Genomic DNA, 240,000 nt, shown 5'->3' with positions numbered 1-240,000 from the left:
AGAAGACCATCTTAGTCGTTACTGTGCTTCTGTGACCTTCCCTAAGATTCCCTAGAAATATTTTTGTTAAAGATGGTCACAATACTTAATTTCACTATAAAATTTGTTTTCATAGATATCTTTTGGTGAAAAGTAATTGCTTTTTCAGAGGAGGTCTTGTGGGTCTGCTCTGTGATGGTGCTGCTTGCTTTTAATTTCAGTCCTGTTTTCTTTTATTCAAATTAAAATACTGCCATTTTTTCTAATGCCTCATTAATGGAAGCTCAGCATGGACAGAACAGGAGGAATGCTTCTTTCTGTTGTGAGGGAGAGGTCTATTCTCTCTCTTTTAGACCTGTGCATGGATACTACTTTCCACTTTTCCACATTGAGCCAATGTCTCTAAATGCTGTATTTTGTGATCTGGATCTGGACTTCCTTCTACTTTCCCATTTTCTGCCCATTCCATCTCACATCTTAACTACTACATGCCTTCCTCTCTGATCTTGCAAGCGTGTCTGTTCCACCCCCTCCCCATTTTGTTTTCCTGGCTGGGTTGGGTGTATAGCTGCTCTCTTTATGTGTATTTGGTCAGTGGTTCCCCATGTTTGTCTTTACCTTCAAGGGCTGATGTGACTTAAGAATTCTTCAGTTATCCTCTCTTTAAGAGTTACTGGATCTCAGGCCATTATTTGTTCCAAAAGGATTGCCAGTTTTGAGATCTTACAAAGCTTTCCAACAAGAATGTTTATTTTCTGCTATTAAAATTTTATTTGGCTGAAATATGTACAATATTGATAAATGTTATATTAATGTGTACAAAATGTATGTTTGTGGAACTAAATGTGAGCAGAAGCAAGTGGCAGTAAGATGCTGTGGGAGAAAGGACAAGCAGATGGTGACAGAAACCACTCCTTCTGAATTTGTAGTTGCTGCTGAGTCCAGATGACACGAAGAATTGGTATTCTTGATTTGGTTTCCAGTAGGATATGTAGCAGAGTGAAAACTGTTTAATTGGCAGTTTCTTTCTAGTGATTTAACCAGCAGAATACACAAAATACTATGTTGGGTCTTTTCTTCTCGTTGTACCCTTTGTGCTTCATCCTCCCATGCATGGTTTGCCTTCTTGGAATTAGAGAGGTGGTATTTCTAATAAGTAGGCTCTCTCTTTTCCCATGGAACTATGTTTCTGAGATGCTGTTGAAATATTACCTAAATAAAACCAGAATTAAACCCCAAATCTTTATTACTTCACTTTCATAAATGTCTAAACTACACTTTGACTCAAAGAAATGTCAGGAAAGATCAACCACAGATAAACTATGAACATAGCAGTGTAAGTTTGAAGAGCTTCTAAGTGAGTTTCTTAACATGTTAAGTCTGAGGTCCAAACTATACTGAAAGATCATGCCTGAGGAAGAAGCAGTACGTCTCTACTGCCACGCTAGGTAATCCTTAAAACAGAACCATCAATAACACCTTGAGGTATGGTCTGGCATTCTGAGCAATGATTGCTCCATTGGTCACTTCCAAGGGGGAAGTAAGCAACTGCTAGATACTGGAATAAACACTCACAAAACATCGTTAAAGGGCAAAAGAGTTGTAAGTACCTGAACTGAATGACTGTAAGACTGTATGAGTTCAGTTTTTGAGCTATTTTTTTAGGTAAACCTTAGCTATTCAAAATTTAAAATACTATGTGAAACTGCTTATTTCAACAAAATTCCAGATTCATTACTTTTTTGGCTTACATTGTTCCACCTTTCTTTCCCTTTCATTCCAAAATTGGAGACCCCTGTGTTAGAGATTCAGACAATGAATCTTTTTATCTAGCACTTACATTCATTATTTATTGTGCATTGTCAGTGCATTGCTACTTCAAGCCTGAATTACAGATAATTAATCTTAGGAAAGCACTTGTAATTTCACACTTTATGAAGCACTATTGTCTCAGCACAGCAGTGCTGTGATGGCAAAATACTCTAATGCTCGTTGCTATTCAATATCATATCTCAATATTTATGTGCATTCAAGTCTTTATTTTGCTTACTTATCTGTAGGTTTATGTTACAGCAATCATTGTGTTTTGCTTTGGAAACACTTTTTGGTATTTTTGTTTTATACAGAATTTCAAACAGAAATAGGTTGAATTGTCATTTAAGTGGTGAGGTTAGAAAGAACTTCATCCTTTTCAATACTGAAAAGGAAAACTTGGAAAAGTGATGGATTTCAGAGCAAGAGGAATCAAGTAGATTCCCAACTTGGCACGTTACTTCAGATGGTGGGTTAAATTCGTAGCTGGTAATTCATCAAAATAGTCTATACTTAGAAGCTAAGGCCTGTTGTTTTCCACCTGGTGGTTCATTGTTTCTAACCTTCTTGCTATGCAAACAGCTTTCTAGGAGCTCTGGTTGTGTGTGTGAGCGTATATGTAAGAACTTTACTCAGGAAGTTGATTTCATGTGTTGCAGTCTTTGTTTAGTTTACACGTCTGCATAGGGAACAGTTCCTGCTCTGTATCTTTGAATAGCGTAGAAACTATAAAAATACTGGTACCTCTTGACAGTACTTACAACTGATACTTCTAGAATGCTGAAAGAATAAAACTAATCTACACTCACATGAAGGTACGGGAGAAGTGATTCAATGCGAAGTAACTAGAGATCCCTTAGTTGCTTAGCACACAGAGGGGAATATTTTGGAGTATCAACGTATGCTTGTCCTTCAACTCTTCCTACTGCAGTCAATAGCATATAGAGGAGGTAAAGAACTGAGAGCTAAAAACAAAGTTTTGTCTCATTTAGCATTCTTGCTACATGGAAAAAAATTGCTAAGGCCTTTGAAAATGCTCTCTTAAGTCTCTTCAGCTGTATTTATCATAAAATCATAGAATCATTTAGGTTGGAAAAGACCTTCAGGATCGAGTCCAACTGTCAACCATGTTCACTAAACCATGTCCTGAAGTGCCTTGTCTATGCACTTTTTGAATACCTCCAGGGATGGAGACTCAACCATGTCCCTGGTCTGACAACCCTTTCAGTAAAGAAACCTCCCCTGCTGCAACTTGAGGCCATTTCCTCTCATCCTATCTCCAGCCACCTGACAGAAGAGACCAATACCCACCTCACTGCACCTTCCTCTGAGGTAGTGGTAGAGAGCGATAACTCCTCAGCCTCCTCTTCTCCAGACTAAACAGCCTCAGTTCCCTCAGCCACTCCTCATAAGACTTGTGCTCCAGGCCTCTCACTAACTTGGTTGCCATTCTCTGGACATGCTCTACCAACTCAATGTCTTTCCTGTAGTGAGGGGCCCAAAACTGAACACAGTACTTGAGGTGCACCCTCACCGGTGCCATGTACAGGGAAACAATCACCTCCCTGCTCCTGCTGGCCACACTATTTCTGATGCAGGCCAGGATGCCGTTGGCCTTCTTGCCCACCTGGGCACACTGCTGGCTCATATTCAGCTGGCTGTCAACCAGCACCCCCAGGTCTTTTTCTGCTGGGCAGCTTTCCAGCCACTCTTCCCCAAGCCTGTAGCGCTGCATGGGGTTGCTGTGACCCAAGTGCCGGACCTGGCACTTGGCCTTGTTGAACTTCATACGACTGGCCTCAGCCCATCGATCCAGCCTGTCCAGATCCCTCTGTAGAGCCTTCCTATCCTCAAGCAGATCAACCTTCCCTCCCAACTTTTTTTTTTCCCTAGTTGTTTTCAGGAATTTCACAGTAATTGCTAACTAAGGTATAGTGCTTACCAAAATGAGATTTTTTTTTGATTACACTCTTCAAGAAAATTGGCACATCATACAAGTATTTACTATAATTTTTGCTTATTATTAGGTTTTCCACAGCAAACGTAATTCCTTTGTAGAAAAGTTAATCTTATCATAGTCCTTGAAAATAGAAATTGGGGAAAAATATTTAGGATTTTAAATAAGAGTGTATTACACTGCTCAATTTGTGCTGACTAGAGAAACACACCTCCAGTCTGAGTTACCCTATGATCCTGACCTCATAAGTGGAGTCAAGAATTAGAATTTATTGTTAGTCTAATTAATGCCCTAGCAGGCTAATCAAAATGCAGCAGTTTTTATTGTTAGCCAATTACAGTGATGCTAACACTTACAGTCTAATTGCTGCTAGTTTCTAATAATCGATGTATGGAGCATCATCAGTGTTCTGAGCTCTACTGGGAAGAGGATCCTGGTGGTGGCTCTGTGTGGGATTTTGCTGCGTGCTTTCAAGCAGTCAGTTGCTAATACTTTGTGTTGATCCAAAAAGTTTACAGATGTTAATCACTCAAGTTTTGTTAGACCTTTATTATATCTGCTATAATTTCCTTAAGACTGTGCAGTTGCACAAAGCTGAGCTGAATCTAAGAACAGGTTAGACACAAGTCATTTGACTGTAATGACTTCATTACAGTTAAGTCACTCTACTGCAAGGCATGTGCTGCTACAGCTAAAGCCAAGCTCAAAAAATAAGTGCGGGCCAAGAGAAGTCCAGACAAAAGGTTGCAAGTCCTTAGGTGGTATGTTTCTGGGGCAGCCTGAGGCCTGTGGCCTGCTAATAGCAGTGGCAATACTGTCTTGTGGTGGGTTGACCCTGGCTGGAGCCAGGTGCCCGCCAAAGCCACTCTATTGCTCCCTGCCTTAGCTGGACAGGGGAGGGAAAATATAACAAAAGGCTCATGGGTTGAGATAAGGACAGGGAGAGATCACTCACCAATTACTGTCATGGGCAAAATGGACTCAACTTGGGAAAATTAATTTAATTTATTACTAATCAAATCAGAGCAGGATAATGAGAAATAAAACCAAATCTTAAAACACCTTCCCCCCACCCCTCCCTTCTTTCTGGGCTTAAATTTACTCCTGAATTCTCTACGTACTCCCCACCAGTGGTACAGGGGGATGGGGAATGGGGGTTACGGTGAGTTCATCACACATTGTTTCTGTCGCTCCTTCCTCCTCGGGGGGAGGACTCCTCATACTCTTCCTCTGTTCCAGCATGGGGTCCCTCCCATGGGAGACAGTTCTCCATGAACTTCTCCAACATGAATCCTTCCCATGGGCTGCAGTTCTTCATGAACTGCTCCAGCGTGGGTCCCCCGCGAGGTCATAAGTCCTGCCAGAAAACCTGTTCCAGCATGGGCTCCTCTCTCCATGGGGCCACAGGCCCTGCCAGGAGCCTGCTCCAGCATGGCCTTCCCACAGAATCACAGCCTTCTTGGGCACATCCCCCTGCTCCGGCGTGGGGTCCTCCATGGGCTGCAGGTGGATATCTGCTCCACCGTGGGCCTCCGTGGGCTGCAGAGGGACAGCTTGCCTCACCATGGTCTTCCCCATGGGCTGCAGGGGAATCTCTGCTCTGACGCCTGGAGCATCTCCTCCCCTCCTTCTTCACTGACCTGGGGGTCTGCAGGGTTGTTTCTCTCATGTGTTCTCACTCCTCTCTCCAGCTGCAATTGCTGTGCAGGTTTTTTCCCCCCCTTCTTAAATCTGTTCTCCCAGAGGCACTACTACTGTCACTGATGGGCTTGGCCTTGGCCAGTGGTGGGTCCGTCCTGGAGCCAGCTAGCACTGTCTCTGTCAGACATGGGGGAAGCTTCTGGCAGCTTCTCACAGAAGCCACCCCTTGTAGGAGATGTAGGGAGTGTAGGTAGCTAAGGTCTGGCGGTCGGAAGATCTCGTGGTGTATGGAAAGTTAGAGCCCCTCTCCTAATGACCAATAGTGTTTAATTTACGATGTAAGCAGACGGAAGTGGCGTTGTGAACCAAAGGTATATAACGCTGTGTCGACCACCAATAAAGGCCATTTGCTGTCCACCACATTGGTGTCTGCAAGCTGATGGACGGGGGTTGCCGTTCCTGAACCAGGTCACCACGCCTGCTCGTCAGGCGACAACCCCTATAGCCTGCTGGCTACCAAAACCTTGCCATGCAAGCCCAATAACATGTCTTTACAGGGCTACAAATTGTGTGTTTGTGAGATAGATTTGTGTGCAACAACTCAAGAGAGGGGGGAGCATAAACTGACCTTTCAGGTTGGCTTGCAGAGTAGTGGTAGCTGAAGGTGGCATTAGTCTGCCTGCAAAGCTATAAGCTGTTACTCTTGCAATAGAACTACTGACATTGCTTCAGGTTGTTATGTTAACGGCCAGTCTGTAGTAAACCACAAGCAAAGGACAGCTTCTCCAGCACAGTCATCTGGTCTGTAGCAGCTCCTGCAAAACAAGCATTCGGAGGTCTGCCAGGTGCCATGTGTAATTTTGACGTGCATTTGAAAGGATGTTCTTAAGCTCTTAAAATCTTTCACTGTGACTTCCATTTTTCAGTGTAAGATGTTCTTCAGTGTTGAGTCATCTTCTGGTGATGAAGCGCACAATGTTTTTTCATTGCGTTTACAGTAGCCTCCTTGTGTGAGCTGACATAGCTTAGTGCACTAGGGGCCTCTGATCTGAACTGCAGCAGTTTGGCAAAATGGAAAGATAATCTATTCAGAAAGAAAATCTCTGTAAGCTGTTTGAATCTGGTATGATAGAGCAGAGGTTTTTCAGAGGCCATGGACTGGGTGATCTTTATTTTTTTTTCTTCTCTGTTTTGGGTTGGGGGTTTTTTTCCAATCTTACTGTTGGAGGGCATTAGTGTCTGTGAAACTGAAATTCTGGATTTCTGGGAAATGCTGTTTATAGTCTTTTGAGGTTAGATCTGGGCCAAAGTCTAATGGAGAACCTCAAAAATGATACACAGTAAATCTGCAGGTTGCCTGTGTTTATAAGGATCAAATAAGACTCAGTTTTTCTGTCTTGCTTTATTTTATTTAGGTAATGTTTGAATTATTCAGTTTAGCTGAAGCTGTGACAAATTTGCCACTCTGTTGTATGAAGTGTAGCAAAAGTATAGGGACTCATGTTTATAAAACTTAAGTCTGTCCTTTCCTGAGAGCAGCTGCTTGGTCTAGTCTAGTCCAGGCTGTTTAATAACAAATTAGAAGTACTGGGAATACTAGCCAGAATACACAAACAAAATTTTGTCTTTCTTTCCTATGCCTTGATCCTAGATCTTTCACAGTCCTGAGTCTAGGGCTTTATTTTTGTTGTTTTGTTATTCCTCTGTGAAAGGTACTGATTTATGTTCCTATCAGAGGCATAGCTTATAAAAAAATTTGCTCACAGAATTTGCTTGTTTAGGTGTGTAGGGAAATAATTCTGGTATAGGTAAGCTAAGATGCCTCTCAGCATATTGGAACAGTCATTAACATGCAAACTGCCCTGGTTTTTCACACAATGAAACTCTTTTGGTTTTGAATCTTGAAATTGTGCTTTGGGTAATTTCTCCAAATGTTATGAATAGATAACTTATGTATAATTTTCAGTCTAAAATTTTGTCTGCAGCTTTGATTAGGTTCTACAGTGTGTTTGGAGTTCTCTGTCTATGTCTAATCTGCATCATTTATAAGGAATGTTCTTACCTCACTATTATCTATAACTTAGCAAAAGTGTGAAGCTTCAAGATGTGCCCCTATAGCTCTCCCCTTTTTTCCCTGCTCCCCGGTACACACTTTCATTGATTGTTTTTGGGAGAGGGGCTATAAAATTTTCAATTTGCTGTTCTCTTAGTTTACAGGGAAAGACAATTATGATCTCATGCCTTTCCAGTACTTCCTCAGTTAATGTGCTACTTCTCATATTTAGAATTTTCCTAAGTGTTTCCTAGAAAAATCATTACAGTCCTTCATGACTGTACCAAACACTAGGACTTTAGTCTATTGTCAAAACGATTAAAGAGCAATGGTTTTTCATTCATAGTTGAGATCTACAACAGATGCAGGCTATTTAATCTCCTTTACCAAGTTCCCAACCTTAATTCATAAACCATCTTTTCTGTCTTTCACATCAGTGTTATTTATTTTTAATATTTGTACCTGTAATTTCATATGTATTACTAATTCTTTTCTTCTACTACATCTGAAATTGTTTTATTTCTTAGTGTTAGCATTCCTTTCTTGTGATTTACCCTGCTGTGTTTCTATTAAGTGTCCCCCAGCCTCTTCCTTGAATAATTGCTTCTAGCTCAGTCTGTTTATTTACCATCATCCTCAGTTAATATACAAGTTGTTGTGACATGGTTTATTCCCTTTCATTCTTGGTAAGTAGTTTTGTTTTCTTCTTTCTTTCCTCCTCCCCCTTTTCTTCTTAGTGTATACAAGTCTGGCATTTCAGTTCTTGACTTAAGAGTTGTCTTTTTATCAAAAAGTGAATCTTGTATCCACTCGTGGCTGGTTTTTTTCTCATGCCAGCTCTGAAGACAGAGGATTGGATGTCTGAAGGGAAGTAGTGGCTAGTCAAGAGCACATGTGTGCTCTGTGAGGACTGTGCTCCATGTATGAAGTCTTTAGATTTCTCCTTTCAGTTGATTAAAGGAATAACAAACTTGTGCATAGTGGCATAGAAAATACAGATGAGGTTTAGCACATTATATGTGGACTTCCTGATTTGTTTGAACTTCGTTGGGGAGAATGAAAGAAGGTGTGATTTACATGGACAGTTACATAGTCAGTTTAAGAGATGACCTCTTTGGAGGCATTCAGTACCCAAAGTGCTGTTAATCCTTATTTCTGTTTCTGGGGTTGATGGCAAGATATGAAATGGAAGTTGTCAGCTGTTGAGCTTTTGATCATTTTGAGCTGATGGAACCAGGTACCAGTGATCTTCACAGCACATAATACATCTTTTCTTGGAGACTATCTAGAAAGTAATGATGTGCATTGGAAAGATGTAACTGGGAAAGCTAATCTCATAAATCATAGAATTGTTTAGGTTGGAAAAGACCTTTAAGATTGTCAAGTCCAACTGTCATCCCAACACCACCATGCCCACTAAACCACTAAACCATGTCCTGAAGTGCCTTGTCTGCATGTTTTTTGAATACCTCTAGGGATGGTGACTCCACCACTTCCCTGGGAAGCCTGTTCCAATGCTTGACAACCCTTTCGGTGAGGAAAATTTTCCTAATATCCAATTTAAACCTCCCCTGCTGCAACTTGAGGCCATTTCCTCTCATCCTGTCTCCAGCCACCTGACAGACCAACACCCACCTCACTACAACCTCCTCTCAGGTAGTTGTAGAGAGCGATAAGGTCTCCCCTCAGCCTCCTTTCCTCCAGGTTAAACAACCCCAGTTCCCTCAGCTGCTCCTCATAAGACTTGTTCTCTAGACCCTTCACCAACTTGATTGCCCTTCTCTGGACATGTTCCAGCACCTCAGTGTCTTTCTTGTAGTGAGGGGCCCAAAACTGAACACAGTACTCGAGGTACGGCCTCACCAGTACTGAGTACAGGGAAACAATCACTTCCCTGCTCTTGCTGGCCACACTATTTCTGATACAGGCCAGGATGCCTCTATTATTCTTCTGGCTAACTCAAAATGTAATAGGCAGACCATGCAGAAGTTGATGAGTATTTTTGGGGGGTTTGTTTGTTTGTTTTTATTCAGAAAGTAATAGCAATTGAGAGAGGAAAGGTTCCCTGAGGAAGTTAAATTTTGGTCATTTCTAACGGCAATAGTCAGTGGCAGTGTATGGAGATGCACATCTGAGAAGGTGAAGCGAGAAGGGAACCCAAAGATGGTTAGAAAAAGGAAGTGAAAATAGAAAGACATTAGATTAAATATAGATGTGTGGAACATGGACAAGGACTCTAACTGCAGGAAAAGATTACTCCACACAAAAATTTAAATTAGTGGAGAGTAACATGGTTAACTGGAGGAGGCAAAAATGAGATACATTGCAAAGTAATTTGGAGCGGATGGGAGGTGGGAAAAAAAGAAGAGCAGATAAGTCTATCTGCAAAAGGCTGTAAAAGTCAAGGTGACAGATGAGGGCTTAGAAAAAAAGTGCTCTAGTAAACAAATTACAGAATCCAAATCACTTCTTTGCTTGTTGAAGGGAAGGAAGTGGGAGAGAAAGAATTGGAGGTGATAGTGAAGTTTTGATCCTGAGAGAGAATAGAAGTGTATGCATTATTTAGAATAGAAAAGGACTGTAGCAAGAGACTACAAAAAAAAGGTATGCTCAAGTACTAGAAAGAATCGGTTTGTGATAATGGTGTGGCAGGAATGGGAGAGGAAGCTGACATTTGGATTAGAACCAACTTGAAGGAAATGTGCTGAATTACTGCTGTGTGTTTGAACAGATATGTGGAGGTGGCAATTAAGTCACTGGAAAACTTGTACTTACAAAGGACTTGTTTCCTACGAGGGGGCTAAAAGGATCGATATAGCAGTAAATCAGTACATCAGAGCATTAGGAATATTTCTTACTGCAATATTATGACTTGCCATGAAATGCATCACTCAAGTTGTTTTATGGATGCTATGAAATAATGATAATGATCACTCAATTTTCTATATTTTTATTACTTAATAAAAATGTCTTATCTCTTGTGCATAGATATTTGATTTAATGGATGCCAAAGCCCGTGCTGACTGCATCAAAGAAATAGATCTTCTTAAGGTAAAAGATTTGTTTAAAAAAATGTGCAGCCATCATCAAAGTATATTAAGTTTTTCATAGATATACTTGAGGTGTCCACTGTTGCCTGTGTAGAGTTTTTAAAAGCCTCACTTAAGGAATTTTGTAATCTTTATTGCTTTAGAAGTTAACATTGAGAAGTAAATCCTATAGAATAATGGGTAACTTTTCAAGTAGAAGTTTCTGCTAAACCCACAGTATTTAAAGGACTGTGTTCAGTGTATAGTAAAGTACTGATTTTAAAAATTGACTTTACTGTTTCAGGTAACAGTTTAGCATGCTATTGCATAGATACATTGAAGCAAAATTCTTCTAAAATTGCGTCTTCAGTCATCATGTTGATCCTAAAATGCTATCATGTTCTTGCAGAATGGTTATCTGTAGATGCTTCTCATAAGCATATACTTTTTCTATCATACTGAAATAGGTGAGAGGTTGTTTGCCTAAATAAGAAAGTTTCATTTGTCAGTCTGAAAAGGTAAGACATGCTCTACGCTAAAATGTGCATTATTATTCTTCTTTCTTAGCAACTGAATCATCCAAATGTAATTAAATATTATGCCTCATTCATTGAAGACAATGAACTGAACATAGTGTTGGAATTAGCTGATGCTGGAGATCTCTCTAGAATGATAAAGGTAGGAATTAACTTTTTTTAAAAAAATTAAAAGCTTGTAACATTCAACTTCTTTGGCTTTTCATTCTGCGTGCTCATCACTGGGTGAAGACTGTGGAGAAAAGTGGAGTGTTTAGACTGACTTTTTTTTATGTATGGCTAATATTGATGCTTATGTAAGTATTTTTAATACTGTTGCCCAGAATGTAAGTGCAGATGGGGACATAACTAGACTGAAATTACTTTAGCGCTGGGGAGAATAAAAAAAACTGTAAAGAAAAGCACTGTCACCACCCTTTAGAACAACACATTTTGATGGCATTCCTGATTTTTGGCACAATTGTGTTTTGTGTTCCAAATCAGAGAAGGGCTGGCATAATAATGCAGAGTTTCTTTTAGACCTTGAACTTCAACTGCTAACCACTTTAGCAAACAAAATGAAGGTTAAAATGGAAATAACTGCATCATTTTATAAGTCTAGTTAAATACTTCTTTATGCTGAGACTAACAAATATTCTGAAAATATATTTCATATTTGGTTGAAATCACATGCAGTGAACTTACTGTTATGTGGTTGTGCATATGGGTTAATTGCTCTCTTGTGTAGTTTTTAAATGCCTGTTCTTCAGCTAATCAGAAAAATTTATTCAAGACCTATTGTATAAACTTTGTATTCTGAAAATTATATTAACTTTTAACTAGCTTTTTAATCTTTATTTGTCATCTGACAACTACTTCCCCTCTTTCCCTACCCTTTCTCCACTGGGTCTTGGTTTTAGTATGTCCCTTTGGTGTACTTTCTTGTGTGCACATCAACATTATTGTTGTCAACACAGCGTAACTCTGGGAACAAATAATGCCAGTCAATTAGCATTCACTCAGCAACAGCTGAGCACAGAACAGAGTTCTGCTGTTTTGCTTAGGACCTACATGAATAGAGAATGTTAATTTCTTCATTAATGACTTTCATACTGATTTTTTTTTTTTATCTTTTGAAGAATACTCCCTTCTAGATTGATAATTGTAAGGTAGGACAGTCAAAATTTGGTTCTAAACAGGTTGACAGCATTCTGTTAATATTTATATCCAAACCTGATATTTTTCTTCATCTCATGAATTATTAATTCTATGGGCTTACATTTCATAAAACATAAAGGAGGGTTTGTCTTTCCTTTTGAATGTTCAGTTTTGACACAACAGTTATTAATATGAGTACTCTGTGACAGATTGCCTTATGGCATGTCTGGTCTTATGACCCATTGAAGCTTTTTCTCCCCTCACCCCCCCACGCCTTTTTAAAAAAATAATAATTAAACCCTATGTGTGAATAATGGCTTCTTCAGTGCAATTGGCTTCATTACATCTTGTCCAAGTTGGTGGGTATTTCTTACAGGCTCGATCTTGGAGGCACTTTGTGATTGTCCTCTTAACACAGGGATCATGTTTAATGTAGCGAACTTAGATTGCTGTTTGATGTTAATGACATCCTATCAGGCTATTATTAAATATGTATGAGGTGTCACAATGCACTCTATCTTCATGTTGCTGGTGGAGGAAATGATTTGGTAGACTACTTGGGCAGTATGAGTTTAAATGTGGGGCATATCAGTTATATAGCATCTTCTTAAAGAAGTATTTTAAAAATTCCCTGAAAAATAAATGATATGTAATGGTATGGAAACTTCCTAGCAGAATGGCTGCCTGTCATGCAACTAAGGTTTATAACTATGTTGTGTTATTAAAACAAACAAACCATGCTTTGGTTTCCAGTGTTCTTGCTAGGATGCTGTTCTAAGTTTGTTGGAAGATGTCGAGGCACCCCCAGAAGAATATTTCGGTACCAGGCTTGTTGTGTGATTTGTAGAAAGGATCAAGCATGTTTCTGAAATTGTAAATGACCACAGCTTGAATGACACTGAAACCAATGTTAATGTGAGGGAAAACTACTTAGCTAGTTTACTTCGGTATTTGTTATGACATTATTGGCACATCAGAGAATACCTACAAAGCTGCTGTGTCTCACAGTGCACCTTAATGAATTCTTCAGTTCTTCCCTTAATGAACCACATCCTTGCTGCCCAGCTTTTTTACCATCCCTTGTTACTGGTGAATAATACTCTCTTTGTCCCCATTGAGTAGACAGCTGAGGAAAATCACTTAGTGCATTTGTATGGATTTTAATAGAATTCATAGAATCTGCTGTATGTCCAAAAAAAACCAACCCAGCTGTGCATTGGCATTTACAAATCTCATAATCAAATCAGTCGTAGCTCATGTGTTCTCTCTGTCTGTGTGTTTAGGTATGTACATACACAGATTTAATCCACTTGGCCTTAATTTTTTTTTTTTAATTACCTCTGTCACAGGGAGATGTTTCAGTACCGCCTCCATTGTCAGAAGTAGGAGGATCCAAAATTGAGGATTTCTTACCTTACAGCTTTTAATGGCCTGGTAGAGTTCTTGGACATGGCATGTTGTAATATTGAGAGGCAAACATTATCAGTGAGGGGGAAATACTTGCATTTGACTTACAATTGGTTTTGCACTGGAATATATATATCAGTGCTGTGTAACCCCTGTGTAGGGATGGTGAAAGAAGGAAAAATTCTTGATTTTCTATATCTGTGAATTAGGCTGCTGGCTACTATTACATCAAAGATTTTACAAGTAAATAATTAGTAACTATTGTGCTAGTTCCCAGTTGCTCATGGCCTGTTGTTTGTTGGTGTCTGTAGTCTCTACTATGGAACGTGGTGATAGTACATGGCTACTAAGGTTAAGGGTAGTTCGTGAGAACTCCTGTTGTTATCTTGTGATACCACCTCCTTTTGCAATACAAAAATATGTTGTAAAGCAGGTTTGAGGCTTGATCCCTTTTCCGATTAGTCGTGGTTCTCCTCCACCACAGACAGCGACAGGGTGAAAATTGTTCTGTGGACTTTTTTGGTTTGGGATTTTTTTTTTTTTTAAGCAACAATTGATATATTGGATAAAGAAAATGCCATGAATAAAGAAGAATCTACTAATTGCATTAATCAAGAAAATATATTATAATGATTCACTAAAAAAGAACTAGTTAGTAAAGTTTGTGCTGAAGATGCTGAAATGAGAATTTGAACTATCTTGCAGAATAATTAGCATATTATTTAAGATTAAATATAAAGTTATTAGGCTTGTAAGAAGGGTTGTTATCAAGACACTAAAATGGTGTGGGGTTTGGTTTTGTTTTTTAAACCAACAATAAACTTCTACGTCTATTTCATTTCTGCAGATATTTTTAGTTTTTCTGCAAATAATCTTAGCACACCAAAAAATATGCAAACTTTAAACTGAATATGTCATACAGATCTTAAGGAAGTTAATCATGTTTTGGGAACAAGCATGAAAGCTTTCATCTAAAAAGTTGAAAATATGTTTGCAGGTTTCTCAAGATAGATGGAAAATAATTTGAATTCTACAAAATGTCACCTAGGCACTTCACCCACTCTTCAGAAAACACTTTGCGTGTGTATTTTTTTCAACTTTAAATAAAAAAAAATAAACATACTATAATTAGCTAGGTAAAATAAGACATATTTAAAACTTCAGTATGAAGTTCATATTGATATCTCAGATTTCTGTAGTTGGGAACAGTGAATTCTTTGTCCTTAAACATACTTGTTTTTTATAGGACAGTCAAAATACAGGGATAGTCACTTCTTTCCAAGCAACTGATGCATATCTAAATTGCTCATTGCAGTGGCTGGAGATGTGTTTAGACTTGTTTGAAATCATTGATTATCATTCTGTTGTTTCACCAGTGGTGCATATTTGGGGCTTCACTGGGTGAAATTGAGTCAGGCAGTTTCTGCTCTCCACGTGGTCTGAGATGCAGACCCTCCCTCTTCTCCCCATGCCAAAATATATTAGCAATGAGGTTTTTGGAACTTATTTGCAGTACTCCAGGGTTGACTAACTTGCTTGTGCTGCATTATGGGACAGTTTGCCCTTTTTTAAGGGCTTGAAGAGTAGAAGCAATTTTAGCTTCAGTCATTGGCAGCTTTGCCAGGCCAGAGTGCTGCTCCTGCTTGTGTGAAGCAGCCACAACTCCATTGCAGAATCCATGTGACTGCAGCCTGAGCGTGTTACAGTGTGAGGTGGCTACAGGGTGAAGTGACAGCCTTCGGGGATTTCTAGACATGTTGTAATGGCAGTGAAATTGGAAGGAACATAGGGGCATGGGCTGGTTATTACAGTCTGCCTTGCCCTAAGCGTTCAGTGGTGTCTGTGAGGCTGGACAGCACTGAAAGGAGGGTTATTCACATCATTCTGAACTTGGGTCATGATCAGGTGCAGGTCAGAAACTTCTGCACAAGTTGCTTTTGTGGACTTAGCAGTGCATCTTGCCCCACTGTTCTTGCAGCACAGTAGAGAGTTGAGGGTGCATGTACTGCTACAGGAGCCAACTACTTTTTCTGTCTGCAGACTAGCTGCCCTGGATTACTGGATGCTAGTAGCCCATGATCAACTATTCTCACTGCAGTGAAGTTGGTTATGTTGCTGAGAACGGAAACTTGTCACTTGTTTTTTCAGACTATTTTCTGATGGATTGCTGTCCTGGGAATGTGCTAGAAATAGAGATAGTTTTCAGACAGTGGGGTTATCTGATGAACATTGATAGCACATGTTAGGTTTAGTTTGACTTTGTTTAACTGCAAGAGTGATAATTTTCTTTTGCTGTGATAATTGGAAGATTTTTCGGAGTATGAAGTTAGGGAAACACCTGTGTAAGGAAGAGGTGCAGTGTCAGAATTTAGCGGGTCAAGTGTTTACTCTTTCCCAGGGCATGACCTAGTGTTTTGGGAAACCCTCGGCTGTTAACTGACTATTTTGTTTAGTTATCTCTTTATCATACAAAACATTGATTTATACCTTTAGTAGTTGTAGGAGATAGTTGGCATTCATGTTTGGAAGCCTGGTGGGATGGTGATGATGATGTCTCCAATGTAGTTTGAATGACAGTCATGCAGAAGCTGTATTCTGCTGTGCACACGTGTGTAGCAGGACAGTAACTCTGTTTGCTGCTAGGGATGCCAAAGATTTAGCTGTGTGAGAATGTGTTTTCAGTTTGTCAAAATATAACAATTTCACACTAAAATGTTGCATGCCAGCTGCCCGCTTGAGGGTGTATGTTTCCAAAAATGTTGTATGATTTAGTAGAAGGCTAAGGAAAGATACGTTATTCTGCTGAGAAGTGTGTTTCTTTGTTTTTTAATCTATTTATTGATTTTAAAATCTAGCAACCATTGTATCTGAAATATTGTAAGTCCCTTGTGCCTTGAAACAGAGACTTAAAACTTGGACAGGGGATTTTTCTTACAATAATGGCTTTGAAAACTCACCTAAACTTAAATTCTTCTAACACAGGTGTTCATATGCGTTTAACAGAAATTGCTGGAGCATAGCAGCCACAGTGGAGGATTTCTGTACATGTAGAGCTGTGTGAACCTCCTGCATCTCTTAGTGCTGACAGCATTGCGTACTACCTGACTGACTATGAATGCTTCAACCTATAGTATGGGTGACTGAAATGGCTTTGCCAGAAATAGCTTTTTCCAGATGCTTTGGATGGACTGAAGCTTTCCTATCTCTCACAGGGTATTTATTTGTTCTAACAACACAGGGAAGGGAGTAATCTGAGATTACTGTGAAGACAAAAGACTAGACAGACAGAAGAGTAGGCTGGGACAAGCAACGAAATGATCCTTAAGCAGGGAGAGAGAGGATCTGACTGGGAATAGGGAAAACAAGTGGACTGGGACTAGCTGGTTAGCAGTTTTTGAGAGAAGGTAGAGTGGGAAGTTAAGACACGTGGCAGTAGAGACTGAGGAGTATAAGAAAATGAGTATGAGTAATGGATTGGGAAGCTATGAAATGGGAGTCTCAATAGTGGACATGAGCACAGTGAGATTAGGGAAGAGCTAGTGTGTTGCCAGAGAGCAGGACAGACTGGACAAAGATCCTAGAGGCAGACAAACTGGCTGCCAGTAGGGAGAGAGCCTGGATGGGATAACGCGGACTGGCTGGGAACAGGATGCAATTGTGTAAATGGAGAAAATGGCATGAAGTGACAGAAATAGGGAAAGGACAGGTCTGAGATGGGGGCAGAGAAGAGGCAGGTTGCATAGGAATTACTGATCAAATACAGGGGAACACAAAGGAGAACTGGTCCTGTAGTCTACTGCCACATAGAGTGTGGAATGGGACTCAAGGTTCAGGAGTGTTGCTGTTCTGCTCCTGTCAGCAACTGTAAATGAAGTCCACTGGCAGTACCCATCCATTACCTACTGAAGGATGATACTTTGTCATGCAAGTTACTTGGTCAGCTGCAATACTAGCTGTGGCTGTAAAAGTGCTAACTCTGGTAAGCTGTGCATAGCAATATAATAGAGAGCCTGCATTTCTGTAGTTATTTTTATGCTTTTTTGAATCTAGGGAATTGCTTATAACCTAAGGAAGCAACACTGAATCTGCAGAATCGAGCATTCAAAGGCTAGAAAATCCTACAATCGAATATCTTACACCCCAGCTAATTACAGGTTTGTTTATGTCTTTTTTGAAGACCCACTGGTCTATTCAGTGATAAGGGTGCAGCTACTCTGGGTAGAAATCATGATGGTGCAGTACATGCACCACCATTTGTCACATTTGTGCTGCCTTCTTTGCTGCAGTGGTTGTTTTCAAGACAGGGAATTCAAGAAAGGCAAAGGTTTCATGGTTAATACAGTTGAATGCTCTTCCAAAGACCATCCTTTCTTACTGTTTCCGGTACTGTTCCGGAGGGATACTGTATAAATGACCACTATTTTTTGGTGGGAATTGTAATTGCTTATTCTGTATTTCTGATAATCAAGGTAAAACTCTGGGGTTTGATTTCTACAAGTATTGAGCGTTTACAGCTTCATCTGTTCTGAGTGGAAACTGCGCTTTGAAGATGAACTGTTTCATAAAGCTAAGTACGTTGAAAAGGAGGTGCTTAAATTGGTACCAGAATTAATTAACAGTTTTGCTCTTAATTCTTTGCCCCCATTCTAATCTGTAAAATGGGGATATTACTACCTCATCATTTCTATGGCCATGTGTGAAGATAAACTTCACAAAGTTTATTTTATTAATTTGATATTCTGATGATGCATACCAGGAAGCTGTACGCCTCCCTGAAACTTACATTTAATAATAGGTTTTGAATAGTACACAATAAATAAAGCCTAGAGACATTTTCAAACTGCTCATTAGCAGAGTGTCATTAATGAAGGAGAAAGTGGTCTTTTGACATAAAGAAAGAGAACTGAAAGCTGCATGCACACACACTCTGAAGGGGGAGAAATTATGGTGGCTTTAATTCTGAGATTTTTCTTATATTTATGTTCAAATACTTGACATCACGATTGTGGAAAAGGTACTTTTAAAGTAGTCTTTTGTGCATGTTTGTGTATTTTCTTTTCATGATACTGATTTATCGTGATCTATAAATGCAAATTTTAAAACATGGAATCTGTTTCTTTTGGTTTTCAGCAGTATCTATGTACCTCTTCTGCTTTTTTTCTTTCTTTTTTCATGACTGCTAGATTTAATTTAAAGAACGAAAAAACCCACTACTGACTCCCGGCCTCTCCCCCTCAATGCCAAACCTCCTGACTTGTAGTCTTTTTGTTTAGCATATGGTTATAATATAGAACAGTTTGGCACCTTGCTGAAGCTACATTATTGATAAAAGCTTCAAAATACATTTTCTCAATGTCTTTTTCACATTCTGCCTTACCTTTACTCTTAGCTTTTTTGTGTACTCATTTTTGAAAAGACTTTAAAAAGAGAGTGTAGCTTGAAGAAGCATGTAATATGTTAGGATAGTGTAACACAGTATGTGCTAATTACAGATCAAAGCTAAATTATTTTTATGTGCCTTTTCCTAAAGGAGAAACCTGGGGCTTTGAATCAGTCAAGCTAATTTTTGCCACTAACCTGTTTTAAAGCTACTAAAAATCTTTTTGTTAAACTTTTTTTTTCTACCTCCTGCAATTAAAAAATAGTTCATCCTTATTCAACTTTGTATATATATGCTACCTATTTAGCAGGTAAAAAAGGGGAGGCTGGGTGTCCTCAGGGGACACAGCCACTCTGCAGATGGAGCCCTGAAGTCCTAAAAGAAAAAGCAAAGGCATAGTGCTCTGCTAACATAGGAAAGCTAGTTCTGGTAAGGTTTTGCTCCCCGTATGTGTATCACTGGGGTGTCTGACAGGTGCTCGACTGTCACCTTTGCTCTGAACCACAGGTAACCAGAAGGAAAGCAGCAGCGGCAGTTTACCATTTGCAAGTTATGTATATGTGCTGATGGAAGGAAAGGTGACTGGTCCTGCAATTACCAGTGGGGTAATTGGGCTGGGTAATTGCCAGGCAGCCTTGTTAGTTTTTCTGTGAATCGGTCATTGTCTGTGTCTGCCACTGGAACAGTAAGAATAAGCAGGCAGATTTTCTGCTAAAATAATTAGACTATCAACACTGGTTTGTCCTGTGGACAGTCCCCTTCACAGACATCACACCTGAAGCTATTGTGTACGCCAACTGGCTGTACTCACAGGGACAGTAATGGTGTCAGTCAGCTATGAAAAGTTAACTTGATGTTAAACTTCATTTAACTGTTACACAGGCTGTTCAAATAGCTCTAACTGGGGCAGAAATGCTTGGGGTATTTCATCTCCACTTTTGCCCACTGGTGCTAGAATTGTCTGGCTCCATGAACCTTTTAAAGAGCAGGGAGAACTGAAAGATTTCATTAAATAATAGTTCTGGGTGCTTTTCTTGTTTGAAATGGTCTGCAAACAATGCTTGGAGATTAGTTTCAGTTTTTCACACAGTTTTTTTGAAACATTTGCAGTGTCAGTGTTTGTGCTGTATGAATAACCTACTGAGAATGAAGAGAGAAGAGTTTGAATTTTTCTGCCTTATTTGTAGTAAAAAGAAGAAAAAAGTTAAGATGGTAGCCTCTGTATTTACTGTGTCATGTTATTGCTTTTTATTAGGAAGTAGAGTTAGTGATTCAAGCATGAGTTTCACCTCTTCATGCTGTACCAGTTTTCCCAAGGGGATATACTGGGTAGAGGTGCATATAAACAAATACTGTTGAATTTAAACATGTGGCTGTGTGTTATAAGAAGCCCCACTCAGTGGTAACAGCAGAGAAAATGAAAATGATGCAGTATTGGAAATTTTATTTTAGTGGCTCTGCAAGTAGATCTGATTTTAGTAGGTGATCTTTATCCCTGAACATTGTATGTTCTTGCTTTTTTGTGTGATCAAAAATGTTAGGTGGAACAGAGTGACTGTAGGTGGACTACTCAATAAGGAAAAAAGAAATGAATCCTTGCAAAGGCAGTTGGCTTAGAAAAAAGAAAATGTATAACGTGACTTTGTTCAGAGCTTTCTAAGGGATCTGATTTTAATCAGGAGTCTTATTAACAGTCTGATTAATAGATTATTAGCATGAAAGAATATATACTAAAACCGGAAAATATGACAATTTTGACTTGAGTTTTTCTTACAAGGCTTTATATGTCTTGTAAGTAGATGTCTTTATTTTGATTGTGTATGAAAGAGAGTTGTGTTTGAGAAAACGTTTCTATCTCAGTTCTGTGATGTGTGTGTGGTGGGGTTTTTTTTTATTTATTTATTTATTTAGGAAAGACCATAGTTTCATTCTACTAATTTGGCCTTCTGATGCTAGTAGGTACTTGTTAGTACAATTATTTTGTCTATTACGTTTTTGTACTGTGGCTTAGTCTTTTGTTGCTATTGATTAAATAAAGTTACTTCTTGTATACTAAGATCACTAAGAGGAAGATTGATTTCTTTAAAATGCATTTTATTTTTGTGGATTCTTGAACGGAAAAAATAAATGTGTGGCATCTTCAATAACTGGAGATGTAAACAACTGTAAAGAGAAGTTGGAAAAAGAATCAGGTAAATATTTTACTTATTATTATTAGTCACTTTATTAGCCAAGTACTTGCTACTTTCTGTATGTTCAGTTGGTAGATGCCAAATAGTTTGGTGGTTTTTTTGGTATTTGTTCTATTTTTACAATTAAGAGACAGCTGCTACTCTTGAAATGTAGGCAAATTTGATCACCTTGTGATCAAATTGGATGAATGAATCAAGGTGTGGTGGAAAGTTCTATTTTTGTTCTGCATAGAAGGCAAGGAGAAATGGCAGAAAACTTACCATGGTCTAAAGAGATGGGCAGCTGAATTTATGAATGAACAGAGCCAGACAAAACTCCTGGGACACTACTTTCCTACTAGAGCTACATAGCCTTTTAAATAAAAAGTAAGGCTTAATGTAGAAACTTTATTTCTACATACTTGCGTCTCTGATCTTTACTCAAAAATGTAGAGGTGTTGAGGTCCATCTTCACTGGTCTATCTCTTTGACCCTGCCAGTTCTGGTTTGTTTCTGTTTTATTCACAGAGTGAGAACTCTTGCTTGTGCTTCCATAGTTTACTATTACAGCTGCCTGACCTCCTTTTTCCTCTCTCTGTTCTTTCTGCTAGTCCATATTAAAAAAGACTCCCAAAGAAACACAGGCAGAAGTGGCCAAGAACTTCATTATGTGTTACTCTGAAGTTCCTTGTAATAATCCTTTCTGCATCACTTTCCTCTTGATAAAGTTCAGATTTCTTCACAAACTTATCCAGTTGTTGAAACACTGTGTTCTGATAGGTCTATGCAATAAAATATAAAAACCCCCACTTTATATTTTTGTAAGCCAGAAGTGAAGTCATGGGAACAGACAGATGTGATCAAGATCCTAATTGAAACATGAAAGGAAGGAAAAGGAATCTATTTAAAGTAAGGAAATTATCATTCTCATTTTACTTTTCCCGCAAATCCTCTCTTTCAGAAGGCAGCTCTAGCCTAGAGCATGCACAGTGAAAAATTCAGGTATATGTTCTTGTGGGCTTGTTTTGACAGTTTTACAGACTTTTTTTAAAAAATGACGACTCTGCAAAATTGTTTAGATGATCAGTTTATCATCTTTCTGCAAGAGATGTTCATAAACCTCTTGCTTTCTATAATCCAGTTTGCATCTTAAACTTTTTTTTTAATCTTTTTTTATTTATTCCTATTTTTTTTCCTTATTCAGTGATGTCTAAACCAGGCTATATCATACCTTAAAATTTTCTGAGACACTAACGTCAGAACTGAATGCTAAATTTTTTCCAAGCATGGTTACTGAGATGTAGGCAGTCATATCTGAAATGTCCAATTGTATTGAAATCATCTATGCTCACTGTTCTTTACTCATCTGCAGGAAATCCTTGCTTTTCTTATAAAAGCCAAACATAGTCCTGCATATTTCCTTTAAGAGTATTCTCTGAACTGTGGTTGTTAAGCCTAGATAAGACTATTTGCTCATGGCTGTCACTCTTGCTTTTGGAATTTGACCTTTAAAGCATCATCTTTAGAAACTCAGTATAATACAATTCCATGCTTTTATATTGACTTTAAACTTTTTTCCCCATCTATCTTAATTTTTTTTTTTTTGTGCCTCCAAGAAACTGAATGGCATATGCTGTTTAGGGGCAGGGCAGCTATATTTAATTTTACTGGGATGGAAACATTTGGAGAGTATTTAATTTTTCTTTTACCAATTCATTAGAGAAAACCAGGAGAGTTCCATTTTCCCATGACAAAACTGCTCAGTCATTCTGTAAAAAGGGATGAAAAGATGAACTGGTGCTATAACCTGCCTACCTTAAAGCTCTTTAAGGCATTTGAATAGCAAATTTATGACCACAAAAATTTCCAGTTGCATTAAATGACTGAATTGCAGTTTTATCTGTACTGACATTGTGAAAACTCTTCAAAGTAGTTTTTTGTGATTCCATTCTCAAAGTCAGAGATGGATATTTCATGAGATATGGCTTTTGAAACAAATAATTCTTGCTGGGAGACAGTCTGCTGCCTGAGCATGCCTGGTATTCTCAGCTTACCTGATAAAACACCACTTCCCAAATTTTTAATGCACACGTACAAGTAGTTCCCTTTTTACCCAGTTTCAACTATGTTGAGACTGATCTTTCACCTCAAACAGGATTATGGTTTTTTATCACACTCCAGAAGGTCAGTGGTCTGAGGGACATCAGGACTGTCCTTTGAGCCTCAGACAGGTGGAAGAAGCAGAATAGTAAAATGTTGAAGATGAGAGTACTTTAGAAATCTGTATATTGGGCTATATTCCTTTGAGGTCAAATTTGGGCAGATAGTAGCAACTTGTATACAATGGGAGATAACGCTATTAAGTTAGCTTGATTATGTAGACAGGATGCTTGAGACATTAACAGCACTAGGCAGTGAATTAGTTTCAGTATTCACTGTTTACGGTGCTACTATGCTCTGCTACAATAAAGGTTAAAAATTATTGTTTTGACATCAAGTCTTGTACATTTTGGCTTCCCTATAGGGAGGGGGAAAACCCCACAACCATTGGAACTGCATTCTGCATTGTGGACTATTTTAAAATGGAGGAGAGAGAAAAGGATCCTGCTTTGAATACAGTTAATATGTGCTATATGAATTTAATTATGCTGTTTGGTGTAAAATAGGTTTGAACATGTTCCATCAACTTACATTTCTTATTAGAAGGTAGGGTTCTAAACAGGAATGGGATTCCTTTTCCTTAGTGACTTTTCTCAGAATTAACACTGCCTGCTGGACTATTTCCTAGAAACATACAACTTGTTTCAATAGCTAGTTTTGCAAAATCAGTTTTTCTTCGTAGTGGAGGCATTCCATCACTATTTTGGCTATTGCTGGACAACAGCCCAAGAAAACATTGAGATTTTGATGGAAGAAGATAGTGTAATTAATTACTACACAAAATAATGTTCAGTGAGTTTATTATAAAGATAATTGGATTATTTTTAAATATATACAAGCCCAAATGGTGCCTATTTCTTTGTTTAGTTTAAACATTGTTAACAAATCTGGCATCTCTCTTTTGCATCCTCTTTAGACAGATAAATTCTACAGGGATAGTAATGCTTTCAGAAAGAGTAGTTGGTATTATCATGCAAAATTATTAATGCCTTCAGTAGAATGAGACTATGTCTTAAAAACTGCTATTATATTGCATGCTTGCACTGTAAGAACTGAAGCCGATTTTGTCTGTACAATCAGCTACAGTGTTATAGGTGGCAAATGAATAAAGTGTTAAAAGAATACTTGTACATAAATACTTTGAAAGTACACTGATGTACTTTAAGTAATAGGAATGGAAATCTGCAATGAAAAATCTTCCCATTTCAGACATTTTGTGAATGGTGTTTCATCACTGCTTGTGCTTAGATTTGAGTTAAAATAATAATAATAATAATAATAATTCAGAATGTTTAAATAAAGTACCTAGTTATGATAATTTCAGAATGCATTTTAAATCGACGAACTATGCTTTCATGTGCACATACTTACATGTATTGTGTATTTGTTTTTAAATGAAAAGAAACCTGGTCTCTATCTTCCTGTTGACATCAAACAATCCTCTGATATGCAAATCCAGCTATGGGGAGAACAGATACACAAGGTTTGTTTGGATTCAGTCCAAGACTGAGAGAAAATTATATTTAAAGAAGTAATTTATATGCTTTGCCTCATTTAAATGAAAATGCATTTTGAAATAATCCCTATAACTAAAAACATTTTTGTGAAATGTTATGATCCTTTGTATGACTGATGCATTTTGCTGTAGCTAGTTTAAAAACATCTTTCTCATGTTCCTGCATGTCTCTGTCATGTGTAGATGCAGCTGTCAACTTCTCAGTGGCACATTTTAACATAGTATATGAAATTTTTTTTTTTATTTTTCCATAATAATAAAAGTTTGTTATATGAACTTTCTTAGGGTGTGCATGAATGTGAAGTGTGTGTGTACACATGATATTAAAATACATCTAAATACTTTGCTTTCCATCTACAATTTTGCTAGTATTAATGTTGTTCATGTATTTTCTTTGTGTGTTTAAAATCTGTCAAAATACAAATTCTTTTAAAAGAGAGACTAAATGAGCAACAATTTTTCAGTCTTACCTTTAGCTGCAAAATTTATAATGATCAAACTTGCACATTTTAGCATTGGCTGGAATTCCAGGTTTTTGGTATGTATTTTTGGAGGCCTGTGTTATTCCAGTCCCTGAATATAATATTTGAAGGAGATGTGTGTAGCAGAGCATAATTACGTTTCATGTAAGCTTTAACAGGCCATTGAACTGTTACCAGTGATTGGTAATGGTTGTTTATACAGAATGGAAAATATTTGAATGGGAGTTAGATCTCCATGAAATTTTCAGAAATCACAGTTCCTTTAGTCCCCTCTTATGTATTGCAGAAGTTTCTAAGACTAATCTGATCGACTCTTCTTACATGATCTTTGTGATTGTGTGTCACTACTATTTTTTCTTCTATTTAGAAAATGAGGATATGGAAATCAATGTTGGTGTAAGAAATTATTCAGTTTGGGAAGTTCCATGGCACATACCTTTATATCTGACCTTTATTTGTTCTGTGGCCACTTAGTCTATGCTAGACTATTCTGACCACATTAATCCTGCACTGAGTATTGCTAAATACCATATAAATACTGTTTTGGGATAGCAGTTATATTTCGTTAATGTCTGTGGCTCTATGTTTTGACTGACCTAAACACATACATTGATGATACATGTATTAGTATTTAAGGGAAAAGCTTTCTCTGTCAAGAAATTTTGTTTAAACCATTCTCATTAGGTTGTGAGCCTCTTGTATTTTTTTTTTAAATAAAGGATTTTCTGACTTTTTCAGTCATTTTATGCAAGTTTTAAGTTTTAATATTCAGTGTCCATCCTTTTTTCTTTAAGCATTTTAAGAAACAGAAGAGGTTGATTCCTGAAAGAACAGTTTGGAAGTACTTCGTTCAGCTTTGCAGTGCCTTGGAACATATGCATTCTCGTCGTGTTATGCATAGAGGTATAGCATCTATGATGATTTGTCTTTACTTAAACCTCTTACTGTGTGAGAATTAAGCTGGTTCAATGCAAATGACACCAAATAACGTCATAATGGAATCAGTTTTGGCAGCTGACACAATGTATGTTTCTGTCATGTTTTATAAGTAATGGAAAAGTGTGACAGAAGTTTGTGGTTGTACATTCATTGTGGTAGGCATTTGTTCGCAGCAATGGCTTGTGATACCAAGTTTTCAAAATAAGTGATAGTTCTGTAAGTGATGGAGACCCTGCCGCTGCTACCTCTTTGCTTGCTCAATTCATTTTGCTGGCTCTTATTTTCTGTCCTGTTCTTGTTCTTCTATATTTGCCCATTGTCTCTCCCAAGTATTGTTACCTGCATTCTTGCACAGCTATTTATCCATTCTTTTTGCCTCTTGCACCTTTTTTGCCTTGCAAGAGTATTTGCCTCCTGCCATGCCTTCTAGTGATGTATAGGCCCTTCTCCCACTCCCTTACCTACTGGATTAGGTGCAGCAGTGAGCATTTTCTCCCCTTCTCTGCTCTTCTCCACTATTTCCAATCTCTGTGTCCAGTACTGTGTCCCAACAGCCCTTGTACTTGCCATCTATCCCTGTCAGGTACTAAATCTCTTTTACCCATTTTAAACCTCTGTACTGCTGTCTCTTCCATATGTTCTCTTCATTTTACCTTGTAACTCTGAGTCAAAGAAAACAGATCGTAGTATAGCTGCTTCTCAGATGTACAATTTTTTTTGCCTTGGAAATCCCTCTGGCTATGAGTTGCAAGTTGTATATGCAACTGTCTCTCTGGATTCAGGTGAAATTACATGTCTTAGGTTGGTGGCTTCCTTCTGCTGGGATGCAAATAGCTGCCTGAAAGCAAAAGTCCCTCTATCTCTGCTGAGCTTTGTCATTTGCAGCTAGAGATGTTGCACCCTTCAGCAGCTCAACTTACATGCCTCTGCCTCTGCAAATGGCTTTCCCTTGTGATTCTCCTTTTTTTTTCCTTTACGCGTTTGTACAGATACCCGCAAGTGCAAATTATACAAAGAGAAGGATGTAAAATTACAGATTCTTTCCATAGGGTATAGGTATCTTCCTTTAATGCTTTTATGACTAAACTAGTTTATTTCAGTATATTTTAGCTCAAAACCAAATTGAGTTTAAATTCCTTAAACTAAAATACTACCTTCAAAGCTTCTGGCAAACCTGTGGCAAATCTAACAGTTCCATGGTTACACACCAAAATCAGTGACAATTAAAGCTATTTTAAGTTGAGATGATATCCAAGTTGGATTGTTACACAAAGGGTGATCCAAACTCCTGAAAACTAGGTCAGATAGAAGCATAACATAATTGCTTCTGTCTTCCTCTCTAAAGCTTGTAAGGTTTTGTAACTTTTTATTGGAAACCTGAAAATGCTGGTAGAAGGGTTATTAACCATTCCTTTTACTGTACTGTATCTTATGCAAACTGTAATCCCCTCTTATGAAAGTTAAGTGATTTTCTTTAAATTTAGAGCGACAGTGCGTTGCTCTTGAACTGAGTAAGAGCTAAGCACACTTGCCAAACAAATACCATGTCGGTTTATTTAGAAGACTGACAGGTTAGGTACCTTGTTAAAATCATACAATGAAAATCTTTGCTGTTGTCTCTAAAGGATTGGATTAAAACTTAAACTGAATATTACTTGTGAAAAATAACTGTCTGGGGTATACATCATTATTTTTCTTTGTTTCTACTTGATTAGCCCAATTCCATTGATGAGTTCAAATAACCATTCTCCTGAGTAAAACTTGCTCCTTTTTTTTTAACGCCTGCTATTAAAGAGAATCAGTTACCTATTTCAAATAAATAAGATCATGCCACTGTGGGTAATCTGATCAGCAAAAGTGATGAAAAATATGTTTTACAGTTCTTAAAAACATTTTTGGTCTGTTACTTAAGACATAATGAGAGGTTTTCTAGTTCTAATTGAAGTCCTTATGTATAGCTTATATAAAGTAGTAATAAAGTCCCTGTATATGCTTCTTTGGGTGTGGGGCTTTTTTGCTTTGGTTTTTCTTGTTGGTGTTTGTTTGCTTGGTTTTCTTAAAATACTTTCCATGGGTCTTAATTTTTTGCTTGAGTGATGTTTGTACTATTAAAATAGTTAATTTGAAATTCCAAATCCCAGACCCACTCTTTCTGCACAGCACAGTCAAATTTTGTTAATATTAGTGTAAATAAAAACCTCTTTTGGTCTATTATTAATAGAGCAGTAGCTTTTCTTGCAACCTCATTGTGACTTTTAAATTTTTAAAATTTTTGTTTTTCAGATATAAAGCCAGCTAATGTGTTCATTACAGCTACAGGGGTAGTAAAGCTTGGAGACCTTGGACTTGGTCGATTTTTCAGCTCCAAAACCACAGCTGCACATTCTTTAGGTAAGCTTTCTCTGAGGTACAGGTGTTGGGGAGGTGTTTTTTTTTTAACATGGTGGAAATACTGTGCCCACTCATGAGGAGGAAGAAAACAGCTAGGTCCAGCTAAAGCTTTTCTTAAATAATAAAAAAATAATGGTCAGCACCATGGACAAATAGAGAAAAGCTTAACACTGAGGTGTCACTTTCAGCAGTACAGCTTGTTGTTTCCCCCTCTCCCCCTTTTGTTTTAATCAGTTAATGTACATTCCTGGCTCAAAATAAGTCTTCATGACAGTAGTGTTTTCTAGAAATGCTAGGAAAAAATAAGACCAATAATACAGATGCATTTTTTTAAAATTCATTTGAACTTTAATCAGCGTTGAAAAGAATCTAGTAATTCTGTGTGCCTGTATGGGTAGCATTGATGACATGTTGGTCATATGCTTTGAAAGGGCTAACAGAAGAGCTTGCCTGTTTCAAGGTGGAGTTTCTCAATATAAGTTAAGTAAGTCAAGGGGAGATCAGAATTAGGCTTTATGAACCATAAAGACTTTAAAAACAAAACAAAAGCAAAACAAACAAACAAAAAATCCCAGAAAACTTATTTTTATAAGAATAGAAAAAAATTTCTGAAATGCCCCAGTTATTCTTTGCTAGCACATAAAAAATAACATTGTTAACTTTTTCCAAACAAAATTTTCATATAATTTGCATCTTTTGAGTGACATGTGAAGACTAGAATGATTAAGAAGCCTTTAGAGAAGAAAAAGTAAAAATTTGGCAGATATTTTAAGTGTAAATGTAGCAAATGGACAAATGACAGACTCTAAGAGGATCTCTGTAAAAAAGAAAAGCCTTGTAAATAGCGTAGCATCTGCTTTAAAGAGAAATGTAAGAATCGGTGTTTATAGTATGGTGATGTAGATTTTTTTTTTTAGCTAAGAAAAAAATTCTTTTCCCCTGCTGAAGTGGCTATGTTTAGTGGTTGCTGAATTCAAGCCTGTTCACTGACTGCAAAGGGTGTGAAATGAACTTTTAGACCCCTCAAGAGCGAGGCCATAGATGGCAGCATCCAGAATTGTCTCCTGTTCCTTGTAAAGGGTATTGAGGCAGGCAGAGCACCTTGAATACAGAAAGGTAAAATAAATTCAAATGCTGCACAGTGTGAATTTTTAACAAACGACAGTGACAATTCTGTAATTAGGCATTTGAATATTTTTTTATATATAACAAGAGTGCATGGTAAGGAAGATAATGTCTAAGAAAGCCAAGAATGGTTAAGTAATACTTACAATCCCTGTCTTAGGGCCATGAGAAGACACACAAAGAATTGTGTTTGCTCAGATGCTGATGTTTCTAATTAGACTATGAAATACCAGATTTCTTGGATTAAAATATGCCATATTTATTCCCAACTCGTGATATAGCTTTATTTAGATAGTCCCAGTTATCAGTACAGTGTGGAAAAAAGGAGAGGATTGATGTTCAGCATGTTTGTACCACATTTGAGGTGTGGGCAATACTAGTGTTAACAGCCCAAGAAAACTATTTTAGAAAGGAATTTTTTTATACGATCCTTACTTCCCTGTCTTCCAGAAAGCCTTCAGTCACTCTTTTGTGCTTTCCTATTTTTATCACATTTGGTGCATACTGATACTGGTGTAGTCAAAACCATGCGTTAATTGCTGATATCTTAGTAGATCTGAGGTGAAACTCAGGTGCAGATGTGCAATCTTGCATTAATAAAAAAGAGAGAGGAAGAGACAGAGGAGAAGCAGTGAGACCAGACTGGAAATGGGCTTGGGTTCCACATCGAAGTTCAGACATAACCCTAAAGTTCTGATAGTAGTTCATGGCACAGTGTGTTACATAAAGTGCTGATATTCGCGCTGCCATCATAGCCCAGTGGCCATCTCTGGCAGCACTGTGGAGATATTATTTGTCATAGTTGGGTCCTGCTACTGCCTGCAAATGGAAGAAGGATGTAAACGAGCAGTGTGAAGAGGGAGCTGCTCCTGGACTGTATTTGCAGGAAGCTGTAGATCCTAATCTGTGGGTAGGAGCACACGAAGAAGGCAGAAGTCTGTTTTGAGGGTGGGAGAGCTAGACTTTTGTTCTGAGACAGAAGTCAGGTAGTTAAAGATGAACAAACTGCTTCAGCCCTGTGTTATTTTGGATCATTGCAGGGGAATGGTTGCAAAGGGACTGAAATCTGAGCTAGAGTTAAAAACAGTGTAAAACCCCCAAGCCCTTTAAAGCTCATCTCTTACAAATACAAGAGTCATCCAGAGAGCGGTGGGGGTAGGGGGATGGAAGCTTTGTTTCTAATGTTGGGTGCTGTGTCTTGGTAGAGGAGCTGTTGGTTGGTTTTTTTTTCTTTTTTCCCCATCTCCTCTTTTCCCATTTCCTTCTTAATTATGACCTAATGTCAGAATTCAGCCTAGGAGAAAGGTTTTGTTCAGCTGTTAACTTAGGCTACAGTGGAGACAGTGACACACTGATTTATCATGTCACTAGCAGAGACCACTTTTTAAAATTAATTTCTCATGCAGTTTCTGTTGCTGGTTTTCCTGAAATGTCTTTCAAAGTTGTATCTTTTTATGATTCTATAAACCTTTGGTGCACAAACCCCAGTGAATTACAAACATATTATGTGTCACAATTTATACTTGTTTAGAGGCTTTATAAAAATTTCAGTAGCAAACTAGATTCAGGCTTTCAGAGATAAAGAAATGTATTAAAATTTTCATTAGCTGCAGCTTCTAACTGGTAATTATGGATAATACTGATTTAATTAGAGTACTTGCTGATGGTCCATTTGAAACAAATAAATACTGCACTGGACAGGATTTCTTAATGTTCTTAACTCTTTCTATACAGACTTATCAAAACAGTAGAATTTTCTACTGTGGCATGTATATAACTTTTTGAAAATAGGAAATCTTTCTTCCAAAAATGCAAAGGAAATGGAGGCATTTGGTACTGTTGATTCGATACAAACTTGACAAAATTTCTTGGTTTCAGAAGACTTTACATTAGAAAGGGGACGATGATCCAAGAAAGGCTTCTTACTCCTTTCCCTATGACTGTGTTAGGGGTTTTTTTGTTGTTGTTTTTAATGGCTGAATGCCAGGCCTTATGCTTTTTGATGAAACAGCAATTCTAAGGGCAGCTCATGGAAATGTGCATTTTTTTTATCTTTAGCAATTCAGTGGATTTAAGGATAGTCCATATATTAGTATTTCAATTACCAAAAAAAACCCAACCCCAAACCCAAAAAAACCAGTTCTCCAGTGTGGTTTTGCTAGAGGTCTGCACAGCATGCTGTCCAGGCAGAACATGATGTCTTGCAGGGCAAAAGAGCAGATCTGCAGTCTTAGGATGCTTGAAAGCAAAGGATCATATGTGTTGAATTCTGGTGTTTCTTCTGTGGTTTGACAGCTTCTGTCATTTCCATGGTACTCCTGTCCCCAGCACAGAGCTATGTTATGAGGGATTTGACTGTAAACTCATGCAGGTTGTGGGGAATAAAATACCTTGTAAAAATGTGTGCAAATACTCTCCTTTCCTCTTACATATGGTCTGTAACCCAGCAGAGGGTGTCAAAGCAAGTGCTGAGGTGGTGGTATGCAGCACCATTTTGCTGTGAATAGAATAAGCTCCACTTTCATACTCTTAACCAAACTGTTCTGAGAACCCACACCCTCAGTGTACAGGAAGGCTAGCAGAAAAATCTGCAGCTGATTCATTACAGTCATCAAAGAAGCTGTATTAAACCAGCTCTTATTGTATGTACAAAACCCTGAGATCTTTTACAGTAGTTTGAAAGCTGAAGGTAAATTATTGTGCTGTTACAATGCTACATTATAAAATAACCCAAGATATCTATAGATTGATTTCTGCAGTTAGACTATTTGCATAACATAGGCTAGGTTGCAGAATTACTTTGGATAAGTGCAGTATTTTAGGTCCCATATCTGTGGTTGAAGATGAGCCTATGACTTAGAAATCTCCTACACCTATATTAAAATAAATAAGTAAAAAACAAATTATAGTTATGGAGAATTTTTTGTGTCAGTGGTTGGTTACCCTCGCTGGTCCATAACTGCAGCTTATTTGTAGCTTTGTCTGTCTTCAGCATCAGCCATTCACCTTGTTATGCACTTGCATGTTGTATTGAACTCTGTATTATAACTGTGATCTCATGAAGTCATTCATAAACCATATTTTTTGATTACTTAAATAAATTGGGCCTTTTTTTTTTTTTTTTTTTTTTTTAAACTAAAGTCTTGTTTTGGAATTCTTCGAAAATCAGAAGAGTTACTGAAGTGATTTTAGCCCACTTCCTGAACTCTGGTAGTTATGTATTCCAATGCATGGAATGTCAATAATAATTATATGGCCTTTTTGAAAACTAGTCTATTAAATACCTGCATTAGGCATTACATTGTTTTGTATAAGTAGTATTAATATTTACCAGGCAGATTTTTCTCCCAGCTTAAAAATGCTTGATAGTACTTAGAGCTAGTTACTGTATTTCATTCAGCTCCTTGATGCATTGTTGGTTTTTAAGTGAACACGTTCTCCTCTAACTCAGCTGCAGTGTGAGTTATGTGTTTATGCAGGTAATAAGACGGACTGTTTATGTCATAACTCCCTTTTTCATAATAGTTTCTTTTCCTCTGATCCTTCAGATCCAGCTTTCTGCCCCTAATAGCCACCATTTCCATTATGTCTGTTGCCTCTCCCAATAGTAGAAGGCTTGCATAAAGAAAACACTTTCTGGATCTGCGGCATCTTTAAAGGGAGGGAGTTCCAGAGCAGGAGCAGATTCTGAGGAAGCAGTTTACTTGACCTAGGCCATTTTCAAGGATATTACTGTTCAGACCTGCAGGTTATCCAAGATGTGCAAATGCAGTGAACAGAATGCTAAAGTTACAGATTTTGTTCTTAAAAACAGAGGCACCTTAATATGTTACGTCTTTGTCTTGTATTATCCCACTTCTGTGTCTCCAGATGAGTAAAGAAAATCACATGTCTTTACAGTATTGTGATGCTGTATTTCACTTAACAGAAATAAAAATAATGTAATGAAATGTTACATGAAATGTAACATATGATCACATCTGGTAGTTGCTTGCCAGCAGTACAGCTATGTACCAAGGTTGCTCACCGTTTTAAAGAATTGTTGCAATGCCTTCAGTAGTTCCTGAATGTCAGAATAATGAATCTTTTCTGTCATGTTCTGTTAAAAACAGTTTACAAGTAGTAATGATGTCTAGATCTTCAAGTTGTTTTTGTGATTCAATGACTAACATAACTGTAATTTCAATTCCTTTCACTTGTTGGTCATTGGGGTCTTCAGGTTGTATTGCAGTTAAGGTGTTACACTAGGCTAAATGCTGTAAAATGATAGCATTTTTTCTCCTTTTCACTATCATCAATCTTTCACAGTCATATCAGACCCCTAACGTATCAGCAGGCTTCCCAGAGCTACTGGTTAAAATTACCTTTGCTTTTGGTAAACTCTGAACCTTCAAACCTCTGTTTTCAGCTGCCCCCTGTGGATTCTGTGAAGCCTCTTTCTGGCACGTTACTCACTACCAGCTATTTACGTGATGTCTCAGAGTAGCAAAGGCAGTGCTGCTGTAACCAGCTAAGAACCAGATTACTATTAAACTTGGTTTTTGTTGTTAGATGAATTCTGCCAACAAAGCATCAGAATACACTAAACCAGTGCATTAATCAATGGATTCAAAATACAGCTGAAAGTTTTCAGAGGTGTCCAAGCTCACAAGTCCTTGGGGTAAAAAAAAAAAAAAAACAAAAAAATTCAAGAGGGAAGTACAACAGTAAGAATAATAAAAATATGAAAGCTGTGTGATGCCAGATGTTGTTTAATTACAGTCTTCAATTTTAAGATAGCTGTCATTAAACACTCATTAAACTACTGCTGTTGATACATTAGAGTAACAGAGTTGCTTCTGGGTCTTCTGATGCTATTTTGGTGTTACACTCCACCCATCTGCGTGCCTATTCTTGCAGAGGGAAAAGACCTTCTTGACCATTACTCTGTGGTGGGTGAATACAGACATCCCATGAGAGTAAATGGTTTTCACAATACTCCATCATTTTGAGTTGCCTTTCCCCAGCCTTTCTCCTTTTAAGCTTTTGACCTCAGTTCAGAGCTGCAGTGATTCCTCAGGCCAGTGCGAAGGGAGCCTCTGGGGAAAGGGGCTGCGGCACCCTCTGGTCTCCCAGGGCTGGAAGTCTCTCCCAAAATATTTAGGGGGCCAAATGCATTGTAGGATGCAATATGGGACCTCTGTCCTTTCCATATCCATTGTAGAAGCACATTCTCAGTTTATATTAATTTGGAATTTTGTTTTCAATATTGTTTGCCAAGAAGATGAATTGAAATTATGGGTTACCAGCAGCAGTGGCCTGACGTGGGATAAGGTGATACTGGGTTTCCCAATCCCAGCTGGGCCTTTCAAGTAGGAAAGTACTGCTCCAACCCTCCACACCTTTTTCTTCCCCCTTTGTCCCTAAGAAAGTGTGACATAGTTTGAGATGTCAGCCTTTCTAAAAGATAGGGCACATTGTCAAAGCAAACCCCTTAACTTTTGGAAATGATTAGAGTAAAATTATTAATCTGATTAATTAAAGCTATTATTAACCTGATTATTCAGATTTGGAATTACTTACCTATTCCCTATATCTCCATTTCCCATATCATACAGAAATGAATTCTGAATAGATAAGGCTAGTTCAGAAGTGTGGGAGTGATATTAGATTTTTGTGTTAAGTAAAATAGTGTGAGGTTCATACTCTTAGTTTTCGTAGTTTGCAGTGAGAATGCTGATTTTAATCTCTGGCTGTGTTGCAAGATGTTTAGTCTCAAAATAAGGTCAACCTGTATTGAATTGACAGAATTCAGTTGGTTTTCATCATCAGGATTCAGTGTTTAAGAAAATATTTCACACAAATTTGAAGTAAAAATCTACATAGATATGTAACTCTTTGCTGTTAGGCAGTCATTTTGGGGGGATATAAGGAAAAAGTTCAGAGACAATGCACCAAAATTGCCACTACTGTTATTTTTCATAGCTTCTCTTTTTGTTGATCTGTCACATATGAACCCATCACTTAGATACTATTTTTTTTTAATGGCTTTTTTTACAGAGCTGAAAATTCTCAGAATTTCTGTCTTCCAAGTGACTTGTGACACAGATGGGTAGGGTCTAATTAAAATAAAGGGGAGAGATGTCCTTGGGTATCCAATGTAAATTTGCTCTGGGACAGTCCTAGTAAATGCTGCTTTTCAAGAGCAGACGTCTCCAGAGCCCACAGCTCTGAGGCAGGATTAAGCTAGGACAGCCACAGATTAGGGAGCTGAAAAGTCCTTGCAGAGTCTAGTCCTGCAGCAGATGGCCGAGTCGCTCATAGGAGCCTCGGCTTCTTCTGGGCTCACGGGTTTTCCTGCCTTCCTCTTTGGGAAGCTGAAGATACTGGATTTCAGGCTTAATTTTAGTTTCAGATATTCAAACTAAATTGTGTTTATTAGTTTCAAAAGCATATTTTTCAGATTAGGATAGTCTCAAAGGAAGAACAGACAACTCAAAAAAAAAAAAAGAATTCAAGCAGATAATGGAAGAGAATTTCTAGCTGTTGTTATTTCCAGCCACAGTGGTAACAGTTTGGAAAGGAGTGGGGATGTGTGTGTGTGCATGTAGTATGTTCCCTTGGTTTTCTGCAGAAGAAAGTAATTGCTTTCAAGCTTCTTTAAAAGCAAAAGTCGGAAGTATTCTACAACTGAATAATTCTGGTAATTAGATATCAGTAGTGAAAATAAAGCTGTATTGGATGAAATAGATATCTAATTAATGTATATTTCTAGCAAACTGAAGAGTCATAAGTATGAATTGAAATTATATGTGTAGCAAAATGAGAAATATAGAAGATGCAAAATGTTTTTCAGCCAGAAAAATGTACTTTTACAACTATATAACAACAGAAATTTTCATTCAAAAATACTTGTGTATTTATTGCAGTTGGTACACCTTATTATATGTCTCCAGAGAGAATACATGAAAATGGTTACAACTTCAAATCTGACATCTGGTCTCTAGGCTGTCTTCTGTATGAGGTAATATTGATATATACAGTGAACTTAATAATACTGTTGTGCTCCACCCGTGCCCCTCCTCCCCCCACCCCCACCCCCTGCCCGTCCTAATGTATTAAGTTCTGTTTTAGGATCTATTTCTATATTTTTGTTGTTTGTGTGTAGCATTGTGGAAAAGCTACTTTTCAGCTATTATGCCTGTTTTTAATATTAGCAGTAAGAACTCTTCAGCATGTGAAATACTCTCTGTGTGTTGCTCAAGAGTTGCCTTTTACTGGGCTTGCTACAAAGATTTTACAGCAATTTGTTGAAGATTGGCCATAACTGAAGGATTAATAAATGAATAATGGCAAGCATATGTAAAATTGTTCTAGGTATTTTAATGGCCTATGCTGATTATGTGATTTTGGTAATAAATGCATTGAGAAATAGTAGGACTGACTTGAGTATGCAACTAATGCTTTCAAAAACTGCAATATAGTTATCAGAAGTAAAAAACTAATTAAAAAAAAGGGTTACTGTGTCCTTATTACTACTAGTCTAGCTTGGATTAACTCTGAAGATAATGACTTCTGTTGCACAGACATGTAATTTTTCTACCCTTTCTTCTCCTCCAATTGGTTAAACTGTAGTTATTGGTTAATTTCTGTATTCATATAGTCAAGATGGGTAGGTGATACATAATTTTAAACGATACTGTATTCTGAGAAAATAAAGATATAGGGCAAATTGAAATGGAGGCGAATGAAGGTGTGAAGAACAGGTAGGCTTCTAAGGCAACTATATCTTCAAGGTTCTTTGCATATCATTTCTTGATCAAAAGACTAAACACTTGTGTTGAAGGATGCTGGAAAAAAAAATTCATTCCATCAGCAGTGGCAGTGAAGTCTTTCTAGTCATGTTCCAGATAAAAATATACCCAACTCACTCTTCATTTATCTACAAGCCACCTGCCTCAGTGAGTCAGCAGAACTAATTTAACACATACTCAGTAGGATCGGCACCTCCTGTTATTTTAGGATTTTGTAGAAAACATTGTCTGCCTGTTAAAGTTGTGTGTTACTACTAGGTGAATTGTCTCCAGTAATGGTAGTTCACATTCTATCACTAACATGTTGCTTTAAATATTAAAAGGGCAAATAGGTACATTGCAATTCTGCAGAGCTTACAGATCTATGTATAGCTGTTGCTTCTAAATCTTGGGGACAATTCACAGGAATGAAGTCTGATACTTGATATCAAGTATTTGGAAGTTTAAATCCTGAACTGAAACCTAATCCCATATTGGGATTCCTTAGTACTGACCATGGCAAGTGCCATTAATTTCAGTGCTTTACTTTACACACTTGCACAAGCAGGAGCCTGAAGATAGCATAAAGGTAGATAAGGATTTTTTAGTATTACTACCCCTCATTGGTTTTCTTGGGAATTTTTTAGATCTGGAAACAAACAAGTAAAACCCTTGAATAACTTATTATTATATAAAATAAACATATTTTAAGGTTAATTTTTCTTCTGTGTTACATGAATAAAATTACTGGATAGAAATCAATAGGACTTTTCTAAAGAAGGCTTGGGGGTTTTTTTGAGCTTGCTGGTTTGATGCTGGTATAGTATGTTAAACATCTATGGGAATATTAAACTTTTCTTTGATCTGATAAGTAATTTCAGAATAGCTAAATATCTTAATTCCGTTGATTAACTCAGCATCTTTAAATACCATTCTCCTTTTATTTATTTTAGAAGTTTTACCAGGATAGTATTAAGTTGATATGGTGTTGTGTTTGGGTTTTTTTTCCTTATTGGAAGAATAAAGTAATTATTAGGATACTTACTGTTGATATATGTTATATAGCTATAGTATATGGCAGTGTCTTCAACTATAGCTTTTAAATTTTTCTTAGAGGTACATTTATCCCATTTAGTTAATTCTGCAGCATACCAGATGTTTGTGGTGGGTGGGGTTTTTTTGTTGTTGTTGATCATCGAGATGTAATTTTGAAATTTTAGATATAGTAAACTCAAAATACATGCTTAGCATTTTTCTCTTTTTTTTTTTTTTAATTATTTGAAAGTGGTTATTTAAGGTTCTTTAAGACATGTGTATACTAATGCATGATATTTTTATTATCCGTGCAGTTTTCTGCTGGGTGTCTTTTTGTGATATGTCTATTGCTTGCAGTTTAGCATGTTTTATTATATTGACTTCATGTTGGTATGTGTTCGTATGTGCTCTGGATTCTCTCCAGCTTAATTGGAGAAAAGCCGTGGCATGTTTATCACTTCTCAGTAAATGCTTAATTGCTGCTAAACTCTTTTCAGTTATGTTTTAATTTAAGTTTAGACTAATTTGCTCTAATGTATGTTGTTTTTAAAAATTATTATTTCTAACCTATATTACAGTTTATTATTCAATGCTAACTATGTGGCCAGTAAGATTTTTAAAAGTCTATTTTAAAGTCTGATTTTTTTAGAGCCCCAGGTATTTCTGAAACCTCAAAAACACTACCACTGGAGTTTTAATTGATATGCAACAAAGTAGACTTTACTAATTAAAATCAAGATGCTGTGCTTTTGCTACATGGACCTTTACATGGAAAAGTAGGTCTTACACATTTCCTTTTATTGTTCAGCGTAGCAATTGCATCCTTACAGGGTTGTAGGTTGGTGGCTTACAGTTCAAAAAAAAAAAAAAAAAAAAAAAAGAAGGAAAAAAAAAGAGAGAGAGAGCTGCCACCAGCCCCGAAGACAGACAGTGGGCTTTCGTCCCTCAGACACCCCCAGAATACTAATCAGGAAAGTCAGACCCTGGAGGTCAGGGAGCAAGTCAATCATTCTAGCGATCGTCTCAGTGTGGAGGATCAAATTAGCCTGAAAAATTCAGCTGCTGGGAGGAGAGGGCGAGCAGCTGTCAGGGGCAGCAGCGAGATGCACTAATGAACCAGATGAATAGTGCAAAAGCTTGAAAATAAAAACAGGACAGTTGACATTTTTCATCTGTCAAAGCAGGAGATGCATGAAAATATAGTATTCCTGTTTTAACTCCTTAGGGGACATTCAGAATTTTTTTAACACTCCGCAGTCTTCAAACAAAAGTACTTTTTAATGAACACCTGGAGTACGAAAATTAGTATCTTTGCATTTATTTAGAATTTCTGCATGCATACAAACCCTGCAGTTGATTATTCTCTCTCTCTTTTTTTTTTTCTTTTCTTTTTTGGTCTTTAGCTTGCATTTTTAACATTCTTTTTAAGGTAAGAGACAATGTCATGTAAATCCAAAAATTAACGTTTTGGTAATACAGAATATTTGGGAGGAGTATAGGATGGAACTGTAGTATAGTATTTGTTTTGGGAGCTTTAAGAGTATTTTTTCTTACTTGACAGTAATATGGAAAAGTACTGAACCACTTGAGAGCATTTTAATCAGATATAAAGTAAATGTAAGAGAATTTTGGTAATTTTCTTCATTCATTTTCCCCCAATGATATTGGTGCTTAGACATGAAAGAGTTAAAGAGCTATCTGGAAGACCACAAGACAGATGAGAGCCATTTTCAGCTTGTCCTGTCCCTGCTGAAACTCACTGAGTAGCACAGCATGGACTAGCGTGTTTCACACACACTCTGCCTGTCTGGGGAATGTACACATTGTCCTTCCAAAATCAAACTTATTAGCACATGTAGAAAAGGGTGACTGACTTTGGGGCACCACTGCACACAAAGCAGCATTCGTGCTGCTGCGGTTCAAAGACTTAGAAGGCTTTGAACAGAATGGAGAGATTTTAAATGAATTTTTAAATTTGTAATCCTGCTAACCATAGCATTTGTCTCCACCTTAAATGTCAAGTTGTAACACTGTCTGGAAATAAAGCCTAGGTTTACTAATGCTGGTTTTAAGCTGGTGATTTATATAAGTGCTCTCCAACAGATAATCTTATATAGTTGTGGGTGCCACTTCTGATGACATTTTGGGATATTTTTTTTAAAGCATTTTTAATAACGTGCTGAATTATGAAGTTTTTGGGGTTGTGTTTGTTGGGTTTTTTTGGAAGTATAGACGTTACCTCTAGTTTTCTTGCCTTAAAAAAAACACCCAACTGTATCAAAGTCTAGTGTAATAGCTATGGAAGGTTACAAAATCTACTACTGTTATCCAGCATTTTCAACATATGGTATTGCTTTAGATCAGGTAATGTTTTCAAATAAATTATATATTTTCTTACTACATTGTGGGTTGGGGGGGGGGTGTCTCCCTTGTGGTGCAAGGACTCTCCACACTCACAGCAGTATCGGAAACTACTCAGTTTCTCCTCATACTCTATTAATAAAACTTTAATGGTATACAATTCAAATATCGCAATATAAGGATTGTGACAGGTATGACTGTACGACATAGAATAAGTACACACACTGATTACAGTAATAGTTTTGGAACTTCTGTTTTTAGCACTGTCGCACTTGTAAGCAGGGAATCAAAAGTCGTTAAAAATCACTTGATATGTTAGTATTACAGGTTTTATGACAAAACAGGTTTACTTAAAAACACAAAAGAAAACTGTACATTCTCTTTAAACAGATGGCTGCACTGCAGAGTCCCTTTTACGGTGATAAAATGAATTTGTACTCCCTGTGCAAGAAGATAGAACAGTGTGACTACCCACCTCTCCCTTCAGATCACTATTCAGAGGAAGTAAGTAATTTTCCTTTTTATGGGCTAGATCCTCAGTTTATGTAAGCTGGCACACTTCCAGGGAAGTAAATGAACTTGTGCGATTTCATGTTATTTGCAGATTATGCCCGTAAGTGTTTGCTTGTTGAACTTGCTCAAGTGTTCTTGTCAAAACAAGTCTCTGATACGATTTTAAGTTTGGGGGGATTAATGATGGAAACCTCATACTGTTAGCTTCTTAATTTCATTGAGCTTCCTTGCAAGTATGACAAAATGCTTTCCCAGAATGCACAATGATATGTTCCACATGCCAGAATGGGATTGAGCCTTACATCTATAGTATGCTTTTCTAAAAGCACAACTATACAAGTTTATGTTGCACAGTAAATTAGTGCACTAGGCTTGTTTCTCTAGGGGCTTGCATTAAAATAGATACAATGTAACTCTCTAGTAAAAATGAATTGTTTAGTTCCCATTTGTCTGCATTATAAAACTGCAATGTGCTGTTTGATACAATTGAGTGGCAGTTCTTTGCAAGAAAGGGTGGTTCTTGACAACACTAATAGTAAATTTCAGAGAAATATAGGCAGACATAATATAATTGAATTTGAACAATATACTCATGCATATCGCAGCAGTATTTGTTTTAAGCTGATAGGTAACAGTACTGTCATTAATGCATTTAAGGGGGAGTACTTGCTTTTTTAAGCTCTAAAATGAGAAGAAACTAACTAAAATAAATATTTTTCTTAGTGTGAGTAACAGAATGAAAAAATATAAATGATTGCTTGTTAATGTTCTGAGATGCCAGTTTTGCAATACTTTCCCACTTTGAAAAGAACAGGACAAACTGATCGAAGCTGTAAACCAAAGAACACGTATTAGTAACCAATTCTAATTGAATTCAGCCTCCATGAATTAAAGATACTTTGAAAACACAAATAAACATGAGCACTGAAATAATTTTAATAAACATAAAGCATTGCGCAATTTTATTTATAGCATAGGGGTTGTAATTCTGAACCTTAAATTTTTTTACATTCAAAGACAGTTACTGGACTATTAATAAAAGATTACTGCCCACTATTTTGTTTTGTTTTGTATTTATAGTGACAATTTTTCCCCTCTTATAAAACAAGCTGGACTTAAAAGGATAATCAGTGACATTACAAAGGATGAAATAATGATCTATTGTGTAATTTATACACTACACCTTTTTGTGGGGTTTGCAATTAGTCATTTTACTGTGGCCATTTTTAATTATTATTTATTGTAGCCTATATGGCAGTTCATATAACCAACTTCAGAACTGGAGGCCTAGAAATACAGTAGGGTGTGAACAATAATGCAAAATGATAGCAAGAATGTCAGGGGCCGTTCTTTGTTGTGTCATTCATGCTGTCTTCCTTTTTCCATGAAGCACATGAATATTTCACATATCTGCATCCTCATCCTCTATTCTTCTTGACTAATTTTCAGACTGTCTGAATTTGCATTTCACATGGTAGCTGATTAGGAGATGCCGAGTGCAGCAGCGAAGCCTCAGCAGGCGGTTTCCATGGTGACCTTCAGCAGGATTTTAATGATGATACCACTAGTGGTTCGTTGAAGTTGGCCTGCCTGCAGGGCTACTTCACTGCAGCTAAGAGTGAAGTTGGATAAGCGGATTCCCAGCCAAGGGGCAAATATCAAAGTCTGGCCCAGATAGAAGGTCTAAGAGTTTGGATGGGGAAAGAGATTCCACCTTTTACTTACATCTGTATAGTTTCTAGCGTTGAAAACATGCAAAGCACAACATGTTAGGCTTTCTTTATTTCAAAGCAGATGCGTACTTCTGCACCTTGGATGAACCAGTTATTTGCAAAATACACATAAGTTATTTTAAAACATGAGAGAATCAGAGCTATGATAGGTATCAAGATAGGCATGAAAACAGTTACTTAGAAGTAATCAACTATGGAGACTGTAATGGGAACATTTTTTATGTTCTGATATGAAGACTTGTGTCTTCACTAAGGTACATGGAAAAATAGATATGTTAATCAGTTATTGCAGCAAAATAGACCTTTTTTTACTTGTATGAAAAAATACTGTGGTGGCATGAACTATAAAAACCAGAAACAAACAAGTGTTATCTGTCATATTGGGATACTGTCCTAAATGTTGCACCTGTACTGGAAATTTAGGTATCAAACTTTTAACCAGGTTGGAAGCACTCTCAGTGAGCAATAAAGATCAGGGATCACTGAACAATAAAACCCACTTCATATTTTATAACAAAGAACTTTCTGAAAGAAAAATTTCACTGTGTTATCTCTTCATCCTCCAATATAGGATTGTAAATACCTTCATTACAAAATACAAGTGCTTTTTAGAGAAGCTCTTTATAGTAAATTTTAATGAGTTTTAAGATGTGACTCTTCTTCTAAATTTTGAACTCTTTATAAGACCAACCTCTTAGCAATATATCACACCTGTGTCATCGGAGAATAGAAAGATCTACCTAAGATAGATGGACAGATGGGTAACTTTTTTTAAAACCCTTTGATTAGAAATAGTGGTAGTCTAAGATGCATTTTCACAAACTGTTGCTTCAGCAGTAGAGTCACAAGCCAAGATTTTCAAATGTTTAACAACTTTGGATATCTCAATTTTTTGAATATTCCTCAAGAATATCTGGTATTCAGGGTGAGTACTCAGCATTTACTGAAAGCTGTTCTGCTTCAGGGAATTCAAAGCTGGGACTCCCTTGCCACCCTCAATCAATACTCTTAAAATCTTGTCAGCCAATATTAGTATCATGTTGCTTTCATGATAGATGAAGTTTTTAAATCTTCCCTTCAATTGAGGTGCAATTCTGGAGTCCATAGCCAGCGTCCTACCCAGATGTGAAGGCTGAATGAGCCAGCAGGTCCACAATGGCGGTGTTAGTTGCCAGCAGAAGGTCTTGAGAGTAACACTGAGAAAGGGCTTCAAGAAGGTCTCCTATTCAGACTAGGAATGGGTTTGTAGGTTTTTTTCTCATCCAAAATTTCCTATATGAAAATTTCTCTTTTTCAGCTGGCTAGCAATGCAACGTACTTGCCTGTCATATGTCTGTCTTTCCCCCCCCTCCTGACTTGAGTGATAATTATTTATTTCATAGCTGAAAAACCTGCTAAAGTTAAAGAAAGTGTGTCCCACTGCTCCGATGTCAGGCTAAGCTCCAGGCTAAAGACAGTCATTGTGCTAAGTGCACAGAGGACGTTAAGAACAATAAGCAGCCAAAGAAGTTTGCAGTTTGGGGATGCAACAGAAGGTCCCTCCAGCTCAGTCATAAGTCTACTCTGCCTGTTGACCAGTCTGTGCCAGATAATAAAAAATTACTCTATCTCTAACAATAGTCTGACTTTAGAATCTCAGTGCCTCTTCCCATGGTACTGTTGGGCTCTTCTGCTACACTGGAAATTTTATTAATACTAGAGGGGTTGACAAATGGATTTCAGGTTTATTGTAATGGATATTTCTGTAGGAGTTAAAGGAATAGTGCTCTAACCAGGTATTAGCATCCAGCATGGTCCTAGTTTCAGTCCTGAAAGACTGCCTTCCTGGGTAACTGTCTTCATCCTGTATAGCAAAATTCATTCACCTTCTCCCAAAGGTTTGCTGTTCAATAACAAAGCTAAAAAGAGCTCAAGGATTTTGAAATTACTCAGGAATCTGCACTATCATTGTGCAGTGTCCCAAGCATAGTCAGCTCAGCGTTCCTGCCTTACAACTGAGATTCTGGACTGGGGAGGGGGAAGGAGATTTTGCAGTAATAGCAGTGACCAACATTTAAATGTTAAGAGTCATATCCAAAAGAGGTCTATGACTCTGTGGTTTATTTTATTACAGTAGTAGTGAAGGTATGTCACTAGTTGAGCTCACCACTTGCAGTACGTTGGGAAGAGAATTTCTGAGTAAACTGATTCAGTGACTGTTCCTTAGCATGAACGTATTCTTGTAGATGCTTTCTTACATGCTAACAATAGTAGCTACATAGGCATTTTGGTTAGAGTAAAAAATAAGAAGCTGCTAAAAGCCACCAGTCAAGACACCATGTGGATGAATGGTTTTTGCAAGTGTACTTACAGGGATTAATAGGACCTAAAGCCTTACATGTACTTTTACATGTACGTACAAGAGTTGATGTCGTATTCTGCAGATAAATTACACTTGTATTCTCTTTACAAAATGTTTACTTATTTGAGCCTAATTTCAGGCTTGAGGCTTTTGGATATTCCTCAGTCTTTCCTGTTTTCCATGCAGGCTGTCTGAGGTGTTGCATAGCAAGCTGCTCATCTCTGCTAATATGTTATGCCTATTGCTTACACTGTGTCCCACCTGCTTCTTCTACAGGAGATTGTTTTGCTTTGCATATTTGTGTTACATGTTGGCAATTATTATTTCTTACGGTAGTTCATGATTTCCAGCATTCTATTCTCCAAATGTTTGGAAGTTACTACAGGCTAATAATTTTTCCTGTCAGTGGTATTTTATTTATTGGCTGCTGGAAGCAATATGATGGCTTTTATAACTGCATTAGTCAAAATAGCATATTTAAGATTAAAACAGCAAGTCTGTTAGAGATTTTTTTAATATGTTTCTTTTCAATCTAGCAATCTGACCACTATCTTCAGAATTAATGATCTCATTTTTAAATATTAAGCTCTTCTTGCTAAAGAAAGGGGATGTCTAGTGGGGGGATGTCTGTTGTTAAATATGAAAAACCTGTACATTGTATACAGTTCAAAATGTTTCTGCAAGGGCTAATGGACAAAGTTTTAAATAGTGGTACGCAATGTTTCTTACTTCTGGACTTCCTATTCCTGTGCATTTAAATTAATCTTCTGAAAAGTGAAAGGAGTATAATTATAATTTAAAATCCTTCTTGGTCTTTTTATAAAAACTCTCTGAAGACAGATTTGAATATGCAATCTATGTTACTTTTGAATAATCATGGTGATGAGGTCACTCTGTGTTAGTTGTAATAATTACAGATTTTTTTCAATAATCATAGCTAATAGTACTGGGAGGGAGACTGAACCAAATTTGACATATTGCCATAGAAGGGTGGTTCGCAAGGTTTTTTTTGTTTGTTGTTTTGGTGTCCCACCCCCTGCCCAATGCTATAGGGAGATCCAGAAGGATTTGACAAAGCTACTAAAAAGCATAAAGGAAGAGCTTCAGAGTTGGTTAAGTTGCTTTTGCAAAGGATGGTAAACATTTTAATAAGTCATCATGAAGCAGTTGTATTCCATGTTGAAAAATGCTTAGGAGATGCAAACAATTTAAAACAGATGCCCCATTGAAATGTTATCCAGACAATATATTAATTTCTATTGTCATAAGTTCATAGGCATATCAAGGGAGGAAGAAAAACCTGCAACTGTTCTGCCAGTTTGTGAAGGCAAAGAGGAGTATCCAAGTGGTGTGGAAGCTCTTTGGGGTTACTTCTGCTGAATAAATATAATAAATTATGGTGTTGGTGGAAACATGAGTTTTTCTAGTCATAGTGATTTGTTTATTCCCAGGTGGAGGCTTCTGTGAACATATTTGTTAATTATGTGCTTCTTTCCATAAAGAAAAAAATCAATGTTCTAATCCTAAGAATAGATACTGGGACATAGACCAAAGGTTATTTATTCCAGTATCATCTCTCTAACAGCGGGCAAGTGGAGTAACACGGCCAACATAATGTGATACTTCCCTGAAATACTTTCCCAGTCAAAGGTGGAGTCTTTATATTAAATAGCCCTCAGTGGGTTTAATTTGTTCAATTGCTTTCTGAAGGCATGTATATTGGTAGCTTCTAGCAGCAGGAAGTTCTGTAGGTTAACTGTGTGTTATAAGGAGAATTGCTGCCTTTTGCTCATTGGAACCTGTCACGCAGCAATGCCCTTTATTGCTGGCTAACTCTTGTATCAGAAGTGAATGAGCAAGAAGTCCCAATTTACCTTCTTTCCATGCTAGTTTCAGCCTTCTGGGGTTTGCAGGCATAGCCCTCCAAAAGCACAGGAATTTTAATTTAAATAATGTGTAATGGGACTGAATGCATGTCTAAAGTTGTATGTTAAAAGCATTAGAACTTAAATCTGCTCATCAGTTTTTCTGGACAACAGTACAAAATGTAAAAATCACGGGAGTATTTTGCATACTTGCTTGTATAAAACTGTGTGCAGTGTGTGTTGAGAGGGAGGGAGGGTTGAGTGTGTTTAAGCAGAATTGCTGTTTGGCTAATTTTTGCCAGTCCTATTAATTGAATTTGTTAATGCACAAATACTACTTGCAAGAAGGCCAATGATCCTGTCATGTTATGTTCCTTTCCTAGCTGCGACAATTAGTTAATATGTGCATCAACCCGGATCCAGAGAAGCGACCAGACATAACCTATGTCTATGATGTAGCAAAACGTATGCATGCACACACTGCGAGCAGCTAAATAGACATCAGATCGTGAAGAAAAGAGCAAAAATAACCAAGTATTTTAAATAAATCATCCCACCTCTTTGTGTGTTACAGAAATGTAATTATTTGAAGCCTGCTGTTGTGCTTTGAATTGTAAACCAATTTATATACAAGCTTTGTTGTTTTCTGTTTATTTCTATTTTTTGTATTTTTTACTAATTTGCAGTTGTACAATAGGTTTAAATATGTAAAGCGTAACTTTAAAAGATACTGAGAACCACTGTTTTCCATGTTAAGTGGGTTCAAGTATATTTACTTTAATAACAAAATTGTATTCAGTTGGGCCTCAATTCTAAAACACAGTTGCACTTTTGCACATGATACAGATATTAGGCTTATTATCCAGAAGCAAAATGTCTGAATCTCTCACCTTTTTAGTAATTTATGGAAAGTATGAATCAGCACAGTTAACTTTATTTTAATCTTTGTTCTAAGAGGAACATAATTACTATAGAAGGTTATTGTATTTTATATTGAATTGTAGTTTGCAGTTCTCAGTGTAAGAGTAGACAGGCGATAAGATTAGTTCTCTGCTTGCCAAATGTGATGGGAAAATAGTTTCAGGAAAAATTGTCATGCTGAAATTTTTGTAACATCCCTTTCTCTTTTGCTATTCTGTCATAATGCACATAAAACATTTGTTGGAGGTTTTCTGGGAAAATCTAAGGTGTTGGTTCTGCAATCTGATCGTTTTCAACAGCGTTGTGCAGCACTGCCCTGGGGCAGTAGAGTCTGCATAGTTAAGTCTTAAAACCATGCAGAAGCTTCTTGTAGCAAATAGGGTTCTTTTGAGGCTAGCGTTTGTGAGAAGGTCAGATTAAAAGATGCAGTATTTAAGTTACGACTTCCCAACTGTTTATGTATATGTCACCATTTGTAGATTTTTGTGTTTAAAATAATTTTAATGACTTACAGTATATTTTAATCTTTTTTTTTTTTTAATACAGAAACCGTTTGGAAAAGATATAGTAGTATAGTATAACACAAAATGTGTTCTTCGTGAATATCTGGATTTGTATACTGTGTCCTGAGAATTAGTTTTATATTTAGCAAAAGTAAATATTAGCTTTTATGTTTACGAAACTTGCCACTCCTTCATTTGGGAAATAAATATATATGCAAAATGTCTTACAAATACTTTATTAGTTGAAAAGGAAATTCAGAATATTTTTGTTAGAACATAGTACCTTTTTGGGTATGCTTAGATCATATTTTTATTGTTAAGGAAGGAACGCGACTTGGTTTTAAATGTGGTAAAAATGGAGAATTGACTGAAATTCTTGAGTTTCAAGACTGAACTTTTTGTAGAGAACTGTCAAAACAATTATTACCAGTGATATTGCGAAGAAGCTGTTAGAGTCAGTTAAATCTTTTTCCTTACGTGGGTAAAAAGAAGTTAGTTCAAATAAAAGCAGTGGTATGTACATACACATAGAAGTTCTAGATGCAGTCAGTTCCCTGCACGCTCCAATTTTTTTTGTTTGTTTCTCTGTGCAGCTTTAATTTTTGATTTGATATAATGCTCAACGAATAAAAATTCAGCTGTGGGGTTTGTGGACGAAATGTTCAAGCTAGGTCACGTTTTTTTCTTACTTTGTATTTTTTAAAATGACAAATACTATGGAAATCGGTTTGGCAAAATACAGGACTTTTTAAATAGTATGTGCCAGATCATCAGCTTAATACATTTTTGTTTTATTTTTGTTTCCAAATTTTGTAGGATGAATCCTTAGTTTTCCTTCTAGCTTCTGTGTATACTTAATCTTGTAGGACTTTGGTGGAACAATATGTAGGGAGGAAGTATTTGTGAAACCTTGGTTTGTGTCTAGCAACCTCTAGATTTGTTTTCATTTATTTGATTACTGAATTTTAAAAATGATGGTTATGTTCTATAACAATATGTTCATATGTCATAGAATGAAATGGTTTGTATTGGAAAAGGCAGCACAATACTTGCTTGACTGCCAGGATTAGCTCTTAATAGGCACAAGTACTTAAACCATTTTTTTTTCTGAAATATACTAGAACATTTAAAAAACACTGAAAAAAACCCCAGCACAGTCAGGCTTATTTGCATCTGATACTATGCATCAAGTATTGAACTTTTCCTGAAAGAAACTAGTAACATTCCCCCCGCCCCCGTCTGGAAGGATACATTGAGTAAAGAAATCATGAGTTAAGAGTTAGCAAATGTGCATACTTAAGCATTTAAATTTTTTTATTGGGTTTTTTTTTAATATTTATGACTAAATCTTGTGCTAAGGAAAAGAAATAGTTGTTCCTATTTTAAAATCTGTAAAATGTATGGTACAGCTGACTCTGGTACCAAACTCTATAATTAAGAAGCCTATACGGGTTAATAGAACTGCTTATGTAAGATTGTAGAATCTATTACCTAAGTAAAGCAGCTAGTAACATATGAAAATGATAAGTCTGTTATAACACTCCCATGTGTGCTATACACTGATAAAATACTTTCTTTTATAAAACACCATTCTATTTTTCATATGTTGTTGATGCTGACATTTGGCACTATTTATTTTAAGCTATGGCATTATGTGTTTATTTTCTTTAAAGAGAACATATTACATTTCTAACCAAAATGTCTGACTAGCTCCTCCTTTTATTTCAGTAATGCTACAGTATTAACTTGCTTCATGAGTGAACTTTGTGCTTTGAATGACATTGCATAAAATCTTTATCTTGTCTTGAAAGCTCCCCTGCTGTGCAGTAGTCTAATAGAAATAAAACATACAGATACTAAATATAATGTAAAAATGATAGTGTTCCTATGATATTTTTTCAAACTTTTCTTGTTACAGATATAGATAGAGATATATATATATATATATATATGTTACAGTAGATGCTACCTAGTTTGTGGACATTTTACTGCTTCCAGTAGCTGATTATGGGTGAATTTTCTTGACTGTAACAAAAGACAGTACATTCAAAAAATCTTTTTTGTAATCTTTTGGTGATAATTATTTGTCAAAAATTTTTTCTAAAAACACTACATCAGATATATTCACAATTAACTCAAAAGACTGTTTTTATCTAAAATTTAAGAACAAATTAAAATTATTTTCAAACTATACGAAAATACTTGAAAAGCTTAAAAATAACGAAGAGCTCCCATTATGGTCCCAGTCCTGTGAGCTCTTGTGTATAGGTAGGCTGTTTTTTATGTAATTTCAGTAATTTTGAGTGAACCTCGTATACACACATGAATAAATAGTAATCAGTAGGGTATATAGAAATGACATGCTCAGCTCACTTTTTACACTTTCTGTATGTCACTGGTTTGGTAGCAGGGAATATTGTGTTTCTTCCCCCTCTTCTGTTGCGCTCTAATGATCCAGCTACCAAATGTATGAGCAGGCAATAGAAGTATGTCATCTTTTTGTAATGAGCAGAAACTTTAAAAACATGCCAATATACCAGAAGATGAAATACAGTATTAGAAGTGTCTGAGAAGGCTGGTGTTTTATTCATGCTCATGATTAAGAAAGCCATAGAGTGAAATTCTTGACAGAGGCTTGGAAATGGAGAAGAACTTCATACGCCAGTGGTTCTCAGATATCTCTGAATGGGACCCAAAGTTGCAGTGATGTTTGTTTTCAGCAATCTGTCCACTTAATCTCTGTCTTCTCTGTTATACAACGAGATGTGAATCTTAATGGCTGAATTTGAATGCTGGTGGCGAATGCTGCATCAGGTATTTGAGCTTCTAAGGAACAGGAGGTTGATGTGAGGGAGAGTCAACGAAGGCCTTCAGGTCTTGCTTTGTGGAGAGCTAATTTAATCTGGAAGTAAAGGTGCTGGATAGCAGAGTTCAAATCACTGCTCTTCCATCATTTTTAGATTTCCTTAACAGTCAAAAGTTTTTCCAACCCTGCCACATCCCCACATCATCTAGGCAGTGGCAGTGCTGGTCTTCTGAATTTCTGATCTCTGTTTTGGTCTGGGTGAATGACTAACCTTTCTGCCAAGATCACCCAAGGAGGGAAATACAGGTACTGGGCATGCCCAGTGGGGTGTTACTAATGTGTCTGAACATGACTCAAATATAGATTTTTAAGGTTCTTTTTCAAACTTTACTCCCTTCCCTGAACCTTGTTCTTCAGTTGATGCTTTTTAAAAATTGTTGCACTTTCATACTCACTTCTGAAATCCTATGATTCCTGTCTTCCACTGTTTCTGCTTCATCTGTACTGTTGTCTGCTCTGCCCTCTTCCTGATTTGAAATCCTTTGTGTCTAGTTTTCCTAGTGGCCATTAGTTTGCTTCTTTGTGACTTTGCTAAACTCAACCCATTTCTGTCTTCTCAAATTTTATCCCTCACCATGGGCAAGCCCTATTTTTTTTCTTTTCCCCTGGTAACTACTTAGCTCCATTGTTCTTCATTCTGTTTTTCCAGCCTGATGCCTTTCATTTCTAGTTTTAGACAGATTTTTCTCACTGCCTCAATCATTCCCATGACCTTGTCTTTACTAAATACTGTTCACTTTATTATCTCTCATTTCTAAATTCCCTTTCTCTGATCACTACCTGCTCTCTTTCAGCTTATCTGTCTTTCCCTCTCCTCTACCCTGTCATTCACTCCTTTTGGGATCTCCAGTCTATTAACCTTTCTGACTCCTTTACTCTTCTCAGCTGCCTCCTTCCTTCATTGGCCTCACTTCCTTTGACTCACTGGTCTTTATTTTCATCTCTATCTGCTTCTATATACATGGTTTCTTTGGTTGCTTCTCACATTGCCCTGTCTCCATTCCTCTCCCCAGACATTTTTTCTTGTAATTTCTTAATCTCCATTCCCGCCTTTCCGAATATCTCCGAAGAGTATGTCAGCACAACACAGCTTTGGACTCAGCTTTGCCTTGCCTGTTGTAATTCTCTTTCCAAATGGACTTTTTAACCACTTTTATCCCACATCTTTTTGCTTGTTGAGCTTGCTTGCAGATTTGCTGTTCATTTAATTCTCCATTCATTCTTGATACAAAATGTATGTTCAAAACCAATCTGGATTTTTGCATGACAAGATCCTTTTCAAAAATTGTTCTTTTTCAGAATCTGTTTTGGAACTGGGCATCTCTGCCTCTTAACTATACAAGTTTGCCCCTCTTATTTCTGTATCTTTTATACCTCTCTCATTCCTTTAATTGAATGACTTTTTCCTCTTTAAATCCTGCTCTCATTTCCTTCACTAGCAACCAAGTTTCTCTTTCCTCTGTCTTGAAGGGGATTGCACCCAACATCCTAACTCGTTCTCTTTTTTTAATACTTTGCCCTTTATTCTCCATTTGTCATCCCCTAATTTCATGTACCTGAACATACTCACTCCAGTTTGTTTTCAAGTTTTTGGCTTTACACTTAAATTTGAATGCCCCCAAAATCCAGTGCTTCCTTTCCCAGTTTGTTTCTTCCATAGTTCTACCTCCAGGTGATTTCTTGAGTATCCAAGCCACAGTCTCAGACCTGTTCAGATTCAAAGATCTAATTTTTATTCCTAGCACCCCCTAGACTATTTTCTAACATCCCTGACAATTTTATCTGTGAATTTTCCAGGGCCACAACCTTTCTATCTCTGACCCTGCTCCCATGCCTGTGTATCAAATGTCTCAAAGTTAGTAGTATCAGATTCCAGCACTCTACACTATCTGTGTTCTTATCTTTTATCTTCACTGTTTTAACCTCTGTGTGATTTTGACTTCTTTCCTCCCTTCAAAGTATCAAAATTGACAGGACTAAACTCCTGTTGTTGGGCTTTAACCTTTTCATGTGCTGAAGGAGGAACTCCAGCAAATTACTACTTGTTTTGTGTTTTTTAGAGACTCAAGTCCCACAAATTTGGTCTTATTTCAAGACTGGAGAGCTGGAATAGATTCTGCTCCTCCAAGTACTTCGAAAGTCCTTGAATTTGGGTGTTGATTTAGTTTTCCACCACTTCAGATACAAAATTTTTGCCCTTCATTTCTTCATGTTTGATGTATTTAACTGTGTCTTGTCTTGTTTCTGCACATACAGCTAACAGTAGTTTTCTTGTTATAGCAACTTGACTTCAGTGCTTTTACCATTGCTTGAAATAAGAATGTGCTTAAGAGCTTCACTGGCTGGATCCAGAGTGCTAGGCACAATGCTCCTCTTTGTTACTGTCCCACCCTTACACTGGCTTCTCTTCTTTGCTGCCCTCTGTATCTTGCCTAACTGAAGATACGCTATAGTACGCTGCAGGGTAGCATAGGTGCAGCTGAGCCAGCTGCAAACAAGGTAGGTCGTATACTTGCGTCAATACTGCAAGTTCTTATCAACAGCGAAATGTTTATTTGTCCTGTAGGTCTAGAACTGAGCTCTGTGCTGTACCACTACTCTATCCACACTACCCTAATTTCAAGCCAAATCAGATCTGACTGCATGGTGTTCTGTGTAGGTGTGCTATCTGACTTCACAGTTTTAGCAGGCTTTCAGATTTGGAAGACTGTATATTTGCAGAGATTCGCTGTTGATCAAATTGTCTGACCTTTGCTCAGAATTAGTCTCATATATATATGTTGAGATTGAGAAGCAAATTTCTCCATAAAACTAAGTAGTGTGGGGTTTTGGGACTGTAGGATGTAGAGCTGGATGTCAGATTGTTTGGTGTGTGTGTGGGTATATACACATTTAATCACTGTTTATTTGCACCAGAATAGTTATTTTCTTTTAGAGGCTCAGTTGCTTGTTGGCACAAAAAAAAGACTTTTTTAGTATTTTTCAGGTTTTATGTTTATTCTTTGTTGCCAGTTTGTATCATGTCATACCATTAGTTAATTTGTTCTTCTACAACTGCCTTAATGAAGGGTGGAGGCCTTACACCTTTTGTCTAATTGAAATCTGTTCATATGGAAATAAAAAGAAATTAAGAAATTAGGTGCATTGAGTCTTTCCTGATAGTTCCGCTTGCTTTGCATTTAAATCCTAGCAATAGAAAGAGGTCTCAAACTGGACAGAAATGGTCCCCAAGATAGAGTAGAGATCTTTTGGGGCTCCTTGCTTCCTTTCTACCTCCTAGGTCCTCATTCTTTGGCTTCCCTGGGGCACCTGCTGGGGGCATGGCAATGCCAGTGCATTGAGGGCTAATAGGAACTTGGAAACAAAAATGTTGATGTTATTTTGCTTCTCTTCCTGTGGTGTCCTTTCTTAGTGTGAATAAGAAAATGACTTTTAAAAATGACTGGGAAGATGTTTGGTACTGTTAGACAGTCATTTATTGCTCTTTACATATTTGTCATTAAAAATGTGTGTTTGCTGTTGCAAAGAGAATTTTAAATAATGCAAAGGCTCTTAGTTTGCCTTTTAATGTGGTGTTGATACTCTTCTGTACACTTCATTTGCTGGTTGTTTCTTTGATTTCGGTCATGCTGGACTGTTGCAAAGATGATCCTTAAAGATGACTATTGCATTTTCTGGTAAGATTTTGTTGGGAGAGGGAAAGAAGGGAAGCATTCATTGATTTGTTTGAATTTGGCTGCTGACTGTGCTTGAATCAAATTGTAGAATCATTCAGGTTGGAAAGGACCTTGAGAGAGGTCTCTAGTCCAACCTCTTGCTGAGAGCAGAGGCAATGCTGAATTCAGACCAGGGCTCAGGGCTTCAGCCAGCTGAATCTTGAAAACCTCTAGGGTTAGAGATCGTGCAGCTTCTCTGGGCAGCCTGCTCCAATGTTTAGCTAGCTTCGCTGTGAACCTTGTTTTCCTTATGTTCAGTCAGAAACTCCTCAGTTACAAATTATGGCCATTGTTTGTTCTCCTGCCACTCCTCAAATGTTCTTTATATTGCAAAAAAGGTAAGTCAAATATTGAAACAAACAGAGAACTCATGGTATTTTATTTTCTGAAACTGTTGTTGCAAACAAATAAATATGTTCATCTACAACTTCTGCGTCCTGTATGACATGTACACTATATTGATTTACTACTTGAGTGTAAAATAAAATTTTTGGCAGTAAAACTTGATTTAAAAGTTCTGTGATGTTTATGGCCTGGATGTTCTTATTTGTTACCTTTTAAATCTACTAGATGTTTTCTGGCAGAGCACAGTTCTGTCCACCTTGGTGAAGCAGGGAAGTTGGGATCCTAAATAGAACTTTGTGTTTCTGTCTTCTGGAGCCTGCCTTGAGGGAGGTAGCTTACCACTGGGGATGGGATGGGATGGGAAGGAAGCTAACATACATTGGAATAATAGGTGGTTATGGGAACTCTTCTTTTAAACTCTTGTGCTGGTGGAAACTTGCCTAGAGAGTTTTATCAAAACTGGGATTTGAGGAGGAAAATGACCTGAGCGGGGGGCAGTTTTCAGAGTAGTAGCTGGTTTTAGTAAATTTCCTGTGTGTTAAATGAGAACTCAAAATGTGAAACTTCTGGCCACAAACTTCTTGGAAGCAAATAAAGAATATGACAAATAGATTCAGTTCCAAATTCGACAGAAATTCAGTCTTATGAGGCGATTTCCTTAAATTAAGAATAATTTCTTGATCTTATAAAAATATCATTTAACAGTTATAGATCTGGCAGGGTGGTGGTGGTTGTATATAATTTTTGTCCTGGAGCTTTTATAAGGCATGTGTTTCCCTAGACCTGCTCGTGGGGTATTGCCGCTGTCTGGCAGCTGGGGTCCTTTGCTTCATTCCACGTGAGTGCAACACAGGTGGCAGAGGGGATGTGGTGACCGAGTGTGCCTCGTGTAGTATTTGCTTCCAAGCAGGTACTGGCACAGGGTGGAGCTGCACATGCTGCTCAGTTCTCTTGCTTCCCAGCATCAGCCATGTAGATCACACCCTCTGACGCCAGGAAACAGGAGAGTTGGAGGTACTGCGTAAACACACATCTCTGATGTATGTCAAGTTCACTGTGGTAGAATTTCTTCTGATTATCATTCATTTGTAATGACATAATATAATTCAAAAGTTTAAAAAAATAAAAAAGGAGTTGCAAATAATTCAGAGCTTTTACTCTTGTGGAAGAATGTCTTATAAGGTAATTTACTGTTGCAGGATTCAATATGCATTCTTAGCAATAATGATTTTTGCTGCTTATTCTAAAACAGTTAATTATTTTGGAGTATGATTTCTCCATACTGTGATCTGTTAGGACTGAAATTCTTCCTGCTATACTTTTCCTCACTGGATAGGAGGAATTGAAAGTTTGTTTTTAGAAGCGTAGGAAGAGCCAAATGGCAGTTGCACTGATTTCAACCCCCAAAGAAGGACTTCTTGCTTGAGTCCAGTCTGAGCAGTTGTAACGCTTCCACCTGTAGCTGGAAGGGAATCCCTCCAGGATAGAAGCTCCGCTAGAAAGACGTAAGACAGCTTTCTGAGGACCACCTTAAAAAGTTTTAATGAGTTTGCAGGGAAGAAGGGGGTCTTAAAATACTGTTGTGGAGACTGATTTTAATGCTGTGGCCTCTGTGATAGGCTTTGGAAATATGGGGGTCTCCAGCTGCAGTAAGCACCAGACTGAATTCGAAGGAAAGGCTGCTTGTCCTTTCTCCTTTAGCTTTGAGATCTGTACTGTGTGTTTGGGGGCTGAAACACAGTCTGACTGAAAAATCCTGCCTCGGGTGGGAAAGCTTCTGTAAGTAGTTTGCATGGAATATCTGATAATAATAGTAAGTCAGTAGTTCGAAGAACCATGTCCAGTCATCTTGTTTCTGTAATTTAGTTGTTCCACTCCAGGGCTTACATGGATATGGAGATGACTTCAACGACTCAGTCCTTGTCTAATAGCAGAAATGGGACAAGGGTTGCCCTGTCTTGTTTTTGTATTTACCTGTGGTGTGTTTTTGTATTTTCCTGTGGTGTGTTTTTGTATTTTCCTGTGGTGTGTTTTTGTTGTTGGTTGTTATTTTTTGATGGCTTTTGGTTTGTTTGCCAAACACTTCTCACTTTATAATTAAAAAATGTTCCATATATATGGAATAATAATTTTATATATGTTTATATACATATTAGCAAGGCTTACAAAACACTACATTCTTCTTTATAGCAGATGTTTGTAAGTTGATCTGTAGTCACCCAGATGTACTTGCTACTAGCTGCCCTTGACTTGTCACATTGCACTGTTGTGAATGTGAACGTTTTCTTTGTTAAAATCTAAGAACTGATCCTATGAACACAAAATGCAAGGCGTACACCTTTAAAAAAAAAACACCACATACTGCAAAATGAGGCAATTATTTGGTCTTTCCAGAACCCTGTTTCCTGTGTGTGGATATCAGTGGTAAGTATGGCCGTTAGCAAGGCTGGCACTGGTTCGAGCATCATTAAATGGAAGCCTGCTGACACTGGCCATTGATCCAACAGCCAGCACAGGGCCTCTGGGCCACAGTATTTCCTCCCCCATCTCTTACTTCTCTCTGGGGATAACCAATTGGAAGAAATGACCCACTCGCCTGGAGTTTTAGAAGCAGTGGGCAGTTCGATGTGAATTGTCAGCTCCAGCTAGAAGGGCAAAGGATCATGCAGTTGACCCTCATCTGTTGTTGGCATTTTGTTGCTGTAACATTTGGCCATCCCTCACAATGTCACAAATCCCAAGAAGACCTTGTAAAACTCCACCAGTGCAGTATTTGGAAAGCTGTCATTTAAAGCTGTTACCATACAAAAAGATGGTGATTGTTTTGAGCTGTAATACTTCTTAAAAAAAAGCTCTGCCTGTTTAGTAATGAAATGTTTATGATGCTAAACAATCTGTTTATAAAACTATATTTCATTTGAAAATTGCTTTATTTTTCATTTTCTGAGAGTGCACAAGTTGATGGGAATGGTCACAAATGGATAGATACAGGTGACCTTCAAGTAATACCCATGAAATGGAAGATGCTACTTCTCATAGATACCATATTCTTCCCATTTATTGTTGTTTTCAGTCTTGAATGTTTTCTTCAGACAGCACTGATAGCTCTAAAAACTGCCATGAGCTTTTATAAAGACAATTTAGGTATCCTAATATGGTGTGCTGTGAGAATTTTGCATGTATTTTGCAACTAATGATTTATGTTTCTTTTCTGTAAGAAATGTAAATTAGACATGGTATGATTTTGTTATTAGAGTAGTACCCAAAAGCCATAATCATGATCAGAATCCCATTGTAACTAAGTGGTGCATCTATGTGAGATTATTCTCTGTGTTGAGTACAGTCTGTCATCTAATTAAATAAACTTTTGCAATAAGCTGCCTCACACATTGATTTGGAATGCTGGCAGTCATTTGCCTGCAGCAAAGTACGTTCCAGACGTATACGTTCTGCCTGCTTTATGGGGCTCTTGTTGGAATTTGGCCTTTTTATTTCCTCCTGATTTTTAATTTCTGACTTTGTATAGGACCATCAAGCTACTGCAAAAAGAACTGTAGGCCATAATTGTAATTTATTTCACAGTAATTGAGCATAAAATTCTGTGCTTAAAATGTGGTCCTAAAACACAACTTCCCTTTAAATCAAACATTCTGTAGTTCTCTCATAAACTTAAAATATGGTCAGCGTTACATCTTTACATAACTTCATAATTTTATGTAATGAAAACCTGAAATCGAAATTCTTTTTGTTCGACTGCATAAAGTGCCTCAGAGTTGGAATTGTAAAGAAATCAATTGTGTTATTCAGACCACTCAATAATTGTCTTTATATTCATTCTTTGAGGTCCTAACTAAGTTGAAATGCAGTATTTCATGCCTGACATTTAATCCATGAAAATGTCCTTGGAGATGTATTATTCCCTTAAAATAATTTATGTGTAACCTACAAGGAACACACACTGCTAGAGGTATATCAGAATCATTTTTGCTCTGCTACAGGACATAAATAGGAAACATATACATGGCTCATTTGAAATTGGTTTATATAATTGTCATTGGGGCTATTTATTGTTGACATTTATAAAAAAATAAGTACAGTATCAAACTCTAACATTGCATCTTTGGCTATTCTGATTTGTGTAGTATTTTGTTTAGTTTGTAAATGAATAAAAGTGGTACTTCTGAGCTTACTCTGTCCGGAAATATTAAGGTACAGTAGATTCATCCATCTGTACTCTCAGTGTTACCATTTGCCTACAAGGACAGTGACCCTTGAGCGAGCTGTTCTGGGGGAGGCTGTGGTATGAACTCACTCTGTGGCAACTACACTGCTTGTGCAGCCTCTAACCACACTCTTACCTGGCAATACGGTGTGTTACGAGCAAGGTGGTGTCAGCATAGTAAATTACAGCTGACTTGCATATCTGCTAGCATCTATTACTGAATAACTGATGCTGTGGCCTACTTCATTGTGCTCAACTCATTTGTATGCTGGGTATTGCCAGTCTTGCCAAAATGAGTGAGTGTATCTAGCACAGAGTTGTCTTTATAGGATTTAGTTAATGACTGTAGTACCCACTTGTGTAAGAACTTTCTGCATCCAGAACTCTATTAAAAACCACAATAAGTCATTACTTTGGACTTGTATGCTTCCTGTATACCTCTGCCCATACCTAATCATGTTAATCAAATTATTTTTCCTACTAGTTAAGAAAGAAGAATGGAGGAAGAATTTTCTGTCATGGTAGTGCCTCTTTATATTTCTAAACTAGCTAAAAGTCTTAAAGATGTATGGCATAGGAATATCTATTCTGTTGAACTCTATGGATGCCCATCTTTGGACACCATAAAGGGACTTGATTATTTACATGTACTGAGCATTTATTGTGTGGATGTGGGTGCTGTAGATGCTTTTAAACTGGATATCTGAAAAATCACTTGACTGCTGTTGAAAAGCCTGATTGCTGCTCAGTATGAAAAAATACGGCACACTTTCTACTTTAATGACTCTGAGTGTACAGGTTGGCCCTAATTATGTCTCTGTTTCCATTTTGTTTTTCCATGCAACTTGCACAATACAGGTTTCCATGGTGTACCAGACAGATACTCCCAGGTGGAATACTTCATAGCAAACTGTGTAAGTGAGCAGGAGTCGTAGAGGAGTCCAGCAGCTTTGGAGCAGCATGCAAAGCTCACAACTTCTGCCTTCCTCTTGTATATTCGTAGCTCTGGTTTCTGCTCTTTTTCTGGTATGTAGCCAGTTCCTGTAGTGCTTCTGGCCTTTTCTTAGCATTCCCAATTTCTGTGGGATCCTGCATTTCACACCATGCTTAGCTCACAGTTCTGCCTTTCACCTCTTAGCTTTGCTCCATTCTGTGATTTTCTGTGCTTTGAGAATCATTCCTTTCAACATTATGCCCTTTTCACAGCTTCTGGCTTGGTAACCTTGTACTTCTCTTATTTCCATAGTAATTTTGTGCTTGCTTTCTCATGTACTTCTGCTGTGATTTGAGGATGAGATTGCTTTTGTGGTTTTTTTCCCCATTTCCCTAGTGGGACATTAAAATCCCTTTCCATTCTGAGAATCTGGTAACATTGTGAACTACTTTGCTACAGTCACAGTTATGCAGTTATGCAGAAGTTGGACTAGGAGCCTCTGAGCAGGCTTTGTTACTTATGTGGATCACAAAGGATGCATTACAAAACATAATTTGCACATGACACCTATCGAGAAAATGAGGAGGTGGCAGTATGCAGGATTTTAGGGGGAAAAAAATTTGTCTGAGTGGAGATCTCATGTTGGGCTCAGTATAGTGTGGGATTAGGTCTTAAGCAAACACTTATGAAGAGTACCTGTACAGCATTACAAGTAACAAAACTATTACCCAAAGGATAGCACCTTTTGAAATGAATGCTGTAATTTGGCTAGTACTGGTAAACTTGCTGTTTTCTCTGTCTATATTTTGTCCATTAATAGTCACTGCAGAGCAAAGCAAAAAGTGATTTTTTTTTTTTTTTTCAAAGACTGTTTTGTTGATAGAAGAGGACTGTGTAAAAATGAAGGATTTTTCTGTGGTTGTATAACAAATATACTTCTCTTTCATTCAGCACTAAACTTTAAGAACAATGAGGTTCCAGGCAGTGATACTTTGTTTTAATTTTTTTTTTTTTAATGGCACTTCCTTTTATTGTTGCCAGCAAAGATAACTGCATGTTTGGTTATAGTTCCATAACATATACATTTTTTTTTTAATTAAAACTTCTAGTTTCTTTAGCTTTTCTTTCATCACAAGATCTGCCGCCTTAAAGGAAAGTGTAAAGAGCAGCAGTGTTTTGCAGAATCATGTTTGTTCTGAGATAGATGTTGTCTTCTACATAGCTATCAATACACAAATACTGAAATGCCTTCAAATCTTTGAATCTGCCTATGAGATTGATACTTACATTACTCATGATTCCTTACTTTTGTAGATTAATATTTCATGGTCTATTTACTAATACAAAATGACTGTGTCTATTTTTGGCTAAAATATGTTGTTTGGGGTTTTTTGTTGTTCCCCCCACCCCCACCCCAGTTTCTAACAAATTACTTCTTTTGATTTCTCAGGCTTGATGGGCCACTGGCATTGGCAGGTGGTGGAATGACACAATGCAATATGATATGCCAAAGTAGTTGGGCATCACTTGTCATCTTGTAGACAAGTGAGGCGGAGGAAAGAAGAGAATATATGAGTCTCTCAAATATGCAGGCGAAAACCCTGACATTTTCCATAGGATAGAAATTTTTTCCTGTAAATGCCTCCTTCCATCTTGTCCCCAGAGTGGTTCAGTTTCTTGTGCTATTTTATCTACACCATATTTGAGGCATTGTCCGTGAGTATGTGAAACATTTTACCTGTAATAAATAGCTCCGTGTATAATTTCACTTCTCTTAAGATTCTTGCTTGCTTTCTGTAGTGCAAATAAGACGCCATTGAAAGTAGTAAAGATATAAATAATGATTTTTAGTGTTATGGCCTATGCTAAATGCAGAGTGTATAAGCATATATCTTGCTATAAAGAACTGCTCAGTTCACTGTGATTTCATAGTGATTGCTTGTTTTTTGACCACACGGGATTATTCACTTTGTTTCAGGCAGAGGCATACCTCAATAATTCGTCAAGTTGTTCAAAAGCACAAATGCTCATGCATGGATTTAAGGGGGAGCTGTCTATGAACGTGTTTCTCAATTTTTGATCCCTCTAGGCCAGCATGGTGACAAATACTTAGCAAATTTCTACCTTAGATTATCTGTTTTTCCTGAAGTTTGAGATCTACAAAGGCTTTATTAAATCCGTCACAAGACATCAGTGCAAATAGAATGAGATAGTTGGAAGAACAGCCTGTGTTATTTCTTTACCTACCTCTGAAGGTATGCAGTATGCTCTTCCCCTGTATGTGTGCAGCAAACATGAGTGAAGAGGCAAATGCAAGCTTAGTAGATCCTGCAAAGTAATAGCATAGCTAATTTAGCTTATTCAGAAAGTTCACCGCAGGTCCAAAGCAGCTTTCTCATCCTGTGAGCTGCTCAGCTGCATAGCTCCTCTTCTGGATGCTCCTAAGATCTGCAGCAGAGGATCCATCATCAGTTGTGAAGGAGGTTGTTAACCTCTCCCAGATTAAGGAAAAGACAGTTATGATGTTGAGAAAAATGAGTGGCCCAGTTCAGAAGGGGAGTTTCCTTAAAATCCTTTGTGTAGTAAACAGATAAAATTCCTGAGGATGGCTTTGACTGTGAGCTTTACAAAGGTTGCTCCAGAAGGTGATGTGTAACTTTTTCTCCTGACTGCCTCACTTTTGGATTAAGCACACTAAGTTTGGTGCTTGAGGTTGATCAGGATCAATGTCTCCCAGATGGCATCTGCTTTGCTAAAACTGCAGTCTGGCTCCTTTATTTTGGAACTTCCTTTATCTGATGTAGGAGCTTAATATTTTTGAAGATCTGTCTGCAGGTACATCTACTTCTACAGCTAATTTTTAACAAATTTTGGAACAAACTTAATTTGGAAGGAAAAAAATTATGCTTTCCATTATTTTTCCTATAGTAAATTGTCTTGTGTTTGACCATAGTCAAAAATTATCAGCTGTTTGTCTCCTTTTGATAAATGAATTTTGCAGTTCCTCCCAGTTTTCTCCAATCTTGACAGTTCTAAATGAATCTGTAGTATTTGCAAGTACTTCAACCCTATCTTAATTACAGTAGTACTTACAGAAAAGCTTGGTATTCATTCCAGGTTTGCTGTGTATTACATGCTATCTCATCATAGACTGAGGCAAGAATATTGCATTTTGGGTCACAGCAGGTTTGGATTGCATTTTTCTTATGATTGTGTGATTGTTTTATGCTTTGGAATGGTGCTAATTTATCAAGAGTGGCAAATGCAGTGCGCGCTGCCACTCCAGCTACTTAGTAGTCACCAAGGCATCCTCACCTAATCACATATTTTTCTTTTTAAAAATAATCTTTCCCAGAAGGAGCAGGTGTTAATTCCACGTATTGGGGACAGCCATCATACAGCAACGTATGTATGTGTAAGAGAGGAACTATTTTAAAGGGATTTTTTTTGTTTGTGTTTTAAGGTGAAGCTTGATTACAAACAGTTTCTACAACACACGATGGGTGTATTCGGCCTTTGTGGCCGAGTAACTATGCTGTTCGCATATTGGCAATGTTGGAGTTTCTTTAAAGTTCATTTAATATCAAACTATGAATCTTTGCTGACTTCCTTTAACCCTGAGTTCAGTTTCCAATATAGCTTTAGCAGTGCTGTTAGGGAAGAAGGAATTAGGACGTCATAATCTCTGACTGGCTTCATTTCCTTGGCTCTGTTCTGCATGCACTGGAGGGCAGAGCATCCCACGCCATCAGCTGCCAACCTCACTCCTGTAGCAGCAGGCAAGTGTGCATACCACTGTGCCCCCTCCAGAGGGGGCGGGAAGCTGTTCCTTTCCCCCCACAGCCCCTCAGCACTGCCAGTTGGGAATTTAAAGGTGGGAACCATAGGTCCAGAAAATACTGCATCTTCCTCTGTGGTTGTTAATTTTAGATGTGTTTTGGTAGCAATGAAGTTTTCTCCGGTTCCCATACTGGCCTTATGAGGCAGCTAAGGAAAACGTATGTGTATCTACCTACATTTATCCCTTTATGATGAGGATATGTAAGAGACAATCTTTCCATATATGCATATGATGCCTGCTGAATATTAGTGCTAAAAATACTCTCAAAAAATTATAAGCAAATGGAGAACATCTGAGGTAGTCTTGAGGTAAGCTATGAGTTAAGAACTAGAAAACCCTATGGCCCAGTAAGAAATGGATTTTGTGGTCTCTTTGTACTGTTAAAATTTCTTTTGGAAATGATCTCCCACTGTCTAAAATACCATAATGTTTTACAAGTTTGCAGAAGATGAAAATGCTACCAGATGTTAAGTTCAAGGAGCAAGTTAACTACTGTTGTCAGATGGAAGAGCTTTTGCTGTTTGGTAATTTCTCCTTACCTTCTCTCCCTCTCTTCCCCCATCCCCTCAGTTCACTTAACCACTGCTGCTACCAAACTGCCCATCCCTTCTGCAAATAAACCAGGATTTCACTCATACAGGTGAAGGGAGAAGTCTATGTATTGTACAGTGCATATAATTAAGTTGATGGTTGGTTGGATGACCAAAGTCTTTTATTGAAATGGATTATCAAACTAAACTGCTGTAGTTAAATACAGTTTACTATTAAATGCATATTCAATAAGCAGAAGAGAAGTTGCTAATAACTGACTTTGACGTAGTGAAAATCTGTTAAGGGCACATGAAAGGGATTGCTCATATCAGGCAGTTTCACCTTCGTGCTGCTATAATGCTGCTATTTTTGCCGTAACGCTTTTCATAATATGATTCAACTATATAAAAGGTTTATGGATTTGAAGCACATCAGAGGTCATTTCCTCCTGTGACTCGCTAATCAGCTCTGGTACTTTCATATATACAGCAGGAACTTTCAGACAAAGGTAAGATTAGTAGCCAAGCAGACAAAGAGAAAATGGAGGAAAATAATAGTAGTGGTGAGTACATGCATCAAGTAAGTGTGGCCCAATATTTTTATGGCTTTTTTGATAGATTGCTTTGGATGCTTCTGGGCAACATTGAATGCAGCGGTTTTTATCTCTATCCCAGAAGGATTATTCCAGTGGTTCACCTTAGATTCTGCACAGAATGTTACTTTGATACAGTAATAGCTTTGGAAATGCTCTCCTGTGATGTCAAGAGCTGTATGGAACTGTTCTTTTGATTAAGAAACACTTACACACTTGAAAAACCTAATAATAGATAAAAAAAAGAGAAGAAAAAAATTATCATCAATTGTGCTTTATTAAACTAGATCTATGGGAGAGATGCAGAACGTGTGTGCATCTGTATCCCCTGTCTTGATCTGTTATCTTTCTGTTGGACACCCCTGCAGTATGTCTGTCTCTGTCTTGAATAGCCCAGGAGCCTATTTCTTTTTTCCCTCTTCGTTCTCGGACTCTTCCCTTTCTTCTGCCATTGAATGCTTGCAGACGGAACAACCTGGCTGGCAGTCGGATTATTATATCCCCCCTTCACTCATCCTCGATTGATTGTCAAAGATTTATTGCATACAATTTCAGTTTAAAACCTAGCCAGATCCATACCAGGAAAATTTTGTTTTACTAGCAAGGGGCATAATTAGACTAGCGGCCAACAATGTAACTTTGTTCCCTTATTTGCTATCAGTGCCATTTCAGGGCAATAAATTGCATACAGCCGTGCAAAGATGCTCAGCTGATGTTGGCTGTGTCTGCAGACAGAGCTCAGGATAAATGTCTGACACAGTTCAGGGCTTATAGGAAAAAGCCCGCTATGTTGATGTGGTACATCTATGTGACGTCCCATCAATACAGCAGCTGCTTTTAGGTCAAAGTTATGTTACACAAGAGTTAGGAGATACTAAGTTAATTTGCCAGTTGAATGGGTGTTGAGATTTGCTCTGAAAATAGCATATTTACTGGGAGTTTTGTAATGCTTTTGCCCCAGATTTATTCCTGGAATGCACTGCTCTACTTTTGCAAATTAATCACTTAATTACTTGGGGATAAACTTTTAAGAAAACTTACTGATCTTGCATTGGTGGGAAAGGGGGGAGGCTGCTCCACTCTTAAGCAAGGAAAATCCTTTTTTTATTCTGTGCTCTGCAAGTAGGCTTTTGTTTGTGAGTTTGTTTTACACTAAATCCAGAGTCACTGCCTGAAAAGGGTTGAGAAATAACTGGGCAAACGTTTCAATTTTAGATGTAGGAACACAGTGTACATCAAAGATTGCCATTTTGATCATTTCAACTAAGAAAATTGAGCTGTATGGAAATATATCTATGATCAAGCAGATGAAGTGCTTCTCAGCAAAGCAAAATTGGGATGGCAGAAGTGTCAGTGGACATGGAGCAATATACTGACCTGAGATACGGATTAGGAAAAAACCCCCTCAGGATTTGGGATTTGGCTGTGTGCAGCCAGAGCTGTGCCAGCCTGCAGCAGGGTTATAAGAACAGAGAGGACTAGTGAAATAATTGTATTTTCTTTTCTGTTTCAAACTTTACATGCCTGTCAGAGTTTCAGCCATTCAGGCTAAAACTGAGGCTTTGTAGGCTGTTAGACCCCTGCTGCTTCACATGGAAAGCTTTGGGTGAGAGGGGGAAAGCTGGAACATTGGTTCACATCTTCACAAGAGATGTGATTATTTGACTGCCTCTTCATCCTTGTTCATGGGGCAAACCTCTCAGACAGCCTTCACCACTCCCTTTGAGTCCTTTGTATCTAGCACAAGTACCTTTCCAGACTTTGAGGTGGATGTGCAACATTTCAAAAAAAAAAAAAAAAAAAAGAAAAAAAAAGTTCTAGTTTGGGAGATGTGGAGTACACTGAATTCAGGCTCTCCCTTGTGAATAAGCATCAGGGATAATCAGAGGACTAAATGAAGATGCTATGTTCTCAAACACTCAAACTTACCCTAAGCAGTGTCTGGGGCTTCGCTGAACACCAGACAGCAAAGCAGACTTATCTTGAGAGTCTGTTTTCAGGAAATACATTTTGCAATGCTTTCTTTGCAGCATTTGGAGAAGTTTTTGATGAGGCATAGCTTGATGATTGTTTTTGCAAAGATGCCTTCTCTGAAGAGAACAACTTTAGATTAGAAACTATGTAGTTTTTCTTCATGGTATGTAGTTCATACTAGATTTTTAACTTGGTTTCAACTTAGAGGGTTATTTTTGAGAATACTATAACACAACATACCAGAGATTATTTGAAGGGGGTTTCTTAGTCTGTTGATATTTTACTTTTGCAAGCATTGTTAATTGTTTACATGGCTAAAAGAGCATCCTTTAAATCTTCAGATGGAAAGTGCTTTTGCTCACAGTTGAGAAGAGGAAACAAAATGAGAATGGAAAAAAATTATTAGGAAATAAATATCAAGAAGCTTTAGATATTAATCCTGGCCTCAGAGAGATGTACCATAAAATGGAAGAAAGAAGTGAAGGAGACCAGGAAAGGTCTCTTCCCCTGCTCCAGCATGGGGTCCCTCCCACGGGAGACAGCCCTCCACGAACTTCTCCAACGTGGATCCTTCCCATGGGCTGCAGTTCTTCACGAACTGCTCCTGCATGGGTCCCTTCCACGGCGTGCAGTCCTTCAGGAGCACACTGCTCCAGCGTGGGTCCCCCGTGGGGTCACAAGTCCTGCCAGAAAACCTGCTCCGTGGGCTCCTCTCTCCACAGATCCGCAGGTCCTGCCAGGAGCCTGCTCCAGCGCAGGCTTCCCATGGGGTCACAGCCTCCTTTGGGAACCCACCTGCTCCAGCGTGGGGTCCTCCGTGGGCTGCAGGTGGATATCTGCTCCACCATGGACCTCCATGGGCTGCAGGGGGACAGCCTGCCTCACCATGGTCTTCCCCACGGGCTGCAGGGGAATCTCTGCTCTGGCACCTGGAGCATCTCCTCCCCTTCCTTCTTCACTGACCTTGGTGTCCGCAGGGTTGTTTCTCTCAGGTATTCTCATTCCTCTCTCTGGCTGCAAAAATGCACAGGGTTTTTCCCCCCTTCTGTTACCTGGATCTGTTATCCCAGAGGTGCTACCCCTGTTGCTGGTTGGCTCGGCCTTGACCGGCAGCGGGTCCCTCTTGGAGCCGGCTGGTGTTGGCTCTGTCAGACATGGGGGAAGCTTCCAGCAGCTTCTCACAGAAGCCACTCCTGTAACCCCCCAGCTACCAAAACCTTGCCATGAAAACCCAGTACACTGGTCCTGAGGCTTATCTGTCAAAACCTACTGCCACATCAACGCTAATTAATATGCCAATTTGGAGCTATGTGTTTAAATGGTATTTTTCATTGCTAAATGTTTTCTTCCCGCCAAAAGTGTATGTGTTGACATGCATCAGCCCTAAGCTTCCAGTGAAGCAGAACTAGATCTGTGTGTGATGGGATGAGAATTAACCGGGACAAGGACCCTGCTAGGAACCGAGTGTTTTGGGAGGAATAAAAGAATTATCCAGATTCACGTGCCAAAATTAGCAAGTGAAGTTTGATACTTTATGATGTCTTGGCTGTATAGCCTTCCTGGAAAACAAGGTATGATGCCCTCTCAAGCACATCACTAGTGAGTAACGCCCTCAAATCTCCACCCCTGCTTATTGCTAGTTACTAGCTGTGGTGTCTTATCTAACTTTATTTTCTATTTTTTCCATGCATTCAGGATAACTCTTTTGTTCCATTTTCAGCCCACACGCTGACACAGCTCTCTCCCTCTCTCTCTTTCCCCTTACACTGTTGTTTAAGCATGCTGTAAACTTATTCATTCCCTAAAGGCAAGAGCAGCTATCTGAGCAACACTTTGTCAGCATAATACATTTACAGAATGCATATTTATGAACCTTTGAGCCTTTATTGTTCCAGAGGGCAAATAAAAAACATGAAAAGTAGCAATATAGTGTTTCAAAGGTCCCTCAAGGAAAACAAAAGTAGTTGGAAATAAATTTAGGAAAAAAAAGTTCTTCTCCGGAAGAGAACCTTGAATTAGCACATGCAAAATATGGGCTGGTTAAGACTATTCTTTACTTCCACCTATCCCAGACTCTCCTAATCTCAGTTTTAAGAAATTTTAAGCTTGAAAAATGGTTTTAAGCTTTACAAAATAGAATAAATGGTATATATTACACATATATAATAGTAAACTAAAGATTTTTAAAGCAGCATGGGTTGCTCAATCATAGTCAAGTAAATACAGTTTTTAAATGGGAATGATCATCTTCCTTGGAAGCTACAAGATTAGTGTGGTATGTGACACAAAATTGCTACAGATAAAAGGAAGTTGGAGGAAGCTGAAAAATCAATAAAATGTCCTAATTGTTGTTATTTTAATTGACTCTGGGCTCTTATTAACTCTGCAGTGTATACCTCGACTTCTAAAACGAATGGGTTGCTACTCATTATTGCTGATAATAAAATAAAGCTAGTTAGGCAGTGTTTGTGTTCTTAGATATGTCCATTAGCTCAATTATGATTAAAAGGTTATTAGACCAATGTTGCTAGTTATGCAGCCTAAAAATTAAAACATGTAGTGTTGTCTCCCTGCATGAACAGTCTCATTTGAAAATGAGAGATGTGAGTGTGCCTGCCTGTAGCTTTCATCCAAAGCAAAGACTGGAGTGTGTGCCCAACAACAGAGCTCATGGAAATTCACCTTAACCAAAATCTGAAGTACTAAAAAAAGGGAAGTAGCTCCAGCAAGCAGGAGAAGATAGATTAAAGTTCCAAATGGTCAAAAAATAAAATAAATGCAGATTTTTAGCTCTTCTACAGTGGAGCTATAGGGATTTGTACGTTTTCCTTCTGGGATAAGAGTTTGTAATTATGCTTTCTGCTGTAAAGACTTGAAAGACACACACAATGGGAAACTCAACTGGACTTGATCTCTATTACTTCTTTTGGCCCAGATTAGGGAAGGAGACCCATAGAGCTTGTGTGGAACGATGCAGAACTCTACAGACAACAAAAACTAGCCCTGGGGTGAGCGGGAAACTGCAGTGCCTCTGCCATAACATACTGGAGGTTTTGTGTGGAGCAATGGGGGGTGAGGGGGAAGGTTTGTTTCCTGAATTTGTCACAGTTTCACTAGCGGATACTTTCTTCAAAAAGAATGGTGGATGTGTGGCCATATCTGCTGTCCCTGGTGGTCACAGGCACAGCCTAAAATCTTGGGTGGCTCAAATAAATGGAGGGGTCCTACTGTGTTTGTATGACATGCTTTTTCTGTGAGCATGAACTCTGATCTACGGGGTTTCTGTTGAGAGGGGTTTTTTTCAGAGGTACTGGCTCTGTTATAATGGCACACCAGAAAAAAGGTGAGTTGTTTCCCATGTGAAAATTCAGCATTGCACAGAGGAGGCAACTTTAACTTTTGTGTATGTGTTTAGTTATTTTCAGTAGTTAAAATGCAACTGAATTAAAAAATCATTCCAGTACCTCTAAAGCTGTATTTCTAGCCATTATTCACAAATTACAGACTTTTTTCCCTTCTTTTCTCAAGAATCCCTGTGTTTTGCTTTGTGTAAATCCTGGACATTGAGACTCCCAGAGCAGGTTTGCCTCTGAATATCATTTTCCAGTGAATTGTGGTAATCATTTATTAAACATGAGAACAGCTTGAAACGTAACGATCACTCAGGAGTAACTGCACGGGTAAACCGTCACCTACCACAGAGCAGCAACTTTAAAAAGAAAAAAAGGAAAAAAAAAAAAGTGTAGTTCTATTTCATTGATTACTCACATTTTAGGTGTCGCTGACAATGTTACTGAAATATCAAATGGTTATTTAAAAAACACAGAAGAAACCCAAATTAACCTCTTGCCAGTTCTACAAACACATTGCTTATGACATGGGGAGGATTCACACTGCCAAGGCTGGGTGGGTTTCTCTTAGCCCTATACCACCATTTAAAGGATGATGTCTTTTAAAGATAAGTAACCTCATTTATAAATATGGTCTAAGCAAATGCTTGGTATCCAAAGTGCCACTTTTCTTTTTGTCTTTTAACAAGTCAGAAAAGCAGCATGTATTGTTGGTGTCCCAACCCATGCCTGTCCCCTCAGTGAAGCGAGCTCCCGCATCTGCCCCTGCAAAACAGTCCTTGCACTGGGCGGGCAGTGCTAGTGCCCAGGGCTTTTGCAGGCCTGGCCTCTAAATATTTTAGTGGAAATAATTACGTATATATAATTTGTTGCAGAGTACAAATTGAATGTTAGGAAGGCAGGATGGATTGTGAGCCAAGGGAGGCAGAAGGAGGTGCAGTGGGAGGAGGGGTATAGGGGATACTGTGTTAGTTCTCATGTTATCTGTACAGAGCATCACGGGGCTATGATTAGTCCTGTAGTACTCGTCAGGCACCCCTCCCATGGGGTGGCGGCCTGGATACTGTGTCCAAAATGGGCTAAGCAGCACCTGCTGTCCCCAAACTCCCATGTGGGGAAGCTCCATCAGAGAAGGCAGTAATGGGGAACAGGGGGAAAACCCTCCGTAGACATCTACCGAAACAAGATGTTATCAACCATCAGCATTAGAAACAGGGCTTAGCCTCAGCAGGGTTATGGGACACAGATAGGAAACTAAAGTGAGGTGAACACCCAGTTCCTGTTGTCACCAAAATTCCTGCAGACCCCTTAAAAAAAACTAACAAAAACCCCCAAGCCCATAGCCATCATGCTTCAATTAACTATGGGACTCTGTGTTTTACTCCCACTCTTGCTGATGTTCATCCAAAACAGGACTGTGTCTATTTTTAGCAACAGAGGAGGTTCTTGGAAAAGAAATGCTGTGAACATACAAAATTTCTTACTATCATGAAAACTATCTAAAGTCATAAAGGTTATTAAATAAAAAGAGAGAAAACTCAGTTTTCTGTTTCCTAGCTTTCTAAACAGCTTTTCAAAGCTTTTTTCACCAATGTGAAATCAAGCATAGATTATTCACATTCTTGACTCATTGTGAGAAAGACTGATACATGAAAAGATCTGCAAGTTAAAAAACCATACATGACTACACTGTCATCTTTAAATTCCCTATACATAACAAAAGTGGCAGGATGCAAATATGAGGCATTCTAGATCAAAGCAGTAAAAATATGAAGATAATATTATCCACAAAATGTACAGTGAGTGATATTAATGATAAATATTTTAAATTCAGTGAAAGGAAAAATCTAGAGGAATCTTTTTATTTCAGTAGGAGTTGTACAGTGTGGTTTCAGAGTTCCAGATTATACTAAGTTTTGCTTTAATTAGAGGTCTCTAGCATTATAATAATGAAAATGAAATATTTTACATTATTTCTACGTACTAAAGGAATGAAGGGATTGTCATCATCTTTATCATTTCCTTTTCCCAAAAAAGTAGCCAAGTATTGAAAAAGGGCCATATTGTCGCTGCAAATCAGAGGTTGTACTGGTTTCCTTTATTACAATGAAATTTGCTGTCCTGGGAACTTCTCTTATGTGTTGTTCAAAAAAGTTTGGAGTTTTCTATGGGGGTTATATTTCTCTCTTTTTCCTGGTCAGATTTTTCTTAAATAATCAAAGATCTTGAATATTGTACTGGAAAATGAGTCCTATCTGAGAGTCAGGTCCAAACAATTAGGACCAAAAACCAGAAACTGAGTTGGGACAAGTCAAGGCCTTTTAATTTACTTAATATTGATTTGAAGGCTGCTACTTTATGACTATATTTAAAAACTTATAACATTAATGTTGTATCCAAGCTGATAATTTGATTAATATTTTAGAGAAAATTTTCTGAAACCTCTCTGACTTGATTGCTTGTAAAATTCTGGCCACACCGTGAACGCATGCCCAAGTTTGTTCCTGGTGGCAGGGGCTGGGTCTCAAAAGCTGCCCACCAAATCAGTATTTTGCCTTCGGTCTGCCATTAGCTGTGGTTCACGACACTATTCTGCTTTCCAGTTCTGACTGTATGCTGAAAACTGAACCTTTTCAAATGGGTGTCTCCTATGCCAGCCTGTGCCAAAAAGGCATATTCCCTTTTAAAAACATAAGGTTTCTCTCTGTTCATAATTTGGCTGGGTATCAGTGGCTCTGCTGTAAAAACAATTAATTGAGAGGTTGATGTGTGAGTTAGGCTAAGTCCTAGTGCTGCCTGCCCTCACATGAGTAATAAGTTGAAATATTCTTTGTGAATTATATGTTTCTATCTGAGAAAGTAAGTTGTGTTTCTGAGACATGGTGCCTCCAGTTGGTGCTCATCAGGCGGGGTCCTGCTTCGCTGCCTCCTTATAAGGGCCATTTGGAAGAACTAAGATCTGGCCTAATATTAGCAAGGATTTGCTAGAGACTGCATGCCAAATTAAAGGTGAAAAAATAAAAAAAAAAATTAGTGCAGAGAGAAGGTGTTTATTGAAAGAGACCATGCAGTTTTTGGTTTTGCTGAGGACATGATAATATGAGATAGTAAGAACCTAAGGTTTTAATGATATTATGCACCTAAGATATTAAAAAGTCTGTAAAATTGTGTCCAACCCTATAAAATAATTTTCCTAGTGAAGCTGGTACTGAGATAAATGACAGCCTCGAGTGCTTGTCAGCTCTGTGGGCTTGGTCCTCTGGAGTGCAGCTGGAACAGCCACACCAGGAGGTTGATTATTGCCAATAGTCTCTGCTGTGCATCTGCTTTTTTTGTTGTTCTCGCTTCCCTGCCGCCCCTGCCCCAGTTAGGTCAGTGGCTGCCTTTTTGTCTCCTTCCTTCTCTGTTTCTCATTTGCGCGCTGTAGGGATACATATTGAATGAACTGAGGAAAAAATAGGGAAGAAAATCAGTATTCCTGACTAATATCCCTAGAGAATCACCAACAGGTTAGACGACTTCTGTGCTAGGAGATTTTAGGGAGTTATTGTTAACTGGCTGCTCTTACATATCCTTTTTTTTTAAGATGGATTAAAAGTAAATATGAAGATTAACATTCACTGGTTTTGGTTTGGGGAGGGTTCACCAATTCAGCTTCTCAAGAGCAGAAAATTAGTTTGGTTAGAGGGTAGAAAGCCTTTTGTTGCAAGCTTTCCACGAGTAGGTCAGTAATACCACCCATAGGCTAAACCAAAAGCATCATGCTACTTGCTTAATAATTAAATGAGCTCCTCATTTCAGTTGCAGTATCTAACATAATCTAAATCCAGTGAGCCCACCAGCTGTGTACTAGCTCGCAGAAAGTTACTGCTATGATGTTGTACTGAATTTCTCCCAGTCATCCCAGTCTTATTAATGCCTCAGTGTGGCATAAAGCTTCATTCATTATTCATAATAATCCAGTCAGAGGGCACTCTGAGACCTGATAAATTCTCACCTAAATGACAACAGCTGACAGGGCCTAGGGTTTTATAGCCTTTCTCTTGCCATAGCAAGGTGCTGTGGGCAAAGGTCCAGAATGATCCTCTACTAATGACCAGTGTGATATATGAGCAGCTGCTGATTTTCTGACATGAAGTCTACTCTGCTGAGCATCGAACCCGCCAGCCGTGAGTAGTGGATGAATACCTGACAGGCAATATACTTCAAGAACAGGTCACGAAAAAAATCTGTCTCAGGTGGGAGGGAATAAAAGGGTTAATCCTGTGCTGGAGCACTGCAACATCAACAACAACAAAAATATCCTGGGGGCAAAAAAAAAATTATAATCAGAAGTCTGTAAATTCTGGCTGTGCTGATGTGGAATTGAGAATACGATTCCTACTTCTGAAAACTCTTCCTTTCTGGCACCCAGAGGGTTGAATAATCATGACTTTAGAAGCCTGTAAATTGCTTTATAAAAATCAATAATCATCTGCTGAAGGATATTAATTGCACTTTTTCACAAAGGGAAAAGGCTTCATAATATTTTATTGGTTTTTAATGGGCTCTTTGATACCACAGGAGGTAAGTGAAAAGCCTCTTTCTTTTGTTCAGGCACAGACCTAGCCTTTCAAAGGAACGTATGTACCTATTTGAGTTTTAACTTCTCCCTTGTGTTGTGGGTTCAAATTAAAAGCAGGTGGAGTCCTTTTATTTAGCCCTTCTGGTTTACTTTCAACAGTAATTGATTCTCTATTATATCATCTTACCTTTCCTAAGTTATATTGATAAACGTAAGTCTTTTCCTGCATTTCATTGCCATGCAAATTTAGGGGTTAATTCTGGAAGTTTGACTTTATTGAGATATAGCAGAAAAATGAAGCTCCAAGTGCTTCAAAAAGATTCAGGACTGACAGGGCCAAGTCTGATATCTTTTGCTTGTTAAAATAGGTATAGTGAGTACTCATTTCTCAGTGTGCCTTACGCTTGCTTTGGAAGAATGGCCTTTGAGGCTCTTTAAGGGTGCCATTATTGCATTTTACACATCCATAGCATGTCGGGTCCCTAGGCCAGGAGGACAAGTGGTTGTTCTGCATATGGGCTTTGCTCAATATGAGTTTCTGTCCACTCCATTTAGCATCTCTCAAGTGGCAACAACAGGCTGCTCTGACCTGAAATTGTAGAGAGCTGGAGGTGAAAAGGTGGTCCTTGCATGACTGAAGTTGAAGGCCGGAAACTGGATTTGCTTGATGCTGTGTTTTGACCCTAATCTTTCCAGGTTTTGAGCCACAGTAACAGAGAAATCCACAAGCTTAGTGAAAATGTTTTCCCTTCTTCCCTCCCACTGTTGCCTTCTTGTTAGTTAATGGAGAAATGGACTCTACCTGGTTCCCCAATTGAACCAGTAGATAAGATACCACCAGGCAAAAGTCAGGTTAGTGGAGATGGGTCAAGTCCTGCACTGATTCTTATGCTCATGTTACGTACAATACATTGTGGCTGTCGGAATAATTCAGGACTCAACTATTGACAGCTACTTCCATCGTTCTAGTGCTGTGGTGCTGGGACTTGTTTTTGGGACCAGACTTTGAGGGCCGAAGGCTGCAAAAATTCACCATTTACTGGAATTATGGGGGGGCTTGATTTTCCTGACTGAAGTCATTCTGACAGCCTTATTTGGACTTGTTTTGAGAACAAGTATTTCTATTAAAAGTGACACAGACTATTTACAAATGAGGTGTGCCTGAACTATACGAAACCTAAACATATTCCAGACAAGTTTAGGCTTTGTTATGTGCAAAAGCTGGGTGAAAGCATTCTTGGAATCTCCCATGCTTGCCAGAAAGACCTGTGACTGTAACCAAAACATTCGTCACTCTTGCTGGGTTCCTCCATTGGCCTCCTCAGACACTTTTTCCTTCTTTCCATTATTTTCCTGTTGAAATAAACAAAATATGACATTTGCTTAGGGTGACCCACACCAGTCAGAATATTGGCTTGTTGAACACAGCCTGATGTGCAATTTGTCAGGGCAAGCTGTTGGATTTTGTAGTCATTCTCTGTTGTCTTCACTGATGTCTTCATTCCTTTTTCTTGTTGCTGCTCCCCTGGATGAATGCAGTTGGCCAATAAGTTCCTTGCTTTGAGCATTCAGAAGGTGATGGGAAAATGTTCTAATGGGTGTGGTAGACCAACGATGAATTTTTATTGTTATTTTTTCTTGTTGAGGTAAAGTAGAAAGATATGTCATTAGTACCCATGGACATGGTGAATCGCCTGTATGATTTTTTTGACTGTGCAGGTCAGATTGTGCCTAATGTGGCAATCCCTCACTCAAGTCTCCATCATTCAGTATGTCCTGAGTTTCCAACAACCCCCCTTTTTGTCTGGACATTTACTATTACAATTGTTCAAATGCTTTTCTACCTAAGTGTGAAAATGGTGGTTTTCTTTGTGTTCTTTTTGGTTTAGTTTGGTTTTCTTTTTTTGGTGGAACATGCATGCTCCATTCCATCTGCTTGAAGGACCTGGAAGTCACTTTTTTTGGTTAACTCAAAATTTCCCTCTCCTGTAAAAGCAAGGACAGACAAAATATGGAATTGTTCTACAAAATACTCTAAAAACAAACTAAAAAACACTGCAAAAATAACTTTAATGGAAGATAAATCTGGGTTTGTAAATCCATTAATTGTAACCTATGCTTTTGAAAATCAAGCTGTGTATTTAAATGTGAACATTCAGTTTCCTATCATTAAAAACTGTGTCCAAAGATCTTAAATTTTCATATGAAGTAATTTAATAAAAATTAATGAAGATGAGCAAAACAGGAGAGGAACCTACACCCATCAAAGGTGTACTCAGAGGGAGAAGACAGTTTCATCTTTAATGCTGCCTTTAGGGTGAAGATTTTTGTTCTGTCCTACAGGCATTGTGTATACCACAGTGCAGGAAATAACCAACTTTAATTCTCTTGTTCTTTAATTCCTGACTTATGGTAGGAGTCCCTGCAGAGATTTAATGGTAAATATTTAACAAGGGGAACTCCCCTTTCCTTCTATGATCTCATATTTTGTAAACTGATTAATAAGGAAAACAATGTTTCCCTTTGGTTAAAGCCCTCAGTTCCTCACAACTGGGAGTTCTGTTCCTCAGCTGTTTCCATTGCAGGGCTCTCCCAGTAGGTAGTTTGTTTTGCCTCCAAGTGGAAACCAAACCATTTATTTGGCAGGAAGAAAGACTCACAACTAGTCCTCTCACAATTAAAGGGACAAAAAATGCTATTTTAAGAAGCTGTAGACAATATTTTTAATTTTGCTGAGTTGTAGAGCTCCTGCAAGACTGCTCGGACATCTAGCATGGTTCTGTAATGTGCCCATGGAATTAACTCATTTATGCAGTAGTTCCCACCTTGACATGTTGGCAGTAAACCTGAGCAAATACCATGCAGGACCTCGTAGCATTGCATCACTACTCATCTTCATTTAAATTGAAACATTTGAGTGAGGTTGCCATACCATCGGAGAAATCAAGTTTTCTGGGATGTCCCTGGGTATCCCCTTCCCTGTACGGACTCCCCACGCGGATTTTTGTGTGTGTGTTTTTTAGGAGCCTGTCATGTTGCTATCCCAAGCACACACTGCTGGCAAGGAGTTTTCGTTGCTCCAGCTTTCTTATCTTGGTAGTTAAGAGCTGTAGCTAGTTAAAAGGCCAGATGTTCTTGGCACTCGTAGACTGCTTACTGCTGTTTAAGTGAGCACGTGTGTGTGTGTGTGTGTGTGTGTACACGTTTTTTTGTTGTTTTCTGGGAAGTCAATGCACAACGTCCATGCAAAAGTTCTGCTGAAGCTGAGCATTTTAAGTACATGAAAAACATGATGTCCCTTCCAGCTCATAGTGGTGTGCAAGCAGTAGCCCATAACCTCAGCCGGTGTGGATCCGAGGGTCATGGTGGATAGAGAGCTTACACCAGACTGAGCTGAAGCTGCAATGCAGGTGAACAAACTGATCACACACAGATTAAAGCATTGCTTATGTGTGGGTCACAATATACTTAGCAAATACTGTATGCTTCTCTACTGTATGGAAGAAAATATGGAATAAAAATTGAATTCAGTAGAATTGCCCTAGACTGACACCTGATCAATCTGAATGGGTGCTTCCCTGGCTCTTGGTCATTACCAGAGAAGGGATTGCTTAAAGTTAGGCTCTGCAGTATCATGGAGTGTGACAGTGTATCTGGGCACTTGGATACACCTGTGTCTCACTTTGGTGCTTTTTGGGGGGAGTTGCTTGTCCTGTTCTCTGTAGCAGGGTACTGCACAGTACTGTGATTGCCAAGTTGTATTTTTTGTGCTGTGGGTGAATGGGGACTTTTCATTTTGAATTCAAGATTCTGGGAGATAAAAAGGAGAGTGTTTTTTGACAGTTCTGTGGTTTGTCTCTAGGCACATTGGGTGCTGATTTTCATTCCAGTACATCAAGGCAACTGTCTGAACTACAATCCAAACAGAAATTCCTTCAACAACAAACCACTAATACCACATGTAGTTCCATTTGTTCACACTTTGTTGTGCACTGTCTTTCCATGAAATCTCTCTTCCCCAACCCACTGCCTTGGGCTAATAGTTTGTAACAAAGCTCAATCTCTAAAATGTTCTATATAAATGGAGAAGGGAAGATCATAAAAGAGAAAGATGAAAACATTTACCACTCCAGCTCCCATACTCTGAGTCTCTCTTGAGTTTCCTGATTCATCAGCCAGTTAGGAGGGCACGCAGTCCTCCATGCTGCCTGGCTGCTGTTGCTCTCTCCAATGCTACTGGGTACCATTCATCACAGACTGCTAGCTGAAGGATACGGTGTCAATGCTGGCAATTGATCCAAGAAAACCTGCACATGTTATTGTACCTCACTAAGGGCCGTCTTCCTTTTCTGCTTTTCCCTGTAACTAAAAAATTAACCCAAGAGGTTTGTTGTTGAGATTGGAACAGTGAAAATAATATCTGTAGGTGGAGGAAACATTCTGTGCTCATCCTGTCCCTATGTCCTAATCTTTATTTGAGGCTGTAAATTAGGGTAAAAAAAGAATATTTGCTCTCTTCTAGCATATCCGATTTAGAAGAAAGGAGAACTGTGGGGATTATCAGCTTGTAACAGTATATATTCATATGATGAAACTGAATTACCCACAAGACAAAAGAAACACTTGAGATACATCATTCTTCTTTTGTACCACCGTGTGCATTCATGTGTTACACCTTGGGGCAAATCCCAGGCAAGTACTGTTGGGGGGGGGCAGGAGGAGAGGGGCGAGGAAATCTTGCTTTTTCTAGATATAATTATTGCTCACAATAATGTACTGTGCAGTAAGCTCACTCATTCAGACCCATAAGGATATTAATGAAGTAAGGTACTATTAAAATAGGAGCTCACACTTTGACCCTGACTACAGCTGCATCTGGAAATCTGTGAGTGAGAAAGGAAGGCTCCATTGGTAATTTGGACTCCCTCGGAGGGGGATGGGAAATATGGAAGCAGACAGTCTATAGGGCAGCAATTTAAGTCCATCCCAAGTCAACCATATTAATGCGTGCTTTGGTGTCCGTTGGCTTAGGTATATGCTTACTTCCAAGTAATTTGCTGAATCAGGACTGTAGGCAGCGTCCAGCCACTCGTCCCATAAGGTACAATACAAAAGCAGGAAGTTAGGCAATTTTGAGGGGTTTTCTTTATAGGAAACTTTACATTTTTATAGGGCTTTTCATTTAAAAATCTCAGCAAGCTAAGCTACAGTGATTAATTAAAATTTACAGCTACCCTGTGCACTAAGTAAACACTGCGTTATTATTTTTTGCTTTAATAAAGAGCAAATGGGGATGCAGAAATGAAAGGATTTTGAAGTGTCAAATCAGCTGAGGTGGCTCCTTCCCTCATTTGTAATCCCCCCTCTGATGCCCAATAGGATCAGTATTGCTTTTTGTGATAACTAGAGTCAGATGGACAGTTTCATCTTCAGCATGCTATAAATCAGAGGTAAATTCCTGGAAGACAACCAGAACAGATATAAATCCAACCCAAAGAAGAGCAAAATCCCTTTGTAAATTTGGAGGGATCTTTAGCTTGGCTTTTTTAGTCCTTTTCTCCCTAAAATGAGCAGATTTTGGAGCTCGTCATAATCAGCTTGACTATTTGGCCCCAAGAATACAGGCCTGAGTAGCAGATGTTGAGGAAGCCTTTGCACCTTGCTGGACATGGACTGTACCTAAATATAATCTGTCCTTGCTAGCTGTTAAAAAGGACAGGGATATCCTTTCTTGCCTGCCTGTGTTTGGGGAGTGAAAGGTGCATGAGTGAGAGCTCCCACATAATGTGTGTCAGAAGGAGGGGAGATGTGGGGCTTCTTTTGGCTCAGCAGATTCTGTGCATAGAAGTCCTTGAATAGGGTATGCTCCTCCCATCTTGGAGAGGTATACAGGAGAATTAAAAAAAAAAAAATACAAAAGGAGGGTATTTAATGTTTCAGAAATAGAACTACTCCATAGCCTTTTGTCGTAAGACAAGCATACAAGGTGAGAAAACTGTTCTAGCTGTGGGAACAGTTCCTGTACTTGGTGCTATTTTGTATGATTCATTAAGAAAACAGCAGATATTCTAAATGAGCATCATGATTCTGGAATGGCTGGGTATCTAGTGGTGGGTATCGAAAGTTTGCGCAGGCTTAGAAAGAGGCTGGGCACAATGATAGAAGAAAGTTTCACTAAAGGCTCTTAAATGAAAGGGCACAAAGGCCACTTACAGAAGAAGAGACGTCAGCCTTTCATCTGACCAGATATGCCTGTTCTTTATGTACACAGATAATATCCTGTGCCTTGCAATGGACTCTGTAAAGGCCTTGCCTCCATGAGGAAAGAGTTGTACTTTTAGTTTAATTGTTGCAAGGAACAACTTGAGCTGAAGTTACACAGTAGAAAGTGGCCAGTCTAGAGGAGCTTCTTTACTTTTTATTTACTAGCTGCCATCCCTTCCTGGAGACTCTGTATGAGATGATGAAAATAGAAGAAAAGCTAGGTTCTGCCCCAACATGTTCTCTTAGCTCAGCTGTAGTGACCTTTTGATTGACTTCAGCCTTCAAGGAAGCAGACATCTGGGTGGACATAATCAACTCTCATCCCATGACTTCCGAAGCCTGTGCAGTAAATTGTCACCGCTACTGCTGTTCTTGGGACATTTGTGCTCTGCAGATGGAGTTTTCCTCTGTCAGCCAAAGAGAAACCTCTCCTGGCAGAGCCAGCAGAACTGTGTGAAGCGTATCACAGCTGGAAGCTCTTCTTGGCATTATTTACATTTAGCTCATTGAAACAGCATGCCTGTCATTGGGGGAGTTTCTGTGAAACTGTCTATCGTGTCTGTTCATAACCAGGTGTGCTGGTTTAGAGTTAATTTTATTCATAGTAGCTAGTATGGGGCTGTGTTTTGGATTTGTGCTGAAAACAGTGTTGTTAACACAGGATATTTTCGTTATTGCTGAGCAGTGCTTACACAGAGCCAAGGCCTTTTCTGTTTCTCACACCACGCCACCAGCGAGGAGGCTGGGGGGGCACAAGAAGCTGGGAGGGGACACAGCTGGGACAGCTGACCCCAACTGGCCAAAGGGATATTCCAGACCATAGGACGTCATGCTTCGTGTATAAAGCTGGGGGAAGAAGGAGGAAGGGGGGGACATTCGGAGTGATGGTGTTTGTCTTCCCAAGTAACGGTTACATGTGATGGAGCCCTGCTTTCCTGGAGATGGCTGAACACCTGCCTGCCGATGGGAAGTGGGGAATGAATTCCTTGTTTTGCTTCGCATGTGTGCGTGGCTTTTTCTTTACCTGTTAAACTGTCTCTACCTCAACCCATGAGTTTTCTCACTTTTACTCTTCTGATTTTCTCCCCTATCCTGCTGTGGGGGGAGTCAGCAGGTGGCTGTGTGGGGCTGAGTTGCCAGCTTGGGTTAAACCATGACACCAGGCCAGCCTGGCCTCTCCAGAACTGCTCCTTTCTTCCACTGTGCCTACAGGGGTTCTTTTTGCCTTGTTTGTTGGATTTTGAGGTACTTCCAGAAAGCCCCGTGTGCCATGCTAAAGAAGAGCACGGGAAGATGCAAAGGGATTTCGTAGAGCATAAGAAAGGTAAGTCCTTTATCACAGTTGAATGCAGCTTTGTCAGTGTGTGAAAAGTTCTTTTTACTCTCAGTCTTGGTAACTCTTATGGTTGCATGTTAATTGAGGTAATGGAAATGTATAGGGTATGACACTGGTTCAAATGAAGAGCCTGGACGTGCAGCCATCTTTGAGACAGGCTGGGGACAGAGGGAAGGAGGATGGCTGCAGCTGGCTGTGAGCAAGAGGCTTGTGGGCATGACTGTGGGGGAGAAAGGCAGCAAGGAGTAAAGATCTAGAGTCGGATTCCAGTTTCCATGGGGTGCAGGCATGTGCCGAGGCCCAGTTCTGCCTGTTTTTTTTCTGCAGCAGAAGTGAGGCATTGGTCAGATCATGGACACGGGTACGAGCATCCCCCAGATGGTGAGGGACCAAGTGCTACTGAAAGTGGGAGCAGTTGGTAGCATCATATTGGAATTACAAGTGTCACTTGTAGGAGCCCCATAGGTGAACTGCTGGAATACAGAATTACTGTGGAAAAGCGGACTCTAAAATGTAGCAAAGAGAGGGCTGGAAAGTGCAAAGCTCAGCCATCGGGTTTGACTAGCAAGACTGCTTTCTGGGAGGGGAGGGAATTTTTCAGATAGGGAATTGCCACTGAGGTCATTCTGGCCACACTTTAATATCTCAAATTTACCTAACTGAAATTTTATTTTCCATTTTAGTTGGTTATGCTCTTATTCATTCACTGTCTTAATACAGTGTTGGAGGCTGAGTTTTACTAAGATGTGGCCCCAAGCTGACTGATGCTTAGGACCGAATAGAGTGAGTGAGTCCTTTGCGTTTTCAGTAGGAAATTTGAGAGCCTTAATTATTCAAATCTGGAAAAAGTCAAAGAACTGCATATTAAAAGTTGTTTCTGAAGTGAAAGATGGTTCTTAAAGTGCTGGTAGCATCTCTCTCCTGTTTGTCTTCTGTGCAAGTGCCGCTTTGGGGATGTGACTGCCCATAAGAGTCTCACTGCTCATGGGCACTGCAGGGCTGAACCTGGAAAGATGTGTTTGCTATCATGAGGCCATGGGACCTTTGTGATTTTTGGATCCAGGTTTCCTGGGCAGCTTTGGGAATGCCACGCCAAACCCTTTTACTTGTTTTGAATTGTCTTTAGCTGCTCAGAGCCTGGTACGTGGTACCATCTGCCCAGCTTATTGAATGTGTGAGGGTGTATAGCTGCTCTGGGAAAAAGGGACATATGGAAAATGATAGTTGGTGAATCCCAAGAAAGAAAAGTCACGGGAAACCACCTAATTACCAAGGCTTAATAGCCAGTGAATCGACAGTAAGGAGCTTGGTCCTGAGGTCCTGTGGCATAAATGCGTGATTACGTTAACGCCCCACTGCTACTGGGATACTTTTGTGTTTACAGGGCTTTCTCTGTTATTGCTAGAGGCCTTCAAATCCCAGATAGTCAAAATCTCTATTCAGTGCTGCCTGCTGGGCGTTTAACAAGGGTCCTTGTAACGGGACCCAGTACAAGTACAAACATGAATGAAGAGTGCAGGGGCCACCACAGCACCACAGGCTGCAAGGTAGCCAAATGGAGGCAGCGGCAGAAAAGCAGGATAAAGTAGACAATGACCCTTGGCGCCTCAAGGCATTGCTTCAAAAGATGTCAACACCAATTAAATTGTAAAGGCTCTGTCAGCTTCTGAAAAGTTATATAGGCAGGGACAGAAAGTACAGAATCAAAGGGGCTGCAATGCGGTTTTGTGTGTCTGGCAGCAGAGTGGGTGTACACATGCTCGTGACAGTGTGGGATCTGGCTGGGAGCCTCCTAAAGGCAGAGCCATGCTTGGAGTGGAAAAGAAGCAAGACAGCTAGCGTGGGGTCTCCTGCACCGTTGGGTTTTATCAGCAGTGGGGGGAGTGTTTAGTAACACAAAACCAGGGTTGGTTAAAGAAAAAGCTGAACATTTCTCCTCCGACTCAGTGAGGGGTTAATACGTTTGAGAACTGGATGCAGTGTCTTTCCCAGTAAATTTGCCTTCTGTGTACTCTGAGCATTTTTAATTTCCTTGTAATAAATAGAAGCTCTCAAATTTACTTTATTCATTGCTGTACAAAATTGCTCATTAGAAAAAGAAGTGGTGTTTTAGCAGCTAATTTCTTTTGTGGTTAGATACGTATAGCTCCTAAATTCTTGTGCTGTCTTTCCCCTTTACTCATGGGACTGTGACAGAGTCTCATCCTGTTCTTTAAAATGGGTGGAGGGTCAGGGCAAAGGTACATGTAGGCATTACTCTGTGCCTTATTGACGAGGCTATTGTGATGCACACAAATGCATATCGTGGCCTTTTTGTTGTGACAGTCGAGCTGTGGAGTCTAATGCAGAATGAAAGGGGGGGAATACTGAGTTTGGTCCTCATATGTGGTGTGGGGGGGAAGAAGCATGTGTCTTCTGTGTGTAGTGCCTAAATTTCCATGCAAAAAAGTGAAATGCTTCGTATATAAAATAGATTAAATGGTTTGTGCTAAAAGAAACCTTCAAACTATAATATTTATTCTCCTCTGTTGCTCATGAAAAAACCTGCAAAAAGCAGGTTTTGCTCTTTTTTAAAACCAGCTTAAGGTGCTAATTAAAACAAGGAATTCAAATAGTTGCTTTTAGTCTTTGAGTTTGCTCACAAAGCATTGTTATGGCAATTCAAATGGCTGAGTGATGTTGATATTAACTTGTCTTTGTAGGTATACACAGCAAATCAAAGCAATGTTTCATGGTTTTTGTACGATGAGTCCTAAATACAGTATTTTGCCAAATCCTCCTTCATATTGTAACAAATTGTTTAATGAAAAATTGGTTTGGGAGGAGTAATCTGAGTTGGAATATTTGGGAAAGCTGTTTAAATGAAAAGATATAAAACTAATGGTATATTGCTGCATTTTTTAAAGCCTTTTCCTTTTAAAGCCTACAGAAAAGTAGGCAATTTGGTTGACCATAATATAAAAGCAACAATGGAAATTGCTGGAATACCTTCATCTATCTACGGATAATTTTTTGTCTGACTAAAAATTTGGACAGTGTTTATTTCTCATTTTGTGTTTATTATCATGTCTTTGAAATTCATCATTCTTAAATGTCCCAATACCATGAGAAACCAAAAGAGCACTTTCTGACAAAGTTGAAGGACATGTCAGAAATATTCTGAGTCTCTTTGTTTGAGTAGCAGCTCAATTTAGCAAATATAATCTTCTCAAACACTAGAGCAGAAGTACTTTAATGGGGTGGGGGAAAGCCAGGCTATATGTGGCAGCTGAGGCAAACGGCAGAGCGAGGAGACTGAGGATCCCTGTCTCTGGCCTTGCCAAGACCACACGCTTCCTGGCATCTGAGAGGACAGCGGGTGTATTTTGTGCCACCCGGGAGGATGATTACACGAATACTTTGGGGCAGTCAGCCGTGGCCTGTGGCTGTTCCAGCTGTGCCAGTGGTGAGCTGCAGCCAGCTCGCCCGGCCGAGCAGCCAGCTGGGCTTTGGCAGAAAATACCCAGCTGATCTCCGAAAAACATCACTGAGCAGCCCTGAGCGAGGGGAAGAGCCTGTTGTCTTTTCTTGCTCTTAGGGAAGAGCTGGCAGGGGGAGCTGGCCTCAGCAGCAGCTTTCTCTCTGTGCGTGAGGATTTCAAGGCTTTGCATAGGAATCAGGGCAAGCTTTTGGGACTGGCACCACAGTGCACCTGAGGTAACGCCTGGTCCTGGAAGCAGATGATATTGCCTACAATCCAGCTCAGTTGAACAGTGAACAAGAGTGCGAGCACATATATATGCATACAGCAAGGTGGTTGGAAGGAAAAGAGGAGCATGCTTGGACAGATGCTGATTAGTATTTCTCCACAGATGATGAGGAAGGACCGGCCTGTGGCTGCGCTTTATGTTGGGAATGGAACAGAGAGAATGTGCCAGAGCTGCCACATCTGCACTCATCAGAGGTGCTGCTGGCGAGATGCTCCCCACAGGTGTAACTCAATCAGAAGTGATAGGGAAGGGGGATAATTGCATGAGTCGTAGCTCAGTACCAATTTCATCCTGTGTGTTTGTCAACTGTTGCTAGGTAGCTGCCCGGTGGGAGTGGAGAAGTGGGATTTTTTTTTCCCACCCTTAAAACAGCTTATTGCAAATTGGTGTCCTGTGCAAATGGGGAGAATACCTCCCAGTGCTGCTCTGCTGCCGGCCGAAAGAAAGTGTGACTACGAGTGGGGCTGTGTTCCTGTTGGCCTCCACATGTGGGAGACAGCATGGATGCTGCAGCTCATGTTCCAACTGTCCGTAAACAACTCGTAGCACACTTCTCCAATTTACAGGAGAAAGGGATTACTGTGCAGAAGGCCGCCTTCTCCTTTGGCAAGAGAGTAAATATTAGTAAGGTTTTGCTGTGGTTTGGGGCAGAGTTCCTCAATCTAGTGCTGCTTTGCTTTTTACTGATTCATTTTTCATGTGGAACAAAGAGCTCAAAAGGAAGATATCATTTCCATGTTGTGTTTTGCTGTATAAAGCAAAAGCATTGGAGAATGGTGAGAGTATCGTTTCTGTTGCTAACATTAACACAATCAGCAGTGCAATTTTTGCCCTTCTGTGTGCATCAAAACAAATTGTGCAAAAAGATTTGTGATTTTACTGCAAAGAAAATGTAATTTTGCTTCTTTAAAGAGAGGTCACGGTGCAGGCATTCCTCAAGATTTAGCAAAATTCATACAGCTCTTTCTGGCCAGCAAGAGGAGAAGTGTGACTGTGTGTTGTCCTGCAGCCGGCAAGTGGGTAGGCACTCCTTGGTGTCTGAGGGCTGCCTTGACTCTGCCCTGTCTTTGTGCGGGCATACAACATGGAGGAGATTTTACATGGCTGAATGCATTGTAAACTCTGTCACTTCAGGGTATCGCCCACTTAAACAACATCCTCATCATTTTTCTTAGGAAATGATCTGAGACAAAATATTGAATTATTTAGAGTACCGCTGGGAGAGGAATTGATTCCTTGCTGTATCAGAGAGAAATAGCTGCTCTTTTGAGGCTTGATCCAAAGCCCGGAGAAGTCAATGAGAATCTTTCCATTGATTTGAATAGGCTTTAGATCATGCTCTTATTCACTCATCAGCTATTTCTCTTTAGTTAGAACAAAACAATGCATCCTTTCATTGCAAGATACTCAGTTTGCTGTACCTAAGAGAAATACACTCTGTCCCGTTCTGCTGAATATAAAATCACTTATGGCTTGCTGAAATAAGTAGCAAACAGCTTTTTAACATCACTGAAAGTTAGATTTAGCGTCTCTGCATTTGAAATTCTTGCAGCATGTGCACAGCTACCTGCATATGCGCATTATAAACCCAATATATGAACTTGGGATGCTGTCTCCTTTCTTTGTAAGTAATTCTTCTTGTTTGGAATAAAAAGATGCATCCTACTTTTTCTCTTTCTAGTCTTTCAGATGTGTTTCAGCCTCTTTGCTGCCAAAGGAAAAAGTATATTACACTTTCATTAGTTACTAATTCCTATTCTGTTCCTGGGAAAGTCAAGATGCAGCATCTATGTTGGACAGCACTGAAATTTCCCATTTTGACACTGAGTCTGAAAGGAGTAGCCAAACTAGGCAGGGCTTCTGCAACTGCCAGCACCTTTTCCAACAACTTCTTTTAAAAGAAGGCATGCAAGAGTTATTTTCTTGAATGTCTGACTTGCATCTTCTTTTTCCTCGTGCCATGTGTGTTTAAACAAAATTTAGCCATGTGTAAACAACACTACTCCTATGTGTGCATTCACAAAGGAGCTTGAGAGCAGATCGTTAATCCAGTCTCAGCTTGCCATCTTTATAAAATGACTCAAAAATGGACCTAACACAAAATAGGAAAACAAATAACAGTGAGTGCCACTCTCAACTTTTGACCTCTTAGGTTGTGTTTGAGTCAGGAGCAAGGTAGATTAATTGTTCACCACCTACAGTATACCTGCTTCTGAGCTCAGGCAGCAGAATACACCTGATGGCTCTTCTGGAGTTGATGGAAATACAGTTAGTGTAATTTAGATTAAGAGAAGGTGACATTCCTGATATGTGGCGCAGCGCAGAGCCGTAGGGTTTGTGTATAGGTTCCAGTTTGTAATGCTTTGATCTTTGACATGTTGTGATCAGCCTCTGCTGATTATCTCCCGGCGTGCCATCGTCAGCCGCAGAAGGCCAGCACGCTGGCTGGAGGAAGAGCACCAGTGCCCTGCGTGCTGTGCTTGCCGTGTGCCGTGATTGCAGAGGGCTTACAATGGGGCCAGCTTGCACACCTCCTGGGGCAACCCTTAACCCCGGAGAGGGGGTGAGAACTCTGTCCAGCATGGGCTTTGTAGCAAGAGACACCTGTCATAGAATTATCCTCATTATATAAGTCAGTGGTAAATTACAAACTTGCCATGTAACTTCCGATCAGATAGGTTTTCTTGTCATGGCCTGTTTTTCAGTAGAGCAATTTTTTCACTTTAATAATTTAATATTTTCAGTATATTTGCTTCTTACCTTGAAGGAAGTATTTTCAGCCATGTAATTATTCAGTCATCCAGAGGCACTTCTAAACAGCAGATTTATAGTACTCCCAATAATGTTATTCAGAAAATGGGTAGTATTAAATTGTAAACATTTCAAAATGTTAAGAAATTATGAAAGCAATATGAGATTATCAAAGCAGGGACAGAGACAGTGTGTTAAAGCACCACCTGTGAAGACTCCTGCTTTTGGGAGCTATCTCCACAGTCAAAGGCTGGTGAAGAGTTATGGACCCCTTAAAAAAATGGAAATATTGTTTATATTACCCTATGGTGCCAATCTACAAGTAGACTAATGGGAAGACTGGACTGGATTGAGATTATTTTTATTTTTAAGATGACTGAGGCAAGAGTTGAAAGAAGAGAAGCAGACTGTGGTTTCAGAAAAATGCCACTCACTTTTCATAGCCAGAGGGTTTCTGTCAGGAAAAAGGAGAAATAACAACTTACACCAAATTCTGAAATTTTAAAAATATTTACTGATACTGAAATATCCACCAGAATCAATCACAGAATCAGTAACTTGAGCACATTTAAGGCTTGGTACAAGTTCTACTGAAGGCAATCTGGTTGCTTGCATTGATTTTGGGAAGGGTGAGAGTGATCAAGATTTTGTCGAAGATTTTGCAAAAGAAACCAAGAGATTCCAGCTAGCAACCCTTCCAGGCACAGGCACAGGGTAAGGCACAGGGGCTATCATAACGGGAGACCTTGCGGAGAAATTCTGATAGCCATTTGAGGGGGAATTTATCAGCTTCTTTTGTCAGTGAACTTCATCCCTCAGCTAAGAGTTAGCAGAGAGCTTGTTTCGTATTTCAAATGGGATTTGGTGCTGCAAAGACTGGATTATAGTCTACTAGTAGGATATGAACATGTTGATATCAGTTTACCAACATGAAGGGAAAGTGTTCTTGAGGCAAATGAATCTCTTTGGATAGGGTAATTAATCTTCAAAAACCTAAACTTGCCAGGATGCAATTATTTAAGTGAGTGAAGCAAGCAGGATATAAACTGTTAAACTGTGTGGTAATACTATAGAAGTTTTAATTGTCTATGTTTTTAGAATTATTTTAAAATAACTCTGAACTAAACACTTCGCTTCCCCCCCCCCCCCCCCCCCCCCCCCAATTCTTTAGCATTTGAGAAGGTGATTATTTCAAATCAAAACTCTGCCTGGTTCCTGATAAGTGTTTGAATTTAGAACTTACTGACAGGAATCTTAGTGATCTTTGTAGTTGCTTAAATCTGCTTTCTGTTTAAATAGGTGATAGTTTAGCAGATCCATAAGAGAGAGTTTCTTTCTAAGAGCAAGGACAAGACCAGTTACTCCACAGAGTGGTGGGTATATTTTCCTGCCCCATTGCTGTGTAAGCTGTCTCTTTCCCCTTGCTTGCTCCCCTGGCATTGCAGTAGAGACTAAGGAAAGCAGAACAGATTTAAAAGCAAGCTGAAGAACCTGGTCTCAAAAGCAGGCTGCTGTTATTCTGAGAGTTATTTTCCACCAATTAATTGTCTTTTTTAAAGAATTTTCTGTCGATGCTGGTGACTAAAATTTACAGTGTATGAATGAACCATTCTGCATGGATACATAAGCAGACTGAACTTGGAACAAAATAGTTTTATTCTTAATCTTGATTTATTATTTCCTTGAAATATGAGGGTAAGAAGATTAAAAAACCTAAAAATTTGGAGGTGTGCATGTATGTGTGGATAGCCTGTAAGGAGTCAGACTGAATTTACTGGGAATCATCAGGGCTGGCTGACACTGAGTCAGCTCAGTGCTACCAGCTCTGCTGAGATTTCCTCTTTGGGTGAGAGCTTGCAGGGCTGGGTAGTTCCCAAGTCTCTTGACGGCACAAAGCCAGTTCCCTGATTCATCTGCTTGTAAAATTTCTCCTTCCAAAATAAAAACTTCAGAACATTCAGTGGAGTTAAAAATCTGCCAGTGATTGATGTTTTTGTAAATATGGAAAAAAACAAACATAATATTAGACTCAGAGGCACATTTTGTCTTAATTTTTTTTTCTTTATATGGCTGTATTAAAAACTGTAGTAAAACTGTGATTAGCCCTGGCTGTTTGCCTATCCTGATGACTATAGATAGATACTTTGTTATCCATTTGTAAGCTTAAAATATTTAATAAATGAGCTGAAAAATAGGTATATATATGTTACTAGTACCTACTATAAATTTATAATTGGTAGGATGGAAAACTATCTGGGTTTTTTTAACTTGTATTTTTAGGAAAGTGTTCCTCCCTGCATTTGTAGAAATTAACTTTTTTTTGGTTACCATTCTGATTTTAAAAGGAAATAGTACTAGTCAATCCAACAGAAATTTTGATACAGATGCAATTGCCTTTAGTTCCTTCCTTCCCCTATACAGTTAAATTCTACTAGCATGAATACTCTCTTAAAGATTTAAATACCTCTATAGCAGAGAGAACCATATCGATTTAACGATATTATTGTTTTGCATAGAGAAAAGAAATTATATGGGGAAGTTTTAAAAAAAACCTCATTGAATAGACATTTGATGCTTCACAATTAACAGCCATGATTTTATCTGTAAACAATGGTCAGACTTCTGAATTGTGATCATTGTTGTTCAAATAATTTTTGCTCAATCATCTGTTTCCTTTTATTGTCTTATACACAATCATTGTCATTAGAATCTAAAGGTAAGTAATGAGTTTGCTGAGTTGAGATGACTTGCTCTTGGAAAATATTTCATAATTACAAATATGCCTATATCCTTCCTCCCATCTTTCGCAAGCTCAGCTTAAAATTTTTTGTCATTATTTGTTGATGAATAATATTCAGATTAGGTTGGGTCAACACTGCTGATTTGGACCCACTGCAGTTTTCAAAAATATGACTATGATTTTTTTGCTGCTAGAGTCCATTTCTGGAAAGAGAACTAGATTATTAGCTGGCAGGAAATGGCATAGTTAAGTTGAAAACAATTTTCACTAATTGATTATCTGGCTGATTCAATTTCCAATCTTGGCTCTCACATGGATGAGATGCATTATTATCTCTCAATATAACTCCCGGTTAAATTTTACTGAAATGATATCCCTATGAAATTTCTATTTGCAAAACAGACTTAGTATTTATCTATCTTATTAAAATCTAAAATAAATTGGGGCAATCCCACCCCACATTCAGGAAAGTGTCCTATTTTTGGTCTCCATGCCAACTCTCTGGAGAAGTGTCTACTATTTTGTACCATCATTACAAGTACATTCTCTTGTTACAGATAATAAACCTGCTCTCCTTTCTATCGCCCTAGTCTATTCATTTAAAAATTGTTTCATTTTTACAACACTAATGTTTTTCTCACCAGCTTGGCAACCCTGGGATAATAGCATAAATCAGTGAATTATTATTTTTGTTTAAGGCATTTCTAATTTTTAATTAAAAAGAAAATTCAGACTCTTGCTGATCACCTACAGGATTGTGACTCTCCATGGTTACCTGTCACTCAAAGAGATCTAGCTCTGAGAAATGCTAATTAGCACTGTTAAAGCACTGGTAATTGAACTGTGGAGACAGCCTGCAGAAGGAGGCTGTTTGCATTCAGCTCTGCTTTGCCATTTAAATGGACTAGTACAGTCATGAAGGTACAGTGGATAAAAGTAAAAAAAGCACTCAGGCTGTAATTTTTCATTTTGACTTCAAAGTTGTTTACCAAAGTGTTTCCTAGAAACGAGTGCCCGTACCAAAAAAAAAAGTCACATGTAGCAACTTCACTGACAACCTACACCTAAAAAAGTGCACAGTACCCTTCATCTCTTACTTGTCCTGTTGCCCAGAACAGCCTCTTGTAGCGGTGGAGCTCAGGATGCTGCCCTGGATGACCCACACCGCTCCCCGTTCAGTGCTGGGGTTCCAAGCAAGAGATTAAAAATTAAGAAAGCACCAAATTTAAAACAAGCTGAAGAAAAGCCCTGAAGAAAACTAGTGTTTGTGCTGTGGTTGACAACTTTTCCAGATATTTATCTGACTCCCAGTGCTATGATACCCACATGCCCTGGAATAATGCACCTTCCATCATAGTATTTTACAGGTTTGCTGAGGTGGGGCAGAACATCTCTTGGTGCAGTAGAAGTGAAACCCAAACCTTCTATCGCAAGGGCAGCCTTCTTGTCTGGCACCTTCAGATGGGCTTGATTTTTCCCTGAAGGTCATCAGATTCAGCATCTCCTGAAGATCTAGTACTTTTAAGAAAAGTACCCCAAAATTGAGATACCTATGTCATGCTGATCTAACATGTCTTTGTCATCTCTTTGATTGCTTGTGTGATCTCTTTTCCCATTGTAGAGTTTAATGTCTCAAATTATTCTCCCTGCCTTCGAAGCATTGCATATTTGTTTAGTTTAGCAAATATGAGCAGTCTCATTCACAGGTATGAAGTCGAACAGTTACCTTGGTCCTTGGATTGTGATGTGACGCATACGCGAGTCTTGCATTTAGATTGAGAATAATGAATACTGATTTTAAAATGTGTCCATCAGCTAATAGATGAAATGTGGATTTTTTTCCTGTGTATCAGATAAGTGCGTACACATTTTAGTACCTGCAAGATCATGAACTGATCATTTGATTATGTAAAGTGAATATTTGCAGCATATGACAGCTATACTTTACTAAGCTGTAAATATTTGAAAGAGATGCTAACTTAAGCACTTCAGGATGACTAATAACTTTTGTGTTAAAATATGAAGGTATGATAGTACAGAAAGTCTCCAAGTGTTATCTTCAGTGATGAGTTAAACTTGAAATCCCTTTTCTCTTACATGTAATGCTCCCACCTATTCTTGATGGATAAAACTCTGACTCCAAACCTCAATGAGTCCAGGACTTCATGCAGACGTTTCAGTGTGTGAGACTAAGTGTTACATGGGTAGCACACAAGCATTATCTGTATGTATCTCCACTCTAGTGTTTATTTAACCAAAACTGTTCCTGTGTGAGGTATTCCCAGTTTTTTCATTTTTACTGCTTTGTGGAGAGCAGTATGGATGGAAAGTTTCCATGTTATGGAGAAAAAAACCAGTCAATAGTTTCATGTTCCTGAAAGATTATGATGGCAGTTGAAATCTAACACTTTCAGATCATATTATATCTGGAGAATGGTAAGGCTGACCTGAAGGACTGTGTGCCAGCATGTTTCCACCTTGATCCATTCTTTCTAAAGGGATGCATTGGCATGTTCACCATGTTTCATTTCTCACGGGTGTTTCACAGGACACGTCATCTCTTTTAGCCTCCTGACCATGACCTGTGCTAGCTGGGTGGAGAAGGACACACATACCTTTTCACATGATTTACACTTTGTTATTCAAAAATACTAGGGGAAAAATTTATATCCCAAGGTGTGCTCAGGAGTATAATGGCACATCACCGGCTTTTAATCTGAATCATCTCAGACCGTTACCTTGGGAGCACTGGCTTTTTTCGGTTATTTGCAGGTCGGGTTTGAAGGGGTACTGTCTTTCTCTCATTTATGTCAGGTTGTTATCTGTTTAGCATTCCTGTTGCTCCTGACTTTTGTCTCTGAAATGCTTCGTGCATGCTGGGACCCATGTGGAAGATGGGCAGGTTGCAGTGTGTAGTCGCTGTCGGGCATCATGCAGGGTGCAGACCCAGAGTGAAGGGCACAGGGCAGTTGTGCTCTTGGAGGGGCCTTTGCAGCATGGTGTGGTGCCACCAGCACGGTGAAGACATGGTTTTGATGTCAGGCCAACCTGTCCCCACTGTGGAGCTCCCTGCCTGGCATGCCTCATGGGTACCATGGAGAGGCAGGAGTGCTGACTTTGCTGCTTCTCACTGGGGCTGGGCACCTGCTGGGGTCTCCGGCAGCTGTGCCCACATCCCTGTGTGCTGGCAGGCACCTGAAAATAAGAAGAAAGATTGCCCCTAGCTCCCACCTGTCAGTAAGCAAACAAAGAAAATCAACCTCAGAAAAGGAGGCTGTGACTTAGCTACCCCAAAGGAAGCCTGAAGTCATTTTGACAGTCCAGGCATCATCCAGCCCTCAAATATATGACGTTATTGATCCCCTGGATTTGAAAGCCCACTAGTTAGGGCATGGATTGGTGCCTATGGAGACCACATAAAGCCTTTGCTGGGAATGGGGAGCCATGGCAGAGGCTGACAAAGGAGTGGGAGATGTCGTATCGGGGTCTCCAGAGGCATGGCTCCCATGTCCCAGTGCTTGGCTGGGAGGTGCTGCTGTTTCTACAGCAGTCCGTCATGCTCTGGAGCAGTGACATAGTACAGCTCTTTGATTGTGGTGAGTCTTTTAAATACACAGTGTGGTTTTTGAGACTAGACCAACACTGACCTATCAGCAAATAGACTCTAAGGTCACTTAAATCAGACAGTGGACCTACTGTGTATCCCATTCATCTAGCAGGGCAAGATAGTGTTGCAAGACCTACTTTTGGACATCTGGGATGGCAGTCACCGTGTGCCTGTCTGCAGCACTGCAGGTAAAATGCCATGCTGAAACAAAGAACTTCTTCCTCTGTGGCTTCAGAGGAAGTGTATTCGAATGTGTCTGCTCTTCCTCACTAGTCTCTGGAGAATTGCACCAGCTAGATTCTCATAGAGGAGCTCAGTTCTGAGCTCAGACAGTTTCTAAATGGGAAAACCTTTTGTAAGCGTTAGGAACAGCTACATGGAGCAGAGGAGCCATATTTGTGTGGGGAATGTGGTAATGTGGAACACTGGAGCAATAGATGTTTTGGTTTGTTTTAGTCAGTGTTAAGAAGAAAAAGTATCTGAATTGGGAAAATTAGACAGTGACTGTACGAAATTGGCATTTCTCCTCTATTGACTTGCCAGAAAATATATTGGTGTTACCAACAAACCCAAAGGCAAAAAGAACAGGTGACTTACCTGGTGTCACTCAACATGTGAAAACCAGAGATGAGACGCTAGTTGTCTTGAACCTGTGCCCAGTTCTTTAGCCCAAGCTGCCTGACACACAGGCTGTTAACAGAGGCATAGATAATCAGAGAAAGAAAAAATCTGATGATACATTATTTGTATCTGCCTTGTCTTTTCCATGGCAGAAAAGCCTTTCCTTTCTTAGAAGTTGTCTGCAAAGGGATATTTCCTCTTATGATTATGCCAGTATAATAATTATATTGCATTCAAAGCAATTTATTCTGAACTGCAAATAAGTACTTTAGTAGTAGGGAGTTGCATCAGTTCTCAATTACAGCAGTAGAATTGCTTCAGAAGATCTCCCCCAGAATAGTACCTATTTCCGTTAGCAGACGTGTTTCAGAGCACTAACTTGCCCCCAGTGCCAATGACACTGAGATTTGGATTTTTGGAGCAGTGGTACATGCAGACACACTCAAAGCAGCATGTGGCTGAATTTCATACCTGCTGTGTGGTGTATGGCTGGGTGCATTGTTTTATGCATTGGGCCAAGTTGAGTACAATATGCTCTACAAGAGAAGCTAGTAAAAAGGCACAGCTGGTTTTGAACCAGCAGCGATTTTTCAGTACTTTTTATACTTGACTACCCTCTTTCAGACTAAAGGTTGCAGTTTGTCCATTTTAATTTGAAAACACAGAGGACCCTGGAGGCTGGATCCTTTGCTCGTGTAAATTAGTGTTGCTCCATTCTCTTTGGTGCAGTTGAGTTATGCCGTCACCTGATAATGTTTGTTTTACTTCTATGGCAAAAGAGCTATAAAAGCCTTCCACTTTTGCAAGTGAACAATAAGTAACTGTACCAATCAAAACCAGCTTAGTAAAAACACTAAGAAACCTTTCTCTGCTAATTGTAAACAAATCTAGGTTTGCTTACGTATATTTATATTCTCTCATCAGTGGAGTTGTTGGAAACAGTTTGAGATGAACTGGATTTGAAGGTCTGTATGGGCCACACTCAGCTGCCATGCAAAGCAATACCGCACAGGTACAGCCTGAGTGTCTGTATTGCATCCTGCTGACACCTGCCAGGCTCCAGGGGCACATGCGCCTCCGTGTTTGGAGGGTTATTGCCTTATGTGCTGGCCTGATGTAATTTGTTATCCTGTTCTAATTGAGTTTGCTCCAGCAGAGAGAAGGAAAACACAATATTTAGAGCTGTCATGTCCCTTAAACTGCTGCTTTTTGGGGTCTTCATGCGATGGTGTTGGGTAAACGTTCCCTGGTGGATGATCTCTTCAGGACATGGTTTAATGGTTTAGTAGGCATGGCGGTGCTGCATTGACAGTTGGACTCGATGATCTTAAAGGTCTTTTCCAACCTAAACGATTCTGTGATTCTGTGATCTCGCTGGAGGCTGTCAGGCAGCCGGACTTTATCATGATGTGCTGGGGGTTGCGTGCTGCAGCAAGGGTGCTGCTCACCGTTGACCACTGCAGCATGGGATGCTGCGTGGGCTGCTGGTGCTGTGCTGGGAGAGGGATGCCAGCCCCAGTCCCCTGGTTTTCTGTCCCCCAGGAGCTCCCCTGGGGCCTTATCCCCTACCAAAGTCAGCAGGTAGAAACGCATGACTTCAGCAGGCGCTGGACCGTGCACAGCTTCTCTGCGCTAGGATATTTGCATTTTGTTCTTCATTCTGCGCTATTAGAGCAGATCTCGCCCCATCACCTTTAATACTGAAAAATTTAGCCATTTGATTTGAATATCACATTTTGTCTTCTGATTGTTAAACCATTCCTAAAATAGACTTGGAAACCAATTTGCAGTCTTGTCCCTGGAGCTCTCACACTGGTAGTGGGACAAGGGGCTTTGTGTCAAAGAAAGATGTCTACCTCTAGCACCAGGCTCGAATAAAAAAATATAATAAAACACTTTTAAGAATGCATTTTTGAGTTTATCCTTAGTGTGAATTGCTTCTTACACTGTGAACTTTTTGGACTGCAGGGCTGAGAATTTTCCTTCGGGTCTGTCCTGGGTTACAACCAAATAAAAGTTTTGGAGCAGAGATGGCAAAGCTTCTGCTCTGAAATCCAGAGAACGTGAAAATGGAGCTCTAATGAGGACCACTGTCCTGTGACAGCTTTCCCAGCAAAACAACAAACTGGCCATACTCTCGTAGAGCACTAGAAACCGTTAGGGGATTCTAACGTGGCATGTACTCACTTCCTGATTAACTATACCTGCTGAAAAAGCTTTTTTGTTCTCAGGATCTTATGAATTGCTCCAGTCTGAAGGATTACATTACAGAGCAGTTCATGAGTATGGCATTTCCTGGAACATATTTAAAGAAATATGGTGCAAGTGCATATATTGGCATACAGTCTTCAACCTTCCTGTAAACGAAATATTACCAAACCTAGAAAACAACCCCCACTAAGAAAAAAAAGCCAAATTGTTAAGGGTCTGTGAGGCGTCTAAAATTAGGTGTGGACTATGTCATAAAGTGCATTTTGTTAGTATAATACTTTCAGCTTGCTTCTGAAATCTGAGTTCAAATTGCTGTTATACAGCTGCACATTTTCTAGGTTAATGCTGACATTAACTCAATGTTACATTTCAGGAGTTAGATGCTTCTTTGCAATGAAATGCAGAATTTAGAGAGATTATCCACAGTGCCATGGTTGCACAGGTTGAAGATGTCTGCGCTTCTCCAGTTGAATTCACCAGGCTCTGGTACTGACCTGTGGTAGAGCTCCTACGGTTTTGTGAATAAACGTCAAACCTCTGGCAGCTCCACAGCCCAGGTGTGCTTATTTTTGTTTTACTAGTGGATAGATACAAAGCCTGCTGAGGCTGGTGGGATTCATTTCCATCATCTTCTGTGGCTGGTGGGATGCAGTCAGGCTTGTATCTGCTGCCAGGTGACCTTCTTCCTGCGCCTTGTGGAGTCCTGCGAGGGGAGGTCCAGAAAAGCAAGGGCGGCTGCAGCGGCGAAGGGGAGCACGAGTTGAGAAGGGCCCTGGAGGGACCATGCGTTTTGGAGCAGGGAATTTGAGACGGAGAACTTAAAGGAAAACTTTTTCAGGCTTTAGTTGCAAATCAAAATATGTAAGTAAGATCTTGAGAGAAGGTCTGGCGAGCAAAAAGCTGTTTACGAAGAAACATCCTTGGTAATTTTAAATAGTGAGTGAACTGAAGAGAGGTGTGAGTTTGGTGTAAAAGCCATGTTGCTTATCTTCAGAGATACTGGCTAAATTGCAATACATATCTGATTAATTTGGCCTTGTTTTCTTCGTGGGAAATTTTAATGGAAATTCACACATACCATGTTTACATTTGTCAAATAAAATTCTCCCTGAATTACTTAGCTCCACTTATAAGGGCTGAACAGCAGGGCTTACAGTGAAAATACTGCTTCAGGGTTAAGATCAGTCATTGCTACTCTCTAATAATATAGAAGCTGTCTAAACAACAACCAGCTGCAGGTACGCAGAAAATTGGAAATATCAGCAGTTACGAAAACCATAGACTGGTGCTAAAGTCATGTCGTTCTGTGCTGGGGAGGTGGGGTGGCAGGGGGTGGCAGAAGGGGGTTGACAGCCTCACGGCTCCTCTGTAGGAAGCGGCAAGACGTGCAGAGGCAGCAAGTCAGCAGGCACGCACTCTGGATGTCTCAAAGATGTATTTTGGTGGCTAGCTTAAACGTATCCTTTCTGGCTAAACAAAATTCCTAATGATATCCTACTAATACACCGTGGCACAAATAATGTTAATTTTCCTAAGCCATGCTGAGAATAGTTTTCTCCTTTTAAGCAGCTAGTTTTAAAAAGATTTTATCCAACTTGAAGCTGGGAGAAAATTGCATAGAAAACCCTGCTTGCCGAGGAAAAAAGTATATAGGGAAACAATCCCATATTGATAACAAGTATTAGTGAATTATGTAAATTTGTTAATATTGCTGCTGGCCACTTTCTCCTAGCTATTGAATTGTGTAACCTCAAGCTCCTTTTTTTCTTTTTTTTTGAGCAGAGCAGTAGTCACGGGTTGCTGTATTTCAGACTGACTACCGAGCAGGTGGTGGCTCTTGTTTCATAACTTAGTCTTCTGTTATAAGCAGGCACAGGAGACCGGTTTGGTGAAGACATTGCGAATGGCTGTAGACACTTTGGCACCAATTAAGGATTATTTATCATACTGGTGGGGGTTAGAGGCCTCAGGTTTTAATTAAGACCCCACAGTCCCTGATATCATGCAAACATAAGCTACTGTCTTGCTGTTGCATGGGCACAGCCCTGTATCCATGGAGGACATCAGTGGTATAGAGGAACCTCCTTGTGAGCTCAGAGGTTTGGCAATGGGACATTGGCAACAGGACTGCACTCATTGTTTGCAACCTTTCCTGCCCTGATGTTTTTAATCTAAATAAATAACAAGGAGAAACAGGAGAATGGATTCATTGTACCTGAAGCTCTTCAGAAAGCAAGGCACAGAGAGACTGCCCATGAATGCTGTTAGTTTTCTGGTTTTAAGTATTTATTATTGTCACTCCCATTTTACAACCAGGAGATGGAAAAACTAAGTAAAAATTCAAGATTCAAATTATAATGTCTCTGAGAGAGCTGAGAGCTGACCACAAGATTTCTGAGCATTGTACCAGCCCAAGGGATGGTCTGAAGAGGGAGGGTATGGTGGCTGCACACCAGCAAGAAGAGGCATACAGAGCTATAAAGTGAGTAGTGTCCATTGTCCCCATGTATTGCTGCATCAAAGTAACAGGGGATTTCTGAAATCTACAGCCAACGTGAAACATTACTCCCTAGAAGTGAGTATTTCTTATTTGCTCTAGTGAAGCAGTAAGTTGCTATAATTGGATTTTGAGCTTATGTACCAAGACTTTGAAATGTTGCTGTTCACTCTTGCACAAGCATTTAGACTGTTCCCAGCACAAATCTGGGAAAGACAATATCAAGATTTAAATTTTCCATCTGACTCAGACCAGGGGTTTGGGCAAAGTTGTCTCCATGTCAGCCCAGGAGGATAGGATAGCTATCGGGCTGCTACAGACTGAGCTGATGGGTTCAGTTTTCCCTGTTCAAGCTCTTTCCCTGTCTGTGGAAGACTTAACTCTTCCTTGGCACTAGGGCTGGAGCTGAGGTTGTGTGTCTCAGGTAAAAATCCTAAATCTCTCATTACCATCTTCCCAGCCAAAAAATGTTTTACCAGTCCATGTAAGCTGGAAGAGCATCCAGAGGAAAAAGATGCTTAGGCACAGAGTTACCCTGCCATGGTGATTTGGGCACACTGTTGAAAGGGCAGGCGGGGGTTCAGGGTCCCTCCCATGCCTCTGGAGAATGGTGTAATTACCAAGTTCGCAGTGTGTAAGTGGACTACGTAACCTCCTTTGATTTATAGCAAGCAATTATTTTCCTTTCTTATTACAGCCACTTGGAAGTGAACTACAGTATTGCAGCAGGAGGGCAGGCAGGAGTTACGCTCCTGTGCAGAGAGAAAGAGTAAGAAAAATGTTGGAGTCAAAGCAATTCTACTGTCGTTTTCCAGTCCAGATTTCAGACTGGAAAACAAGCCAAAAAGTAGAATGTGCAGCCGGACACGAAGTTGCATGGCCCATGATTTTTAGCAGAGCCATAACCGATTTTGCAGGTTTTCCCTCAGTGTGTTGGTACAGGTGGTAAGACCTCCGTAGGGACTCACTCCAGGTCCTCCCCTGTGCCTCTAGCTGGTATCGTGAGGAAGCCTGGAATATCTGAGCCTCAGGGATGATTTAATTCCTTGATTCTGCACTGTCATTTAATCTCCATTGTTCTGCCTTTTTCCTGCAAATACGGCTTCTGACAGTATGTTCACTGTCTCCTCCATCAAGCTCACTTGTGCCTTGCTCTAGGGACAAGTGACATAAAGCCCTTCTTGCTCAACAAGCGAGGTGCCTTGTGCTGCCATTACAGAGCTCTGACTGAATGCAAAACCCAAGCTGGTATTGCTCATACTCAATCAATTGTGTCACTGCCGATGGTATTGGTAATTCCTGAGTTGTGTCTGCTAGGCAGGCTGGGAAAATAATAAGGAATGGCCAGGAAGAAAAATCGCTTTGCAACAACGAGACGTGCAGAGCCTAAGATGGCAAAAATTTACAGCATCTCCTCCTTGGGCCTGAGACAAGATAACTCCATGCAATGCAAGGTAAGCTCATCTTTTTACCGTTGTGCTGCTTTCCTCTAAATTTTAAATGTCAGTTTTCACTTCTGTGCCACGGTTGAAACTGTTGATTGAACTGTCTCTTTTGTTGGCAAAAGTTCCATGCTTCATATGGTAGAGCTATTGCTTCTCAGAGCAATACTTGTGTTACTGCAGATTTTAATTACTGCTCATTGAGAACAAGATAAATGGAGCTTGAAGTCCATAGCGTTAAAGCTGTCCATAAACAACCTAACTGTGCCTGTTACTGTGCTTAGATGATGTCAGCAGCATACTATTTACTTAACCTATAAATGTCACTGATGTGATTTGTGCTGCTGAAGAAGATTTGGGGAGAAATTCTAACACGCAGCAAAGGAAAGAAACCTTTAAGGAACAGATGGACAGGCAGGATTTTCACACTCACTGTTCATATGTAAGAGCATGGAGAGCCCATATTTAAGGCAGCAGATCTTGCTGGGGGTGAGCACATCTTGCACATCACTTGGCATGCGCGCAGAAACATGCCTTCTCTCTGCACTTTGCACCCACCAGCAAAGCCCTGTGGGCGCCCGGTGGGCGTGAAGAGGTGCCAGGTGGGTGCCAGCTCCGTGCCAGCCAAAATAGTTATCCTACCAGCGCAGGTTAGGATGAGCACAGCTGGGCCAGGAGAGAAATAAACACCCAGATATGCTGAAATGCTCCTTTGAACAGAGCTTGCCTCCTGGCAAGCACACGCTGCAGGCAGCAAGGCTCTGCTGCGGAGCTGCTGGCTCACGTCATGCTCCGTCAGGGATGTAGGGCGCCGGTGAGGGAGATGGTGAGGCTGCCTCTACCAGCCTTTGAATCCGAAGTAGAAAAGTTGCTATTTGGGTGGAAGAAAAATAGTCTTATAAACTTCTCCACCTGCTCTCAGCCTTAAAGTTGCCAACAGCCTGTGGTTAGCTGGATGGACTCACGGACCCCCTGCATGCATTAGTACACATGCTGCAGTTTCAGCACTGAAGGGGTTTCATCCATGGACCAGAAGCCCAAGGCGGGGCTTTCCAAATGCCAGCTCGACCTCTGGGGCTGGATCTGCAACCCTGCCAGCCAGCTTCTCCTCTAAGCACCCTGCTGGGTTGCTCCTGGGTCTTCCTTCCAGCCGGGGGAGGTCTTCTCCTCCCGAGACACTTGTTCAGAGCAAGGGGAGGACAGAGGAAAAGGGTTTTCTTCTTTTGCTTCTGGGTTTTATTTATTTATTTAATCTCACAGGAGGTCATAAGACAATGTAGGTCAGTGACAGGGCAAGGCTGGGGACATTTTAGGTATAGCTGCTGTTTGTGCATTGGGGTGTAACACAGCATGCCCCGCAGCCAATTTTATTTTTGGAGGGGTGGAATGGGGGGAAAGTTACACCCCCTGAATTTAATTCCTGATTTATGTGTGTCAAGTCAGGTATATATGCCTTTTTTCCCCTCTTCCCCCCCCCCCCCCCCCCGTTTTTTTCTTTTTTTTTTTAATAAATGTATGCTTCTTTCTGGTCTTCATCCTGTTTGATGAATTCATGGTGCCATCTACTGATTAGAGATGGAATTAGCACTGAGTTCTACTCAGGGATAGCATTCTGCATTATCTATTTCAAAATAAAATTTAATTGTGTGATTAAACAAAAGCTTTAAACATGGACACCACCAAATACCTGGGATTATTTTGGTTGGTTTTTTTTTTTTTTTTTCACCAGAAGAGCTCAGCACCTCTAAATTACCCTGACTACTTTGGGATACGTGCCTGTCTCTGCAGGAGGCTGAATAAGAGCAGTGCTTTTGAAATCTCGCCCCAAATATACAGCAGAGCCCCAAGGATTTCTCCTTCACCTTGTGCTTAGAGAATTTGTATGCCTTTGCCACTGCTGTGCCCCTCAAAATGAGAAATAGTTTCCAAAAACATTTTGAGCTTTTTTGAAAACTGGAAGGTTTATGGGGTTTCTTCCTTTAAAAAAAATAGCAGTAAACAAAAACAACAGATCAAAATGTTATGTTTTGAGTTTGTTTGTGAAGCAGACAAATTCTTTCCCCCATTATCTGGAATCAGCAATGTTACACAATCTGATCGCATGGTCAAATCTGCAATTTAAAAAAACCCAAACAAACCATGAGTGAGAGTGGAAGAATTGATCTCATCTGTCTTTACGGATGATATTTCTGAATTTCAGAATTCAAAAAGCCCCAAACATTCTGATTAGGAAATAAAAAAATAATTTGGTAAATAATTTGCTGGATCTGCTTTGCTCCTGCAGCTCTCTCCTCCAGCTTTAACTACTGTCTCATGCTATTATTGTCTCTTCTGTGCTGACTGTTCCTTCTCTCCCAAACTATCTATTTCTCCTGAAGCACTCTGCTCTTCAGGAGTCTGTTTCCCATCTCCAGGCAGATGCACAGAATCACCAACCTAAGAACCTGGCAGTCAACCTGGAAAACAGGGTATCGGGCTAGAGTTAGAGATCCAGAACATCTTCATCCCCAGGTGGCTCTTGCCTTCTGAAGTACTCTCTCTGAGGAGTGAGCAACAGAAAATGTGTGGGAAATATATAAGCAAGTAGAAACATCTTTAAAAGAAATGAGTACTTCACTGAATGCAAAACAGCTGAGAGGCTTAATTAGGATACATTGGCTTTGCTTCTGAAATATCTGGTTCTTTTTCATTTAGAAGAAAATGCAAAATGTATCCTAAATGGCAAACAATTTTCAGACACACCTTTAAAACACAGCCCCTTTTCTGTCCTTTTTCTGTAAGCACAGTGATTGCCCATAATAGCTTGCTGATGTTCCTGAGGTTACTAGATAAAGTAGATAAGAGATAATAGTGTTCCATGTAGTGGTGCTTTAGGGAATACTGTGAATACTGAGGTAATTGGGGAAGTCTGTAAGGGGGGGGGGTCACCGAAGAGGAGTCAAGGTAAGATTAGAAGAGCTGAGCTGCAGATCTCAGGAATACGTGAGAAAGGTCAAAACTAGAGGTCAGTAGTTCACTTTCTCTTAAAATACTGAGTCAAATAAAGAAAGAAGAGGGCAGAACTAGAGCAGTGCCCATTATTTCCGACATCTAATTATTGTACAGATACTGTTATTTTAATAAGATTAGTCAGCAGTAATGGCAAAGCAGTAGACCCTTCCCTTTGTATATCTGACAGATTAGTCTGCTTACCAGCAGTGCAGTGGCATGCTTAGAGATGGGCATGATAGACTGATTAAGAAATAACTTTGGTGGTTTTCTCCTCTCTTTGTACAATTAGGTTCAACTTTGTACAAGCTGTTAATGGCAGGTGGTGAGAAGCCAGCTGCAAGTTAAGTACTCGCTCAAATTGTGCTATAAATGGACAGCAGGTATTTATATGAAGAAGGTTTGGAAATCAGAGGGTCATTACTTTTAATCCAGGTCAGTCCTGTTAAATTAAAGTCTTTCAGTAAAAACAATGCAAATGGGATTTTTTGTTTTGTTTGTTTATGATGTGCCTTTTTAATCCCACCCCAGGGATAAACACAAGGAATATTCTTGCTTTCTACCAAATGTAAGAGGGATGGGTTAGAACTACCTACTGCTTCCCAATTTAATAAAGGCTAATGCCCTTGTTCAGCCTGCCCCTCTTTGCAGTCTAAGCTGATTTTAGCAAACATTTTGTTCAAGTCATAAGCAATTTGGTACAGCTGTGTTGACATAAGCAGGCTGTAAACAATTGTTGCATGATACTTCAGAAAAGTCAGATTCACATGTGCAATAGTGGGCAATGCTGTGAATGCATTCATCAGCGCCCAAACATGTGCAGCAGACTTGCAAACCAGCTCGAGGCAGGGATTGCTCTTCCTCAGTTTGTACAGGGCTTGGCAAAACAGAACCACAGACTCTGTTGTTTAGTAGTAATAATTTGTGTTTGGTAAATCCTGGGCACCACAGTTATGGACCAGGACTGCGGTGAGGGTGGAACTCGGGGCTGAGGTTGGAGGGAAGGATGGTTCCTGTCTCCAGGAGTTTGTAGCACAACATGACAGCAGATGAATAGGGATATGAGAAAGCAAAGAAATTATTGAGACATTATTGGGTAATATGATAGTCAGTAGTCTCATAACACAATTTGTTTTATGGTTGTCATGCTCTTTTGGTAGGATTTGTGGCAAAATAAAGCTTCTTATGAGGAGTGTGGAGGAGGAAAATGAAGCAATGCGGTGTGCGTCTATGAGGAATTCCTGTTAGAGAAGGAGAAAGCATGAAGATGCTGATTTGAAAAAGTAATTAGAGGATAATGGAAGCTGGATCCATAACGTAAGCAGAAATTAAGGAGGTTATGGTGGGAATAAATTAGGATACACGTCAGAAGTAAAGAAAAGCAGGTTACGTTTGGTGTGAGAGGAAATGTTGGCCTGATGAAAGTAAGAGGCCAGGAAATTTTGGGGGTCTTTTATGTTTTTGGGGTTTTTTTTCATTCTTCACAATGACAGTAGTGGCTACGAGAAAGAGACTAACCAACAAAACAATTACTCTAGCATCTGCACTCCCTTGGTGTGGTGGATATGTTTAATTTGAGCAAGGATACTGCGAAAGGGAGACAAATTCAGTATCTAGAATTATGGAGAGATGACTTCTAGTCCTTCAGTCACGTCAGCAGTGTGATCTTTGGAAAACAGACCTCCTCTGCCTCATTTGTATTAGAACAGAACCACAAAAAATATAGGGCACCCCAGTGGTTGGTGAAAGCCACTGCAGTGCAGAGGAACTAGATATTGCACCTCTAGCAATTTCCTTAGGGCATTAGCCTCAGATTTTAAGGCAAGAACCGGACCTCTCACAAACCTATGTTGTTGGAGTGTACTTCTTTTCATTTATAGGTTAAGATTGCTCTTTCCATTCCCAGCTCTTTGATAGACATGCTGAAGTCTGAACTCCGGTAGCAGCCTATAAGGTCAGCAAATGCTTGTGGCATGTGCTACTAATGTTTTTCCTATGCAAACACTTGTAACTGTTGCAATGCCAGTTTATTGATTGACTTCTGAACTTGGTTGCTGTTAGTACTCTGCAAGACCCCAGCCCCACAAAAGCAGCTGAGCCGAAGCGAGGCAGTGAAACACAAACTTGGACGAGCTCGTTATGTTATATGCACCTTCAAACTGATCTTCACCTCTCATGGACCTGAAGTTTACAAGGCAAAAGAATAGTTAAAAGAGTTGGAACAAGTCACAGGGGGGTGAGAAAACAAAGAGGCTCATTAGACTTTATGCCTGCTTTTCAACTATAAACAGCATAGTGCAGTTTTTGTTAATGCTTTGAATTTTAATTACATGCTGCCTTAACTAGTACACATCTGAACTTATCTTTTTCCACCTGGTATTAGAGAATGAATCTCAAATTTAATTTAAAAACTGCACAAGATCCTGAGGAATGCTGGAGTCCATGTTTGTATGTAGGATACAAGTTTGATCACCATTTCAAGGAGAGGAAAGATATTTTCTTTCTGAAGCACATCAGGGACTTGATTTTACTATCCACAAAGCAATTAATAAGGCATTAGTATATATGACTGCATTCAGTGTGTGCTGACAAGTCCACATGCTTCTGCATAGAACATATTTTCTTCTGAATATGACATCTTTCTTAACCACCAAAGAGTATAAATATTGGTCTTAGTGCTTGAACAAGTCACATCTCAAACAAGTGAATCATATTTTTAAAGCACCGTGCTAAACTGTGGAATTACTGAATTTCTGTACAGATCAAAGCTGTGACAAATTTTCATGTTGCATTGAACATGGCCATATCCATTTCTTCTGTTCAAGCAGACAGTATTCCAGAGGGTATCGCAATGTGCTTCAGTATAAGTTCTCTTTCTTAAAGTTATTCTTATTGAAAATAATACAGCATCACAATTTAAAGCTTGAGCTAATTGAAAAATTTTTCACAGAAAGTTTCCTCGGAAAATGCCAATTTTACTGAGACACAGTCCTGCTTTGAAGTGCTCTTAATTCTCTGGTGCACTCCACAGCCCATTTTCATTGACAGTGGGCTATTTTGGGAGTCAGAGTGACTGCACAGGGATCTAGCACAAACTGTGACTATGCACTTCATCTTTATTCTTGTGCCTTAGTCTAGCAACTCCCTCCATCACAAGGTGTTTTTCTTACTGAATCTCGTCTCAGATAGGAGCAGTAGTGTCAGCTGAGCAGCAGAAGTGCTGGGACATTATGGAACAACACAGTGCAGTAAGTGCCAGAGATATACGCTAATGCAGAGCTCAGATTTTCACAAAACTGAGTTGATTGCTGCTCTGCTGGCATCATCCGACTTACAGTGATTCCCAGCAGCTGACAATCAAGTCTAAGATGTTTTTCTCACAACAGTTCTACATAACCAAAAGTTTGGTAGGAGTACTTCCAGGAAACCTGTAATTGCTTTGGAAAGCATTCTCCTAGGTCAGATCTAAAAACCTTTATGGTGAATATTGGCTATTTTTAGATGTGATTAAGTGGAAACTGATGAATCATTCAGGCTTGAATTTGACACAAACAGGTAGGAAAGTAGTTTTTGTTTATTTTTTTCCAGAGTAAGAAAATAATTGTGGTCAAAACCAGAAACTGAATGAATAATGAAAATTGCTTTAACTTTTTTTAATATAAAGGATACATATGGGACATATTTGTGCTCATACACGTATGTATCCAAAAGTAAAAATTGTGTAAATTAGTAGGAATTGGAATACTTGGGGAAGTGTGTGAAGATTCTGCAGACTCTTTATCTCGGAGTGAATTATTGTCTCAATGTCACTTTTGTGGGTGACTCCAAAGGGTATTTAAGAAATTATATGGAAGAAAAATGGTTTTAAAAAAAACAAAAAGTGCTGAATCTTAATTTACTTACTCCAGAGCTGAATGGAAAAACCATTAGGGAAGATAAGCTGAATAGGTTTGGCAGCCTGTGCCACAAGAAACATTTCCCATAGCCCATGCAGACAGAGCAGTTAAGTGTTAATAGGAAACAATACTGGTTTTTTTTTTCCTTGAAACTGATGGTAGTAGGTATGTTGTTAAGAAATGTTAATCTGATGTAAGACACAATTATTTCATTTATTAAACGTTCTTCACTACTGCTAACAGCTGGGAAACCACAAGTAACAGGTAAAACACATCCTCCTGATGCATGGGGAGCCATGTTTATAAAGTAGGTTACAAATTAGCTCCTGAGGTTATTAGAGAGTCACAGTGTATGTTCCTGGGATAGTCGAATAGCGGTGCTGGTGTGAGGTGGAGGGCAGCTGCCAGGCGCACACAAGAGATGCAGATCAGAATTCATGGCAGGAACGATCTCCAGCACCCGCAGTGCCCTGGCAGCCTATCCTTGCTGGTAGGTCTCACTTCTGCTCTCTGAGCTGCTACCACACTTTACCTTTGCTCAATTTTAAGCACAGGTATGAATTATCTCACTGCCAGCAATGGAATTGCTCATGTACTTGCACCATTTCCCATAAGTAAGTCTGAATGAAAAGAGGACTGCCACAAAATGCTAGATTTATTTTCCAAAGGGACACATGCATGGTTAAATTATATTTATGTTATATATCTGTTTTTATCTATCTGTCTATTTTCTACAATAAATCAGTGCCACAGGATTGTAAAATAAATATTTACATGAAGTATATAGAAGAGGTTACACAAATTAGGTTATATTGACATTGCTGATCTGTTTTATATTGATATTTATGCTATTTGGTTTGTTACAATTTATAAATACCTTGTTTCTTAAAGCAAGGTCTATTTAATAGCAAGTATTGAGGTCATTTTTCTGGCATGATATTTCATGGAAAGCTTGTTTTTAACTGAACTAGCAGGTTTTGGAGCACAGCTTTACTCAAAATTTCAGTATTTCTGAAAGTGATATGGAGATTTGGTAGCATATTGGACTCTGATGCACCTGTAAATAAATCAGATACCTGGGGTGAGAGGGACTTTTAGGAATCGCCCTGGGTCAGGTAATTCAGTTGTGGCATATCTTTCATAAAAGCAATGAGGAATCTCAGTAAGTTAATAAACTTGCAAGTCATCAGATTTTCCACATGCAGTCATGTCCTGTAAGTGCAATAGAGTGTATTAATAGTACTCTGATGTAACATTTTCCAAGTGTTTTGTAGTAATACTGGTTGGGTCATGTACTTCTAACAAGAGTTAACATTCCTTGGGGAAGCCTCAGGGTTTGAAGTGCCTTATACTACCATAAAATGCGGAATAATCAAATCTGTGAAGGGCAGGCCACTGTGAGCCTGGCAGGAATATATGACACTTGTGTATTGTGTAACAGGCATTTCCTCTAGTTCTGTGATGAACTGGAGGGAATTATTTTGAAGTATATGCATTGTATACATGAAACAGAACATAACTTCAGGTAACATTCAAATTTCCTACTTAATCAATACATAACCATGGTGGGTTCCTGGAATGGAAAAGAACTGAAATTGCTGTTGTCACCTCCAAATCTTTGCTTGATATCCTTTCCTCCCCTTATGTTTTTTTTCAGTAGCACCTGGCTCCCCAATCAGTTGTTGGACAGTCAGGGTAATATTCTTTGCTCCAGGGTGTGGAGAAGGTGATGATCAGGTGCCACACAGGTACCATTCCCATGGGTTAGACTTTTGGTGTGGACATCGTAGAGTAGGAACCTGACAGGTGGCTGGGACTGAAGAAGAATTGTGTCTAGATAACATTTGTTTAGTCTGCACACTGTTATTTGAGGAAAGTACAAATCCATAGTTGAAAGATGCAACACTCTCTCACACAGTTTTAGTTAAGAGAAATTCCAGTTGAAGGTAATGTCTTCCCATTAAGTGGACCATAGGGGCAAGGTTCATTCTTTCTGTTTTTAAGAACTGTTACTACTTCACAACAGCTATGTCTTTAATTGATGCCAGTATAACTTGCCTGTCAATATAGCTAATAGCCAATGCCACTGCAAATGTTGGAAGGTATTGCTTAGTAGCCTATAAACATGTTTATATTTAATCTCCAGACTCAATCTGAAGTCTCACACTGCCTAAATACATACTCAAAGTTCGACACAGCCCCTTGCTGCCGGGATGCTCAATAAATCCTTACACATAGATGTCTTTCCTGCTTTGTCTGCAGTTAAGGATGCTTCTGGGCAAAGCTGCTTGTTAAAGTATGCATCTGCAGGTTCACATCTCCTGCGATAGTATGTCATGGTAGCCTGTTGCAGTTCCTGAGCTCTGCAATGACAGGTCATCTCATCCCATCTTATAGGGAGACATTGCTCACAGTCCTTGAACTACAAAACCTTTTAAGTCAGGGACTGAAATATTTTGTTCTGTAAAGAACTTCCCACATACACTTATATTCTACATATGATCATTTACAAGAACAACTTACGTTTTACAGATTATATGACCTTCCAAGTATATTTTAATATGGAAAAATTAATTGATGCAACTATATACAAGGAATGAAATCTGATTTCAGTTAATATCATAATCCATGTAATAGATTAACATCTGGTTCTGACTTCCCAAATCTCAGCTTCCAAACTCTTCAGAAATTAATGGGAAAGTCAGTAGAAAACTTTTACATACAGCATAGTATTAATTCTTCATGTCTGTTTCATTTTACTTTATTTAGACTTGAAAGATACTCTGTTTTACCTGCATGAGTTCAGAGATCTTCCCTCATCACCTGTGAATGGGAATCACATCACTACCTCCTCATGTAACTCAAAAGAGAACATTGAAGGAAGACAGCCAGAGAAATTCAACCCAATCCATGTCATGAGTTGTATAAACCAGTTTTTGTACTTTCCACTGGTATGACCTTTTCCACTACCTGTTGTTTGAAGCACTTTAATCAGTGGATTTAGAATTTATTGTATAATACAGCTTTTCTTTTTCAGACAGCAAAAGCCTTGTTAATCTCCTCTTGTGAGTCAGTGTAGAATTTGGCCAATCTAGGAAACTCCTTGAGTTTGTTGTTTCAGTCCTAATATCTCACACTGTGGGTGTTTTGCAGTTGATTTTGATGGGATCAGATATAGACTTTGAATCAGCTCAATTCCCTTTATAGATAACCCATTTATTGATAATTAGAAGGTATTAACTGAAATACCAAAAGTGCTAATCACTGTTGCTATGTATTATTATCACTGGGCAGGGAGGATAATAGTTACTCCTTACAGAGTTTGACATCCAATGATGTGAAGAAAATCCCTCTGTCTGAATTGGTGTCATGGTCAGGTAACCACCACTTCCAAGGGAAAAGTGTGGCTGGAGAGATGGAAACCTTCAGAGGAGCTCTTCAGGTGTTTGCCAAGACCCTGATTTCAGAGGTATTTATGGGGAAAAAAAAAATAATTACACAGGCATGAATGCTATCTATATATGGCTTTCTATTTCTTAAATTTGTTTGTGTTGTGATATGTGAGATGTTGCCATTTTATTTGACAACTGTATTGGTACATATTAGGTAATAGAGTGTCAGGGCACTGCGAGGGCTGGGGGCTCCCTGGACATGGCATTTGTAATCATCCATGGTAGGTAACTGCTAATACAGAGTAACTATTTTTACTCTTTTTTAATGCATTTAAAAGCATTTTGAAATTAAACCTCCTTGCTTCTATTATTTTTTTTTCTTTTGCGTGGAATGATTATTTGCTGTTATCCTGAATATGTGAATGTCACATACAAGATATTTTGTACACTTGTAAATTCAGCGGGCATTTTTGGCACCTCAATATTCCATTGATGCAGCTGGTACTTTACACTTGTCATTTAAAAAACCCGGCATCTTGCCAAATTACATGAAGTCTAATTTGACCTTTATCTCTGTACAGCTAAAGTGGTGGTATAACAACCTTTTCCCTGTCCAGAAGAAAGTGAATGCACAGAGTGCTCAAAGCTCTCAGATTTATATCTCTCAAGATCAAAGAGCTAATCATAACAAATTCATTCCTTTTTCATGAGCAGTGGCTCTTCATTCTGGCCACAGTTCAAGAAAATAATCACAATCAGAAAGTTTGAGTACTTACGACCCAATTTATATCTCAGGTATGCAGGTGATAGCAAGGGTACAGGCAGGTCATTGCCTTGATTGCAGTGCAGTGTCACTGCATGAGCAATGGCACAGCTGCACCGTCCCCTCCAGACAGCGCTTGTACATGCTGCTGGTGACTTCTGCTGTCCCCCACCATGTGCTCGGGTTTTTGTCAAGGACGGTATATTCGTGGTCTAATGTATTTTAAAGAACATTTAAATAAGACATGTGTTTGTGGCCATTAGGACCAGAAGGGTAGAGAGTAGCCTTGAAAGGAGAGCAGAAGCTTTGCAAGAGAAGCAGCTGGTGACAGAAGACAGATTTTGGCAAGAATGAGGGAAAGGAGGAATGTCATAAAAAGAAGCAGGGCCATGCAGGAAGACAAAGATTTATTTCACATAAATCTGGGTTGCTGGCCTCCTGAAAAGCTGCTTCTCTAGTTTGCTGCCCACCACGCTGTGGCAATTCTGCTCTCGCCATACAGGGGTGTGTATTGTTATCTTATACAGCTGGCAATGGAAACCCCATTGCTTTAGTTCTGCAGCTGAACCTGAAACATTTCTGTATGTTCTGTATGTAAGTGTTAACCAGTAGAAACGGTCCTGAGGTAGCCCAGAAAGGAAAGTGGAGCAGTCCACTGCAGTGAGTCCTTGTGAGAGATTAGTGTCCACTTTGGTGACTGTTTATGTTCACAGAAGATATATGCTTTGCAGTTGAGCACTACACTGGGTCTGCAGCCACGACCCAAACTGGAGGCATGTGTGCCTAGGCAACGAGGCAATCCTGACTGCCCTGTGCCATGCAGGAGGGTGCCTGCATTGGCTTGTGCACGTAGGCTGGGACTGGAGTTCCTTCATCCCCTTAGTAAATCAAAGCCTATCACAACTTGATTCAAAGCATTCCTCAATAAATGAGCCTTTCAGCTGATGTCAATAGTCAGCATCCTTGCATCCCCAGAGTATATAATCAAGCACAGTAGACTGTAACAATCAGGGCTTGGAGATTCTGTAGCATTCAGGCACAGCCTTGAGGAGTCATGTTTGCTGACATTAAGTTGACTACATCTTTACGGTCATTTTACACATGACAGCATGTCAGCTGTGCAAACCTCGCTGGAACATGAGACTGCCTATGACTAGCTGCTGTGAAATTGAAATGATTTGTCTGTGTCTACGTGGACTGAAAATCATAGCTATTGTTTGCTAGTTGTTGCAATTTCTCAAGCTTCTTTTCTAATTCAGTGTAATTTTGTACTGGAGACAAGGCATTAAGGGGGTTCATGATGCAGGTGTCTGCCAGACCCCTGCTTCATCAGTGCCTCCCATCAGCCTCCCATCAGATTTAACGGGCTTCACCTTGAAAGCACCAGATCATATTGTATTTTTGTAACTTCAATAGAATTTATTCCAAGAGAAATCTGTGCCATTGCAGAGGGAAGTATTACTCAAGGTCACTTAGGGTAACAGAAGTGAGCTCTAACTGACGTGATTTCTGTGAACAACCTGTGGATTAAGGTACCATTTAGCATAACTGGTGTAGAGTTTGGGCCCATGGGTTCCTGTGCTTTCAGTGTAACTGTATAGATAATGATGGATGTGCTAGTCTGCACCTTGAACTGAAGCAATTAGTAAATAGTGATTACTCCTGTTCTCATTTTTCAGACTTAACAAAGCTATATAAAGTTTGTGGTGTAGTTAAACAACCAGACAATACTTTGAGTATGGCTTTTGAACAAAATTCTATGAAGTCAGTTATATTTTGCTTTAAATTAGCATACAAAAATTGAAAATGTTTTGACCTATTCTTTTTAACCAAAAGCTACAGAATTCCTCTATGTTCCATAACCTGACCACTCCGTGTGTCACAAGGAAAACAGAAATGCTTTATTTTAAGTTTTTGTGATATTCTATTTCATGTGACTTGAAGTACAATAAAGGTTGGGATAAACAGACTTTATGCAACACCACATCCTACTACAGAACATTTCATAAGAGAAAAGGAATAAAGACTCCCACTGAAAAGCTGCTGGTGTCAAATAATCATTTATTCTGCTGTTGTTGACTTGCCCCCGTCTAAATGACAGGGGCTTAGCTACTGAAAGGAAACAATATTCCAACAAATGCTTGTGAAACCCTGAATAATTCTTGTCACATCAAAAGCCTCTGTGGAACTGTGTGCTTTTGGCTTTAGTGTTCTTTTTTTCTCACACATACAGAAACAATAAATGAGGAAATATATATGCTTATCAGAAAGAAGGCTAGTTTTAACAAACATCCTTCCCCAGCACATCAATGGATCTTAAACTGCATGTCTGAAGTTTGGGTGAACTTCAGGCTTGATGTCACATATCGTGCTCAAAAGCTTTTTCATCATGCTTTCCATGTTCTTGTGGTAGCTGCTAGTGAGGTTTCGGACAGTTTCTGTTGTTTGCTCTTCTATTTTAGCAGAGAGGTTGCCTTGGGAGCCCATTACCTGAAAAGCAGAAGTCCTCTGAGCAAAATAAAGGGTTATATATGACTATGTTTATTGTACTTTTCTTTATCATCTAGTATAAACATAACAGAAACATGTCAAAGTGCTTCCTAACAGTAAGGGTATGAGCTAGGTTGAACTGCATAAAAACAGGATTAAAGGGGACTCTTTCATATGCTCATTAGCAATGGGAATCTCCCCATATAATGAACTTTTCCCAGCTCACTGTGGGAACAACACTGTACATGTTTTGTCTTTTATATCTCTCATTTTAATTTGTTTCTATTTTAATGACTAGTCAACTAAGTTCCATCACCAGTGTGCTACGTTTGGCCTCACTGAGAATGAATGTGAGCACGGCTAAGGAGGAAAACACAGGAAAGCCTTCCTGACAATGCATAATTACAGTTTCAGAGTACTTGAAATGTCTTCAGCAGTTAGTGATGTATAACCTTCAACAAGCCTCACACAAGGTCTTTTAATGTTACATTTTCTTATCTGGCAAAATACCAGACAGCTTCTGGCACAGTTAATATCAGGACATTCGCTTAGAATTTAATTGACTCTAGACTTGCTGAACATTTTAGCAAGGTTAAGTTATAAACAGATGTACGTGTTCCAAATCCATTACTTTGCTTCCTTCTCCCCCACTGCCCCAACATCCCTCAAATTCTTCCCTTACGGAAAAGTCCTTCAGATACTGGCAGAGAAATTGGTTTCCAGCTAAAGAATTCCAGGGGAGAGCAGAAGACATTTCTGCACACTGACAGAGTAAGAAAGGAATAAGTAACATATTCTTCTTGTTCCTGCCATGGTCCTCTGGGGTGGACTAGCAGCTGAAGCTAACCTGTGATGTTAGTGGGATACCCAGAGGATGACCAGAAACAAGGGAAGAATCATTAGCTTTATTTTCCACATGATTTCAGCCGAACTTAGGCCTTAAAAGAAGGAAAAGCAGCTGAGTTAAGACCTTTTGCAGAAATCACCTTTGCAATTCTATTTATCAGTACCTGGCAGTGTAGTTTGTCCATAATCCTGATGTAGAATGCTTTCCAATTTGGGAGAAATACAGGGCATAGACATAACTGTAAATATCGGGAAAAGATTACAGTTTTCTATAGTAACTATTTTTAGTTGGCATTTTGTTTTAGCTTTTAGACAAATTGTAAGGGTCTCATGTGGGAAAGATTGTACAGCTTAGACCAGATTTATGAAGCTGATTTTCTCCACTGGAGAAAATAACTTTCTAGAGATCCCATATGGTTGTGTGTTATCCAGCTACTAAATACTTTTGAAAAACTTCATGAAAAGCATTATAATTTTAAGAATAGCCTCTGCAGACTGGGAACCCGCTCTCTCCGTTCATGCTAATACTGTAACTTGAGATAGTTGATTCTTATTCTCCTATGTATTTTTTTCCGCCCCTTTTTCTGCTTCTGAATTTTAAGACCTTTTTCTTCAGAATAGACACAATGCTGCTTAGTCTTTGATTTCTGCTGACCTTCAAGGCCTGTCCCTTATTTTGCCCATACTGGTTTTATGCTAGTGTCATTCCAAAGTCGCTAAAACGTTACATTGACTTGGAAGCCACAAAATTCAGAACTAGGCTGTAGTACATCTCCAGAGTTTAGTGATCTCAGACCCTGAGGACAAACGCCATGAGCACTAGCAAAATTGGTTTGAGATCCGGGCTTAAGTTCTGTATGTTTTGAAAAAAGATCTTGCATATTGTCACTCTAACCTCAAATTAGTCGTTGTTTTCTGTTGCTGCTGTTGTTCATCCTGGAATGATGTGGAACATCTCATTGCATGAGAAAATTTACCCCAGTTTGGATACAGCAATATAAAGAAAGAGGAGGAATAGCATTAAATGAGGCTGTGACAAAGAATTAAAAATACTTGTGTCCGAATACCTGAGCCAGTAAACTGAACTGGGCATCAGATTTCCCTCTGCACTGGCTTAGCTGGAACTCCTGACTGCCTTCCAGGCACAGGTTAATAATGATGAAATTTGTCTGGGTAGATAAATGTTAGACATAATGGGGTCAGGGAATGTGAAGGAGGACTGCAATGATCTTGTACCACGTGCTGTCAGTTGAGGAGCAATATGTGCTCTGTCCTGCTTGTGTGAAATGTTCAGTCAACAAACAGTGGCCTTTCCCTGCAGCTTTAATTTTGTTTGTGATGAAAAAATTGAGTTCACACCAAAGCAACATCTTTTCTCTTCTGGTATTTCAGACCTAAAACAAGAAGTCTGGCTTGACTGAAAAGGTGAACAAATTTCAGAGGTGTTTTTACTTTATTTTAGTGTCGGTAAACATCTGAAATTGTACATATGAGACAATTCCACCTGGCCTGACTGTGCGACAGTGTGTCTGGAGGCTGGCAGTATATGTTAGAGACTTTGTGTGTATATCTGTTCATAAGGCTTGTGATCTCTGCTGGAAAATGTTTTATGTGAAGTGTGACTGAAATGACAGGTTTGTAAAGCAGTTTTTATTTGACCTCTTTGGCTTTTTTTGTGACTGCTTTTGCACATGTAGTTTCCTCGCCTTTGCACAAAACAAGCCAGGGTAAAAACAAGAACAAAAACCTAAGAGGAAGGTCACCAAGTAAAAAGAGAATGGTATGTGAACCTTCATGAAAATACTAGATAAAACTGCAAGATGGCATAAATGTATAAAATGTACTATAATTCAGATATGAAAATATCAGCCTGACCATATTTGCTATGAAAACATAGTGAAAAACTCAAAAGTTTTGGTGATTTCAGTTTAAAGATGCACTCTTGTATGCAGTCAAAAAGGTCAGCGAAAGTGGAACGGAAATAGAAATATTTTAAATCTTTACTTTTACTGAAACATCCACCTTACTGAAACCTCCAGTTTCAAGACAGGAATGAGGTCTGTCTGGAGTTAAAGAGGACTCAAAGGTGGTTTTCCTTAAGGGAGATAAGTCTTCAAAGTACAAGCATGAACCAAATACAGAATCTGGACAAATTTAGTGGTGAAAGTCCACAATACCTTCTACAAATGCATTCAAAGCCTGTGAAGAAGTCAAAATGAAGCATATACACATCATAGGTGATATCTCTGAGTTTAATCAGTATGATCATGTTGGTTTGCAGAGGTCTCCATGTAACACTGTTTGAAGCAATTTGTTTTACCCTTGACCAGACCGACACTGCAAAAGAACATATGCAGGTTTCTTACTTACATTTGTTTGCTTATTCCTAAATTCCTTCTCCCTCTGTAATCGGTAGTGGTCTATCTCAGCTATGGCTTCTTCTTTGGCCTGCTTCAGCCTCTTTCCCTTTCCTAATGGAGGAAGAAACAGGGATTTACTTCACACTTGTCACTGTATCCCAAAAGATGAATCTCCCTAAATCAGAGGTATTTTACCTGGTGTAGTAAAATGGACAAAGCTTCAAGCAAAGTCAACAGCAGCTTTATTTGCACAAGAATGGTCAGAAGAGCCAAAGTGATTTAGGTAGGGTACTTTTCAACTGAAAGCCAGTCACGCAAGTACCCATCTTCTGAGACCAACTCCCTGTGCAAAAAGCACACATCAAATGAAAGGCTTGTTGGTTTGCTAACAACAGAAGTCTTTTTGCAACTACACATTTTCTCATAACACAAATGCTTTTTTTTTTTTATCACAGCTTGGTGTTTAAATAAATATCTATCTTTCCTTCATCAGCAATAGTAGCAGCCAGATAACAGATTTTAGTTGTCACTGATGGGAAAAGAAGTTATTCTGTAAGATTTGCTGTATTGATTGGTTGCCAGCATCCCTTAATCCTACACCAACTGGATTCTGCTTAGAGCTGGCAGATTTCCAAAGTACTGCAAGATAAGTCTTAACCACTACCAAACCAAGTTGCAACCTTCAGCCTTTGTCCTCTTCCCCACCCTTTTCCCCTAACATTTGTTAAATGCAGAGGTGAGTGGTTAAGAGAAAAAGGAGGTCAATGGTATTGTCTACCAATGTATAGAAAATATGAAAGTGCTTAAAAAGTGGGTTTTTTTCCTTTTCTTTTTAAACAGGAGGGTGATCTGTAAGGTTGCATTTTAGGCTGTAGCGGAAACTAGAGCCTTCCTCCTGAACAGGCTTGTTTTCTCCTTTCCAGATTTGGAGCTGATCAGCCTTTTATAAAGTTTTCCTTTAGGAGCAGAGCCGGGGGGTGGGGTGGGGGTGGAGTGGGGTGGGGATGTGATTCTCTGGAGCTGGAAGTCAGGGGGACTGACTATGATGAATTACAAAATTAATTAATTTTGTTCACTGTGAATAGTTACTTTGTCTTAGCTAAAATGCTCAGGGTTTGTCAAATCAAGCCCATGTAAGTCATTGCAGGACTGGGCACAAGGTAGTTCTTAGATCTAGCAAGGGTGTCACATAAAGGATAGGAGTAAAAGGTTTGATGGGAATGTGATGCTTAAGTTTTTACAGGAAGCAAGTGTTGTACATGTCATAACCACCCCACCATGATGAATCTCTGTCTGCCTTTTTTTTATAAAGTTAGTAAAGTTGCATGGATCTCCACAGGACTCTGCTACGCTACTTTGTGAGTAAAACGTCACTTTCTAACTAATGGGGCTGTAAACTTCTTGCACTAAAAGTTTATACGTTACATTCGAGACATCTGGGCTAATGCTGATTTTTGCGGTCTCTTCTGCTGTACAGGTAGAATTTTAGGAGTGGGAGGGGATAAGCTTGCTCCCTTTTCTTAATGGGAGAAATGTCTTAGATGGCTGAAAAAGCTATTGCTTAGTTGCTTAAATTAGGATATCACAAGAATGAGAGAGTGGAGGCTAGGCAACTAAAAAAGGCATTTTGATCTGATGCATGAAACATCTATTTATTTATTTATTTATTGCAACCTCCTACTTAACATCATTGAGCAATATGAATACTTTTTTAAGTTTTGTTTTTTTTTTTTTTGTGTTTTTTTTTTTTTTAATCTTTCAATTCAAGCACAAAAGTTGAAAACAGTACCTTTTCTAAAATCCTAAGGAACATTCTCCAACTAGGCTAGAAAGTTGAGTATTGGTATTTCTGATTTATTTTCTCCAGGCTGCTACGTTGGATTGGTTACACCTGTGCTGGACTAATGAAGCCGTATCAGATATGGCATATAGCAATCTTCTTCCACTGAGCATGGTACAATGAGGAAGCTGAATCTTGGGAGGAAGATTGTTGTTTTTGATACATCTGAGGTTCAACAAAAGCCTAGGTAAAATGCCTGATCCATTAATAAATTATTTGCCTAGTTGACAGCTCCTTCTGAAGTCATTATCTGCAGATGAGTGAGTAGAAGCAGAGAGATGCCTGAAATGTGAATTTCCTTTTAAAGTCTTGGACTGTTTGATTTTGTGGATGTGCTTGGATGTATTGTAGTACCTGGGGTGCATGATTCTATAAAGGCTTTTTACAGGAAGGAGGAACCTGGTGAGGAACTAGATGGCATTACTGACTCTCAGTTCATCAGTGCAGTGCTCTCTTGTGTAGTTAATTATATATATTTCTCAGAGTCCTTCTGCCACCGAGGCACTCTGCTTAAGTATGAAGGGGCAGAGAGGCAGTTTAAAATCTAGCGTGTACTTTCCCAGAGTTTGTACTTGTTTGATAAGGGCTGATTCCCTCAGCTTCTGTTACTCATTGTATGAAGTCTTGGGACCAGTATGCGTGAACTGACAGATTTGTGTAAGAGCCTGACGTCAGTCTGGACAGAAAAATTTGGAACCAGGTTTAGGTTTGTATTTTTTGAGGTTTCCCTTTTTCTCCTTTCCAAATTTGGAGCTGATCAGCCTTTTATAGAGTTTTCCTCTAGGAGGAGAGCTGGGGGGAGGGGGATGATTCTCTGGAGCTGGAAGTCAGGGGGAGTGACTATGATGAAGCTCTGCCAATTTCACCAGCTGAGGAACTAGATCTCTATAGCAAATTAAATTATTTCAAAATCAGTGGGACTTTAATTTCAAATTCCATCTGGGGGGCCATCTGTAGTAAATATGTTGCATATTTGGCCACCGGATAGATAAATAAATCTATTTAAAACGCACAAAATGGAAAGAGATTAACTATAAAACAACAGTTCATTTGCCTCTGACAATGTAGCTAGTGAACCAAGAAGTATATATACATACATGTCAGCTCTTGACAATGCGCTGGAGTAAGCACGATACATAGGATGTCACTGTAGGGTGGCAGCCATTTCATTTTTCCATGATGCCTTTAGGATTGGCACAGCAGGAACCTGCTGCTTCCTATTTAATTAAGTGGAAAAGCTGTGAGTAAATTACTGCTAGTTCAACAACGTTGAGGACAGAATCGGCAACTGCCAACATATGTGATAGTGCATATGCTGCACCTGATTAAGTTAAGCAGAAACTAGAGTTTAACCTGCTGTTTCAATAGAGACAAACCAAAATTAATTAATCAGTCTGTTATTAACCACTTGTCTGCTACCTTAGTTGTGCAACACGGGATTGCCTTTTCAAAGTCTTACTGATCTTCTGGATGGGATTCTCTGCAGAACACAGCTGAGCTGAAATCAAACCTTACACACTGAAGGGTGGCAGAGCATTGAAATTCAGCCAAGATCATGCAAAAAAGAGGGCAAGAAATACAGGAGGATGGGCAAACCTGTCCCTTTGACATTTCCTCTAGGATCATAAAGGTGAGGTACAGAAAGCTCCAAGTTTGAAGAGACATTTGCCACTAAGGGCATGCTGTGGGGGCCAGGTTAGCTGCTGTCCCAATGTCCCTCCTTCCCGTCCTTGAAGATGGGGAGCAGCAAAGCAGCTGTGCTATGCCTGGTTTTCTTGTCCACTGTTGTCCATGATTATGGTAGCTGACAGCCTATAAATTTCTGTGCATCATGTTAAATTGGGCAAATCTTAACTAACTTTCTGTAACAAGTCAGCCTTGTGTTAGATTTTCTCACTAACATGGGAAGGCATTATTAGCATGGAGAAAGGTTGTATTCTTCTTTCTAGGTATTTCTGTGATGTTAATGAAATACCTAGCTCTGGTTAGATCCAACACAACTGGGGAGGATTTTTAGGTCGTTGGGTTTTTTTAGGTCTTGGAAGAAAAAGACAGTAGAAAGCAAAAATGTTGCATTCTAATTTGCTCAAACAGTAAGTTATCTTACTTTCCAAAAACTGCCATGCTAAAATTTGCTTTCTGTTTTCAAACGTATCATCTAGGCTTCTAGCTGAATGTCTGCATAAAAATCATGTCATATGAAGAAGTTGCCAAAAATTAATCCTATTTTCTTTAAATAGGACCATTTCAATTGTCTTCAAGAGTGTTAAGTTGTCTGCAAAATGGGATTTAAGGATGCTCATTTTGAGAAGATTATTTTGCACTTTTAATAAAATACAATAGAAGCAGCTGATCAGTCCGTATAGCTTTTTCAGTAGATAAAATATGTCCTGGATATTATCCAAGAGAGTGCCATCGATATAATTCTGTTTACAATATCTTATTTTGATTAACATTTGTTTTTAATCTGATTTCCTGAAATCTTTCATCTGAGTTTTCATTTTATTAGGCACTAGAAATTCAAGCCAAGATATAAAAATCTATAGGAAAACAAGTTTTGTAAACTCAGTGTTCATGACACATTTGTTTCCCTTATTTTACCCAAAAGGATTTTCAGGAACTGATGTCTTGGCTCTGACAATGCTCAGTTATGTCTGGGATCCAAATTATGGTTAAAGCAATAATGATAGATAAAGCACTGCTGTGTATAAAAGGCCAAAGGACTGCAGACTGTTTTGCTTTGTCTTTTAATCAATGTAATAGTTTCAGCCTTGCATGTGTACATTTACCAACAAACTATTAATAATTTGCCAGGTATAAATGACATCAGCCAATGATACAGTAAAGATATTGCAAGCCAGGATAAAGGGTATTGAGCAAGAAATATGAAAAAGCATGTACAGAGGAGCTTTAGCTATATTTTTGCTTTGCATCATGTCTATAAATATAACTTTATTTATTTGCTAATTTTTCAGTTATCCAAAGTGGATTTTGCATTACAAACAGCTGCACATATGTCAACAAAACCTAGGCCCATTATCTGTTTGTATACAATATTGTGTGTTCACGCTACATTTTGATCTGGTTATCTGAGTATCAACTGTAAACAAGTTTGCATAAAGGTAGTTTTGCTAATCACATTTTCTTGAAAATGACTTTTCCTGGTTGTGTCCCATGAACAATCTGCCATTCATTCTTCTCACATTATGAAGTAAAATAGAATAGTCAGACTCATTTGTATAGTGGTGTTTGCTGTGCAATGACTGTTTGCAGTGACAAAGGAGGTCATAATGTACAGTTTAGCAAGGACGGGACTGCGTGAGCACTCACTGGATGGGTTCATTGCTTTCACTTGCAGCCCAGATCAGCAGAGTGCCCAGCCCTGAACAGAAGCTGCTGATCTGAACTGGCACCAGCTGGATCTGGGCTGGCATTTTCTGACATGAAGCAGCATGTCCTCGCCTTGTTTCACTGAATTGTGTGTGCACAGGTTAACCGATAGCACTGGATATATTGGTTGCATTTTATGTATTTGCTTTTATCTTAGTTTTTATGCTCAGAGACAAACTATGCAATCCTTTCTGCTAATCTAACTGCAGAATCACTCTGGGGAAGATACTGTTGAAGTAATTCTGACTTGGCATAACTGGATTTGGCACTAAAAGAATCCCTTTTGTCCTTATCCCACAGTATTTAAGTTATGCTGGTATAGTTAAGTATCTATGGTGGTGTAGTGACATTGCTATGAAAAATATTTAAATTAAGGACAACATGGAAATTTTTTTATTTTTTTGTAGCTTCACTGTGAACCTGTTGTAATGTTGAATATAATAATGACTGTCTAGGCATTATTATTCTGTTAGATTAGCTGTAATGCTTGGTTTAGCACAAAATCCAGGGTGGACTAGTCCTTAGAAAAACCCAAATCAGGAACATTAAGGCCCTACCTTGCATGTGTGATCACGAAATCTAAAATTCACAAGAGCTTTGCTGTTTGCACCCTAGTAGAAACTGTTGGCAGTATTTAACATGAACAAAAAGACCTACCAAAGTCTTTAGGCTGTAGATGAATATGCCGCTTCATTAGTTATTTAAATTTTTTGCCCTTGATCTGCTATACCGAGGAATAAAATCTCTTAGAAATGCTTGAGGTTTTTCATGGGATCACACAGAGCTGCTGAGGCTGGAAGGGGCCTCCAGGGTCTGCTCTAACCCCCTGCTCAGAGCAGGCTTGGCAATGGCAGCTTGATTAGGGCCATATCCAGCGTGTTTTGAATATCTCTGAGGATGGAGACTCCACAGCCTCTCTGGGCAGCCTGTTTCTGGGCTTGACCTCCCTCACAGTTATAGAGTTCTTTTCTTATGTTTAAATTTGTGCTATTGCCTCTTGCCCTTTCAATGGGTGCCATTGAAAAGTCTGGCTCTGTTGTCTTTACCCGCCCCCCCAGATTTTCATGTATGAGAAATTTTTATTTTCCTTAATTTTTATAAAGGCAAAAAAATGTTTGGCCTTAAAAGTAATAGAGAAGAAATTCATACTGATAAAATATTTTTACTCCAAATATCTTTACTGAAAGCAAAATACTTAGTAGCTGTTTTTCTGTAGCCGCTGAATAACTCCTACCAGTATATTAGTGTTGAGGTAAGCATAAGCAGTGGTTTAATTCAAGTTTCTAACTCAGAGGGGTCTGGAAGATATTTTAACTGTAAGAAGCCCTGTGCTTATCACAAGTACTCAGTGTGGGGCTGAGGTGATGACAGACGAGTGGTTTTTGCAGAGTAGAATAAATGCATCTGTAACCATGTCTGGATTCTGCAAGACACTCATCTTCAGTCATTACTTTTACGTTACAATGTTACTTTTCATTTTTGGAGCTCCTTAATTTACAAAACCTCTTTTTAACTGGCTGTTTTAGAAAAAGCTAAACTGACTTTTCTGGTTTTAAAAACAAACCCAAATGAAATGAAAACAACAAAAATAACTGAGACCAAAAATAAAGGGTAATCAACATCAAGCTATCATAGCTAAAGGCCTGATTCTGCAGCCTGTGTTCAGACCAAGCTCCCATTCCCTCCACTGGGTGCTGTGCATTTTTAGGTCATATGTTTTCTTGCTTCTTGCTTTGGGGAACAGTGCATTTCCTCTGCCCTACATGAGGAGGGAAGAACCATCCCACCCAGAGCACCTCATTTGGCTATATAAGGGTTGAATCACTTCTTAATTATTCCTTGCTTTCAGGGGGGACCAGCAACCCCCAAACATGTCTTTTTTTGTGAGCCTTTTGTTTTATGAAAGTGGGAGGTGTTTGTTTTTTTTTTTCCTCTGTTGCTTCTGCAAGGCACAGGCAGTTGCTGGGTGCTCAGGGAAGGGGTATTGCCTTTCTACTTATTTTTTGTATGCTGCTGTACAAATTAAAATGTCACACTAATAATTAATGAACACACAGCAGTGCTGATTTGTGTGTAGAAGGGATATAGAAACTACCCAAATTATTTTTGTTTAGCTTCTATTTCTCCCTGGAAAACAAAATATATTCCTTCATCACACTCTTGCTCCACATGACATCATCTTCATGCATTTTAGTTGAGTCCTTCAGGACAATATTGTTTCCTGCTGCTGGTTTCTAAATTGAGATAACTCCATGAAAGAGTATTAATGTTTCAGTGCTAATGCAGGTCAGTGACTCATGTGGTTGGTATCTACATTCAGGAGAATAATGTCACTATATTTTGCATTAAATCACTGGGAGATGAATGCAGAAAATGAAGGAAATAGATATTGGAAAGACTCTGCCAGGAGACTTCTTTGTTTTAAATTATTCTAGCAGACACCTTCATTTTTATATTTGTTATTATTAATTTTTTGCTTATATATGACTAGAATAAAAATATTTGAATTTATTATTATTGGATATCTACACATGCTTTGCCCTGGGCATTTAGGCATTCAGTAAACAAGACGTTTATTTTAAATTGAACATTTAATCACTTGCTGATTACTTGTACCATGTAATAAGACTTATATGAGTGACTTACTACACACTGACAATGCTTGTGATTGTACCATGACTTTGATTAGTATCATTGTGTTGAAGTCTCTCTTTGTTTTCATATAATTTTTCTGAAGCCCAGCTGAGCTTAGAAGGCAAGTTACTAGATTTCATAAATAAATAGGAACCCTGAAAAATTTATACAAGACCTATAAAGAGAAATAGAGAGTTTGGTGTCTGGTCCTCCAGAGCTGGCAGCCAGAGGTGTGTAGGCTTCTAGTTTAAAATAGCTAAGGAAGGCTGTAGTGACATTATTGGCATTGAGATAAAGCAAGAATAAATCTAGCTGACAGGATGAATGTAACAAAGAAAACCTTATTTAACGTAATAAGGCATGTGTGTGCGTACACACAATCATACATGTGCACACAGAATTTTAAGCAAACTCTGAATGTTCAGGTTTGGTTAGATGCCTGGCTGCAGTCAAAGCACAGCACTAATGCAAGTGAGAAGAAAGAATAGGAGCAGTACAGCTGTGATGTATACAGATGAAATAATGCTGTTTTTCCCTGAGCCACTGTGATTCTGAAGAGCTTACAGTTGAAAACTACAGTAAAACCAGGCCAGCTACTTACGTTTTTTGGCTTCCTCCAGTTTGTCCTTGGCACGTTTTTCTGCCTGTAGAAGCTGCTGGATTCCCTGAGACTGGCTGGTCATGTTGATTGCTGAAGCCAGTGCACTTCTGCAGGGAATGGAGCTCAGAGGGATTTTTATACAGCTGCCAGGCTCTTCCTTGTGCTTCTTGTTCTGTCTGTTATTACAACAGCCTTCCAGATTGCACCAAACCAGCTGGCTCTATCCGGATTGCTGCTGGGCGAAAAGGCCTGCTTAGTGCAATCAGAAAAACACAGCAGCGAGGTTGAAAGGAATGTTCTCCCCTTCTCAGGGTCACAGAAAAGCTGAAGTATCTGATTAACACATTGGGAGAAGATGAGAAGAGCACTCCAAGTGGCTTGTAGTTTAATGGGGATTTTTTTTTTTAATCTTTTACTGCTGAAGCAGAATATAGTTAGTCTTGTCAGAGGAACTAAGGAAAAATAATTGTTTCTTGGAATTTCCTTTTAATAAAACTTCCCCTGAATGTGAAGAATCAGACTCAGTCAACAAGTAGTTTTGGTTGAACACAGTGAACTGGTTGTAGGATTCTGTTTGGTGTTACTTCTTAACATTATTTGTTAGAGTTTTTTCACTTAAAAAATCTTCATTAGAAATTAATTCATCGGAGACTAAAGTTTAAAAAAGCACGTGGTGATTGAGGTGTGCTCTGTGCTGTAATCTGCCACGAGGGACATGAGTGCTGTGGTGGGAAGCTGTGGGATTAGCTCTAAGATACAGACACTGGAAAGGTATGACTGGTTAGGTCTTTCAAGTCCTAACACACACAAGAGCCAAATGAACATGTAAGCATGGCTGTAGATGCACATATTATTCCCTATGGTAGGAAAGACTGTTTTGTGAGCTACTGCATGAATAAGCAGCATGTTCATATTGTGTATCCTTATTAAAAAAACCAACAAATCCCACTGTCACAGGTACTTCGGCCATTGCACAGGAGGGAGACATGTCAAGATGCATAAATAAAACAGATTTTTTTTTAAATACTTCATAGCATGAGTAAAGCATATTTATTGCAAGTTCTTCTGACACAGGACCAGAGATCACCTTCTGATGTAAATGTTTTTTTCTGGCTGCAATTATATATAGAGAGATATATATTTATACATATATGTATATAGATATGATTTCTGCATATACATTATAAAATATGTATATATAAAAATTATTTGGTGCCCTCAGCTCACGGCCCTTGCTGTAAGGCCCTTTCTTTTCTGGGGCTTCTTAGGGCAGCTGTGCCATGCTATTTTCTTGCTGCAAGGCTGTTACCTGGTCCTTATAAAGGAAAGGTGTACTGTTGTTATTGTTATGAAGTTTTTGTTTTTTTCCTAAATAGCTGCAGGCTTGAGGGAAAATGGAGGGAGCAGCCTTTTGCCCTATTACTGTCCTCAGCTGTGCTCTGAATGACAGTAGCACTGAGACTTCGAAAAGGAAGTTTTGTTTTCTGATTCGTGCTATTGTGGAGTCAAATTCCACCCAGGCTCCCTCTCAGGAAAATGCCTATTTTTTACAGTGTATTAGCCACTGAGTTTCTTCCTTCATCCAGAAACTGTGTGAGATGCCTCCTCACCTCCAGCACTGAAATCAGAGGTCTGCTCTAGTTGCAAGAGAGTGGACATGGCACTATTTTTAGAAGATTTTAATGCATAGCCTTGAAGTTTATTTTATTCAGACATAGAAGAGGAAGTGATGATCAATTGTACGGAAAATGTGGAAAGGGTAGGGTTAGGAAGCCTGTTGTGCCACTGGGGCTTAGCTCCAAATGGTGTGACTGGCAAAGAAAAGCAGAAGTGGAAAATGAAAGTAAAAAATGAAGAGGTTTGGTTTACTTGGGGCAGGAAACTTGGGCTCAGAACTTTAAAGCAATAGTCACTTAAAAATTAAATAGGAAGTGAAAATGTCAGGCTTGTCTCAGACATCAAAAGTATATTCCAGGCAGAGGGTCTTGTCAAGCAATTTCATTGCTACCAGAAATGTTACAAAACTGCTAGCAAACTGTTGTTTCAGAGTTTCTGGACTTGGCTGAAAGCATCAGGGTCAGACCCTTTGATTTTTCACAGCAGTTCTCAATGCTGTAATTATGTTACGTCGGCCTCAGTAATGATCTGAATTTTGATATTTACAATCTGTTAATTTTAATTAGTATTTCACAGAAAATAGTTTTATATGATGAATTTTTATAGAAAAAAATACCACCCTTGAACAGATTACAAAGCTCTTCTATTGTTAAAAAATTCATATATTTCTTAAGGACATCATTTGAGCTGCAGATGTCACAGCTCACATATTTCAATGCTTTTTGGAATAATAATAATAATAAAAAAAGTCTCATTTTATAATTTTCCTTGTAGTTAGTTCATATACAGTGTGGTGGCATGCCATGCTGCTACTCCTCATGGCATCAGGCAGGTACTGGTACACCTCTGCAGGGGAGAAGATGGTCATTTATTTTGGCTGGTGCTTATACACATTTTGTTAGACTCCACACAAAGTATTGCTGCTTAGAACAAATTTCAAAGCTTGTCTGATGATGATGGTGATGATCTCAGACTATGTTGACATGGCATCTCTGTGTATCCCACCTCATGGATAATTCATTAAAATAAAATAGGTTAAGCCATCAACTGACCAAACAGGCTCCTACTTCACCATACAAGCTAATAAGAAACTTCTTTATGTCGTAGTCACTGGCTTTCCTTCCAAGTCAGTTCCAGACTCATTTAATTAGAGAAGAGAAGCCGATGTGGTGACTGGTGATGAGGGGAGGAGAGGTGTTACCAGAAGAAAAGAGGGCAGAGAGGTTTTTGGAGGGTTTGTGGGTTTGTTTTCTGTTTGGGTGTTTGTTTTGTTTGGTGCTTTTTGTTTGTTGCTTTTGTTTGTTTGTTTGTTTTAAAGACCCCTCCCTTTTCTCCTCAGCATTTCATCCTGCTATCTCGGTCCCCAGAATTTCCTGAGCCTTTTCTGGTTATCTTCACTGACAGAAAGGGAAAAACGGGCTCAGTTCTGGCATTCTTGCTCCCCAAAGCAAAGCCGTGGAGCAAGGAAATCAAAAGTCTTACAAGGGTTCAGAGACCCTGCTGAGCTCCTCCTGCTCATCCACAGCTTAACCAGCAGAAATACTCTGAATCAAGCATTTTTAGTTTAGACGGAGGCTGTGCAGCTGCTGTCTTCTCTCTGCAGTGGGAAGGTCAGGGCCAGTGGGTAAGTTCATCCCAGGTAGTTCAGATTATTTTATTTGGAAAAAAATCTGCTTGCTGTTACTCAGGTTGAGCCTAACCTAGCATGAATATAACAACTTCTCAGTCTGTCTACCACTGAGCAGTAAAGACAGTGCTGTGGCATCCTTTAACTGTGGTTTAAATGTGCACAGGCCCTCCTGTATGTAGGAGGGCAGCAGGCAGAGTTTCCGCTGAAATGTGTTTAAGTTGAAGGTCTCCCATTCATTGTCTCTGTGGCCGTATTTCCCAAAGCACACACATTTTTTAATCATTTTTTAATTATAAAAAATATTCTTTTCAAATGAGCTGCTATCAATACTAAGTAGTATTCTTTGTTCAGGCTACAGCTTCAAAGCAGTGATACTGATTCAATGATAAAGCGTTCAAATCAGTGGCATGTCAGCCAGGGCAGCTGGCGCAGATGCTTTTGTATGTCAGTGTGCGCCTTTTGTTTTGTTGCTCTAGAAAGGCCCAGTAAGGAAAAGCAGGGTGCACACCTGCATAGCTTCCTACATCACGATGGGGACTGCTTTTCTGAAGAAAATGGAGCACCTTCAAATGGAGTAAGATCTATCATGTTGAGAAAGAGTAGTGGGCTCCTGTCAGCATTGATGTCAAAAGGTCTTTGTGCATGAATTAAAATGTATGTAGTAAAAACCGTCACACATTTCTCAAAATCATGGCCTTTTCTCTCTGAATTAAACAACCATGTTTGCTTATATTAAAAGAAAAATAGTTATGAACTTTGTGCTGAAGCTGTAATTATGTCTGCAAGCTAGGATTCTTGCTACAGCATTTTCTGATAGTGACGTTCTTGCTCTGTTGACAACAGGACAGTTGACCGCAGCAGCCTGAATTTCACCCAGAGGCCTGAAAAATATGGGAACAAATAGGTAAGCAAAGCTGAATAAATATTAAAATATTGCCGGAGGCAGGTTGCTGCCATACTGTCTGGGTGAGCTTATTGACTGCTGGCCATGTCTGTCGACACAAACCCAGCTTCAATTGGCATAGCAGTCTGCCTACCCTATATTGAACACCTACCTGTAAACCAACTCATATTTTTTCCTAAATTTGGCCTGTGTCTAGATAGGAAAGTTTGCAACTATAGTTGGTTTAGCATTCAGGGAAAGCCAATGTAAGCTGTGTATTCAATTATTTTTGCTAAAAATCTCTTCAACTCCCAGAAGAAAAATTAAGAAAAAAAAAGTATCCTTTTTTTCCCCACTACCTATGTGATAATTCAGGTAAAGTAAATAATTTTTTTAAAAAAAAGGTGAAAAAAAAAACCCAGGGCAGAAAAAGCGCCACAGTCTCTAAAACTTCCAGGTTAACTTGACCATCAGTATGGTTGTGATTATTTCCTACTGTCAGTGTGTGGTATGTCACCCCAGCCAGCAAGTAAACCCCCACCGAGCAGATTGCTCACTCCCCCTCAGTGGCATAGGGGAGAGAATCAAAAGGGCAAAAGAGAGAAAACTTGTGGGTCAAGATAAAAAGATTAAAAAGTGAGGGGAAGGGATGGGGGGAGGCAAAGTGATGCAAAGGCTGTCACTCATCACCTCCCACAAGCAGACCAATGCCCGGTCAGCCACTAAATAGTAGCTACTTTGGAAAGACCAAATCCCCTGTTTTATTTCTGAGCCTGGCATTACGTGGCATGCAATACTCCTTAGGTCAGTCTGGGTTGCTGTCCCGGCTGTGTCCCCTCCCAGCCTCTTGCCCACTCCAGCCTGCTCCCTCGGGGGGCAAAGTGAGGAACAGAGAAAGCCTTGACACCCTGCAAACACTGTTCAGTAACACCTAAAACATGGGTGTGCTATCAACACAATTGTAGTCACAAGCCCACAACATGCAGGCTGCGATGAAGCAATTGACTCCACCCCAGCCAGACTGAGCACGCAATGTTTCCTTTCAAATAATGTTTCCTCTTTTTTCTTTTCCCAGTGCAGCTCTTTGCTATCTTCTTTCCCACCCTTCTGCACAAACAGCATGCCTCTTCCCTTATTACATCCTCTCCATGATTTTTAGCATTGCTGCCTTCCCCAAAAGAAGTTTGCAGCCTCACCAGTTTCATGTGTGCAGGCAGGCAGGGAGGGGAGGGGAGGGGAAGGGGGAGTCATGTAAGTATATTTTGAACTATGTAGGCTAACCAACAAGTCGCATCCATGTCACAGGTCAACATCCACTTGAAGAAAACCAAGAGTAGTATACCAGAAAATTTCAGTGCTGTCTCAAATTAGATTTACCAAGATCAACAAAGATGCCACAAAGAAAATAGTTCAACTTTGCAGCCTGGAGGAGCTGAACCTGTAGTCTTCTGTACTGTACTTACGTGCTGCTGCTTTGTATATACCTCAAGGTCATTTAACCAATTTGCTGACCTTTGACAAAATCTTAATTTTCTACTCAGTCATTTCATTGTATTTCATTCCAGCTCTGAGCAACACCAGCTTAAACTGAAAGTGAATAAAAGGAATAAGAAGAATAGTCCACATAAAGCAAGAGATTATTTGGAAAGGTAAGGCACAAAACATGGGGTGCAAAAATGCTAAACACTGGCAAACCTTTTATAACCAGAGTAGACATCACCTTAGCTAAGCTAGTCCCTGTAAAATTTCCTGATGTTATTCCTGATACAGTTATGAAGGTGATGGGGGTGTTTTTCTCCTTATTCTGTAAGACCTGCGTTTGAATTAGCGTTCCTAAAACAAGCAACATGTACATGTGCTTATGCTAGTACACGTGTACATACACAAGCATGTGTTTGTTCATTGAGATTTAAAATCTCTATTTCCTCACTTTCCAATGCCTTCTAGGATTTTTGGTTTAACAACAACAACAACAAAATATAGAATTTACCTTCCCTTCATAAAAGAAATCGGAACATTAACTAATTTTAGCCTATTCACCACTTTACATCATGTCTCCAGTATTTCTGTTCTTTGTTTCTCTCACTCCTCATATGGCTGTCGGAGTAGCAAGTCTTGCATGTCAGGCAGTTCCTCATCTTAGAGGAGGAAGGACTTTTCTTGTCAAGCCTTCATGCAGTAAACACACTATTTTTTTTTTTTTTTTGCCAGTCAGTAACACAGAGGTTTGAGTTTTGCTTTGCAGAAAGTAATTCTGCTGATAAGGATCTCTGTATGTTTTACGTAAAGCATTTGTCCCTCTTATGGGCTTGGAAAAAAGGTCAAAATTCACCATTTGTTTTGCTGTTCTTTCAAACACTTGCAAGTAATTCTGGAACTTAGCTAAACTCAGCACAGTTATAGCATGTTAAATGGGTCCTGACTTACAGTGTCAGACTTCTTTAAAAGTTGGTTGATTTATTCTGCTGCGTGCAGAGTGTTTTTAAAAAAAAAAAAAAAAAAAAAAAAAAAGCCACCATGCCCACGTCCAGCACACTTCATGTTTTCCTACTGTGAGGAATTTTGCTGCTTTATCCAGCAAGGAGATGTATCTAAGGCCTTCCTGGTAGATTTTCCTTCTATTTTCAGGGCTGCCACTGCAAAAATTGCATCAGATTATTTTCTCTAAGCTGGCTCTGGCCAACTGGTCAATGGCATGATGCATCACCAACCGGTCAGTGTTTCTAATCCAGGGCTATTATTTTTAAAGCATTATTTTATGCATATAGTACTCTTTAAGATGCAAATACTATGGCATAACTTGTGAAGGAAAACATGGGAACTGCAATCAGAGAGTTAGAGCTAGCTAATGCTTACAGCTGACAGAAAAGTACCACTTTGCATGGGTTCAAGACCTTGTATATTGAAGGAACCCATCGCCGCTGGATCCAAAGGCCACCACACAGATTATCTGCTCTCGGTTAAAGGCAGGAGATGACCAGTCTCACAGGAAAGCTTGGGGCCCAGCAGAGACCCCCCTTCTCCTTGTGGTACTTGTGCCTCCCACAGGCCTGCTGCTAGGCTGCCTGCTAGTAAGGCATGGAGCTGCCAGGCTAACCCAATGGGGAGGAAGAAGTGAGGTGAGGGAGCAAGACATGGGGTTATAGGACTGGTTTGAGGTAGTGGGATTGGGGTAGGAAGATGAAGCTGGTGGGAGCCAGCTGCAGAGAAGTTGGGGCCCTCATAACACCTTTTCAGAGGAAAGGTGAGGTGAGGCTCTAAACTTTGCTTTTGGCCCAGTGTTTTTTGGTATTGTCCTTTGTGTGGGATGGAAAATAACAGCAGTGGCGATCCAGAGATAGGTCGAAAGTGATGTGTATCATTGTCCTGGAAGTGTAATAGACTGAAAAGGTGCATTTCTGACAGGAATTGTGCTTTTAATGGTGGATCTTGGAGCAGGAGCCACCATGGAAGAGTTCCTCCTATGTCTCCCTCACAGCTCCTGTGTGGAGATGTTGTCTCTGTATTTCTGTGGTTGTTGCACAGAAGTTTTAGGGGTCAAACTTTGCCTGGGAGATGCAAAGAACAAAGAGGAACAAATTATTGTACAGTAGGAACATTTTGGAAGTTCCTTGTCTACCCACAGGGAGTATTTTCTAGCCCTGCAGAGAGCCACAAGATTTCTGGTATCATGCAGCGTTTTAAAGGGGAATGTGTGACCACCAATTGGTGCTGTTCTGAAGTCATCACAAGAACAAGGTGGATGACTTTTTAGAAAAAAAAATAATTATATTTTTAATATAAAATGGAACTTCATTAACCTGCAGTTAATATGAAAAGTTTTCTCTGGTAAAATATGGTCAGACAGGAGCTGCTGGTAATGTCAATATAGACAAATTATGATCATTTGGTTATTCTGAGAAGCTGCCTAATTTACCTTTGAAATAAATTCCTGGAAAGGTTTCTTTTTCTAGAGAAAGAATTAGACTACTATGAATGCACGGAAGTATTCTCTATATTTCTGTCTGAGGATATTTGGAATACTTGTATTGCTCTTTTTTGATACCATGGTGAACAGCAGAAGTAGCATGGATTAAACCTTCTCCATAGAGCATGGCAGAAGCTGTAATAGAAGTCTCAAAAGAAAAAATCATTGCTTTGAAAAACCTCAAAAGATACATTAAAAAAAGAAGCTTCATGCTTATGGTAAGGTAGCCCTTGACAAAAGGCTACATAATATTGGCTCTCAAAACCCTCTTGAAATTAAATTAAATCCATTGAAATTATCTAGTAAAGGCCTAATGAGTAATAGCTTGCTTTCTGTCAGTGTGCCCTACTGGATCTTTTCCTTTCAAGCCACCTGAGATCCTCCTCTAAATAGTAGAGGTGATTGTAGATATGTGTCCTAGAATTCAGAATATTACAGCAGTTCAGCTTTTCTAGGTAGGGGTGATCACCTTATGCCAAAGTACTGAGAATCTCAGAAATTATTCTTTTTCTACCTCTTTCTGGCCACTCAATGACTTCTTACCTTCAGAACAAAAATTACTCTGGCTTTATGAAATAACCTGTGATAGTAGGGAGAGCAGTGCCTGCATTTTGTAGGTGCCAGCAGCTCCCTCTCGGCGTTGGCTGTCCAGAGCTTCATGTTCAGTACAACCTTGAGGCAGGCTTCTGCAGCCACCTTCATTCCAGCCCTTTTGTTGTCCCCTACAGCTGTGTTGTTATGAATCCCACCTGAGAAGGAGAGGGATAGAGATGGTGATGAAAAGACAAGGCTTTCTCCTTGTGAGCTGCAGCGAGGTGGGGTGGGAAGCACTCACCTGTGTACATTAAATAACTGTGTTGTGTTACAGTGTCAAGATTTTTGGATGTTGTGCAAACTGACTATAACAGCAACAGGCTGATATATTTTTCATAATGTGCATACTATGTCCTATATACTCCAGAAAAAAAACCAGGAATATGTGTTATTACACTGGGGACTGCTTTGAAGCATTACAAGTAGAGCACTATGATCTCCCTGTAATTTCCCAGTATAAATTATCTCCTTTCATTGTAATATCTTTGATACCAGTGTTTTCTTCTGACCCTCTCACATTTCTGTTTTTGCAGTTCTGCAGTATGTGAAACACTTGTTATTACAGCACTGATGATACTGAAGAAATAACAAGGCTCTACACCATAGAAAGTTGTATCAATAGGTATGTGAATTAAAGAGTGGGAGGGGAGCTGGCGGTAAGAAGTTCAGAAACCTGACACTTTACAGTAACTTTGACTTCCTCTATACAAATGTTTGCTGTTTTGAAGTTTGCAGATTAAAAATATAAAGGGATGACTTGGTTATGGGAACCTTTCTGCTCCCCAGACAGTATCTGATAGGCTTGTTACCAACAAACCAAAGGTTTGTGTGAAAGTATACTTATGCCTGTGGCTAGATATATGTTGTACTGTTATTGGGCTCACAAATGTTAATAATATCTTAACAGTCTCCATTTTCAAAGAATCTATGTTTATTTTAGAAAACTGACCTGAAAAATAGTTTGCAAGGAGAACCTTCAGAGTTCTCTGCAGGAACATGACTTGAACATATTGAAACCTACCAGCATTTGAGGATGAAGATGCTTTAGTTCCTCATCTACCAGCAGTTTGTTTGAGCTCTGAAGGAGTGGATTAGTGGTGCAGCAAAGAGGCATCCTCAGTCTCCAGAGGCAAGAACTATGGATGCTATGGCAGGACAGGACCTCTACCACACAGACAGCCCGTCTGTGTCCTGGTCTAGAGAGGATGCAGAGATGTCCCACTCCTTTACTGTGCTGCATGATGTCTTTCAGGTTGTCTAACAGCTGCAGGCAGCAGTGGGGAACAAGCAGTGCACCCACATTGCTTTTAGCATTTGTTCAAGGGATGTAAAGTGGGAAAACTGCTGGATACATCTAGTTTCCAAATGCTTCCTAGAGCTAGTGTTCTCTTGCACTGATATCCACGTGGGAAAATGGAGAGGCCTGAGAGGCCGTATTTCTTCCTATGAAATCACAAAGAGCTCAGTTAAATGTTTTCAGGCCTATGGTTTTCAGCAATGTTACTAAATCACAGACTCTGCACAGAAACCTTAAAGTGGCAAACTTCAAAATTTGAGCAAAGGAAAGTCTAAGTACTGGGAAATGGCTGGAAGATTTCATTGCATTTACTGCAGGGATTACACAGACTCTTAATGCTTGGAGTTTTATTATAAGGTGAGTGGCAGTAGGCTCTGTGTTTGTAGGAAACCCTCACATTAAAAAGAATGTTTCAAAGCAGAAATATTTCAGATTCCCATAAGAATGGAATGACGGGGGGGGGGGGGGGGTGGTGTGTGGAGGAAATGCAGTTAGGGTCACTCTAGAGTGGCACAAATGAAAACCTTTGCTCCACTTTTGAAATCCTAAAATAAAAAATTTCTTCTTCATAGACTGTTCATTCCAGACAGAGGTGTTTTGGTTTTTTTTTGTTCTTGTTGTTTCTTTTCTAGTGAAATGCCATAAAAATGGAAGGAATTTCTAAAAGTTTCAGTATGGAGTGTGCCTAGGTCTCTATCAGTGGTTGGTACTGACTTTAAAGATCATGTTACCTATCTTTCCCTCTCTGTACAATCTGATTATTGCATTGGGCTGTTATCTTAAATCGTATGCCAGGATTAAGAGATTAGTTTTGAAAGCTTTTTTTTCCTTTTTTTCTTTTTTTTCCCTACTGAATAGTTTGTGGTATCTTGAAGTTCCTCTACTGTCTTTATATTATCATCCATGCTACCATTATTGATAAAATAATGGTATCAAAAATATATACTTATATTTTTTGAAACAAAAAAATACTGGAAATATTTTTATCTTCAAAACACCATATCAAATATGCAGGAAATGTCTGTATTTATCTATTCAAAATTTTTATTATTTTCTGAAAAAAAAAAATAATTAAGGTGCCCCAGACAAACTTCATGCACAGTTCTGCAAACTGCTTTCAGTTATAGCTCTGTATGCAAATCTATAAACTCTAGATATTAAAAGAAAGCTGGATTGAGTTACTGATTCATAACCATCCTCAGAATTCACCATCCAAGTGTTCACAAGAAGTAATGTCACTTCAGAGTCCTAGCATTTCAGAGCTAACTTGTTAATTATGCAGACAATAATTAGGAGATTCTTATGTCTGTAATTTTCTTAGTCAGCTATGTAGATATTTGCAACTACAGAACCTTGATTTTTTCATAGCATTTGTATGCTGGGCATGATGTATAGAAAAATGGATCCTTATATTTTTGCTCTTCAAATACACAACATGATTTTAAACAGTATGAAGCATTCAGCTAGCGTAACTGATTTAGTGGGAACTGACTGATGGTTAGTAATATTTTTAAATTATTTAAGATAGTTTTAAAAATTAATCAAATTTTTAATTAATTAAAAATTCCTAGTTACTAAAGGAGGTGAATGGGAATGAATACAGATATTGGGTAGTCTTATCTTACTTTTTAGGTGTTCTTGCCACATTGGAAATTGTTGCCAGATTAAAACATATTATTGTGTGTAGGCTGAATGATACTACTGTGTTTGCAGTACACTGTGGGAAGAAATTCCCATGATGAAATCTAGAGAGCTGCTGTACAAAAATACCAGACTCACAATCTACCGTGTTTTGCAGTGTGGAATTTTTTTTTCGGTCCTTATTGGCAGTTACGGATCAGGGAAGAATCCTCAGTGGAAGTGTGGTAGTTGGAGTGTGCATGTGCATACATATATTGATGAAAAGCTCTACTAGTCCTACTCTGTACTGCAAAAATAATTTTAAAGTCTTCCCCCCTCTCCCTGAAGCATCTTAGGGCTAATTCCAGAGAGATGGAGAAACATAAAAGTGGGATGCAGAAGGCAGAAGTATTTATGCATAAACCAGAAGGGGGAAAAAATATTTTTAAAAGAAAAACCAAAAATAAATGTAATGATCACTTTGAATTGCCTATACTAGACACTACTGCTTATCTGTATCTGTTATCTTTTCTACCCTTTTCTTCCTGAAATATAGTTTTAATATGTTCACAAAGTTGATTTGAAACGTGCAGCAAGAAGAGACTATAGAACACTATCTCAGGGAACTATTAGCTAGTGATACCAAGGGATATGTAGCTTTCAATGTGTTATGACTAAAAATAAGAAGGGGTAGGCTTTTTAATCTGGATAGCTATATGTGGAATGAAGTGTGTGTGTATACATGTGCATATATGTGTGTGTATAGACACATACAAATGGTTTTATAAATGTCAGCAAAAGCTGCTCAAATACACTAGAAGAGATCTCTAGTGTTTATTGGGTGTATTTTAAGTCGAGTTTTTCTTTCCATATGGAATGTTATTTTCAAGCTTCTTTTCCTTCTGCCCTTCACCTCGTTGGAGTATTCATTTTCTTTGTACAGAAGAGCAGCAGGAGGTCTGTAAAATGACTTTTTTTTAGTAAGGACTACAGGATTTGGCCTATAGTTTTAGCATAGATGAAAGAAATAATGGATTTCTTTGAAAAAACAAGGAGAATCAGGACCAATTTGTTCAATACTACACTGTTTCCAGTAATTGCCTTGTACAGTTTGCAAGTCTTTCCACTTCATGTAAATAGATTAACTTCTGAAAATGCCTTATAGCTGTGAGGTGGGGCCTTTTGAAGGAGATGTTCTTTTGAAGGTTCGTGGGTCTCTTAAACACACATTTTTTTCTTCTAAGTAAATCTTGTAGACTCCCTGTCACAAATCCTTCTTGTTAGGAATTTTGCTTGAAGAACTGTTTGAATTTCAATGTCAGGTATTACAAACAAATACATCTAATGCCTCAATACATTTTTCTTATGGTCAGTCAGTGGCCCTAAATAAGAAAGGGAACCTCTGATAATTTGAAATCTAATCCTAGCAACCCTTTGAAGAAAAAAACCAAAGTAAAATCTGAGGGTTTTGTAGTTACTCCTGGAAACTAAGAAAGGGAAAGTAACTGTAAAGTAAAGTTTTGATTTTTGAAGCTATTGGAAACAAAAAAAACCCATCCCACAAAACAGCAACAACAAATACCCCCCAAAACCAACCAAACAAAAAACAAATTTCAGAAACCAGCTCCCACTCCCTTCCCCAAACACTTGGTGAAACTCTTCTGATTCATATTTATGCAATGGTGTTACAGAGTTACAGAATAACCTGGGCTATCTGCCTGTATCCCTTGCTTGGAGCAGGGCTTACTTCAATGTTAGTTGCTCACAGCCTTTTCCAATTGAGTTTTGACTTTGAGGATGGGTGCTCCATAGCTGCTTTGGGCAGCTCGTTCCAGTGGATGACTGTCCTTGTGAAACTTTGATTCTTAATATAGAGTCAAAATTTTGCTCTATGCAATTGGTGCCTGTTGTTCCTCAACCTTTCATTTTGCACCTCTCAGAAGTGTTTGACTCTGTTTTCTCTATAGCCACCCACCAGCTAGTTGAAGACAGCAATAACATCCCCTTTTAACCTTTTTTTTGGTCTAGGCTGACAAACTTAGTTTTCTTATTCTCTGCTTCTTCATCATGTGCTCCAATTCCCTATACTTTTATAAATAAGATAAATGAGAGGTGCAAAACTCTGTAATAGAAAACAGTGCAATAACATATAGGTAGGTTTTGGTCTCGGCTCCTAAATAGAGGAAATAATTCATTATAAGCATGCCTGTCATGATCAGTTTAAGCTGTCAAGAGAATAATAGTTGCATTTAAGTTTTCTGTAGTAAAATCCTATTCTAGCAGACTTTATTGATTGCAGGACAAGTGGTCTGTTGTACACATTATGCAGGAGTGAGGCCATAAGCTTTTGAAGCATTTACCTCTGAATTTCTTTCTATAGCTAAGAATGGCTATTTTGTTTGATATAATTTTGAAAATTCGGATAAGCTATAGTGCAAAGGTTTTGTAGGATACAAATCTGGAAAAAGAAAAGGTACTTTTAAGGTTTGGATATGGAGAAAAAGAATATCATAATCTCAAGAAAGCTTTGTAATAAAAGCTAGAATTTTTGCTCAGTGTCTCTATGCAGTTGTGGACATAAGGCAGTACATACCTCATCTTGGATTTAAAGCCTTTAGCTATTAAACAATTAAGGGACCTTATAGATTACTTGAAAGCTTGCCTGGCTTATATTGAATTGTTACAAGATTCCTACAGCTCAAGGACACCATCTTGTTAAGAAAACCAGAAGTGAACTTGCTTCTTGAAGTCCAGCCTCATTTTTACAGTTGGGGTCTCCAGGAAGGAGAATCATAAATCTGAAATGTTATAAAATATTTTCCCATAATTCAAGGTCAAGCTATAAATTGAAGTTACCAGTTCTCTTGTTAGATATGTATTTTCTCTGGTTCTTAGAGCTTAAAGCTTCTAAGAAGTGACCCTTTAAATGCTATTGACATTAATTTTAGCAGCAAATGTGAATATTAACCTTGCTGAGCTGGGCAGTATGAAGACTTGCTTAAAACAAGTATATGATCAAATGTTTCTGTCTAACGTGGAACACAAAACATGTTCCATTTACCCAAATATGGAACATGTAAAGGATCCTCTTAGCCTTCCATCTAAAAATGACAACCATTTTGCAACTTCCTACCTGTGTAAATACTCAGGTACATGTTCCTATATACAGCTGCACACACACTGAGGATCCTTTGGATCACTCCTTGGGACTTCCCAAATGCCTATAGAGCTGAGTGTAGAGCACAGCAACCTGACATCTAGATGGAGTTGGATATAATGGAGCACATTTTACCAGTGTTCATGCTTTCTCTGCTGAGATTATTACCAGCATCTTGCTTTCATTTGCAGTGATCACAACTTTTTACTTCATGATCTACTTTTATCCTCTACTCTCCTCCTCCCATTTCCCTCCCACACACATTTGCATTGTTCATCCTGAACACGTGCTGCATGGAGCTGGATTAATTAAAGCATGTATTTCCCTGAACAGTAGTATGGTTAGGGGACATCTGGTGAAAGAAGAAAGACTCTGTCAGTGCTTGTCCCCAGCTTAGGAGAAGGACAGCGTAGATCTCTGCACTAGTAATACAGATTGTCTTCCAAATATGAATATGTTCAATTTATTCTAAAGAATGCTGCAGAAATGGCCATAAAGCAACAGCTATGGCTTTCTAACCATAGAAAATCCAACCTCACACCTCATTAGCTGGTAAGGGAAGGAGGAGATACTAGCAGCTGTGTATACAATAGGTAGATTGAAATGTATGGTTAAACTAAAAGCCAAAACATACTGAGATATAACCCACATCCTGTCAAATGTACTGCTGAAAAGTGGTATTAGGGAGAGCTATCTAATGGACCATTTTGTTCTGTACAACATGTTCAAGTCCTATCTTGTCAACTGGATTCCATCAACAAGCTGAAAGAGCAGCCAGGAGCCACGCAGAATGAGAGATGTGCTCTCAGCACTTGGACTGGACAGAGCTTCAAATTTCTGCACACTTCTGCAACCCCTCCACTGCCCCAGAGCAGGGTTCACTGGTCCTGCAGGACCTGGGAGTCGGTGTCATGTATGCTTTAGTTCAGTGCAAACTTCAAATCATCCAATGTATCATGACAAGAACTAAGAAACCAGGTTATCAATTTAGAAGAACCTGAGGCAACTGACTAAAAAAGTTTTACTGAATCTTTAAAGTAGTCCTTAAATGAGAATTTGTGTAGTATTTATCTGTCACTGCACTATTCCACATCAGTAAGAAAGTGCTGGCTCCTGTGGCATTTCAGACACAAAGCCATACTGGTGACAAGGAGCTTGGTACCTCTGATGTACAGAATGAAATGTGAGATACTAATTAGATTGTCCCCAAAGGACCAGTCTTTTCATCCAAACAATCCAAAGGTAAGAAGGCATGCACTGACATAAAATGTTTCAATATGTTAAAATGAGGTTGGGGACTGGGGGGCTACATATAAACACTGCTGTTTTTAGCTCCCAGAGTATTTCTTCAGGGACCAGCAGTGAGCTGCATCAAAACACCTTAGCTGATCTCCAGAAAGTCCTTCTTCAAAGAGATCTACTAGAGACAACATGAACGAAATTGTGGCATCACTGATGTAGCTTGGATTTCACTTACCCGGAAAAGAAGTTTATATGCAGGCTCTCAGTTATGAATTTTGCAGCTCTGCCCCATTGCTAGGCCTTGGTAATTATCATACAGGAACCACAAAGTGAAACTGTCTTGGAAAGCTGAGAGCAGCATCACTTTGCAGGCCAAGCTGAGGCAAAAGCAGAAAGCAGCAGTCAGGAGTCTTTTTTGTTTTTCAGTTATAACAACTTCAGTCATAGCTTTTTTGGGCCTCATAGTCTTAAACTGACAGTCTTGAAAACACTGCTGCTGATCTTTCATGGTGTAATTGACAGTAAAGGCATTAAGTGTATCTAACATTGCAGTTAAACAAAACTTGCTTCCAATACGTAAACTATTGATAAACGCAGCACAACAAGTATCAGCAGTAAAGTACTTTAAGTGGGTATTTGCTTGGATTCAAGACAGATAATCTATTTGACAAGACTTTAGGGTTTTGTTTTTCCTTTTGAGCTTTTGCTTGATCAATAAGCAATTTTAAGTGGTTTTGAAGATTGGCGTAGATAATTTATAAAAATGGTTTAACAAAGTTTAACTATTGTAGATCATGCAAAGCTAACTCTTTTTTTTTTCCTTAATTAATTTGAATGTTAATGAAGGCATGAAACTCTTTAGGTAAATAAGTAAAGATGCATGATCTTCAAGGAGTTCAAAGGTTGGATGGTTGTACAAAGAATATGTACATTTTCAGCCTGCTGAACTTTCCAACACTGAGCTAGGACATATATCAAAACCAGACTTTCTCAAAAACACTTTTTCTACTCCCCATTACCCCTTGGAGCAGAGCAGAGGCCACTATGGAAACAGCAGAGAAAAGCTCTTCCCACCTAATTTTGGAACTTCTCTTTTCTTACCCTGCTTGTGTTCCTCATGCAAACAAAAGGGATTGAAGACTGAACTCCCCATCTTGCCCAAAGGTCCCCAAAGTTGAGGGTTTGATTGGGGCTTGGTTTCCTCAAGACTGGTGTTTGGCGCTTTCACTGTCCGAATATTGTAGTAGTATGCGAAAGATATCACTTCCAGCTAGAAGGAAGTAGAAGTCTGACCTTAAAGACTGAGGATTTAAGAAGGCAAGCTATCTGTGAACAATAGTGAGAAAGTTTAGATGTTGGTAGGTATTTTTTCAGGCTAATGTGGGAAACTTGGAGAAAGGAAGGTTCCAAGGGCAAGGAATAGCACAAAGAATTTTCTGGGTCAGAGACAGTGGAGGGCAGGCTGGTCTTATTTTGTTCTCTATTATCATCTGTCTTTAAATTATGTTCCTGTTTACAGTAGAAGAAGGAAAGGAAAATTATCAGATTAATTGCTTTTCTTAGAAAAACTTCTTTGTGCATCTGTATTTTTCTATAGTGGTTGGTGTCTTCCACCTAAAATGATAGTGTGCTGGAGGAGGGGGTAAAATTTGTCTGAAACTTCACCCCTCCAGGATGTATCTCCATTGATCAGTACGGGGCAACTTGTTGAACATCAGTAAACTGAAAATAAAGCTGGGATGTCAAACTGAAATGAGGTTGATATCTTTCTCAGTATACCTTTGTCTGAAGGAAAAACCTTAATTTTTGTTTACCAGCTTACAGGCTTGATAGACTGACTTTGCTTTAGGCAATGTGTAGCTAACAAGTTTTTCTTGTTTTGCATTAAAAAAAAAGTTTTGAATAATGCCTCTATATTTTATCCCAGAATTTCCTAAACTCTTAAGTATGAGAAGACGACAACGACAGACAGAGCCTCTTGCTAAGTAATTGTTGCATGGAGTTTCATCTTCTGTGATGTTTCCTAACTTACTAAGTATAGGAAATAACACTTGCTGTAAGGCAGAAAGAGGATGTGCAAATATTTTATGCTGATCCTGGGAGGGGGAGAGCACATTACCTCAGTTAGTATGTCAGCCTGAGCTTGATACGGGAAAAATGAGCTATTCTTGCTATGCCATAATTCATACTCCTAACACTTTGTAATTTTTTAAAACAAACTGAAGAAAATAGCGATACTAAGATTTTTGGCAGTGTACACATGAGCACAAATTATAAAATTAGCTGTTGTGAAATTGTGATATTTCTTTGTGAGACACGTGAAAGGTTGTGGGGGTTTTTTTTGTGTGTGTGTGAACTAAAGGAATCTGATACTGTTTTATTCCTGTTGTGATTCAATTGTTTACATACTCTGAGAATTCCAGGTGTTTTGGGAATATCACAGCATGGACTGTTTCAGCATGGTAGAGTACAAGCTTTCCCTCCTCCTCCTCCACCATTCTCTTTTGGCTATTTTTGGCTATTCCATTGCATTGTATGCAGTAAACATATTGTATGTGTTTATAAGGCCCCAGCAATATGTTTCTTGAGCTTTTCTGACACAATTAAAACAGCCAATTTGTGCTAAATGTCTTTGAGTGTTTATTACAAAATATCCTACAGTGAAATCAAAATAAGCTATGAAACAAAAATAAGGAAACAAACTTCTTTATTTCAGGTGTTTAATTTCCCAGTGCTGTCTTTTCTCTTACCTGTTTTTAAATCACTCAAGTATTTACTTGGCTCTCTGCCACAATTTGTCTCGCACAAGAGCCTACTGTTTACCCGGCTGTTACTTTAAAAGTATATATTTCCAATATTTCCGCACCACTGTTAGCTGACTTTAATTATGCCCATTAACAAGAAGTGAAAGAGAAGCATTTGAAATTGCATAAATTACTTTTTATATAAATACTCATTTTAATCCTATTAATGAAATTGAAATACTTAATTGAGTCTCTCTCTCACTTTTGCTCAGATTTACCTTCTGCACTTCTCACTCAGACTAGACGCCAGTCTATCCAAGTAGGATGATTTTCCCTGAACTTTCTGAATACTGTAGAAATTTGAAGAAGGCCAAATGAATATGTATCTAAAAAGATCAGCCAGATCATCTTAAATTTGGTAGGTCCTAACTGCAGATCTCATTTTTCCTGAATAATCTAATTATCTTCAGTTTTTCTTTTCCATTGTCATTTTTAATCTGCAGTAAGTGTTTTCTATGTCCCAAGACAAATAACACTCGATTAAAAGAAAGGATGTAATCAGTATGGAGGTAGCAGAGAAAATGAGAAGGCTGATAGTCTGGTAAATTTGGATTTAATGTAATTATTATTGCAGACAACTAATCAATTTGAAATATTTTGACCAAGAAGTACATATAACATGCAGCAAGTAACCTTCTTTCCATGCTATTGCAATGCATCTCACATATTTTTTACTTCTGCTCTTCACCCTTCCCCCATTTCTTACATGTGTTGTGAATTTTTTTTTTTTTTTAACACTGACCCATTTTATGTCAGGCAGGGAAGATGGGTGGTAATACCAGGTTTTTTTGCACTTCTACTAAAGGAGCAAATAAGCAAGGTACATGGACTTTCACAAGACTGAATAGAAACTGTTTCTGTGGCAATACTTTAAAAATGTATTTCAAAAGTGTATGTCCCAGGATGTAGCTTCATGGGATTTTCAGTGTTACAGGAGTCTTTTTATGCTACAGAAACTCCTCAGAAAAGTTTGTCTCTGCTTATAGTGAGCTATTTGCCAATGTTTTCTTCCAGTTTTGATAACTCTTTTCTTTAAAGAAGGTTTGAATTTACTACCTGTGCTAATTACTTTGTTGGTTTTATACTGTGAGAATAAACAAAGACAACCAGTGTATCTTTAGACAGACTTTTTCTGAGGTTCAGCATTTTGAACTTGGCACATTTTAAGATGGCTTACAGTGTGTGTGTGAAATATATAAATTGAAGAGCTTACAGGCAGGGAAACTGAGGGAGGGGGATGTAACATAGACCCTGATGTGCAAGGTAAATCTATGGGATCAGTCTGGTTTCCTGTTTCAAACTCAAAGGTGGATATTATGAGTTAAGATTATAGAAATCTTCTGGACTCTTAGCTTTATAGCAGTAGTTTCTTGACAAGCCACTGAGGAAGAAGTAATGCCTGCCACATGCCTATCTTTGGAGACATCTATCTAACCCATTTGGACAGCCCCAGAGAGAAAAATCGTGTCAAAATGTGGAGAAGGGTAACAGATGGGCTATCAGAAGACGGCTGACAGCATTGCTGTAAGCAGACCAGCCTTCTAGGTAAATATTTGTGGTTTATGCTTGTAAATACCTTGCTCAAAGTAATTTTTGTGCTTCTGTACCATAATGACTGCAGTCAGATGTGGGAATACATTTCTATCCAAAAAATAATCATAGTTTGGATGTTAGGAAAGTATTTGGTATAAAGTTATCCTGTATCTTATTGGAAAAATGAACACAAATTCTCTTGGGTATAAGCACTGTCATCTAATGGATAGAAAACACTGGGAGGACTTGCAGACCACAGCTAATAGTGACAATGAATCTGGCATCCTAGGTGGGAAGCAGTCCGGGTGGAAGCAGAAAACAGTGTTAGAAGCAAATAGTACATAAGTTAATGTCACAGAAGATACCTACTTCAGAAAAACTGAAAAATTGTCAGAGAACTCGCAGAAAGCAAGCTGATCTACTCATTTATGACACAGACTAGCCAGCAGTTAGCTCTAGCTTCAGAATAAACAGACGTGTCTTTAAGTATTCTACAGAGCACACAGGAAAAAATTTCCAAGTAATAAGGGAATGTCCAGTGAACTGCAATGAAGTACGTGAGTGCTCTTTTGAAACCAGAATGGAAATACTTTGGGAAAGGTTGTTTCTGTAGGCATTTTCTTCTTTTTCTGTGTGGGCTCTCTTGTGTTGGCTGGTGTTACTATTGCTTTGACTCATATTCTGTCAGGCCTTCTGCAAATATGGCACAACTATGACTTTCTGTATGGTGCAGGTAAGACAGCATTTACTGCAGAGTGTCATATAGTTGTGTATAATTTTGCATATAATTTGGGAAAATTAACTAGCAGACACAGACTAGCTAATATAGTAAGCAATCAGCAAGCAAGTAATCAGTTTTGCTAAAGGTAGGGTGGATTTGGTGAAGGTAATAGGGCGGATCCTGCACAGGGGGAGCTTGTTTAGTACTTCTATCTGCTGTGGCACTCCTAAGTTTCAGTATGATTATGCAGAGCACAGCTCCCTGCCTGGCATTCTGCTCACTGCTTTTTAGAGCTGTGCTTGTTCATTTGCTGAGACAAAGTCACGAGTGTATATAAGAATCTAGAAGTTAGTACTAGGAGAAATGAAACTGGGCAAAAATAGGAGAATTGGACTAAGAGAAGGAAAAATCTGCCATTGTTGAAGGGCTCTTCTGAATGAGAGTTCAACAAGGAGTGATCCATGGGTAGCAAATATTCAAATAAACGTTGTCTCTCCTTTTCATTTTCCCTTTCAAACTGGATGGTGGGAGGATACGAAGAAAAGACACTATGGGTAAAAATGTTTATCTGATGTTTCATAATGTGAAAGAAACTTATTCATTGTGCAATTTTTGAACGCTGTATACGAAGCTAAACCCTGAGCTGTTCTCAGCATCCAGCACTCATTCAAAACCAGGAGGAGGAGCAGATGTTCAGCACAAATCTGACCCAGTGCTTATGGGTATGCTGCCACTGTCTAAGGGCAGCAAATTCTAAGGGGGCATGTTAAAAAGAGCTGTTCAAAAACACCCATTTCACAGTAACTGTGCCTAGTGTTATCTTGGAATTATTTTACATGTAAGCAAGAAATGCCTGGCACTTCTAAGAATTCATCATAGACTTATTGCTCATTTTGGGCCAGATTGTAAATAGTGCCTCAGGGATATCAAAATATGATCTCTGTCCCTAGCAGGTACAGCATAGATCATGCAGGCAACATATGAAGTGAAGATGTCAAGTCATCATTGCCTGAGGGTTGATAGCAGCATAGCAGTATGCCTGCACAAAAAGCTGTATTGTTTACTTTTGACCTTAAAATAATTTGAACCAATATGACTTTATGTAAAAATGTTTTCTTTCTTCAATAAATAGTTCTTGGCAATTGCAAACAAGCCTGAAACAATATGTGCAAAATCGATTCCTTGGCAAATATCCAACAAAAAATTAAGAGTATGATAACATATATTCTCTAGCATGAACAATGTTTTCACAGTAAGGCTGTCAAATTAATTTTACAGGATGAAATGCATTATGGAGGTAGCTCCTTTTATTTAAACAGAGTTGCCCTTGGGAGGAATTTGTCCTGTGTCCATTAGTGTTTGCTAAGGTGTGTGCCTTCAGATTCTGTGGAACTGCTTAATTTTGATGTGCAGCCATGCTGAGTATCAGTGTAACTGAGCTGAGCCATATGAGCTGACTTCCATGCAAGGAAAATTATGCAAAACAAAGAAAGTCTGCATAACTTTAAATACAAGCAATGTATGGAGTATGTAGAGATTTTCATTTTTATTGAATTACATGCTCTGTACTTGATTCTTTCAAGGTCTCTGGACAAAAAGAAAACAAAGGTGAGTTCTCAAGAATACATTTCTTGAGAAAACTAATTTATACAATGTTTTGTAAGCACATTAACCCAAAACAGCATCAGGTTTAGGTACCAGTGGAGAATGTCAATGACTGAATTAAAAAAAACCAAACAACAAAACCAAATAAAAACAAAAAATCCAACCCAGTTAAAATTCTTTGCAATGAATGCCAAAGTGACGCCGTACTGACTTTAAAAATCTGGACTTGGAAGTTGTGTTGGGTGAGGAAGATGAATGTCCCATCGTTTATTTGGCTAAACTCTTAGCGAAATGAACACAAGGTGAAACCAAGCAGCATGAAATCGTATGGAGAGAGAACAAGAAGATTGTGGTTTCATTGGCACCTTTCAGTCACAGTTCCTATGGCATTGAACACAGCAAGCACCAGGAATAATAGCTTCTGGGTGTCATGGGCCCTGTGGGTGTTAGTGTGCAGGGTAAGCATGGCTGTTATTTGAATCCTGATGGCACATACAGGGTGGTCCAATCTTTAGGGGGCAACCCATGACAATCCAACCCGAGACACAAATTTATTTGGCTTGTGACTGTATGAAAATGCTGCTCATACCCTGGTTACTCTTGCCTTCCCTCCATCTTTCCAGTCCTGTGGTACCAGGCAGAGAAAGGGAATGGTTTTGGGAACACTCTGTGGGGTGGAAGAGGGGAGTCTCAAAGTTGCTTATATGGATGAAGAGTTCACGGTCTCCCTGCCTCTAGGGTTTTTTATGGCTGTTCTCTACTTTCCTCTACCCTTCATTGGAATAGGAACCAGCTCCTTGGCTTCTCCCCAAAGAACAGTAAGGGATTTTTTAGCTGCATTAGCATATGATAGAGTTGTTCCAGGGCAGAGGTGTCATGCGTGCTTTTTCCCTCCCTCTGTCCCTCCTTCCCTCCCTCTCTCGCACACACACACAGACACAGATGCCACTGTTACTTGGAGGGAGGAAATAAGGCAGGAGTCTGTACTGAAAAAAGCAAGATGCCACATACTCTGAACCGCCTCCTAATAAAGCTATTGTGGAGCAGGGAGCTATGGAGAAGTGCTTATGTTTATCTGGCCTACATGGGTACCTTTTTACTCTCCAGTAGTTGCTCATCCTTTCCCTTTCTTAGATGTATTGAAAATGCTGTGGCCCCTTTTTGCAAGTTTCCCACTTGAGTACAATTGCCTTCATGGGTGACTTCATTCCCTGTGAGCTCCTGCATGGCATGAGCAGGTACACCCCAGGCTGTCCATTTGGTTTTGTTTGAGTCAGTGAAATACTCTGGGAAAGGAAATCTGTTTAACCACAGGATCAAGCATGTTCAGCTGAATTTTCTCTTCCTTTGCCTTGCTTTTGCCTACACAGTGTGGTAAGACCTGGCCAAGCAGGACCACCGCTATGTAATGATGCCTTCAGAAGCAAAAAATATGAAATGCTTTGTGTAGTAGTGGTTGAAGATCACACCATGCCCAGTGCACTCTGTAATCTGATGCCTTTGTGCAGCACAACTTATAAAACGAAGCTACAGAAATGCCTCCTGGTAGAAAGGAAGTTGGTAGTGACTGTGGAGGCTATTATAGGTCTTGGTCTCTCTCAGCAAGCTCTAAGATTGTTTGGGATCTGGGCAGAGCTTTTGCACTATCTAGGATCAGTCACTGAATAACTACAGAATTTTTGCCTGATGTTTTATGAAAGACTGTGCAGGAGGATGGGCGTGTGTAGTGTTTTGAGGATCACAACTCCTTGCTCTGATGCTGCAGTCTCATTAGCAGTGAGGGAACCAGACCTCCCTCCTGGCTTAACCAGGGGCACAATTGACTAGGCCTAGGGCTAAGACTCAGCCCAGGGAGCAGGAACAGTTGCCCTTCCACTTCCCCCATTTAGGGAAACAGTTTAGGGCTGGCACTGAAAGGTCTATCTGTGCTGGGACTCCTCTTTCCATCTAACTCAAGTCACTCTGCCAAGAACAGCGTATATGTGGTTAGAAGGGAAATACTTCCATGCCAGAGGGGCACTCTTGGTTCAAGGGAGGTGTACAGAGGTGGGAGAGAAAGAATTGGGAATGAGAGTTGATGATATCTTTACCATCACCTCCTTATTCAACAACTATTATTCTCATGTGGGACATCTGGGTCATGTGTAAATCGATCCAAATAAAAAACACTGGGAACTTTCATTGTATCTTTCCATAGAATAATTTGATTTTTCTCCCTCCTTACATCATCTGGTTCAGAAATCTATTGCAAGGATGGAGTATCTGAATATACAAAATCTAATAGTACGTTTCTTTGAGATTTAATTTCATTCTTAGAGTAGAGCCAAATGTTTTTTCTGGCAACTGTCAATCAAACCCAGTTGTAGTGTATTTTAGGTGTTGAAGCTGAGTATAGCCTGCATATATTCCCATAAAATATTAGCTAGTTCTGAAATGCAACTGATTTTACATTTCTGTTATTCTTTGTGAGTTTGTTTCATTTGTTATTTGCCTTTCCAATTTATTAAAAAAAAAAAAAAAGTTTAGACTAGATCTGGGATGTTTAATTTATCTGCAAATATATGGTAGCTTCAGCTTAGAAATATTTTCAAATGGCATAATTAGTGTCATATAACAAAAATTTATGTCATAAACCACTTCAATTAGGACAGAATTAATCTAATTAATTTATGATTATGATTTCAATGTATTTTCCTGTAAAATTATGTGAATTGGTTTATAAGAATATTTCCAGCTCATCTGGAGCAAGGACATATTGCTTTACTTCTTTCTTCTTTGAATTTCCTTTCTTTTCTCTATATTTCAAGGGCTGTATTCTTTAAAATTTTGATACGAAGCAGGAGGCATGTATTTGTGATCTTTTTCCAAAGGCTCCAGATATAAATTGAAAGGAAAACCGATTGTAATTGGCATTTCATATTTTCAGGATTTTATTGCAGTTGTGATATAATTGCCCTTTAAGCTGGTGTTTAACTGCACAGAATATGGAGACATTTATGGTAATTTAACAAAACTACTGTATTGCACGATAGGTGAATCAGACAATGAAAGATTTACTTCTTATGTTGTTTGTTTGTTTGGGGTATTTTGGGTCTTTTCATAAATCACAAAAGAGAGACACTTCCAAAGAGATGGGTAACTTAAACATCTACATATTTTTAATGTCATTTTAGAAATCCTTAATCATACAAATTGATGGTTCTGACTTTGATTCTTTCCAGTGCAGGGGAAGTATACTGCTATAGTTTCATACTGAAGTAATCATTTGGCTGATTAAAAATTAAGGTTGTGTCCTGAGAAAGGATTTATTTTAATAGCCCATTACTCAATCTGCAAGTAGAGTAAATTAATCCCCTCCCAGTCCCCCAAAAGTGTGGTTTTGGGTTTATCCTTGAGAAGACGACTGCGGTTTATGTTTGGGAAAAGACTTTATGTGTTCTAATAGTCTTAAACATATTTGTGATTAATTCTGTGTAAGACATGAATAGGAGATAACATATGGGGTGTAAATACATTGGTGTAGCCATAATATATTAATTTATAGAAAGCTGCAGACTGAACCTCTGTGATATGGGGCTCAATATAAGACAAGTGTAAAATCCCACTATAGCATCTTCATAGTATCGCTTTCAGCACAGGTCTGAACCACACTAGAACTGAAATGCCCATACTTTGTAGTCTGTTCTTTGGCTTACTCACAATCCAGTGATTTTAGCTAGCAAAACCAAGCAATCTCTCCTTGACAAAAGGGTGAAACAGAAGAGTTTATATCCTGGCCATCAGGCAGCCCTACGCATCTTCTTCTCTTTCTTTTTCTGGAACAACTGCTTTTATGGACCATGTTTTCCACTCAGCAAGTCTACAGCAACCATTTCCTGACCTTCCCTGTGGCTGAGAGGAACTAAACTGCCCCCTTTATTAATCAGTAGAGCTCAGATTGCTCTGTCAGTTCTGAAGTCCTCCAATTACACGCAGCTTTATATCCCTTGACATTTAGGTTTTTCTAATGAAAATGCTAGCAGAGTATACTGATTCCCTTTGGCTGATTCTATGTTTTTTGCTTAAATCTGAACTTTGTTTTGTGTAACTTCTAGCTTTGTATATGTAGTTGATAATTACCTGCTTTCAAAGGCTTATTATGAGGGGAGAAATCTTGAGTTTGCTTTTTTGTCACACTTCCTTCCTCCCTCCTTCTTAGGCCAGGTCTGCAGTTGTTTTGAGAACTTAGTGACTAAAATGCACTTGGCATCTGTCAGTAAAAATATTGGCTTCTTAAATAGAGCCTTTGAAAAGCCAGTGTTTTAGTACCATGATATTTTTATTTCTTTCCCAGTTGTCCATATAGACAAATGTCAAGTAGACAGACTACTGAGATTTGTATTTCAAATGCACTGCAAGCTGATGGAATATTAAAACATCTGAGACTAATCTGAAATCAAAGACAGTATGTAATTTCTGTGAAGGTGTTTGTTCTCTCAGTTACAGGGCAGTGGTTCACTGTCAGAAAGTGTGCACTGAAATAATTTACTGACTGAAGGATCTGCTCTCACAAAGAGAGATTTTTCTTCTCATTACTTCACTGAGACTTCTCTGAATCTTCCATGAGGTTCATTTGTAACTTTGGTCAGTAATTTTAACAGTTAATGGTTTATGGTTTCTCAACTGTTAAATGAATGTAATAATATTATACCTGAATTGTATGATGGCTAGAGTGTGTGATGTTATCCCTAAATAATATATATGATATGTTGCAATATTTAAGTGCTATGGAGGCTATGTAAATATCACACAGCCAGAAAAGGTCCACTGTGCAGGAATTTGTCTTGGGGGCACAGCTTGAAAAGTTGACTGGAGGTTGCATAAAACTGTTGGGGAAGGTCAGGTAGAAATGGAGCCTGGTTCTTGTTGAAAGACTTCATGTGAAATTCTCCACGGGATATCATGCACTCTATTAATCAGATGACACACTTCATCCCTTCTGCTATCCTGGTTTTGTCTAGGATAACAGGGACTAAGATGTTAGCGCCGCAGACAATGTATGGCTATAGTCCAAATTCAATTTGTGACAACTCCAGGATGATGAAGTTGTTATATATCAAAGTTGGAGTCTCTGGAGTGTCAGACTGATATCACTATCAGTTTTCTTCTGAATACATTTACAATATAATTATTGTTACAGCCAGTTTGTACAGAGACATACTGCTTAATGGAAGCTAAGATTTTGGCCTGTGTTATAAGACTTGACTCAAAGCTGGATGTGTAGAAGCTGCGTTTAATCTTATGAGGAGTTTGATTCACTCATGTCATCTGTGAATTACTATGTGAATTTGTGCAACTTTTTCCTGTGTGATGTTTAGGAAGTCTCCAGAGAACTTATGATATGAAGAATAAGCACAAATATATTCTCTTCCCTTCTTTGTCTTGTGACAGGATTCTGCTGGTTCTTTTAAAACCTTTGAAACCTCCACTAAGAGAAGCAATCCCAACATCTATTCCCTTTGTAACCTGCTATATAATGGGCATTTGTTATCAAGTTGTTGAGTACTATCTCAGTGCAAGCAGTGAGGGAAAACGTCTTTGGTGTACCTTGCATCAACTCCAGGAAAGGGACAACAATCCTCTGGCACTATCATGGTGAAGAATTGCATTGACCTATCTAATTAGGAACTGAACATTACAGAAAACAGAATTAGACTGCCTCTATCCATTTGTTGTGTATTACTGTCATACCTAGAACTCCATCCTTGCGGAAGGATTCAGGATTATACCCCATGTTTAAAGGGTTTTCAATTAATCAGCAGTCACTTCACTTGAGGATGCATCTTTTTATGAAGGCCTTGTTGCCAGTATAAGGGTTTTGTTGACTGATGGTTTGGGTTTCTCTTTCTCACAACAGAAATCTCAAGAAGCATCCATAACACAGAAGGGACTCAGTGAACGTATGCAATAGAAAAGTGAATATGAAGAGAAAGAATGACTGTTAAATCCAGTCCTTTTGAAAAGTTAAGTCTTGTTTAGCTCCTTAGTAGAAAGAAATGGCTGAAAATAATCTACTTCATTTGAATTAAGGAAGCTGAGCATTACTGCAGCAACTTAAGAAAAACCCTCTTGACTTCCTGGAAACTGAAAGAATTTTTTTTTGAAGAAGTAATTGTCTCTGACATCACTAAACTGCATAGTGAGTTTGCGAGTGGTTAGTTTGGGGTAACAGAGGAAGCAACTCCTTCACAGATAAGCAGGCAGTGCAATGTATGTGCCTAGTTATTTTCTTTTTTGGTTCAGGTTTTGCTGAGAAATTATTTTGCAGACAGATAACACTTATTTTGCTTTCCAGAGAGACACACATGCTGTTTCATAAGGATACGCCTGATTTCCAGAAATAACCATGTTTTTGTGGCTTAAACTCTTAGCATTTGGTGTTGCATTTCTGAGACGGGATGCTTTTGTCAAAGGTAGGTAGCAATTGATATTTCTTTCTCTCATTTTGATACCTGAATGTCCTCTGTAGAAGTAAAACAAATGAAAAGCTTTGCAAAGTGGAGAAATAGCATCTTTGTTCAGAAACTAGAATACGATTGTATGCAGTGGTGTCAGAACTTAAATAGGGAAGATTGACGCATAATGTACAAGGCTAAAATGTCTTCCGCATGGTCATACGTGAGAGTTATACAAACCATTTAAAAAAAAAAAAAGATTTGTAGTTGTATTTGACAAAGAATATGTTTAGATCTCTTATGTGAACCTGTTCAATACAGTCTTTGTGTTTGGTTTCATCTCGTGATGCAGTACTTTGTTTTCTGTGTTTCAATCCTTAAAGAAAAAAATCTTCCCATCCATTTTAGCCACTCCCTGACCTCAGAATCTGCTTACAGTTCCTCAAATTTTTATTTTTACTGCAGTGGGGTTAGTAAAAAAATCTAAATATTGTAAGTTAATCTCTACAATTGGGAAATTACTTATTTTATAAAATACATATTATTTATTTATTTATTTTATAAAAACTGCTTGCTAAAGAGCCATCAAAATTTTTAATTGTCTAATTACGCCAGTGCAGGTGAATTTGTTGCTTGACTTTTTAAAATTTTATAAGAGAAAGATAGTGCCCAAGAGGTTGATCTTGCAAAATATGCTAGATGTGACAGATAATGTAAGTAGCAAAAAAACCAATTAATTTTGAGGTAATACTTTATATAAAGACAAAAATGGATCTAAGTTTAAGAAAATATTTTCTTGAAAAGAACATGCAGCATTCTATGTATATGTACCTTTCATCAGTTTAACTAGTTAATGTAATTTGGAATAGTTGATGGCAGACACAAAAGCTTTTCTCTAAAGTTCATCCTAAAAAGTGGCTTGAAACATATTCTGAAATGGCAGCAAATTATATGCAGGGCTGAAACCTCTTTTCACATATATTGAATTTATCCATGCTTCTATCATCATGTCACTATAGTAACTCCAGATTTATACTGATGTAAGCAAGAAAAAGATCTGCCTTTAGTTGATAACCAGCTAAGAAGAGCATTTGAAGCCTGAGCATTAGTTCTTTTGTCCTTCAAAGTCTCTGAAGAGAGGCAGCACTGAATAAATCTGGTTGGTAGCAGTTGGATATTACAAGAAAACAAATGAAGGCTGTACTGTAGAGGAAAAGAACAAAATCTCTTGCTTTTCCTGTCCGTCCCCCCCGCTTTTTTTTTTTTTTTTTAAATCTGCTGTCCTACTTTCCATTTTAGAAGTCTTTCTGAGACTTCGCACCGCTACCTTTTCTCCAGAAAGGGCAGGTTACTGTCTGCTCTCTCAGCCACCTCCACAGTCAGTCCATATGTTAGCTGACAGAGAGGGCTGGAACATAGAAAGAGGGGTAGCAGTATTTTATTTCAAGTAATAGTTATTTTCTCTGTCCACACACAGTAGTCTAGCTCAAGCCTGTTGCTTTATACATATTTTTACTAAACAGAAGAACCTCAAAGAAATGATAAGTTTCAACTCCTCTCTATTACACAATGCAATTAACAGTCTCACACTGTAGTATCAAGTACTCAACCTCACAGACCTTGCTTTCACCATGTAGTCTGGCACAGAGATTGATTCTCCTCTCAGGATGACAAAACCATTATACTTCATCTTTGCTGTGTAGATTACTCTGCCTCATAGCTATGGGCGGCTGGGCAATCTTCTAGGGAGGAGTTTGTTAATGGAGGAGCAACATTTGGAAAAGGTGGTGTATGCTTTGGTTTTATGGCAAGAACAATTTTCAGGTGCTTGTTAGTAAGTGTTGGGTGGGTTTTGGGACATCTTTTGTTATTACTATTATTATTCTCCAAGAGCTTATTGTTCTTAGTGATTTTGATGACCTAGCAGGAGAAATTTTAAGGTTGTCTGACTTCCACCACAAGCAGAGACATCCTATAAAATATCTCTAATTACCTGCAATCACCAAGCCACTTTTAAGAGCATCAAACTACATTCAAACAAACAAAAAAAAGTTAGTAATATCTAGAGCCTGCACAAAGGCCTTTTCACTGTGTAAATCCCCCAAATAAAACGCATGTATCCAGCTGGTTATCCTGGTAAGAAATAGACGAATAATGGTATTTGTGTGTACCTATACATACCAATATATGGTACCAATAAACACCAAACTTGGCGTTCCATCTGTCCATGTAAACATTTGCAGTGCTGAAATATCCCATACAATTAATCAGGTTTTTGTGCACTATTTGTTAGTCTTTCATCTCTACCTACATGGAATACCTAGCTTTACTAAAACCTTTAGTTGCCAGTAGTGTGCTTCTTAAAATCTTTAGTGTAAGATTGATAACATAGCACTTTCTTAATGTCTAGGCTGACTTCCCAATCAAAATAATTATGCTAACATACCTGATAAAATACACCAATGCCTGTTTATGCAAAAAACCCAAAACAAAAAACATCCCCCCCAAAACCCAATAACGCCCCCCAACCCCAACACAGCCCCCCCCCCCCCCCCCCAAAAAAAAAATCCAGAAAAAAAGCTTTGCTTCCATTTAGGAAAAAAAAAAAAAAAGCTTGCAGGACAAGCACTTTTTTTTCCATTAGATCATTAATTCAGGTTCCTCCCCCACCCTCTACAAAAGTATTAGCAATTTGACAGCTTTCAAAAGCCTTCACCCACTTCTGAGCCACTTCCTTTATTTCAGGAAACTAAATAATTGCTTGGTAGTTTTGACTGTGACTTTTTTATTTCCCAAGTTAAAAGTACCAAGAAGCTTTGGCAGGCACATGGAATCTGAGGCCATGCAGTCTCCGTGCCCAACAGCTGTGGAGGTTTCCACCTGGAAGTGTTACATTTTCTTTGCACAGACATCACTGTCAGTATAGCTCATCCTATGGCTTTGACTTTCTGTTAAAACCTTTTTCACAGATTGGTGTATCCCTCTGGAAAGAGTCTGGCAGATCTAATTTTTAAGTAGTGAAACTTACTAGTCTCGGCTCATTTTATGTGTAGGATAAAGAATAAGGGGAATTGCACTGGCAGGAGTATAGTCATTAAGGTAGAAGAAAGTGAAGTGAATGAAGGCTTTAGAGCATTGTCTCTGATGTTTTCCTCTTATGGATGCCCCACTGCAGGTTCTGTTTAGGACTGTACCATACTCTTTTTTTTTTTAATGGTGCACTTAAAGCTTTCTGAAATACATACCCCAGAGTCCTGCACTCAGGGGCCTCTTAATAATTTGAAACAAATTGCCTGCTTTTCACATCTTGCACAGTTCCAATACTTTATTCAAAAATCAACTGAGAGAGTTTGTGTATGCACAGAGGCACAGGCAGTCCTGCTCACTTCCTGGGCTGGCCAGACACGAGCCACTTCTAAACTGGAAACCATTCAGTTTCATTATGGTGGTGTACCTAAGCCACCAGCAGGACACTTGTTAATTGGAGCACAGCAGCACACTAGCATAGCTATGTGGTTTCTGGACTAGAATTAGCTACTGATTTGGACGAAACATGTAATTTTCTTTATCCATTCACCTAGACCTGCACAAACGTAACGAGCAAATGGTTGGGTTGTTCACGTGGTATACTGATTGTAACTGCAGATAGGGCAAGAGACATTGGTTCTGGACTAACGGGTCTTTCTTACATAGTATGGAAAAGACATTTGCTAGTCATTCTGTATTCACTCACATCAGTATATTGACATACTGAGAATGTTTTTACCAGTATAGAAATAAAGCTGCAAAACTGCTGTGCAGAGACCAGTTCTGAAGAAAATCAAGCTCTCGGTGGCATGGTATGTTGCAACCATTTCCTTTAGTTTTAATTTTAATTTGGTGAATTTATGTTTCTATATTTCAGTTCTGAAGAACAAATCAACACTTAGTGGGTTAGACACATTGCATGTATAATGAGATAAGGCAGAAGAAGTGGGGGGAGAAAACAGGATGAAGTGACTTTTCAAGATGTTCCTAGTATCAGGAATCAAGTTCTGTTTTCCTGACTCCTGTGATCTGTCTGCAGAACTGCCTACCTCTCTGGGAGCATGTGTATGCATTAAACAAGTAGGCAGTCCCTACACTGAAATTGTGAATGCATTGTATATAGTGCATGAAAATTATCCTGTTTTCTTTTGCTGTGCAGCTGCATTGTGGTATATACTGTACCATGCTGGGAGCAAGGAAAGGAGAACAGCAGGCCATGAAAATGTTCTGTCCTCTGTTTACAATCTTGATCTAGTTTTAAGAGTTAATATTCATAAGCATACATCTGGCCCACCAGGAAGGCAGAGCAAATTAACCCACAATGAACTCTCTGTTGTCATGGCTTGACTTCTCATGGTACTCATTCAACTACCTCCTTTAGAGTTAGCTCAAATATCTCTGTATTACCCCATGTTTTGCAGCACAGACTTTACCTGAGTCTTGCCACTGTCATTCCCCTTTGTTTGGGTGGCTGTTCCTCCCATGCTGCCAGCCCCAAGGGTGAGGACCACAGAGGAGCGCAGTATGGGGGTGGCTGCAGAGATGGCACCTGATACAGCAGAGGTACAAGAGCCACTGCAGTAAAGTGTCATGTGCTGGGCAAGGCTTGCTACTTGCTAGCAGGAGTTCAGCTCTTTGTGGCTGTGAGTGAACTCCTTTCAAACCCTAGCAAGAACATACGCATTACAGCAATATAACAGCTTAGATAGGGCAGAACTGGATGTCCGTGCCTTGCTTCATACAGACATGCCCTTTGAGCTGGCTGCTGGAACCGTGACTGCCAGCCCTGCCTGGAAGACAGTGATTGTCCCTGAGCCCTGCTGCTTTCTGCATTGTGCGGAGATGTCTGTTGTTCACATTTATTCATCTTTAATTGTATACAACTAGAAATCAAGAAGTTATTTTTTTTTCAGGCAAACTTATGAAGTACAGAACATCGAAAACATTTTGTGAGGAATAGTTTACTCTCTTCAAACCTCAGTTTAGGCCCTCAAACACTTCTGTGCAAAAAATGCTAAAAAGTTTTAAAGTGGCAAAATTCTGATTTCCTCCTGTAAATATCAAGATTAAAATAACAGATACGGTTGCAAAAGCAGGGTTTTTTTCCCTGCAACCTTACTATTCTCTCAGACTGTTGTACTGTGTGTCCTGATACATTTCCAGGCTATCCATACCCTTGCAAACAGATCTTGTTCACTGGTGTTTCAGTAACTGTTACAGCATTTTATCTATCTCCAGGTTTCTTTCCCTTTCAAGTAAAGCAGTTTGGGGCCTTCAGTGCCAGGATTTTAGAAACTAGCTGTGAGCACTTCAGTGCCAGCTTATATTATCCAGTGTTGTATAGCTAACAGGACCCACTTCTTTTCTTTTATACCACTACTTTGCAGTACTGTTCTTCCAGTTATTCCCTCTGTGCCAGTGCCTCTTCAGCTAGCCTGCTTGCTTAGGTTTCTATTCTCTAGTTTCAAAGACTTCTCTTACAATCTATCTGTTCTTCACTCATAATCCCACCACCCTGCTCAGGGCTCTAGAGGTATCTTTTGTTGTGCATGAAAGACATTTTTTGTTGTTGCAAAAATGTGGACTCCTTGGAGCAATATTTTTAATTGCCTTTTGAAATAAATTCTTTTCCTGACAAAAAGGGAAATAATCAAACTAGCTGTCTAATCGAAAAATAAAGCCATACAATGAAGCTTTCTGTACAACATATAAGCAAGTAGTTTGTTAAATGAAACATATACATCCTATATGAGCTGAAAGATTTTACGCTCAGGGAAATGTACAATACAGACCCTCAGCTGAAATGGTGGAGAAATATACAGCTAGTAAAGCCTTTCCAGGTAATCATATACATTCCAGAAGCTGTGAATGGAATATTTAAGAGTCCCTGAACTTTTTCTGGATGCTTCTGAGTTAAGACATATGTAGGTGGAAAAAAGGGTAAGATAAATGGCAGAGCGTAGTCAAGCTTCTAGAATAAGATCTAAGAGACAGAAGTCAGCTGCAGTCTAGGCTGTCTCAGAAACTCATTGTATGAAGTGTTAAGTCGTTTTCATTTCTCCACATCTGAGTTTCATCATCTGTTAAGTTGAAGGTAGTAACACTTACCTTGTTGCAAAATGTAGAGTCATAATTCCTTAAATATACTGAGGGATGCTTGTCTCTTGCAACCTGTAAACTACCACAAAATAATCTGAAGAAACTGGTTGTGCATTAGAGTATTTTGAATAGTGTATCTGAGCAAAGAAAATGAAAAGTATGAAACAAATGTCTTGTGCCTAAATTTCTACCTTGTTCTCAGTCCTAAAGCACAGGTGCTGTCAGTGGGGAGCCAATACTTTTATGCTGAGTAAGAACAACCCATATTGTGCTTAACTTCAGCAAATCTCTAAAACATGATCATGTCAACTGCAGTCTCCATTTTAACCAATGTTGGGTGAAATAACTGAAGTTGGCAATGAGTCCTTGTGAGACACAAGAACAGGATTGCCAGCTTTTTACTTCCAGTGCCTGTGGATGAGATGAGAAGGTGTCCTAAATGGACCATAGCTGCAAAATGCTTCATGTTACAAAGCATCCTCCATGCTTAGGGAGGGGTAAATACAACAGTGAGCCTGTCTAATAAATTAGGTGTTTTATGAGTCTCAGTGGTAACATTTATAAATGTAAACCAACCATTCTAGAGAAATGCAGGCCAATCTGACTCTGTCAGCATATGATTTAAAATCATATGCTCGCATAATCAAAGGAAAGATGACCAGTGTTGCTACTGCAGAAGTTTAGTTAATCTTCTTGAGGTAGACCTCTGATGTCTAAAATGAATGCAGAATCACATGCATATACACTGTAGAGAACTCTTTTGGTTTTAATGAGTTTTGGATAGAGTATCTGGAGGACTTATTTATTCATGTCACTCTTTCTTAGAATTTAAATGATAATGAAATATGTATTTTTAAAATTACGTGTAATTTTTCTTTTACTTGGTCCCTGATGGCAGTGAGAGATTGTTGCCCTAGGTCTTTTGTAAGCAATATACAAGTTCCCTCATCCCCAGATAATGTGTGTGAATGCATGCCTGTGCCATACATCTGTGTGTGTGAGTGGAAGTATAACATTTATGATACTTGAGACTGTCCAATAAGTACATGAAAATACTTGGCCTTGTTTGCAGTTTCATTAATGCTACTGTGCTCAACTGTGCTGCTTCAACAGAACTGAAAGACTTTTCTACATCCTCCACACACCTGCAGTCTAGTGTGTTTGAAGTATGAAATGTGGTTGAGGTTTGAGGGAAAGATATGAAACAGCGGTAAGAAATATGCGTTAGTACAACTTAGTAGCATTTCTGATTTTGCTGTCCCAGTCTGCTGATCCAATGACTTAGAAATAAATGTTTCTGAAAGCTGCCCTATACACTCACTCTCACTATTAGAAAATGGTAGGAATAATGAGAGCTTAACCTGGTGTCAACTTACAGTTTAGAAGGTTTACAGTGGAATGGTGCTGAATACAAGGGAGATAGTTCAAGGAAATGAATGTGAGATCTATAGAGTTATTTATCCTAGATATTAACGGATCAAAGTTTTGTAATACTTAAAGGTTTTGTAATACTCGGACATGAAATTTCCGTAAAATCCAGTGATGTCTGGCCTCCTGAATTTAGCAGTTTATACTTTTCTGAAGACTGGCCAGTTTGAAGTGGTAAAATAGGTAAGTTTTAATATGTAGTAAGATAGTATTTGTAGATGCATACAGTTTATGGAAATCTTGCCTACAGATGCCTTTTGAATTAACACAGGATGTATTAAGTTCGTTAGAAATCACAGAATAGTTCAGGAATAAAGGTCCCACAAAAATTCCAAGATTTGAGGATCAGATTATTCCAAAAGCTAATAAAAAAGCGACAGCTGCATTTGTGTTCCTGCTGTGATTAATGCCATGCTTAAGGGCCTGCTAATATGCAGTTTCGCACCACCCTGAATAAACAGGCAAGTGTTTGGTGTGGTAGCTGGTTTAAGTTTTTGTGTTAATGTTGGGAGGAGAACCATTTACAAAGTGGAAGTGATTGTGCTCCAGAGATGTGAACAAGTGTGTCATCATTGCAGGAGCATGCCTTAAATGGCAAGGGAAAGATTGCTTGCAAACCACAGCTTCTAAAAACCACTTTTCACTGAGCAAGACATTTTAATAACACAGAGCATGTCAGATATGCCATTTTCAGCTGCTGTTTCTGCAGTTGATACTCTCTGCTCTCTGATGCTCTCTTCTGAGCAACAGAATTGCTGCTCACCTAAGTCTCACCTCAGTGTGACGTCAGTGGAAAGTCTGAAAAGGCTTTCAAGTGTCTTAAAGGATTTATCTTTGTGGGTTTTTTTACTGCATTTTGTTGAATTTTCTTTGGCTTTATGTTAGAACAGGAAAATAAAGTCCACTTTTTTTTTTTTTTTTTTTTTTTTTTAAACCTACTGGGCGTCTTCAAACTCAAAGTTCTGCTTTCCTGTTAGCTGCCCTGAGAAAGCTGTTTGGAGGAGACACCCCCAGTTTTGACTGTAAGCTCCAAACCACTCGAGAACTGTTTTTTCACAGAATAAAATGATCAGATTTTTGGAAGACCTCCATGTGTTGGTCATTGAGATGATGTGAAAATTTGGACTGTGCAGCTGCAAGTTAATCTTTTCTGAAACTTTTTCTTAAGTTATGAATACTGAACACTTGAAAAGCCAGGAAGGAGCTGCTCCTGTGTGTGTGTGACTGTCTGACCTGTGTGTACAGTAGGGTTAATGGCCATAGTCATGATCAAGTATTCTTGCTGGGCTAGATGCTGTACAAATGTAGGATGAAATAAGATCTTGTCCAAAAAAGGGTTTATGATCTGATTCTAGACAGCATGGATATTTCTTAAAAAGGAAAGGTATAGAGGCAAGAGGAAAGACAGGTAAGGGAAAAAGTAATAGTAGTGTATGTGCCCAGCCAAAGAGTTTGCATAATCCCCTGTGCTATTTATTTCCTTTTCTGAGAAAGGGACATACACATCTTATCCAGAACAGCATACAATGGAATAAATTACTCCCTGGTTCCAAAATAAACTCTTCTACACAGGTCCATGTATTGCAGGTCTCACATTGTGCTCTTACAACTTCTTTACATGACAACAACAGATGCACGTATTCCTGGAAGATAATTCTTAATGATAAAACTGCTGCAGGTAAAAACTTATGGTGCTCCAAAGCTCCTCTCTTGCTCTATAGAAACAAAAAAAATCAGGTCACAAACAAAGGCACTATATTTATTTGCAATGATTATTTTTTCCAGCTGTTTAATACTTTCATTAACTTATTGAATTCTCTCACCAGTGAGTGAAATATGGTAAACAAACAACAGAATATGTAGATGATGTGTTACAAACACACACACACACACACACACACACACACACACACATTCACTCTCTTGTGTGGGAGTGCATATAATCTCACCCCTCTGATTCACAATTCTTGTAGCAGATACTCTATATGCAGGAGATGAGCAAACGTGAACAGCATCTGTATATGAAAGAGAGGGACCACATACAGTTCAGTTCAGAAAATTTGAATGTTGCGTTCAGCATTCTCATATCTGTGTTCAAAAATAGTAATAACAATAATAAATTAATTTTGACCCATAATTAACCTAATAGATTTATTTAGACTGGAAAATGAAAATCATACTCTAACTCTTTTCTCTTGAAAAAAGCAATAAGGAAAAAAAATACAGAACTTATCTTCAGGGTTGCAGAGGATGATGTCATTTCCTGAATATCAGGTGGTGAACTCTGTCGACACAAGCTCTGGGAATTGCCTGCAATTAATTCCAGTGTGACCTGGATCGATATTACAGTATAGAATATTTTTAAAAAATATTTATTGAACTCTACAGAGGTGTTTTTTTTTTTTAATGGAATTGGTTGTGATTAATTTGCTGAGTTGGATTTCAGGGTCTTAAGGACTTTTGGGTTCTAGATGGCTGCAAGTTTGAGTGAAAAGATTTTGTTGTGAAAAGCTAAGGATTTGGAATGGCTGTGTTTGCTATTACAGTAGTTGATTATAAGATAGAGCTGTGAGTAGAGTCTTGAATGAATGTGTAATAACTGTTTAATAATATTGTCTTTCTGTAAAATCTGAGCTCTCTCTGTTATGTCAGCTTGTCCTTGTAGCAATGAGCAACCATAGGTAGCAGGAAACAGGTATGTAACCCTACATCATCTTTAAAAAATCACTTCAGAACTTTATGGTAGTCTTTGAAAAGCACTGCAATGATTGGTACAGTGATAAATCGTCTAATTTATGGCTGATGTCACATCTTTACAGTGTTAGTGGATGCAGTTGGTGTCTTTTTAGTGAAATTTTCTGTAGTTATAAGAATTAACATTCAGAAAGAAGTTCTGAACAGATGTGAAGGGGAGAGATGAGGGGAGATCAATGTTGTGGGACAAGGAGTGATGGTACAGCTATTGCTACTCCAAAGCATCAGAGGAAGGATGATGAAACTGGTTTAAGAGAGTTCATTCTCTGTGTAGGGAATGAAAATATATTCAGTGTATTATTATGTCTATGTTGCTCAATGTATAGTTCAGGCCGTATTTATGGAATTACTATTCAAAACTTTCTGCAGCTAGAAATATTAGGTTTTTTCTTAAGCTTTTTGATGATGGTGCTCATCTTCTGTAGCTAAGTGGTACACACATATGGATTTTCATATTTGTGATGAAAAAATGATGCAAAGAGAAAAGCAATCTATTGATTCAGAAAGGTTAACCTGAGACGAGCACCATACTCTTTTAAAGCACCCATTACTTCAGTTAATTCGCAGTTTTGAAAGGTCACCACTTCTGCGAATCAGACTAGTATAATTAAGATAAGAACCTGTTAAATGCAGACTAATTATTAATGACTGCTGTATGGAAAATTTAATATAAGTAGATTTTGTAGCATCATACAAGAATTCTGTGACAAAAGCTGGAATATAATCTGGTTACCTAAACCAGCATTTTACTACATAGCTGCGAGATGTTTTTTTGGGTTTTGTGGTCACTTGCCTCACTAACTCCATGGCTCATGCACAGAATTAGCTCTGCAGGCAAAAAGTATCTTCACTGCATGCACTGGAGCATTTCTGTGCTGCACCAAAACAGCAGTTTGCAATCACAGAATGAAAGATCTCGGTGAATGTTCTTAAGTGTCAGGAAAGGAAAAGAACTACGGCTTTGCATTGGCGATACAAATTGACATCTGCAAACTCCTGAATAATTACCTTTGCTCCCCAGACAATGTCTTTTGGAACATCTTATGAGTGTATGATTTTATTATAAAATAGTCATTGTACATTGTGAAAGTCATATGTATCTGCAACTTTCCAGGGTGTAATTCTGTGCTGAAGTTCTGGCAATGTTGTAAACGAAGCAAATTAAGCTTTTTCATAGCTACTCTTCCAATATTTGGAACAGAATTGAAGAACTCGTACAGAAATTCTGGTTTGTTGTGTGTTGATGTGGGGGATTTTTTTGTTTGTCTGTTTGGGGTTTGGGTTTTGTTTTGCTTTGTTTTGTTTTGTTAAAGCACCTGGTGAGGTCTAGTTAAACATTCAGTTCTTTGCAGTAGTGTAGTGCCAAACCTGCCACATTCCTGCACCTCTTGACCAAGGGCAACCCATTGGTAGCTATCTTTCCTACATATTTCTGAGGACTACAGTTGTTTCTATTGTATTTATGACCATGGAAGTGACTTGTATCATATTAGTGTTATCATTACTTTTGTATTGTTTTCAATTATTTGATATCAAAATGGACATTGCATTTGTTGATGTTATTTATTCGACAAAGAGGGCTTTAAATGTTGTTTCATGAGGCATTCCTGCTTCTTGCAAAAAGTGAAATTTTTTAAGGTAGATGCCACATTTAAAGTAGATCACATGAATATTGATAATGTTTATAACAATCTCCACTAGATCTGTGTGATGTCAGGAAATGTGGAATTACAATTTTCAAGATATGTTAAGTTTCAGTTGGATGAAGGGCAGTATAATTCCCATTTAATGGAGCATAGAACAGAAATGGAAGTAGGGGAAAGATCCTACTGAAAAACCATCACATTGTATCTGTTTTGAGCTGTGGCCTTTATTTTTGTATCCTTAATCAGCACCAATACTTGCAAAGTGGGTGTTGGTAGGAAATTTAAGTGCAAAATATTGTATAGAAACATGTGATATCTTTGCTCAGGAGATGTTTGAGGAGAAAAAAGAAAACTGATCTGTTGACTATTTCAAGTCTTTCGAAGTTAAGATGTCAAGCAAATTTTGTGTAACTGCTGTAATGTCAAGATAAGAATTAAGTAATAAATTAAAATATTTTGATCTCTGTTGGTCACATTAGGATCCCTGCAGCACAAAATGATTTCAGTCAAGTTTCTTTGTATTGTTGCTGGAGAAGCTGACATTTTGATGTTGTTGTTGTTGTTGTTAGTGGTGGTGGTGGTGGTATAGTGGATTTCTTGAGGATCACTTAGGCTCCTAAATGCCTTTTATGTTTTGGAAATTTTGCCCTTTGCAATGGCTTACAATGAATGTGCTAACATATTGACAACTTGTAGTAGTAACTGCAGTCCTGATGCTAAAACAAACATCATGGGTTTTTTTCCAGTAAATCAGGAGACTTCTTTCCTGTGTAAGGAGTAAAAAAGTACTGAAGGCACAATCACCATTTTACATGTTAGTCTAAAGAGGATGAACACTTAATGGCTTGTCTCTAGCATTTCTTCAGTGGTAGCATGAAGAAGGCCTTTTTTCTTCTTCTTCTTTTTTTTTTTTTCTTTTTTTAAAAATAGCGCTTTGTGTCCTGTGCTCCCTAATTGATCTCATACTTTCTGATAGCCACCAGAACTAGTGCAGAGCTTGACTCTGCTGACTGGTTAGCCACTACGGACTGATTTGCTGCTTGGTCCCTTGTCTCCTGTCACTGGCTCCAACGCCAGGGAAGAGGTGGATTGGGGGCCCACAGTGGAAGAAGCTGTGGAATCTGATAAGATTGTAATTCTGAGCACACCTATAGTCATGGAAATAATGCCCTTCATTTTCTTAGTGACTATATCTGATTCATTTTGAGGGAGAAGCACTAACACTCTTGAACTGATTCATCGAGATAGGTAGCATCTTTGTCTTTAGATGAGTATGGAAAATTACCTGACCTTTGATGGATATTTTGATGAAAGCATACACACAGGCCTAGTCTGAGTTTCCAGGAAGTGTAGGCAGAATACTATCATTCTTCCACTTATAACAAAGATTAAAGGCAATTCTTAAAGGGGAGGTGGGAGGAATTCTTGCTCAGAGAAGTCGCTGAAAATGTATCTCTTCTCTAGAGAGTAAGCATATTGTGCAGAATGAATGCAGAGGGGAAGAAGCAATGTCTAATGAAGAAAAATACATTCTTTTTCCAGTCAGGAAGGCATTTCATTCACATCTTAATAATGGTTAGAGCTGCACTACTGAAATGATTATAGTGTACCTTCAGAAAATTGTCACCTGGAGAAGCTTTCAAACTATGTTTGTGAAAGTTTTGCCTGAGAAAAAATAGCTTGTCTTTAAAATAAATGTTACTAAGATTTTACTAGTTTTACTTATTTAAATCTGTGCCTTTAAGAAAGCAAATTGTCATTCACTAGTTTAAATTTGAGCCAACTTCAGTGGGATTCTTCATAGTGAAAGTAAAATACATCACTATCAGGCTAGACACACAAGGCTTGAACCATTAGCCACATATAGCCACTATTCAGGATTCCCAAACCATTAATGGGATGACAGTTCTTTACACTGTGTGGTTTTATGTATGTAAGTAGTAATGTATGTAAGAAGAAACCCTTCCTAAATGCCGAAGGGTTTAGAATAGATTTCTGCATTTGGGAATGTACCTGAACCTGGATTATTTCATACACATATAAGTGGTTTTGAGTGAAACATAATGTCATTGACTGTCATTTTTATCTTCTAGGTGAGACAAAGAAATGTAATTTCCTTAAAAAACCATGGAACGTTTTTCTTTACAATGTTACCTTGCAAAATACTTGTGTCATTAGATGGAAAACTATGTATTTGCAGAAATCAGACCACGTATTAGTTTTAGTAAGTGCTGCTAAACATCAGTTATTAAAGGAAATGCAAAAGAAAAGAGCCTTGGGACACCTGTTCATTATAGCAAATTGTCATCTTGTAGAGCTGATATAAAATATTTCAGCTTCATAAATGGACTTCAATGCACCTTCATACATATCTTGCTGTTACACATAGCTCAAAACACTTTAGCAAAGAAAAGTCATTATTCCCAGCTTAAATGGAACCAGATCCAGAGAGCTGATTTCTAAAAGGCCACCTGGAAAGTTGTTGGACAAAAACAAATACTCTGGAACTTTTGCTAAGTAAGAAGCAAAAAAAGGAGGGGAAATGAAGACACAAGAAGGAGCATTTTTTAATTCAAACTTTTGTTTGTTTGTGACTGTTATTTTGTAAAGGAAGTCACATATTTTGTAGCAAACTCAAGCAAAAAGTCATATTGAACAATGCAAAACAAGAGGAGAGTGTAACATTGATTATTGTGCAAAATAAACAATTCATTTAATGAATCCTGTCAGTCAATTGGCAAAGTAGTAGGAGGCCTGCATATCACCTCAGCTAGTTGCAGAAATCCTGGGTTAACCTTCTGCATAAAGTACTTGTCACCATAGCAAAGGGTGGACATGAGAACTTAATCTGATATTCAGCAAAGACTAGTGGAGGAAGACATGAGGGTATTAATCCTTCGTCCTGGGAGAAGATTGCTGTCAGCTTCAAAAGAAAATTTCTGCCTACTTCCAGGCAGGGGTATCAAACTGAAACAGAAATAGAAGGGTTGCTTGGACAATTGGGTGAGATCAAAGGGAGACACCTTTCAGTTGTTCTAGAGCATGAGCAAGAGTAAATCAGGAGCAGGGAAATAACAATAATGCACTAGTAATTTTTCAGCAGGGGTCAGTACCTTTAGCAGCTGCATTTAATTTTATGATCTGGAAATATTGTGGTACTGCAGGAGGCAAATGCAAATGAGAATTAACATGATCAAGGCTACAACAATAGGTCTTAGTGAGGCAGATTTCTATAAAAGTTACCACCTACTCTCCTTGTAAAAGAAATCCAAACCCAAAATCAAAACAGTTCAGCTGTGCTGGTGATGCAGACTCCTAATCTATGTCTTCTGTCAGAGTGACACATCTCTTTAAGTCCTGTTTCGATCTGTGCACATATAATAGCGTTTTCACTGGAGGTGGAAGGTGTTGCAGAGTGCATGTAGTTGCAGTGTTGGTGCAGTCATAGAGGCAGATGAGAAATCTCACTACAGGAAATGTGATCGTTAGGGAAATGATCTGTCAAGAAATTCATTGTAATGCCATGTTTCAGAACAAAAAGTGCTTCAAAGCTTTTAGCTCAAAAACAAACTCAAAACCAAATCCCTATGAGTTCTTCTCATACTGAGACAGGAGGTTTCACTCATAATGAAGAACACTGAGAATGACTGACAGTGTGTGATGCTGAGTATTTGAGGTGTTGGATGTTGGTTTCTTGTCCACAGATTCCATCTAGAAGGTTCATAATGCAGTTGCTGAAGAAGAAACCAGTTCGATTGCAAATAGATCCTAGCTCGGTCTCTCTGCTCATTATCTTTATGGTACACTCGCTTTTCATATGCCTACTGTTGTTATCCAAAATGCTTTCTGAATTTCAGTTCTTTGATGACTCTTTGCTAAAAATAATTAGACTTAATATTATTTAAGTGTCCTGTGTTTACAATCTTACTGGCGCAGGTTTTTAATATTGCTTTTGGCATCATACGGTACAGACTCTCCAGATCTGGGGGGAATTTAAAGTATTCTCTGGAGATGCAAGGGTTGTTCATCTGCAAAACCTAATTCCTGCCACTTTCTTGGCTTACAAAGCCAGAGGCATTTCAAGGATTCATCCAGGTCCATTGCACTAGCTTTGTGCTGTCAGCAGACTAATAATTAATCAGAATGAACTTTCTGTATTTCCTTATATAAATATATCTTTAATCCAGGGTAGGAACTCTTATTTTCAATGGCACCTATGATCTGTCTATCAGGGAAACTGTATTGAAATCAATCAATTTGTTGCTATTCTCTAATTCTTGTAATTCTGTTAAGTAGACAGAAAGAATTATTTGTTGGGGATGTTTTTATTTAAATTAAAGAAAATGTGTGTATTGATAGGAATCTTTTTCAAAAGCTTAATAAGGCAAGCTATGAAAAAAAAAAAAATCCTTAAAAAATTATAATGTAGATAAGAAATATGATGTGAAATGCTCAGGTGTAAACATCTTTGACTGGATCTCTTCTGCAGGTAATAATAGGCTCTAAGCTGCCCCTTGCAGCCTTGGCCCTCTGACTGTCCAGGGGGACATCCTGACACATTTTGCTGCTCCCTTCCTTCCTACAGAGTTAGGCTTCCTTCATGTAGCAACCAAAGTATGGCAGATAGAGGTACTTCCCCTTTGGTGTTCTGGTATGCTTGATCTGGACCTGTAGTCTTGGAAGTGTTTTCAGGTTTGTTGGTATAGAGATAATAATCCATTTCTATTGATGCATTAAGAATGAAACCTGAGGCCAGTTGGATGCCTCTTATTATACTGTGTCCAAACGTGTTAGGCAATGTATAATTTTTCGAGTGATTGCATTGTTCTCATTGCAGTGAGTCACCACTTTTTATCTAAATATGGACTTACTTTCATGTCATGTTGTAATGGACATTTTTTTACAGAGAATATATTCTACTTTAAGAAAAGCACAGGTAACAATATTCAGATGTGGTTATTTGTTTTACCTTTGTCAATTTTAAAGCTGGTCTGAAAAATCCTTCTCCATTTCATTCCCAGTGCTTTGGAAGTGCAGAGTAATTGAGTTTGTATTCTTTTTTGTGAGGCCAAGGCACACAGTCTTGACTCTCACTGCAAATACCACTAAGTTAGACTGGAAAAGGGGCATACAAAGAAACAAAATTAATTCACGCAGTTGTGTCAAGCTGCCAGTATACCTAACCAAAGTACTCCTTGCACAGTTTAAGGCCTTTGTAGAGATTTACCATGAAGAGCTTTTGTCTTATAACTAGGTATTTGGAGTTAGTGTTATATAAATCTATGCCCACTTGGTATTAGAAAGTGAGAGATGTGTCCTGGTTTTAGCTGGGATAGAGTTAATTATCTTCCTAGTAGCTGGTATAGTGCTATGTTTTTGAGTTGAGTATGAGAGTAATGTTGATAACACACTGATGTTTTCAGTTGTTGCTAAGTAATGTTTAGTCTAAAGTCAAGGATTTTTCAGCTTCTCATGCCCAGCCAGCAAGAAGGCTGGAGGGGCACAAGAAGTTGGGAGGGGGCACAGCCAGGGCAGCTGACCCAAAGTGGCCAACAGGGTATTCCATACCATGGGACGTCACATGTAGTATATAAAGTGGGGGGAGTGAGGGTGGGCGATCGCTGCTGGGGGACTAACTGGGTGTCGATTGGCAGGTGGTGAGCAATTGCACTGCGCATCATTTGTATATTCCAATCCTTTCATTATTGCTGTTGTCATTTTATTAGTGTTATCATTATCATTACCAGTTTCTTCCTTTCTGTTCTATTAAACTGTTCTTATCTCAACCCATGAGTTTTACTTCTTTTCCCGATTTTCTCCCCCACCCCACGGGGTGGGGGAGGAAGTGAGTGAGTGGCTGTTTGGTGCTTAGTTGCTGGCTGGGGTTAAACCATGACAAGATGTGAGGATGTTACATAAATGTAATGTCTTGCAAATAAATATGCTATCTTCTAAGTATAATTTAAACAGAGTAAAAATTACATCTCCTCTAAAATCCCCAGTGCTATTTCTGCAGAATATGAGCACTAATGTTCTCTGGGACAAGTGTGTTTGAAAATTAGCTCCAGGAGAAATCATTTTAGAATGAACAGAAAGAAAACATACCCCCCCCCCCCGCCGAAATCCTAGAACCTGCAAGGAAATTATGTTAACACAGTGTGCAAATGTGTGTGCCTGAGCCTAAGTGGAGAGGGAGCAGTAAAGCCAGAGGAAAAAATAAAAGCTGGGTTATGAGTGTTTGTTTAGGTACTAGAGGTGTTCTTCTGAAGCTGGAAATCCATCTGAAGTGATGCCAACTAAAGATAATACCAACTGCTGTAGGTAAAATTCAAAGTAATTACTACCAAAATGAAGAAGAAATTAATTCAGGAAATAACATAAACCATAATAAATTAACAAATTATTCCAATGTATGAGAAAAGCTGTGAAAAACTCAGTGGGTCTGCTAGATTGTTAAAAAGTAATAGGAGCAAGAAAACAGAAGACTAAAGCTGCCTTTTGACAAAGTCTTCATGCAGTCAGCTCTAGAGAGATTCCTGTTCCCGCTTGAAAGTATAAGGCAATGTTAGAAACCAGAGTTGACTACAATCTATTAGTGGTGTGGGAAAGGGGCCACTGTAGTGTAATAGCACAGGGTGTTTGCTTCTGTGAGCAGTGGGGAAGAGAAGAAATGCGACCCGTTTCCTTTTTTTGTTGTTGTTTTTTGATGCTAGATTTTGTTTTAGGAAAGAACTCTGCATAAAGCTTGTGAAGGTTGTCTTTAGGAAGTGAGCTTCAGAGCTGAATGATGTGGGATTTACCCAAAATGTCTTGAAGGACTTATGAATATGAACATACAGTAAAAATAAAAAACAACTCCCTAAGCATCAGTTGCTATGGTGGTCAGTGTACTACAGTAATCATCTTTTTAAGGGTGGCTCTTTGGACTTTAGATCAATGAACCTTCAGTAATTAAAGAATACTTGAAATAGCAATAGCAGAACTATAAAAGGAAGAAGTATTTGGATGTTTGTACTGGGCAACTCAGATCATCCTAATCCAGGACAGTCACTGGATTTTCTGTGTACAGTGTAATGCTCATGGAAAGTAAAGTATGAACAGACATAATAACTGTCTCATACTGTGATGTACCATGAGGTCTGTCTCATTGTAGAGGCTGCTTGTGTAGTGCTTTGTAGCTAAAGAAGCATCCTAAAAACGAAAGATAAGTCATTAGGGCAACTACACTTTCTGGTAGTTTAGTTTTGCAAAATTCTAGGTTTGCAAACAATGTAGGCTGAAGTGTTAATATTTTTGTACATTGTTACATTTCACCTTACCTCAGTGAGGAAGTTTACACATTTGTGGGTGGACAGGCCGCCTTGCCATGGGAATGGGAAGGCGCTTGCTTACAATGCAAGCTGAGAGCTGGTTTGCTAAGTACAGAGCAGCGCTCTGCAAAATGGAGATAAAATTAAGGCACCCACATCCTGTGACACCATATAGTTCTTGCAGGCTGCCATTTACCAGGAAATTGAAAGTAGTCCACTAGTTCTAAACACTGTTAAAACACAAAAATGCTTGAAAAGTTAGGCTTGTTTTCGCTTATACTCTGTACAGTTGAACGTGTGCCTTGTGAGCTAGATCTGCTGATGCAACTCAGTTTCTTCCTGGTGGTGTCAGAGGAGGAGCAAAAACTAGCTCTGGCTACTTGTCTGCCATGTTAGTTTTGAAGGTGAACATGAGTACTTTCTTATATTTTGTAGCTAATGCAACTTTTCTTGTACATCTACAATCATTATTTGCTGTTAGTTCCTGTGTCTGTTCTTACCCTTCAAAAATTGTTAAATATGCATCTTTAAATTATTAAAAAAATTCAACTGTTTTCCATTTCTGGAATACGTATACATTTCAGATGAAACTATAGACTAGGTGGAAATGAACATTTTCTTTTTATTCTTGTGTTTGGGAGGAATAATGGTAGGAACTTAATTTTTTATTTATCTTTAGCAATAAACTATTAAATGGGGCTGACTGGGTCTATTTTAGAAATTCCTCTGAAATTAGTAAGTTATCATCTGAAAAGGAACATAAGTTTTCATTAAGATTGCTAGTTTACCTGAAGTCAAACAGTACTTCCCCAGTGAAATCTGGTCAAGACTGGGAAGAAAAACATAGTGCCATGGTCACATGTCACAGGCTTGATGGCCAAGCAAATCTAAATTACTATCTCTCTAGAAGGCTAAACCAATCTCTTTGATCTTGTCACCTCTGAATCTCAGAATTTCTGATCAAGTCAGAAGGTGGGGAGATAGCAAACTGTTAAGGCATCCCAAAATAGGCAACCTAGATGGCATTTCTGAAGCAGCTGCAAGTTCATAGTGAAACTGGTGTAAGAACGGGCCAGTGTTTAGGCTATGGAGACTGAACACATCTTTTAGAATGGGGATATTTGTGATGTGGAGGCCTCAGCAGAGTCATGGACCAGTTTTCTGGAACGTGACATAGGCAGATGCATGATAAGATAATGAACAGAGCCAGGCAGGAAGGGATCAGCCCCTTGAACATGGGACCATTGCAGTTTAGAGGTAGGCTGCTGAAATTGCTTCAGAAGAAGCAGAGAATCAGGAACTTCTAACCATTGGGGGGGGGGGGCAAAAAAAAGGCAAGAAGTAGCCGATCACATGTGGCTTTTGCAATTTTAAGTTTCCCAGCAGAGAGTAGCATTGTCTGATGCATGTGCAGAAAGCAGTGCAGCCCTGCAGGACCTGCAGCTACCCCCAAACCCCTCTCTTAGCCCATTAATGTATCAGCACTGCATCATAAGCTGTTGTGTCAGCATTAATGCAGAGCCTGGGAAAGAACATATGAAGAGATTTTGTTGGACAAAGTTACTGCTAGAGACCACATTCAACAACAGTTTTGTAACGTCTAAGCATTCAAATAATTCTTCTGCCCCTTTCTAGTGAGGTGGTGGATTGCAGTGGGTTTTATTTACTCTATGTGATATCTCTATCTCTCTGCCAAACTAGCACATGAAGAGTAAGTGAAACTTCAGGCTGACTAAAGGGTAAACACCAACATTGATCTCTCAGTTTTGTCCCCTAAGGTCCAAAGGCAGAAACTTAACAAGACAATGGGAACCCTCCTATGGTTAAGCCACTCAAATCTAAACAGAAGTTGATTTATACTGAAATGGGAGTTTGACCATATGGCTGATTAACTGTAATGACTCATAGCCAAAAAGGATATGACTACAGGGTACAGCAAACTAAGAAAGAGAGGCCCCTGAACAAGCCGTAACACAGCTAGCTGCAGAAGTAGAATTTTTACAACTGCGTTTGGTAGCGTAGTGCCAAAGCTCATTAACATTGATGAGGTAAAAGATGACTTTCATTAGCAACTGCCAATAACTTGAAGCTGAAAGACAAAATATGCTTGGTGATTAAGCCATTTTAGCATTGTGTACCTTTGCACAAGTAAAACCACCTGGACTCCTGGCTGGAGAGCAGATGCTCTGACAGGAGGCCCACATTCCTTGTGTAATGTAAACCCTTGTTCACAGGGAGAAAGCCATGGTCAAACAGATTGTCATTGGTCTAATTTGAGAAGTTCCTCACGGTAACAAATGCAGTGCGATCCCACTAAGCCATCAGCCACTCACCTCTGCAGAGACAGCTCCTCCACTACAGCCAGTTTCCCAATCACTAGTGATGAGGGATTTGAGCAGGGGGGATGTCAGCTCAGTGTAGGAGATATTGGGGACCTCAGTACCGTTTCTTGCATTCTTTGGAGAATGCTTCTGTAAAAGTTTCATTTCCATTCATCAGAGAACCATACTCCTTTGGGGCAGCTATCTGCCCCAGACATCTGCCAAATTGAATTGATAGCCTTTAAGTCAATTATATTTTATAGCATCTGTTGTGGACCTAGAGAATTGGCTACTCATCCCCTAACAGAAACACATTATGTCCTGGTTAGGGAGTTCCATTCCCTGATCACTATATTCCTTATTTTCTTGGGAGTTTACTAATCTTTGTAAAGTTTTTCTTTGCCCCTGTCAGCCTAAAGAGGGGTGGTGGTTTCCTGCCTTATCTTTCACTGCACTATTTCAGATTGCTTTACGCCATCATCGCTGCAGATGCTGTTGTTCTGTCCTTAATTTCTTTTGGTCTTGGTTATGTAAATGTACATAAAGAACAATTTATTTCCAAAAGGAAAGAAAGATATCTCATTGTGTTAACAACAATAATCAATTGATTTTGCAGCAGACATTGCAATGGACAGAACATCATGCATTCTTGACCAGGGAAGTTCCTACAAAACAATCTTGTGGAGCAAAGTGGGAGTCCAGAAGCTAGAATTTTATTTTTTTATAGATTTTTCAAAGTTTCTGGATGTGAGGGTAATCTTGAAAATCCTAACTGAAATGCTGCAGCCTGTTTGAGTCTTCGGTTATAGTGGTCTCAATTGCCTTGCTAAAGTTGGGCATCATTATAAGTTGTCTTTCATAATTTTAATATGGATGAAACTGCCTTGAAATTTTCAGTTTGCAATATGAAGTGTTATAAAAACAGACAAATTCACACAGAGTTTGACTGTGGGTGCTATAGATTGTGCAGGGTTTTGATCATAGTTCAGATTATCCAAGTACTCCTAACAGCATACATGTTGGTGCAGAGCAGCCCGTGGAAAGCCAGGTTATTCCACACTGGAGCTACATGCACCAAGTGGCAGGCAGAGAAAAGGTTCATGTACCTTCCTGAGCCAGCAGAGATGAATGCTGAATTAAGCACTCTCAGTCCCCATTTCCTATTTGTATTTGTTGCTGGGGTGATATTAGGGATCTGTTACGTGCTTACACACCAGACTCTTAGCAGTCCTGATTCAGAACATTATCTTAATTCAAACTATGAGCTTCATTCCTACTAAAGTCTATGATGAATCTGTGTGCAGAAGTGCTTTCTTGAACACCTACCACAACTTTTTGTCTTTTTTGGTTTGTTCATATTATCAAATTTGTGTGGCATATATATGAAATGCTGTATAGGTTCTAGATAATGTCTCCAAGTGTCTTAATCTACACAACTGAAAAATTTCTGATATATTCCCATAGATAAAAATGAAAGAGCAGTTAATTTTACCAGGTCACGTGGTCATAAATTCATCAGTATTTCAACCAAAAGCTGTTAAAGTATAGACTTTGAAAGAATAAAATCTTACCCACATTTGCACATACTGTGTCTTTGTGCTTCAGCTTTTTCATTTGTCCTCACGTAAGACATTACACATGCTACTTCCAAACTTCTCCATCTATGTGTATGTATACAGACTGATACTTGTTACAGATCAAATCACATTTCTGACCTCCCACTTCCTAGTGGGAGTTGTTCTTGCTATTGTCATAAGATGTGTAATGGTACTATATACACCTTTCTTATTATTAGACATCAGAAATGTTTACGGGTCTGCTGAATTTCCTGGCTTGTGCATTGCTGTGCCTATATAAAGAGTATAAAATTATTTGGAGCATGAAATTGGATGTTCTCTTAGTATTGGCCTGAGGGCTTTCCCTGGGTCCCTATACTTTGAAAGGTCCATAAAATTCTTTTCCTAAATAAGTTCTTGTCTAGCATCTTAATCTAGTATCTTTGATTTTACTTTTCTTTCCCAGACTGCTTGCTTAATATTTTTAAAATAAAAAATTATAATAAAAATGGAAGAAAATGAAAATACTTATGAAATGCTAATGAAAATTGCTTGCCACGTACAAAAGATGGAATCATAGACTGTTTATGGTCCGTTTGCCTTGAATTATTTAAAGTGGTACTGAAATTAGTCTTATTCAAATCCCGAGGAATATGAGCTTTAGATTTCACAGGTTCTTTGCTGGAATATGGGGCAGTGTAATCCCTGTGAGTGGAGTCCTCTGCTGAGCCTTTATTTTCATCTCCTGAAACGTTCAGCATACACTGTCTTTCAGAAAAGAATGGTCAGCACAGGGTTTAAAGCAAAATTAGATGAACTGTTTTCGTCTCTTTTTGCTTGTGATTATCAGATAGATTGTTAAAGTCAGGGCTCACATCTCATGTTTGTTGTAATGACCATAGCAACTAGAGAAAGAGAAAAAAAGGACACATTTAAAATGCAGGTAACTGCCCAGAGTTGGGCACCAAAATTGATGATCTGATTTTCAAAAGAAAAATAAAGGAGGAAAGAGGATTGAGAAACCACTCAGCTCTCTTTTGAAATCTGTTCATCGTTGCTTCTGGCATGACATGAAGTACAGGTCCTTTCTTGATAGCGCTGGCTCAGCTTCCCTGAAGGGGCAGAGACCAGGTTTTGCAATCCAGATTTTGAGACAATGAGAGGCTTTTGTACGTGCATGCACAGCATTCTGGGGAGCTCGAGTTCTAGGAGTTTCTCTCTTTGCAGCCCTATGACTGTTCCTGTTTATGCAATCAGACAGGTGTGAGTGTATTTTTTTTTTATAGCACTTTCAGATCCCTTGTCTGAAAACTTCATAATTTTTAATGAATTTCTAATTACAGTATGCCAGTTCAGTAGGAAAGTGCCATTATCCCCATTTTGCATGGGATGTTGCAGAGGCACAGACATGGAGGCTACACCTGATCACTCATATAGTAGTAAAATGAGGAACCCCTTGGTAGGACCTGGTCACAGTCCCAACTTTCCTCATGCTGGCTGAGTACAAGATGGATTTCAGGTTATATATCAAATATAGGAAACTTTGATTAATTTAAATACTGGTAATTTCTGCTTTTCAATAAAATATGAATGATTCCATATTAGTTTATATAGGAAATAAATATAAATAATTTTTAGCAGGCAGTTTTTTCTAAAAAATATTTATAAGCTTCACTGAATGATTTACTTTTCAAACAATTTTTGCATGAGTAATGGTGGTAGAATATGACCCTTACTATGCTTCTTATCAACATTTTGTGTGTATATTTTACTGTGTTTTAAATTGTACCCTAACCCCTAACAAGTATACAGTTGATTTAGCTGTTGATTAGTCAATACTGTTTGTCACAGTATTTTATGAAAAACAAAAATGTTATTCAGTAGCATATTTGATGAGTGATATTTAATTCTGATCATTTCTGGCCTGAATGTCTGGAGGAAAAAAAAAAGTCAGGATAGTAACCAAGTAAAATCACTCTCCCTTGAAACAAAAGGAGTTTGCTGGCTGCAGCTGGCAGACCTGGGAGGGCGAGGAAGCTGCCCAGCAGGCAGAGTTGGTATGGGAACAGTTCTCCACTGAGCTGGGTGATTTTTTTCCCCTCTGTACTCTCTATCCTTTTAAGAAACAGAAGCTAGATGTCTATCAGCCAGTGCTGGTTAGGATCTTCTCTTCATGCTGGAAGAAATCTGGGTCATAGCAGATGACTGAGACTAGCAGGATAGTTTAGAGCATTGCTGCTTAGAGATGTGAGGCTGGGACTTTGGCTCATGGAGCATAGGGACTGCTGAGGGTCCTGTTAAGCTCGGAGCAAGAGGCTGTAGAAATACAAATGACAGATGGCTGGAAAATGAAATTTTTGTGCCACATCTTTATTCTGATTTGTGCCTTTCTGCTGTAGTTAAGGATCTTTCAAAGGCTGGGGCTGTGCAGGCAGAGTAACTGAGCACAGTAAAACCCAGCACTGTGCACTGGAGGTACAGAGCAATGCCATGTGTGTTACTCCGCTGTGGAATAAAGCAGCTAGTGTTCTTTAATCCTGAACTGCACAATCATCAGAGAATTCAATTAAACAGTCATGTCATTCTTGTGAGCAGATAGTCAGATCCTCACTCTGGCTCCAATGTGCTCATCTGAACCATGGGCCCTGTTCTCATCAAAGACAGCAGCTGACTCCCTCCAGCCCCAGCCTTGGGCTCTGTAACAGAGATGCTTCAGTAGCAGCAAACATCACTGCAGTCCTCAGATCACCAGTCCTGTGAGCCACTTGGCATCTCCTGCAAGTGTGAGAAATTTTGTATTCAGAGCACTATCTGAAATGTGTGATTTTTGCAGCAATACTGAATTACTGGGAGCTTCACCTTGGTGAGGGGAAGAACTGTCCTGTGGGAACAGGGCAGCTGCTGCCTGTGCATTCACCTGTGTCACTAAACCAGAAGTATTATGTGACTGCAGCTTTGGAAAGACTTGTGGGGCTCTGGACTGTTTCTGTCCCCAGCCCCTACTGCCGAGGGCCTCAATAGCCAGGTGCTGTCAGAGTGTCGGAGCAGCCCCCAGGAACACCCCGCTACACTTTTGCAGCAGTGTTGAGTGTTGCGCTCTGCTGGGTTGCTCTGTGCTTCATCACATTGTGTCTTGCTGGCATGGGGCTGTTTGCCACCACTCAGCCCTGCTTGCCCTGCCCTCAGGCCTTGGCCAAGCTGAAGGCATGGCACTCCTGTGGTACCTTTATATGTCCTTTTACATTAAAAAAAAATCTGCAATGCATAAAAACTGAAGAAATGGCTTGTTAGGGACTAGCTATTTGTGATAGTAAAAGGCTGGGTTTGTGAATTTACAGAGTACTAGATTGTTTGGGGCTCCTGTTTGTAGCATAAATTTTTTTCTAAGAATTTGTGAATGCCTGTCTCCAGTTTTGTGGTTGGCTGGTTTGTTTGGTTTTTAATCCTAATATTCCCTTTGTAACACTTGAAATGTTCCTTTCCTTTTCCCCATCTTGTCTGACTGAAACCTTTCCAGGCATAAGTTGTCTTATACAGCATCCATAGAACATAGCACAAGGCACTTATGATTGGGATTGAGGAATACTGATATTTCTGCATTATAAATAAAATTAAATTAAGAGGAAGCAACCTCACCTTGAAAATCAGACTTCCATCTAAAACTCTTTACTGGCTCAGAATACCACGTGCATCTAAGGTTACAAAACAAATAAACAAACAAAAAAATTAAAGGAAATGTTGTGGTCTCTTTTCAGAGCCTATGTGTTTTCTTTCCATTTTTGATTGTACTTTGAATCTATTTTGTATGAAAGCTAAGTATTTGTGAATCTAGGTGAGCTCAGTTGGAGACAGATATTCAGAGCACCTGAATATCAACTATTTATCTCTGTTATCTGCACTCCTCCTTCAGCTCCCCCACAGGCCAGTTAGATATTTTGGGGGGTCTTTAACATAGCAACGGATCAGAGAAAAATACTATTACAAAAAGGAAAAGCTCATAGACAGATGTCATTTCTTGAAAGAAATGTTCATTTATTTTTTAAAATCACTGGCTGCATCTTTTTGAAAATCACTGATTAGATTCCCCACTGACATAATACTCCCAGTAGGTACAGAGCTGTTGATGCAAGGACTTCATGCTAATAGATCTCTACTAAACAGAAAATATTTCTGATTTCAGCAGACTTTATGTTATCAATGGCTAAAATGCTGCTATTCATACAGTACCAAACTGTTTATGGTTTGACCTTTGAGCTGACTAAAGATAGTTTAGAGAAATATTTCCAAGTTGTTTCTGGTTTGCAGAGCAAAGGACCCATTTTCTATTGCTGGCAAAATTACGTGAAAATTAATGTGCAGTCAGGAAGAGGTTTACAATACCAGATAATGCTTTTATCTTGAAGGAACTCAGAGGCAGATGGAGAAGCAAATCAGATATTTAAAGAAACCATGATCCAATGAGATAGTCTGAGATGTAGAAGTTTACCGCTACCTCATACTCACCAACAGTCAGTCAGTTCTCAACTGCAGCCTCCTTTTCTGGTCAAAACTCTTGAGAACTAAGCTGCCTTCAGCTGTGCTCAGCAGCTTCCCAGGACTAATAGAGTCAGCAATTGCAAAAACATGGGAGTAGGAATTGAGAGAATAATGTAATAGTTGCATGTTCTTTCCTCTTTCTGCTTGCCATAAACAATATGCATTCAGCAAATCCAGAACCAGCCTGTTGGTATCATTAAGCAGAGCAATATGGAGCAAGTGTTTCTTTCTGCTCGTGGCAGATGTGGGAAGGGAAGATCAAGGCAGGTACAGCAGGGCTAGAAAAGTCATGATGAAAGTGACTGGCCCTTGACAACAGACAAGTTTAGTATGGTATCTACGTGAGTCTGGCTCTTGACTCTATACATGTACAAATACTGAAAATGTACAAAAGGCAAAGCAAACATTAGTGCAGTTTTTCTTTTGCATGTAGCACAAAATTGCCAAGCAAATATCACAGCCAATCTTCAATTCCTCATGTATAGGTATTTCTTAACGGCTGTGGATGGTAGACAGTGTTTCACAGTTGAAGTAACTGTTACATTAGGGTTTAATATTCTTGCCTCTTGCAGACAATTCACATGGTGACAAGTACTCCCTGCAAAGGAGCCTGGACTGTATCCCAAAGATTGGCACCCCCCACTGTATCATATTAATGAACCTGTACAACTAAAAATAATTACAAATGCAAATTTGGTGAAAAGGAGTTTAATAGGGAAATTTCATGACTGCACTAGAGAAGTTGTGGTTTAGCACTAAGATAGGTCTGATTGCTTGAGCATGTGGGTGCTATGGTAACTCAGTTTCACCATTTGGAAGCACTTAAGCTCTAAACCACAGTATGCTGCACCCTCTTCCTTTTGAGTAGGGTTCTGTAGAAGAAAACAGAAGTAAACAGCATGAGAGAAACCACAGAGCAGCAAAGCCGTCATTAGCTGTAGTCGTACAAGTGGGTTACCATAGTTAAAGTCCTCCTGTGAAGACTGAGGGTGTCATTTGAAGTGTAGTGCAATTGATAGAAATGCCTTCCTTCTGCCTGCTAAATATACAATATTCCTGGATATTTATTTTAAGTTTGCAAGAACTGTGTACTTGGCAGAAAGTATTTGAATTGCTGCTTTTAGTTTTTGTTCTACTTCAGGTTTATGGTTTTGAGAAATTCTAGATATCATTGGTAACAATTGTTGTTTCCATGAAATTAATATTTCTTGAGGGAAATTTCTGTTTTTCTCTGGAAAAATTAAACTCTTAAATTTATTTTGCATCATCTGAATCAGAAAATTCCTTGTTTTAAATGGTCAGAAATATTTCATTTGATTTCAGGTTAGTTGAGAAAAAAATATTATGTCAGTATTTTTCTTGTGCTTTTCTTCTTATTCTTTCCTTAAGACAGGTTCTGTATGTTAGCAGAAGTTATGCTTGGTATTAATTTGTTTTAGCTGATAAATGTTGACAAACTTTGATGTTTGTACTTCCTCCTCTTTCCTGAGCCTGCAACATTGTGTTCCCCCTTATGTCTGCCAGCTGTAAATTATTCTTATTTCTATCTCTTTCTTCTGGCTGCTGCCCTTGTACTTGATTGCTGGTTAATTTGAATTTTTCGCCTTCTCCAATGCTGTACATGCTGCTTAAGGCTTATAGTTGACTCTGAAATTGAGGAGGAGAGAGACAACTTCTGCCCTGGAAGCTGGACAGCAAGGAGAGGGTCACAGATGGTGGGAAGACTATGCCTTCCACAATGCAATTCAGGTCTGAGCACTGGTAGGCGTCTTGGGGACGAAAAAGCCTTTGGCTCCCAAGATATATATTTTAACCAAAGATTAAAGGTTGTAGGAAAGACTGACAGGATCAGGCTCTTAGAGAATGATTGCAGTGTGTTAAGGAGCCACTGTGGGTGGCAATTATTAGTGAACTTGTATAAAAGGAAATATTTTGAGCAATTCAAATGGAAACTATTTTAATTATCATTTTGGGGAATCAGAATGAATGTTATATCCTGATGCAAAAAGGAAACAATTGGTATTTCTCAATCAAAATATTTTAGAATTTCTGTTAAATTAAAATTTACAGTTTCAACTTTTTATCCCTAGTTTCTGGTGAAAATAAATATTGTAAATATTGCCTGTGGGAATAGAAATTCTAATATCTATTTATTTTTAATTCTCAGCTACAGTAAATGTATAGCATTCCTATGATTGCTGTAGGGCTATGAAGAATTTTACCAATTGGATTATGGATTACTTTGGAGTGATTTTGTGGCTGCATCTTCAATGACCAAAAGCATATGCATTTTTTTTTAGGACCCTCTGAAATGTCCCAGTTACCTGAGAAGTGTCTACATGTTGAACTCAAAAGAGTAATTTTTTTTTTACTCAGAGCATGCAAAATTTCATGTATTTTTAATGTGAGCTTTATATGGCATTATTTTAATCAATTTTCAAAAAGCAGCAGTTTGTCCAGAAACTGGGAATGGTTTGGGTTTGTTTTTTTTTTTTTTTTCTTCCCCAGTGTTAGTGATAAAGAATAAAGTATAATTCTGCAGTCTGTGATTATGAAAGCATTTCAGCACAATTGATCCTACCTATAAAATTTGAAGGGTCCTCTGTGGTATAGAATTACTCAGATGTATAAGTGTTTGCTAGCCTATTCATAGGTCTGCCCAGATTTATTTATAAAGTAGCAATGGATCCCTTTATTTCATGTTTGCAGCAAAAAGAAACAATAACATCTCTGGCCCTGATGCTCATTTACTTTAAGGTCCCTTTAGCTGGTTCTGGCAGCACAAGGGAGCCTTAAAGTAGGTGTGAATTACATCCTATCCCACTTGAAGTTTAAAAATAAATCAAAGAAGGGTGGCTGGCAGCATTTTGTAAGGCTCCTTGCCTTACTCACCCTTCACCTCCCACCAGGAACTGTTCTTTTTTTGCAGTTTAGTATTGGCTTGCAGTGGAGCTGACTAATGTCTGTGCTGTTCGCTAGAAGACCCCCTCAAAGAGCTTTACTCCATCTGAACAAGTAGACCACATCCTGTTGCTTTCTGTGCAGATGTGAAGAGCCCTGACCTCGCTGAAGCAGTGCTCTTCAGCTGTAAAAAGAGGGAAGACAGAATCTGGTCCTAGACTAGCTGCTTTGTGTAGGGTGCTGCTCGGTGGGGGTTGCTGGTGTCTGTCCAAGATGCCAAAGTGTGGAGAGATCCAAGGAAAAGGGCAGCAGCTCTGCAGAACCACTAAGCATTTTTCCTGGCAGAAAAACTTGTCTGTCAATGGTTTTGCAGACACAAGGCTGAGAGGAAGGATTACTTCCTCTGCCCCCTCCCCAGGTCTGGCAAAGAAACGCAGAGTGCAGCTGGATGTGAAGAGTACGGTACCACACTAGATAAAACACCAAATGCACTACTAGAAGAAAGGGATCCTTCTCTCCACATTTCTTTATGCTATGTGCATCAAGCAATGCAATACTGCATCACTCCTGTGCTCAGAGGGGACAGCCTGAGCTAATGGCATGCAAGCGCAGTCCCCTGCCCAGCCCACCAGGAAATACAAAACCAGGTCCATTTTACCTACTGTGCAAATTAAGCAGCAGAATGGAGTTAAAAGGCATGTTCCCTGTCACCAGCTAATGTATTTTTGCCCATATAAACATGATAATATTTTCAGGCTCTTAATGTAGATTCAACAGTATCTCCATCTTATCAGCTGGAGTTTCCTTTAATAACACACATGCACAGGAAGTGTGTGCTGGTGCTTCCTTCTGCTCAAGAAGATCAGACCCTGGACTTACATGAAACACAGTGTCTTTTAACATACCCTAGGTCTGAATTGTCTTCTGCTGAGTCACTTGGTCCTGCCAAGTGGAAAGCATTTTCACTTTATTTGTCTTTCCCGAGAGGGGAGCAGCAAGCAGTAACTTCTTACATGGGTGCGACCACAGTTCACTGCAGTGAGTGCAGTCACTACTGCAGCGGTGATATAGCAGCTCCTGTACCTCCAAATATGTCCTGTACAGCCTGCTGTCCTTGGGGTTTGAAGTGTTTGGCTTTTTTTTGTGGCCTTGTTTCTTTCACAGTTTTTCCATTTGCTCTTGTTGAACATTGAAAGGTTTCTTCAAAATACAGTAGTCCCATGTTTCACTCCCAGGGCCTGTATGTCTTTGAGCTTTCAGGAGAAAGGGTGGTCAGCTTATCCGTTTTAGGCATATTTCATTGACAGCCTGTCATTCCATCTAAAACCTTTCTTTCAAGCAGCAGCTGCACTCTGTCTGCCAACTGGTAGCTAGAGAGGAAAGGGAATGAAAGTGATTAGCCAAGCTCCCATCTGCCTGTGGGATATGCTGGTTGTATCTTTTTGCAGGGCATCCGACTAAGGCCAGATCTGCTCAAACGTTACTGATGCGTTGCAAATCTTTTGGGTAAGTCAGCAGGAACTAACTGGTGGCCAAATTAAGAGAAGAGAAAGGGAAGCTTAGAAAAGTTCCTTCAGTAGTAGGAACTTTTTGTATATTTTAATTCTTCCACTTGGGTTGTCTGAGCCTATCCTATGCATATTATCTTAAAAATGTCTTATGCATTTTAAGATGCAGTTTAAGATTTGAGAAAAGGTTTGGCATAGTTCCTGTTTAAACCCAGACCAACTTGCTTAGTTTGGTAATTATCAGGCTTTCATACCGCACAGACCTTTTTTTGGAGTTGGACATCCTTACTAAATTTTAAATATATTCTTAGATTTCAGCCTTCAAGATTCCAGAGTTATGTTTTAGAATATACACGAGTCAACAGTTTTGACTTTGAGGTTAACTTTGGTAACCTGAGGTTAGCTCACACATATTTGTTAGCTGTGGGACATTTTGGGAAAAATAAATTCATTGTAGCAATATGCCTATTAATATTGGAGTAACACAGTCTGGTGTGTTGGGATTCTTCTTTATTTTGTTTCAGTTTACCTAGTATCTCTCAGTAAGGTTATATGAGGAAACTTATCTGCTTTGCTGTTTGAGAGGATTTTTTTTTAGTGTTCTGGTGCCACCTATTGAATTCTTTTCAACTGCATCCTATTACATTGCTATAAAAAAAATCATGGAATAGAATAGAATCATAGACCTTTAAAATGCTTAGAAGGACATAGAACTGCCATGAACTTCTGTTAAAATGCCAGTGCTTATTTGGAGGGAAAAAAAGGCAATCTAGGACTATTATTTTCCAAACTGTTTTAAGAGGTGATCTGCTCTACTTGACACTGGTCTGAGCAGGGCAGTTGGACTAAATGACCTCTTGAGGTCACTTCCAACCTTGAGTTCTATGATTGTGTGTAACATTTAGCATCTCTCACCGTGAGTGAGCAATAAACCTCATGCTATATTTAAGCTAGTAGCATTATTCCTAACTTTACAAGGGAGGGGATTTGGAAAATGACTTTCACAGGAATCTTAAGGAGGTGAATGAGGCAACCAGAAATACAACGCTGTGACAAGCTTATGAGCTCTCTTTTGCTCATATTATCTTCACTTGGAAGAGGGAATCTTGAAGTATAAATTTTTGTCTCCATCGTGTTTGCATTAGAGATCAGTAAATAGCTTGAAAAGTATTTCTAAATGTTTCACTAATCTCTGAGCAGAGTTTCATTTAGGATTTTTCTGCAACTCCTTCTATTCTTTTATTGGAAACAGTTATTTAAGTGGAAGTTGATCTGTGTAGATGCTCACAGAAAGTTAATTTGGGGCTTGAGGTATTTTAGTGTGCTGAAACAAAGTGAGATTTGGGAAGGAGGGGAAATAGTTGATTCTTGAGCTAATAAGCCAGTTGGAGAAAAAAATCATATTATGGAATTTAGAGTGACCAACTGCCAGCTTTCAAACACTGAATTTAAAAAACATAAAAATACATTGAAAATTAATTGCTCATGGCAAATATGAATGAATATACATGTTAGCTTTTACAAGGTTCCTTGGCAGTTTAACGTATACAGTGAGATTATACAATTGCTGTTAATAAATGTTCCAGTCCTTATCAGAGATTTCAGATGCTGAAGATACATTGATAGTTCAAAAGATCATCTCTATTTTTGTTTCTTATCTGTGACAACTCTCAGGTTAGGAAGCTTCATCTGCTAACATTCTGTAGCTCTGAAAAGTATACATGGTCCTCTGTTTCAGTGGAGATACATAGATACAAATGACTTAACTACTAAAGCTGTTATTATAGTGGCTTCTAAACCAGTGTTATTCAGTCTGTTTTCAGTCTACTGCATTTTTTACAGATTATATTCTTACAATTAAGAGCAATTTTATTTTGACAGTTTCATATGATTTCAGACAAACTATAGGCAGGCCCATATCCTTATCTCATTGACCAGATTTTAGGCAACACCCATCCCCACTTCAATAAAGAATGAAGTAGCTAGCTCTGCGTTACTACTTCTAGCTGAGCTTCATTTGACTTCTGTTGATGCTTTTTCCTTAAAATATCAAACTACTGGCTTTTTCCAAATTTTAATTTGTAGGAAGAGATCTTGAATAATGTACAGCCCGCAACAAATTGAACTGCTCACTAGAAAAGTACATAAGATTTTAGCTTTTGTTTACATTCATTTTTATACCATGTCTTATATACATTTCATGACAGTTCTGAGCATAAAGAAATTGCTCACTCACCATAGATGACTTTGTCATCACTGGTCGTGTTTTCTTAATGGCTGTTGCTGGTCTTCTGAACTGTCCATACGGAGTGCAGAATCCATGGTGGCTATTGAGCAGCCAAGACGTGTGCTGCTGCTTGTTGGGTCGATAAGGAAAATCTCTGGAGTCCCAGGACATCTGCCTATGTTGAGCTTCTGTGTCAGAGATGAGAGACACAGTTTTCATGCTGGCACATCAACAGAGCAACAGAACATGTATCCTTCATAAGTATTGCAGTTTTTCACATAAATCTGGATTTTTGCTTTAAAGGTTGAAGGAGTTTATTTTCAAAAGAGTAGAGCTACAACAGTTGTGAAGTACCATGTAGGGAAGCTGAAGTAACAGAGAATAACAGGGAAATTATAAGCAGTGAAGTGTTATCTAAAAAACTGTCCTGGTTTCAGCAGGGATAGAGTTAATTGTCTTCCTGGTAGCTGGCACAGTGCTGTGTTTTGAGTTCAGTATGCAAAGAGTGTTGATAACACACTGATGTTTTCAGTTGTTGCTCAGTAGTGTTTAGGCTATAGTCAAGGATTTTTCAGCTTCTCGTGCCCAGTCAGTGAGAAAGCTGGAGGGGCACAAGAAGTTGGCACAGGACACAGCCAGGGCAGCTGACCCAAAGTGGCATAAATAGTGTATTCCATACCATGTGACGTCCCATCTAGTATAGGAACTGGGGAGTGGGGGCGGGGAATCTCTGCTGGGGGACTAGCTGGGTGTCGATCGGCAGGTGGTGAGCAATTGCACTGCGCATCATTTGTACATTTCAATCCTTTTATTATTGCTGTTGTCATTTTATTAGTGTTATCATTATCATTATTAGTTTCTTCCTTTCTGTTCTATTAAACCGTTCTTATCTCAACCCACGAATTTTACTTCTTTTCCCGATTTTCTCCCCTATCCCACTAAGGGGGGGAGGAAGTGAGTGACTGGCTGCGTGGTGCTTAGTTGCTGGCGGGGGTTAAACCATGACAAAACCACGCATGTCCGTCCGTCCTCCCCCCCCCCCAAAAAAAAAAAAAAAAACCAGCAAAGAAACATAGTGGGAAACAACTAGTAGAAAAAGGGAGAGAAAGGAAGAGCCAAACAAGCTGATGAAAGTTTGTGGACAGTCACAGCAAGGAATGTGGGAACAAGTGGGTTTGTTCCTTGCTGAGAGCATAGTAGGCTCTGTTAGAGAGAGACATCTTGAGGGAACAGACATACTCTCTGGATGGATTTCAGGATTCTTATGTCAAAGTGGAAGCTTCTAATCGTCAAAGTGAGTAAAAGATATAGTGATGAGAACAAACTCATGGTTCCAGCCATTGCCATTTATTTTTGTCTCCCTTTCTTGCAACAGAAATTTTACATTACACAAATACAAAATTTTGGGGGGTCAGGATTTCAAAGCAGAGTGTAAAATTGAGGCTTGTTTTTATAGGTGTGAAAAGATCATAGCTCCCAGTTCAAGTCAGGAGGTAATTTATAACATGGAGATAAAAGTTATTTGGAGAGATTTTTAAATATCAGCAGAATGGTCCACAAAGGGCACTGACATTTAGAAATTAATATTAGGGAAAGTAAGTGGCTTTCAGGAATGTCGAGGCTTGGCTTTCCAGCTCTTGTATAGTGAGGATTATATACAGGTAGGTTTTTTCCTAGACAATAAGAAAAATATGTTGGTATCTCTTCTTAGCAATAAAATCATTCTTCATTCAGTGAAAAGTCACCCTCCATTTGTTGATATTGCTTGTACTTGTATACACTGCTGTGTGATGATGCAAAATATGTTGAGGCTTTTAGCTTTTGGTATTGCAAAATGCATTGATAAACATGAAAACATTTAACTATCTCCCAGTCAAATCTGTCCTGAAAAATGTGGTTCAGAGAAAGCCATTCAAACCATTGGCCTTTTTTTAATATAGATGAACTTCTCACCTTCATGTATTGCTCACCTGGTGATATCTTTTCCCCACTGTGCAGCAGCAGATGAAAATCTGGCAAACACCAGCTCTCCCTCCTCTGTGTCACCTCCACCTGCACGCTCCACATCACTCTCACCTCCAGGCACCACTAAAGGTAACGGTGAATTCAGGACCGTGGCATTGCTGCTCTTCTGCTTTAGCTGAACTGGCATCTACTTCTATCATACATTGGTTAACTTCATCACTGTTAAAACAAGCTGGTGATTTACTTTGTCCAAAGTCAATTATATTACTGCAGAATTTGTTAACATGATGAGGACATATTTAGGTTTTTTATTTTAATTAAGTCAAAGGTGGGGATTTGAAACACGTTTTTCAAAGAAAGCAGTTGTTACGAGTTCATGTTTTCCTTATGGACACCTCTTCTCCTTGAGCTCTCAGATGAGATTTTCATACTGAGCTGTCACAGTGACACTTTCCTGCAATTCATGCAGAGCTCCTCGGGCACCACAGCAGTATTTGATGATTGTGGGAAGAGGGTCCTTCTTGGGTCAACAGCACGAAACAAAAATACCCCAATCAGTCTGGGGTTTTTGCAAGCTGCACATTAATTCATCCCCTTCAGCTGGTGTTTTCAAACACCTGAAATCAGTGCATCCCCCACACCTTGCTAAAGGAGGATCAAACCTCTTCGCCACAAAGGCATCCCAGACATACTGATGGAAATTTGGACTTAGTGGTCTTGCAGACCTAATTGCAAGCCATGAGCCATGCTCTTGCAATAAATCCAAGCAGATGTGCTGCACAGCCTGTACAGGAACTGGAGAGCAATGTAGATGTGTTCTTTTTGTCAGTGCTGGAGGGAGAAATATAATTCAGAGAGCAGCTGGCAGTCTTTCTGCTTGCAATGAGTTTCTCACTTTCATGCATTGCTCACCTGATGATATCTTTTCCCCACTGTGCAGCAGGAGATGAAAATCTGGCAAACACCAGCTCTCCCTCCCTTATGTCACCTCCACCTGCACGCTCCACATCACTCTCACCTCCAGGCACCACTGAAGGTAACGGTGAATTTGGGACTGCGGCATTGCTGCTCTTCTCCTGTTTCAGCTGAACTGGCATCCACTGCAGCCTTCCTGATGCTGTCTCCACCCCTCAGACTGCACAGCACAGACTCCTGTCTCAAGGAAGAGTGATTTTTAATGTGACCAATATTACTTAAGAATGTGCAATTCCCTGGGGAAAGCTCAGCTGATAGTTGGAAGGAAGGAATGTTTCTTTTTATATTTTTGGCATACGATTGTGTTCAATTCCTTGAAAGTTTAATTTACACTTTTTCTCTCTCTTTCTCTTGTTAAGGAGTTGAGTCAGCAGCGACTACACCTGGTAAGAAACTTATTATTTACATGACAGAACTGCGTTGATGTTTTTTTCTGATCATTTCTTCTTTGCTTCTCCTGTGTGCAGTTATCTTACAGAGTGTGTAATGCCTTTTCAGCCAGCCCAATGAAATGAAATATGCTGTCTTAAGAGACAAGAATGTCAGACAGGTCTGGTTTTGAGTCATGAATTTGAGTATATTTTAAAACACAGCATTTAGCATGAAAGAGGTGCAGTCAGCGCCAAAAAGGGTTATACTTACTGAATGTTCAGCTGACACCTGTTGGACCCCCTAACAACTTGACCATTTAGTGTGCCTTTGCTTGCTAACAAATTCACAGTGCCTCAGTACAAGAGTGCTCCAGCACAGCAGTCCTGTGTTTTGTGCAGCTTTGTGTCCCTCCTTGGCTGGGTAGCCTCCAAAGCATTAATGAAACTGCTGTACCTCTCACCACAGGTGTCTCTCCTGCAGACAGCACATACCTTTCCACGCACGCAGGCTCCGTCCCTGCCGTGGGACTCAGCAACCCACCACGCAGCAACACTCCTGCCCTGACCACACGCACTCCCATTGCCTTCAAGAATGCTTCATCAGGTTTGCTGTCTTCCTTTAGATGCCACTCACTACTCCCTGAACTGTAGCGGAAAACTAAGTAATTCAGCCTCAGGGTAGCCTTTTTCACCTTATGGTTCATCAAATAGAAAAGGTATCTGCAATTTGGCATAGTGGCAATACCAGAAATATTTCCGACATCTGCTATTTGATGGCCAGGCCTTGTAGTCATCACAGTAGTACCAAATGCCAGCTGCTGTCAATGAGGCTGTTGCCAAAGCAATAGCAATAGGAATGGACCTAAAAGAGAATGTAGAAATCTGTCAGTGGTTTATAAGCAGGGGGGTAAATAATGCGATATAATAAGTAATATGGTGAGCAAGGTATGTCATCTGGCAAATGAACACTATTGGAGCACTTGTTTTTGAAAGAGAACAAGCACTATTCATAATTGTGTTTTACTGTAAGAATATAGCAAAATGTTTTAGTTATTCCCAGTTCACAATTATTAATGCCATTTTTATGTTGACTCCATCCTGGATTATCCCTAAATAATGACACAAAAAATTGTCCTTGTACACTGCCAAATCCATTAATAAGTTGTATATTCCTAAAAATTTGCTTTCTATTTAAATACTCTGTTTCTGTTTTATTGGATGTATTAACATGATTTTTCTTTCAGCACTCTTCTCTAAATTACAAAAATCCTGGAAGAAAAAAAAGTGGAGAAGGGCTATAGTGTAAGACATTTCTGATGACAGAGCCATATGATATAATGAATTTTACTTTTTAATGCTGATATGTTGTTTATTTCCTTACAGATGATTACAATTCAACATCCTTGCACAGCACCATCTCACCAGTCAGCACGCCAGCAAACACTGGGATCATCCCCACTCACACAATAGGTGACAAACTTGCACACAGTTATGACAGTTACAATACTGCAAGCACAGAAAATGTGTTAGAATGAGGGAATTCGTTCTGAATTTCTTTTATCAAACTTAAGCATACAAATTAGACATACAACTGCATTAAACTTAAGGGGTTTTTTAGGACTCTTATTAATAGTTTATGAGTAATATTAAAGACACCAGATTTGCTACTTGTCAACCAAGTGAAAAATAGAAATTATTTCCACACAGCAGCATAGCAGGAGGGTAAATCTGTCAATTACTGTGTCAGTACTCCTCTTGATATTCACAGAAATTTGCCCAAGCAGCAAAAAAGTATGAATACATCCAAGATCTGTATGTTTCTCTGTTTTCTGGTGGCTTCCCTTTTGTTTCACTCAGCATTAACATTTTCTTGGGATCTAATATTGCAAGCACTTACACACGTTATTGTTGCAATTGTGCTGTCAGGAATTACTCAGGTCAGTAAAATAATGTGTGTGCTTGAGCAAAGTACATCCAGGAGTTGGACTCCTACCATCTTTGTAACTGCCCTTCAAGTAGCTGTAGGCTGCTGTCAGCTCTTTGACAGACTGAACTTAGCTTTTACTTGTGGATTTTCTGCCCCTAACCATCTTCGTAACTCTCCACTGGACCCTCTCAGTTTACCCTCTCATTAGGGGCAATTATTCAGCCAGATGACTCCTAGCCTGGAGGGATGCAAATCTAGGGCCTATCTTCTATGAAAAAAATTAGACGTCAGTCTCTTTTGGTAATACTTATACCTTAATATATTTTAAGTAATTGTTTTCAGGATGAAGTTCTTTGCTCAAGCTTCTGTACGAATTTTCTAAATACTAGCTCATAACTTCTTTTGGGTATTTCAGTGTAAAAATAGTTGTGAAACTATCTGTACTGTTGTATAAATCTCTTTCCAAATATAAGACTAGCTGTGCAAAAAGTAGGTAAATTTTGTTTCTTTAGTGACACTGGCTACTGTTCAGTTAGCCATTCCACAGCGTACTTATCCTGGGAAACTGCTATAGCTTACCATACTGCTATGAGATTGAGTGATTTTGGAATATTCTTGTGTAACTTTGTATGCAGAAATGTTATTAATAACCAGTTTGATTTGTAGTCAGTGATGTCACTGGAAAATGATGAAAGACACATGATCCCTAAAAAAGCTAGTTAAAAATGGGATTGTTTTCTTCTGTTTTTTGAATGTGAGTGGAGTGCTAAATACAATTACTTGTATTGAATATATTGAATGAAGAGTTTTGGGCAGTACCAGTCACCCTCCTCCAATGCTCTGTGAAAAAAACCCCAAACCTGCTGAGCTACAACTTTGTTTTGTTTTCTTTTCTTATAGAAGCTCCCATAGTGACAACTGAAGAATCTTGTGGTAAGAATCAAACCCCTTATTTTTCCTCAGTCTTGAAATTTGACCAAATCAGTAAACTCAAATACAGAAAACTGATCAGTAAAACTGATCAGTAAACTGATCAACCTAAGCATCTCAGGTTATTTTATAAACTGTCTTCTGATTCTGGAAGAGTAGGATTAAAATTATTAACATTTTTATTCTTCTCAGCCACTTTTACAGTTCTGTTAAATTGCCCTGCTCTAGGCTGTTGATATCAGGGCTGCAGAAGAGATCTGATTTCATTCCACTGGGCTCTCTCTAATTTTTCCCCATCATGCTGATAATCATATGCTACAAACTGCAATTCATAACTAAAAAAAACCCTGAAGTTTGGACATGGGTTTATCTCTCTTCAGAATTAGAGATCTCTCCTTTCTAATTTTCAGGAATACACTGTAGCCATTATTTACTAGGTGGATATGAAATGCTTTGAATAAGAAAATTTGAAATTTCTGTTCAAGCAAATGATTCAATGTGTCAAAATATTTCATGTTGAACTGACATTTTAAATTGAAACAAATTGGGTTCTGGAATGTTCATCTTTTTAATTCTTTAGTTTTTCTAACTAGAGAATTATTTAAAAGAATATTTTCCTAAGGAAATTTTCTGTTTTGCTTAAACAGTTTTTTAAAGTAAAAGATAAATAAAATTTAAAAAAGTAAAGAATAAAGAGCAGCTAATTTTGCTGTATTTTCTGATTCTTAAAACACATATGGTGCTGGCAGTGCCGTAAAACATTTAATGATTCTTAAAAATTGTCATAAAATCATTGTTTGCTGTTTTATCTCTTTCTTTTAGTTGATTATATGAACTACAGCATAGGAAATGGAAAAGATGAGAATAACATGGTTGAAGTTATACTGGAAAATCTCAGAAAAAACAGAGAATATGTTATTTTGTGGGCTAACAAGAACATAACTGTGAATTCCAGCACCAATATAATAAAACTCCAGAGATGCATGAGATACACTGTTAGAGTTAAAAATTGTGCAGATGTTTATTTTGCTATTCCGCCTGGTAGGTATAGAAAGTTTTTGCTTTTAACAGTTTCTTCTTCTTCCTTTTTTTTTTTTTTTTTTTTTTGACATGCAGTAATTCAGCTTTCCTGGATTTCTTAGTCTATTTTTGTCTCTTTTCAGAGAATCAGAAAGAAGGTTTTCATACTTTGTGCTTGGTTTGCAAGATATTTTGCATTTTGAAGTTGCATCTTAAAACCTCGCAGTATTTTCCTCAAGTAGGATGTAAAAATTGTAATTTTCTCATTGTAAAGGAAAAAGGGGAACTTTAACTACGTTGGCCATATGCAGCATGGTTAGCAATAGCAAGACCAGCCAGCACTTGAAAGCTACTATTTATGCTGGATGTTTTGTTCACTAAAGAGATTGTTGGATACCAGCAGTGTCTTTATCTCATGTAGGCTTTTTCAATTTTTACTTTCCATTTCTTGTTAAATTCTTTGTATATTATTCTGTGCCAATTGTATCTTCATACTGCAGAACAAGTCAACAAATATAAAAGAACAAATTGCTATTTAAAGAATCAATATAGCCAATGTCGCAGTGACATACAGTATTAATCCTTTTCAGAGAGCAGCAAGGATCCTTTTGAAGTTAAGGATATAACCAACACATCTGCAAAGTTATGTTGGGAAGACTCACTTGCCTGTGCTAATGTGACTGTTAACTGCAAAGGTAAGACACTTCTAAGATATTTTAAAAGTTGATAATTTATTTATTTATTTATTTATAAAAGCGATGTTGATGTTGTCTTTTGATGAGAGACCGGCAGATTTAAATTAATTGTGCCAGTTTGAGGGACGGGCTGTTCAGAATCTCTGGGATTTCCAGGTCGGGACTATCGTCCCTGCGCACTGCAAGTCTAGGGAAAGTTTAAACCCAGAGAGCTCATTTACTGAGTTTACCAGCTTCACAAATTGCAGACTTCTGTAGTTTTTGAAGTCCTGCTTGATGGTCTGAAGGGGAGCTGAGATTTTGGAAATCCTGCAATCTGTGGGTCTTCTGTGAGCTGATCCCTTGCAGACTACCTGGAAAGCTGGCTCTGTAGGCTCCTGGATGGTGAGAGTCCAGGCTCCCTGCTCTTGGAACCGGTCAGCCTGAGGAGGCACGGGCTCAAAGGCAGCTGGTGTGGTACGGAAGATATGGATGCTGAATGTCTTCACGTGTCCCGGAAAAATGTGTGATGAATGTCTGGGACTGGAGATTTCATGTTTCAGGGAGCTGAAGAGCCAAGAAGCTGCTCCAGGGTTCTGCTAGACTCCCATGAAATGTTTTAATTTGTGTGGGAAAACTGTTTTCTTAGAAAGTCAAATCATATGAGCTTTACTGATGAAAAGTAAAGATCTATGCAAACTAAGTTAGTATAAAAGAACCTAAAACCTAGTCATTGGATTAAGTTGTAAACTTTTCCATTTGGAATATTATGATAGTTTATTACAAATTATATTGAATAAATATGGTAGAGAAAATCCCAGTTAAAATAGTACCAGGTACTTTTGGACTTATGAAAAATATTGATAAAACTCTTTTTGTGTCTACAGGTTCACAAGAGTTTACAGAATTAAATGAATGTAAAGAGCTGAACGCTTTGTCACCCAACAAGGAGTACAGCTGCACTGGTACTGCATGTTTTTTTGAAAAGGAGGTTGTCAATCAAACCTTCACCATAAGAACAGATTATGGTAGTAAGTGTAATGCTTATTTTTGCTTTATGTTCCACATATTTCTGGAAATCCCTACCATGAATCCCACTATTGTGTTTCCTGGGGTTGAAGATATATTTTGAGCGGCATGCTCAGCCACTCTCAGGTTATCCTCCAGCTCCTCCTGCCCAGTCTGCTGCCCTTGTGGTTGTTCTTTGTCTGCAGCCACAGTCTTCCTTTCCCTCTCCACCCCTGGTCTCAGTATTCCAGTCTGATGCCTTCCTCTCCTCTCAGAGATTGTGATTTGGGTTTTTTTTGGAGGATGAGAACATGGCCAAATGTAAGGAAGTTTGAATGAAGACAAAAAGAAGAAAAAAAAAAAAAGGAGGCCTAGTCAAATACAAGTGTTAAATTCTTGATTTGAAGCAAGATGTGATAAAATAATTACAAAGAGTGTCTCCAGATAAAATGATGTGTTTTTCCAAAACATTGCCCTTGGAAATAGCTTAGCTTTTTTTTTTCTGAATGAAAAAGGAAATCAACTAAATCAAGTAACCTGCAAATAAAAATTCAGGCCAAACATTTAAAGTTTGTTAAAATTATAAGAAAATCAAGGTAAATATTTGGAAATGTTGGACAATTTTGGTAATATGTGGTATTGCTATATTCACCTTGTCCTGAATTAATTAAATTTATGAGATTAATATGATGCTTTTACATATATTCAGTTTATACTTATGTATAATTTCTTTGAATGAAATAGACTGCAAAAAATATTACATGTTGTTGGTGTCTTGCTTTAGTATCCAATGAAATTTAATTTAATCAAAGTAGGTAAAAAGAGGAATATTTTGCATTTTCATTCAAACATTTCCTTCCCTCCCCATTATTTTTCTTTTTTCAACAGCTCCAGAAGCACCAGAAAACCTTACAGTGGTTTGTGATGCCAGAAATGTGTCAGTTAGATGGAATAAACCTAGTAACATTTCAAACGGTCCTATACATGGCTATAGCGTGAAATGCAATGATAACAGTAAGTATATGCCCCTTCAGTATTGAATAATTCATTGCACGTTTTAATATTTACAGAGCACCAAGCATGATGCAATGTCAAACCATATTGGAATCTCTTCAAACTGTGCATAATTTTTTTTTTTTTTGAGGGGGGTGGGGAAGGATGACACACAAATGTTTAAATTTCTTTCGTTTGAGGTTGTTCAGGTGAACCATGTGGTTATTCAGTTTACCATTTCAGGACACAACTCTGTCACCCTTCAGTTCTCATGCTTCTTGTATTAAGAATAAGTTATGACAAAATCATCAGTTGCCTGATCAGTTTGAACATGGTGCTTTCTGTCTCAGAAAATACTGCTATAGCTGGTTAATATATTCTCTGAGAAGACAGGGACCTGCCTTCTGAGTAACAACAATGTATGTAAAAGTCAGGGGTCAGAAGTATGGCAGTTAGCAAATACATGTTTAGATAGGTAAAGCTCCTGTGCTCGCCAGATAGAAATAATCTCTCCCATTCTCCATGCCCCAAATTTGACCACTACCAAAAAGGGCGGCAGCCCCATGCACCAGTTTCTCTGGTTGGTCTGGCTTGGCCAGTGTAGGAGAGCGAGGTAGTATACCGGGGTGCAGGGAGGTCACATCTGAAGCAGCCAGAAGGAAAAATGGAGAGGCCATTGCTCCCCAGTTTCCCAAGCCACCAAAGCCCCAGCTGCAGTGTGGGTAATAGCTTTGCTCATGTTGTTTCTCATGCAATTCTTTCTGTCCTGCTTGCCCCTAATAAAAGCACACATCTCTCGCATCATACCAGAACAGGCTTGCCCAGTGTGCAGAGTGACTTCTGACATGTGTCTACTAATCCCTTCCCAAGCTGAACACAGAAGAAATATCAGCCTCTCTTTATCAATGCACTTTATGTTAGTTTTTAATTATACCCATTTAAATGACATACTGAGAAAGTAAAAAACAAAACAAAACCAAACCTCAACTTTCTACCTTTTTGATTGGTGAATATATATCTTCCTCTTCCTGAGCCTTCACTTAGCATTAGTAAGCAAACAAACCAACCAAGTACAAGGTAGTTAAAATCGAAGTACACATGACAGTGTTTTCAGGTAGCTCTGATGAAGTGTAAGAGTTCCTGTGCTCCTAACATAAATTTCATTAATTGATTTCATTTTTCATTTTTTCTTAAAGAGCCAGAATTTGTCAACACAACTAGCTTTATTTGCCGTGAATTAGAACCTTATAAAGAAGGTTCTGTATATGTGACTCCATATACAAACAGCAAATATAATAGCAACATATTTATGGGAAAAACTGAAAGGTGTAACTTTACGACAAAATCAGCAGGTAAGTCAGTTGTTTGCTAACTGTTACGAACAAGGCTGATACTAACACAGGGAATATGTACTTTCTTATTGTACTTCATTATATTTTATATATGTTATTCCTATTAGCCAAGAAACTGATTAACATTAAAAGAATTTTATTGACATTCATGTCAGTAGTTTCTTTTTTAATTACTTTATGCTAATCTATTTTTTTATTATGCATTTAGTATTAGTGTTCTTCTTATATATACCAGATTTTTTTAAAGAAATTCTGCATTTGTTTGAAATTCATGATAAGATTTTAGAAAGCATTATGTCCCAATCTAAAGGAAAGATTCAAATTAAACAAAATGAGAATGAAAAACATTCATTTTTTCTTTGTGGCATGAAAGGTGTTCTGTAGTGGCCTGTTTGCTCAAAGCAGACCTGTATTACCCAGGCTGCACCAATACTGATGTGTGTACCAGGTTTCAGTTAGATTGGATGTACATGTACACAGTCGGCTTCTAAGACTCCACATTAGGTTAAAGCCAAATGTGTGACAACCCTTGTGCTGTCAGAAAGGTCTGTGCACCTTTTTGAGGCTATACTTTCAAAAGCTTACCCCCATAGTCCTAACTCTTTGTTTGCCAGACATGTTGAATTGATAGAACTATAAGAAAAGCTAAACCCCCCCCCCAAAACAACAGACTTTGCGGATATTTTCCTTATGCAGACAAGGCATAATAGAGACTCAGCTCTTTCTGTTTTGTTGGGGTATTTTTTTCCCCCTTTAATCTTCAGATATAGAGCCTCATACTGTTTTAATTCCTTCTTTGAGAAAAACAAAAGAAAACAAAACCAAAACCACCCAAAACCCCATGTTTATCTAATTTCTTCTAGTACTTTTTTAGCTCTAATTGCACCACCTCCAGACTCAGCTAATATAGAGATACAGCTATAGGGAAACTGATGGTTTATACCTGGTGTGACGGAAAAGGACTTCACTGCAAGGTTCAAGCAAACGACTTGAACTTCACTTGCAGACTTACCTGCAAGGTTCAAGCAAATGATTTATTTGAACTTCACTTACAGACTGAACACGCCACTATTGCAGGTTTTACAGATACAATGGAGGAATGCACTATTGCAATTTTTAAGGCAAGAGTAGTACACTATTACAACCACAAGCAATTCACAGACAGCCACAAGCACACACGCGTTTACAAACTTAAAGCATAAACAATATTCACTTACCTCTCCAGGTAAGGGCTCTCAATCCTAGGGAAGCTACCTCGACCGGCATCCTGATCAAGGGCAGGGGGGAAGGGTTTCCTTCACAAGCCGACTGTATAGTTGGAGAAGTGACTCCTCCATCTCCAACCTGAATCTTAGAGTTCTTATCCCCTGACTTGTGGAATGGTGTGTATGACTATGTCCGAGTGGATCATGATATATGCCTAAATGGATTATGTATATCTGAGTGGAGTTTCCCGTTATCTTTCCTTTGCTGGTCTGTGATTGTTTAACTACACAAGGTTGTCATTTGAAACTGAAGCTGCAGCCCTCCAGGTTTTGGGTTTTTTTAACCTTGCTTCCTCAGGCAACTGAATAGTGGTTGGATTGAGACTCAGGGCATACTATTTGTTAAAGGATTTCAAGGCTCAGCTCAGGTTTTGGTTCTTTGAATGGCACAGCCACCACCCTGTTTAGTTTAGGATTTATCGGACAACCCAGAGCTAAGCTGTCTACACAGCTCCCCATGAGTTGTCTCTGCAGAGAGACAGGGCCTCAAGGCAATTCAAGGCTGGGTCACTTTCGTAACCCCTGCCATGAGTCGCATGTGTGCACTAGACATGGTGAAACTCGTTTGTGAACTGAGCCAGACAATCCACACACCTGGTATGACACTAAATTAATGTTTCCTTTAATTTCACTGAATAAGCAAAGGATTATTTTTTTTTTAGTGAAAAATAAAATATTATTTTTGTGCTAGTGAAGTAATGATAGTTTAAAATGGTGATATTTTTTTTTTCCCCTGTAATGGGAGGAATAACTAAATCTTTTGTTGTTTTTAGCACTCCTGAATAGCATGTAGAAACGTGTATATAAGAACATTAAATCTGCTGGTTTTATTAAATGTGTTTCTGTAGAGCTTTGGGAAATACAGCAGCTTCCGGCAGACTGTTGTTTTGAATTTGAATCCTATCCCTCTGTGGAATATACAGAGCTTTTTTATCCAGTTTTACAGACAATCCATGAAAACATTGGGATCTCTCTATTGGTCTGGGTCATTGAGCTAATAAATTTTGGTTTATATTTGGAAGAATACAGGGATCAAAATTATTGCCTGAAGCCCCATGGAGAAAAAAAGCTGATGAATGAATTGATTAATAATATAAACCATTTGATCTGAGACTTAACTGTAACAGAAATTGAAAAATATCTTTAATTTTTAGACAGCCCAAATTTGAGCATGATCATGATTTTTCTCTCTATGATAGTCTAGTTTGAGCATATTATATTTTGGAGCCCCCACTTTCTGCAGCTCCACTCATATTTTAATAACTGAGGTGAAGATTATAGCCCACAATATAAGTTTATGGGTCTGGAAAACAACCTCAGTTCCCTTATTTTTTGAGAAAATAACAAGTTGCTTGCCTTCATGAATTAATGGTATTTATTAAACCTTCTTCAACTGTTACAACAGTTGATAACATGATCATAGCAGATAGTGGAAGAGTTTTATGGCTTCTTGAACAAAAGAATATATCAGTAGAGCTCAACTCCTTGGAAGTAGAAAAAACCCTACATTTCGTAAAATATTTTTCTTCTTCAACAAACATATTGCCTCCAGAAATGTTCACTTTCTCCTTGTCACAGGCCTTTCAGTAGTATGCCGAATAGGAATCTAACAAATCTGCCCTCTGGATAAAGACGAGCAGATACATCATAACCACACACTCAGACAAGTAAAATATCCTGCCACTCCCCCCATGGGATATTTGATCTGCTCATAAAGCCTTACACATCTTAGCACTTCATATGATGAAAAAAGCAACTGCCTTTTACTTTTTTTTTAATATGCTAGCTTGCAAATTGAAGTGATTTTGAAGCAAATTTCCATGGTGGTGTTCTACTGAAGTATGGCTAATGGAGCTGCCTTACATAGAAGGTTATTTACTTTCTGAAAGGTTTTATAAGCTCTCAATGAAAGGTGCTCACAGTCTGAAACTCATTTGCTACAACATACAAAATTAGAGTTAGAAAACACAGATTAGACTTAACAGATTCCTTATCATTAAAAAGTAAAATGTTTTTGTGGTTTTAGGCCAGCTTTAAGACAATGTGACACTTTAAGCAAAAGGATACTATTCCAAATATTAAAACATACTAGTAACTCCTGGTAGGAAATTTCATTTACAGAATTTTGAAACATACACTCACACAGAAAACTGTTTGTTCCCCTGATTGTCTGTTGTCCCATGTTCCTTAAATAAGAAAGTGATGTCAGATGCAAGAGGGATAGTTGCCATCATATTATCTTTGCAGCTCGACTGTCAGTAGAGCTCTGATCTTCCCAGCCGTTTCAGTTACACTTCACATCTTTTCCAGTTCAGATAAGCCTATGGTTAATTAAAAATTTATTTTATTTATCTTGTTAAATTGGAACTGAAATTTTAAGAAAGAAAATGTATGAAATTATTAAGAGAGAAGATAACAAACAGACATGAACACATACAGCTGTTGAAATGTTTTGTTTAAAATGATGAGAATAGAACCAGTAACACTTCTTTTGTGAACAGAACCAGAGCAAGTGTTTGATGTTATTGCAACGTTGACGCGTGATAATGCTGTCCAAATTAAGTGCAGCATTAAAAATGTGTATGGAGCAAAAAAAGTATTTGAATTGACTTGGGAAAATGATGGAACAAATGTCACCAAACACAATATTTGTGAATTTGAAAGAGAAAATCTCTCATACTTGACAAACTATACATTTACGGTAAGTAGGCTTATTAAATTATATATATATATAAAATATTGCTGTATTTTCATTGTTTAAACATGTTATACTTGATTTTAGGAAAAAAGGCAAATATGGTGGCAGAAGAGTTAATCTATTGATCTGTAGGCCAGAGATGTAAAGAAGTAGCTGTTACTTCAGAAATAAAATGCATATATGCCTAGCCTATCCATCAATCCCTTGTGTGCTATTCCACATAGGTTCTGACAACATGAAAAACAGAAGCTGAATGGATTGTTTTCACTTGCGACAGAAAGAAATTTGGGGTCTCCATACATTTTAAAATAGTTTCTTAAGTATAACTGATATTTTAGTGTTTAAAACACATTTCATTTAACGTATGTGTGACTGTCATTTCAATCAGAGGATAAATATGGGATTTAAGTCTTGAGATAATTGCTCAGAAATAAATTGTTCAGAATTTTTCACTGTGAAAATTTTTGATGCTTCAGGGACTAGTTAGTGTTAAGCAGTTCAGATCCTTTTGCATGTCCTTACATCAGCCCTTTACAAGCCAGTCCTTGTTTCAATACAATATATATCATCCTCTGTTTACAAGCTTCACTTTCCTGAGGCCTCCTGCTATCTTCTCTTGTTTCAGGCATTTTACCCTTTTGGCAGTTGTTGCTTGCAAAGCCAATGGTCTTGTGTGATCCCCTTAATGTGGCCAGTAGGAATATTTTTTATATCCTGATAGCTTCTCTCAGTAAAGTTTAGGTAAGAAATAATCACTAGGAATGATGGAGTTTTAATACTTTTAGGAACCAGTTTCACTCATTTTCCACAATCTTTTCCTCTTTTCTCTGTGTCTTCCTGAGGAAATGCTGTATCAGAGAACTTGAGTAGTCTAGGTTTTGTTCCAGGGCTTTGTCGGTATTTTTCCAACAGATTCTGCACAGAAAGATTTGTATTTGTAAAATAAAGATGAAATCCTGTAGGAGGAAAAGATGCTTGCGTTGCCCCCATAGTACGAGACCCCTACACTCTTGTAAGCTTTTTGTACACCACTTGCAGTAAGCAGTTTGCCTTACAGCAGTAATTGGATTCTGCTTGGCTTTAAACCCTGGCTTCTGCGTCAAACTTATTTTGCCCAATTCTTACTGGAAAAACAGAGAAAGCCTTATGGCCTTAACTAGTAATGAAAGGATTCTGGGTCAAATTATGAAAGGCCCAAGAGAAAAAAACAGATCACCTGTGAGACTTGGCGGATGTCATGATTCCCTTCTATCTGCACACTGAATTGTTCAGGGAATAAACAGGAGCCTACCCAGCACACTTTTTGGTTTAGTGATGTTTTGACCCTGACTGCTGCACTAGGTTTCTGGCTTTCGCTATTTGAGAAGCTTCTTGCTTATTTTCTCTGCCACCTCTCCTACTCCTTTGTATGTTGCCACCTACCATGGCTTTCTTCCCAGCTGCAGAATTCAGAAACCACCAACCCCCTGAACACATTGGCCTTTTAGAGCAGAGGGTGGGAGCTGGGGCACAGTGCTCAGAGTCTTCAGGAGAAGTTTCTCTTAAGGGATCGGGTAGGCTTAGTGAGAGCTCAGCCTGCAGCCAGCAATGGTGCTAATTGCCCTTCTCATCCCCTTTTGGATGATTTGCAGCAGGAGAATATTACTATTAAAATGACTATTATTCAGTCCTGTTAGTATTTGTCACTGTTTAGTATTAAATCTTTAAGTTTAATTGTAAGATTAATTTTTCTTCACAAGAAAATTGTGAATATTTGTACTACCAACTTCAAGCTGCCTATTAGATCTGATAGGAGTTTCTATTAAGGAAATTTAAAAGATTGGATAAACATAAAATATATTATGAAATATAAACACATCTAAAGAAAGTTAGTATTTTAATACCAGTTAAAGTACCCAAAAATTAATGTTGCAAGAAAGCAGCTTATTTAAAAGTTTATTTTGGCTTCTATAATTTAACCTTTTATGAATTACTTCCCAAACAGGAACTTGTATTAAAAATATCCAAATCAGTTTACTATTTGTACATTACTGTTAAAGCAAATAAAAAAATGACATTTTATTACATATTGCATGGTTATTTTTCAGATTTGAGAGGTTTGATTTTGATTTGATAAGCAATAAATTTGATTTTGTTCCTTGAGATACATCTAATTTTGATTTTGTAAAATGTCTCTTTTTTCACTATCTTTTTTCCCAGTCATCTACATATTTTTGGTTCTAGATCTTGCTGTAACTTATAGTGCAGCTCAGGTTTCCACCTAAATGGCTATACAAAGATTGACAGCAGATCCTGCTGTAATGAAGTTGATTCATTGAAAACAGATGGATGTATTTCAAATATCCATTGTGCTTTGCTTTTTTAAAAAGATCTATGCAGAAATTTTTACTTGTTATATCTTAACATCTCTATTATTCTCACCCACTGCATGCAGATCTTAGTGTTTAATGGAGAACATAGAGGGCAGCCAGTAAAGAAGAGCATAAGAACCAGATGTAAGTAAATATATACAGCATTTTTACTTTTAGAGTTTAGCATAGTGTAGAGTAATAGTGTAAATTGTGAATTCTGTTACAATTGCTCCTAATTAAAAATCCAAACTGCCTTTTTTATAGTTAATAGTTGATCTGCATTTGAAAAAATATCCTCATTCAGCATTGATGTAACAGATCATGTTGACAAGTCATTGACTGTAATTCAGAATTATTACACAGCTGTGGTTTCTTCAGGAAACATTCAAATGCAACTAGAAATTCCTTTCTCTAACTTAAATTACGCACTTTAGGATTATTTTCCTGTATTCAGATCCCGTGTATCAGGAGCTGAACATCTGTGACTTGTCAGGGATTCCCAACTCCCAGATCAGGAGCAGCTGAGAGCTCCACTGCTCAGGTGTACAGGTCACACAGAGCAGGAGACAAACCTCTTAATGCTGACACAGTGAGTGAGTTGTAGCGTTTTGACAGGTGGACGTGGAGAGTTTAAGTGAAAGTTTTCTTAATGAAGAAATAAAATTCCCTCCTTTTATGTGAGCTTAAAAGTTTTTGGTGCTTTCGAATAACAAACTTAAACTAAACAGTTAAAAATAATTGTTTAGTTCTTGTCACAAAAAAAAAAATCAATGGGCCCTGGTTCTAGGAATTATACAGATTAAAAAAAAAAAAGGAAAAAAAAATTTCATTAATTATGTATCCAAGACTAATAAATGTATTCTTTTTCTGTTGCTAGATAATTCTAAAGCCCTGATTATATTCTTGGCATTCTTGATCGTTGTGACATCAATTGCTTTACTACTGGTTCTGTACAAAATCTATGATCTTCACAAAAAAAAGCTTAGGTAAGCTTCATGTTTCTCTCCCTCTCTTATATAAGGGGGGGGGGGGGGGGGAGGCTTCCTCTTTTTCCACAAGATTTCCCAATGGGTAGTGCAATAATGTTACAAGTTTGATATTTCATTAATACTCGGAAAAGACATCCTTTTACCTTTTAATCCTTTCAGAAGAAACTCAACTTTGGTGATTTGTCTGGGAATGCAAATACAATGAAATAGATTTAAAATCTCTCTGCTATACCCTTTCTCAGGGTACAGAACTGATCTGCTAGAGCAGAATGGTTTGTCACTAGTTTTGTGAAAAAATATTCACAAATGTCTGGAAAACCTTTCCTTCATGATTTAAATTAAAAGTAATGAAAATAATACACACTTTCTTGGAACTCTTTCAAATGCTTATTCACCCAAAACAATATCTCAGGGAGGCTTTGTTTGTTATAGTCATCTCTAGGTGACTTGGTAGTTTTGTAGGACAGCAAATGGTGATAGAAGAATGGTCATTGCCTTCCCTTATGACTGTGCCAGAGCCCTGGAAAGCCAGGCTCACTGCTGCTATTGCTGTGCAGGGAGGTAGTGCAATGTGTGAGGGGGCATTTGCTGCTGGTAAAGACAGAGGAGTTAAGACAATTTCTTCAGAAACCTCTCAGCCCTCTGGCAACAGCAGAACTTGGGGACCCATCTCTTCCAGCCCCTTTTTCTCCCTGCTCTTGCCCTTAGGGGGACAGGGTGCTGCTGTTGCTCAGATGCAAACTTTTGTGCTTAGGGAAGCAAAATTAATTTTTGCTTGTACAGCTCCAGAGAGTCTGGCTTGTTCTTGGCTACTTAGCATTTAAACTTAGTTTCATTTTATTTTATGTATGTGTTATTTTTTTGTCATTTATTTAGCAAGAGAAACAAAGATAGTGTGAGCAGTCACTCCAGTGAAGAAATTAAAGGCATGTTTGCTGCAAGTGATACGGACAAAATTATGCAAGCAGTAAAGCTGTTTGATGTAGTTCCCTTGTTTCTCTCCCTCAGTAGTGCTCAGAGTAGGAAGGCAAGGGTCCCAGCTACCTCTGTGTAGGGCCTGTTAAGTCCCAGCGGTAGCAGTCTTGTTTCACAGAGAGCTTGCAATGCGGTCTGCTGGTTATGAACAGTCTTGGAGTTCACATACAAAACAGCTTTTATTTAACTCATTATCATATATATGTCTTACTAGTCAAAGCTTTTACAGCTGCTTTTGTTTCTTACAGCAATTCTTCTGAAGGCGTGAACCTTGTTGCAGGTGACTATCTTTATATATTTAGCAAGTAGAAATAAAATTAGTTGCATGTCTTGCTGCCACCTTTGATTGTTTACTTTCTAGGTTTTATACATAGATTACAAATATCAACATGATAACACCTCATTTGGAGAAAAAAATACTTCAGTAAATATATAGCAGAAGTATTTATACTTAAATGAACTGAAAGTTTGTCAGTGTTTAAAAACCTCTTATTTATTATTTAATTACAAACCCAATTTTGTTATCACAGACAATGGTTGTAATATGTTTAACACTCAGAGTAAGTCCAAAATGAAATATAGCTTCAACCAGAATTTCCCTTTCCTGTGCACCTTTCTCAAAGCAAGCATTTAAACATAAGCCAGTCATTTTTTACCGCAAAATTTTAAAAGCTTTTAAATTGCAAAGAATGACACAGAACATTATGTGCAACTTTTGCACAAGATTTCAAAGCCTATGAAGAAAGACAGAATCAGTTAGTACCAGAAAGCTCCAAGAAAAAAATAATTTATGACATTCAAGCCCACAGAAATTAACTGCATTAAATGGGAAGTAATACTGTGTTGATATTCAAATACATTTGCTTAGACACACAGTTGTTAAAAAAAAAAATCCTTTCAATGTAAATGAAAAATTAATAAATGTCTAGTTAAAGATGTTAAAACTTGTTCAGTCATTACTTTATCATTAAAGATGATATTACAGATTATTGCAAAACAGACAATAAGTTGGAGAAAATTGGGAAAAGTAGGCAATACATGTTATTACATTTGTGGGTTGTTTACATAGTAATCCTTGTCACCACTGATGAGAAATGGTCAGAATTGAAGTAGAGGATGAGGCCGTGTTACTGTTGTGGGTGTTGGGGCTGTTGCTGTGACCTGAATGTGACAATCGCCACTTTGTTCAAAAGCGCTGTTAATACAATGTCCCTGCACGTGGCCTCCTCCTGAGGTGCCTCCAGTCAGGTGGCAGAGCTGAACAAGTTCTGTTATTCCCAGGGCCCAGTTGCTCACAGCTGGCTCCAGCAACACCATTTTTTTTGAAAAATAAGCAAGCTAAGTTAAAATAAAGAGGTTTGTCCTTTTGTTAATTTATCTGAATTAGATAATCATGTTTCTTGAAATGTAATTTACATTTTCAAAGTCAGTAACGATAAACGTTCAACATATTTACACAGTTAAAGATGATGACAGGCAACTTCTGAATATAGAGCCAATACCTTCAGAGCAATTGCTGGACACATACAAGAGGAAGATTGCTGATGAAGGAAGGCTTTTCTTGGATGAATTTCAGGTTTGTCATTGGCTCAAAATATGCCACAGATTTGTAGCCAGGTGGTTGGAAGAACTTTGTTCAGGAGCACGTTTGAAGTATATGCACTGGTTATAAATTAATAAAAAAATAAGAATCTAGAAAATTGAGTGAATTCTCATCTAAGGTCAAAAAGGCTTCAGTTAATTTTGCTACCAAGCTCTCCTCATTATAAGGTGATGGTACTTCTTTTTTTTCTCCTGAAGGTGTTTTTCAGCAAAAGTATAAAATACACAGTCTAAATACTTCTCATTGTAAACTATCTTTTAATGCGTATTTTTAGTACCCTGTCGTACTGCATAGCCATGGGGATATAAATAATATATAATTGTGGTGATATATATTATTCAAATTAAGGGAAAATAAATTTATTTTAGATATAAGAAATATATGAAGTGGTGTCATGTGAAACAGAATGTTATCTTCGAGACTCAGTAGTACCAAATTGCTTCCATAGGCATTTGACTGTAAGTAGAAGCTATTTTAAATATATGCTTACCTAATAAAAGAAATATTGTATTTTACAGAGTATTCCTAGAGTTTTCACTAAATTTTCAATAAAGGAGGCCAAAAAACCCCATAATCAAAACAAAAACCGTTACATTGACATCCTTCCATGTGAGTATTTGTTACAATTTTTGCATGTTTTATAAATATTTGTTTTCTCAGTGCCTTGAGATAATATAATTATTTTGTTTTAAATGATTTAAACAGACGATCATAACCGTGTTGAGCTCTCAGAGATCCCAGGAGACCCAGGATCAGACTATATCAATGCAAGTTATATTGATGTGAGTGACTTCTACTTTAAAAGTCTTAGGCACTATCAAAGAAATCCTATAGTCTGTACATTTCATGCATCAAACACCTTTGAGGATTTCCATTTGAGTTCTTCCCATCTTTGTAATGTATTCAGTATTATTGGACTGTTGCATATTGAATTTATTTTTAAAGTTGCAAATCTTTTAGATTGCTCATGCTTCCTTTCTGGAAGTTGATAACATTGTACTTTTTATAGGGCTTCAAAGAACCAAGAAAATACATTGCTGCACAAGGTAATTTTTAACCTTAACAGAATATGCTTTCTTTATTCACCCATTTTTTGTTAGAGAGTGGTAAAAAAGTATTAGTAAATTTAAAGAAAAATTGAAAATCTGACATTTTGAAATTTAATATGAAAAAGTTGCCAATGAGTTTTTGCTTAGGAAATTCTGTGAAGATTAATAAATTGTACTTCAAAGGCAGATTTCTCATGATGTATAACTTTACACCAAAAGTTTTCAGATTTCACAGCTATGCATTAAAGATATATATAAGACTTCTAAAATGTTGTAGCCTGATGGCAGCAGTCATAATGAAAACAAGTGTGTGGCTGTTATCTGCATGATCTATGGTAAGCTTTTCAGACCTCATAGCTAAGCATGTCAAGAAGGCAAGTATTTTTTCATGTGGCTGCACTCTTTGAAAAACTGCCTTAACTATCTCCTGCTAGGCCCCAAGGATGAAACCATGGATGATTTCTGGAGAATGATCTGGGAACAGAAGGCAACAATTATTGTCATGGTGACTCGCTGTGAGGAAGGAAAGAGGGTGAGAAATATCCATCCATCCATCCATCCATCCTTCCATCTATCCATCCATCCATCTTTCCATCCTTTTGTCTGAAAACAGAATGGGTTGCTGTGCCATGGTGAATTACATTTTCTTCTTAGTACTTTGTTTTCATTCTTTGCTGTTCTCTTGTTGTGGCAGAACCTATGTTGGAAAGCATGCCAAAACAGTGTTGCCTTATGGAATTACCAGTCTTACCAGAAAATGTCACTTTAGTCACAGTTGTAAGTAGCAGAGGGTGAGCTTCCAAATTACAGCTAATAAATCCAGAAAAGGGCCCAAGGTAGAAGTCTAGCTCCTCACAGACCTGTCATAAAAGGTATGGTTTGTATTTTAATCCTGTCTATTATCTTCTGATATCCTGGCAATGCCCTCAGTAAATCCTAGACAGAATTATTTTTTTTTTTATCCATTGTCTTTGCCCTTCCTTTAACTGGAAGATTTGGTGCTTCTGGCTTGCTTTTGTTCCTTATTCCAGGAAGAAGGGGAACTGCTGTTCTAACTGCTTTTAAAGATGAAAACGTTGGCAGTGTGCAGATTTACAGCATGCCCAAGTTGATGTTATAGGCAGGCAGGAGCAACATCCCTCACTGAAGACTGCAAAAGAAGCCATAGAAGTAGCTGAAAACTTTTCTACAGCCTTCAGGCAACAGCAACTGTAACTGTTCACTTTTTCAACTAGTATCAGGATTTTTTCCCCACTTTATGTTCCAAGTTAAATTCCATGGGCATAAACTTCAGGTCAGAGATCTGAATTGTTGGATATTTGGAATTATTTAGTGCTGACATCCTAAACAGTGACAGCCTTTTCAGGAGAGGAGAAGACCTGTGGGAAGTTGGAAAAACTGTACTGAGTTGCTGTCTATTTTAAATCAGACTTTCTTTTAGCTCTCAGCTCTCTGCCACTTTGCTGTCGTGCTGCTCACCTAACTTCATATCTTCATAGAACAAATGTGCCCAGTATTGGCCATCAATGGAGAATGGCTCTGCAACATATGGGGACATCATTGTGAAGATCAATGAAAGTAAAACATGTCCAGACTATGTCATTCAGAAACTACACATCACAAACGTAAGTTGATTCAAAAGTGTAAGACTGACTGGAATTGGAGTGTCTATTTGGAGTCTGTAGGTATTGTTGAGAGATCCTTTTAAGAGAAGACTCAGATATCAATAGAAGATGCTCTGCTGTTTTTCCCTAAGCAACATAAAGTTTACAAGAAAACTTCTTAGATGTAGGTGTCATTCCTTACAAGTAATATAAGTCAGACATATTTCCCAACTTAAAAATGTATTTTCCATAGTACTCTGGAATCTACATTTAAGAGGAAACTGTTAATATGCTGTTAAGCACGGAAAACTCAATACACTGTGGTTTCCTTAGATATTTAGCTTGTTCTTTAACACAAAAATTTTACTGGTTTATGTGTATCTCAGCATAACCTTCTGCAAGTAAAATCAATGTGACTCATACAGCACCATTATGTACCCTTGTGATAATTGTACAGTGGGAAGATTACATATTCTGGTAATCTCAAGTGCATTTATAAACATAAGTGTTTTAAAATTACCATTTGGCTACATGTAGAATCATTAAGGCTAGTTAATTTCTCTTTTTTACACATCTGAAATCACATTAGTTGCTCTGTGCATAATTGAGAACAATATCTGCCATGTAAGGCTAAATGCTCCTCCAGCCCTTTGCAAAAATATTTCAGTGAGGACAAATGGAGCTAAGTCATAGCTAAAAGCATTAAGACTCAAAGAGTAAATCTGCTGACAGATCTTCAGCAAAATAGTCAAGCAACAGATTCCATCCATCTTGATCCATGATTACAGCTGGAAATTCCTATTCTGCTGTCTTATGTTGCACTAAAATTTACTCAGGAAGTGGTCTGATTAAAAGCAAGTTGTAACTTAGTGTGAAGACGGTGAGAATATCAGGATGTTAAAAATTGACTATTAACAAAGACATTACTCTGTGACTAGAACAATCTGACATTAAAAATGAGATTGTTGCAGGTTGAGGACTGATATTTTTAGAGCTATCTGCTCTCTGTTTGGCTGACATCATATTAATACAGATAAAACTGATATTGGTTGTGGAATTTAATTTAAGAGTGGTCCCTGGCGAGAAAGCAGAGACTTCTGCAGTTCTGGTGGAACAGTGATGTATAATTACTGAAACAATGGCAAATAACTGTATGAATAACTGTGCCATAACTGGATAATTCAACTTTGAGTAAGAAGGGGGGTAAATTACTGGGGAGATGCCCATATAGCCATACTAAATCTTGGCCAGTAAAAGAATACCATTGAGATGTCTTTCTCGTTTTGTTTTATAATCATGGTTATCAAAATGCATGTCCTCTCTTTTAATTTAGCAGCAACATATGAAAGTAAGACTCAAGACTTGACATGCTTTAAGTTTTAGTCAAGTGACTTAAGAGAGTCAGTCTCATTGAAAATCATACATTTTCTTCTATCTCCTTCTAAACGGTAGAAGCCTGAGTTACAGTTTAAATTTCTTCTCTCTTTTTTTTTTCTTTTTTTTTTTTTAAATCTGTTGCACCCTCAGCAGGCTCATCCTAGGAGATATAAGCGAGTTACCAACCTGTACCCCTTGAAGTAAGCAGAACTATACACTGGCCAAGTTGTTTATGAGTAGAGTGGGGAGACATATTTTACTCTGGATCATAGGCTAACCTGAGAAAAAAAGTATTTTTAGCAACACTTTGAACCTCCTGCTTGTCCTCTGTTGGAGTTGTTGTGTATTCCTGATTCATGGATATTTTTTAATTAAAATTGAATATGAAAAATGTCATAATCTGAGGGACCATTGGGATTACAACATTACAGCACACTGTCTGAAATTTCAGTTTCAACATTTGATGACTGTTGCCCTTATTTTTCTTCTGCTTTTTATATCTGCACTTGATTTTGGCTTTGTGTGTGTGTGTGTGTGTATATATATATATATATATATATATAAACACCCCCCCCCCACACTTCACTTTGTCTAGGGAAGAGAAAAGACAGCTGGAAGAGATGTCACTCATATTCAGTTCACAGGCTGGCCAGACCATGGAGTCCCTGAGGATCCGCATCTGCTTCTCAAACTCCGACGCAGAGTTAATGCTCTCAGCAACTTTTTTAGTGGCCCAATAGTGGTTCATTGCAGGTAAATATATATTAGTTTTTAAAAATTATGTTAGATGAACATGAAATGAAGCTATTCAGAAAAGGGAGCTAGCAAAGGTATTTGGCTGATCCCAAATTTTGTGACTTGATTACTTGAGAGTGAGGCAGCCAAAGAGGTATAAAAATGCCTGTTTTCTGAAGGATCTGAAGGATATTCAGGTAGATAAATTCTGAGGATACATAGACTTTTGGACTTTTGGAAAGCAGCCAGGTAAATGTTGGGCTACTCTAGCTATAATCATCATGTTTGGCAATATTGGCCTTTACTTTCATTAACAGATAATTAAAATACAAACTCATCATTGTTTGTGTTGCCATTTAATTTACAGCAAGAACTGTTTCAGTTGCTTCATATCCCATTGTTACACATTTGCACTTTTGCTCTCTCACTGACTGCTCCACTCTGAGTGGGACTGGGAGATGCCATTTCCTCTTGAAAACCAAATCCCTTTGTGCTTTGCAGTGCTGGTGTTGGGCGCACCGGGACATATATAGGAATTGATGCCATGCTGGAGGGGCTGGATGCAGAAGGCAGAGTCGATGTTTATGGCTATGTTGTGAAGCTGCGTCGGCAGCGGTGCCTCATGGTTCAAGTAGAGGTATCTCGCTAAAACTCCTGTCACTTTGAACTCTCCTTTGCTAGGGCTTCATCAGTATTTCTCAGAAGTGTGCTGCTCAGTCCTGGGTACTGCTACAGTTCACTTGAAGTTGTTCATAGAAAATATAGCTCTGAAGAATATTAAGAGAGAGAAAAAGTTTCAACACAGTTTTTCAGTTTTAGAAACTTCAATTTTTTAAGTTTAGGCTTTAAAAAAAGGAAGACAAGAAGGATATTTTAGATTTGATAATCCAGCTTTTGGCATACAATTTGTAAATGCAAAATTGAGCTTGCATAGTCAAACTTAATTTTCAAATTCTAAAAACTGTCTAGGTGGGATTTTCAGTTGAGTTGAGAGTACAACAAAAATTAAGGGCTGATGCAATGCATGTTTTTAACTTACTTAAGTGTTTTGCAGATCTTTCAAATCTCAGTTGCGTATTTCTTGAATGACATTAGATTTATTTGCAGAACACTTTTCATCCAACACACTATATGTGTTCCAAAGTGTCTAATTTGGGGCCACTCTGATTTTTAATACTTGTATTTAATGCCTGTTCAACGTTAATGCTTAATATTATTAACACTAATAGCATCATGGGCGTAATAGTTTCTTATAATGGTTTTAAAAAGTGATATGGTTTTGGTTTTGTTTTTTTTTTTTTTTACTCTTTAATAAATTGAATTTTAAACCTTTTAAATGGGAAACACCAGTCACAGTACATCCTTATCCATCAAGCACTAGTGGAATACAATCAGTATGGAGAAACAGAGGTCAGTCTCTCAGAACTGCATTCCTATCTTAACAATCTGAAAAGGAAAGATCCTCCGAGTGATCCTTCTTTGCTGGAGGCAGAGTTTCAGGTAAATAAGCATTGCATTCTAGTGCTCCTACCTCCCACTTACATTAGAAAGTGCCTTGCACAATAGTCCTGAGATAGAGATACCATACATAATAGATGACTTCTGTGCTATTTTATTTCTCTGGCACAGAAACAGTTTCTTTACCTTCATGAAAAAGCTGTAAATTAATGAAATTTTATTCCTGCTTTTGATATTAATATTTTTAAAAAAGATGGGGAGCATAGAATGATTACTTGTGTATATGTGAATGATTTCCTGTGCCATTGTACATGATATAGCAGGCATTTCTAAACTATAGTCCAGATGCAACCTAAGTTTAAAGAGTTAAAGTAAGAAGTGAGGCGCTGGGAGATGATGACTGGGTGTCCAGAGGTGACAATGATCCCAGGAACCATTTTAATAGAACATAATACCAAGCATCCTCTTTCTTTAGAGATTACCTTCCTATAAGGGGTGGCGGACGCAGAACATTGGGAATCGTGAGGAAAATAAAAGCAAAAATAGGAATGCCAACATAATTCCATGTAAGTATTTTCCATGAACCTTCCTTTATTGTATCTGTTATCTTCTGTAAGGAAACCTACTAAATTTTGAAAAAATAAGGACAGTAAATTACCTTACTGAGATGTATTTGATCGATTAATTTTTTCAACACTGTAATATTAGAAACTTCTCACAGTGTTTTAAAAAAGAATAGTTTTTTTAAAAAAGTGAATTATTGGGAGTGTGTAAGTTTATTTCAAATAAAGTGGCCTTTGTTCTGCATGTTTTTAACTTACTTAAGTGTTTTGCAGATCTTTCAAATCTCAGTTGCATATTTCTTGGATGACATTAGATTTATTTGCAGAACACTTTTCATCCAACACACTATATGTGTTCCAAAGTGTCTAATTTGGGGCCACTCTGATTTTTAATACTTGTATTTAATGCCTGTTCAACATTAATGCTTAATATTATTAACACTAATAGCATCATGGGCGTAATAGTTTCACAACGCTCTGTTGTGAAAAGACTGGCCTTTATCTATTTCTCCCCCTGCACATGTGGCAACAGCCCCTCTCTAATGCTATACCTAAGCACCAGTGTGGCGTGACAGTGACACTTTGTCTCATGCAGATGACTTTAACAGAGTGCCAATCAGGCACGAAGATGAATGCAGTAAGGAGGGTGAACGTGATTCAGATGATTCCTCGGATGAGGACAGCGACTGTGAGGAATCAAGCAAATACATCAATGCTTCCTTCATAGGTGTATGTATTTAGAGGATCCACTATAAGTATTTCACAAGCTTTTAGCTAAAACTATATTCTAGCTTGAACTCTTATTCTCTTACTGGCTTCACAAATAGAATAGGATTTACCTGAATAAGGGAGAAAGATCTGGTAGTTGATTGGCAAATCCGTTTGTAGTTTTAATCATCAAAATCTTCTACATTTTGCTGTGGTAGTAAGATGAAACTTTTTCCCTTACATGGCCTTAGACTGTGCAATCACAAATAGTGAGACTAAACATAGAAACACTTCTTTTGCATGTGTGTGTTATTTTTAAAACCACTAGCTTTCAGATTGGCCTCATGATAACATGTATTTCTATTAGTAGGCATCTGCCTAAGTACAAGTTGATCCATATTAAAGTTTTCCCTATTAGTGAACTGTGAGTATAATTACTCACGTATACAAAACCCTACTAGTGAAAATTGGGGCCATCAGTTTTTTTGGTATCATATATACCTTCAAAAGAAGGAGAGCAGTTATTGGTCACTAATGAAGTAACTGATTTTAATGGAATTGCTACCTAAATCCTTTAAAATGCTGCACAGTTAGGATATCTGTTCAGGGTAAATGTATTTTTACTTTTGGGTAGCTCAGTGTGAACTGACTGGTACACCAGCTTTGTGTGGTATAAACTCAATTTCTTACTGGTCAAATTAAACAGCTGTGTAGAATTAAATGTTTTAGCCCTTAAAAATATGCTGTGCAGAAAATGGCAAGGTGAGGTCTCACCCACTGCAGCATGAGTATACCTTGCTGTCAATCTGGACGTGATACTGTTGTTAGGAGGATTGAGTTTAATGTCATTTGGCTTCTTGAATTCCTGTAAGATCATTGCCTACTGCAATAGGTGTATTTTCCCTATAAACAAAAGGGTTCATTAGTTTATTTCACTGGGTATTCCTTAAATGACTGAGTTCTGTTGCTTGATAATCACGTTTCAAATTAATTTAAGAAAAAAATGTTAACAATTTCTTTTATAGGGTTACTGGGGTCCAAAAGCCATGATTGCAACACAGGGACCACTGCAGGAAACTCTCTCTGACTTCTGGCAAATGGTCTTCCAAAGAAAAGTCAAAGTCATTGTTATGCTGACAGAGCTGAAAGAAGGAGATCAGGTGAGAGCATCGTCTTCACACTGACATATTAAGGGTCCTCTCTAGGCAAAGAAAACACTTCCCTGCACTCTGTCATTCCCTTTCTCCAGTTAAGCTTGTTTCATAGGATGAGGAATTTGGATTTCCAATATAATTTGTTCCATTATTTACCTTCTTGATTTACTTTCTAATGAATTTTTGAGGGGAAGAGTATATGGTGCTATATTTTAAAATACAATGATGCTCCTACTACTTTAATGTCAATACAATCTGTAAGTGCATGTGGAAGATAAAATAAAAGGAGGTTTGAATGGTAAGCACTGACTTGTACTTTCACCCATTTTAGGAACTCTGTGCACAGTACTGGGGAGAAGGAAAACAAATGTATGATGGCATAGAAGTTCAAATGACAGATGTCAACTGTTGTCCTAGCTATACCATACGTGCATTTGATGTTACACATCTGAAGGTAAAAGTTTCATTGCAAATTCCAAAAGGAAGTTTTAAATTTGTTTCCCTGTTATAAACTTAGCCTAAAGAAAGAAAAGGGACAATTCCCACTGCACTTACCTGCTGCTCTAAGAAATGGAAATATTTTTCTTTTCCACACCAGCAGCCACTTGTGATAAATGCTATAAATTATCTAAATTTTCCCATTTAGTGAGTCGTTGAGATGGTGGTAGTGGAGTCTCAGGATGTCAGCTGCCTTTTGTACTTTGAGCAAAGCTTGGATGTCTACCTACCTCATATTCATGAGGTAGAACTCACATCAGCATGCAATTTCTCAGGAATATAATTTTTCTTTTGTAAATCAGCTGCAACAGATGTACTACATGAATCTTTATTTTAACCCGAACATTGACTACATCTCTGCCACTGTTTTTCAGACTAAAGAAACACAGAAGGTATATCAATATCAGTATCACAAGTGGAGTGGCTTGGATGTGCCAGAAAACCCCAAAGATTTAGTCAGCATGATTCTCAACCTTAAACAAAAAGTCCCAGCCAGACCAGTCACTGAGGACAACAGAAGTACCCGCAGTGTCCCACTTGTCGTCCACTGCCGGTGGGTCTGAATTCAGCACATAACGTAGCTCTAAGTTCTGGGTACATGTAGCAACCACAATTTTGAGGTGCCTACCTTTTCCCACAAGCCTTTCCTTTTGTCTGGAGACTCAGCTCTCCCTAGAAGATTCCTTGAATTGCTCAAGCTTGACCTTTTTGATTGTAGTGATGAAAAGTGAGCACACGTCTCTGGCAAGCGTGGTCATGGAGTAAGTGGTCAGAGCTAGCTGCTCTTGCCTGGTACATGTATTTTGAGAAGAAATGCTAGGTCAGGGTGCTCTTGTAGCATACTACTAATGGGGATCCAGCAGAGATTTTGGGTTTCTCTCTTGCTGCTGTACATAAGCCCATTTTTTTAGGACCATTTCCAGGAATAGCCTTGCATATCATCTAAAACAGAGGATAATCCTGCTAACAGCTGTTGAGACTGTAAGTCTGAAGCTTCTAATTTCTCTCTTGCCCCTTAAGTGGCCACATGAGATCCAGGTAGCCTCTAGATAAACTATGTCTTGTGTGTGTCCTCCAGATATTCTTAATTGTAACAATTTCAGTCCAATAAAAAATGTTTTGGAAATGTAATTTATTATGTAGACTTTGAAATAAATCTAACATTTAGTCAGAGGACTTGCTGATTTTACATTTTAAATTTACTTGTACATTTTACATCATCTCCTAGTGATGGATCACAACAGACTGGTGTATTTTGTGCTTTAATGACCCTCTTGGAAAGTGCAGAAAAAGAAGAAGTAATAGATGTTTTCCAAGTAGTAAAAGCTCTTCGTCGCACCAGGCTGGGAGTGGTCTCCACCTTTGTAAGTAAATCTTATGAGTCTGTGAGATGTCCAGAGCTGCAATTCTGTAACATCTTTGTGGAAGGGTACATATTACAAAATTCCAAATTGTATAAATCGATGTTTCTGCTGTTGCTTCAGGGACCTATGTGCACAGTGTCCCTTAACTTCTGCAGTTAGGAGGCTAACTCCATTTCACAGGCTAGCAGCCATCGACTTGTTTTGTTTACATCACTCTGGAGAAATTGTGTCTCTGTAGCATACGCTGTGCATTTACTAACAAACCAGGCCTAGGTGTCATCGATATGGGGCAGGTTATTAGATGGCTTTCTTAGACTCCTTACAATATGTGTTGTTTACAGCTTAGGTACTCTAAATCCCATGGTTTTGGTACTTTGTGAACCAAGAGGATACTGAGTGATTGAACTCGGAAGATCATGCAGGCAGTTACAGAGACATTACATACACATGAAATCAGAATAAACCACAGAAGCAATACTCTGTACACCAAAAACTGTAGAAGCTGCTTCATATGCAGACTTGCATGTTCAACTGCATGTTACATTTCTACAATTTGAGAAAACAGAGAAAGAATGGTTTGTTCTTGGGCTCTGAGCATTCCATTCATACTAACTTTTTCTCTATATATTTAAGGAACATTACCAATTTCTGTATGACACCATTGACAGCATCTACCCTGCACAGAATGGACAAATAAAGAAGAACAACCAGCAGGAAGATAAAGTTGAATTTTGCAGTGAAGTAGAAAAAACGGATCAGGAAACTGATTTGATCACTATTGATCTTACCCCATCAACGCCAGAGGAACATGAGTTTTCTGAAGTATGTGATGATTTTAAGGCTGCAGATAGCACTAAGGGAACAGAAAGCTCTACAAATGGCCCTACAACTGCAGTTCTGACTTAGAAGCTATACTAGAAAAAAAATGCTTTTTCATGTGCTAAAATCTTAAACAAAATAAGAAGTATAAGATTTCTTCTTCTTCCCACCTGTTTTTTTTGAAAATGTTTACTGTTATATCAATTTTTCAAAGGTAAAAATTTAAAGGAATACTTGAAACTTGTAGAGAGTGACAAAGAAATGTGAAAGTTTAATTTTTGTGTAGATTTGCATTTAATACTTCTTCAGAAACTTTTCCACTATTTTCATACATTCTCTTTTAAAAATATGTACAGTGTAATACTATGTTGAGCAGTGGGAAGAAAACTTTTTTACTTCTGTAACAAGGAGAAAAGCAACTCAGAACAAGATTAGTGTGTTGCAAAACCAGGTCTGTCTTCAAAACTATTAGCAGGTAAATTAACCTAATTGGTAAGCATATATTCAAGCATTTCAGGAGTGCTGACCAAGCACTGCTTTAATAATACTCCGTGGAACCTGTGGTACTTTGCCAAACAGTTTTAAGAGCTTATCATTTACATCATGTGGCAATTCAAAAGAATTCAGGTTTACAGAGAATCTGTAAGTCATCCTACACCAATGTGGAATAGAAATTTTTGCATTTTTCTGACTTGCCTCAAGGTGTCCTTGTTGCTTCACATATATTATTCTGAGATTTCGTTGTTAGAGTCAAAGAAGAGTTTGGAGGTTGGCATTTGAATGATTGCAACGATTCTGATAGAAAACACATTCTCTTTACTCTTAGAGCTTAAAATACTGCGTGCTTGCACTTCTATTTCTTACGCTTACTGTTATTTAAAGGGACTGCTTCCACGAATGCATCTGACTTGTTTTCAGAATTAGAAAATACTTAGATGCTTTTCCTCCATCCTTGCAGATTTTAATTGGTACAGGATTTTTTTTTTTTTTTTCATTACAAGGTTTTATATGCTGTGGTATTTTTACTATTTCTTGCTGGATTTTAGCCTACTATTTTTAGAACAAATAAAAAAGATAATTACTAGTTGACAAGGTGGAAAGTATTTTGTTCTATTAGACTCTGCAAACTGATCATTTTCTTCTAAATGTACAAAATCTTGTGCTATCCCATACATGGATAAAATTTACAAATTTCATTAGGAAACCACACCATTTAATTCTTATAAAACTGTGTGTGAACCCAGGTAAGTGTCATGATTCTCTCATCACAGAGGAAGGAAACTTAATTTTTCTTTTGCTTCAAGTCATTAAAGGAACAGTCATTCAACAGACTCAGTGCTCCTAATTTATCACTGCATATTCCTAATCTCTCTTTACAAAACGTAATTGAAAATACTTAGAGAGGCATGTAAACACACGTACAGTCACACTTGGTTAAAACATTAATTTAATGTTGCTGTCACTCTAGATCAAATGTTTCATTCACAGTTATCAGCTCAGACAAGTGCTTCCTGGCAGTCTTGCTTGAGTAAGTGGCAGCAAACTGTCACAGAGGCAGTGGGAATCCCCTTGACTGTCAGCTGAACTACCTTTTCAGCTGAAGCTGTGTTAGATGACAAACTAACAAAGCTGAGGGGGTCCCTTCTGGAGGAAAAGCTCTTGAGACTAAATGTGAAGGTAATCTAAAAAAATTGTAGGCCCAAAGCCTGTTGGCTATTTTTAGAGGAACATGTCAAAATTGCAAATTTGGCATAACTTTGAAGATCAAAACAATAAAAAGCCTTGGATGTAGATCGACTCACTGGTCCTTTGATGATAGAGAACAACTAATTTCTTCTTCTAAGATTTGGCCACTGTAAAGCCTCTCTAGGTAGTTCAGGTAGTAAAATAAAGAGGTCAGTGTAGCTACCTATTGTAAGAGTGTAGAGACAGAGGCTAGTCACACTTTTAGGAATAATGGAAAATGTTTCCCAAATCAAAAATTTAGCCCAAATTTTGATTTTGTGTAAATCTGAGGGGACTCATCCACTTCAGTTCCTTGAAAAATGGTTCTACAGCTTTTTAAGCTCCTGCAGCACCTGGGCTGCAGAAATTCTGGAGGATTTCATTTTGCTTAAACTGTTTTCCAGAATGATTTCAATGTTCATTTGATGGCATATTTTTTTAAAAAATGCATGCCATGTTAACACTTGATTTGTGCATGCATTTTGAAAGAAAAGTCCCGAACTGTTAAATTTTGCCTCATGCGTGTCTTCATTGTTAGCCTAATCAGGGAAACAGAGCCTTACATTAAAACTGTCCTCATGTGCCTAGTGTAAAACAGTTTTGGAGTAAAGTTAGTCACAAGGGGATAAAATGAGCTCTTGGCTTTTAATTATTTTCAAAGTAAATAACACTTTGTGCAATTAAATCTCATTAAATCCCAGTGTGACAATCGAGGGCACCTGTCTTAACAGAGCTTAGAAGTTCTGATTGCTTGATTGCTTCTAGGAACTCTCTACATATGTACCAGAGATGTTTTTTTGCCTTCTCCATTGTCATTTGAATTTCAAAAATCCACGAGGTGGTGACACAGAGCTTATAGAAGAAGGTCATTATGCTGGATGCTCCATAGTCACTGGCTTATTCACTTGTAGGCTTAATTTTATATCTCCCAGGAATACAGTGAAGCATATTACAGGTGAGGCATGAAGCCCAAGCTAATAAGCTCTGCTAGGAAACTGCTCTGGCTTTGTTAGGGCAAGAACAGCATGGTAGCAGGCTAGAGAGTGGGCATAGCCTAAAAGCTGAGAAATAAACACGTAAAGTAAGGCGCAAAATGTTTATTTTCTCAAGCAGAGCTAAGGTGCACGAAGGCTGCTAACCACTGCCTCAATCTAAGAGTTAGCTGTTGTTTGAAAGTGTTTTATAATCTGAAGTCCCGGATAAAAATAACTAAGCAGCAGACCAGCTGGGAGAGGACTTTGAGCAACAGACGAGGGTAATCAAGGGCTTATGTGACCAAAGGGACTGGATTTCTCCCACAATATGCTGGGTAGAAGCTGACAGAATAATGGGTATGGAAAAGTGACAATGCTGTGTTAGCAGAGTCCAGTGTGGGAAGATGGGGGAGAGGAAGGATCCCAGAGCCTCCACAAGATTCTGCTTGGTCAGGTAACTGCAATGGAGAATGAACTGTGTGTTTGCTTTTGTTTAGATTTTTACGTTTCTTGTGCTCTGTAATGAACAAGGTAGTTATATTAAAATCTTTTTCAGAGATGGTACATTATGAATATCAGCCGTGTCATGATTCTTGAGGTAAATGCTATACAACACGAAAAAGGCCAGTGCACTGAGGCGTGGCAGTCAGGGATGCTGTTCAAGGAGATGACAAAAGCCCTGTTGCTTTTCCACACCCCAGGTTCCACTGCTGCCTTTGTGCCTGCTCCTTTTCCCACCCATACATGCAGCCAGCGTCCATGAACTTGCCCTCTCCACTTCGGAGCCGGCTGATGCTGTCAAAGCCTGCAGCCCCCAGCGGCAGTGAGCTCACTGCCTGCTGGGGAAGGGAGCACTTTCTTCCCCTTGCTCTAAACTTATCTGCTGGGAAGGAGCTGGTGGCCACACGCAGGAGCCCGAGGGGCTGGACCACGCATGGAGGGTCCCCACTTGCCCCTGCCCCACCTCTCACTGCTACCATTCGATCACCGGGGGGGGGGGGGGGGGTTGCCGAAGGAGCGAAGAAAGCAGTAGGTTTTGAGCTTTGCTGTGAAACAGGAAACCTAAGTTAAATATTGCATGAGAGGCACAAGCAGAGCCGGATAGCGAGTCTGTGACACACATGGCGGCGTTGCATGAGAGGCACAAGCAGAGCCGGATAGCGAGTCTGTGACACACATGGCGGCGTTGAAGCTAGGAGCTACAAAGGGAAGTAAAATGTTAATGCCACGAGCCATTTGTTTGTGTGAGATGGCAAAGAAAGTAAGAAAGAGTAGTGGCTCAAGACAGGTGTCTCATTAAGCTGGATATTGTATCCTTTACTTAATGTTCCTCAGAAAAACTCTCCAGTAGCAGTGGTTATCTCTTTGACAGGGCATCTTGCTTTTGTAAATGCCCAAGTTTTTTAACATTGTACATTCTCCAGATTGCCTCTAAAAGAATATCAGAAATTTCCGAACGGCTTTACACAGCTGTACCACAGGTATTTTTCTATATATGTAAAGCAACTGTTTGCCAAGAACCAGCAAGCTGTGTTTTAGACTAGGGAAAACCAAAATAGAAGAAAAGGAAAGTTTCTGTTACAGAATACAGCACATTTCTATATGCATCAGCTTTACGTCAGAAAAAACACAAGTCTTCTGAAGAAGAACAGAATCCAATAATTTTAAAGGTACAGCAACATAGAAATAAAATTTTATACAAAAGCTTTATAAGTCAATCTTTCTTTGCAATGCAAATGAAAGGAAGATGATGACTACAAAAGTACTAAGCAAGTTTCTACTAAAAGATCTCCTAGGGACAAAAAGATAATTATTTTAGGAAGGATACTTAGTATAAGTTATTGTAAAATATTAGTCTCATTGTTTTAACCTTAGTGAAAACCAGGGTTTTATTAAACAGTTGTGTCCTCAGACTCAGGGTTGTCAGCATCAGCAATGCATAATGTTACTGAATTTTTGAAATTAACATAATAAACCTTTTTCAGAGGAATAGGCATATAACTATTTACAACTGGGTTGTCTCCTGAATCCCACAGCTGTACACCACCATGGCTGGCAGTACTAATGTAGTCATAAGCGTGACTCAGAGGAAAAACTGAAAAAGACGTTTACTTTGGATCAATTTTAGCACTCAGTATCAAATTTTTGGTTTTGGAGATGAAACCTCACGATAGCCTGACCTTGCCTGGCCGTTAGCTGAGGCCCAGAGCTTGCACACATCATAGAGTCCTTGGGTGTATTTTCAGAGCTTGCCCGCCAGGCTGTGCTGAAACTCTTCGAATGCCTTTTGCTCTGTTCAGAGCGCTCCTGCAATGCGTTCAGCTCTCTCCCTTTCAGTAACGTGGAGCCATTTGAGGTAATGAAGATGACATTTGTTTATACAGCGCTGCAGAGATTGTGTCTGTCCAAGACTAAGCACCAGTTCAGAGTGAGAGAGCATGTGTGTGCATGCATATGTGTGTGCATGCATGTGTGTGTGCATGCGTCATTCATAACCTTAGGTGTGAGATCACAATCCCAACCAGAAACTGGTGAGTTGTTGACTTGACAGCTGCTTGGCTTAAAACAAACAAACAAAAAAAATTAGGAGAAACAGGGATGACATGGTAGGCCTGTGCTAACTTTTTTGTGGATTAATGCAGCACTGAGACAATATTGGATTGTGTGGCTGATGGGCTTTGTAAGAGTAGTTTTCAAAAATGAATTTACAAAAAATAAACTACAGATGAGGTACAGGAGACTGCATGCATACAGAGCGCTTGTATTGTCACAGACTAAATCTGTGCTGGCATCAGTGGCTACCAAAAACATTATTTGTCAGGTCTCCTGATGTTGCAATAGAAGTCAATGTGCACGTTCTTCAACTGCAGAGAAAAATGGTAAAAAAATGACAATAGAAATGCAGACATTTGGCAAGAAGTGTCAAATTTTTTTTATTTTTTTTTTTTAGGAAAGAAATAATGAATCATTTTTATCCTATTTTACTAATGTTAATATGTCATTTTGAGAATAACAATATCTTGTCTAAGTTTAGCACTGTACTTCCTTTTTCCTGCTCTTTTCTGAAATATTTAAATATATTATTTTTAATATATAATTATGTCATTGAAACCATTTCAAGACTAGAACAGTTCAGTATCATTGTGTTTCCTTTTTCTATGCTGCTTTCTTAGTATAATTTCCATTCAGCAATAAAATGAAATTCTGACTTCATGTATTGATTTAGCATAAATAAAATTCTCATGGAACAGGAATTCAATTTCTTAAATGGCATTAATAAATTATTCCATAAGGAGTTATGTCTCCTTCCAAAGAGAGCGAGGCGTTTCCACTATCAAATAATGTCTTGCCCTGCTCCAGTCCCAGTGGAAAGACTTTCTGTGGCCATGCAGGGTGAACAAGGCTCACAGCTTCCCCCCACCCCTGCCAGCAGATAGCCCTACTCTCATCTCCACAGTCCAATTGGTTCAAATCTCTAACTTTTCCTTTTGTAGCTCTTGCTTCAATTACTGAACTGTGGCCTCTTCCTATTTGAATATTTATATCAACTTTCTAGGTTTTCTCCTTATTTGAGATATTCAGCATTCGTTGACTTGAAGAGCTGTCTTCTGCAACAGCCTTCCTCTTCCCTTCCAGTCCCTATCCCCATCCTCCTGGTCCCTTTTCCCCCTGTCCTGGGTGCCAGGAAGCAGAAAGAGCCAGCTGCCCTGCCAGGGAAGCGGAGACCAGTTCGAGGGTGAAGGTAGGCAGGGGAGGAACAGTACCCTCATGGGCACAGTCCCACAGTGCCCCAAAAAGGTGAGCAGAGCAGGTCTGGTGACAGTAACCAGCATCAGACAGCAGTCCACTGCTTGCCAGTGCAAAGTGATGGAGCAGGTCTGAGGCCAAGGAGTCATGGTGGTGAGGCAGGCTCAGCCATGAGGTAGACCTACAGCACAGCAAGTCTAGGCAGGGCTCCTTACCTTAATGCCTCTCGTTTCCTGGCCTGTGTCAAGATACAAGCTTCTGTCACATCTTCTTTTCTCACGGTCTTGGACTTCAGTTTGGAGTTGCTGGATGTGTAAAGTGCCATGCCACGTGGCTAGACATTGTGGAAGTTGATTATTTGTCATTGTGTGGCGGTTTTTGGAGTCAGTGACATACTGACTCATGAAGACCTCATACCAGGTTGGTATAGTAGGAGATATCAGCATGGCATCTCAGCAGGTGAGCTGTTGTATCACGGTGCATGATTCCACGTTGTTTCTGAAGACTGCTGGTATTTTAGGTCTTACATGTTTAGATGCTAGGAAAACTGTTGAGCCTTGTAAAATCAATGCCACAGGATGAGTGCCAACTGGATATTTGGACTAAAACTTGAAACTTTATTAATAAAAAGTACTAGTTTATGATGATCTGTGCAGAATTTAGAGTTAAGAATTAAATACATAGAGGTGAGAGAAAAGCAGATTAGCTGAGTTCGTTGACACATAAATAGGATGCTCATGCATACTTTCATTCAAGGCCCATTTCTACTCTGTGAGCTACCTCTGCATCTTCTGCATCCTAAGTAAATCCTCCCATCATCTAGTCAGTTGAGGTTTTATTTTGAAAGTTCACCTTGGGCAAGATAGGAAAGAAATAGCCCCAAACCAGATATCTTGTTCTCAACATTTCCATCTTGCAGGAACAGCTTTCTGACAGTGTTTTGTGACAGTCACGGTTTCAAGCTTGCTAATTTTGAATTCCTAATTCAGTACTCTGTTGTGGTGGGTTCACCCTGGCTGGATGCCAGGTGCCCACCAAAGCCGCTCTATCACTCCCCTCCTCAGCTGGACAGGGGGGGGAGAAAATATAACAAAAGGCTCGTGGGTCAAGATAAGGACAGTTTAATAAAGTGATAGCAAAGGTCGCACACGAAAGCAAAGACAAACAGATGATGTTATTCTCTACTTCCCATCAGCAGGCGATGTCTGGCCACTTCTTGGGAAGCAGGGCTTCAGTACGCGTAGTGGTTGCTCCGGAAGACAAAATGCCCCCGCCTCCATCTCCCTTTACTTAGCTTTTATATCTGAGCTGACGTCATATGGTATGGAATATCTGTTTGGTTAGTTTAGGTCAGCTGTTCTGGTTATGTCCCCTCCCAAGATCTTGCCCTGCCCCGGCCTGCCATTGGGGGGGGGGGGGGGGCAAAAATGTTGGAGATACAGCCTTGATGCTGGGCCAGCACTGCTCAGCAATAGCCAAAACACTGGTGTGCTATCAACACCTTTCTAGCTACTGATGCAGAGCACAGCGCTATGAGGGCTGCTATGGGGAGTATTAATTCCATCTCAGCCAGACCCAATACATCCGTGAAGTCATGGACTGTGCACTGCTGCACAGAAATGTATTAAGAAGCACCACATCTCATTTTTTGGTCTCTTGTTGAAGGACAAAGCTACATAACGTCCTGTATAATTGCTCTTGTTTTCTGAGAAAGCTGTCTCTCTTTGTTTTTAAGAAATGAGAGAGTTGCAATACCAGTTACTCCTCCTTTTTTGTCACCTATGCCCAAACAAGGAGGAAAAACTTCCTTGTCCCAATAGAAGGATGTATCCAGACAGCATCACAACTCATGACAGGCTACAGTGAAAACAGGTGGTTAAGTTTTGGGTACAGTAATTTTTTGGTCTTAGCCGGTTTGAGTTTTAAAGACCTTGAAGACTAGGCCACTGTTCTAGTCTAATACATAGGTACCAGGATCGATTATGAACTGCTGACATGTGAAACGGTGGTCTCAGTCCTATTCATATGGGAAAAGTCTGTTTCACTGTTAGGGCAATAGCAGCGCTCTGCAAATTAAACTGCTTGCCATACATGCAACTGGACAAAATGAATGTAGATTGGTTTTAAGAGTATCAGGGGCCATTGACTAGGTTTTGTGTACTTGTCAAAGTCGTCTGGTGCATACACTCCATAGCCTTCCTGTAGGGTCCTCTTTGTAGTGAGGAGCTTCATTAAGCCAAAACAGAGCAGGCGTGAAGCCATCGGTGGTGCTAGCTGCATGACAGGACATTTCTAGCAGGAGACACTGTTGGAGAAGGAGTAAGTCAGCTTGAACTGAGATGGACGCATGCTTATATGCTCTTTTTATAAAGAGATGCTCAGGAGTCATCAAACGAATGCTATTCAACAGCCATTTCAATCTCTTCTCCCTTTTCTCCTCCAAAGTCTTTGGATGGAGCAGGTGGGTATGTTTTTCCTTATATTTATGGAATTTTCTTTTGCTTTGGTTCCTTTCTGCATTGCACTTTTAAAAATTGCATCTAGCACTCTATTACTTAACTTCAAGCTTTTGCTTGTAGCTAAAAATATAAATAAATCAAGAGTTTGTTTAGTTTAATTCCTGGTGCTGTGATTTTTTTCATCCAACTGTCATTATGAATTAGTCATTTCTTTGCTCAAAACCATCAAGTACAACAGCATCCAAGGTAAATACTTCAATAAATCAAGTTTGATAAATTAAATAGTTATAACTTCAAAAATCTAAGATAAATAGGAAGGAGAGAATATTTTTATAAGGTTTGTTTAGGTTTCCTTGACAAAGGCTTGATCTGCAGTAGACATCACAGCCAGTACTTTCCCCTGCAACCTGACACTCTTGGCTGAGAGACATCACAAACACGAACGAGTGACGGTGTGATGGTAACTGCTCTGAACAGCTACAACTGTGTGCCAATGGCTCCTCTGAAGTGGTTCACAGTCAGAGATCACATATAAAGGGCTGTTAGAAGGTAGCATGAGTAACCCAGCCCAGAAGCTAGAATGGGATATGCTTCCACAGCAGGGAAGTGGGCTGTGTGCAAGAAATAAATCCAGGTGTCCAGCTGTTCTGCTGGACTTCTAAATTGGAAAAGGGCACACCAGATTTAGTGAGCAAGTTTTTTTTTTTTAGCCATTTATATAACTTTAGAGCAGCTTTTAAGGAAAAAATTGCAGCGGGTACTAATCATTTCTATGGCAAATTCATAAAATTATGTGATAGGAAGGAACACTTTCACTCCCTTTGCTCCTCGTGCTGGTTCCCTACTTGTTCTGCAAAACTGAAGCATACATATTCTGTAAGGCTGCCCCCAGTTCCTCAAAAGATCAAGGCAGCTTCCTCATAGAGGACTGAACTATGCAGGCCCAGCAGTACATGTTATAACAAATATCTGAGCATCCACTGTTTATCTAGGACTAAGGAGAGCAGAAGGTTATATTAAAGAAGAGAAGAGCAAATTTTCCTGCTATGATTACTTTGAGGTAAAGGAAGAGCCCAGCATGTCAGAGTTTAGCACTGGAAATGAGAGCTCTGGAAACTGCAGATGTCTTTTTCTGTCTAAAGAGCGGATGCTGTGACAGTAAGTGTGTCATCTTACCCCTCTCTTAAAGAGCATTTTTGATGGCATTAACCAGACTTTGGAGGGCAGCTGTTATGAAGTGCAGCTCAAGAAACTGTGCTGCCTCAAGGCCTTGGAGCAGCCTTTTTACTTTTATGTCTTGGTTAATGAATAGACTGCCCTTTGGCATCTGTTATATAAGCCAAGAGCTTTTTAAGCCCAATGCATTTCACATTCTCTTGAAAAACAAATTTTTTGACCCAATAGGATAATGCGTAAGCAATTCCCTGAGTTATAGCCTTCCCTGAGTTTTCCCAGTGTGGGTTTTTGTTCACAAAGCACATTATGAGTACAGGGAAAGCAGTTCCATGGACAAACTCTTTTTGCAATGTTGCTTAAAAGTGTCCAGTGATGTCAATATGATCACACCATTCTTCTGAGCTAGGACTCTGTCCTACATCAACTGAAATTAGTGGGATTGTTTCCAATTATTTTGCTGTGCAGTGAGTTGGAGTTTAAGAAGGAGAAGCAAGTATGAATAGATTACATTCAGTATATATTTTTTTTTGCTCTTCAGTACCAGAGATACTGACACTCACAAATACTGCCTCTACGCAGAAAGTTTCCTTCCTGTAATAAGCTCTTTCTTCTCCCCAAAACCAAGGGGAAAACAGAGGTCACCTACATAAAAATGTGCATTTGGCACAATACTGTGCCTTGAAACTATTCAGTTCTTGGATTCTGCTGCCCAGTAAGTGGAGAACAGCACAGAGTGTGTTTGTGCTGGACTCAATATTAACTTTCACATTCTGTTTCTTAAAGAAAAAAAAAGGTACAAATAATAATCTGTTTTAAGTTTTACCTGGAGCCCACTGTTACATTGGTCCTCAGCCAACAGCAATCTAAGAATATGCTTTCCTGCTAATTTGGTTCAGTGATAAGTTCCCTGCCAGCAGCATACAGTGGGGAAACTGTGGTTAGCCTTGATTCCTTGGCAAACAGGCATGCAATTTGAACAGCAAGTGCGAAATTCCTATTGACCTGGTTATACCGTTTTTCAGAGTCTTACACCTGTTTCTTTTCCAATGCTCTCTTCCTCTGCATCAGTTGTTTCCTGGGATTTTTTTTGTGTGCATGTAAAAGATCAAAGCAAGAGGCAACATGAATTTACTCTTAGAAGTGGCTTCTGTTACATCAAGATTCAGTCCAGTAGATTAAAAATTGGCATGTAATAAAAAAAATCCCCCAAACCATCATCACAGGTACAACTTCTGCTACATCATGGTTTATTTTTGGATAGGGCCAATTACATGAGCATGATTGGAGAACACACAAGTACCTGTTACAGTGTCAGTGTTAAGCAACAGGGAAGTGTAATTAAATGTGTTGTTCTGGTGAGCTTGAAACCTATTTGCAATCAAGCAAGCGATTGAGCTTTTCAGCAGATTTGGCACTCTCCCTTCAGAAGAGGTCCAGTACTGGGACAGCAGCCATGTTTCACTGCCACTCTTGACTGAGGTGCATTGACAGAGACATGTGTGTGAGATTACACAGGGTCCGCTTGCATCAAATCTTGCTCTGGCAAGGATTAATCTCTCATTTTTATGAGCACTAAATTTCACCAACATTTACCTGCAAATGAAAAAAACTAACAAGAATGTATTACTAAAGCAAATGGACTTTGCTTTTTCTGCATAACTAAAGCAGAGTCTTGTTTAATCTTTGTTGTCTTGGATGAGGAAAACATGGTATTAGGTGCCAAACTTTTCATGGCCTCCTGGATGTACCTGAAATTAACTGTTTGAGAAGAAAATGGAAGTGATGAGTCACATGTTGGTTTGCAGTTTCTTTTTATCTCCCATATAACTAGGGTAAAACTGTCAAAAACTTGAATGTTATTAAGAGTCTAGGTACAATGTATGTTCTCTGAAATGCGGGTATCTGAAAGCATCGTACAGTGGAGCTCAGCGTAGGAGCTCCTCAGCTAATGCTAAACCAGTGAGCTTGGAGCTATGAATCAGAAGCAGCGTGGCAATGTTATTCCAGCAGTCTCATTAGAATTAATTAGCCTGGCTGAGAGGCAAGACAGATTTGCCTGGGCAGACTGCAAAGACAAAGCAGCTATAGAGCCTGGTACCTGAGGAATTTTATTTGGAGCAATACGGAAGTGCTATCAGTGCTGAGAAAATTGTACTGACTTAAATGTGTGCCAGATCACACTGTTTATTAGATCACTTGTCTCAAAGACACATACACAAGGCTGTATCTAAAACCAGTAGTTTTGCGCCTGTGATTTTCCTTTTTGGTACAGCTTCAAGAGAAGCAAGAGCCTGAGTATGCTTGCTTAAAAAAAACATTCTCTATGAGTTCAGCAAAAAAGGTTAAGTTGTATTAAAGCAGTTCCCTTTCCCATCTCACATGCACATACAAATATTAAGAATGGAAATAGAAGTCGGAACACAGATATGTATCAAAGTAGAGATCTCTAAGATTGATCCGTACACTCACTCATCTATAATAATTAGATTTTACTTCAGTAGAATCCTTTAAATGAATGTTTAGCAAACAGTATGTCTGTATTTTATTTCTGAAGTCTACATAGATAAATAATAGTTAAGCATATAAACTCACACGCATTAGCTTCCAGGAGAAAGGAATTTGGGAATATAACCTGATGTTAAGACCTTTCCAGGTAATGTGAGCCTTTCATCTACTGGGGTTCTCTTGGATCAGAGCTGTTACTGCCAGGCACTGTAACTCCAGCTTTGAGAAAAGACGACTGACCTGGAGAGATATATACCCACTAGGGAACACTGATGGAGGCTTAGCTCCTTCCTCGGCCCTAGTCTTCCTGTGTGATTCTGGGAAAGTCACTCTGGGAAATAAGACAGAAAGGCTATTTGGTAAGTGAGGACTATAATACTTTGAAATAGTGTTAATTATCGTGAGATAAAAAAGCATTGAAAGACTGTGAGGTTATCTTCAGTAATGGGGAACAAACAAGCATTTTAGAAAAAAAAAAAACCCTTATGTGGCTTGTTTTATGGGAATCAAGGAGGAAGCAGGACATAAATGTGAGTAAAAGGAAGTCTTTTATACACACATGCCTATAAGTGATCGGATCAGTAAAGAAGAGTTGCTCTGGTAGGCTAATCCCTGCCCATATCCCTCACATTGTGCAGTTCTATCTTGATCTTACAACAAAGTCTGTGTTTCATAGGTGAGACCTCTGTATAGCTATATGTGCCATGCAGCTGCTGCTGTATTATAAAGTACTCAGGGCTAGATGCTGCAGTTGTTTGGCAGAGTGAGTACAAAATAGGAATTAGGACTTTCGGAGCTATCCATTAAATTTACATGTCTATTTCAACTCAGTTAATGGAATAAAAATCCAAGGCTGAAGATCTCAGCCAGGAATCTCTGAAGAAATACAAGGTAAGATTTAGGTAGCTCAGAAAGTAGCAGATAATGCCTACATTTTTCTGTGCAAAAATGTGCTGTACACATTCTGTGTTAAAAAAAAAAAAAAAAGAAAAACCCAAACACTTTTACGAGAAGCAACAGTAATGGGGAGACATGTTAACAGGAGTGCTGATTCATATCATTAATATGGGCAAGCAGGAACTGTGGAGAGTGAAAGAGCTGTTGGAACATGCTTTTCTTGAGAACACACCTAAATTAAGAGGCTGTCAGAGACATGTGTTTCATAGTGTTGGCAACCCAGGTGTAACAAATTTCCAAGATGACTATTAGTGAGTACTAACAGCTAAAAAAGCATTTCTAATTTCTTGCTGAATATGGAGACTTAAGTGTCAAGAGGAACAGGGGACTGTAAGCGGAAGTGAAAGTCAGTTGGGATACACATGCAAAGTAATGCCCATTAGCAGGGAAAACATAAATGACTTCCAGACACGATGGGGTTCAAATCCAGTGATTTGATTTAAGAAAAAGAACTAGGAGGGGAAAGATCATCTTATACTTTCCTAGTGCAGAATTTTTTTGCTTTCCATGTCAAGCTTTTTGTCTTGGACAGTGGATTTTGGATCTGGTTTGGTATGGCAATTCCTACCCTCCTGTATTTGCTTTTCTTTTGATATACATTAGAATAATGTTAATTGCATTGAGAAAAACCACACGGTCTCCTATTATTTTTCTTTTCTGAGTTTTTCAGTTATGGATAAGTTTCTTACTGTAATGGAACCAAAGAGATGATAGGATTTTATTTCCTGAATGTGATTGATCAATACTTGAGAAAATTACTTTTTTATTTCACTGAGGCCACTTTTCAGAACAGAATTAGGAATTAAGTATGACTTTCAAGAATATTTGTCAACTTTACCACTCTGATCCTTTCAGTTAGTGGCCAATGATCTGCAGTGGTAGAACATTTAGGCACATGACATAAAGGAAACTAGATCTTTGTGCATTTTAAATAACTTTTAGGTATCTTGCTAGTAAAACATTAATTTTTTTCATGTTTGATTTTTTTTCCCCTCATTTTTTTTCCACCTGGAAGTTCTCTCTGAATTTTAAGTAAGGGTTGAAGAGAAAAGGTAGAATTTTTGATGCCAAACATTAAGACAGTGTTCAAGGATGTATATTTTACCTGTTGACTTATTGGCAATGTTTATTATGAAAAGGTTAAAATGGTGGTCAGTTTGGCTACTTTCTTTTCAAGAGACAGCCTCACTCCCACCTGCACCTATGGCATCTAAAGATGTGAGATTCATGCTACTGATTTTTGAAAAACATTTTCTTGCACATTAAAGAAGTATTTTCATTGATAAAATGCTGACCCATTCACAAAGCAGGGCATCAAGGCCAGTGAAAATTATATCACTCAGACCTCAAAAATGGAAGGTTCCCAGATCACATCTGGAATATCTGGAGTGCTTTTTCCAGAAAACACTATGTAAATGACTGGTTCTGGTACCAGAACTCTGGCCAGCCAGGCAGATTAGGTAATGTAGCTCCATGTTAATCAGGTTGAATGCTGGGGGGGGGGGGGGTGTTGGGTTTTGTTTGTTTGTTTGTTTTTAAATCATTCTGTACTCCACACTTTTATGTAATTCTACAAGTTTTATTGATTTATGAATCTGATTTATAGTGTTAATTAAAATTGTGTCTGGCAACACTTTGGAAATACATGTTATTTAGGACCTGTGTGAAAAACCTCTGAAGGACAAGGGAACATTCATTCCCGTGAGTTTTCCATCTGTCTTTCACATGATGGTTTGCAATGTGCAATAAGTTTCAGCAGGTATTTGAGTAATACTTGGAATCTGTACCTGTGGTGTTTTCTGGGAAAAGACAGCATCAGAAATGAAATTACAATCTGCTATGTTGTATTGGGTTTGCATGGCAAGGTTTTAGTAGCAGGGGGGCTACAGGGTTGGCTTCTGTGGGAAGCTGCTAGAAGCTTTCCCTATGTCTGACAGAGCCAATACCAGCCAGCTCCAAGACAGACCCACCGCTGGCCAAGGATGAGCCCATCAGTGACAATGGTAGCGCCTCTGGGAGAACAGATTTAAGAAGGGGAAAAAAACCTGCACAGCAATTGCAGCCGGAGAGAGGAGTGAGCACATGTGAGAGAAACAACCCTGCAGACACCAAGGTCAGTGAAGAAGGAGGGGCAGGAGATGCTCCAGGCACTGGAGCAAAGATTCCCCTGCAGCCCGTGGGGAAGACCATGGTGAGGCAGGCTGTCCCCCTGCAGCCCAGGGAGGTCCACAGTGGAGCAGATATCCACCTGCAGCCCATGGAGGACCCCACGCCGGAGCAGGTGGGTGCCCAAAGGAAGCTGTGACCCCGTGGGAAGCCCGCGCTGGAGCAGGCTCCTGGCAGGACCTGCGGATCTGTGGAGAGAAGAGCCCATGCTGGAGCAGGTTTTCTGGCAGGACTTGTGACCCTGTGGGGGACCCACGCTGGAGCAGTCTGTATCTGAAGGACTGCAGCCCGTGGAAGGGCTCCATGTTGGAGAAGTTCATGTAGAACTGTGTCCCAT

The 240,000-nt window shown here is 38.8% G+C and overlaps 3 protein-coding genes across 15 annotated transcripts in view; 2 read left to right on the top strand and 1 right to left on the bottom strand.

Moving 5' to 3' along the window:
* Nucleotides 1-62,816, top strand: part of NEK7 (NIMA related kinase 7) — a 93,149-nt gene extending 30,333 nt beyond the window's left edge. For 2 of the 4 annotated variants that reach the window (XM_075038875.1, XM_075038877.1), the window contains exons 4-11: nucleotides 10,431-10,493; nucleotides 11,039-11,149; nucleotides 24,665-24,745; nucleotides 26,055-26,163; nucleotides 28,483-28,590; nucleotides 36,624-36,718; nucleotides 41,274-41,387; nucleotides 47,719-54,516. In XM_075038875.1, the coding sequence (XP_074894976.1) occupies nucleotides 10,431-10,493; nucleotides 11,039-11,149; nucleotides 24,665-24,745; nucleotides 26,055-26,163; nucleotides 28,483-28,590; nucleotides 36,624-36,718; nucleotides 41,274-41,387; nucleotides 47,719-47,829 (792 nt within the window). In that variant the 3' untranslated portion in view covers nucleotides 47,830-54,516. Of the gene's footprint in view, nucleotides 1-10,430; nucleotides 10,494-11,038; nucleotides 11,150-24,664; nucleotides 24,746-26,054; nucleotides 26,164-28,482; nucleotides 28,591-36,623; nucleotides 36,719-41,273; nucleotides 41,388-47,718; nucleotides 54,517-60,766; nucleotides 60,823-62,292 lie in introns of those variants that run through there. The other 2 variants (XM_075038878.1, XM_075038879.1) reach the window with 2 other exon arrangements.
* Nucleotides 62,817-116,002: 53,186 nt separating this feature from the next.
* Nucleotides 116,003-128,303, bottom strand: ATP6V1G3 (ATPase H+ transporting V1 subunit G3). Its single transcript, XM_075038874.1, has 3 exons — nucleotides 128,113-128,303; nucleotides 119,658-119,758; nucleotides 116,003-116,441 (listed from the first exon to the last, which is right to left on the bottom strand). The coding sequence occupies exons 1-3, from the start codon at nucleotides 128,192-128,194 to the stop codon at nucleotides 116,268-116,270; spliced, it is 357 nt and encodes a 118-aa protein (XP_074894975.1). The 5' UTR covers nucleotides 128,195-128,303; the 3' UTR covers nucleotides 116,003-116,267.
* PTPRC (protein tyrosine phosphatase receptor type C) lies at nucleotides 123,011-229,912 on the top strand. 10 transcript variants are annotated; one of them, XM_075038873.1, is made up of 32 exons: nucleotides 123,011-123,117; nucleotides 132,203-132,263; nucleotides 133,808-133,891; nucleotides 137,337-137,425; nucleotides 194,829-194,855; nucleotides 196,224-196,310; nucleotides 197,668-197,700; nucleotides 198,520-198,738; nucleotides 199,308-199,412; nucleotides 200,279-200,422; nucleotides 201,288-201,413; nucleotides 202,589-202,744; nucleotides 206,511-206,710; nucleotides 209,142-209,202; nucleotides 209,936-210,044; nucleotides 211,271-211,302; nucleotides 212,483-212,598; nucleotides 213,144-213,234; nucleotides 213,331-213,407; nucleotides 213,635-213,671; nucleotides 214,109-214,206; nucleotides 215,174-215,299; nucleotides 217,251-217,408; nucleotides 217,892-218,027; nucleotides 218,741-218,890; nucleotides 219,324-219,414; nucleotides 220,007-220,140; nucleotides 221,145-221,279; nucleotides 221,605-221,727; nucleotides 222,146-222,324; nucleotides 223,000-223,135; nucleotides 223,769-229,909. In XM_075038873.1, the coding sequence occupies exons 8-32, from the start codon at nucleotides 198,528-198,530 to the stop codon at nucleotides 224,039-224,041; spliced, it is 3,204 nt and encodes a 1,067-aa protein (XP_074894974.1). In that variant the 5' UTR covers nucleotides 123,011-123,117; nucleotides 132,203-132,263; nucleotides 133,808-133,891; nucleotides 137,337-137,425; nucleotides 194,829-194,855; nucleotides 196,224-196,310; nucleotides 197,668-197,700; nucleotides 198,520-198,527; the 3' UTR covers nucleotides 224,042-229,909. The 10 variants fall into 10 exon arrangements, with proteins under 10 accessions (XP_074894974.1, XP_074894973.1, XP_074894965.1 ...); XM_075038864.1 differs by lacking the exons at nucleotides 123,011-123,117; nucleotides 132,203-132,263; nucleotides 133,808-133,891; nucleotides 137,337-137,425 and adding exons at nucleotides 156,919-157,031; nucleotides 157,117-157,234; nucleotides 193,528-193,623; nucleotides 194,435-194,530 and having other exon boundaries at nucleotides 200,279-200,419; nucleotides 223,769-229,912; XM_075038865.1 differs by lacking the exons at nucleotides 123,011-123,117; nucleotides 132,203-132,263; nucleotides 133,808-133,891; nucleotides 137,337-137,425 and adding exons at nucleotides 156,919-157,031; nucleotides 157,117-157,234; nucleotides 193,528-193,623; nucleotides 194,435-194,530 and having other exon boundaries at nucleotides 217,293-217,408; nucleotides 223,769-229,912.
* Nucleotides 229,913-240,000: the final 10,088 nt, after the last annotated feature.

Source organism: Buteo buteo, chromosome 10 (assembly GCF_964188355.1).
Source record: "Buteo buteo chromosome 10, bButBut1.hap1.1, whole genome shotgun sequence".
Taxonomy (NCBI): Eukaryota; Metazoa; Chordata; class Aves; order Accipitriformes; family Accipitridae; genus Buteo; species Buteo buteo.
This window is presented reverse-complemented; position numbering and strand designations above follow the sequence as displayed.

What these genes read in the sequence shown, in the direction of transcription:
- ATP6V1G3 (XM_075038874.1), bottom strand. Translation starts at nt 128,194, where the DNA reads ATGACCAGCCAGTCTCAGGGAATCCAGCAGCTTCTACAGGCAGAAAAA. An exon ending in ACTGGAGGAAGCCAAAAAAC is followed by an intron (nt 119,759 to 128,112) that starts GTAAGTAGCTGG and finishes TTCCTCCATTAG; the next exon opens with GAAAGGGAAAGAGGCTGAAG. An exon ending in TTAGGAATAAGCAAACAAAT is followed by an intron (nt 116,442 to 119,657) that starts GTAAGTAAGAAA and finishes TCTGCTTTTCAG; the next exon opens with GTAATGGGCTCCCAAGGCAA.
- PTPRC (XM_075038863.1), top strand. Translation starts at nt 157,168, where the DNA reads ATGTTTTTGTGGCTTAAACTCTTAGCATTTGGTGTTGCATTTCTGAGA. An exon ending in TGACAAACTATACATTTACG is followed by an intron (nt 206,711 to 209,141) that starts GTAAGTAGGCTT and finishes CACTGCATGCAG; the next exon opens with ATCTTAGTGTTTAATGGAGA. An exon ending in TTACATTGACATCCTTCCAT is followed by an intron (nt 213,235 to 213,330) that starts GTGAGTATTTGT and finishes TGATTTAAACAG; the next exon opens with ACGATCATAACCGTGTTGAG.